At 41.7% G+C, this 288,358-nt stretch overlaps 12 protein-coding genes, 1 long non-coding RNA gene and 1 pseudogene across 18 annotated transcripts; 6 read left to right on the top strand and 8 right to left on the bottom strand.

Moving 5' to 3' along the window:
- Positions 1-6,613: 6,613 nt before the first annotated feature.
- Positions 6,614-12,375, bottom strand: LOC115418557 (tctex1 domain-containing protein 2-like). Of its 3 annotated transcripts, XM_030133072.1 has the most exons (6): positions 12,234-12,375; positions 11,067-11,200; positions 9,735-9,804; positions 7,738-7,801; positions 7,301-7,647; positions 6,614-6,953 (listed from the first exon to the last, which is right to left on the bottom strand). In XM_030133072.1, exons 1-5 carry the CDS (start codon positions 12,281-12,283, stop codon positions 7,600-7,602), a joined length of 366 nt encoding a protein of 121 aa, XP_029988932.1. In that variant the 5' UTR covers positions 12,284-12,375; the 3' UTR covers positions 6,614-6,953; positions 7,301-7,599. The 3 variants fall into 3 exon arrangements, with proteins under 3 accessions (XP_029988932.1, XP_029988933.1, XP_029988931.1); XM_030133073.1 differs by lacking the exon at positions 7,738-7,801; XM_030133071.1 differs by lacking the exons at positions 6,614-6,953; positions 7,301-7,647; positions 7,738-7,801 and adding an exon at positions 8,445-8,622.
- Positions 12,376-17,577: 5,202 nt separating this feature from the next.
- LOC115418538 (5-hydroxytryptamine receptor 3E-like) lies at positions 17,578-31,954 on the top strand. The gene is made up of 10 exons (XM_030133045.1): positions 17,578-17,712; positions 17,816-17,870; positions 18,141-18,304; positions 21,937-21,981; positions 22,076-22,182; positions 22,668-22,837; positions 24,944-25,110; positions 27,771-27,981; positions 28,445-28,630; positions 31,404-31,954. Exons 1-10 carry the CDS (start codon positions 17,686-17,688, stop codon positions 31,766-31,768), a joined length of 1,497 nt encoding a protein of 498 aa, XP_029988905.1. The 5' UTR covers positions 17,578-17,685; the 3' UTR covers positions 31,769-31,954.
- A 2,101-nt stretch (positions 31,955-34,055) lies between these two features.
- LOC115417632 (5-hydroxytryptamine receptor 3A-like) lies at positions 34,056-48,646 on the top strand. The gene is made up of 9 exons (XM_030131644.1): positions 34,056-34,103; positions 34,202-34,330; positions 35,622-35,666; positions 38,263-38,369; positions 40,811-40,980; positions 42,089-42,252; positions 45,297-45,507; positions 46,453-46,656; positions 48,254-48,646. The coding sequence occupies exons 1-9, from the start codon at positions 34,056-34,058 to the stop codon at positions 48,508-48,510; spliced, it is 1,335 nt and encodes a 444-aa protein (XP_029987504.1). The 3' UTR covers positions 48,511-48,646.
- Positions 48,647-50,791: 2,145 nt separating this feature from the next.
- LOC115418539 (5-hydroxytryptamine receptor 3E-like) lies at positions 50,792-58,866 on the top strand. Its single transcript, XM_030133046.1, has 9 exons — positions 50,792-50,837; positions 52,047-52,207; positions 52,312-52,356; positions 52,687-52,793; positions 52,902-53,071; positions 54,551-54,711; positions 56,153-56,363; positions 56,444-56,653; positions 58,346-58,866. The coding sequence occupies exons 1-9, from the start codon at positions 50,798-50,800 to the stop codon at positions 58,642-58,644; spliced, it is 1,404 nt and encodes a 467-aa protein (XP_029988906.1). The 5' UTR covers positions 50,792-50,797; the 3' UTR covers positions 58,645-58,866.
- A 4,658-nt stretch (positions 58,867-63,524) lies between these two features.
- LOC115418548 (keratin, type I cytoskeletal 13-like) lies at positions 63,525-66,133 on the top strand. 2 transcript variants are annotated; one of them, XM_030133056.1, is made up of 8 exons: positions 63,525-64,063; positions 64,185-64,255; positions 64,381-64,537; positions 64,788-64,880; positions 64,976-65,101; positions 65,445-65,516; positions 65,759-65,898; positions 65,998-66,133. In XM_030133056.1, exons 1-7 carry the CDS (start codon positions 63,719-63,721, stop codon positions 65,891-65,893), a joined length of 999 nt encoding a protein of 332 aa, XP_029988916.1. In that variant the 5' UTR covers positions 63,525-63,718; the 3' UTR covers positions 65,894-65,898; positions 65,998-66,133. The 2 variants fall into 2 exon arrangements, with proteins under 2 accessions (XP_029988916.1, XP_029988915.1); XM_030133055.1 differs by having other exon boundaries at positions 65,759-66,031.
- A 2,900-nt stretch (positions 66,134-69,033) lies between these two features.
- On the bottom strand, positions 69,034-70,488 carry LOC115417631 (keratin, type I cytoskeletal 13-like). The gene is made up of 6 exons (XM_030131643.1): positions 70,459-70,488; positions 70,201-70,293; positions 69,980-70,105; positions 69,565-69,636; positions 69,186-69,325; positions 69,034-69,086 (listed from the first exon to the last, which is right to left on the bottom strand). Exons 1-5 carry the CDS (start codon positions 70,486-70,488, stop codon positions 69,191-69,193), a joined length of 456 nt encoding a protein of 151 aa, XP_029987503.1. The 3' UTR covers positions 69,034-69,086; positions 69,186-69,190.
- Positions 70,489-70,602: 114 nt separating this feature from the next.
- LOC115417630 (keratin, type I cytoskeletal 13-like) lies at positions 70,603-71,537 on the bottom strand. Its single transcript, XM_030131642.1, has 3 exons — positions 71,017-71,537; positions 70,825-70,895; positions 70,603-70,699 (listed from the first exon to the last, which is right to left on the bottom strand). Exons 1-3 carry the CDS (start codon positions 71,359-71,361, stop codon positions 70,603-70,605), a joined length of 513 nt encoding a protein of 170 aa, XP_029987502.1. The 5' UTR covers positions 71,362-71,537.
- A 6,624-nt stretch (positions 71,538-78,161) lies between these two features.
- LOC115417629 (5-hydroxytryptamine receptor 3A-like) lies at positions 78,162-89,081 on the top strand (annotated as a pseudogene).
- A 4,230-nt stretch (positions 89,082-93,311) lies between these two features.
- Positions 93,312-94,326, bottom strand: LOC115418569 (uncharacterized). Its single transcript, XR_003935323.1, has 2 exons — positions 93,612-94,326; positions 93,312-93,547 (listed from the first exon to the last, which is right to left on the bottom strand). It is a non-coding gene; the product is annotated as an uncharacterized LOC115418569 (long non-coding RNA).
- A 1,006-nt stretch (positions 94,327-95,332) lies between these two features.
- Positions 95,333-127,780, bottom strand: LOC115417628 (run domain Beclin-1-interacting and cysteine-rich domain-containing protein-like). Its single transcript, XM_030131641.1, is given in 27 exon segments — positions 95,333-95,496; positions 100,930-101,023; positions 101,133-101,286; positions 101,387-101,441; positions 103,249-103,291; positions 103,293-103,408; positions 103,411-103,438; positions 103,440-103,495; positions 103,659-103,723; positions 104,872-104,890; positions 104,893-104,952; positions 104,955-105,015; positions 105,129-105,261; positions 106,337-106,397; positions 111,019-111,093; positions 111,781-111,888; positions 113,295-113,493; positions 113,656-113,771; positions 114,792-114,887; positions 116,053-116,100; positions 116,670-117,092; positions 119,552-119,768; positions 121,028-121,134; positions 123,518-123,677; positions 124,940-125,023; positions 125,534-125,687; positions 127,576-127,780. Coding segments are annotated over 27 exon segments (2,934 nt in total). The 5' UTR covers positions 127,614-127,780.
- Positions 127,781-137,405: 9,625 nt separating this feature from the next.
- Positions 137,406-172,743, bottom strand: LOC115418533 (TSC22 domain family protein 2-like). Its single transcript, XM_030133037.1, has 3 exons — positions 170,535-172,743; positions 139,035-139,086; positions 137,406-138,399 (listed from the first exon to the last, which is right to left on the bottom strand). Exons 1-3 carry the CDS (start codon positions 172,091-172,093, stop codon positions 138,094-138,096), a joined length of 1,917 nt encoding a protein of 638 aa, XP_029988897.1. The 5' UTR covers positions 172,094-172,743; the 3' UTR covers positions 137,406-138,093.
- A 21,491-nt stretch (positions 172,744-194,234) lies between these two features.
- Positions 194,235-204,214, top strand: LOC115418553 (profilin-2-like). Of its 3 annotated transcripts, none has more exons than XM_030133064.1 (3): positions 194,235-194,559; positions 197,857-198,049; positions 201,983-202,311. In XM_030133064.1, the coding sequence occupies exons 1-3, from the start codon at positions 194,431-194,433 to the stop codon at positions 202,078-202,080; spliced, it is 420 nt and encodes a 139-aa protein (XP_029988924.1). In that variant the 5' UTR covers positions 194,235-194,430; the 3' UTR covers positions 202,081-202,311. The 3 variants fall into 3 exon arrangements, with proteins under 3 accessions (XP_029988924.1, XP_029988925.1, XP_029988923.1); XM_030133065.1 differs by lacking the exon at positions 201,983-202,311 and adding an exon at positions 202,665-204,214 and having other exon boundaries at positions 194,237-194,559; XM_030133063.1 differs by lacking the exon at positions 201,983-202,311 and adding an exon at positions 202,370-204,214 and having other exon boundaries at positions 194,240-194,559.
- Positions 204,215-208,384: 4,170 nt separating this feature from the next.
- Positions 208,385-263,854, bottom strand: LOC115418544 (E3 ubiquitin-protein ligase RNF13-like). Its single transcript, XM_030133051.1, has 10 exons — positions 263,643-263,854; positions 257,026-257,242; positions 256,751-256,831; positions 250,245-250,367; positions 227,007-227,094; positions 224,797-224,887; positions 222,965-223,070; positions 222,644-222,737; positions 212,601-212,681; positions 208,385-209,616 (listed from the first exon to the last, which is right to left on the bottom strand). Exons 2-10 carry the CDS (start codon positions 257,137-257,139, stop codon positions 209,255-209,257), a joined length of 1,140 nt encoding a protein of 379 aa, XP_029988911.1. The 5' UTR covers positions 257,140-257,242; positions 263,643-263,854; the 3' UTR covers positions 208,385-209,254.
- Positions 263,855-272,954: 9,100 nt separating this feature from the next.
- Positions 272,955-276,062, bottom strand: LOC115418551 (transcobalamin-1-like). Its single transcript, XM_030133061.1, has 6 exons — positions 275,945-276,062; positions 275,207-275,274; positions 275,052-275,105; positions 273,712-273,850; positions 273,453-273,589; positions 272,955-273,362 (listed from the first exon to the last, which is right to left on the bottom strand). The coding sequence occupies exons 2-6, from the start codon at positions 275,271-275,273 to the stop codon at positions 273,301-273,303; spliced, it is 459 nt and encodes a 152-aa protein (XP_029988921.1). The 5' UTR covers position 275,274; positions 275,945-276,062; the 3' UTR covers positions 272,955-273,300.
- Between the last annotated feature and the right edge of the window lie 12,296 nt (positions 276,063-288,358).

Here is a 288,358-nt window from a genome sequence, read left to right as displayed (position 1 = left end):
TACAGAATTAAAAGTGACAAGGCAGCGGCACTTTTGTGTTTTCGGTTCAGAGCGTTACCGACTAAAAGTAGTCATTTTGATTTAACAGGAAAATATCTAAAAATACCTTCCATATGATTGGAGCAATCAGTAATTCACAAGCAAGGCTCTGGGTTCAGAGGAACCACAAACATATACTGAAGGAGAAATGACAGTGAAAATGGGTTTTAGAGGTTCATGAATTCTTCATTTTTGGGTGTTGTCTGGTGTTGAGCAGTTCTGGAGGTGGTGCATTAGCTCCTGTCAGCACACACCTGGAGGTGGTGCATTAGCTCCTGTCAGCACACATCTGGAGGTGGTGCATTAGCTCCTGTCAGCACACATCTGGAGGTGGTGCATTAGCTCCTGTCAGCACACATCTGGAGGTGGTGCATTAGCTCCTGTCAGCCCACATCTGGCAGGCCCTGCTTTGGAACTACATCCTGACTTTAAGGGACCATTTCCACTTCTCTTGAGACCACGGGCATCAGCTGAATCTACTGGTGGACAGAAGATGAGATGTTTTGTACGAGGAGGTTATGTGACTCTGCTGGATGAGTCATTGGCTTTAAATGAAAACAAGGCTGCGTTCAGGTCCACAGTGCATAGGAACTGGACCTCCAACCCCCTGCATGAAAAAGGAAAGCAGAAACAGCAGCGTCACTGTCCCATTGGCTGGTTTATGGCCCTCCTTTCCTGGTTTTAGACCTTGGATGCCCCCTGGTGGTGGTTGGGTCATCACACTGTTTCACTCCAGATCTCTCACGGCCACCTTCTTGGAGGAGGGTTCTTCTGTTGGATGGAAGTCACCACAGCCTCCCTCCAACACACAGCGGCTTAGACAGGTCCAGTATGTTCTCAAACTGTAAACATGTAGGATGACCCTTCATGTCTCTGCAGATACATTCCCACCCATTTGGAATCCTCTGTTCCAAATAGAGATGTAAACAATTAATCGACTATCAATTGTCGATAAGAATTTGCTCGATTAAATTATTAATTGTCAGTTAATTGCCCTTGCCCACCTGTCCACACCTGTCTGAAGGCTGCTGGTTTGCCCGCGCTGCAACGCCACGGCTGGGATAGCCAGTCATCGAACCAGATCATGGCGTTGATGAGTTATGGCTTTAGGGACATGATGGAGTGAAACACAGACCGGCTGTCTGTTTGTGGGAGCGGTGCACCCCCGAATAAATACACATACAAATGCAGGGTCGGTATTGGATTGGAGCATTTTCCCTGGAGGTTGGTCTAGTCCATGGTCAGTGAGACAGAAGTTGAAAACATCCTCCAGGCTCCTGATCCGGCCCACAGGTATGTCGAGCATTATGTCCTGCAGTCACCCCGGTGGACAAAAGCAGGGGGAAGGGGGTGGGGTGATTTATTATACATATGTATATATATATAATAGTCCAGGACAAACGTCCTGCCCCCTCAAATTAAAGTTTGTGAAGTTTCAGGAGGTAGGGAAAAGATACATGAGCGAAAACTTTCACTTTCACTTCTGTGGGGGCACGGAATGCACTGCTGCCTACCCCCATAGTATCATAAGGAGGACGGAAAGTGACGCACGCACACGTGCGGTTACCATCCATGCATGCATCCCCTGGCTGAACTGAGTACATGCTGCCGCATAACCCCCCCCACCGACAAAACGCATGTGCGTGCACCCCTCCATTACAGACCGCCACATCAACAGATGAATTCCACAGAAAACACTGACTGTATCCAATGGTTCAATAAATCAATCATTAAAGCTCTACCTACCGATGTGGCATTTCTCACAGCACTTAGGAAATGTTTGAACATGAACAACCCGCCTCCCTCCAAAGCCCCGCCCCTTCCCTCTGCCTGAGCTCTGAGGCTCCTCCTCCTCTCTCCTGATGCGCGATGGAAACGGAGGAGGAAGCAGAGGCGGAGGTCCGGTCCGTTTAGGCGTGCCCGCAGACCCCTCCCTCAGTAATCAGATGCATCATCCACCTGCCGCGGGCCCACGGCTCCTGTTCCATCAGTAGACCTGTTCCATCAGTAGACCTGTTCCATCAGTAGACCTGGTCTGTGCAGTACTGGGTCAGGGTCTTCACTGCAGTGCCCAGGGGATGGGCGCGCGCACTGTGAACGCGCGGCCTCCGCGAATTTTCCGTGGACATTTGAAGTTTCATAGTCCATACAATTATCATCCTACATGTGTGACACCATGTACATGTACCTGTATGAGTCCCACCATCAGAAAAGCTGAGCTTTGTGCAGACCTGTTCAGTCCAGTACAGCTGACTTCCGGACTTTTATCTCCATCCTTCATTCATCAGACTCCCGTTTGTTCCCCTCAGTTGTCGTTCCTGTTCATAAATCCGTTTTTTCCCTTCCACATGTGCATGTCAGTTCTATCCAAACACATCCTAGACAGTAGACTGTGGTCAGTGACAGGAGAAGCAGCGTCAGATTCAGAGGGACACATATCAGATGTGAGACGGAGATAGTGGATCTGATGCTGGACGGCCGTAATGGATGACTGACAGGAGGCTCAGTCAGGTTCGGCAAATTATTTTATTCGGACCGACTAAAATGATTGGTCATACTTTTATTAGAAATATATGAGAATTAAACATTTTTGAGTTTCAATACCTGGTGGATTTCTTTTACATTTTAGTTTAACACACACTTATTAGGAGCATTTTAAGATGACAAAAGAAAAGTGTAAAAATGCCACATCATACGGTAGAGCTTTAAGGAATATGACATGCTTTTGTCATGAAGTATAGAAATAATATTTATCTTTTGTTCTTATAGTCCATATTGAAAGAGAACTTCAGGTTCTCAGGAAAACCGTCGCTTATCAATTAATGGTTAATCGATTGATAAGGTCAGCCAACTAATGATTAATGGCTTAATCGATAATTTGCATCCCTAGTTCCAACTAGTCAAACTAATGTTGTTCCAGATGAACCTTCACGTTCATTCTTCTGTCAGCTCCTCTTCTACCTTTATCGGCTCTAATACATAATGCATCTGTCTTTTAAATGGAAAATTTTAAGGTCGGTTCAGCTGTTCGGTGTCGGTTTGCTTCTTTCGTATACATGTAAACACTTGTTTGTTCCATATGATATGTTTTTATTGCTCAGTTTCTGCAAAACTCCAAATAAACAAGGTCTGAAAACACACAGATCTGTCATGGCCCCTCCCTGCTCAGCACCTGCTCCTCATTAACGTCACACACCTGTCATCGTCTTCATTCATTATCTAAGCTCCGCCCTTCATTCCTCATTGGTTGGTTATGCTCCCATCCAGTCAGGTCCTCCCATAGTGACATCATAGTGTTACTGCTGAGCGTGTTGGTCACGTGTCCTGTTTGTGTTGAACTGATGGACTCATGGGTTCTTATGAGTCCAGCTGGTGCATGAGCCCAACGTCCGAACAGACACTAGAACACCCCGAACAAATAAACCAAGGTTTAGTCAAATAATAGAATTAAAGTGGGCTAGATGTAGGCATCTAAGTGTGTTTCTGAGGCTGGATCAGAGAGAGATGGACGAGTCCAACAAGGGGCTTGCTCAGATAGGCCCTGGAACCCAACAGGAACCCAGTAGGAACCCAGCAGGAACCCAGCAGGAGCCCAGCAGGAACCCAGCAGGAACCCAACAGGTACCCAAAAGGAAGTCAGCAGGAACCCAGCAGGAACCCAACAGGAAGTCAACAGGAACCCAGCAGGAATCCAACAGGAACCCAACAAGAAGTCAGCAGGAACCCAACAGGAACCCAGCAGGAACCCAACAGGAACCCAAAAGGAAGTCAGCAGGAACCCAGCAGGAACCCAACAGGAAGTCAACAGGAACCCAGCAGGAATCCAACAGGAACCCAACAAGAAGTCAGCAGGAACCCAACAGGAACTCAACAGGAACCCAGCAGGAACCCAACAGGAACCCAAAAGGAAGTCAGCAGGAACCCAGCAGGAACCCAACAGGAAGTCAACAGGAACCCAGCAGGAATCCAACAGGAACCCAACAAGAAGTCAGCAGGAACCCAACAGGAACTCAACAGGAACCCAGCAGGAACCCAACAGGAACCCAAAAGGAAGTCAGTAGGAACCCACAAGAAGTCAGCAGGAACCCAACAGGAACTCAGCAGGAACCCAAAAGGAAGTCAGTAGGAACCCACAAGAAGTCAGCAGGAACCCAACAGGAACCCAATAGGAACCCAGCAGGAACCCAACAGGAATCCAGCAGGAACCCAGCAGATATCCAAGAGGAACTCAACAGGAACCCTGTTATGTTCCTGTTATGGTTCCTGACTTTTATCTCAGAGAATGGTTCTATTCATCCTTTCATTCATTCATTTTTTGAACTTGCTTTATCCTCATTACGGTCATGGGGGCGGAGTCTATCCCAGCTCCTTATGGGTGAAGGTGGGGTTCACCCTGGACATGTGACCAGTTCATCTCAGGACTGAACATATAGAGACACACAACCACTGTCACATTCAGATGAACCCATGAACCAATCAGTGCATGTGTTTGGTTGGTGGGAGGAGCCAGAGTACCAGAGAGAACCCACGCAGACACAGGAGAACGTGAACTCTGCACAGAAAGGTTCCACCCCCATGGACTGGTGCTGGAATGGAACCCAGGGCCTTCAGTGTGTGAAGATGTCCCCTCGTGTCCTCATCCTTTCATTTGTCTGTGTCCACTTGAACTAAGCTGAAGTAACTCTGATAATAATGACCTGGACCTTCTGCTGTGGACTCATGTCAGTGTTCATGGAAGTGTCCACAGATACCACCACAGGTCTGATCAGAGTTCTGTTCTAACCCATCAGCTGGAAGATGACACGTATATGTATATAAAATATCTAGCAGAGGTTTGGAACATGAGCACGACGAACCAGTGAAAATGTGACTAATGCACATGACAACATTAATGTGAACGACTGATGTGATGACTGGGTTTAAAAGTGCGGGAGACTTTCGTGATCAATTTTTCATCAAATCTGTAAAACCTCAGTCATAGCCTACAGGGTGGGGAAGCAAAATTTACAATGAACATTTAGTTGTTTTTTCTCAGCAGGCACTACGTCAGTTGTTTAGAACCCAAACATATACTGATGTCATAATCATACCTAACACTATTATCCATACCTTTTCAGAAACTTTTGCCCATATGAGTAATCAGGAAAGCAAACGTCAAAGAGTGTGTGATTTGCTGAATGCACTCGTCACACCAAAGGAGATTTCAAAAATAGTTGGAGTGTCCATAAAGACTGTTTATAATGGAAAGAAGAGAATGACTATGAGCAAAACTATTACCAGAAAGTCTGGAAGATACTATTAAAGAAGAATGGGAGAAGTTGTCACCCCAATATTTGAGGAACACTTGTGCAAGTTTCAGGAAGCGTGTGAAGGCAGTTATTGAGAAAGAAGGAGGACACATAGAATAAAAACATTTTCTATTATGGACATTTTCTTGTGGCAAATAAATTCTCATGACTTTCAATAAACTAACTGGTCATACACTGTCTTTAAATCCCTGCCTCAAAATATTGTACATTTTGCTTCCCCACTCTGTAAGTATCATGAATCTGTAAGTCTGTCTGTGATTACTCACCTGAATCTCTTGCATTACGGTCAACAATTTCTAAGTGTCATCCACCATAAACAGTCCATGTGTTTACAAACAGAGCCAGGAGGAAACTCGGGCATCTTTGGAATTTTGTTGCGACATGCATTGTGGGAAACATAGGTTCACACCGCCACCTGCAGCAGCAGTGGCAGCACAACCATATGATATTATATGGATGAAACAAACATGACGTGGAAACGGCTGGAGGAATATGCAGAGGGAAGGGAGCTCCTGCCGTTTCTGCATCGTGTCTGTTCCAGCTGCCACAGTCGCTGCTGCTGCTGTGCGAACATCCGTCTCCCACAATGCACATCGTGACAAAATTCCGAAGATGCCCGAGTTACCTCCCAGCTCTGTTTGTAAACACATGGTTTGTTTATGGTGGGTGGCACTTCGAAATTGTTCACCGTAATGCAAGAGATTCAAATGAGTAATCACAGAAAGACTGACAGATTCGTGATACTGAGGATATGACTGAGGTTTGACAGATTTGATGAAAAATTGGTCACAAAAGTCTCCTGCACCTTTAAAGTGATGAAACCTGTTCCATCAGCACAGGTGTTTGGTCTCCTCTACGTCTGGGAGGAGTAAAAATGGACACATTTTAATCAGGGTTCAGACACATTTTCAAGGTCAAATTCAAACACTTTTAAAGGGTCATTTTAAATGTTTCCAGTCCCAAATCACCGGGGTCAAATCCACATCTACATGAACACAGACACTCAGGATTATTTATTTAACTGTTTATCACAATGATGTAGGTTTTATTATGTATAAACATCTAAAATTATGTTTCAGAACAGCAAAAAGTTTAGAAATGAAAGAAGAACACAAAGTTTAATCCAAAAAAGGGAAGGTACTTGGTGTTCTTCAGACACACTGGAACCAAAGAGACAAAGGTTCAGATCCAACTGGACCTGGAGTGGACCTGAGAACATCTGGAACTGACTTTAGGACACAAAGGGTTAGTTTAAGAAATGTGTCACCTCTGTGGGAGGAGCTTTGGCTGGAGTTAAGATTAGAAATACAGAAATAAACCACATCCCCAAGTTAGAATTACAAACCCTTTCAAACACTGAAACTAAAATTCAAGCACTTTCCGGACCTTGAAAACACAACATTGAAATTCAAGGATTTTCAAGGATTTCAAGGACCCGTAAGAACCCTGTTGAAGGTTTTATTCAGTCTCTGCAGTGAATGAATGTGTTTGGTGTTTTTAAGATAAGCAGACGTGGACACACACTGGGGTCATCAGAACCATCAATGACAGAGCCAAGAAGATCCAGCAGAACCTGAAGAGAAGATGAAGGAGAACCAACAGAACCTGAAGAGTAGATGAAGGAGATCCAACAGAACCTGAAGAGAAGATGAAGGAGATCCAACAGAACCTGAAGAGAAGATGAAGGAGATCCAACAGAACCTGAAGAGTAGATGAAGGAGATCCAACAGAACCTGAAGAGAAGATGAAGGAGATCCAACAGAACCTGAAGAGTAGATGAAGGAGAACCAACAGAACCTGAAGAGAAGATGAAGGAGATCCAACAGAACCTGAAGAGTAGATGAAGGAGAACCAACAGAACCTGAAGAGAAGATGAAGAAGATCCAACAGAACCTGAAGAGTAGATGAAGGAGATCCTACAGAACCTGACGAGTAGATGAAGGAGATCCTACAGGTCCTACAGCGCTGAAAACCAGTGGAGCATCATCAGAACCACACCAGGGACACAGGAACCCACGGGCAACAAAGAAGAAAAAAACAGAACCAGAGGAAGACATGGTCATCCCTTCAACAGCACCAGTGTCCAACCCAATGTCCCAAGGTACTGTTGAGAGAAGGCTGGACCACAGCCTAGTGGTGGACAGTTGACCAACAGGAGAACAACAGGGACCACCACAGCCTGGACCAGATGGACCATAACAGAAGACCCTGAGCTCAGTGGATGTCCTCTTCCATCCATGCTGCTTGGTCCTCAGTAGTAGTAGCTTCCAAAAACTGCTGCAACACAGAACATGTTCTCCTGTGGAGGTACAGAACACAGACACACTGTCAAAGGGTGTCCACCCCGTCCCCCTTCAGTCTGGACCCAAAACAACACTGACACACTTACATTCATGAACACATCCTCTGCATAGTTATCTGTGTCAGCATCCCATAAACACCTGGAGGACATCCTACAAAAACAGAGAAACAGACCTGAAACATCCCATAAACACCTGGAGGACATCCTACACAAACAGGAGAAACAGACCTGAAACATCCCATAAACACCTGGAGGACATCCTACAAAAACAGAGGAGAAACAGACCTGAAACATCCCATAAACACCTGGAGGACATCCTACACAAACAGAGGAGAAACAGACCTGAAACATCCCATAAACACCTGGAGGACATCCTACACAAACAGGAGAAACAGACCTGAAACATCCCATAAACACCTGGAGGACATCCTACAAAAACAGAGAAACAGACCTGAAACATCCCATAAACACCTGGAGGACATCCTACACAAACAGGAGAAACAGACCTGAAACATCCCATAAACACCTGGAGGACATCCTACACAAACAGAGGAACAGACCTGAAACATCCCATAAACACCTGGAGGACATCCTACACAAACAGAGGAACAGACCTGAAACATCCCATAAACACCTGGAGGACATCCTACACAAACAGGAGAAACAGACCTGAAACATCCCATAAACACCTGGAGGACATCCTACAAAAACAGAGAAACAGACCTGAAACATCCCATAAACACCTGGAGGACATCCTACACAAACAGAGGAACAGACCTGAAACATCCCATAAACACCTGGAGGACATCCTACACAAACAGGAGAAACAGACCTGAAACATCCCATAAACACCTGGAGGACATCCTACACAAACAGAGGAACAGACCTGAAACATCCCATAAACACCTGGAGGACATCCTACACAAACAGAGGAACAGACCTGAAACATCCCATAAACACCTGGAGGACATCCTACACAGACCTTTGGTCTAGTTTACATATAGACACAGACAAGAGGCAAGTTCACTGCACAAAACAACTACTAATACTACTACTAGTACTGCTAGCACTACTACTTGTTTGGTGTAGATTAGTTCAGTTTTTTTTAAATGAATTTGGTCTCCTTCACTGTACTGAAAACATATCAAACTAGGCCTGTATATTGGCAAGAATCTGGTGATACGATACAAATCACAATACTAGGATCACGATATGATATATCACAGTATATCATGATACTGTTAAAAAGCCAATTTTTTTTTGTTTCTTGTTTTAAATGATTTCCTTGAAGAGTTGAACTACCCCAGAAATATGCACAAATACTAAACACGTTTTTATTTGATCACAACAGGATCTAATGCTATATCACAAAATGTTCCTGTGTTTAAACTTAAATCATATTTGACAGACATTACAGTTTAAGATCCTGTTCAATTGTTCATATTCTATTGGTTCAGAACATTATTTTAGTTCAATCTCTACAAAGGAACTAACATTATTTAACAAAAGAATGTTAAATAAGAATAAATAAAAATTAAACAAAAAAGAAAAACCAAAAAAACTAAAATGAACCTCCATAATATCTGCATTTGAAAAAATACCTAAAAATATCGATACAATACTTTTTAATATCAATACAGTATTGTGAAATGAAATATCGCGATATATTGCAAAACCGATATTTTCTTACACCCTTAATCAAAAACGTACCAAACTGAAGTTTTTATGGACTATTACACCTCTAATTGATAATAGTGGGATGAACTGTGACCCATTCATTTATAAAGAGATAAACACAAATCAGAAAAAAAGAAAAAAAACACTCAACAGCTTTAAAAAAAAAACATCAGGACATCATTTAATGACATAAAGCACTGTTATTGGAATAACTGTACCCTGTCCACTCTGTCCACCCTGTCCACCCCATCCACTCTGCCCACAGACAGGGCATGGATGTCCAAATGTCCTTCATCATTAACACCATGAATTATCCTGTTTGTCCATTTAAAGTCTTACAAATGCACTATTAGTACTAAAGGATGTAGTGATGTTAGTGTCTGATAAAGTCTAAGGTGATGACATACTTCACTCCCTGTCCTCGCTGTTCTCCAATAACCACCTGCACAACCAGTTTATATCTGTCCAAACCAGCATCTGTGGAGACAGAGACAGAACACAACCAGTTTATATCTGTCCAAACCAGCATCTGTGGAGACAGAGACAGAACACAACCAGTTTATATCTGTCCAAACCAGCATCTGTGGAGACAGAGACAGAACACAACCAGTTTATATCTGTCCAAACCAGCATCTGTGGAGACAGAGACAGAACACAACCAGTTTATATCTGTCCAAACCAGCATCTGTGGAGACAGAGACAGAACACAACCAGTTTATATCTGTCCAAACCAGCATCTGTGGAGACAGAGACAGAACACAACCAGTTTATATCTGTCCAAACCAGCATCTGTAGACAGAGACAGAACACACATCACAACACGAGCCTCTATGACAATAAAGTCGTAATATTCTGAGAATAAAATCAATTAAAAAAAAAAAAAAAAACCTCATAATTTAACATAAATAATGTCATACTTTCATGAAATTAAAATCGTAATATTTTGAAAATAAATTTGCAATAGTGTGATAAAAAGTTAGTCAGTTCCTCCTCCACTAAAAAAAACAATTTACTCCAAATCTGTTCAGTTCTTACAACAAACCAAACCAAAACATGTGTGAACTGTCTTCAAAGTCCTTCGACTAATGCTAATGTGTTGATGGTGGGCGGGGCTAATAGGTTCAGTATTTTGGTGGGCGGGGCTAATAGGCTCAGTATTTGGCCTTTGTGTGTAAACCCCAAATGAAAGTAGAACCTCACACAATGTTCCCAGTTCTCCGTTTTGAAACCAGTGGGTACGACTGTATTTTCATAAATTATATTTTTCCACCTGTTTTTAAATTACGATATTATTCTCATCATATTCTGACTTTATTCTAGTAAAATTACAGGTTTTATCTCGATATTTTACGACTTTATTCTCGTAGTGACAAGTGTTTTTAATACATTTTAGAAATGGTGCTGCCTGTTATGTGTAGTCTGTGATCATTTTATTTGGAGGAATAGTTGGATTTGTGTGTTGTAAAAGTTGAACTGGTCTGTGTTTGGGTATTTTAAAGCTCTGTTTTATGAATGGTATGTTTGTAACCCTGTGCTCCTTTTAATGGGACACTTTAACATGTGTCCACAGACTGCAGATAAACAATAACCATTATTCTAACTCTGACGCATTTACAGCCCTGTGAATTCATGCACAATGTCCCCGTTAAATAAACCAATAAAATGAATAATAAATGGTTGACTGTGTTCTCAGATGACAGAGCCATGGAAGACCAGGGGCTTTGAACCCCACCACTTACTTTTCACCTTATCCTTTATGCTGTCTGCCAACGACCGACACAGCTCCGGAACCTCCTCTGGGTTATACCGGACCCCCGACAAACGGTCCCTCACTATTTCACGAATATACTCTTTGACCACAGCTGGTTTAAATCTGAAAGAGTTCAACAAAAGTTGAGAGGACAGGAAGAAAATCAACAAATGTTTCCTGTAATTTTGTACATTTGAACCCATACAGACCCAGCACTACTTATATGTCAGCTCCCAAATGACGTGTTCTCTATATCTAACCTTTATTAAGTGATTTAGCACCATTTATTAAAAATCTATCCTCTGTATTTAGCATTTTTCCAGTGAATGTCAGGTATTTTCCAGTATTTAATTCACTGATCTTGTAGATGTTCATTAAAGCTCAGATTAAAGTTGATGGTTTTTATATCAGAAACAGATCAAACTGAATAAACAGTGTCTTTTTCAGTTCAGTCTGTCATTAACTGAACATGAACATGAACCCAGTGTGTCCATCCACTGTCATTGATCCAACTCCATGGGTTTTACTGGTGAATCAATGTTGGAGAAGATGACGGTGTTTCCACGGTAACTACGGAGCCTCTGAATGTCCAAATATGGTCATATCTGATGACCATGAAAAGATGAAGAACTGTATTTTACGCCAATTATTGACATAGATTGATAGGATTAGTGGATCAACAGGTATTAAACAGTTTAGATCAGAAGATGGTTTAGGTTAAAGGTGGATGTTTGGGTCTTTAAGGGTTAAAGGTGGACGTTTGGGTCTTTAAGGGTTAAAGGTGGACGTTTGGGTCTTTAAGGGTTAAAGGTGGACTTATTTTTATAGTTATGTTCAGTCAGATACGAACTAACTGTGTTTGCTGTTTTTTGGTTTTTGTCATACTAATAGTGTTGTTCAGTTAACAAACTAGAGTACTGAGACGGGACTATGTGTCGCTAACTAACTAACTAACTAACTAACTAACTAACTAACTAACTTACTTACTGCCTAACTTATTAACTAATTAACTAACTGACTTACTACCTACCTACCTAACTAACTAACTAACTAACAAAGCTAAACATGCCTTAGCAGTGAGCTGGTTGGCTAACAGCTAACAGAACTTAACTGTTTGTATTTCATCTCTGTTTTTTAACTACGATGTCGGACTTACTTGTGCTGATGGTTCGGACGTATGAGGTATGTATTTGAGCCCTGCATCATACAGTAGTACAACAGACAACTGACCAGAAAACATAAACGACGGCTGATAACAAGCTAACACACAGAAGCGGAGTTGTATGTGTTACTATGGTGACGGCTAATACTTCCTGTTTTCAAAATAAAAGACAACAGTGTCAATAGGGAGCTCTTTAAGAAAACAAGATGTTCTGATTTTCAGGATTTGTTTCCTTCACGAGTAACATTAATGTTATTTATAATGTTACTAACGTGGATTCAAACAGAAATTACGAAATACTCTAGGAACAAACGACATTTAGACCGAATTAAACTTTAAATCTATAAAGTTAATATGTTTAGCGCCATCTACAGGTACATTTATTCATTACATGTATCCTTTATAAAACATTTTTTCCCCAATTTTAGTAATAAAAATCTATCAATACATTCCAAAGATTTCCATACTCATACTACTAAGTATTAAATAAGTACTACACTACTACTACTACTACTACTACTACTACTACTACTACTACTAATATTAACAGCATATTTGTATAGAACAGTGTTTGTATAGAAGGATTTTTAGAAATTAGTGTTGGGACATAGACGGAAATTTCATATATTAATTAAAAAAAAAAAAAAAAGGCATAGGCAGAAACCGGGGGGGGGGGACAGGTCCTTTGTTTTTATAGTCAGACCCAGGTTCAGTCAATGACCAGTCCAACAGACAAATAAAACCACATCGAGTGGAAGACACTAATTTATCACAAACACTGTTCCACAAACACACACTTGGAACAGAAACAGCAACATTTGATAGATTTTTTCACAATGAACCTGTCAATCTAGAAGCTACTGATGGAACAGGCCATGAAGAAGAGTGTGAATGAACAAAGGAATGAAGAAGAAGAGTAAGAATGAACAAAAGAATGAACAAGCACCATACAAACTAAGGCTGGACTCACTCAACAGGCTCCATCTGGAAGGAAAAGGCCAGAAATGGGTCTTACATCGAAGAGGAGAAGAGTAGGTAAAAAGTCAATAGTACTGTTTGTGTTTTACCACAAGATGGAGACAAACGACCACAAATGAACTATAGCTAGCTAGCTAGCTAGCTAGCTAGATAGGCTTCACTTCCCTTCAGTGTACAGAATACTGGTGCAGTAATATTATAAAACTATGACATTCAAACTAAATCCATTTCCTCATGTGTGAGGTACCTCATGTCGTGTGTTTTTAAGAAGCTCTGCATCAGGATGAAGTCAAGGGAAGATTAACATCCGGTCAAAAAAATTAAATTACAATAATCTGCACCAAACTTATATTTTTGGGTCGGTAATTACTTATATTTTCAGGAAAATGTATTTTGAAATGAGAAAAAAATTTGTGAAAAAAAAAAAAGTGAATAGTTTAGTGAGTGTGAATGTTTGTAAAGTGACCCAATTTAGTGCCGTCATTCTGGATTCATTTTATATACTCTATAAATAAACTACATTTATTCCAATTACACTAATATTTGACCATTATATTATTTATGTCATATTCTAAACTCAGTGTTTCCAATTAATAAACACATATATCTATGCAAAATACATGTGAATAAAATGTTAATATTATTTGTATGTTGTAAATATTGTAAATAAATGTATATGATATTGATAATTGAAATAAAACTGTTTAATTTGATATTTCCTTTTGTTGTCCATCTGTGTCGCTGACATTTGTCTAAAGTGTTTCTATTTAGGTTTGATCTAATATTTTTTTCCTCTAACCAATTATTGGGTTGTAAAATAGAGGGTTTAAGGTTTACTCTGAATACATTTGAGGAAGAAAATGTCAGAGGAACTTCACTGTGGAGAACTTTGGAATTCTGGGGAAAAAAAATAGACGTTAATTTTTTTTATCCATTTGTGATGCAGTAGTTTTTGATATTTTTCATGTAAAAATATTTAAACTAAATGTTTCCCTTTGAGTCTGTTTCAGATGGCATTTAGACCTTTACAATAATGTGGAATATTTGTCTGAAACCGGTCTGATTCAACACTTGTGAATTAAACAGTAGTGGGCGGTCCATCTGGGATGCCCTTGACCCCGCCCATCATCCAAAATTCATCTGGAAACTCCAGTGTGTCTTTCCTAACCCCCCCCCCCCCCCACCACCACCACCACCACCACCACAGGGGATGAATGTGGGTCTGAAGCCTTTTGGAGGGTCTTAACGCTGTATCTGTGGCTGTCAACGGACAATGTGTCTGAGTACGATGTGAGTTACACATGTGTACAAGCATTTATCTGTCGGTCGTCTTTTACGAGTCGCTACGGCAACCTCAGTAGGACAAATCCTACCGTCCACCGCTCAGTTTCCTCCAGGTTTAAATCAAACCGTTTGTCAGTTGGATCGGCTCTGAGCTGTGAAAGAACCCAAAGTAGGTCCAGGAATGGACAGATACTGAATATACTGAAGTCTGTGTACTTTAACTTCATTGGACTCAGACAACACTGATTTGTCCTAGTGGGGTTGCCGCAGCGACTCATAAAAGATGGCCGACAGATAAATGCTTCTCCACATGTGTGACTCACGTCGTCCGTTGACAGTGGGATCAGTGTTCACCTGTTTCGGATGCTCCAGTAAAGTTTGTCCAATGGTTGGACCTGTGCAGGTCCACAGGTGGACCATCCATGAAAGTGGATGGAGACGTGGTTTCAGTTGGTTTGATAAGACGCAGTAGTGGAGTTTAACAACAGTAATGAGAGTAAAGAAAACAGGACGAACACTCTATCACAAACAATGGAATGCACTTTACCATGTCAGTGTACATGTTATGGCTGATTCAAACTCAGCAGCAGATTCATACCTTCCATCACCACTGTGTGCTCCGCCCACAGAGGCGGTGCTGCTCAGGAGGACCAATGACCTACTCATGCCAGCTGATGCAGGATCACCGTCTTTTCTCCTCAACCTGACGGTGGTTTTCGATGCAGTGGACCACACCGTCCTCCTGGATCGTTTCTGCTCCACTGTTGGACTGTCAGGTACAGCCTTCCAGTGGTTCCAGTCCTTTCTGGCAGAACTGACTGTGTCCAAACAGGGCCATATAAGTCTGGGCCACTCCCAGTCACATGTGAGGTTCTACAGGGGTCAGTGCTCGATCCCATACTATTCATAACCTACGTGCTCTCCCTCAGTAGTGTCATCAGCAGACACAGAATGTTCTACCACTGTTCTGCTAATGACACACAACTTTATGTCCGAACCGCCCCAAGTCCATCTGTGACCCTGGCACAGATCAGGACATGCCCTGAGGAGATAAAGACATAGATGAAGACGAATTTCCTTCAACTGAACGGTACCCAAATGGAGGCAGCACTTGTTGGCACACCTCAGCAGATCCACTCTTCATCCTTATCCCAGCTCATCTTTGACAGTCAGCTCCTAAACCTCTGCTCTGGTTTGACCCTCAGCTGACCTTCTTGGACCACACCAAGCCCCTGTGTAGACCCTCCTTCCATCACCTCTGAAACATAGCCAAACTCTGTCCTGTCCTAACCGTTCCTGAGCACCCCCCTGTGGAGCTGAGACTAACACAGCCTGGACTCTTTCAAAGCTACACAGAATATGTGCCTATTTAAGAAACACTAGAACTGTTGATGTATGGATATTTCTAAAGTGCCCTGTTCTGCTGTAGCACTCTGAGGTTCTGTGAAGGAAAAGTGTGGTATTAATAAATCTATTTTAGTGTCACTAACTCTATTTAGCACTGACCGTCAATAAATATGCGTAATATTAAACACTCTAGTATTACACTGAGTATTACAATGAGACCTGTGTGTGTGTGTGTGTGTGTCCTCATCCTTCCTGTCTGTCTGAATAGCCCCATGTTCTCATTGGGATTCCTTTAAACGTGTACTAGTGTTTCTTTGTCATACACATCTGTTCATGTGTATATGTGTACTCCTGTACATGTGTACTTCTGTACATGTGTACATGTGTACTTCTGTACATGTGTACATGTGTACTTCTGTACATGTGTACGTCTGTACATGTGTACATGTGTACTTCTGTACATGTGTACATGTGTACTTCTGTACATGTGTACGTCTGTACATGTGTACATGTGTACTTCTGTACATGTGTACGTCTGTACATGTGTACATGTGTACTTCTGTACATGTGTACATGTGTACTTCTGTACATGTGTACATCTGTACATGTGTACATGTGTACTTCTGTACATGTGTACGTGTGTACATGTGTATATCTGTACATGTGTATATCTGTACATGTGTACATCTGTACATGTGTACTTCTGTACATGTGTACGTCTGTACATGTGTACATGTGTACATGTTCACTAAAGCTCCCAGGTCTTTTCCACTGTTCCACATTTGTCTGACAGCGTCCTGCTCAGAAAAACCAAATGGACTGTGTTCTGTATGGACTGATTGATTATTCATTTATTTGAAATATAACATTAGAACCAAAACACAAGGAAACACTGGAGTCAGTTCCAGTGTCCTGTTGGGTTTGGGTTAGTATAACAGTGTTTCAGTTAGTGTCGTGTGCAGATCAGCTGTTCCACTTCAGAGTGGACGTCTGTCTTCATGGGTACATGTAGAGTTCACTGAAGAACCAGGACATCAGGACCTGTGCAGAGCAGTGAACTGGAGCAGCTGTAAAACACTTTATAAACGTCTGAAAGATAATACAGTCACACTGACATAAACAAAAGCACAGGAGATTAATGAATGAATGTGGTGAAGAAGAGAAGGACGAAGAACTGCCTTCAAAACCTGAGTGGAACAGACATCTGGGACATCACTGATACAGCGTCCCCATGGTCCCCATGGTCCCCATAGTCCCCATAGTCCCTGTTGGAATCAGTACAAAGAATGTTAGCGCTGCTTTATAATGACCCTTTAAATATTCCCGTAGGTTCATAAAGTATACAGTCTGTATTTTCATTTAGGACATGGTGTCATTTTGGTAAATATATGTCATGTCACTAATCGTCCTGAACAATGACATGATGAATTTTTATTTTTTTTATATATTTATCATGTTGATCCAAGTGCATTTACTGTTTATTTGCATCAAACGTGCTGGTGTGACAGTGGAGTGGAGGTGGTTTTCCTTCGGTGTCTGTAAGTCACACAGTGTCCCAACAGCGGTTTGTCTTTCTTTTGTTTGAAACCACATTCATGTAAAACAGCTGTTGGCCTGAGTTTTGCATCCACCACCTGATTTGCCAGGGGTTTGTCCACATCAGGATTGGGTTCCAGCGGTTCTATGTATACGTGGGTCGGTCCGTCTGAGTTCAGTTTGGGAGGTAGGTCCTGAGTGGACAGTGTGTGGACAAGTTCACCAAGTCTGATACTGAACGGCTGACAGGTTCTAGATAAGAGGCCTGTGTGAGTGGAAGCTCCAGACGAAACCTGAGAACATGGGGCCCAAGGATCTAAGTCCACAGGTAAAGGATGGTCTGAGTGTGTCATGGATCTGATGTCACCATGGAAACATACCCTTCTGTGTCTATGAACTGATCATATGACCTCACTTTGGTTTCATTTTAGTGGTTTCATTCGTCATTCTGCTGGACTTTGGTTGTGTTGGTCATTTTTACATCTGGTGAGTTTTTAAGTCAACATCATCATCATCAGTGACTGGTCAGATTAGGATCTGAAAACATCAACAAACTGAACAGAAAGACAATGGTCTAAGTAAAAAAACAGCATTAAATTAAAATGAAGTCAGCCAACTGGTGATTATTAGACTGTTAATGAGTGTATTAGATTATTCTGTTAATGAGTGTGTTTGTAGTTCCCTGTTCATGGGTGTGTTTGTAGTTCCCTGTTCATGGGTGTGTTTGTAGTTCCCTGTTCATGGGTGTGTTTGTAGTTCCCTGCAGTGGTTTCCAGTTGAACTGCTCGGAGCCCAGCCAGCCCACCCTTCTCAAAGCTCTGGATCCTGTCTTTAATCTGAAGGCCATTCGACCGGTCATGAACATGACCACACGCACCAGCATCCACACGTACTTCACTCTCTATGGGATTCTAGGAGTGGTGAGTTCCATGTAAACTGTTCCAGCAGTATTGTGAGTGGACTTATACTGGACATACAGATAGAAGTAGGATGGATAATATTAATTATATTATATTATATTATATTATATTATATTATATTATATTATTATATTGTATTACATTATATTTATATACCCAGTGTCCTCTAACCCTAGCCCTGTAAATATGTGACACATTATATATATATATATCCATCCATATATCCATCCAACTGCACATACGGTTTATTGCCTCTCTGCCGTTCTGTGTGGATCTGCTGAACTCCAGTCCATCTGAATGGAGTCTGAGCACAACAGTCTGTCACTGTGTTAAGGGGGAGGGGGTTCTGGAGGGGGACGTTAATGGGCCGGGTACTGACCGGGGACCAGCAGAGTGGAACCGAACCACAGTAAGAACCAGACCGACCTTGTTAGTGTGTGATCACAGCCTGGCCCGGTTCTACCATGACCCAAAATACACAAGTACTGGAAAAGACAAAGACTGGACTCTTGTGTATATGTTGAATATGTCCTCTTGTATGTGTTGAATATTTCCTCTTGTCTGTGTTGAATATTTCCTCTTGTCTGTGTTGAATATTTCCTCTTGTATGTGTTGAATATTTCCTCTTGTCTGTGTTGAATATTTCCTCTTGTCTGTGTTGAATATTTCCTCTTGTATGTGTTGAATATTTCCTCTTGAATGTGTTGAATATTTCATCTTGTGTATGTGTTGAATATTTCCTCTTGTGCATGTATTGAATATTTCCTCTTGTATGTGTTGAATATTTCCTCTTGTGTATGTGTTGAATATTTCCTCTTGTATGTGTTGAATATTTCCTCTTGTCTGTGTTGAATATTTCCTCTTGTGTATGTGTTGAATATTTCCTCTTGTATGTGTTGAATATTTCGTCTTGTATATGTTGAATATTTCCTCTTGTATGTGTTGAATATTTCCTCTTGTCTATGTTGAATATTTCCTCTTGTCTGTGTTGAATATTTCCTCTTGTCTATGTTGAATATTTCCTCTTGTATGTGTCGAATATTTCCTCTTGTGTATGTGTTGAATATTTCCTCTTGTCTATGTTGAATATTTCCTCTTGTCCGTGTTGAATATTTCCTCTTGTCTGTGTTGAATATTTCCTCTTGTATGTGTCGAATATTTCCTCTTGTGTATGTGTTGAATATTTCCTCTTGTCTGTGTTGAATATTTCCTCTTGTGTATGTGTTGAATATTTCCTCTTGTATGTGTTGAATATTTCGTCTTGTATATGTTGAATATTTCCTCTTGTATGTGTTGAATATTTCCTCTTGTCTATGTTGAATATTTCCTCTTGTGTATGTGTTGAATATTTCCACTTGTATGTGTTGAATATTTCCTCTTGTATGTGTTGAATATTTCCTCTTGTATATGTTGAATATTTCCTCTTGTCTGTGTCGAATATTTCCTCTTGTCTGTGTTGAATATTTCCTCTTGTGTATGTGTTGAATATTTCCTCTTGTATGTGTTGAATATTTCGTCTTGTATATGTTGAATATTTCCTCTTGTATATGTTGAATATTTCCTCTTGTCTATGTTGAATATTTCCTCTTGTGTATGTGTTGAATATTTCCTCTTGTATGTGTTGAATATTTCCTCTTGTATGTGTTGAATATTTCGTCTTGTATATGTTGAATATTTCCTCTTGTCTGTGTCGAATATTTCCTCTTGTATGTGTTGAATATTTCCTCTTGTACGTGTTGAATATTTCCTCTTGTATGTGTTGAATATTTCCTCTTGTGGATGTGTTGAATATTTCCTCTTGTACGTGTTGAATATTTCCTCTTGTCTGTGTTGAATATTTCCTCTTGTATGTGTCGAATATTTCCTCTTGTGTATGTGTTGAATATTTCCTCTTGTCTATGTTGAATATTTCCTCTTGTCCGTGTTGAATATTTCCTCTTGTATGTGTTGAATATTTCCTCTTGTATGTGTCGAATATTTCCTCTTGTGTATGTGTTGAATATTTCCTCTTGTCTGTGTTGAATATTTCCTCTTGTGTATGTGTTGAATATTTCCTCTTGTATGTGTTGAATATTTCGTCTTGTATATGTTGAATATTTCCTCTTGTATGTGTTGAATATTTCCTCTTGTCTATGTTGAATATTTCCTCTTGTGTATGTGTTGAATATTTCCTCTTGTATGTGTTGAATATTTCCTCTTGTATGTGTCGAATATTTCCTCTTGTGTATGTGTTGAATATTTCCTCTTGTATATGTTGAATATTTCCTCTTGTATGTGTTGAATATTTCCTCTTGTATGTGTTGAATATTTCCTCTTGTGTATGTGTTGAATATTTCCTCTTGTATGTGTGTTAAATATTTCCTCTTGTATGTGTTGAATATTTCCTCTTGTATGTGTTGAATATTTCCTCTTGTATATGTTGAATATTTCCTCATGTATGTGTTGAATATTTCCTCTTGTCTATGTTGAATATTTCCTCTTGTGTATGTGCTGAATATTTCCTCTTGTATGTGTTGAATATTTCCTCTTGTCTGTGTCGAATATTTCCTCTTGTATGTGTTGAATGTTTCCTCTTGTATATGTTGAATATTTCCTCTTGTATATGTTGAATATTTCCTCTTGTATGTGTTGAATGTTTCCTCTTGTATGTGTTGAATATTTCCTCTTGTATGTGTTGAATATTTCCTCTTGTATGTGTTAAATGTTTCCTCTTGTATGTGTTAAATGTTTCCTCTTGTATGTGTTAAATGTTTCCTCTTGTATGTGTTGAATATTTCCTCTTGTATGTGTTGAATATTTCCTCTTGTATGTGTTAAATGTTTCCTCTTGTATATGTTGAATATTTCCTCTTGTATGTGTTAAATGTTTCCTCTTGTATGTGTTAAATATTTCCTCTTGTCTGTGTTGAACATTTCCTCTTGTCCGTGTTGAATATTTCCTCTTGTCTGTGTTGAATATTTCCTCTTGTATGTGTCGAATATTTCCTCTTGTCTGTGTTGAATATTTCCTCTTGTATGTGTAGAATATTTCCTCTTGTATGTGTTGAATATTTCCTCCTTAATGTCTTGAATGTTGCCTCTTGTGTCTGTGTTGAATATTTCCTCTTGTCTGCGTTGAATGTTTCCTCTTGTATGTGTTGAATATTTCCTCTTGTACGTGTTGAATATTTCCTCTTGTACATGTTGAATATTTCCTCTTGTATGTGTTGAATGTTTCCTCTTGTATATGTTGAATATTTCCTCTTGTATGTGTTGAATGTTTCCTCTTGTATGTGTTGAATATTTCCTCTTGTATGTGTTGAATATTTCCTCTTGTATGTGTTAAATGTTTCCTCTTGTATGTGTTAAATGTTTCCTCTTGTATGTGTTAAATGTTTCCTCTTGTATGTGTTGAATATTTCCTCTTGTATGTGTTGAATATTTCCTCTTGTATGTGTTAAATGTTTCCTCTTGTATATGTTGAATATTTCCTCTTGTATGTGTTAAATGTTTCCTCTTGTATGTGTTGAATATTTCCTCTTGTATGTGTTGAATATTTCCTCTTGTGTATGTGTTAAATGTTTCCTCTTGTATATGTTGAATATTTCCTCTTGTATGTGTTGAATGTTTCCTGTTCTTGTTTCTTTCCTTCAGGATGAAAAGGCTCAGCTGTTGCGGACCTACATCTGGTTGTCTTTTGTAAGTGTGAGGCTTAAACACACATTTGACAGTGAATGCATCACTGATGACAGAACCTCTGCTGTGGACATGTGTGTTGCTTTACTGGTTTTAGTGGTGGATGAATGAATTCATCAGCTGGGATCCAGTCCAGTGTGGAACCCACAAGATCTCTCTTCCCAGGGACCAGTTCTGGGTTCCAGATATAGTCATTAATGAATTGTGAGTTTTTCATCCCCATGTTCTGTCCATGTTCTGTGTGTGTTCTGTCCATGTTCTGTGTGTGTTCTGTCCATGTTCTGTGTGTGTTCTGTCCATGTTCTGTCCATGTTCTGTCCATGTTCTGTGTGTGTTCTGTCCATGTTCTGTGTGTGTTCTGTCCATGTTCTGTCCATGTTCTGTCCGTGTTCTGTCCGTGTTCTGTCCGTGTTCTGTCCATGTTCTGTCCATGTTCTGTCCGTGTTCTGTCCGTGTTCTTTGTAGTGTCTTTAATCCACTCTTACATACAGACCTGTAGAACAATAAGACAGGGGTCTGTTCTGTCCAGTGTCTCTAGTTAACCTTTGGTGTGTGTGTGTGTGTGTGTGTGTGTGTGTGTGTCTGTGTGTGTGTGTGTGTGTGTGTGTGTGTATGTGTGTGTGTGTGTGTGCGCGTATGCGTGCGTGTGTGTGTCTCTCTCTCTCTCTCTCTCTCTCTCTGTGTTCCAGTATGGATGAGAACAAAGCTCCGTCCGTCCCGTACGTCTACCTCTACAGTGATGGGAAGGTGTTGAACTCAGTCCCAGTTAAAGTGGTCAGCTCCTGTAACCTGGACATCTACACTTTTCCCTTTGACATTCAGAACTGCACTCTGTCCTTCAACTCCTACATCCATAAAGGTGACGTACACATATGATCCTTCCATAGTAGTGTGTGGAACCATTAAATAATCAGCTTCTAGTTCTTATAGGTGGACATTTGGGTCTGTAAGGGTTACAGGTGGACGTTTGGGTCTGTAAGGGTTAAAGGTGGACGTTTGGGTCTGTAAGGGTTAAAGGTGGACGTTTGGGTCTTTAAGGGTTACAGGTGGACGTTTGGGTCTTTAAGGGTTACAGGTGGACATTTGGGTCTTTAAGGGTTACAGGTGGACGTTTGGGTCTGTAAGGGTTAAAGGTGGACGTTTGGGTCTTTAAGGGTTACAGGTGGACGTTTGGGTCTTTAAGGGTTAAAGGTGGACGTTTGGGTCTTTAAGGGTTAAAGGTGGACGTTTGGTCTTTAAGGGTTACAGGTGGACATTTGGGTCTTTAAGGGTTAAAAGTGGACATTTGGGTCTTTAAGGGTTAAAGGTGGATGTTTGGTCTTTAAGGGTTACAGGTGGACGTTTGGGTCTTTAAGGGTTAAAAGTGGACGTTTGGGTCTTTAAGGGTTAAAGGTGGACGTTTGGTCTTTAAGGGTTACAGGTGGACGTTTGGTCTTTAAGGGTTACAGGTGGACGTTTGGGTCTTTAAGGGTTAAAGGTGGATGTTTGGTCTTTAAGGGTTACAGGTGGACGTTTGGGTCTTTAAGGGTTAAAAGTGGACGTTTGGGTCTTTAAGGGTTACAGGTGGACCTTTGGGTCTTTAAGGGTTAAAGGTGGACGTTTGGGTCTTTAAGGGTTAAAGGTGGACGTTTTGGTCTTTGAGGGTTAAAGGTGGACGTTTGGGTCTTTAAGGGTTAAAGGTGGATGTTTGGTCTTTAAGGGTTACAGGTGGACGTTTGGGTCTTTAAGGGTTAAAAGTGGACGTTTGGGTCTTTAAGGGTTAAAGGTGGACGTTTGGGTCTTTAAGGGTTAAAGGTGGACATTTGGGTCTTTAAGGGTTACAGGTGGACGTTTGGGTCTTTAAGGGTTACAGGTGGACGTTTGGGTCTTTAAGGGTTACAGGTGGACGTTTGGGTCTGTAAGGGTTAAAGGTGGACGTTTGGGTCTTTAAGGGTTACAGGTGGACGTTTGGGTCTTTAAGGGTTAAAGGTGGACGTTTGGGTCTTTAAGGGTTAAAGGTGGACGTTTGGTCTTTAAGGGTTACAGGTGGACGTTTGGGTCTTTAAGGGTTAAAAGTGGACATTTGGGTCTTTAAGGGTTAAAGGTGGATGTTTGGTCTTTAAGGGTTACAGGTGGACGTTTGGGTCTTTAAGGGTTAAAAGTGGACGTTTGGGTCTTTAAGGGTTAAAGGTGGACGTTTGGTCTTTAAGGGTTACAGGTGGACGTTTGGTCTTTAAGGGTTACAGGTGGACGTTTGGGTCTTTAAGGGTTAAAGGTGGATGTTTGGTCTTTAAGGGTTACAGGTGGACGTTTGGGTCTTTAAGGGTTAAAAGTGGACGTTTGGGTCTTTAAGGGTTACAGGTGGACCTTTGGGTCTTTAAGGGTTAAAGGTGGACGTTTGGGTCTTTAAGGGTTAAAGGTGGACGTTTTGGTCTTTGAGGGTTAAAGGTGGACGTTTGGGTCTTTAAGGGTTAAAGGTGGATGTTTGGTCTTTAAGGGTTACAGGTGGACGTTTGGGTCTTTAAGGGTTAAAAGTGGACGTTTGGGTCTTTAAGGGTTAAAGGTGGACGTTTGGGTCTTTAAGGGTTAAAGGTGGACATTTGGGTCTTTAAGGGTTACAGGTGGACGTTTGGGTCTTTAAGGGTTACAGGTGGACGTTTGGGTCTTTAAGGGTTACAGGTGGACGTTTGGGTCTTTAAGGGTTAAAGGTGGACGTTTGGGTCTTTAAGGGTTACAGGTGGACGTTTGGGTCTTTAAGGGTTAAAGGTGGACGTTTGGGTCTGTAAGGGTTACAGGTGGACGTTTGGGTCTTTAAGGGTTAAAGGTGGACGTTTGGGTCTTTATGGGTTAAAGGTGGACATTTGGGTCTTTAAGGGTTAAAGCCTCTTTGTCTGTACTTCTACTGGCCTTAAATTAAATCGTCTTTACTCACCAGAGACGACAGTTTCTTCTCTTTTTAGTTTCTTCTTTCTGTTCTTTTTTCCAGCCAGGGACATAAAGATGAAGTTAGGATGGTCTATAGAGAAAATCACAGAGCGATCCAAGAAAGTCATGACGACCATGGGGGAGTGGGAGCTGCTGGACATCACATACCATAATTACTCCATGTCTGATTATGACGACAGCAAAGCCATTGATGAAATTGCGTTCCATGTAAGTAAACAGACTGGTTGTTCTGTTTGACTGGACAGGGTGTCCACTGTAAAGGGAATGGGCTCAGTATTCAAAGGATGGACCGGAGGAGAAACACTGAAAAACATTGAACTGTTACTGGATGATTTGGACTTTTTTCTGCCTGAGACATGTGACTTCAGTAGTCCTGAACACGGCCGTTGATCAGGGGTGTTAACCTACACAGCTGTGGGGGGGCCCAAGGGAGAGGGGAGCCCATGGGAAGTTAAGATTTTTTTTCTTTACGTATTTTTTTTTTCCTGTTGTTCAACTAAATTACATGATAAATATCGACCTATATGCAAGCTTCACGCATTAGATTTTATAAACTGGTATATTATTGTTTCCAAAAAAGTAGACTACTGTCACTACTCTGTGAACACCCCTTGAGAAAAGCGCAAAATGGTTCACTCCACACGGAGTTTGAGAAACGCACCTTGCTTGTTAGGCTTCCCTCCATTGAAAGCACATTGGCAAGAGCATTGGACTTTAAAGACCTCATCAGGGATTTTGTCAGCAAGAAGTCAGTGGGCATTTTCTGTAGAGTAAACTGGAATGTATAGAATTGTGCTATTTTTAATTTTTGGAATACTTGTTCAAATCTGTTTGTTTTTGCCTTTTTTGTATCTTTACAGGAAAATGACTATTGAGTCATAATTTGTTTGGTTACCATTTATGACATATTATTATAGGCTATTGAAAAATTTGGCCCATTCTTGTTCACTCAGGAAATATAATGGGTAAATACAGTCTCGCATGGTTGTGTTTTCTTATACAGCAGCTTAAGCAGACTTGTGAATTATGGTTAAATCATAATGTTAGTCCTGTGATATAGCCATTGTGTTGGTGGTTGGTGGGTAAGGCCCTTGGCAGATGGGTGGATGTGTGTGTGTGTCGGGGGGGGGGGGGGGTTGCGGGGGGCCCATCAGACTTTTTTGTGTATGGGCCCAGAATTTGGTGCTACAGCCCTGCTCCTGAATGTAATACTGACCCACTGTGACTGCATGTGTGTGCTTAGAGGACATGTCCTGGTCTCCTCTGTTTTTGTTTGTCTTTTCTAAATAGGTGTGTGTGTCTCAGTCAAATCCATAATTGTGTTTCTAAAATCCTTTTGGTCCATGTTCACTGATGCATGACTCAGTTCCTGCAGGAAAACAGTCAGATCCATCATCTCCAAATGGATCCTTTATCCTGATCATGTCTGTAAAACTAAGTCTGAACTCCGTTGGATTCATAGGGACATGACCGACTCAACTGGAAAGGAGTTCCATTAAAGCAGGGCTGTCAAACTCATTTTAGTTCAGGGGCCACTGTGATCTCAAGTGAGCCAGACCAGTAAAATAATAACAGTAAAAAAAAGTAAAATTATATTATGATCAGGTGTACATCTACAAAGTTTTCTTAAAAATCTGAATAACATGAACAACTTGAATTGTCTTAAGAAAAACAAATGCAATTTTAACAATATTCTGCCTCGGTTTATCAGTTTATCATTTACACATGTGCATTACAATCGCCTAAAACATTTAGTAACAGGCAGAATATTGGTAAAATTGCATTTACTTTTCTTAAGACATTTCTGTTTGTTCATATTTGTTCAGGCTATTCACTTTTTTTTTTTTTTGTAACAGTATAGTTTAGTAATGTAAATATTTTCATGTGATTTTACTTCTTTACACCAAAAAACAAAGGGAAAATTTGGGGTTGTCATTATTTATAGGTTATTATAATAATATTTTACTGGTCTGACCCATTTGAGATCTAATTGGTCTGTATGTGTCTGTATGTGGAACCTGAATTAAAATGATTTTTACACCACCAATTGTTAATATCTTCAGTGTAATTTTTGCATTTCACAAATTCATCCCGTGGCCCGGATTGGACCCTTTGGCGGGCCGAATTTGGCCCCCGGGCTGCATGTTTGACACCTGTGCATTAAAGCAACTAATCCTTCTGATCAGAAGAACAACAAACATGAGTAAATCAGACATGTTTAGGTGATCAGTTGGATTGTCCATTCACTTCTACATGGAATGGATCAGTGTTCAACCTTCTTAGTTGTCCTTCAAATTGAACATCTGTCCCTCCTCGTAGATTCTACAGCTGATATATTTGGTGGATAAATATAGTGTGTAGAACAGATTTACACCAACAGAATCTCCAAGGTGGACAAGAATGTTCTTTTAGATTTGAAAAGTCCAACCCAACGATTGGACTGGATTTTCCACCATGATATTCAAATGACTTCAGGTCAAAGGTCATGTTTGGTCATTCTGTGGAGCTGGATACAGATTAAAGGCACTATTTCACTGTTATATGTATGAATGATATAGAAGTGGATCCAAGTGCATCAGAGCTTTGATGGGATTTGGAGGAAATATTGGTGGTTGAAGGTCATGCCAAATGGAGCTGAGTTCAGCATCTGGAGGTTTAGAGAGTTGGACAAAACACACATTCACATTCCCCCTCTGGTGGAGGTAAAATACAGACCAGGCGTTGGGCTGAGCCATTTGTTGTTCTACAAATGTAATTAAGATAATTGGGAAAAATAATTATCAAATATGGAATAAAGTGACAAGAGCAGACTCCAAACCTACTCTGGTGTTGGTCCTGACCGTTGCTCTTGTGTTGTTCATGTGCAGATCCGAGTGCGGCGCCGGGCCACCCTGTACGTGGTCAACCTGCTCATCCCCAGCTGCTTCCTCATCACCGTGGACCTGTTCAGCTTCCTGCTTCCTCCTCAGAGTGTGGACAGATCATCCTTTAAGATGACTCTCATTCTGGGATACACAGTCTTCCTGCTCATCATGAATGACCTGCTGCCCATCACTGGAAACACCCTCCCCCTCCTAAGTAACTGTCACTCAAATCACACACGCCATTCAAGTCATGCACTTATTTTAAGGATAAGTCATGTAGTAACGTCTGAAAACAAACTGGAACCATGTGTTCATTCATAAGGTTATTCCAGCAGCAAATGAAACTGACACTGGATTACAACAAAAGGATAAAAGTGTGTATATATGCAGTAAATGATGACCATTTATGTGTATATACAGTAAATAATGGCCATCTGTGTGTATGTACAGTAAATGATGACCATTTGTGTGTATAAACAGTCAATGGTGACCATTTATGTATATATACAGTCAATGATGACCATTTATGTATATATACAGTCAATGATGATCATTTATGAGTATATACAGTAAATAATGACCATTTGTATGTATATACAGTAAGTTATGACCATTTGTGTGTATATACAGTCAGTGATGACCCTTTGCAGCCTCCTCTAACCTCCTGTTGTGTCCAGATGTCTTCTTCTCGCTCTGCCTGGCTCTCATGGTGGCCAGTCTGCTGGAGACCATCCTCATCACCAATCTTCTGCACAGCTCTGCTGACCTTCCTCCCGTCCCGCGCTGGATGCACATTCTCATTCTGCAGATTATTGGTTTTCTGGTTTTTCTACCTTGGAAGCCTAAAGAGCCCAGAGATGCAGGTATGACGTCCTCACATGTTCTAACATGTTTGTTCTTAGTCCACCATCTCCCACTGGTTTGTTCCTCCCCAGCAGACGTAGAACAGTTCATTTAATACCACTGACTGGTACATGTAGCATCTTAGCAGGAACGTCCAGACACTGAGAAAAGCAGACGACTGTTCCTAAAGATACAGTGCGTTTTTCTTCAGAGAACACCAAATCTGGTCTCCAAGTGGACACCAAGATGTTGGTACATCAGCACAACCTGAGTGTCCACCACAGGAATGTTGACTTTAAGAAGAGGGGAATTAGACGTGTGGAAATGCATTATTCAGTCTTGGAGGTTCTCAGACATCAGGTTTTGTCAGATCAGTTCTTCTGTCAGGTCCTTCTACCCATTTCTGATACACATCACATTAACAGGAACATCAGAATACTTGCGGATGTGACCGAACTCAGATTTGGACATAAAGTCTGCTGAAAACAGGAAGGGCACCAAAACAGCCCCCTGTGGAACCTCAGAGCTGCTCATTACGGTCCCAGAGACACAGGTCTCCAGCAGGAGGGTCTGTGGTTTACCTGCCAGGGCGTCTGTGATGTAGGAACCAAAGGAACCCTGCCCATCCCCCACAGCTGGTCTCTGAGTAAGGACTGGGGGGGTTGAACACAACTGAAAATCAAAGAACCTAAAACTTACAGAACCATGAGACCCATCCAGATGGTCCTTTCCAGGGTCAGGGTCAGACCTCCACATTAGTGCCACCGGTCCGTGGTCCTGTGGTTCAGGTGGCTGTTCTGGTTTGGGTACTGTTCTAATATATGATGCTTTTGACAGAGCTGGAACCCTTCCAAACTGAAGGCTGAGCATCTTTTACAGAGGTTCAGTCATGTGTAAAAACAGACACCATGTGGACCGCTGCCTTCCCAGAATGCACCTCAGGGCTGGTTCAGCTGCTGTGGTGGGGACCATGGAAGAGACAGATGATCATAGAGGAGACAGATGATCCTGGAGGAGACAGATGATCATAGAGGAGACAGATACAAATGAGATGAGGAGATGAGATGAGGACTGGAGGTGATGCTGAAGTGGAAGGACACTGACTTTGTGTGGCTGTTGTGTTTTTTATAGATATAATAGTGTCACTGCAGAAGTTTGAGGTCATCAGTAACTCAACCATTCTGTCAGTGTTTGTTCCGTGCACTGCCTTGAACAGTAATATTAACTCAACAGTTATTAAAAATGGAAATACAGAAGATGCTCTTGGTTGTTGAGTGTCTCTGAGGTAAAGGCAGTTAACGCTCTCATTGTCAACATATTGACCCTTTGCACATTACGTCACGCTCTGTTCGCGCCGCAAATGAGCACCATGACGGACGGCGGAAGTGCTGGACTGCACACTGGACAGCAAACTGACTAATATCGAATTTAATCTGAATGTTCTTGTTTTTGTCCATTTTTAACCCTGCTTTACACGTACAGTGGTCGCACACAACAGTTCCATCCTTCTTCACAGACACCCATGGTTTCAGATGGTTCCAGACAGAGCCTGGATCTGATGGACCTGATATTACAGATAGAACAGGCTCTGTTTGTGTCCATAGCACATTAGCTCCACCAAACGCTAGCTAGATGGCTAGACTGGGTTAACTACTATGAGCCACTCTGTTCCAGTGGCTGTCATAAGTACCTTCAGTATTAGCTCTGTTGTTGTAGTGGCTGACTTTCTACCAGTTACACTACGCTATATGTCCTACTGTTATTGTCCTGATGCTGCTCCATCTGTTCTAGTGGTGGAACTGTACATATGACTGTGTGTAGACAGTAGAAAGGCAGACACTTCAACACCAGAGCTCATACTGTAGGATACTGAGGACACACACTAACATTATTACTCAGTGTTCGTTCATTAGAGCTGCTTTTGGTTCCAGTCTGTTTGAGTTTGGATGGCATGCTGGGGGAAACATGTTAAAAACATACACAGCTAGCTAGCTAACGTTAGCTGTATCTTTCCTTTACCATTATGAGATATATTCATCTGCTGTGAGCGCAGTACAGTGACTCGGTAATCTAACCTGAGACTAAGAACTGGGATCATCTAGACTGTAGTCTGCTTTAGATCACACCTGTGTATGGGGAGACTGCATTTAGAACAGAACAGAACAGATCGTGTGCTTTAAACTCCAGTAGACTGGAGGATTTTGATAGATCTGTAAACACATCAGGAGGGAGAAGGTATGGGTCAGTAGCTAGCCCTGCTATCGCTAGCTTCTCCAAATAGCGTTCTTTGTGCCGTCCACTAAGGTGAGTCACTCCGCAGGACAACTCCAGAACTTTATTTTCAGTGCTGGTTGACAGAATCCGTCGCTCATTCATTTGTTTGTTGTGTTGCTTTTGCTGTCCACCATGGCACTGCACCCCTAGTCATGTGACAACTGTGACGTTGGTGCAAAGGGTCAATACGTGAATTTGAATTCCACCTGTTCATGTTAATGAGGTGCTTCTCAGTAATTCCTCTTTTTTCATTTATTGGTTTGTATAATTGAACTGACACAGTCTGTATGAGGCATTAGGACACAGACAACTACAGCAAAGGAGCACAGACATGTGACCTTACATCCTGATCTGGACTCTTGGCTGACATTTAGAGTGGTTATGTGAGAGCTGGTACCATGATACCAGGGTTTGATCAGAGTTTTTAGAAATCAAGACCGATTTATTTGGCATTTGCACAAGTAGAAGCAGATCGAACAACAAGAAAACACTGTGATCTTTCTGTTATTATTGATCTAGACATGAAAATGCATGAGGTGGTGGCAGAAGTAAGCAAGACACCAGTGGAGGCCCCAGAGAAGGTCCTGGCCATGGAGAAGGTCCAGGCCCCGGAGAAGGTCCAGGCCCCAGAGGAGGTCCAGGCCTCGGAGAAGGTCCAGGCCCAGGAGGATCACCAGGCCTTAGAGGAGCTGAGGAGCCTGGGGAAGGACCTCCAGGCCGTTCGCCTCCTTGTGGAGAAGCATCAGGGTGGAAGTCCAAGCTCAGAGGAGTGGATCCAGGTGGGTTTTGTCATAGACCGCCTGCTGTTCGGCCTCTACATCCTCTTCATATCAGTCAGCTTCATTACCATCATCATTATCTGGGTGAATTCATATGGTCAGTAGCGCTCATGTACAGTAGAAGCTCCAATGACTTCACTGTTTTCTGAAGTCTTATCATTAAATCAGAGTTTTGTTGTAAATGAAATTATGCAACACTTTAAATTCACTGTGTTTCTATTTCTAATAATTAATGCTACTATTGTCACTATTGAAAACAGACATGAAAATAGTTCAGTTAATTTTAACAGATGCTGTGTAATCGTCACCGTTTTAGAATGAAATAAAATCACTTTGAAAATCTATTTCATTCAGTTTTTGATTGACATTTATTTCCAGTGATCCATCCCATTAGACGCAGTGATCCATCCCAGTAGGACCAGTGATCCATCCCATTAGGACCAGTGATGAGTCCCATAAGAACCAGTGATTCATCCCAGTAGGACCAATAATTCGTCCCATTAGGACCAGTGATCTATCCCAGTAGGACCAGTGATCCATCCCATTAGGATCAGTGATCCGTCCCAGTTGGACCAGTGATCCATCCCATTATAACCAGTGATGAGTCCCATAAGAACCAGTGATCCATCCCAGTAGGACCAATAATTCGTCCCATTAGGACCAGTGATCTATCCCAGTAGGACCAGTGATCCATCCCATTAGGACCAGTGATCTGTCCCAGTTGGACCAGTGATCCATCCCATTAGAACCAGTGATCCATCCCATTGGAACCAGTGATCCATCCCATTCGAAGCAGTGATCCATCCCATTAGGACCAGTGATCCATCCCAGTAGGACCAATAATCCGTCCCATTAGGACCAGTGATCCATCCCAGTAGGACTAGTGATCCATCCCAGTAGGACCAGTGATCCATCCCATTAGAACCAGTGATCCATCCCATTAGAACCAGTGATCCATCCCATTCGAAGCAGTGATCCATCCCATTAGGACCAGTGATCCATCCCAGTAGGACCAATAATCCGTCCCATTAGGACCAGTGATCCATCCCAGTAGGACTAGTGATCCATCCCAGTAGGACCAGTGATCCATCCCATTAGAACCAGTGATCCATCCCATTAGAACCAGTGATCCATCCCAGTAGGACGAGTGCCTGTTTCCTGTCTGTTTGCTCTGTTCTTCTAACTCTACCCTCTGGTGGGTCTAAATCCAACCCTCCCTGGGCTCTGTCTCATGTCTGTCAGATGAACACATCTGCACTAGAATAACTCTAAGGCTTCTTTAAGCATAAACCTGTTACTTCCATGAACCTCATTCATGTGGGAGGAGCTTAGAGTGTGTGTGACCCTGACCCTGGTCTAAACCCAGACGTGTCCTTGTGTCCGTGGACAGGAGGCGGACCGAAGCAGGTCCACGCTGACAGGACATGGATTAGACCAGACCTCCAGTATGTGAACTATCAGATAAACCTGTAAAGACACAGAACATGCACATGTGTCCTCCACAGTCATGATGAAAGCACATGAAGATGTTTCATTGTCCAGTACTTCTGTGACATCAGTTATGGGTCATTTCTGCACTGACATATAAACATGACGGATTGTACTTTTAACACATTTCCTTATGGATATGAAAATAAAATAAATTAAACTAAACTAGTGGTTCCAGACACAACAAGCCCCGCCCCTTGTATGTATTATATATTATTTTGTCATGGATCCAGCTGATGTCATCATTTCTGTGCATGTGTGATGTCATATCAACTGCCTCTGTATGTGACAAGTTTGAAGTAAATTGAAAAAAAAAAAAAGGTGACTTTATAGACATTTTAAATTTGGCTCATTATAAGTAAACAGGAGAAGAAAAAAACCTTTAAAAAATGCATTAAAAATTTGAACTTTGACCTCCTTTTCCCAAAATGTAATCACATCTATTCTGGGTTACTGGTAATCAGTAAACCCAATTTGGTATGAATTCAACCAATAGTTTTACTGCTAAAGTGTAAACAAACAAACAAACAAACAAAAAACAAACAAACAAACCGAACCAAAAACACTACCCCGTGCCTCCCCTTTAGGTGGCAGGGTCATAAAATCAAATAAAAAAAAACTGGAATAAAATTTTAAAAAAAAATTGAAATCAAAGAAAATAAATTGAAATCCAATCAGATCACTGTCATCACCACCACCACCAGACTACTGACAGTAAGAATCCCTTTTGACTGAATGTTGATGTTTTAGTGTCGACAGCTGAAGGTCAGGCCTTTTAAGGTTCTCTTCATCTTCATCTCGGTGCTCGTCCATGGTGAGTAAAACTGTTCCTAACAATATATGTTGGAATAAACAAAGGTTGTGCTTGTCATGTTCCGTGTGTTCAGACTGTACTAGTCCGACCATGGAGGCTGTAGAAGCAGAGGCTGAGTGGGAGTGGAACTATCTGAGTGTCAGTGTTTAAAGGCTGCGTTGCCATGGTTACCACCTCTGACCCTCTTTGTTTCCTCTGTAGCTCAGTGCACTCCTGTCATGTTCAACTGTTCTCAGCCTGATCCTCGGGCTCTTCTGGAGGCTCTACAGCCCGTCTTCAAACTCAAATCCATCCGACCCGTGTACAACCTGTCCACCCCCACTCTGGTCTACATCGACTTCATCATGTTTGGAATTCTAGGGGTGGTACGAAGCATAAATGACCATTTTCAAATATTTATCAATATTTTTAACCCATAAAGACCCAGTGCTACGTTTGGGTCATTTCCCAAATGGATTTTTCTCCTTCCTAGAGCAATTTATCACCATTTATTCTAATATTATCCTCTGTATTTTGTGTTTTTTCAGTGTAAATCCTGTATCTCCCATATTTAATCAGCTGATCATGTAGATGTTCATTAAAGCTCAGATTAAAGTTGATGATTCTTATATCAGAAACAGAGAAAAACTGAATAAACAGTGTCTTTTTCAGTCCAATCTGTCATTAACTGAACATAAACCCAGTGTGTCCATCCACTGTCATTGATCCAACTCCATGGGTTTTACTGGGGACAGTGTTGTAGAAGATCACGGTGTTTCCATGGTAACTACAGAGCCTCTGAACATCCAAATATGGTCATATCTGATGACCATGAAAAGACAAAGAACTGTATTTTACACCAATTATTGACATGGATTGATAGGATTAATGGATCAACAGGAACTGAACAGTTTAGATCAGTAGATGGTTTAGGTTAAAGGTGGACGTTTGGGTCTTTAAGGGTTAAAGGTGGACGTTTGGGTCTTTAAGGGTTAAAGGTGGACGTTTGGGTCTTTAAAGGTTAAAGGTGGACGTTTGGGTCTTTAAAGGTTAAAGGCGGATGTTTGGGTCTTTAAAGGTTAAAGGTGGACGTTTGGGTCTTTAAGGGTTAAAGGTGGACGTTTGGGTCTTTAAAGGTTAAAGGCGGATGTTTGGGTCTTTAAGGGTTAAAGGTGGATGTTTGGGTCTTTAAGGGTTAAAGGCAGATGTTTGGGTCTTTAAGGGTTAAAGGTGGACGTTTGGGTCTTTAAAGGTTAAAGGCAGATGTTCGGGTCTTTAAGGGTTAAAGGTGGATGTTTGGGTCTTTAAGGGTTAAAGGCGGATGTTTGGGTCTTTAAAGGTTAAAGGCAGATGTTTGGGTCTTTAAGGGTTAAAGGCGGATGTTTGGGTCTTTAAGGGTTAAAGGTGGACGTTTGGGTCTTTAAAGGTTAAAGGCAGATGTTTGGGTCTTTAAGGGTTAAAGGTGGATGTTTGGGTCTTTAAGGGTTAAAGGCGGATGTTTGGGTCTTTAAAGGTTAAAGGCAGATGTTTGGGTCTTTAAGGGTTAAAGGCGGACGTTTGGGTCTTTAAGGGTTACATTGGTTGGTTGGTAACATATTCATTTCTTTATAAATTTATCCCTGATATCAAACCATAAAGTAACTGAGAGGAAATGCAAATGTTTTTTGTTTTTTTCAGGATGAAAAGACGCAGGTTTTGACCACATTTATTTGGCAGTTTTCTGTAAGTATCCACTTCTACAAATAATGACACAAGTTATTAAAGATACTGGAGAAACTGAATCAGATCATAGAGGTTACGACTGAAAATAATGTCCATAACTAAAGGGAGTGAAAGGGATGAACGTGTATTCAAACGCATTTATATGGAACACTGATGCATGTGTGTCCTCTGTAGGGACAAGACGAACAATGCATATTAATGAACATTTAAAATACAAATATGTCAGATTCTATCCTACGGCTCATGTCCATCTGTAGACCTCTGTTACACAAAAACACACAAAATACACACAGACAAATACACATATCATTGAATGCAGCTCAGACCATTTTAGCGCTGACATTTAGTACCAAATCCTTTAAATCACAGGTGTCAAACCGGATTTGGCCCCGGGGCCAAATCCGGCCCACCAAAGGATCCAATCTGGCCTGTAGGATGGATTTGTGAAATACAAAAATTACACTGAAGACATTAACAATCGAGGATGTCAAAATCATTTTAATTCAGATTCCACATACAGACCAATTAGATCTCAAGTGGGTCAGACCAGTAAAATACTATCATATTAAACCTATAAATAATGAAACCAGCAAATTTTCTCTTTGTTTTAGTGTAAAAAAGTAAAATTACATAAAAATGTTTATATTAAAAACTGTTATTTTACAAAAAATGTGAAAAACCTGAAATGTCTTAAGATAAGTAAATGCAATTTTACCAATATTCTGCCTTTTATTAAATGTTTGATGTTTTTGTAATTGTAACGTAGGTTGTAATGCAAATGTGTAAATGATAAACTGATAATCTGAGGCATAAAATTGCTAAAATTGCAGTTGTTTTTCCTAAGATGTTTCCAGTTGTTCATGTTACTCAAATGTTTATAGACGTTAATATTATCATAATGTAAATTTACTTTTTCACGGTTATTATTTTACTGGTCTGGCCCACTTAAGATCATCCTGGGCTGAATGTGGCCCCTGAACTAAAATGAGTTTGACACCTCTGCTTTAAACTCACCTGTGTTATATGAAGCATCAGCCTCTTCAGAACACTGAACACATACGCCCCAGTGCTCTGTTTGGAGTTTCACAGCTTCACTCACAAACTGCAAAGGACATCCCATAAAACCAAAAGCAAAAATAAAGAATGTATCTGATAAACCTGTTCCATTCTGCTGTTTCAGATCAGGACACTTATTTCATGTAGATCCAGATCTTGTCCTGTCCTGGGTCTGAGGAGGACCAGACTGAATGTTTTTTATTTTTTTTAATTGAAAATATTTAGGTATACAAGACATATAAATAGAATAGAATAGAATAGAATAGAATAGAATAGAATAGAATAGAATAGAATAGAATAGAATAGAATGCCTTTATTGTCATTATACATATGTACAACAAAATTAAAAGAGACAACTTTCTTGTGGTGCGTAGTGCAAAAGAAAAGTATATATATATATATATATATATATATATATATATACATACACACACACACAGTATATATATGTGTGTGTATATATATATATATATATATATATATATATATATATATATATATATATATATATATATATATATATATATAAATAACAGGAATCCTTCCAACTATCTGAGATTTTTGTCCAAACACTTTGTCAGAGGTTATTGATCTGATTGTTTACCCATGTATTCCTTTATCTCCAGGACAGTTTAAGGACAGTTTAAGGACTGAAGTTACATTTTACACTTTTTACTTTTTGCTTGTTTTTATTCTGTATATATATATATATATATATATATATATATATATATATATATATATATATATATATACAGAATAAAAACAAGCATGTCAACCAACCAAGAAACAGTAGAGATAAATATATATTGCACTTTGACCCTGGCTGGACACTAAGGATATATGTTAAAATTTGAACAACTATCAAGATTTCAAAAAGAAAAAGCATTTAAACAAATAAATTTGAGGAAAAAAAGCATAGATTTAAAGACACAAAGCAGAATGCACAAATAATAGTATATATAAAAAAAACATATCTAACAAAAATAAATAAATAAATACATCAGGGAGTTCAGTCTATTTTAAAGAATTCTTTATAAATTGTCAGGGTTCTAGGGGTTTTTTTTTTGTTAAAGATAAATTCTAGTTATTTAATATATTTTTCAAATCCCATCAGAAAAATTTCAAATTTGGGTGTGGGTTTTTTTTTTAATATTTATTTTTGTGTATATGGAATTTTCCAAATAAAATTATCAAATTTACAACAAATTCTAAAAAATTATGTCAAATTATGTCATGTTCAAAATATGTAATTACATTGTGAGATGTCATAGTTATTTTTTCATTTTTATTCATTCATTCATTCATTTCATTTTATTACTTTTAGGTATGATATATTTTTCAATTTTAGATCAGACGTTAGAAGAGTGCACACAAAGACAGAAGAAGTGTAGACTAGTTTCAGGACAGGAATGACCAAAGTGACAGGAGCAGACTGAATGTAACAGACTGAACACCTGAAAACAGGCGTCGCACTCACCTGGATGAGCCCAGGCTCCACCTGTGCACACGCTCACCGCTCACCGCTCTGTTTCCACAGTACTGGCTCAATGAGTTTGTCAGCTGGGACCCGGATCAGTGTGGAAGTCCTGTGATTTCAATTCCCAGGACGAACCTGTGGGTACCTGACATCGTCATGAATGAGTTGTAAGTGTCACGGTCTGAGGAAAAACAATCTAGTAATTATTGAATAATTACAGTCAGTCTTTAAGGTTAATTTTAGAGATGTACCCATCCAATATTGTCCTGGTATTGCAATACCAGGACTGCCGATATCTGCCGGTACCGATACTGACCGATTCGATACTGCTGTTAATTCACTTTTATTACACACAGAGAGAACGAATCTGAGGATGAATGAAGGTAATATCAGCCACTTTTCACTGTAAAACCTCCAGCACCAAATACCTGAAAACAGTCCAATGTGTCAGTCAGTGTTTTAAAAACATGTACCAGTCAAAGGATCAAAAACCGTCACAACAAAATGAAAATGTGTCTTTGAATGTAGGCACCCAACTGGTCAGGAAATTGAACGGCTGTACTTTAGAACATCAGAGGAGCAAGAATATTATCGTTAATGAAAACTAACGAAATGACGAAAACTAGAATTGGAAAAACATTTTCGCTAACTTAAATCATAATGTTGGCTACCAGGAACACACAAACTCATTATTCTTACAGTCAAAATTTCTCAAGTTCACAGACATTGTGGACTGTCAAACAGCTCAAATAATGTACGAAGCAAAAAATAATCTTTTACCAACAAATATACAGAAATTATTCAGTATTCATGTGGGGGGGTTATAATTTAAGGGGGAAAATTAACTTTAAAATTCACTTAATACGACTCACAACTAGGAAGGGTTTTTGTGTTTCAGTCAGCGGGGTGAGACTGTGGAACAGATTCAATATAGAGTTAAAGCAACGTCCAAGCAGGAAAGAATTTAAAAGGAGGTACAAAGAGAGTTTTTCAGAGGTACAGGGAGGAGGGAGGTGGTGGGGATCACTGGGTGTGATAAAGATGTATAAGTATGTGGTATGTGTATGTATGTATAGGTGTGTGTGCATATATATATATATATATATATATATATATATATATATATATATATATATATATATATATATATATATATATATATGTATGTGTATATGGGTGGGTGTATAGATCTGTGTATGAATATGTATTTACATATATGTGTTATTGTGTTATGTGTTTATGTAAACCATATTATATTTGTTCATAATAATATAAAGCCAGAAACCAAATTATTTAATAGTAAGTATCAGTCATATTATGGCATATAGTATAGATATGATTAGACGAGGAAGGTCATTATTGTTATTAATTATATAAGGAGAAGGGGTGAGAGTTTATAAGTTATACTTCTTCTCACTCCTTTTCGAATATGTATCATATGTCTTATGTTTAAGTGTTTTGCTTATTTATTTTCTTCTGTTTGACATTCATATTCAAAATAAAAACATCAATCAATCAATGAAATAAAAAAAAAACTACAGTTAAAAGAAAAAACAATAATTAACTGAAACTGTATTGTGTGCTTATAAAACTAACTGAAATGGATAAAAATTAAGGATAAAATTTCCTTCGTTTTTGTCTTTGTCAATGTCGGATTGATACAAAATCGATTTATTTTGCTCTAGCAATTTTAGCTAGCGGCACCATCCGACACTTCACTGTCCATCACTTCTTGTCACTTGTCGTTTAGAGTCATCTTCTTGTCCAAACTCTACCTGGAAACATGGAGACTAAAGTTGGGAGAAAGCAGCAGAGTCCTGTCTGGGATTTATTTGAATACGATGGCGAAGAAGAGAAAAGAGACGACAAAACTAAAATTAATACTAAAACTAAAATAAAACTAAGCATTTTGAATAAAATGAAAAATAATAAAAACAAGGGCGACACAGTGGTGCAGTGGTTAGCACTCGTGCCTCACAGCAAGAAGGTCCTGGGTTCCATTCCAACACCAGTCAATGGGGGTGGGACCTTTCTGTGTGGAGTTTACATGTTCTCCCGTGTCTGTGTGGGTTCTCTCCGGGCACTCTGGCTCCTCCCACCATCCAACGACATGCACTGATAGGTTAACTGGTTAATCTAAATTGCCCATAGGTGTGAATGTGAGAGTGATTGTTTGTCTGTATATGTTCAGTCCTGAGATGAACTGGTGACTTGTCCAGGGTGTACCCCGCCTTCGCCCCTATGTAGCTGGGATAGGCTCCAAGCGACCCCCGTGACCCTAGTGAGGATAAAGCGGGTTCAGAAAATGAATGAATGAATGAAAAATAAAAACAAGCAAACCTGCTCTAAAAACAAATTAAAACTAACAGAATTAGAAGAAAAAAAGTGAAAACTAAATAAAACTAAACTATAATGAAAAATCCAAAACTATTCTAACCTTGATCTGGATCAGATACCAATATGGGATCGGTACATGGCTTGTTACCTTTATTAGTAATGAGGGAAAAAGTGAATAAAAACCAACTGTTTCTAGTTAAACTCTGCCCAGACAGACTCCTGACTATGCAGTTGTATCAGCTGTGTTTGGTTTGTGTGCTTTGTCATTCAGTATGGAGAAGAATTCAGCCCCGTTCGTCCCATACACCTACTTGTATTCAGACGGTCTGGTTTATGATGACAAGCCTGTGAAAGTTGTCAGCTCCTGCAGACTGGACATCTACAAATTCCCTTTTGACGTCCAGAACTGCAGCTTCAGCTTCAACTCCTACTTACACCTCAGTAAGTACAAACAGCAGAGTCATAAATAAGGCTCCGCCCACACAGCAGGTCTGACGCACTGGTCAGACTTTTGGGTCAAATCTGATTTTTTGTGTGTGGGTTCATATTCCACATTAAATGCGACTTCTGTTAGTTTTGAGTCTGAACTGAATGTGACCCTGAAGTGACCCACATGCACTAAAGAGGTCCTGAAGTGACCCACATGCACTAAAGAGGTCCTGAAGTGACCCACATGCACTAAAGAGGTCCTGAAGTGACCCACATGCACTAAAGAGGTCCTGACAGAATACGTGACCACACAGACACACACTGTGTTTACAGAAGGAAATATGGTTTCCTCCGCTCCTCCTCCTGGGACCAACAACTGGGACGTTTGTCGCATTTCAATGACGTAAAGGTCGGATAAATGCGACCTGGACGTTCAGACTGAAGTCACATTGGAAAATATCAGATCTGTACCAGATTTAGGACCACATATCAAAGTGGTCTGGGTCAGATTTAGGACCACATATGAAAGTGGTCTGGGTCAGATTTAGGACTACATATGAAAGTGGTCCAGGTCAGATTTAGGACCACATATGGAAGTGGTCCGGGTCAGATTTAGGACCGCATATGGAAGTGGTCTGGGTCAAATTCAGGACCACATATGAAAGTGGTCAGGGTCAGATCAAAGTGGTCTCAGTCAGATTTAGGACCACGTATCAAAGTGGTCTGAGTCAGATTTAGGACCACATATCAAAGTGGTCCAGGTCAGATTTAGGACTACATATGAAAGTGGTCCGGGTCAGATTTAGGACCGCATATGGAAGTGGTCTGGGTCAAATTCAGGACCACATATGAAAGTGGTCAGGGTCAGATCAAAGTGGTCTCAGTCAGATTTAGGACCACGTATCAAAGTGGTCTGAGTTAGATTTAGGACCACATATCAAAGTGGTCTCGGTCAGATTTAGGACTACATATGACAGTGGTCCGGGTCAGATTTAGGACCGCATATGAAAGTGGTCTGGGTCAGATTTAGGACCGCATATGGAAGTGGTCCGGGTCAGATTTAGGACTGCATAAACTGTGACTCCGGTGTTCGACTCATCCATGTCCTGTTCCTTCCCAGTGTCTGACGTGCAGCTCACCCACATCTATGACATGGAGGAGAGGTTACAAGAGTCCAAAGAAGTGATGGCTACCATGGGGGAGTGGGAACTACTGGGGTTCACCATGAGAAAAAACCAGTACCCCACCGATAACGGAGAACCGTACCAAGAACTGCAGTTCCATGTAAGACAAGATCTGAGACCTGACCTTTGACCCCCATGTTGATCTGTTCTGTCTGTTCTAACCACAGGAAAACTATGTGGTTGGACATGATACAAGAACCAGAGTTTACCAAGAGCACGAAGCCACAAAGACCCAAAGACACCTGGGAACATGAATAATGAAAATACCAAACACTGAAATCCCTCCTACTGTTTGTTATGGGATGAGTTGTGAAGTGGACGTACACACTCAGCGGTCTCCGTAGAACAGGGGTGTCAAACATGCATCCTGGGGACCAAATGTGGCCCGCCAAAGGTTCCAATCTGGCCCTTGGGATATTTTTTGCAAAGTCAAAAATTCCACAGTCTTGAATTGAATTAAGCAAAAAAAAAAAAAAAAAAAAATTGCTTGAATTAAAGAAAAAATGTTGAATTAAGCAAAAAAAAAAAAAATTAGCTTGAATTAAGGAAAAAATGTTGAATTAAGCCAAAAAAAAAAAATTAGCTTGAATTAAGGAAAAAATGTAGAATTAAGCAAAAAAAAAAAAAAAAATTAGCTTGAATTAAGGAAAAAATGTTGAATCAAGCAAAAAAAATCTTCAATTAAGTAAAAAAAAATCTCAAATTAAGCCCAAAAAAATTATTGAATTAAGCAAAAAAAATAAAATAAAAATCTTAAATTTAGCAAAAAATCTTGAATTAAGCAAAAAAATCTTGAATTAACAACTTCAGTTTTTTTCTTTGTTAATGTATGAGAAGCTAACAACATTGAGTCTGTTGATTTGTGGTAAAGCTGAATCTGAACGAACTCGTCTGTGAGATGAACGTGTTCTAACACATTTGTGGTCAATGAAATGTCAACACAACTGTACATATTTGACCATTTAATTTTCAGAATCTCAGGGGAAGCCGAGCTTCCCTTGCAGTCTGAGAGAAATCGCCTCTGTCTGACCTGTAGACCAGTGGAACCATGTGACCTGTAGACCGGTGGAACCATGTGACCTGTAGACCGGTGGAACCATGTGACCTGTAGACCAGTGGAACCATGTGACCTGTAGACCATTGGAACCATGTGACCTGTAGACCAGTGGAACCATGTGACCTGTAGACCAGTGGAACCATGTGACCTGTAGACCGGTGGAACCATGTGACCTGTAGACCATTGGAACCATGTGACCTGTAGACCAGTGGAACCATGTGACCTGTAGACCATTGGAACCATGTGACCTGTAGACCAGTGGAACCATGTGACCTGTAGGCCATTGGAACCATGTGACCTGTAGGCCATTGGAACCATGTGACCTGTAGACCAGTGTACCTGACCAGTGTGACTGACTAGTGTAACTGACCACCAGTGTAACTGACCAGTGTTACTGACCAATGTTACAGACCAGTGTAACTGACCATTGTTACTGACCAGTGTTACTGACTAGTGTAGCTGACCAGTGTGACTGACCAGTGTTACTGACCAATGTTACAGACCAGTGTAACTGACCATTGTTACTGACCAGTGTTACTGACTAGTGTAGCTGACCAGTGTGACTGACCAGTGTTACTGACCAATGTTACAGACCAGTGTAACTGACCAGTGTTACTGACTAGTGTAACTGACCAGTGTTACTGACCAGTGTTACAGACCATTGTTACTGACCAGTGTTACTGACCAGTGTTACTGACCAATGTTACTGACTAGTGTAACTGACCAGTGTTACTGACCAGTGTTACAGACCAGTGTTATTGACCAGTGTTACAGACCATTGTTACTGACCAGTGTTACAGACCAGTGTTATTGACCAGTGTTACAGACCAGTGTTACTGACCAGTGTTACAGACCATTGTTACTGACCAGTGTTACAGACCAGTGTTATTGACCAGGGTTACAGACCAGTGTTACTGACCAGTGTTACTGGTCTACCAGGTGTCTGTGGTGTTTCTAATATAACATCTTCATTTAATCGGACATGTCTGTGACTGCTGCCAAACTTTAAATCTACTGTAGAATCTCAGGCCCTTTTGGTTTATGGACATGAAGTACTGGTAAATGATAATATCATGTTGTTCTATCATTATTTAATCTAGTATTCACTGACTGGTCTTATTGTTAGTGATTCGAGGTGTTTTCCACCTTTACTGGACGTTCTGTTTGTTTTGGGGGAGGACACTTGAACCAGTCGGATCCTGACGGGTTTATGTCGTCACCACCGGCCTGTTTCCGCTTCTGTCACATCAGTCTGTATTTGCACAGTCATAGGTGTGTACATGTCCCAGTACCCTGGGTAGTATCAGGACACTCCAGTCATAGTATCCAGATTACTCTGAACTGGGTCAGAACAGACCCTGGATCTGGGACCGATACTTCCTTAAAAGGGTTCATATTTGTCTAAACCCACTGTTCTTAGTCTGTGGGTCATTTCTTTGTGTATTTGGACTCTAATGGTTCAGACAGTTTGAATTTGAACCCTCCAGCTGCTAAAGAACTATCTTTAGATTCATTTGGACAAAAATCTAGTGAATTTCTCCAACCTGTTTGAATTCCTTCTTCATTAGTTGTGTCTATAACTAGTTCCGTCTCCACATCTGCTCATATCAGGTCCAGACTTAGACCAACATTTGTCCAATATTTCTTCATAATTGTTTGTCAGCAGCAGCGGTTGTAGTCCAGACTGAAAATATGTCCAAACTTGGAGCCCATTGCCTCAAATGTTCAGCTGTTGGTTGAATGGGACAGAGCAGCACAGCCAACAACCTGGAGGGGGCGGGGCCTGAAGTGGCTCATGTGCATTTAAAGGGCCAGCGCTCCAAACCACCTTTCTGGTGTCATTCCTCAGAAATAGGGTTGAAGATGGACCTGTGGAGTTGAATGAATGAAGAATTCAGATCCAATCAGAGCATTTACAGTTTATGGAGACCACAGGGAAATGTGGGAAAATGAAGAATTACATTTAAAAAAGACTAATATGACTGCTTTAAAGGACCAGTGTGTGTGGTTCTGATGTTCAGATGAACCTGTCTGTGTGTGTGTGTGTGTGTGTGTGTGTGTGTGTGTGTGTGTGTGTGTGTGTGCAGGTGTCGGTTCGGCGCCGGGCCACCCTGTACGTGGTCAACCTCCTCATCCCCAGTGGTTTCCTCATCACCGTGGACCTGTTCAGCTTCCTGCTTCCTCCCAAGAGTGTGGACCGCTCCCTGTTCAAGATGACGCTGATCCTGGGGTACACCATGTTCCTGCTCATCATGAGCGACCTGCTGCCGGTCACTGGGAACACCATCCCTCTGATAAGTACGTCCACAACCACACAACAGGCCCGGTTCTGTTCAGTGTCCCCCGTTGGCCCAGACTCTGTGTCCATGGGAACCACCAGTACACATCTGTATTTGGACCTAAAGTGACTGTTGGACTGAATTATGTCCATATTTGGATTATGTTTGAACTATTTATACTTTGTGAGCATTTAATTCTTATAATCAACATGTTATCTATAAATTACAGAGTATGTGAACATACATGTTCTTCTGTTTGAGTTTGATCTAAATCTTTGGTGCTTCTGTGACCTTTGTGGATCATGTGACCTGACCTGTTAGACTGAAGGTGATCTATGGAAGTAAATCTGTCTCATCAGATTTTGAATTATAAAAGCCACTGAATTTCTAGCACTGAATTTTTTTGCACTAAAAATAAGTATCTGGATTTTTTTTTGCACTGAAATTAAGTATCTGAATTTTTTTGTCTCTGAATTTAACTATGTTCATAAATTTAGAATAAAAAAATATTCAGATGCAAAAAATTCAGATCACACATCCAGGACACCAAGGATGAACAATCGATTCTATCTCAAGTCGAACCGACAGCCAGCCAATTGAGTTACGTTAGGTTGGTCAAGTGACGCTGATGCAGGAAGACAGCGCGGATGTGTGATCTGAATTTTTTGCATCTGAATTTTTTGCGTCTGAATTTTTTTTATTCTACATTTTTGAACATTGAATGAATGAATTCAGAGACAAAAAAAAATCAGATACTTATTTTCAGTGCAAAAAAATTCAGTGCTAGAAATTCGGTGGCTTTTATGATTCAAAATCTGATGAGACAGATTTACTTCCATAGTGATCTGGAGTCACATCAGACAGTTTCAGGGAAAACTGCAGCTGTTAGGATGGAGTAAGGACTCTGCAGATCCAACCTTCAGGTCCAAGTGTTCCACTGGTTCCTGTTGTTGTTCTTGTCCAGATGTGTTCCTGTCCATGTGTCTGGCCTTGATGGTGGCCAGTCTTCTGGAAACCATTCTGGTCACAAACCTCCTGTGTGGCTCTGCTCATTTTTCGGCCGTTCCCCCGTGGCTACAGCTGACGGTTCTTCATCTTCTGGGACACTTGGTGATGCTGCCTCCAAAGTCAAGAAAGAAAAAAGAGCCAGCTGTTGGAAACCCTGAAGGTAAGAGGCTGAACCTGGGTTTAGTCTGGACCAAGGTTATAATAGTTTGGGATTTTTCGTTATAGTTTAGTTTTATTTAGTTTTGACTTTTTTTTCTCTAATTCAATTAGTTTTAATTCATTTTTAGAGCAGGTTTGCTAGTTTTTATTAGTTTTCTTTTTTTTTTCTAAATGCTTAGTTTTAGTTTAGTTTTAGTATTAATTTTAGCTTTGTCGTATCTTTTATCTTCCTCGCTGTCGCATTCAAATAAATCCTGTACAGGACTCTGCTGTTTTCTCCCAACTTTAGTCTCTGTGTTTCCAGGTAGAGTGGGGACCAGAAGACGACTAAACGACAAGTGACGAGACATGACGGACCGTTAAGTACTGTATGGTGCCACCAGCTAAAATGGCTCAAGCGAAATAAATCGATTTCGTATCAGTCCGACATTGACAAAGACGAGAACGAAGGGAATTTTATCCATAATTTTTATTTGTTTTAGTTAGTTTTGTAAGCACACAATACAGTTTCAGTTAGTTATTGTTTTTTTTTTTTTAAATTATAGTGTTTATTTATTTCAGTTAACGAACATGTTTTTTCAGTTCTAGTTTTTGTCATTTTGTTAGTTTTTGTTAACAATAATAACCTTGGTCTGGACCTTTATCAGATGGGATTCAGCAATCAGTCCCACATCGAACTCAGATGTTCACTGATCGTCCATCCATGTTTATACACTTGGAATCCCTTTGTCTTAGTTCCTCTGTGTCTTTTATTTGGTCAAATCAACATGATTATTATCTTTCACAGGTGACAAACCAAAGTCACTCCTTTACTTCCTCCTTCTTCTTCTCTCCACCAGAGTTATTAGGTTATAAAACTTATCTAAAACTAAAACTGACAGTGAAAATGTTATAATGATCTTATCAAAATTACAAATACAAATGATTTTTTTTTAACACTGATTAAAGAATAAATGAAAACTGAATTCTAAGTACAGTAAAATTAAATTCAGTTGCAGGTAAAATTAGCTTCAGTCTGGTATGAATGGATGTGAATAAAAGGGTTTGGATATGGAACCTTTAATAACAGTAGAATGCTCTAAATAGAATGTGTTCATTATTCTGTAGAACCCTGTGGCTGACACCCTGTGTTGGTGACATCAGCTGTTTTACTATGTGTAGTTTTCATTCAACACACGTCAGACTGGAAATAAAACAGGACGGAGCAGATGTGATGTCATACCTGGGTTTGTCAGCTGCACTTTGAACAGAGGACACAGTTGGACTGTAGTTCAGTCTGAGGAAGGGGCTCCGAGGTCCCCTAACCCTGACCCTGTCCATGGTTAAGGTCAGCTTGTGTCCAGTCTGTCTTGGTCAGTCTGTCCTGGTCAGTAGGTCCTGGTCAGTCTTTCCTGGTCACTGTCGATACACTTTAAGGGTTCGGGTTAGGGTCTGTCCATCCACTGTTGTTTCCTTAGTTAGGGTTAGGGTCTGTTAGGGTTAGGGTCTGTCCATCCACTGTTGTTTCCTTAGTTAGGGTTAGGGTCTGTTAGGGTTAGGGTCTGTCCATCCACTGTTGTTTCCTCAGTGGTGTTCATTGCTCATGTGTCTCCAAACAGAGGTCCGCATGTCGAGTCTGATGGTGGAGGTTCCAGGGCAGGAGGGGTCACTGGAGGAGCTGAGGGGTCTGCGTAAAGAGCTCCAGAAGATCCGCATGAAGGTGGAGGAACATGTGATTGGCTCTCAGAGCTCCAAGGACTGGATCCACATGGGCCTGATCATAGACCGCCTCCTTTTCATCCTCTACGTCCTCTTCATCATATTCAGCTTCATTTCCATCATCGTCATCTGGATTCAGTCCCACAACCCCAATTGAACTGTTGGCCTTCATGTAGACGGAGACATCTGTAGGACTTAGGGTTAGGATTAGAACCCTTACCTAACCCTTACATGATGTTTATTTATGTGGGTTAGAGTTAGACTGAACTAAACAGGTTTATGTGGGTTAGAGTTAGACTGAACTAAACAGGTTTATGTGGGTTAGAGTTAGACTGAACTAAACAGGTTTATGTGAGTTAGAGTTAGACTGAACTAAACAGGTTTATGTGGGTTGGAGTTAGACTGAACTAAACAGGTTTATGTGGGTTAGAGTTAGACTGAACTAAACAGGTTTATGTGGGTTAGAGTTAGACTGAACTAAACAGGTTTATGTGGGTTGGAGTTAGACTGAACTAAACAGGTTTATGTGGACAGGAACAGTGGACTTTCTCGAACATAGATAAAGAAATAATAAAAGTAGTTTTGAATGTATTCATGTGTCTGAGTTTATAAAACTTATTCTGTTCTTATATTCAACTGGTCACATTTTAGGGGTAGGGTTAGGGTTAGAGTAGGGGTAGGGGTAGGGTTAGTCTTAGGGTAGGGCTAGGGGTAAGGGTTAGGGTTGGGGTTGGTCTTAGGGTAGGGGTTGGGGATAGTTTTAGGGTTAGGGGTTAGGCTTAGGTTAGGGTTAGGGGTTGGGGTTAGTCTTAGTGTAGGGTTTGGGGTTAGTCTTAGGTTAGGGGTAGGGGGTTGGGGTTAGTCTTTGGGTTAGGGTTGGGGTTAGTCTTAGGGTTAGATTTAACCCTAACTCTAACTAATTTCTTTGTGTTCTATTGATATTTTCCTGAATTTCCACTAGACAAAGCTGTTGGTTTTTTTTTTTGTTTTTTTTGTCACAGTTCTGAACGTCACAAATGACATGAGTGTTGAGTCATATGATAAACTGCACCACAGTATGTCAAAGCAACAAGTGTTTAATATGTATTTAACAAACAAAACAACTGAGGAAACAGGTTCTACATGCATTTGAAACATAGAATAATAACAGCGTTCACATGAGCTTAAAGGTTCAGTATAAACTCCACTGAACATTGTGTTTTCAATAATAACCCTAACCCTAATGAACTGATGATGAGGTGGAAGGGAATATTATGTTTATGTTCATATTTTAAAGGGTTAGGGACAATAATTATCAACACACAAAAGCATAAAAATATGAAGAAACTGAAAAGTGTGTCAGAATGAATGTTAGCATGAATGAACAATGAATGAGTGAATAAATTAATGAATGAGTGAGTAAGTGAGTGAGTGAGTGAGTGAGTGAGTGAGTGAATGAATGAATGAATGAATGAATGAGTTCTACCACAGTAGGGTCCTTCCCTGTGGACATCCTCTGTCCTTTCAGGGTCTGCATTCTGTCTGTCCCTGGACTTGTGTGTCCTCCCCTCATTGGACATAAACTCCTGATCAAAATGTACAGACCAGTTTTAAAAAATGTATGAATGCATATTTTTCACTTCAGAAGGTTCTAAGTAGAGTTTCAAAATTCAAAAGAAGAAACGGGAGTGAGACAAAAACAAATGTGAGTAAATTAAACTGAAATAGTCTGTTCATTATAGACAACAACTGTTTATGTGGCTATTGAAAACACATCATTATTTTATATGTACTGTAGAACTATCAAATACTTGTCATTTATTTGTAAATATGTTCTTATCTGTGAGGGCACATATATGACAGTCACACCATATGACATTTTTGATAATTTGATCAAAATTCTAAGTAGAAATGTTCAAACACCCACAACACTTTTGGTGTTATTGGACAGTATCATGTCAGAGGAACAACATTTAAATAAATATTCTGAAAAAATACACATTTTTATTAGTTAGTATGTGACACATGGACAGTCTGAAATGTGTTATTCATCAAATATAGATAGATAGATAGATAGATAGATAGATAGATAGATAGATAGATAGATAGATAGATAGATAGATAGATAGATAGATAGATAGATAGATAGATAGATAGATAGATAGATAGATAGATAGATAGATAGATAGATAGATAGATAGAATGTAATGTAAGGTGTGTGCACTACTGACAGACTGGTCCATGTTTAATATTTTTTTTATCCAGTGTTTGGATGACACTGAACAAAGACCAACATTAAACACATTTAAAGGAGAGAATGAACATAAACCACATCCTGGTTTGACCAGTTATACTAAAGAGGCAAACAGCCTTCAGCCAATCATCATCATTTGGTCCCAGTTCTCCTGTCTGTTAAAGAATAGACGTAGATAAGACCAACATAAGAACTACAGGTGACACACGACATGAACACTGCTGGGTTCTTCTGTTTTCTGATGGTTCACGGTAAGTGGAAGCACATCTGACAACAGCTCAGTGAACTGATGGAAATAAACTGATCAGTTAGGGGTTAGGGCTGGTGGGTTAGTGGGTTAGGGTTAGTGAGTTAGGGTTAGTGGGATAGGGTTAGTGGGATAGGGTTAGGGTTGGTGGGTTAGGGTTAAGGGGTTAGAGTTAGGGTGTTAGTGGGTTAGGGTTGGTGGGTTAGGGTTAAAGGTTAGGGGGTTTGGGTTAGTGGATTGGGGGGGTAGAGTTAGGGTGTTAGCGGGTTAGGGTTAGTGGGTTAGGGTTAAGGGTTAGGGGTTAGGGGCAGTGTCGGCTGCTCATCTTTCAGACAGGGGAAGCTCATTGTCGGCTTACATCAAAAAAAATGTCCAGTTATTTAAACATAAATTCGTTCCTTTTTAAGAAAATGGTCAGTGACCTTATCATACCAAGTAAACAAGAAAACACTGAAATTATGTTAAATTGAAACAAGGAAGTACAATGAGTGTGTTTTATTTACAGTGTAAGAAATGAACAAGTAATTTCGTAGTGGTTTCTCTGATTTCACAGCAGAATGTGTGACGGTATTAAACTGAACTGTGTCAGTGAAGGAGGAGATCTGAAAACAGCTGTCAATCAAACGGGATTCAGCCTTTCAACTGATCCTCCAATCAGCGTGTGGAAGCCTGGCGTCCAGCCCGGCCGAGCTCCGCCCACAGCTCCATTCACCCCGAGAGATGCCGAGCATCCAGGGGCGGGACAATATGGTGGCATTTATCCAATTACTGTCCAGTTTAGAGTCAATGAAAAAACCAGTTCCACTCAGTCCCATTGAAGTGCATGGACGCTGAGCGTCTACGACAAATGCACTGAGCAGAGATGTATGAGAAAACACAGACACAGGAATGGAGGAGAAGTGAACAACATCCAGTCCCATGACTGGTGACAAAGCTGATTCTGAACGAACTCGTCTGTGAGATGAACGTGTTCTAACACATTTGTAGACAATGAAAAGTCAACACAACTGAACAGATTTAACAATTTAATTTTTGTAATTTTAGGGGAAGCTGAGCTTCCCTTGCAGTCTGAGAGAAATCACCTCTGGTTAGGGGGTTAGGGTTAGTAGGTTAGTGGGTTAGTGGGTTAGGGTTGGTGGGTTTGGGTAAGGGTGGGTTAAGGGAGTTAGAGTTAATGGAAATGAACTAACCTTCCTTGGTCCTTCTGATCCAGGTTTGGGTTGGACCTTGAACTGTTCCAGTCCGACCCCAGATTCTTTGTTTCAGGAACTTCAGAAGGATTTATTTTCTAAAAAGTTAATCCGTCCTGTAAAAAACCTCCGACATTCAACTAATATAAGTTTGTCCATCACCGTGGTGGGGATTTTAGGAGTGGTGAGTCTACAGCTGAAGCCTCTGCATGTCTTATTATCCAATCATTTCCAAATAATAATAATATAAACCTGCTCCATGTGTGTATTTATTCTGTTTTTATGTAGAATGAGAAGCAGCAGTCACTGACTACATTCATATGGCAGATCCTGGTGAGTGGATGTGGAAATGTGTTCCACTGTTAAAGTAACTGTAAATGTGTTATTATAGTTACTGTACAAACTGTCACCAGAACAGTTCAGTCATTTCATCTACTTCCATTTATTATCATATCTATTATGGGATGGCACAAATGTCCATAATGCTCTTATTGACAGGTTGATTTCTTCAGCTATAGCTGGTCGTCACAGATAAAGCTCTTTGTTGTTTTCATTTTGTAGTTTTAATAATAGAAGTGAATCCATCGTTCAGAACAGAATTCTAGGTGAAATGACACAAACGTCTCCATAAAAGTTTGTCCTCTGGTGTCTTCTGCGGCGCAGGAGTGGGACATTGAAGGCTTGAGCTGGGACGAGCAGGAATGTGGCATCAGAAGAATCTCCGTCCCACGGGACATGCTGTGGAGCCCAGACGTCCACGTGGTCCAGTTGTACGGTTCAGATGTGGTTGTACGGTTCAGATGTGCCCCTCATGTCTCATATTGGACCTGTAACCCAGTCTGACTGGACCTGATGTTCTAACTGTGTTTGTGTTCCAGCATGGAGGACAGCGCATCTCCTCAAACCCCCTTCGTTTACTTGGACAACAGTGGGCGGGTCTTCGATGACAGACCCCTCAGACTGGTCACTTCCTGCCGATTAGAAATCTACTATTTCCCCTTCGATGTCCAGAACTGTTCTCTGACCTTTGGATCATATCTGCACTTTGGTAAGTCTGCCCCAGACCCAGTCCAGGTCCGTTCATTCAGGTTCAACTTAAGGACACCGGTGTTTAGTTTTGGGTCACATCGATGGAATGAACAGGATCAATATTCTGATGGGAAATGAACATGTTATGATACGTTTATATTTATTATAACATATTTCCATCTTATCATAAGTCACTTCCTGTTCTAAAAACCTTACAGCTGCAATGATTAACTGATTAATCAAATTACTTATTGACTTAGATTAATCAATAGAATCAATTCTGTAAAAAGCAGAAAACCCACCAAATCAAATCCATATTAAATGTATTTAATCCACTGGGAACATGTGACAGTAGTTCAGTTCAAAGCAAAACAAACACAACAATGAGAAATGATACAATCAAACAATACAACAGATACTAACCCTAGGGTTTGGAACCCAGACACTAACAGAACTACAGAACTGGACTGGCCTAAGATTAGATCTGCCTTTATCTGCCTGGACCTGGTACTGGTGGACTAGGAAGGAGACCTGGACTGGACCTGAACTAACCTGTGGGGGGGTCACTTTTCAATCTGATTCTGTTTCTTGGGTTAGGGTTAACAGTTGTTCCAGACAGTTAGGGTTAGGGCAGGGGTCAGCAACCCTGGTCCTAGAGAGCCACTATCCTGCATGTTTTAGATGTTTCCCTCTTCCAGCACACCTGATGATCATTATGAGGCTTCTGCAGAGCTTGATGATAGGCTTATCATTTGAAACAGGTGTGTTGGAAGAGGGACGCATTCTAAAACATGCAGGATGGTGGCTCTCTAGGACCAGGGTTGCTGACCCCTGGGTTAGGGTTAGTGGGTTAGGGTTAGGGTTAGGGTTAACAGTACCATCTGTGGACTTTAGGAGGACCCCACCTGCTAAAGTTCTGTTGATTTAAAGCAGACAGAACAACCTCCAAGTTTGGGTAGAATAGGAAGGATCCTCCTATAAGGCAGCAGAATCAGTCTTATTCTTATTCTTATTCTTATTCTTATTCTTATTCTTATTCTTATTCTTATCTTAAGAAAGCCATGTTCTGTCGGAGCTTAGTCATCAGTTCGTTCAGATTATTTCTATCTATTTTATTTCTTTGTATATTTAAAGGTTCCTGTAGCTTTTCATTGTTCATCCCAGGTGATTACCTTCTGTGACTGCAGTGATGGCAGTGGTATTACCATCAGTATTTGGGCTTCACTTAGGTTTAAAACAGATGTATAATTGCCAGTATACATCACTCCATATCATTTATATATATAAATATAAACCACAGCTGTTGATGAGTGAATAAACTAAAAATACACAAACCACTGAACACATTTGGTTCCTTTTGTTCTACTACTACTACTACTATTATTATTATTATTATTATTATTATTATTATTATTATTATTATTATTATTATTATTATCATTATTATTATTATTATTCTGTGGTTCTTCTGTCTGATGTGTGTTCTATGTCATTCCAGCTACAGATATAACTGTGAGTGCTGGCAGTTCAGCTGCAGATGTTCTGAGTGAGTCCACAGACGTCATCTACACCCAAGGGGAGTGGGAGCTGGTAGGCATCAGCATCGCTCCATCTGTCCTGGACTTAGATGTGGGAAGTTACTCTGAGATCACATATTTTGTAAGTACTGACTAATATCTGTAACCTCTGTTCTACAGACAAACAGGTGACAGATTAAAGGAAAAACACACAACATGTTGTGTTCATCTTTGAGCTGTTTCTGTGAGCTGTGGTGGAGGATGAAGGGTCAAGAATCACTCATTTAGAGCCTCAGTGGTCAGGGTTAGGGTTAGGGTTAGGAACAGGGTTACTGACCCTGTTCCTAACCCTGTTCCTACAGATCAGGTCTGTCCAAATGAACTTGTTAACTCAGCTGAATCCATCCTCCTGCTGAATGTGATCATAAATGTGAACTCCATGAACCATCTACAGCGGAATGACTGTGAACGTCTGCTCCAACACATGTGGGTCAGTTTGTTCCAGTAGAGTTAGAGTTAACGCACACGAACAAATGATCAGTTGATCCAGTAGTGACAGGCAGCAGAACCGACCCACAAAGATGGAAGAGCAGAACCAGCATGCTGGCCCTCTGGATGGAAATATGAGGAGAAAAAAAAACAAGACGAAGCAGTCGACCCACACAAAGGATTAGACACACTCTGAAGGAAGGGGTTTAATATTCACTGAAGCACTTCCACCTTAAAATACCACCTTAACACCAAACATATGATAGTCTGGATTCTGTTAGCACTACGGCTAACGGGTCAGCCAGGTTGGACAAACACGTTAAGTGCAGATATATTCACTTCTGTAATGAGTCTCTTTGTTCATGCAAAATGACGTGATAAATATAGATTACAAATGAATGATATTAGTTATGATTAATTGAAATTAATTCACAGCAGCTCTGAGATTAATCTGAATGAAAAATTTTAATTGTTTGACAGTACTAGTTTTTATGTTTCAGAATCATCGCAGTCGTCAACAGGATGTCTGTTTGCAGGCTCAGCTTAAACATTTTAATCCTTTGACAGCACTAGTAAATATATATATATATATATATATATATATATATATATATATATATATATATATATATATATATATATATTTTTTTTTTTATATTTATATTTATTATTATCATGTAATTTTACTGAAACATTGCTTTGGTGATTAATCCCTAGTATGTAACCAGATAACCAGGTGGTCATCTCTCCCCAGATGAAAGTCTGTGAGTCTGTATTTTTGAACATGGTTCCTCTCTTCCATGTAGACTACTGCGCTTTACTGTAATTTTTGAAACAGCCCGCATATATCCTGTGGTATGTCGTGTGCCTCCACATGTCGTATAAATAATCATGGTGGGTTTGGGTTAGGGTTAGGGTTAATGCCAGGACCCTCTTTTGGTCCCAGTCCGGCCCTGAACCCAGCCCTACAAAGGCTTTGGCTGTTTTTTTGTAAAAATCTGTCATTTCATCCATTTTCAGACCCTTTTTGTCCGTCATTTGTTTAATCCATCATCCAACTTCTGAACTAACCCTTAGATCTTCTGTGCCTTTAGCTGACTTTGCGGCGCTCCCCGGCCCTGTACGTGGTCAACCTCCTGATCCCCAGTGGTTTCCTCATCACCGTGGACCTGTTCAGCTTCCTGCTTCCTCCCACCAGCGTGGACCGGTCGTCCTTTAAGATGACGCTCATCCTGGGTTACACTGTGTTCCTGCTCATCATGAACGACCTGCTGCCGTCCACTGGAAATGCCACGCCGCTCATCAGTGGGTTCAACCTCTACCTCTGTTTGGTGTAGGATCGTCCCTCTTTGACCACTCCAACCTTTCCTGTTTCTTTCCTGCAGGTGTTTTCTTCTCAATCAGTCTGGCTCTGATGGTGGCCAGTTTATTAGAGACAGTGTTCATCACTCACCTCCAGCTCAGCTCCACTTCCTACCGTGCAGTCCCTCATTGGCTCAGCGTCCTTGTGCTACACTATCTAGCTGTTATTGTTTGTTTCCCTCCACTGAAAAAAAGCAACCGAAAAACTGTATCCCTTCACCAAGCATCAGCAGGTAGAATAACGACTCTATATCATCTGACTGGAAGTTTACTTTTAATCCTTACTGCATTTCTACTGTTTTTTTTTTTTTTGTTATCACAGACACCTTCAGTCATGAATCAGCTGTTTAATCAAACTATAATGAACTAGAACCAACAGTTAAAGCTGATTTCAGTAGATGTTCTTTATCTTTGTTGTTAATGAGAAGGGTTGATAACAGATTCCCATTTTTGTCTTTACATTTGCATGTCAGAGATTTATGTTACAGCTGCCACATTATTTGTAAAAATAGAATATCCCCATTATACAAAAGTCTTTCATGTGCAGGCGACCTACAGACATTATGACTGTGGTCAAATACTGATGTAGTTCCATTGTGCTAATGTAACAGTATAGAGAAACTCTTCTCATTCATTGGGAATACCAAAAAAGATTGTGAATGGTTTCAAACTACTTTTAAAGTCCAGAGAAATTTTGAAAAATCACAATGAACTATTATTAACACTAAGAAAAATAAAATAAAATTCTGACTTCACTGTGAACCAAGAGGTCGGAACATTCCAAGTGTAATCCAAAAGGACTGAGTATATGAACCATGAGCAGACACAGGAACAGGACAGATGACAGGCTTACAAAACATGGTTTGACATCTATCTATCTATCTATCTATCTATCTATCTATCTATCTATCTATCTATCTATCTATCTATCTATCTATCTATCTATCTATCTATCTATCTATCTATCTATCTATCTATCTATCTATCTATCTATCTATTTTTTTATTTATTACTTAGAAGGTATTTTTTAATTATTGACTTTTTTCACACTTGCTGGAAATACGTAATCATCGTGGAAAAGGACGTCCTGCCAAGGGTCAACACAGTGAAACCAAATGGACCAGAGTGGACACAATGAGCCATTTGACAAATATTACATTTGTAGATGTTGTGAAGGCTCATTGAAGAAAACTCTGTAACTAAAAAGAACTAAATCAATAAAAGGTACAAATGTTTCCACGAGGAATTTGTCCTTTAATATCAGGGAAAGAAGAGAGTGATCAGACTGTTAGTGAACTGATAGAACCACAAGTCATTAGCATGTTTACGAAGACAGAATGTATGTCTAATGTCCAGTCGACCTTAGGAAGCATCACAGTCTGTTCAGGGTTGTCCAAGTGGACGTCTGCTATGTAGCATCAGTAATGTTAGCCCAGTGCTAGCATCAGTTCACTTTTTTTTGGGTAACGTTTGTGTTTATGTTCGTGTGTCTGTCAAATCCACTAGATGGGCAGGTTCTTCTGAGGCCTAGATGCTACAAATCTCAGAGAAAAAACAGCCAACAGTGATTCCCAGCATGTAATTTTTGGATATGAAATGTCTGCTGCAGACATACGTACTACCCTTTTAATCACAAACTTTAGTCCCTCATTCCGCCGGATCGCCTAAACCTCACTGTCCACAGGACAAGACTGAAAGGACAGATGCAGCTGCTTTTGGGCAGAACTAGGCCAACCTGGAACGGTACTAAAACACTCTTCACTTGTGCCACAGTTGCCCTTATAGGCCAGGAAGTAGTATTCCGCGATGATTGCGTATTTCTGATCAAAAATACAGAAGTTCTGAAAAAAGTCTGTACGACTGATGTATAGATGCAAATGTTTACAGACCTTCACTCAAAAATATGACTGTTTTACAACATACAGGAATGAAGAACACCATCCACATCTCAGTTCCAGGCCTTCAGAACATCTCCGGTGACACATTAACAGTTCAACAGTGTCAGGACCCGGTTCTGGACGAGCTGAGGAAGATGAACAAACACCTGGGTACCATCCGCCTCCAGATGGAGAAACAGCTCCAGAGCTCCAGGAGCTCCCAGGACTGGCAGACCATGGGCGTCATCATCGACCGGCTGCTCTTCGGCCTCTACATCCTCTTCATTTCTGTCAGCTTCATCACCATCATATGCATCTGGACCTTCAGTTCCTCACTGGCTACATGAGATGCTGGGAAGTCCGTCCATAAAACCCCATAATCTACTGGTACTGGTGCAAATATCAGCAGATGATGATCAAAATATTCAGACCTCCGTCAGGGCTGATGTTGGACCCCACATACATCTGGGTTTATTGTGGCTTTTTTTCTGCTTGTCTTTTGTACTTTTGTCCTTCCAACCTTTTCCCTTAACCTCCTAAGACCCACTGTCCACATTTGTGGACAAGAGTTTCACAACTTTATACAAAAAAAAAGAAAAGAAAAGAAAACTGTCCACCACAAAGGACATTCCATAAAAATTTTAAAAAGTGCATCTGAAAAAACTGTTGCATCATGATGTTTCCGGTATAGGCACTTATTTAATAAAAAACAAAAAAAGCTTGTACTTTGCTGACATGTCCTGGGTCTTAGGAGGTTAATCCTAAACCAACCCTTCTTTAAGTCCAGGCTGTTTTCATGTCCAAGTCCAACCACTCTGGAACCAGGGCTTTTGTCCCCTGGATCATCTAGACCACCGGTGTCAAACATGCGGCCCGTGGGTCAAAACCAGCCCTCCAAAGGGTCCAATCCGACCCCTGGGATCAACTGGTGAAATGTTAAAATGACACTGAAGATATGAACAATCAAAGATGATCATTTTAGTTCAGGTTCCACGTACAGACCAGTAGGATCTAAAGGGGGTCAGAACCAGGCAAATACTGTCCAAAAACCTAGAAATAATAAATAATGGGGCAAAATGTTCCCTTTGTTTCAGTAAAATTACATGAATATGTTTACATTTGCAAACTATCCTTTCACAAAAAATACGACTAACTTGAAACAAATATGAACAACCTGAAATGTCTTAGGTGTTCATTCATTTTCTGAACCCGCTTTATCCTCACTAGGGTCACGGGGGTCGCTTGGAGCCTATCTCAGCTACATAGGGGCAAAGGCGGGGTTCACCCTGGACAAGTCACCAGTTCATCGCAGGGCTGAACATATAGAGACAAACAATCACTCTCACATTCACACCTATGGGCAATTTAGATTAACCAATTAACCTATCAGTGCATGTGTTTGGATGGTGGGAGGAAGCCGGAGTACCCGGAGAGAACCCACGCAGACACGGGGAGAACATGCAAACTCCACACAGAAAGGTCCCACCCCCCGTCGACTGGTGTTGGAATCGAACCCAGGACCTTCTTGCTGTGAGGCACGAGTGCTAACCTCGCCCCTGTCTTAGGTGTATTTATTTTATTTGATTTTTTCCAATATTCTGTCTGTTCTTAAATATTTTGTGTATTTGTAGATGCACTGTGATCTGTACATTATAATTCATATGTACATAATAAACTGAGGCAGAATAGTGGTAAAACTGCACTTATTTTTCTTAAAGACATTTCAGGTTGTTCATGTTATTCACATTTGTAATGAAACTTTGTAGATGTAAACATGTTCATAATGTAACTGTCCTTTTTTCACTGTTATTATCCTACTGGTCTGGCCCAGTTCAGATCATATGGAGCTGACTGTGGAACTGAACTAAAGTCCATTTGACAGTTGTTTGACAGTTACAGACATGTATCTAACCTCATACCAGTGTGTCTCACTGTTTCATGGCATTTTCTTTATCAATCTATTTAATAAAGGTTCTCTTCTTTTACCGGATACATACTCAAATCAATAACACAACAAACATTAACCAGAGGAAATGACATCACTATCAGAACCAGACCCAGCTCAAAACAGCGCTGTTTTTAAGGTGGTCCTACTGTTAAGGTGGTGCTGTTGTGAAGGTGGTTCTGTTTTTAAGGTGGTGCTTCTGTTAAGGTGGTCCTACTGTTATGGTGGTCCTACTGTTAAGGTGGTGCTGTTGTGAAGGTGGTTCTGTTGTTAAGGTTGTCCTTCTATTAAGGTGGCACTGCATTTATGGTGGTGCTTCTGTTAAGGTGGTGCTGTTGTGAAGGTGGTTCTGTTGTTAAGGTTGTCCTTCTATTAAGGTGGCACTGCATTTATGGTGGTGCTTCTGTTAAGGTGGTGTTGTTTTTTTATGGTTGCCCTACTGTTAAGGTGGTGCTTCTGTTAAGGCGGTCCTACTGTTATGGTGGTCCTACTGTTATGGTGGTGCTGTTGTGAAGGTGGCACTGTTTTTAAGGTGGCGCTGCTGTTAAGGTGGTGCTGTTGTGAAGGTGGTTCTGTTTTTAAGGTTCTCCTTCTATTAAGGTGGCACTGCATTTATGGTGGTGCTTCTGTTAAGGTGGTGTTGTTTTTAAGGTTGCCCAACTGTTAAGGTGGTGCTGGTGTGGAGGTGGCGCTGTTTTAAGGTGGCCTTACTGTTAAGGTGGTGCTGTTGTGAAGGTGGTTCTGTTTTTAAGGTGGTGCTTCTGTTAAGGTGGCCCTACTGTTAAGGTGGTGCCTCTGTTAAGGTGGTCCTACTGTTATGGTGGTGCTGTTGTGAAGGTGGTTCTGTTTTTAAGGTGGTACTGCTGTTAAGGTGGTGCTGTTGTGAAGGTGGTTCTGTTTTTAAGGTGGCACTGCTGTTAAGGTGGTGCTGTTGTGAAGGTGGTTCTGTTTTTAAGGTGGCGCTCCTGTTGTGGTTGTACTGTTGTTAAGGCTGTGCTTCTGTTAAGGTGGCGCTGTTTTTAAGGTGGTGCTGTTGTGAAGGTGGCACTGCCACACCTGCCTGCTGTTGGTGTCCAGGTAGACCTCCATCCTCCTCCTGTCTCCTCCTCCTGTCTCCTCCTGTCTCCTCCCCCTGTCTCCTCCCCCTGTCTCCTCCTGTCTCCTCCTCCTGTCTCCTCCTGTCTCCTCCTCCTGTCTCCTCCTGTCTCCTCCCCCTGTCTCCTCCCCTGTCTCCTCCTGTCTCCTCCTCCTGTCTCCTCCTGTCTCCTCCTCCTGTCTCCTCCTCCTGTCTCCTCCTGTCTCCTCCTCCTGTCTCCTCCCCCTGTCTCCTCCCCCTGTCTCCTCCCCCTGTCTCCTCCTGTCTCCTCCCCCTGTCTCCTCCTGTCTCCTCCTCCTGTCTCCTCCTCCTGTCTCCTCCCCCTGTCTCCTCCTGTCTCCTCCTCCTGTCTCCTCCTCCTGTCTCCTCCCCCTGTCTCCTCCTGTCTCCTCCTCCTGTCTCCTCCTGTCTCCTCCTCCTGTCTCCTCCTGTCTCCTCCTGTCTCCTCCTGTCTCCTCCTCCTGTCTCCTCCTCCTGTCTCCTCCTGTCTTCTGGTTGCTTCTGTACAGAACTGTTTCCAGACCTAAAGGTGGTGTTGCTCTCCTTCAGCAGCTGCTGGACCTCCAGGTTCATCTGGTTGGGGTCGACACGTTTATGTTTAATTAGAAAAATATTTATCATAAGGATCAACTACAGATCTGATTGGATGGTGTTGCCATGGTAACAAACTTCAATGTTATGCCATATAATAATAAACAGGGTCATCCCACTGACCTTTGAACACGACATCCCAGAAATAGCTGAAAAAACAGGAAAAAAAGGATAAAAACAGAGTAAAACATGGAAAAACTGATGGAAACTGGACGATATGAAACAGATTTACACAAGAATGAACGTTAGTGAAGCTTCTGTTTCTGGTGTTTTTTCTCTTCACATGATATTGATGTGACGTAATGTTCAGTTCAGTTCTGTGGAAACTGAACCCAACATTAACAAACACAGGTGTGTTCTGTCAACGCCTCCGCTGGAGGTTGCAGGTAAATGTTCCATTCCTTCATCTGCTCATAAACATCACCCTGACAATGGGTTCATTCACATCAAGAACCCTGGAACCAGTTTGAACCAGTTCAAACCAGTTCAAACCAGTGGGTCCCATCTACAGTTCAGTAATGTTTCCTTTGGTGTCATCATTGAACCAGGGCCCAGTTTCAGAAACAGGTGGAACAAACGGAGTCCAAACCCTGGACTTCATCCAGTCCTTCCATCAGTGTAAAAATCTGTCCAATACCCACAATCCCTCTGTGGGCCTAGGGGGGACAGCTACGTAAAGGTCATGACCCTGTCTTCCTGAGGCTCAGTTTCATCTCTGGACTTTGTGCAGCTGAAGCCGTGTTTCAGATGGATGGAACTGGTGTTTCATCCTGAAATGTTCCATCAGATGGTTCTGGTGTTTCATCGGGTTCAGACTATGATGAAGATGAAATGTGAGGATGAGGGCGGGACATTCTTCAGCATCAACACCAAAAAGTCAATAAAGCTTCAGTTCGGTGGAAACATCCTTGTTTCAGTTACCGACACCTCCCAGGGTGTGTTTGATTTCACAACCTGCCGTTAAAGGGAACCAAACCCTCTGGTTCCAGGTAAGGGCTGGATCCTCCACCCACTGATCCAAGCCACAGGACCCCCATCAGCTGGAACTACAGACCCCCATCAGCTGGAACTACAGACCCTGTTTCAGTGTCCAACACATTCCCACTTGAATCACATGCTTCTGAAATAAAGGGCTGATGGTTTCAGTTGAATGTATCATTCATCGTCATAGTAACCAGTTTATCTGTTGGATTTGAATGAACTGATCATAGACTTTGGTCAAACGTGGTCTTTTTTTTTGGGACACCTTCACTCATAAAACTCACCCGTGATGGGATGGTGTCACCACGGTAACAGAGCACAGTTCTATATTGATGTGGAGTTCAGTTCCATGGAAATGTCCTTCAATGAGTTACTGAACATGAACAGATCCCAGGGTGTGTTTGAAGGTCCACTGGACATGAGTCAAACCTTCAGGTTCCAGGTAACTATGTTTACCAGGTGACTCCACACCCAGTCGTTCCTCTGAATGTACTCATCTGTCCACGTGCATGTGTTGATCAGTTGTGTGTCCTGGCTCTGACTAAAGGTTTGGACGGTTTAGATGTTGAACATCAGTAAATCCACTTTATTTCACAGTTGGACGTTGGGTCTCAATGTCCGTCTACGTCTCCAACATGTCCTTCATTTGAGAACCTTCTACAATCCCATGTTCATGACTCAACTCTAACAGCAACAGTAAAACCTGTAAAGACACGCCCCTGACTCCTCCTACCTGTCCCTGCCCACCCCTCAAAGACATTTAAGAGGACGCAGCAGACGTGAGCAGCTCAGTGTCTGTGTCGTCATCATGGGCAGTTCTCATTCATCAGATTCCCACGACATCAACCCTGATGGAAGCACCGTCAGTGGGAACGTTAGCATCGGCAGCGGAGGCAACATTTCTGCCCACAGCGCTGCTCCAGTCCTCTGTTGCAGTAGATCCACCAGCGTCCGTCCTCCCACCGACGTGGACAAGTTCTCGGCGCAGACCCTGAACACCTGTCTGGTGGACTACCTGTCTACCATGCGCTCCCTGGAGGACGCCAACGCCAAGCTGGAGCTGAAGGTCAGGCAGTGGGTGGAGAGCAGCGGAGGCTCCGCCTCCAGAGACTACACCGCCTGCTTCCAAACCATCTCCATCATCAGGTCCAAGGTGAGTCCAGTCCACGGACACAACAGAGCCACATCCACAGACACACACACACATACACACATCTGGACGTATGTCCATCAGTAGGACGTGGTTGTCTGATGTGTGTGTGTGTCGTCTGCAGATCCAGACCGCCATCCAGTTGTACGGATCCATGGGCGACGCCCAGACGGCTGATGAACACCTCAAGGACAAGTGAGTCCAAACACAGGTTATTGGAGTTGAAGACCACTCCACTTTGAGATGTTTGTGCTCATGAGTTCAGATTTGTTGAGCTGCTGCACTTTGGTTCATCCTCACTTGTGGTCGTCGTGTTGCAGGAGTGAGAAGGAGCCGGCGGCGCTGCAGTCGCTGGAGGCCGACGCCGCCGAACTGAAGAAGATCCTGAACCAGCTTGCGCAGACCAGATCCGACGTGAAGACACAGATCCGGGGTCTGGAGGAGGAGCTGAAGATCCTCAAGAAGAACAACCAGGAGGTGAGTGGACACTGTCCCACAAATCCTGGACCCACAGGACAAACTGACCAAAGCCATGAGATGGAGATCAGGAAACATCCTGCAGGTTTAATGACAACAGAAAGTCACAACTTCCACAGATGAGCTTCACCCACGTGCACCAGTTGGACCCAGTCCTAGTGTCTCCTGGACTTTCCGGCTCTAAAACCCTGTGTCCCAGAGCCATGGGTTCACATTCCATAGTGTGACTTGTCTTCCATCTATCCCACAGGTGGACCTCACCAAGGCCATGGCCAAGAACACACAACTCCACGACACCATCTACTCCAAGAACCAGAAGGACCTGGAGGCCTTCCAGGCCAAGGTACCCACACGGCCTCCCTTCCTGTGGCGGCAGACGTTATTAGACGTCAACGGGCCCCGATGGATTCAACCCGTGTGTTTGTTGGTTTTGTGCAGACCCAGGATCTGAAGAACAAGGTGGTGGTCGGCATCCGGACCCTGCAGAAGTCCAGGTCTGAAGTCACCCAGGTCCAGTCTAGTCTGCAGTCTCTGGAGACCCAACTGCAGTCCACGTTGGACACGGTGAGCATCGCAATCCACAGGAAATGACAGGAATCAGGTCAGTAGGTGTGTGTCCACGTCCAGTAGAAGAAGTGAGGCAGCTTCAACCAACAGTCCGACAATAAAGGACACATTTAGTGGAAACAGGCTGAAGGTCCAAAGGAGCTCCAACCATTAGGAAGTGGAGTTCAAGCTGCAGCAGCCATGATGGGCCCTCACACCTCTGAGCGTCACACCTACATGGTGGACTTCCTGTTGGGTGGAGGCTTGGGCCGGTCTGCAGGACTGACCTGCTCTGTGGACCTGATGACCACAGTAAGGGTCACATGACTGAGGCTTGATGATTGGTGTGTTTCCTCTACAGGAAGTGTTGGAGGGAACTCTGGCTGAAACCCTGAGCCAGTACGGCGGGCAGCTCAGCAGATCCCTGACCCAGGTAACACATGGAACCTTCATGGACAATATCAGACACAGGAGCTACTGAGTCTGTGCAGTAGAGTCCAGGAGGCGGGGCATGGGCGCCTCCTTCCAGCTGTCACTCATTGTTAGGTGTCCATCTGTCCAAACAGTCTGTGATACTGGGACACAGTGAGTGTCCACGCCTCCTTTGGTTCAATTCTTCTTCTCCTTCTTCTTCTTCTTCTTCTTCTTCTTCTTCTTCTTCTTCTTGTCCACCAGGTGACCACTCTGGAGGGGCAGCTGGTCCAGCTCAGGTCAGACCTGGATCTTCAGGACTACGAGTACAAGAAGCTGCTGGACACCAACATCCATCTGGAGTCGGAGGTTGCCGAGTACAAAAGGCTTCAGGGCTGAAACAGGTGACCACGCCCACACTGGAAACACTGCACTGATCAGTGATTGGTTGAATGAAGAGCGGCTGGGCGGGTCCGCTGTAATGTCTTCTGATTGGTCCACAGTGTCTGCAGCTCCACCAAGACCCAGGAGGAGGGGGTCTACGGGTAGGTGGTCTCCTCCACGCCCACCACCGGCACTGACGGCCAATCAGCGACGGCGTCTGAGTCACATGACCTGTGACACAACCAAGAACCTGAGAATCAATAAATGGGTCCATAAATCCAGCGTGTGTCTGAGTTTGTTCTTCAGATAAATTCATCCAAATGGATCCTGTTCAAACACAAACACTGACATCAGACAGTGGAAGGAATGGGTTCTGTGGACAGTTCCACTACGTCCTGGACTTAAAGCAGATCCTTTATTACCTCCACTAAGGAGGTTATGTTTTTGCCGGCGTTGGTTTGTCCGTCTGTCTGTCTGTCTGTGTGCATGATAACTTAAAAAGTTATGGACGGATTTGGATTAAAATTTCAGGAAATGTAGATACTGGCACAAGGAACAAATGATTAAATTTTGGTGGTGATGGGGGGGGGGCACCGATCTGCCTTGGCGGAGGTCTGTGCTCTACGAGTGCTCTTCTAGTTTCCTGTCTTTGATTTTTGTCCAATGTGGTAATAATAATGGAACCACATCCAGAGAACAGAAGTACCCACAGGAACACTGCAGACCACAGTTACTGGGACCAAACTTATCAGTTCTCATTAGGGCTGAGTATTCACAAGAATCTGGAGATACAATACAAATCACAATACTAGGATCATGATATGATATATCACAATATATCATGATGCTGTTAAAAAGGCAATTTTTTGTTTGTTTCTTTTTTTTAAAATGATTATTTTCTTGAAGAATTGAATTACACCAGAAATCTGCACAAATACTAAACACATTTTTATTTGATCCCAAGAGGATCTAATGTTCTATCACAAAATGTTCCTGTGTTCAAACTGAAATTCTGTTTTACAGACATTCCAGGTTCAGATCCTGTTCAAATGTTCATATTCTATTAGTTCAAAACTAACATCAGAACAGTATTTTAGTTCAATCCCAACTCTGGAACTAACATTATTTAATAAAAGAGTGTTAAATAATAATAAATAAAATATACACAAAAAAGAAACACAAAAATTAACCTCCACAATATCTGCATTTGAATAAATACCTAAAAATATAGATACAATACTTTTTGATATCGATACAGTGTTGTGAAATGAAATATCACGATAACATTGCAGAACCGATATTTTCTTACACCCCTAGTTCTCATTTTGATGGTGGTATTGTTGAAATGTGCTGAAAAAAATCAAACAGTCCTAAAGATGACACCTTCTGGACAGAAGAGGAACGACACTGTGACAACAGTAGAAAAGAACCCAGAACAGTTCATATAAGGGCTCTCAAACTCATTTTCTTTCAGGTCTGTCTGTCATCTATCTGTGTGTCTGTCATCTGTCTGTAAAGAAAATTCAGCCCAATTTGAACTATTTTCTGCCTGTTCCTCAGTGTTTAGTGTCTTTGCAGATCTGATCCAGAATGCATATTTAGAAATGTTAAGTTGAGGCAGAATATTGATAAAATTGCGCTTATTTTTCTTCATTAATTTCAGTTTTTTCAGGTTACTCACATCTTTTTTGTTTGGATATTTTATAAAAGTAAGTATTTTCATAATTTAATGGGGTTTTTTTTTCTTTACACTAAAACAAAGACAAAAATTTGTAGTTGTCATTATCTATAGGTTATTCTGTTATTATTTTTCTGGTCTGGCCCACTGGAGATCAAATTGGGCTGAATGTGGAACCTGAAAGAAAATGAGTTTGAGAGCCCGGATCAGACTGTTCTGGGTTCTTTTCTACTGTTGTCATAGTGCAGTTCCTCTTCTGTCCAGAAGGTGTCATCTTTAGGACTGTTTGAAATTTTTCAGCACATTTCAACAATACCACCATCATAATGAGAACCAGGGGTGTTAGAAAATATCGGTTCTCCAATATATCGTGATATTTCATTTCACAACACTGTATCGATATCAAAAAGTATTGTATCTATATTTTTAGGTATTTATTCAAATGCAGATATTGTGGAGGTTAATTTTTGTGTTTCTTTTTTGTGTATATTTTATTTATTATTATTTAACACTCTTTTATTAAATAATGTTAGTTCCAGAGTTGGGATTGAACTAAAATACTGTTCTGATGTTAGTTTTGAACTAATAGAATATGAACATTTGAGCAGGATCTGAACCTGGAATGTCTGTAAAACAGAATTTCAGTTTGAACACAGGAACATTTTGTGATAGAACATTAGATCCTCTTGGGATCAAATAAAAATGTGTTTAGTATTTGTGCAGATTTCTGGTGTAATTCAATTCTTCAAGAAAATAATCATTTAAAAAAAAGAAACAAACAAAAAATTGCCTTTTTAACAGCATCATGATATATTGTGATATATCATATCATGATCCTAGTATTGTGATTTGTATTGTATCTCCAGATTCTTGTGAATACACAGCCCTAATGAGAACTGATAAGTTTGGTCCCAGTAACTGTGGTCTGCAGTGTTCCTGTGGGTACTTCTGTTCTCTGGATGTGGTTCCATTATTATTACCACATTGGACAAAAATCAAAGACAGGAAACTAGAAGAGCACTCGTAGAGCACAGACCTCCGCCAAGGCAGATCGGTGCCCCCCCCCCCATCACCACCAAAATTTAATCATTTGTTCCTTGTGCCAGTATCTACATTTCCTGAAATTTTAATCCAAATCCGTCCATAACTTTTTAAGTTATCATGCACACAGACAGACAGACAGACGGACAAACCAACGCCGGCAAAAACATAACCTCCTTAGTGGAGGTAATAAAGGATCTGCTTTAAGTCCAGGACGTAGTGGAACTGTCCACAGAACCCATTCCTTCCACTGTCTGATGTCAGTGTTTGTGTTTGAACAGGATCCATTTGGATGAATTTATCTGAAGAACAAACTCAGACACACGCTGGATTTATGGACCCATTTATTGATTCTCAGGTTCTTGGTTGTGTCACAGGTCATGTGACTCAGACGCCGTCGCTGATTGGGCGTCGGTGCCGGTGGTGGGCGTGGAGGAGACCACCTACCCGTAGACCCCCTCCTCCTGGGTCTTGGTGGAGCTGCAGACGCTGTGGATCAATCAGAAGACATTACAGTGGACCCGCCCAGCCGCTCTTCATTCAACCAATCACTGATCAGTGCAGTGTTTCCAGTGTGGGCGTGGTCACCTGTTTCAGCCCTGAAGCCTTTTGTACTCGGCAACCTCCGACTCCAGATGGATGTTGGTGTCCAGCAGCTTCTTGTATTCGTAGTCCTGAAGATCCAGGTCTGACCTGAGCTGGACCAGCTGCCCCTCCAGAGTGGTCACCTGGTGGACAAGAAGAAGAAGAAGAAGAAGAAGAAGAAGAAGAAGAAGAAGAAGAAGAATTGAACCAAAGGAGGCGTGGACACTCACTGTGTCCCAGTATCACAGACTGTTTGGACAGATGGACACCTAACAATGAGTGACAGCTGGAAGGAGGCGCCCATGCCCCGCCTCCTGGACTCTACTGCACAGACTCAGTAGCTCCTGTGTCTGATATTGTCCATGAAGGTTCCATGTGTTACCTGGGTCAGGGATCTGCTGAGCTGCCCGCCGTACTGGCTCAGGGTTTCAGCCAGAGTTCCCTCCAACACTTCCTGTAGAGGAAACACACCAATCATCAAGCCTCAGTCATGTGACCCTTACTGTGGTCATCAGGTCCACAGAGCAGGTCAGTCCTGCAGACCGGCCCAAGCCTCCACCCAACAGGAAGTCCACCATGTAGGTGTGACGCTCAGAGGTGTGAGGGCCCATCATGGCTGCTGCAGCTTGAACTCCACTTCCTAATGGTTGGAGCTCCTTTGGACCTTCAGCCTGTTTCCACTAAATGTGTCCTTTATTGTCGGACTGTTGGTTGAAGCTGCCTCACTTCTTCTACTGGACGTGGACACACACCTACTGACCTGATTCCTGTCATTTCCTGTGGATTGCGATGCTCACCGTGTCCAACGTGGACTGCAGTTGGGTCTCCAGAGACTGCAGACTAGACTGGACCTGGGTGACTTCAGACCTGGACTTCTGCAGGGTCCGGATGCCGACCACCACCTTGTTCTTCAGATCCTGGGACTGCACAAAACCAACAAACACACGGGTTGAATCCATCGGGGCCCGTTGACGTCTAATAACGTCTGCCGCCACAGGAAGGGAGGCCGTGTGGGTACCTTGGCCTGGAAGGCCTCCAGGTCCTTCTGGTTCTTGGAGTAGATGGTGTCGTGGAGTTGTGTGTTCTTGGCCATGGCCTTGGTGAGGTCCACCTGTGGGATAGATGGAAGACAAGTCACACTATGGAATGTGAACCCATGGCTCTGGGACACAGGATTTTAGAGCCGGAAAGTCCAGGAGACACTAGGACTGGGTCCAACTGGTGCACGTGGGTGAAGCTCATCTGTGGAAGTTGTGACTTTCTGTTGTCATTAAACCTGCAGGATGTTTCCTGATCTCCATCTCATGGCTTTGGTCAGTTTGTCCTGTGGGTCCAGGATTTGTGGGACAGTGTCCACTCACCTCCTGGTTGTTCTTCTTGAGGATCTTCAGCTCCTCCTCCAGACCCCGGATCTGTGTCTTCACGTCGATCTGGTCTGCGCAAGCTGGTTCAGGATCTTCTTCAGTTCGGCGGCGTCGGCCTCCAGCGACTGCAGCGCCGCCGGCTCCTTCTCACTCCTGCAACACGACGACCACAAGTGAGGATGAACCAAAGTGCAGCAGCTCAACAAATCTGAACTCATGAGCACAAACATCTCAAAGTGGAGTGGTCTTCAACTCCAATAACCTGTGTTTGGACTCACTTGTCCTTGAGGTGTTCATCAGCCGTCTGGGCGTCGCCCATGGATCCGTACAACTGGATGGCGGTCTGGATCTGCAGACGACACACACACACATCAGACAACCACGTCCTACTGATGGACATACGTCCAGATGTGTGTATGTGTGTGTGTGTCTGTGGATGTGGCTCTGTTGTGTCCGTGGACTGGACTCACCTTGGACCTGATGATGGAGATGGTTTGGAAGCAGGCGGTGTAGTCTCTGGAGGCGGAGCCTCCGCTGCTCTCCACCCACTGCCTGACCTTCAGCTCCAGCTTGGCGTTGGCGTCCTCCAGGGAGCGCATGGTAGACAGGTAGTCCACCAGACAGGTGTTCAGGGTCTGCGCCGAGAACTTGTCCACGTCGGTGGGAGGACGGACGCTGGTGGATCTACTGCAACAGAGGACTGGAGCAGCGCTGTGGGCAGAAATGTTGCCTCCGCTGCCGATGCTAACGTTCCCACTGACGGTGCTTCCATCAGGGTTGATGTCGTGGGAATCTGATGAATGAGAACTGCCCATGATGACGACACAGACACTGAGCTGCTCACGTCTGCTGCGTCCTCTTAAATGTCTTTGAGGGGTGGGCAGGGACAGGTAGGAGGAGTCAGGGGCGTGTCTTTACAGGTTTTACTGTTGCTGTTAGAGTTGAGTCATGAACATGGGATTGTAGAAGGTTCTCAAATGAAGGACATGTTGGAGACGTAGACGGACATTGAGACCCAACGTCCAACTGTGAAATAAAGTGGATTTACTGATGTTCAACATCTAAACCGTCCAAACCTTTAGTCAGAGCCAGGACACACAACTGATCAACACATGCACGTGGACAGATGAGTACATTCAGAGGAACGACTGGGTGTGGAGTCACCTGGTAAACATAGTTACCTGGAACCTGAAGGTTTGACTCATGTCCAGTGGACCTTCAAACACACCCTGGGATCTGTTCATGTTCAGTAACTCATTGAAGGACATTTCCATGGAACTGAACTCCACATCAATATAGAACTGTGCTCTGTTACCGTGGTGACACCATCCCATCACGGGTGAGTTTTATGAGTGAAGGTGTCCCAAAAAAAAAGACCACGTTTGACCAAAGTCTATGATCAGTTCATTCAAATCCAACAGATAAACTGGTTACTATGACGATGAATGATACATTCAACTGAAACCATCAGCCCTTTATTTCAGAAGCATGTGATTCAAGTGGGAATGTGTTGGACACTGAAACAGGGTCTGTAGTTCCAGCTGATGGGGGTCTGTAGTTCCAGCTGATGGGGGTCCTGTGGCTTGGATCAGTGGGTGGAGGATCCAGCCCTTACCTGGAACCAGAGGGTTTGGTTCCCTTTAACGGCAGGTTGTGAAATCAAACACACCCTGGGAGGTGTCGGTAACTGAAACAAGGATGTTTCCACCGAACTGAAGCTTTATTGACTTTTTGGTGTTGATGCTGAAGAATGTCCCGCCCTCATCCTCACATTTCATCTTCATCATAGTCTGAACCCGATGAAACACCAGAACCATCTGATGGAACATTTCAGGATGAAACACCAGTTCCATCCATCTGAAACACGGCTTCAGCTGCACAAAGTCCAGAGATGAAACTGAGCCTCAGGAAGACAGGGTCATGACCTTTACGTAGCTGTCCCCCCTAGGCCCACAGAGGGATTGTGGGTATTGGACAGATTTTTACACTGATGGAAGGACTGGATGAAGTCCAGGGTTTGGACTCCGTTTGTTCCACCTGTTTCTGAAACTGGGCCCTGGTTCAATGATGACACCAAAGGAAACATTACTGAACTGTAGATGGGACCCACTGGTTTGAACTGGTTTGAACTGGTTCAAACTGGTTCCAGGGTTCTTGATGTGAATGAACCCATTGTCAGGGTGATGTTTATGAGCAGATGAAGGAATGGAACATTTACCTGCAACCTCCAGCGGAGGCGTTGACAGAACACACCTGTGTTTGTTAATGTTGGGTTCAGTTTCCACAGAACTGAACTGAACATTACGTCACATCAATATCATGTGAAGAGAAAAAACACCAGAAACAGAAGCTTCACTAACGTTCATTCTTGTGTAAATCTGTTTCATATCGTCCAGTTTCCATCAGTTTTTCCATGTTTTACTCTGTTTTATCCTTTTTTTCCTGTTTTTTTCAGCTATTTCTGGGATGTCGTGTTCAAAGGTCAGTGGGATGACCCTGTTTATTATTATATGGCATAACATTGAAGTTTGTTACCATGGCAACACCATCCAATCAGATCTGTAGTTGATCCTTATGATAAATATTTTTCTAATTAAACATAAACGTGTCGACCCCAACCAGATGAACCTGGAGGTCCAGCAGCTGCTGAAGGAGAGCAACACCACCTTTAGGTCTGGAAACGGTTCTGTACAGAAGCAACCAGAAGACAGGAGGAGACAGGAGGAGGAGACAGGAGGAGGAGACAGGAGGAGACAGGAGGAGGAGACAGGAGGAGGAGACAGGAGGAGACAGGAGGAGGAGACAGGAGGAGGAGACAGGAGGAGACAGGAGGAGACAGGAGGAGACAGGAGGAGGAGACAGGAGGAGACAGGAGGAGGAGACAGGAGGAGACAGGGGGAGGAGACAGGAGGAGGAGACAGGAGGAGGAGACAGGGGGAGGAGACAGGAGGAGGAGACAGGAGGAGGAGACAGGAGGAGACAGGGGGAGGAGACAGGAGGAGACAGGGGGAGGAGACAGGGGGAGGAGACAGGAGGAGGAGACAGGAGGAGACAGGAGGAGGAGACAGGAGGAGACAGGAGGAGGAGACAGGAGGAGGAGACAGGAGGAGACAGGAGGAGGAGACAGGAGGAGACAGGGGGAGGAGACAGGGGGAGGAGACAGGAGGAGACAGGAGGAGGAGACAGGAGGAGACAGGAGGAGGAGACAGGAGGAGACAGGGGGAGGAGACAGGGGGAGGAGACAGGAGGAGACAGGAGGAGGAGACAGGAGGAGACAGGAGGAGGAGACAGGAGGAGACAGGAGGAGGAGACAGGAGGAGGATGGAGGTCTACCTGGACACCAACAGCAGGCAGGTGTGGCAGTGCCACCTTCACAACAGCACCACCTTAAAACAGCGCCACCTTAACAGAAGCACAGCCTTAACAACAGTACAACCACAACAGGAGCGCCACCTTAAAAACAGAACCACCTTCACAACAGCACCACCTTAACAGCAGTGCCACCTTAAAAACAGAACCACCTTCACAACAGCACCACCTTAACAGCAGTACCACCTTAAAAACAGAACCACCTTCACAACAGCACCACCATAACAGTAGGACCACCTTAACAGAGGCACCACCTTAACAGTAGGGCCACCTTAACAGAAGCACCACCTTAAAAACAGAACCACCTTCACAACAGCACCACCTTAACAGTAAGGCCACCTTAAAAACAGCGCCACCTCCACACCAGCACCACCTTAACAGTTGGGCAACCTTAAAAACAACACCACCTTAACAGAAGCACCACCATAAATGCAGTGCCACCTTAATAGAAGGAGAACCTTAAAAACAGAACCACCTTCACAACAGCACCACCTTAACAGCAGCGCCACCTTAAAAACAGTGCCACCTTCACAACAGCACCACCATAACAGTAGGACCACCATAACAGTAGGACCGCCTTAACAGAAGCACCACCTTAACAGTAGGGCAACCATAAAAAAACAACACCACCTTAACAGAAGCACCACCATAAATGCAGTGCCACCTTAATAGAAGGACAACCTTAACAACAGAACCACCTTCACAACAGCACCACCTTAACAGAAGCACCACCATAAATGCAGTGCCACCTTAATAGAAGGACAACCTTAACAACAGAACCACCTTCACAACAGCACCACCTTAACAGTAGGACCACCATAACAGTAGGACCACCTTAACAGAAGCACCACCTTAAAAACAGAACCACCTTCACAACAGCACCACCTTAACAGTAGGACCACCTTAAAAACAGCGCCACCTTCACACCAGCACCACCTTAACAGTAGGGCAACCTTAGAAACAACACCACCTTAACAGAGCACCACCATAAATGCAATGCCACCTTAACAGAAGGACAACCTTAAAAACAGAACCACCTTCACAACAGCACCACCTTAACAGAAGCACCACCATAACAGTAGGACCACCTTAACACAACTTTGTCCTGTCTTTGTCTCTGTGGACATCACCCTTCCTCTCTGTGCTTTTCTTGCTCCTTCAGTCATGTGACCTTTAGTCTATCTGTTTCTGTCCTTCACTCCTAACTCCGTTGTCTGTCCTTGTCTTCTGAAGGTGGTGGGGGGATGGGACCTCTGTCCTAAACCAGTCCAGTTGTGTAGTTGTGTCCTAAACCAGTCCAGTTGTGTAGTTGTGTCCTAAACCAGTCCACTTGTGTAGTTGTGTTAGTGTCGGGGTTCCAACCCCAGACCAGAAGTGTCCTAGTGCCAGTGCAGGACATCCAGACGCTCTGCAGACATGACCACAGTGGAACTGAACCAACTGCAGCAGATGTTCCACCAAAATGACCTGGAAATAGAGTCTGGAGGATGAAACACTCCAGAGTGTTGGTTTAAAACTGTGTCTCCACTGTTGAGTTCAAGTTGAAAGAGGAAACAGGCTCCGATCTGGATCTGAAGAAGTCTGTTCCATCTAAACCAGAACTGTAATTGTTGACATGTGTGTAAAACATTATCAGTGGATGAGTCTTTTATCAAGGTGACAGTCTGGTTTATTCCAGCTCCATATATAACAAGTGTCATCAGAAAACTTTGGTTATGATTTGGCGCTATAGAAATAAAACTGGACTGATTGACTGTATTCCTTTGACGTCCTGTTGATTCAATGACGTGTTTGAGATTGATGTCAGTGTTTGATTATTTCTCAGTGGAGCTGGAGGGAAACCTCCTTCCATCCAAAATGATTCCTTATTTGGGACCAGATTTGAATTGAATGGAAGACCAGCGGACTGTAGATTTTTGTGTTTAACCTCCTTAGACCCAGCTGTGGGTTTTGTGTCCAAGAACCCCCCCCTCATAAAAACTGTCCACAAAGGACATTCCATAAGAATGTTAAGAAATGCATCTGAAAAAACTGTTGCATCATAATGTTTCCAACGAAGGCAGTTATTGAATGAAGAAAAGCCCAGATGTGTCCTCTCCTGATAGTTCCTGGGTCTGAGGGTCTAAGTGTCGGAGGTCTTGATAGCCTCGATCAGATCCACATATCGTCCCTTGAGAATCAGCTGGTTCTATGACCACTTTTCGCAGAAATGGAGTTCAGCATATCAGGACATTCTAAAACCATTTAAGTTTGTGTCCCAAAGTTCTCAGCTCCGAGCTAAACATCTACACACACTCACACCTGGAAACATTTAGTTCTATGTCCTGAGTGGAGCTGGTTTCAAATCAGGTAGTTCTATGTCCAAGAGGACCCAATCAGGGGCCAGACCTGGATCATGTGACATTCGGTCAAAAAAGATGTATGCTCCTAAAATACATGGAGGGGGTCTCAAATGGACTGAGACATGTTTACTTTCTGCCGTTGATGCCTCTGTAAGGCATCTGGATCCTGGTAAAAGTTTGAAATGACTGGTCTGAACAGGGCTAGCATGGAAATAGTTCTGTTTAATGTTTGTTCAAAGTAGTTCAGTGCTCAAATTTGGCAATTTTAGACGGGCAAGGCTGTCCCAGAGTCAGGTCTGAGAGGGAGGCTCACAGATAAACTTGTGTGTTTGATAGTTTATATCTGAGTGTATGAGGCATTTTGATGCAAAAAGTGTCATTTCTGGATCAGTTTTCTTTTTCATCCTTTCATTCTTTCACACTAGATTTTGGTCAAGTGTCCAATATTGTTGCGACCTCAGGTTCAAATGAAAATTTGTCTCATTTACAGACTTATCATTGATTTGATATAATTGTTTTATCTGTGAATGTATGTTTAATTTTGATGCAATTTTTGCTTTTTGTACACTTTTTTCCTAATTTTTATTTTTTATGTTATAGATTCTGGTCAAGTGGGCAATGTTGTCCGGTGTCAGGTTCAAATGAGAATGTGTCTTATTCATCGACTTTTATCTATGAGTGTATGAAGAATTTTCACTCCTCATCACTCCTCAGTCTTAAAGGTGGTTCGTGGTGTTCCACATCATCTGCCTTTATTCCACAACTAATTCTCCTCCTTTGAGGATTGAAGTCTGGCTGGAAAATGGTTGTTTGCCATGAAAACTGAGTGAACACAGTTTCCTCAGGTCCTCCAGGTGTCCCAACACGTTTATTCACCATTCTACCTTTAATGAAAAAGGACAGATGGGCTCATTTTAGCTGTCCACCTTAAATACATGTGGATTGGAAACACTAACACATGGTTTTTACTGTTGCATTTTGTGACATCAGTATAAAATCCATGTAATCACAGACTAAAACGTTCTTAGTTTGTTCATAACTTTTTTTAAACACAACTCTGGTGGACATAGAACTTCCTGATTTCGATCATAAGTGTCACCTGTAAAGGCACCAGGTCCTCTGTTGGACATAGAACATGTTGACCAGGGCCAACTTCCAGACCTTGGAATCAGAAAGTTCTATGTCCATTTTTGACTTCGTATATCTGTAAGCCTATGGAGATTTAGAACATGTTAACAATATGTTTAGGGTTCCTTCCACAGTCAACACTGTTTCACACAAAAGATGATTGAGAACTCTGCAAATATCAGAGAGGGAAATTTTCAAACTCCGTTTCCTCAAAATGAGGAAAAGTGGACACAGAACCAGCTGATTCTCAAGGGACGATATGGTGAACCTTTGTTATTTATGCCTTGAATGTTTTTGCCGATGCAGTTTCACACAAAGCAGCGACACGAGAAGCTACAGTAACAAACACAAAGGCCCAGACACGAACTCCCACTGGTGGAGGTGTTAAAAAATACTGTGGCTGAGCAGTAATCAGAGGTGTTGAACAACAGCTCCTATCCTCCTGTGGGTTATTATGGTCTGTATTCATGTGTCCACGCTCCGCAGGTTCTTACTGAAGGGTCTGACTTCTACCAGTAACAGCTGTGGTTGAGGGTTCGAGTCCACCTCCAAGGAGTTCACGAGTCATTCCTACGTATTTAAGAGTGATCTGTATCGTACGTTCGGAGCTCAACACAATCCCAGTCATTAGTCTTCTACGAACGTCCAGCATGAGTATCTGGAACATCTGCGTACTGCTGATGTCAGGTAATGACACCTCTGATGACTGTGTTTTCTTGACTTGGACAAATGAAACTGTAAACGTACATTTGGGTTTTTAGGAGGAATAAGGAGCGATGCTGAGAGTAAAGGAAAACTGAGCTTCTGTCCTGTGTTTGGTTTCATATTCCGCTGGATCTGATCAGGCACCTGGGGCTCTTATGTCATCAGTTCTCTTTCTTACTATTTGCCCGTTGTGGATTAATGATAACGACATTGTTTGACATTCTGTAAGCTCTGTTCGTTCATCTATGCCAGGGGTGTCAAACTCATTTTAGTTCAGGGGCCACATTCAGCCCAATACGATCTGAAGTGGGCCGGACCAGTTAAATAATAACAGTGAAAAAAGTAAAATTACATTATGATAATGTTAACATCTATAAAAATTTGAATAACATTAACAACTGAAATTTTAACAATTTTATGCCTCAGATTATCAGTTTATCATTTACACATGTGCATTACAACTTACATTACAATTACAAATACACGAAACATTTAATAACAGGCAGAATATTGGTAAAATTGCATTTACTTATCTTGAGACATTTCAGGTTTTTCACATTTTTTGTAAAATAACAGTTTTATAATAAACATTTTCATGTAATTTACTTTTTACACTAAAACAAAGAGAAAATTTGCTGTTTTCATTATTTATAGGTTTAATATGATAGTATTTTACTGGTCTGACCCACTTGAGATCTAATTGGTCTGTATGTGGAATCTGAATTAAAATGATTTTGACATCCTCGATTGTTAATATCTTCAGTGTAATTTTTGTATTTCACAAATCCATCCTACAGGCCAGACTGGATCCTTTGGCGGGCCGGATTTGGCCCCCGGGCCGCATGTTTGACACCTGTGTCCTAGGATTAGAATGTGCATTAAAAGAACTGTGACAGAAAACTTGGTCTTTGCTTGTTTTTTTTTCAGTGTGTGTTTCTTCTGGTAAATTGTTGTGTGAAGAAGGACACAGCGGTCCAACCTACGAGTCCATACAGGCGGTGTTTGACCTCCAGGCCTTCAGGCCGGCGGTGAACCTCAGTAACCCCACCATCACCAACATCTCCTTCACCCTCTACGCTGTCCTCGGGGTGGTGAGAACACACAGGGGTCAGGGGTCAGGGGTTGGGGGGGGGTCCACAGATCACAACCAGGTTCCCATGTGCTTCATTTCATGTTTCCTCTGTTTAGAATGAGAAAACCCAGATACTGACCACCTTCCTTTGGCTCCGGCTGGTGAGTAGACTTGGATTTGAACAGACGTTATGAACCCATCAAGACCCGGGGTGTTTTTGTGGCAGTTCCCAAATGATTTTTTTTTTTGTATTTTTAACTTTTGTTAAGCAATTTATCACCATTTATTCTAATATTATGCTCAGGGTTTTGTATTCTTAAGTGAAAATCAGGTAACTTCCTATATTTATTAAAGGTGGACGTTTGGGTCTTTATGGGTTAAAGGTGGATGTTGTCATGCGTCGATGTTCATGTTGATTTAGTTTTGGGTTTTTGTCTCTTGCTGTTTTATTTTGGTGATGGTGGTCTCCTTCCTGTTTTGTCAAGACTGTCAGTCTTGTCTCTGTCTTCCCTAATCCCATCATTGCCTGCACCTGGTGTTCCTCCTGTAATCGTCCACACCTGTTTGTGATCCCTGCTTCCCTTATATATTCTCCTCGCTCCCTTTGTCTCTTGTCAGTGCGTCGTTTCTGTGTCCCTGTGAAGATCAGATGTTAAGTATCTTGAAATCTTGATCCATGTGTTTTTGTAAATCAGGGTTTTAGTTTTGTATAGGGCACGTTGTGCTTCTCCTTTGGTTCATCTGTTTTTTACCTTTTGAATTTTTGTAAAAATAAATCCCTTTGACCACTGATCCTGGAGAGTCTTGTGCATTTGGGTCCACGCCGTGTGTTGTGTCGTAACAGATGTTTGGGTCTTTATGGGTTAAGGTAAGGCAAGGCAGATTTATTTGTATGGCACAATTCATACACAGGACAATTCATAGTGCTTTACAAAAATGGAAAAGAGATTAAAAACACACAATTATAATTAAAACATAATCAATAAAACATAAATAACAATTAAAACAAAGTAAAAGGTCAGAGTGCAGATAGAACCCTTTCATTTTAAAGGGTTAAAGGTGGACGTTTGGGTCTTTAAGGGTTAATCTCAGTTGTTTTCCATTAATTTTTCTTTCATATTATTCTGACTCATCCGTCACAGTACTGGCATCATGAGTTTCTTGTTTGGGAGCCTCAGATGTGTGATGGCGTCACCAGAATTTCCCTTCCAGTGAAGAAACTCTGGTCTCCAGACATCATTGTTTATGAATTGTGAGTTTCTGCATGAATTCCTCCTTTAATTTTTATGCAGACATGACGGTTCATGGACAAAAAATACATCATGGGCCGAACTGCACATTCAGGTTCAAAGACACGAAGGTTTCCTCTGTCGTTCCATCTTTCACTGTGTTTTGTGCATTGTTTCCTTCTTGTCACCACCTTCGTTCCCAGTGTGGATGATGATGTTTCCCAGGCGTGTCCTTATGTTTACGTCAACCACACGGGTCACATCCGCTGGGACAGGATGCTCCGCCTGGTCTCTGCCTGCAACCTGGAGATCTTCAGTTTCCCCTTCGATGTCCAGAACTGCACATTTACATTTGGCTCCTACATGCACACCAGTAAGGATATGCACACGCACACCAGCCTGTGGAGGTTCTCATGTGTCCACGTCATGGTTCTTCTTGGTGGTTCTTCTGGGTTCTGCTGGACTGGTTTAGCTCTTTTGAAAATGTTTTGTCTCTCATCCCAGACACTTCTTCAGTTCTAAGAACTGGTGGGAAACTGAACTTATAGACCCACAGGGGGAGGGGTCTGTGTGGGTGTTACTCCCAACTTAAGTGTTAGGGTGGTAAGGGGGGGTGTCCCTGGGGGTAGGGTCATTAGTGGACATTGTGTGTGAGTTTCAGGGTTGTTGTCCAGAGGGGTGGGTCACTGTCCAAATCCTTTGTGGGGGTTTGTTTGGTTTCAGGTGAGTCCAGGTGTGGAAGGTTGTTGGTTGAAAACTGTTAGTGAACGTTCTTTAAATGGTGGTCTAGGTTTTGGATCAGTACAGTCTCAGACCACCACCTCTGTTCAGGGAAGGAGTTTACACTCTCACTCAAATGTCTTCTTTGACTCCTCCCTCGAACCATTTGTCTTCTCTGGACAATATTCAGACAGTGCTTTCCTCGAAGGAGTGTCCTTGTTCTTCCCAGTGAAGATGGACTGCAGAGTCTGGTCCTGAGGTGGAGGTTCTCCTGCAGAGTCTGGTCCTGAGGTGGAGGTTCTCCTGCAGTCTGGTCCTGAGGTGGAGGTTCTCCTGCAGAGTCTGGTCCTGAGGTGGTCTGTGTTGATGCGTTCATGGTGGGGTTCTTTGGTTTGTCCTCTGTAGAAGTCCGTAAATTCCTCACTGCACTGAACTGCATAGACCATGATGCTTTGCTTGTCCCTCTGTAGTTTGTCCTTGGGGTGGACCAGAGCCAGTCTCAGAGTGTTGGTGGGTTTGAAATATACATATATATATATATATATATATATAGGAGAAACCAAAGAACCCCACCATGAATGCATCAACACAAGAGAACCTCCACCTCAGGACCAGACTCTGCAGTCCATCTTCACTGGGAAGAACAAGGACACTCCTTCGAGGACAGCACTGTCTGAATATTGTCCAGAGAAGACAAATGGTTTGAGGGAGGAGTCAAAGAAGACATTTGAGTGACAGTGTAAACTCCTTCCCTGAACAGAGGTGGTGGTCTGAGACTGTACTGATCCAAAACCTAGACCACCATTTAAAGAATGTTCACTAACAGTTTTCAACCAACAACCTTCCACACCTGGACTCACCTGAAACCAAACAAACCCCCACGAAGGCAAGTTTATTTGTATAGCACATTTCAGCATCAAGGCAATTCAAGGTGCTTCACACAGGACATTGAAATACAACAGGAAAAAAGAAACACATTTAAAACATTATTAAAAACAGCAAGTAAGAAAACAAGACACAAAATAAAAAACATAAATAAATAAAATAAAGTGAAATAAAATAAAATAAAAACACACACATTAGAGTAAGAATTGCAGTGCAGAGTTTCGAAAGAGAATATAAAATTTATAAAGTCAAAAGCCCTTTAGTCAAAGGCAGCAGTGAACAGGTGAGTCTTTAACCTTGACTTAAAAGAACTCAGACTCTCAGCAGACCTGATATTTTCTGGTAGTTTGTTCCAGATATACGGAGCATAGAAACTGAAAGCTGATTCTCCATGTTTAGTTCTGACTTTGGGAACACAGCATGAAGGATTTGGACAGTGACCCACCCCCCTGGACAACAACCCTGAAACTCACACACAATACCCACTAATGACCCTACCCCCAGGGACACACCCCCTTACCACCCTACCCCCAGGGACACACCCCCTTACCACCCTAACACTTAAGTTGGGAGTAACACCCACACAGACCCCTCCCCATGTGGGTCTGTAAGTTCAGTTTCCCACCAGTTATTAGAACTGGAGCAATGTCTGGAATCAGAGACGAAACATTTTCAAAGGAGCCAAACCAGTCCAGTAGAACCCAGAAGAACCACCAAGAAGAACTTACACTTGTGTTCACTTCAGTAATCCATAGTTAAACAGTAAACTGTCATGTCTGAGTGGTATGTCAGTATTTAACAGAACAACATGAAAAAAGGAGAAGAGAAGGAAGAACAGGTTGAATTTCACTAACAGTTGGTGCTCTACAGTGAATGGAAACAGAACAACACTGTAGATCTAGAAGACAGACTGACAGCAGTATCTAACCCACCCCAGTAACAGCAGATGAAAAGTGGGTTCCTTTGAAAACCTGTTCTGACACAGGTCTGGGCTGATGTCGGACAGCTTTAATGACTGAACCCTGGGTGGATTCTATGTTTGTCAGACGTATGAGAGCTGATCACTGTAAAGTCCTTGATACACAAAATAGTGGACTCAAATGCACGATTCACTGAAAACTGAAGCTTTTGAAGGTGCTGGAGACTTTCATGACCAGTTTTTCATCAGATCTGTTAAACTTCAGTCATATCCTCAGTATCATGAATCTGTCAGTCTGTCTGTCATTACTCACCTGAATCGCTTGCATTACAGTGAACAGTTTCTTAGTGCCATCCACCAGAAACAAACCGTGTGTTTACAAACTGACCCAGGACGTCACTCGAGCATCTTCGGTATTTTGTCACGACGTGCATTGTGGGAAACGGAGGTTCGCGCAGCCACCTGACAGCGGCAGCGTGACCATATGGTATAATGATGAAACAAACATGCAGAAATGTGGAAACAGCTGGAGGAATATACATAGAAGGAAGGGAGTTCCTGCCGTTTCTGATCGTGTCTGTTCCAGCTGCTGCTGTCAGGTGGCTGCGTGAGCCTTCACTTCCCACAATGCACGCTGTGACAAAATTCCGAAGATGCCCGAGTGACGTTCCAGGTTGGTTTGTAAACACACAGTTTGTTCATGGTGGATGGCACTTCAAAATTGTTCACTGTAATGCAAGAGATTCAGGTGAGTAATGACAGAAAGACTGACAGATTCATGATACTGAGGATATGACTGAGGTTTGACAGATCTGATGAAAAATTGGTCATGAAAGTCTCCAGCACCTTTAACGAAAGTAATTTAATATTGAAAAAGTGACTGACCAAAAAGCGCTCCCAAGGAGGACGTATAATACAGGGTGACACAAAAAAACGGGAACTTTTTAACAATCCAATAAAACCAAGAGTGATGGAAGAAAAATATTTTATTCATAGTAATTGAAACCTTAAACCATGCCATTTAAGAAACAATGATGGAATTTTCATTTTTTAAAAATTCCTTCCTGTAGATGGCGTCCTCCTGTACAAATGCATTCTTGAAATCTGCTGTTGACATTCCTCATTGACCGCTGCAACATCTCAGCTGGGATACTGTGAATTTCATCCGGAATTCTCTGTTTTAACTCATCCAGAGTTCTTGGCCGAGTCGTGTACACTTTACTCTTGAGATAGCCCCACAAGAAAAAATCACAAACGGACAAATCTGGCGATCTAGGGGCCAGGGAACGTTACCGAATCTTGAGATCACACGGTTACCGAACAATTCTCGCACAGCCGCCAATGGTTACTAAAATGGGGGTGTGTTTACTTGCTCAGGGTCACTGTGTCGCAGTGCTGCCACTTGCTCATGTCTGCCAATACGCACTTCAAAAATTCCTGTTTTTTTTGGGTCACCCTGTACTACTCAAAAGAATCTCTATGATAAACAAAACTCTTACAGAAAAACTGAAGCAAAACTAGCAAACATGAAAAAACCTGGTTTGGACGCTTGGCATGAACACGCTGACAGAATATGACGAACTGGCACAAGACAAAGGGAGACGGGGGCTATTTATACATGAGGTAGGGGAACACAGGTGACACCAATCAGGGGTGGGGCTAACAATCACACTGGTGGGAAAACACACAAAGGGAGGAAGTCAGGGTCTGAAACGAGAGGGAAGAGATGTGTACAAAATAAAACAGAAGTGCAAGACAGGACCAAATGTGAACAACTCATAACATAAAGTGATTAAAGATGAGACATGAAACACTAAACATTAACATGACTAACACACCTGACGAGACATGACAATCACTGGAGTATTAACTGTTCTGTTCTAGTTTTAAACTACAGTTTGGTGTTGACATGAATTACTGCCTTATGACCTGAGTATGAACAGACTAAACTGATGTCATGTACCACCAATAAATAATAAACCCTCTGAAGCATGAAACAGTTCAGAAAATGAATGGATGTACATGGTTTAGTTTGTGTCACGTCTACCTGAACATTTGTGTGGTCCATAGTCAGAGATGTGAGGGTCAGCCCGGCCTTGACCTTCAAAGAAATGTCAGGGAACTCCAAGCGCTACCTGGAGGCCAGTGGAGAGTGGGAGTTGGTGGATATACTGGGAGAGTCGTCCATCCTCCAGTTTGGGATCGACGAGTGGGACATCATCACCTTCTGGGTAAGATCTACCTACGTCAGGGCTGTCCAACCCTGGTCCTCCAGATCTACTGTCCTGCATGTTTTAGATGTTTCCCTCTTCCAACACACCTGATTCAGCTGATCAGCCTGTCATCCAGCTCTGCGGCAAGGTTATTATCGTTAACGAAAACTAACGAAATGACGAAAACTAGAATTGTAAAAACATTTCCGTTAACTGAAATAAATCAAAGCTATAATGATAACTAACTGAAACTGTATTGTGTGCTTATAAAACTAACTAAAACATATATATGGCCCCAAACTATGGAACAGCCGACCTGAGGTCTGCTGCGAGTGTTCATATTTTTAAAAGTAAACTCAAAACTTATCTTTTTAGTCTAGCTTTTAATTAAACCCTTACTATAAACTTTGCTTTGCTGCTTGTATTTTTATTTGCAACTGCGGGACAGTGGGGGGTTTGTTGTGAAGCACTTTGTACTACATGTACCATGTATGAAAAGTGCTATAGAAATAAAGTTTGATTGATTGATTGATATAAAAATTATGGATCAAATTCCCTTCATTTTCGTTTTTATCAAAGTCAGATTGATATGAAATCGATTTTATTTCACTTGAGCCATTTTAGCTAGCGGCACCATACGACACTTCATGGTCCGTCACTTCTCGTCACTTGTGGTTTCCAGTCGTCTTCTGGTCCCCACTCTACCTGGAAACATGGAGACTAAAGTTGGGAGAAAGCAGCAGAGTCCTGTCTGGGATTTATTTGAATATGACAACAGAGAAGAAGAGAAAAGATATATATATATAAAAAAAAAAACTAAACTAAACTAAAACTAAGCATTTAGAAAAAATCAGAAATTGATAAAAACTGCCAAACCTGCTTTAAAAACTAATTAAAACTAACTGAATTAGAGAAAAAAAGGTCAAAACTAAATGAAACTAAACTATAATGAAAAATCCAAAACTATTATGACCTTAATGCAGAAGACTGAGAACGACCATCAGGTGGACTGGAAGAGGAAACGTCTAAAACATACATGACAGTAGATCAGGAGGACCAGGGTTGGACACCCCTGCACTACATATGCCCTGTTTCCACTGCGTGGTATCGGCTCGACTCGATTCAGCTCGGCCTTTTTGTGTTTCCATTACGAAAAGGACCTGGAATCTGGTGCCCGGCACTACTTTTTTGGTATCACCTCCGCTGAGGTTCCAGGACTGGGGACCAGATACTAAAACGTGACGTGTAAACACTGCAGACCACTGATTGGTCAGAGAGTTTTCTCTGTGACTCACCATTTTACAAAAAACAGATGCAGAAGTGGGCAGTAAATATAGCGGTACATTAATCCACATGATAACAGCCCAAAACCACACCGTGGTCGGTCGAGGAGGTTCAGTCTTTGGTGGCCGACTTAAAAATTGAGATGAGACAACATGCAACGAGTGAGTTTATCAGCAACTCTCTGAACAGACGACATGGAAGTAACGCGCCACATCGCTATGACGTCCAGGTACTGTAAAGTCAGTAGTATCTTGTAATGGAAATAGTCTCCAGGAATACTGAGTCGAGCCAAGCCAAGTCGAGCTGGTTCCACGTAGTGGAAACGTGGCAATAGACACCTACGACTGAGTGTATAAAAAGACAGGTCATCAAACATCAGTCATGTGACTTGAGGACCTCTTCCTTCTCCCACGTCTCCACATACATATTCAGTCTGTGTGTCCTTCCGTCGTCCCTCAGGTGGTCATAAAGCGTCGTCCAGTGCTCTACGTGGTCAACCTGCTCATCCCCAGCTCCTTCCTGATGCTCATCGACATCTTATCTTTCTACCTGCCGCCCCACAGTGTAGACCGCGCCTCCTTTTAAAATGACCCTGATCTTGGGCTACACCGTCTTCCTGCTCATCATGAACGACCTCCTGCCCAGCACCGCCAACGGAACGCCAATCATAGGTCAAAGGGAAACGCACAATGAACTCTGTACAATACCTATAATGAACACTGACTAACATCGGCCATGTCCTTGTAGGTATCTACTTCTCAGTGTGTCTGGCCCTCATGGTCATCAGTTTGTTGGAGACGGTCATCATCACCAATGTTCTACACCACAACTCCCTGAAGTACCAGGAGGTCCCACAGTGGGTCCGAGTGGTGGTCCTGAAACATATCGCACGCCTCATCTGTTACCGCTGGCCCGAAGAAGACTCACCCTGTTCTGTCCACCCAAAGGATCGACCTGCCAATGAGCAAGGCACCACTGACCAATGCACCATCACACCAGCCAACCCGACTGCTCCACAGCCCCCGACCATTACGGAGGTAACTTACTGGGGTAAATACCAGTAACGGAGGTAACTCTACTCGTAAATACAAGTAACGGAGGTACTACTGTAAATACCAGTAATGGAGGTAACTCTACTGTAATACCAGTAATGGAGGGTAACTACTGTAAATACAAGTAATGGAGGTAACTACTGTAAATACCAGTAATGGAGGTACTACTGGAAATACCAGTAACGGAGGGTAACTCTACTGTAAATACCCAGTAATGGAGGTAACACTGTAATACAAGTAATGAGGTAACTCGACTGTAAATACCAGTAATGGAGGTAACTACGTAATACAAGTAATGGAGGTAACTCTACTGTAAATACCAGTAACGGAGGTACTCTACGGAAATACCAGTAATGGAGGTAACTCTACTGTAAATACCAGTAACGGAGGTAACTCTACTGTAAATACCAGTAACGGAGGTAATCTCTACTGTAAATACCAGTAATGGAGGTAACTACTGTAAATACAAGTAATGGAGGTAACTACTGTAAATACCAGTAATGGAGGTAACTCTACTGTAAATACCAGAATGGAGGTAACTCTACTGTAAATACCAGTAACGAGGTAACTCTACTGTAATACCAGGTAATGGAGGTAACTACTGTAAATACAAGTAATGGAGGTAACTACTGTAAATACCAGTAATGGAGGGTAACTACTGTAAATACCAGTAACGGAGGTAACTCTACTGTAAATCCAGTAATGGAGGTAACTACTGTAAATACAAGTAATGGAGGTAACTCTACTGTTAATACCAGTAATGAGGTAACTACTGTAAATACAAGTAATGGAGGTAACTCTACTGTAAATACCAGGTAACGGAGGTAACTCTACTTAAATACCAGTAACGAGGTAACTACTGTAAATACAAGTAATGGAGGTAACTCTACTGTAAATACCAGTTAATGGAGGTAACTCTACTGTAAATACCAGTAACGGAGGTAACTCTACTGTAAATACCAGTAACGGAAGGTAAATCTACTGTAAATACCAGTAATGAGGTAACTACTGTAAATACAAGTAATGGAGGTAACTCTACTGTAAATACCAGTAATGGAGGTAACTACTGTAAATACAAGTAATGGAGGTAACTCTACTGTAAATACCAGTAACGGAGGTAACTCTACTGTAAATACCAGTAATGGGGTAACTCTACTGTAAATACCAGTAATTGGAGTGAACTGTACAGTAAACACCAGATATGAACCTGGAGCCTCTGGAAATGTGTCTGTAAAATACCAACTTCAAACATATTCAACATGTTCCTTCTGCTCTTCCTTGTGCTGTTCCTTCCTGTTCCTTCTGCTGGTCCTTCATGTTCCTTCTGCTGTTCCTTCATGTTCCTTCTGCTGTTCTTTCCTGTTCCTTCCTGTGCCTTCTGCTGTTTCCATAGTAACGCCCTCAGCTGCTCCAGTGGAACTTCAGCAGATCTGTCAGTACGTCCAGGACCTTCGGCTCCACCTGGCGTCTGTGCAGAGGGAGGGCGACCTGCAGAACCAGTGGTGTCATGTGGGCTATGTTCTAGACTTCCTGCTGTTCCGCGTCTACCTTCTGCTCATCTCCTGTTACGCTCTCATCATCATCTCCATGTGGTGCATCTGGATCAGTCAGGGCTGACGTTGGTTCCATCGTCTATAAACTACAGTTAATAAAGGTTCATGTACATGTAGTTGGTTCTCACAGGACCATCAGCTGTTCTATGTGTGTGATGTTCCAGCTCAGATGTTAAAGTTCTCAGTAGTGTTTGGATGATGATGTCATGTGTTTAGATCATTGGTGTAAAATCAGCATGTTCATGGATGGAACTGGAGAACGTTATTTTAACCAAACGAATAAACATATGTGAGAACTCCATGGGAATGTTCTAATAAATGTTCTTCATTCATCTAATCCTATATACCGGTATATCAGATTCATGAGTTCTCCAGATCCTCCAGAACATCCACATCTGACTGAAATAATTCAACATGTTTTATTAAACATTAGTAAAAATCCTCCACATGAACGTGTCCTAGAACCATTGGATCATTTAATTGAGTTCATACTTAATACCTTTGGTTTATTGTATTTTTATATATATATATATATATATATATATATATATATATATATATTAGATATATATATATATATATATATATATATATGTGTGTATGTGTGTGTGAATATATGTGTATATATATATAATATATATATATATATATATATATATATATATTATATATATATATATATATACAGTACAGGCCAAAAGTTTGGACACACCTTCTCATTCTTCACATTTTCTTATTTTCATGACTATTTTCATTGTAGATCTCACTGAAGGCATCAAAACTATGAATGAACACATGTGGAATTATGTACTTAACAAAAAAGTGTGAAATAACTGAAAACATCTCGTATATTCTAGTTTCTTCAAAGTAGCCACCCTTAGCTCTGATGACTGCCTTGCACACCCTTGGCATTCTCTTGATGAGCTTCCAGAGGTAGTCACCTGGAAATGGTTTCCACTCATAGCTGTGCCTTGTCAGGGTTACTTAGTGGAATTTCTTGCCTTATTGATGGGGTTGGGACCATCAGTTGTGTTGTGCAGAAGTCAGGTTGATGCACAGCTGACAGCCCTATTGGACAACTGTTAAATACATATTATGGTGAGAAACAATCAGCTAAGTAAAGACAAACGAGTGGCCATCATTACTTTAAGAAATGAAGGTCAGTCAGTCTAGAAAATTTCAAAAACTTTGAATGTGTCCCCAAGTGCAGTCGCAAAAACCATCAAGCGCTCCAACGAAACTGGCTCACATGAGGACCGCCCCAGGAAAGGAAGACCAAGAGTCACCTCTGATGCTGAAGATAAGTTCATCTGAGTCACCAGCCTCAGAAATCGCAAATTAACAGCAGCTCAGATTAGAGACCAGAGATACCACACAGAGCTCTAGCAGCACGACACATCTCTACAACAACTGTTAAGAGGAGACTGCTGAATCAGGCCTTCATGGTCAAACAGCTGCTAGGAAACCACTGCTCAGGAGAGGCGGCAACAAACACAAGAGATTTATTTGGGCCAAGAAACCCAAGGAATGGACCTTAGACCAGTGGAAATCTGTGCTTTGGTCTGATGAGTCCAAATTTGAGATCTTTGGATCCAACCGCCGTGTCTTTGTGCGAGCAGAAAAGGTGAACGGATGGATGCTACATGCTGGTTCCCACGTGAAGCATGGAGGAGGAGGTGTGATGGTGTGGGGGTGCTTTGCTGGTGACACTGTTGGGGATTTATTCAAGATTGAAGGCAACTGAATCAGCATGGCTACCACAGCATCCTGAAGTGACATGCCATTCCATCCAGTTTGCGTTTAGTTGGACAGTCATTATGTTTCAACAGGACATTGACCCCAAACACACCTCCAGGCTGTGTGAGGGATATTTGACCAAGAAGGAGAGCGATGGAGTGCTGCGCCAGATGACCTGGCCTCCACAGTCACCGGACCTGAACCCAATCGAGATGGTTTGGGGTGAGCTGGACCGCAGAGTGAAGGCAAAAGGGCCAACAAGTGCTAAGCATCTGTGGGAACTTCTTCAAGACTGTTAGGAAACCATTTCAGGGACTACCTCTGGAAGCTCATCAAGAGAATGCCAAGAGTGTGCAAAGCAGTCATCAGAGCTAAGGGTGGCTACTTTGAGAAACTAGAATATAAGAGATGTTTTCAGTTATTTCACACTTTTTGTTAAGTACATAATTCCACATGTGTTCATTCATAGTTTTGATGCCTTCAGTGAGAATCTACAATGGAAAATAGTCATGAAAATAAAGAAAATGCAAAGAATGAGAAGGTGTGTCCAAACTTTTGGCCTGTACTGTATATATATATATATATATATATATATATATATAAATATATGTATATGTGCGTGTGTGTGTGTGTGTGTGCGTATGTATACAGGGTGGGGAAGCAAAATTTACAATGAACATTTAGTTGTTTTTTCTCAGCAGGCACCACATCAATTGTTTTGAAACCAAACATATATTGATGTCATAATCATACCTAACACTATTATCCATACCTTTTCAGAAACTTTTGCCCATATGAGTAATCAGGAAAGCAAACGTCAAAGAGTGTGTGATTTGCTGAATGCACTCGTCACACTAAAGGAGATTTCAAAAATAGTTGGAGTGTCCATAAAGACTGTTTATAATGGAAAGAAGAGAATGACTATGAGCAAAACTATTACCTAGAAAAGTCTGGAAGATACTATTAAAGAAGATGGGAGAAGTTGTCACCTGAATATTTGAGGAACACTTGCACAAGTTTCAGGAAGCGTGTGAAGGCAGTTATTGAGAAAGAAGGAGGACACATAGAATAAAAACATTTCTATTATGGACATTTTCTTGTGGCAAATAAATTCTCATGACTTTCAATAAACTAATTGGTCATACACTGTCTTTCAACCCCTGCCTCAAAATATTGTAAATTTTGCTTCCCCACCCTGTGTATGTATATATATATATATATAGTATGTGTATTGTTCCATTTATCTGTTTATTATTTGTATCAACACTTGCATTTATATGTGATGATTAATTCTGTTCAATGTTGCTTCTTTTTACTTTTGTTAATTATCAATAAAGGTTTAATAAATATTAAAATAATGTTCATCATCCTGTTTGAACAGTGGCTCAAAGGGTCAGCTGACACAGAGCTGGACAGTCTGGACTCTGAGACCGAACACTCAGTTTTGGACACAAAAGACCAAACAGGATGAACTGACCACCGGAGCTCATCTGACTAAAGATATTTTCAGAGAACTCCTGAACAGATCCGATACAGATCTGATATTTTCCACTTCAGTCTGAACGTCCGGGTCACATTTATCCGACCTTTACATCACTGAAATGTGACAAACGTCACAGTTCTGCGTCCCAGTTGGAGGAGCGGCAGGTGTGAACCTCAGTAGGACAGATCCTACTGTCCACAGTTGGATCGGCTCTGAGCTGTGAAGGAACCCAAAGTAGGTCCACAAATGGACTCTGCACAGAAGTCTGTGTACTCTAACTTCACTGGACTCACACAACTGTGATTTGTCCTAGTGAGGTTACTGTAGCGACTCATAATTAAGATGGCCGACAGACAAATGCTTCTACGCATGCGTGACTCACACCGTGCCTTGACACTGGTAACACAGCCACTCCTATTTTGGGACATTTCGCCGTAACGTGCTTCACCTGGGGGCGTGGTTTAGGGTTAGGGTATAACTCAGGGGTGGGCAATCCTGGTCCTCAAGGGCTGGTATCCTGCATGTTTTAGATGTTTCCCTCTTCCAGCCACACCTGAAGGTCATTATCAGGCTTCTGCAGAGCTGGATGATAGGCTCATCAGTGAACCAGGGTGTTGGAAGAGGAAACACCTAAACATGCAGGATACTGGCCCTTGAGGACCAGATTGCCACCCCTGGTATAACACCGATTATGACACCGCAGACCACAAGAGGCCACATCAAACACATCAGTGACATAGGACATAGCCCCGCCCCCGGGCGAAATGCCCCCAAGAATAGGAGTCCCATAAGGAAAAAGCGGGTAAAACATTTACTTCCGTACAACACAGCGCGTGCCTGTGTGGTCACAGTTACATCCAGACTGTTTTCCATTCAGTTCAGCCTCAAAACTGATACAAGTCACATTTAATGAGGAAAACGATGGGAACAAAAACCATCAGATTTCACCCAAAGTCCCAGTTGTTTAAGCCCTGTGTGTGAACGAAGCCTTATGACTGTTCGGATATAAAGTGTTTTAACAGAACATAAACATTAGAGGTTGACCCAATCAGAAAACAGACAAAGACAAAGACTCCTTAACAGTCGTTTATTGTCAACAAAATCTAAACAAATTAACCCAATAATGATCAGTGACAGTAGTCGACAGTTTCATACATACTAATATCTGGAGTGCATGTGGACGTCTGTAGGACAGTGTCCACCTGAACCACAGGTGGGACTGGACTGTCCATGAGTGGACTGAACACTGGCCTCATGGAAGAACCACCCATGAACATGTTCTACAGCAGGAGCCATCTATGGTCCTGGACCTTCAGGCAGGAACCATGGCCTTATCGGGGACGTTCAGCTAGGGAACATGGGCTTATCGGGGACCTTCAGCAGGAACCATGGGCTGATCAGGGACCTTCCAAAGTCTGCACTCAGCAGGTCTTTACATGAACACGGTTTATTCATGGGTTTGATGTTCATCATCCAAGTCCAAAGCAGAAAAAGTTCAGATATGAAAACACAAACGTTCTTCCATGAGGCTCATTGTGTTTTAGTTCAGTGATGGAATGAACAGACTCTGGAGTCCAACACATGGACTCATGGGGGTTCATGGGGTTCATGGGTTTGCATAGTGGCCACAGTTTGTGTGCAATGTTCCAAAACACAAGATTCTATTGACGACAAAATGACCCTTGAATGGATGGAAACAGATTCATGAAAGAAACATCACTGAAGGTTCATGTTCCTCCAAAACACACACACAGTTAGTGCAGTTATCTGGCCTTTTACCGCCTGGCTATGTACAGCAGGACAAGACACACACCACACACACACACACACACACACAGATCCTGTTCTTATGAATCCTGGTATTTTTGGGCTGAACTCTGACGGTTCTGTTGAACTCCAGTAGATGAAGCGTCGTTAAATCAGCTGAACTCACACACACTTAAACTTCAATATTTTCAAATTAAAACAATCAAGTCCACATGAAGGTTTTAGTAAAATCCAGCATCAGCCCAACTGTGTGCTCCAACATTCACATTTATAAAAATAGATCCAGTAAAACCTAAACGAGCTAAACCAGTAGCATCCCATCAAACAAGACCCAGACCCTGAACCCAGACCAGGTTCAGGTAGCAGAGGTCCAGACCATGTTTAACCCTGGTCACACCCTGAACACACAGGTCCTGTAAGGCAGTGGCTTCGACATTCAGACGGTCTTAGAAAAAACAGGTTTACTTCAGTTCAGCTACACATACTCAGGTTAGGGGTCAGAGGTCAGGGTTTAGTGTCATTGAAAAAAGGGGAAAACTGTAACTCCACACAGATCCTCTTGTTGTCTCATACGGTGCCTACATGATGAACTGCAGTTACATATGTTTTTGGACGTTACGCTATAGCGGTTACATCCAACCATCAACCAAACTGATGGACGTTGTCATGGTAACCACCATTTTCTATGCATTTCTGTCTTTTGTAACTGCATCACACTGATGTGGTGGCACTGTCGCCTTAAAATCCAAATGAATATGACTTTAAATCAGACACACACACACAGACATACAAAAGGACAGAAGGACCACAGATCATCCACGGTCCCTTTGACAGACTGTCCTGGTTTAATTTAAGTAAGTGCACTTCCATTCTGATTTAACTCGATCAATCTGATTGACTTAGTAAATTTAGAATGATCCAAACACATGATCATTAAGATCGTCATCCGCTCATGTCTTTGAACACATGACACTAAGGGGTCACTAAAGCCACATACAGAGTAACAGTGTCTTCATGAGTGGGGACATGGACCTGACTAATGCTTTGGACTAAATTCTGTGGACAGACTTCAGACATGACGATCATTCAACCGGTCCGTCCAAACATAAGAATCGCATTCAAAATGATCCTATTTTAGGTAACATGTCTGGAACAGATGCAGCTGAACTGTTGCTGACTAAAGTGCATGTGTCAAAGGGCCGTGTCTCCATGTCCTGGCCCTGATCCAGACCTATGCTCACAAGACTGACCCCCGGTCTGGGGTCTGGACCGGCCGTGTCTGTTTCCTACGAACATGGCGGCGTTTGTGCTCCTGTTTTTGTCTCTGTTCATGCTTCCATCCTCCCAGCAGTAAGTCCCGCTCCTCCCCCTTCATCCTCCTGCTCCTCCATATTTTTACGGGCCATCCTCTCCCTCCGCTCAGCCAGACGCCGACACCGAGGACAGTCTCTGCCCGCTGAGAAGCAGCCGCGATGATAGCCCGCATGGCATTCTGGGAAAAAAGGAGAAAAATCACAGAGTTAAGTTTTCTTAGAAGAGAAATGCTTTGAGAGCTTGAACCTTTTCCGCCTTCCTTAGACAGACAACAGCGGCTCCTCCTCCAACCACCAAACCAAACAAACAGGAACCGGTTTCACAAGTTAGTCTGCAACCAGATCCGAGGCCACAGGCAGCCAATCAGCATAGAGCTGAGGACCGCCAGGTGAGGAGAGGAGTATAAAAGGGGTGGAGCTTAAGGACAGAACAGCAGAAGGTGAGGAGGCTGAATGTAACGCTGTCTAAAACCAGCTCCAGTCCAGATCATCCACCGCCAGCGACTATTCAGCAGAGTCACCACAACACAATGTCTGAACAAAAAAGAATGGACTGGTCAGGAAACGACAAGTCAGCGCTCTTTTAAAACATGTTTATTTTGGATTTACATTCAGAGGTTAACGGACCTCAACTCTAAATCTGTCAAATGACACATTCATCGTCACACAGGAACCATCCGGATAAAAAACGCTTCCACTGCACAAAAAATGAACAGAAACAGTTCCAAACACACAAGGAAGGTACTCACATCCTGGGCTTTAACAGACGTTTTTGAAATGAACCCGTGTTAATTCTGAGTCCACTTCATACGTCTGTAACGCACACATCAGGACATTCAGACAGGTTATTCACAAGTACAGCTGCAGGGTTACCTACAGGGTTCCTACAAGTTCAATTTAAGACCTGTTTAAGACATTTAAAACAGAATTTAATGCCTATTTCATGGTCATGCTGGCAAAAATTTGTGACTCCTAGAATTTAGGAAAATATATTATTTCCCCAACGTCATCCCTCACTTATCCATATAGTTACGATAGTGTTGATCATATAGTTCCATAGATTGTTCTAGTTCAGTTATCTGTGCATCACTGCATCCATGTGTCTCCCCCTACTTCCCCCACTCTCTCTATCTCTATCGTTCTCTTCTTTTCTCCTCCTTTACCTCTCTCTTTAACCCCAACTGGTCCAGGCAGCGGCCATCCTTCAGGATGTCTGGGTCTGCTCCAGGTTTCTGCGGTTTAAAGGAAGTTTTTCCTTCCACTGTCACCAGTCACTAGTGTTTGCCTCCGGGAGGATTCTGTTGGGTTTCTGTAAATGGGCTTAGAGTCTGGTTTTGACCAACTCTATATGTAAAGTGTCATGAGATAACTTTTGTTATGATTTGGTGTGCTATATTAAATAAAATTGAGGTCCTGGATTGATTGAAGCTTTGATTTCCCCTGTTCAGAGTCATTTCCTCAGTGAGGGGAAAAGTTAGAAGAATAATTGGATTCCTAATTCAACATAAACTGTTTGGTTGTGGAACGGGTGTGGAACGGAGTCGACTAATGTTACTGTCTGTAGTTTGGACACATTTAAAACAGGTTTATGGAAACAACTGAAGACCTACCAGACTCAAAATCTAACCACCTGTGAAAGACTTTTTTTAAAGTATAGAGGGTATTGCACATGTCCACCCCCCCCACCCCCACCCCCAGGCCACGCCCCTCTAAATCAGACTGAGTGTCAAAACCAACCTGTTCAACATGACAGTATAGCAGTAACACCAGCGAGACCGGGGAAAATGTGAAATATGAAATTAAATTAAGGACAACTGGACAGGACATGGATCCGTAGAGCTACCAGAGAACAAGTGGTCTATGAACACTGACATGTGGACAGAATGGGAGGATCCTGACATCCAGGGTGGAGGGGATCAGCGCTATTTTACCTGCAACAAATATACATGGTTTCATCATCACTGACAAACAGGGTCCAAAACTAGGGCCCAGAACCAAGCTGATCCACAGTGGCATTTCAGTAGGCCCGTAGACTGACCCCCAGTGAATATATGCATTGATCTACTGGGACTGAGGAGATTTACTGAGTCTAGTTCAGATCCAGTACTTTATCCAACACAGATACTACTGCTGTGGGCCAGCAGAGTACGACTTTTTTCTGGTAAATTATATTTTTCCCACCTGTTTTTAAATTACGACATTATTCTTATAATATTATGGCTTTATTGTCGGAATATGATGACTTTAATCTCATAAACGAATGACATTTTTGTTAAATTATGAGGTTTTTTTATAACTACAACTTTATTCTCATAACATTGTGATTCTTTTTGTATTCGACTTTATCATCACAAAATTACAGGTTTTATACTGATATTTTATGACTTTATACTTGTAGTGACAAGCGTTTTTATTTTCTTATGTGGCCCTAATACTCCGTATACCTTTATTCTCCAGTTCCCCGTATTTGAAAAACTGGGTTGGACTCAGTTTCAGTTAGTTTACTAATCATGTAGGAACACAAGGTTCAGAATCACAAAATGAAGACAAAAACCATGAAAGATCTAATCATGAACCCAAGAGCTTTACTTAGGAGTAACGTTAGCCAAACACAATATGTAATTTAAGGTCTGATTTTACCCAAAAAAATTCAGCATAAATTAACGTACCTGACACAAAAACAGGATCCACCGATCTAGGTTTGGTTTCTCTGGATTTGTGGATCCATCTATTTTCTTTTCTTTGTCTTTTCGGTGTCTGTAAAATGATAGCTCGATCTGCTTTTCAACCTGTTCATTACAATCAATCTCACAACAGCTCTTCCTCATTTTTATTATATATTGTTCTAAAGTTTAGGCAGTATTGAAGCAACCTGATACTCATCTCCCTCTTTCTGCCACTCAGTGGGTGGAACCGCGGGACTTCCGCTAGTGGTGACGTCACGTTGCATACCCTCTATTTTAATGCAGATTTTGTAAATTCCAGACTTTTAAGACCCTGCAGGAACCCTGATTTGTATTCACCATGAGCTCATGTCATTATTAATGACAATTATACAGTTCAGTGTAAGACTTTAAAATGTCACCACAAAACCAAGTCAAATATGACACCAGCTCAACAGACTTCCATGAATACAACTACCCATAAGGCACCACTGTCTATCCACTGATGACGGATCCATCCTGGTGAGAACAGACTCCAACAGCTCAGAGGGAACCCTGGTAGCAAAGAAGAACCGGAAATACTGTCCAAAGTTCCACTGAAAACCTTCACAATCTCATATCTATCATTCAGTGCTTTACTACAAACCTATCAAACCTAGAAAATTAACCAAAAACTCATAACATTCAATAACTTTAGCAGCAGAAGACCACTGGAGTAAAACTAATGTCCAGAGGAATGGAGCACAGAGGCCTCCAGAACCAAAGAGCAGAAGAGCAGCCAAAAGAAGAAGTCCAAGAACCCCAACACTGCAAATATCCGAACCAGAGACATGAAACAGCAGCAGGAAAGAAGGGTAGAAGATCAGGATAGCAGGGTAGAAGGTCAGGATAGAAGGGTAGAAGGTCTGGAAAGAAGGGTAGAAGGTCTGGATAGAAGGGTAGAAGGTCAGGAAAGAAGGGTAGAAGGTCAGGAAAGAAGGGTAGAAGGTCTGGATAGAAGGGTAGAAGGTCTGAGATGAGGTCTTGAACCACTGAAAGGACCCCCGAGAGTCTGAACCAATAAACTTCACTGTTTCAAACCTGTGGAAGGGACAAAGACAACGTGCATTTAATGTTTGCTGTATTTCATCTGAGGTGGAAATATTCCAGAGCTTTTGTTTGGGTTAAAAACATGAAGGCGGTTGTGGCTGAAGAGCATCACAACAGCTCTCACATGTGCAGTTATTGAAGAGGAATGAAATAGAATCAGATCGATTGTATAAAACCTGAACAACTGTTTGACTATTCAAACTGATTTGAAACCACTTCCACTGTTTGACTTCTACAGGTCTACAGCTACGAGTCCAAGTTAAAGGAAACCAAAAGAGCAAGATGAGGAAGCCCAAAGATGAGCAGAAAACCCCTGGATCTACAAAGAAGGAGAAGAACACCTCCACCAACCTGACCTCTGACCCAGACCGGACCTGAGGTGGACTGGACACACAGATGTTTGGTTCAGTACCAGTCCGATCAGGTCCACAGTCTGGTCTTACTGAGTCCGTTTCACATTCTTCCTCTGTGTCTAAGTCTGGACCTCTTTCATTTAGACCAGAGGTGTCCAAACATGTGGCCCGGGGCCAAAACCAGCCCAATAAAGGGTCCAATCGGGGCCCTGGGGATGAATATGTGAAATGTAAATATGACATTGAAGATATGAACAATCAAATATGTTTCAACCATCTGTTTTCAATCTAAAGTGGGTCAGACCAGTTCAATTGATCAGAACAACCAGAAATAATGAAAAATGCACATTTTCCTGTTTAGTTAAAAAAAAAAAAAAAAAAAAGAAAATTACACAAAAATGTTTACATTTACAGACTAGCCTTTTAACAAAAATACGAATAACCTGAACAAATATGACCAACCTGAACTGTCTTAATAGAAGTCTGTGTGTTTGGACCAATATTTCAGTCTGTTCTTAAATGTTGTGTATTTGTAGATCCACTGGATCTGTACATTAGAATGAACATGTATAAATGAGAAACTAAGGTGTAATATTGCTAAAATTACCACTTATTATTCTCAGAATGTTCAGGTTGTTCATATTTGTTCATGTTATGTTCAAGTACAGTTTGTAAATGTAAACATTTCAATACTGTTCAGTTTCCGATCCTATTCTTGATATTATTGTTCTGGTCCGGCCCACTTTAGACCATATTAGTTTGAATGTGGACCTGAACTAACGGGAGTTTGACAGACCTGGTCTACAGCGTCCCCCCTGACTCACTCCTGTCCTGTTAGGGTCAGGGTTCTGGACCTGCTCTTCTTCATCCTGCCCATGTGAAGAACCTTCAGGAAGTGGACTTTGTCCTTTCCTCTGTTCTCACCCTTCCCTTTGACATGTCCGTCCCCTTCATCAGTCCATGGTCCTCCTCTGTGGTGGTCCTCCTGCTCTGATTCATGTCCCTTTTATCATCTCTGGACTCTGGTTCATCCACTTTTACTCTTCGATAAACGCTATTACCAGTTTTCCTAGGAATGAAGGCTTTGGAACCCCCTCCCTCATCCTCTGTCTCCCTTGGCCCTAAACCTGATGCTGCTCGCTCGGTCCACATCTAGGCTCTGTCTGTCCTGGACCACCACAATACTCCAAACCCTCCCCTCTTTCTCCCCCACCTCCCTCTCCTCCTCCCACCCTCCTCCTCCCCCTCCTCCTTCTCCCTCCTCTCCTCCCTCCCCTCCTCCCTCTCTCCCTCCCTCCCCTCCTCCCTCTCCCTTCTCCTTCTCCTCCTCCGTCTCCTCCTCCCTCTCCTTCTCCCCTCCCCTCCCCTCCCCTTGTTTCCTGTCTAGATAGAGGACCCTAGCGAGCCTTCGAGGTTTGGAGATCTTCAGGTCTGTCCAGGTAAAGGGAGGTGCGGGGGGAGGGGCTTCTTATGGTGCCCAGGGCTGCTATCAGCAGTGAGGGCTCACCTTCACAGCGTTGGCATTTGTTGAGCTGAAAGGGGAAGATAATGTCTTTGTCGTTGCCACAGAACTCACAAACAAAGCCCTTGGCCTGGCACAGCTGGGGAACACAAACACAACAGTCATTGCAGACGCATTGAAGACAACGCTGGTGTTTACTGATGACAGATGTTGCTCTTCTGAGACATAAACGGTCGGGATGATCTTACCACACAGCCAGCTACGTGCATGGTGCCTGTTTTAAGCAGCTCTCTCATTCGGGGGGCCAGTTCCCCGTTACGAACAGCACTGAGGTCATTGAGAGAGAAGAGGGCAGGGTCCTCAGTCAGGTGACCTGGTAGACTGTCCAACTGGTCCAGGACTCTGAACACATACAACAACACACATACACAGGCCCTGTTCAAGTCCACAAGCATCAGATGAGCATCAGAAGTTAAAAAACATGATGGAACACACAGCTTACTCTTTAGCAAATCGACAGGTCTTGAACAGGTTTTTCATATGAAATAGTTGCACCCCTTAAAAACCTGAAACAAAGACGAAAAAAAAAGTTTATTTGAAGTCAACAACACAATGGAGCACAAGGAATAACACAACGTATAACCCAGTTCATAACCCAACAGAAACCCCAGACTGAACTCCTGAATCACCATCTGCACTGGAGTCTGGAATTATTTAACATGGTGTCGTCTGGGATCCTGTGGTTTGCATCATCAGACTTGTTCAATTCAATGAACGACAGAGTGAAAACAAAATGAGTGAGTACAGTGAATGAGAAAGAAAAAGGTATGAAATAGAGAACTAAAACCCTTGTTGTCTGATTGTTTCCCAGCTCCTGTACAGCTCACTATCAACAGGTCCAGGCCCAGAACTACTTCAGTATATGGAATAAGAGGAAACAGAACACAGAGGACAGCAACCAGCACCCACCAAGTACCCCCCCCCAGCACAAGGAAAATCACAACAGTAGCTTACTTTCTTGACTTTAACTAGTGACACCTGAGGATCTGAGTAGTTTCTACCCAGAAACACCAGATACAAGAGGACAAGTCTGCAGGTGGACATACAGAGGTGATGAATGAATACTGTTACATATCCCACTGGTGTCTCATCTTACAATTCAAACACTTCCATAAGTACCTTTAAATGGAGCTGGAAAGGTATTCCAGGTTCTTTTATTTTCTTTGCACTGATAAGTAGGTTTATAAATGTGTTCATTAGATCTCTGTTTATCCACTGGAAAGACTCTTCTGTGCTCTGGTGATGGTTCTACATCCTAAGAGTTCTTTACATTTACTGGGATTAGATTGGCTCTCATTTAACCCTTAAAGACCCAAACGTCCACCTTTAACCCTTAAAGACCCAAACATCCACCTTTAACCCTTAAAGACCCAAACGTCCACCTTTAACCTAAACCACCTACTGATCTAAACTGTTTAATACCTGTTGATCCACTAATCCTATCAATCCATGTCAGTAATTTGTGTAAAATAAGTTTCTTCATCTTTTCATGGTCATCAGATATGATCATATGTGGACGTTCAGAGCTCCGTAGTTATCGTGGAAACACAGTCATCTTCTCCAACATTGATTCACCAGTAAAACCATGGAGTTGGATCAATGACAGTGGATGGACCAACTGGGTTTATGTCAGTTATGACAGACTGGACTGAAAAAGACACTGTTTATTCAGTTTGATCTGTCCTGATATAATAACCATTCAACTTTAATCTGAACTTTAACGAACATCTACATGATCAGTGAATTAAATACTGGAAATACCTAATTTACGCTGAAAAAAATGCTAAATACAGAGGATAATATTAAAATAAATGGTGATAAATCACTTAATAAAGTTAGATATACAGAACATTTCATTTGGGAGCTGACTATAAGTAGCGCTGGGTCTGTATGGGTTCAGCAGACTTTTATTAGCTGATCAGATTAACACATCTGTTACATCACAGCTGTAATTCTCCACCAAGCAGTAACTTGTGAGCAATTAAATAAAGCTTTTTGTAGAATCATATTTATGTAGCATCATGAACAGTTTCATTCACTCTGTCTGTCCACTCACATAGTATGATTAATTAGAGAACAGCACTGGTTGATATTTTACCATCTGGAAAAATACCACCCACCATAACTAACCATAGCCCTAACCCTAACCCTAACCCACCACTAACCCTAACCCATGGACTAACCCTAAACATAACCCGTAAGTAGCTGTTGTGAAAGCTGATGACACTCTCAGGTCATTTTGGACCAAAGCAGCTCCTGTTATTGGTGCATCTGATTGTGTGGTTCCCTCACTGGCCTCCGTACTCACCCGGGACCGTCCTCCAGGAGCCTTGACCTTTTTGTATAAAACCACTGTTGATATCACTGGGGTAAACAGAGGGTCTCCAGGCAATCTTGCTCAGCAGGTCACGGGCAAAGTTACTGACGTAGTACTTGCTGAAATCCCACTTCCTGAGTACACGGCGGGAACCACCACCTGGGCGTTCTCATGGACCAGCACTGGCAGAATAGCGTCCGAGGTACTCGCAGTAACGCAGTCGCTTAATGTAATCTGAGGTGAGACAGCAGCACACACACAGAGGAGAGGGGAAGGAGTGTTTGGTACATTTGCCACAGCATTATGGTGGATGTTACAGTTTGTGCTGAACATGGAAATCCACAATCACATTTATTTGGGGAAATGTTGAAGGCCATTTTCGCTTCTGTTTTCTTACCTGGATCGATGCGGGTTCCACAGCCAGCGCAGCGGTAGTTCTGTTTAGCCACAACAACCTTTCTCCTGACAAACAAAGCAAAGTTGATGAAAGTAATAAATAACAAGTGGTTCCAGGCCACAGTAAACCCCGCCCCCTCGCTCGTATTGTAGCTTATTTTGCTGTGGATCCAGCTGATGTCATCATGTCTATGCGTGTGCTGATGTCATCATGTTTATGCGTGTGCTGATGTCATCATGTCTATGCGTGTGCTGATGTCATCCTGTCTATGCGTGTTTCTTATGTCATCATAAACATAGACAGCATAGACACATTTCATCCATTATAAGTAAATGGAAAAAAAAATAAAGACTTTAAAAATTCATAAAAATTTAAACTTTGAGCCACTTTTCCCAAAATGTAATCACATCTATTCAGGGTCACTGGTAATTATAAACCCAATTAGGTCTGAATTCAACCAATTGTTTTGCTGCTGAAGTGTTAAACAAACCAAAAACAATAGCCCTTGCCCCCCCTTCAGGGGGCGGGGTAATAATTAGTAAAAGCAAAAGGAACACACCTGAAATCTGACATTAATTTAGAAACAAACAAATGAAAAAGTAGGCGGAGCTTATCGACCCCCCCCCCCCCGACCCCCCCCCCTTGCTCACTTGATTCCCGACCAAATCAGAGATTCATTTAGAATTTAAATGAAAGATAATTGTAAATTCGATTGAATTAAATGACTGTCCTTTTAGGGTGGTTCAAACCAACACAAACATTATTCTGCCCAAATCTGATCTTTCAATCTGATCACACTTTGTGGACTGAATTAGGTGAATTGGTTGGACAAATTATTGTTAAAAATTCCTACAAAACACAAAACCAGAACCTCAGCTGTTAAACTGCACACTGCATCTAGTGGTCAAGAAAACAGGTGTCCAATGTACACCCTAACCCTAACCCTAACCCTGACCCTAACTCTAACCCTAACCCTGTGCAGAATCTGGTGAACAGTGGGTTGTTTGTGTTGGACATACATCTGGGACAGCAGATGGAATAACTCTATTGAGTAATACACATGTCACACTGATGCCACTTTATTTAATGACACTTTTTTTCACCTTTTGGCCCTTGTCTTCTGTATGTGGAGTAGATATTTTACAGTTACTGACAGTTGACATTCAGATTGAACCTGAAACAGCAGTAAGTGCAGACACAGCCTTAGACTCACTTGGGGGCAGGGTGGATGTGAAGATGATCTGTGGCCGTGGCGGCGCCCATTCCAGGTTGCCTCGAACACGAATTCTTAGTTGTAAATGTCTGCATGTTCGCCATCGTCGGGAGAGATTGGCAGAGAGTCAGGAATGGGCAGGAGCTGGTGGGAAGAGGATGCATTTCAGTCAGTTTTTCCAGATTTGGAAAATGGATTTGTTTATTACAATGTTGGATGTTGCATCAAAGACTAGATTGTTAAGTGAGTAAACGTACCTTCTGTGGAGCGTCATGTTCTGGGACCAGCCAGTCCAGCTCAGAGGCAGCAGGAAGCTGCATCCCTTCAAACTGCCGGAGCAAACCCATGGCGACTGACTCAGCAGAGTTGGACTGGAGGAAGGAAGGGGAGCTGGACCGCGGGGGGAGGGATGGAATTAATTAGATATAATATATACAGGGGGGAGTTAGGGTTAAGGTTAATTAAAATGTGGTTCTCTTTTACATCAATGTCTAGGGGTGGGGCTCTGAAAACTCTAAACAATTACTTTTATTAATTCAACCAGAAAAACTTCACTTAGTAAAAATATTAGACTTGCACAAAGATCAAAGATTCCAACCACACTTGTCAGTAGTGTTTACACATACGAATAACAGCACGTTAAACTAAACATTATAATGGAATTGGAACAGAACGTTCATTTAATTGACTGTTTATTATATAATAAAAGTCATACGTCCTGAAACTGCAGGTTCTAAGACTAACCAGTCCTCCATCCAGTATAAATGTTAAACACCTGAGGACGCCTCAAGGTCACACTTACTCCAGATCGTGGGCTCTAGTCTGACCTGGGCTGCTTGAACCCCAGGGCTGGTCTGAACAGAGGTTTACTTTGGCCTGTTACACTGGTACTAAACAGAGCACCAGGCCAAACCACTGATCACACACAGCCAGTGTTCACCAAAGAACCGACAGCAGACTACACACTGTACCTGTGGACACCAGTGTTTGACACATTCAGGTGGAAACGTGAGTGATCTGTCACAAGACCTAATGAAAGTCTGACGAGGACAGGTGGAGGAACGCTCCATTGGATGTTTAGCTCATAGTTCATTTATATATATGTATGTATGTCAGCAGCCTGAAACCCAAATACAAAGTGACCCCACACCATCCTTTGTTTTCCACCACACTGTCCAAATACTGATTCAACCTTATACTGAACTATGAGTGGAACACTGTTTTCTTTGCAATAAATAATTCTTAATATTTGTTTCACTCTGCTATCATCACTAAATGACATTCTATTGGTCTAAAAGTACTACCAGGAATATGGGCTTTTTTTTTTTAATGACTTGATCTTTATTGAGGTTTTCTTTTATAAGAAATTTAAAAAAAAAAAAAGAGTAAAATAATAATAATAACGGAATATGGGGTTATTAAGGGATTGCAGCAGAAATGATGAGGTGACCCAAGTGTTACTTACATGGAGTCTGAGCTGAGGAAAGATTTACTGCTGGAACTGACGCTGCGTTTAATATCTGCATCTGGAAGTCAGAGGAAAACAGCAGAAACGTCAACACTAAAGGGCAGAAAATAGGACAGAGGTCCCCCTTATCCACCAGACACAAACATGTACTGGATTCAACTCTTATTTGATTGATTAGATATTCTAGAGTTGTACGACTAACTGCCTGAACAAACTCAAATACATAAAGTCCTGGCAGTCAGTGTGTGGGGTTCATTTCCCCAGGCGTCAGACATTAACATCTGTCATGACTGATGCAAAGGTATGTTCAGCTTTAATGTCAGGGTTAGGGTTGGATGCATTCAAACCAAGACACTCAGGATCCATTTGGACCCGGTCTGTGTCCCACTGCAGTCGAAACAGGACACATGTAGTGGTGGACTGACAGTAGGGGGGGGGTCGTCCCTGGGGTAGGGTCAGTAGAGGGGGTGTGTCCGTGGGGTAGGTTCAAAGAGGGGGTATGTCCCTGGGGGTAGGGTCGTAGGAAGGGTGTGTCCCTGGTGTAGAGTCGTAGAGCGGGTGTGTCCCTAGGGTAGAGTCGTAGAGGGGGTGTGTCCCCGGAGTAGGGTTGTAGAGGGAGTGTGTCCCTGGGGTAGAGTTGTAGAGGGGGTGTGTCCCTGGGGGTAGGGTCGTAGAGGGGTGTGTCCCTGGGGGGAGGGTCGTAGAGGGGGGTGTGTCACTGGGAGGAGGGTCACTGGTGAGTATTGTGTGTGAGTTTCAGTGTCATTGACCAGAGGGGTGGGTCACTGTCCAAATCCTTTGGGGGGGGGGGGGTTGTTTGGTGTCAGGTGAGTCCAGGTGTGGAAGGTTGTTAGTTGATTAGATATTGATTTGATTCCTGAATACAAATCAATAAAGCACCCTCCCACCACCCAATCTCAAACATACCTCAACCACACAAGCCCTTTCTGTAACTGTTTATCCACAAATCCAGCCACATACTGTACACATACAGAATACTTTACAGACATACCACAGCTGATCTATTGACACTTTCATATTCCACCAATATTACTTCACTGATAAACCATGATCTGGACAGATTTATTCCATCTGGCTTTACAAGACCTCTAATGGAGATCTGGACATAATACTTGACTAATTATACCGAGATCCACTAGTCCACATGTGAACTACCAGCAGATGTCAGTATTACTGAAGGAGCTGTTCAACGGGGCTTTGTCTGATCAGGCTTTGGGTGAAACATTTGGCCACAAAGATTGGACACATTCACGTGACCTCATCACACCAGCACTAGTATGGAGTCCTTTGTATGTATTAAAGTACCAGATACAAGTCAACAATGCTCTAACACTTCATGAGGATATACAACATCTAAAGTTCACATAATTGGGTAGAAACTAAAAAACATGTTTTAAGCTCTGTAAGCAGATTAAATTCAAGCATGTAAGAATGTGTCAGTAAAACCACATGGACCTGGTGGTCATATTAGGGCGTACAGAGCCTGTTCCAACTGAAAGGACAACAGGCTGTAGATGAGCTTGGTTTAAGACACATTTGAGACAGAACTAAACACTGCAGATCAGATATTTCAGGACTTAGTCCCAGACAAACAAATCACATCTGATTCACCTGAAGTGAGTTTTAGAGTCATGTTAGCAGGTCCCATGCAGGACAGCCACAGAGACTTAGTGAATATTACACTATATTTTAATAATACACAAAAAGTATGTCCACTAACACAGTGCGCAGTACAGCTCATTCTTTTCAGAAAACAGTATTCATTTGGTTTGTTGCTCTAAAATACTGCTGGCAATTATATGTTTAAAGAGGCGATAAAACAGGGATTTTCCACAAAAATGGTTCAACAAAACTGACAAACAGTAGATATTAATCAAATTGAGCTTTATGCTGTGAAAATCTAAATTTGCCTGCCTTCTTATCTAATGATACAGATTAACTTTATTGATCCCTGGAGGAAATTAACTTTTTCCCCATCAACTCAATAAAAACAAAGAAAGAAAACTACACAAAAATGAGTAAACCGTGAGTGATCGGGCTGAAGTGTTGTAGAGTCTGAATGAAGACCTTGTACACCTCCGTCCTGTATCTGAAGGAGGTTCGACGCCCACTGCAGCTGCTCCTCTGGTTTGTCAGAATGGGATGAAAAGGATGATCTGCATTTTCCAGTTTGTCCTCCATCTGACCCAAGTGTGTCCAGCTTCTCTCCAAAAACAGAACCAGTATGGTTTTGTCCAATAGTGCCTCCCCAGCAGATAGTAGCATAGAAGAGAGCACTGGCAGCAGGTCCAGGATCTGAGGACAGATGTCAAAGACCTGTGCCTTATCAGGAAACACCGCCCACTGTCCCTCTGAAAGTGCTTCTGTGTTCAGGCACAAGTCCATCCTGTTCAGATGCACACCAAGATATTTGGCCATCAGCACCACCTCAACGTCCACTCCACATACACAGACTAGCTGATGAGGGAGTTTAGACCTTCTGAAATCCACCAACATTTGGTCTTGGAGGTGTTCAGTTGGAGGCCATTTTTGTGACTCCAGTCCCAGAAGGCTTTGGTCTGGTCCCTGTGGAATGTTTCCATTCATGACACATGCCACGATAGGTGTGTTATCAGTATATTTGTAGATATGACAAAACTAAGAGATATACAGTAAATCCACTGTGTACAACGTGAACATACAAGGAGCCAAAACAGTGCCTTGTGGAGCCCCAGCGTTGCTCCTTACCATCCCACAGACACAGTTCCCCAGCCCGATGTATGGTAGTCTTCCTGTCAGGTACTCTGTGGTCCAGGAGACAAAGGAGGGATGTGAACCCATCGGTGGACATCTATATGTATGGAGGACTGGGTTGTGTTGAACACACTTGAAAAATCAAAGAACATAAGCCTCACACAACCACCAGACTCATCCAGATGAGAGTAGAACAGCGTCATCCAGTCCGACCTGTTCTCTGTACTCAAACTGCAGGGGAATAGTTCGACATGGGCTCTGAGTAGATGCAGAAGCAGCTGCTCCAGGGTTTTCATGATGTGTGATGTCTGTAGGTGTTTAGCTCAGCTGGATGCCTATGTTTGAACCTGGTCTAATGTATGATGGTTTCTACAGAGCAGACTGTAGACCATCTTCTGCAGAGCTTCACAGTGCTGGGTAGCTTTGAACACATGGTTGACATCTCCATATACTGCAGTAAATGCATCAGTTTGTTCATTTTTTATCTTGGCATACAAATAAAGACCATTTTCTGCGCCAAAGTGCAAGAGTTTGACAGAAGCTGATCCCATTTGCTGCTATTCCAGAAAACGCATCATTCCCATCATGCCGTTGGACAAAGTGATGATTGCAAAGTAAAACTAGAGCCACAAAGTGATTTTCACCAAGTGTCGAAAGCAGAAATCATACATGAGCAAATACAAGACAACGTTTTGTTAATGTTGCAACACTTTTGAAAAGGGGGATTAAGAAAATGGTTTGTCATCAAACGGTCATTAACTTTGTTTTCCAAAGGAAACTTCAGCAGATTTCACTGTGGTAATCTCCTATTTAGAACCAAAATGTTGACAAAATCAAATGGATTGTTTTTTAATCGTATCCTCATTTCAGTAAAGTGACATTATGATTCATTTGAGTCAGTACTAATATTTGACACCTGTCTGAGCTTAAATTCATATGGATATAACCCCTGCTGTCTGTTCCCCAGACTAATCACACCTCATTCACACCTACATGATGGACAGATGAACTGATGGACAGACTGATGGAGAGAGATGATAGATGGATGGATGGACTGTAGACATCAAAGTAAATCCCTGTCACACTCACCAGTTCATCTTACAAACTCACTAGTTTATAGCCATAAGTACTGGTTAAATCTTTGAAGCCCGTTTGTCTTTGTCCACCTCCAAATCCCTGGAGCCCTCCAGCACCAACCCAACCCTGCAGCTGAGGTGAGGAGGCCATGGCTGAACTCCAAATGAACACAGGCAGGAATGTCTGTCCAGCTTTGGAAGACTACCACCAAACCAAAGACACAAACAAACTGGGAATGGAATTCCAATTGAATAACTTTGCCACCACTTTCAATGGTTGTTTGCGGACTTTCAACATTTTAACATGATTATTTGAAACATGAAAAAAAAAACCTTGTTTTTGTTGTTTGGATGTTCTATATTGTTGAATGTTGAAACTGTGAGTGTGCATACTCACACTATGTGCATGTAGCTTCAACTGTAATGAGAGGAATGTGATTGGGAGATTTGAATGACACTTATCAGTAAAAATAAAGAGAAAACAACTGCTATGACAGCAACTTTTTCTGATAAAAAGATGATGTAAAAATGAGTAATGCCAGTGCGGTGCAGTTCAGCAGGAGGGACAGTCCCTCTGAAGGTGAGCCGTCAGCCTCCCTTCAGAGGGACACAGTCTAACACAGGGGTGGGTAATCCCGGTCCTCGAGGGCCGGTATCCTGCATGTTTTAGATGTTTCCCTCTTCCAACACACCTGGTTCACATGATAAGCCTATCATCAAGCTCTGCAGAAGCCTGATAATGACCTTCAGGTGTGTTGGAAGAGGGAAACATCTAAAACATGCAGGATACCGGCCCTTGAGGACCAGGATTGCCCACCCCTGGTCTAAAGGGACAACGACCTGAGATACCTGAGAAGAGGGAGGCCAGTGACAGGGACAGGCCGCTCTGTGACACCGCCAGCAGGGACTGAGCCTCACAGCCATCTGAGAGACAGAAACTAACACTCAGCACAGCCGTCAGCATAAGGACACACATTAGACTGACTCCACAGGACGGGGGGGGCAGGCGGCGTGAAGTCCTCACACACACACTGGCATCAGCTGAGTGGAGTCATGCAGTTCTACACACCTGTATACGCTCACAAGTGCACAAAAAACACACACTTTCACACAAGTCCAACAAATATCAACACACACACATGAAATCCCACCAACCATGTGAATCCAAGACATTCCGTGTTCAGCACTTTCATTGTTTGTTAGTGCATTGGGTTGGTTCTTTTGTCTCAGTAGAAAACAGCAGAGGACATGAGTTTAGTTCACTGTCAGAAAAAGGATTCAGTGAAAATGATGATGAAGTGACTAATGAATAGATAAATAGTAACACTAAATAAATAGATCGTGACACTATTATTAAAAAAGTACATTTACAGTCATACACACTGTGGGTTTCCAATAAATCCCACTCTCTTTGTGCTGACACATCTGTTTGGTTGATGGTAAATGTTAGATGAGTTTTTGAATCATGATCCAAACAGAAATGAACACATTCAGACCAACACAAAGTCCAACCCCAGCAGTAACTACACTACTACCTGACTCTGACTGACAACATGTCACAACTACAACATGGACTTTTCAGTGTCTGATTGTCTGTGACTCTCACTGTACCTCGTAGTTCGCACTCGTCAACCTCCTCAGCTGAGCCGGAGTCTGACAGGCCCTGGTCCGAGCCCTGGGAGCTTCTCCTGGAGCCGCCACTGTCCGTGGACTGAAACACTGACACACAAAACACAGGGACGTGGGCCACAAATATCAGACACAAACTAGTAAGGTACTCATTTATTTCAAACTTAGGTGGAAACTTTAGTCTCGAAGACCAGTTTCCTTCAGGGCAAATAAAGCTGTTTGTCTCCATCTTGATTACTGACTGATTACTCGAGATCAATAAGGACATGTCCTGGTCTCCTCTGTGTTTGTATGTCTTTTCTAAATAGGTGTGTGTGTCGCAGTCAAATCCATAATTGTGTTTCTAAAATCCTTTTGGTCCATGTTCACTGCTGCATGACTCAGTTCCTGCAGTAAAACAGTCAGATCCATCATCTCCAAATGGATCCTTTATCCTGATCATGTCTGTAAAACCAAGTCTGAACTCTGTTGGATTCATAGGGACATGACTGACTCAACTGGAAAGGAGTTCCATTAAAACAACTAATCCTTCAGATCAGAAGAACAAAAAACATGAGTAAATCAGGCATGTTTAGGTGATCAGTTGGATGGTCCATTCACTTCTACATGGAATGGATCAGTGTTCAACCTTCTTAGTTGTCCTTCAAATTGAACATCTGTCCCTCATCGTAGATTCTACAGCTGATATATTTGGTGGATAAATATAGTGTGTTGAAAAGATTTACACCAACAGAATCTCCAAGGTGGACAAGAACGTTCTTTTAGATTTGAAAAGTCCAACCTAATGATTGGACTGGATTTTCCACCATGATATTCAAATGAGTTCAGGTCAAAGGTCATGTTTGGTCATTCTGTGGAGCTGGATACGGATTAAAGGCACTATTTCACTATTATATGTATGAATGATATAGAAGTGAATCCAACTGCATCAGAGCTTTGATGGGATTTGGAGGAAATATTGGTGGTTGAAGGTGATGTCAAATGGAGCTGAGTTCAACATCTGGAGGTTTAGAGAGTTGGACAAGATCAATATATGGAATCAGAAGATGGATCCAACTAGGAATCAAACAGTCAGCTGTGTTTGAGGAAGTCTCGGACAGTGGGACAGGTAGGGACAGAGAGGACAGGAAGGACAGGTAGGGAAAGGAAGGACACAGCCTTTGATCAAGATTGAGATCAATCAAAGAAAATAGAAACAAAACACAAATGGAAAATAGCTAAATTCTCTCTACAAATTAGAGAAGGTACAAAGTTACATAGAGTTGTGTTGCTGTTGTGTACATCTACTGTATGAATAAAAGGCTGGGACGAGTTTCTTCTCTTGACCTTTAATAGTTATGGTCCCTACATTCTGTTTTTTAATGACATGTCACCCTATCCTTTTTGGAACTGGGGTCATGTGCTCTAATATTAAATGAGTGGTGGTCGGGGTGAGGGTTGGAGTCCAGGTGTTGGGCCTCTTATCAAACCGTTCTTTGGCTCCACTGTTGACTTACTGTGTTGGGAGGCGGAGCATGTGAGCAGGCGGCTGCGGCGGATCTGTTGCCTCCGCAGACGGATCTTCTGTTTGAGTTGCTGAATCTCACAGTCGCTGTCTCCCTCCTCTTCTCCCTCCTCTTCCTGACGCCGCAGGTTATACTTCATCAGTTCGATGGCTGCGATAAGGGACTCTGAAATGCTGAAATGGGCGTTCTCCTACAGAACACACAGAGAATGTAAAGTCAGCCATGGAAGTGCGCATCCTCTGTGAAGCCCACCTCTCCACTACACTACCCCATAAAGGTAATCACACACACCGTTCCACTAAATGATGGTGGATGACAGTCAGTATTAGTGATCAGAGGACAAAGACCTAACCTTCTCCAGGTCAGCACAGCTGCCAAAGTCCTGCTCTGACAGGTAGCTGATGAGGCTCTGGCCTTCCGATGGCTTCCGGAACATCCCATCTGGAACACCGTTGTACTGGGAACCATCTGCAAACACAAACATGACACCAATTAAGAACAGATTCAGATGGATGTTCTCTTATGTGTCTCCTTTTACCCTGCTGCCTCCTCCTTAATGTTGTTTAAATTTGGATAGAAATGTATTTTCTTTACATGTTTGGGATTTATTACAAACTGCAGCTGTCCCTGCTTTAAAACCCTTATCAGAGGGGAAATAGACCTTGACATGAGCGTACAGCAGGGGTCTCAAACTCATTTTCTTTCAGGGGCCACATTCAGCCCGATTTGATCTGCAGTGGGCTGGACCAGTAAAATAATAGCATCATAACTGATAAATAATGACAACTCCAAATTTTTGTCTTTGCTTAAGTGCAAAAAAACTCCATTAAATTATGAAAATACTTACTTTTATAAACTATCCAAAGAAAAAAAGATGTGAATAACCTGAAATAACTGAAATTTCTTCAGAAAAATAAGTGCAATATTAACAATATTATGCCACAACTTATCATTTATACATGTGCATTATGGATCGGATCTACAATGGCACTAAACACTTAGTGACAGGCAGAAAATAGTTAAAATTGTACTTAATTTTCTTTAGACATTTCAGGTTCACATTTGTTCAGGTTATACAAATTTTACTGTTACAGGATAGTTTGTAAATCTAAGTATTTTCATAATTTGTTATTTTTTGCACTAAAACAAAGACAAAAAATTTGAAGTTGTCATTATTTATAGACATAATGTAATATTTTTTTCACATCAAACCCAGAAGAAAATATGGAGTCATTATTTTTTGAAGGATATTTTACTTCAGATCATATTGGTCTGTATGTGGAACCTGAACTAAAATGAATCTGTGGAATTTTTGCACTTTGCAAATTCATCCCACGGGCCAGATTGGAACCTTTGGCAGGCCCCATTTGGCCCCCGGGCTGCATGTTTGAGACCCCTGGCATACAGTGAATATGACAGGTCTGTGCAGTTGTTGTGACTGGACTGTGAAAAGCAGAGTTTCTATAAAGGTGACTGTGGACGACTTACGGGCCTCCATGTAGAGCGTACTGGAGGAGCTGCCATCACTGAGCTGAGGTGCGAAGGAGCTGTAGTGGGTCATGGAGTGCTCAGTGCCCGTCGACTCTGACAGACAAACACACTGGGTTCAATCACTTCACATAAAGGCTACACACAACACAATCTACAACTCTTTTCTAGTGTTTTTTGTTGGGAACATGCTTCATCATTCTTACATTAATCAGGGACATTTTAATCACCTACAATATTTTCCTCAAGAAAGTTTATGGAGCTTGATTACTTTAATGCAAACAATGCACATACCTGGTGAGCTTCAGCCCTTTAAAGATACCAAGACTACATTATATCTGAACTCATTAGCTCATGAAGAAAAGTGATACACCACTGTGTATCAGCTGATATACTAAACACTACTAAATATACTAAATAAAAGGGAACAAAGTCCAATTAGATTCAACTCTACAAATAGTACAAGTAACAAGTACATGAGATCAACTACTTTGCTTCATCTTGGAAACTGAGCCTGTTTACATGACCATTAAAGTCCCACATCTGAGAGTAATCGGATAATTATAATATTCAGATTTAATGCATTTATGAGCACTTAAGAAATGTGATAATCGTAAACCCTGGTTTAGACGTACGTAGTGATGGTAGACTTACACTTCCTGTTATTGTTTTCTGCTCATGTTTGAATATGTAACTTCTATTTTCTACTATTTTTAATAGTGCTTACAGATGTGCAGACATAAAAGAACTAAATAAATCAAATTAACCTGTATACATGCAGGGAGACATCGGAGTATTGGGGACAAATCTAGGTGTGTTAATCTGATTTATTATAATCAGATAACTGCTGTTATTGGATAACGCCGATCAGATTATCCTATTTACATGATCAATAATAATCTGATAACTGCAGAAATGGGATAATGATGGGAGTATGGGTGTGGATGTAAACGGGCTCAATTACACATGGGTGTAGATCGCATTTCAACAATGACAGTGGTAATGGTAATGGTAATTCTCTTATGAGGACAAAAGCATAACTAAAGTGAACACATACAGTAGTACAGTTTACATTCAACAACTCATAAAAAATCTGCACAGAAATGTTTATTAAAAATGGCTGTCAACATCCAAAAGCACAAATGATTTGTTGACAGCGAAACTGTAAATGAACGGGAAATCAAAGTTGATCAGCATGCAGAGGGAAAAGTCACAGAGGTGTGAGGGTCATTGATGGAGCACAGTGGACTGTACTGCCAACCTGCTACAGGATCTTCAATTATTATGGTGATTTTCCGGTGACTCCCTCCTTTGCACAAAGTAAGAAGACAGAAGATAGAGCAGAAAAGGAGACAGTTATCTCAAACCAAGAGCAAAGAGAGTAAAAGGATTCATGTCAAAACTTTTTCAGATCCTGAGACAGAAAGTGTGCAACTAAATATTTTCCAAAAGCAGGAAAAGTGAAGTAGACATTCATGCATGGACTACAGAGCCAAACAAACCGAACTACAGCTACCTCTAAAAACTAGTCAGAGGAGCACAATACACAAAACCCATGGAAAAGCTCCTGGATGCTGAACATTAAAGCTGCCCTGGATTAAACTTAGTACTTAACATTTTTTATCCCAACATATTTTCATACTTCACAAGAATATGGGGACACTGATGTTGCTTCATTATGTCTGATTCATGACAAAACCAGACAGACAGAAGCTATGAAATGTCATGAATTCCACATTTCAATGCATCATTACGTTATAAATTACAGTACTTTTTAAAACCAAGTTGAACTTCATGCAATAAAACAAAAGAACCTAAACACAAATGTTAATAATTGAATGCTATCCATATGAGCTCCCTACAGAGTACTACACTTACCATTCCTAAGTTTCTGATTGATTCCTGTGTCAGAAAAGGAGCGAGTGTGTCCTCGGGACCCTCGTCCTGGCGCTCTCTGGCCTTCTGAGAAAGAAGAGCGTCTTGGTGGAGGTGGTGCCAGTAGAGGTGGTTTGAGGGAATGTTCCCGGCTGTCCTCCTGCTCACTGCTGTGGATGGAACTCCTGGAGTCCTGGCGACTGCGCTGGCCCAGGTTCCCAATAGCCAAGTACTCTGGACCATCATCATAGTCAGCGTCAGCAGAGTCCACAGCCTCAGGTTGGAGGGACGAGGACGACGGGGACTCTGTCAGAGAAATGGAAGGCACTGACCCAGGCCCACCACAGGGGACCGCCAACAGGTCACTGCTCCCTGGACCGGACACACACATCCATGGACCCACGCTGCTGCCTGAGCACAGAGCATCTGCAACACAAACAGACACAGTGTGGTGAGCTGAAGCACTATGACCAACACTGACAGCAGTCATCACTAGTGATCATTTTGGAGTGGTTGTCAAGGTTACATCACCTGTAGCTAAAGTAGCAAATGAACTGGTGGCAGAAAAAAGAACAAGTGAAAACCAATGGCCAAGGTACCGAAATCAGGAATAACAAGTGGGTCCAGGTACAACAAGCCCCACCCCTCGCAAGTTTTGTAGCTTATTTTTGCATCTATCCAGCTGATGTCATCATGTCTATGCGTGTGCTGATGTCATCATGTCTATGCGTATGCTGATGTCTTCACAGACAGACAGCATAGACACATTTCATCCATTATGAGTAAATGGGGGGGGGAAAAAGATTTAAAAAATTCATTAAAAATGTGAACTTTGACCTACTTTTCCCAAAATGTGATCGCATCTATTGTGGGTCACTGGTAATCTATAAACCCAGTTACGTATGAATTCAACCAATAAATTTACTGCTTAAGTGTAAACAAACAAACAAACCGAACCAAAAACGGGTGTGTATGTGTGTGTGTGGGGGGGGTTATAATGTCTTGGATTCTGTCGGATGCCAGAATACAAATAAAGAAAAGCTTCAGTTCAGCACTGAAGACACTGACTGAAGCTGAACACAGACATTACAGAACCAAGCAGACAGACAGACAGACTGGACTGAACCCTGCATGGGACACACTGAACAGACAGGTCAAAACACACAGTCACAGGTTGGGTGGGCGCTTGTCCTTTTCAGTGAGTCTGGCTGGTGTAATGGGGACGTGACAGAACTAAACTAACTCTAACCCTTTCAGAGGCTCCTATGGATCTGTGATCGTGTCTTCTGATTCTGTCCATGAACTAGTGCTGTCACCCACATCCACACCCGGACATCCACACCTGAACATCCAGTGCTTCCTCATCTGCCTCTCAGTGTCTTTGCCACTTCGTAGTAGTTTCCATAATCATGTGGAGGGTGGAGACTCAAAATGGGACAAAAGTTACGCTTAAAATCTGCCCAAAGTCTAAAATAATAAATAATATACTGGAAAGTAAGGATGAACCCATTTCTGTGAACACAAGTTATACGAACACATTCCTCTAGGTATAACCAGACTCCTCCAGCGACTATCAGGCTTCCATATGATTATTATTCGGATTATAATTACTACTCTAACATATAATTACCTCCGATCCTCTATCCACATCTCTGTGTATTCCTGTATAGAGCTGGGTATCACGGCCAATTTCCTTAACTGATTCGATTTTGATTCATAAAGTTCTGAATTGATTAATCACGATTCTTTTTGATTACCTCTGCCAAGGAGGTTATGTTTATGCCAGGGTTTGTTTGTTTGTTTGTTTGTTTGTTTGTTAGTGTGCAACATAACTCAAAAAGTTATGGACAGATTTTGATGAAATTTTCAGGGTTTGTTGGAAATGGGTTAAGGAAGAAATGATTAAATTTTGGTGGTGATCGGGGGTGGGGGGGCCCACGGGGGGGGCACAGACCAGAAAATTTAATCAAAATCTGTCCATAACTTTTTGAGTTATGTTGCACACTAACAGACAGACAAACAGACAGACAAACAAACCCTGGCAAAAACATAACCTCCTTGGTGTGGGGGGGCCCACGGGGGGGCCACTGATCAGCCTTGGCGGAGGTCTGCGCTCTCCGAGTGCTTCTAGTTCGATCTGATATCAATTCGATCCAAAGTATAACTTTGACATTTCATCAGTAAATAGATGAATCTGCTCTGAAATAAGGAACAGAAACATTCCCATGTTTCTCCAGTGGCTCAAAACAGACTTCTGCATCATCTTTATGCTGTGTCATAGCTGGTGGTTTCTAGACTTAAGGCACATTACTGTCACCCTGGGGCACCGCTACCAACTTTGGGCTCCCTGAAACATAATCATGTTGGGCCCTTGGTACAAGAAACTCACTGGAAACAACCTGTTGGAGTCAGAGTGGGGGAGTGGGGGTTGTGATTGCCAGACCGGTGCACATTAAAGTGAAACTGAAGATGCTTTACTATTCCTCCAACTCCACACTCACCTATGGTTGAGTGTGGATCCAAGTTAATATTCCTAGAAAGACCAGCTTTGGTGACCCGCCTCAGAGAGCCTCCCCCCAACACAAAAATCGATCTCATCCACTATTACTCAATAATGCAAAATTAAAATAAAATTGATCCAAAAATCGATCAAATCAATGTTTTTTAACCCATCCCGTTCCTGAAGCCCAGTGCTTCAGTGTGCTAATCACAGAATAGAAGTGGGTATGATACAACGGTCCAACAACAGTGAAAAACTGCAAGTCAAAAGTCTCGTAATTTTCCGGACACAAACAGTGATGTAAAACCCTGAAGACAGGAGGTGCCTGTCCCTCTTCTGAGTCACCACAGCACAATCAGCTGACTGGATTCCAGATTTCCCTCACCCATGTTGGTGCTGTTTTGGGAGCTGGCGTTGCTGTAGTGGTGGGCGCTGGCGTCAGTGTTACGGAGGGAGCAGTTGGACGTGGTAAGGCGCCGGTTCAGAGACACGCCCCTGGGAGTCACATCAGCGTTTCTCCAAGCACTGTGGGCTCCTGGTAAAACACACAGGCTCTGGCTCTTCAACAGGCCCAGACATGGAGGGCCCTTCAGAGGAGAAAGCTAAGGATGGAGGGGAGAGAAAAGACAACTGTGAAGTTCTCTGTCTGTGTTCTCCTTCAAACCTCAGTACTCTAAAGGCACACAGGCATCCGCTTCCCTTAACCTCTTACGACCCAGGAGATCTAAGCAAAGTACAAGCTTTTTTGTTTTTATTAAATAAGTGCCTATATTGGAAACATCATGATGCAACAGTTTTTTCAGATGGACTTTTTAAAATTTTTATGGAATGTCCTTTGTGGTAGACAGTTTTCTTTTCTTTTTTTTTTTGTATAAAGTTGTGAAACTCTTGTCCATAAATGTGGACAGTGGGTCTTAGGAGGTTAAGTTTGGATACTTGAGCAAAACTGGTCAATGTTGGTAGATTTTGCACATCAGAAAATATGAAGGAATGTATTAAAACACAATATGCTGTATATACTTGTGTACTCTCTAATACTATCAATAACACCACATGTCCACATTTTACATGTAGGATGTAATTGTGAATAAGCAGATTTGTCAACTATTATTTTGTTTTTGCTTTTTTTTCTTTCATTATATTATAACCTTTTTTGTTTTATGAGTGTTTTGCTATTTTTATTACTATTCATGTCATTGTGAATTATGGTGGTAATATCAAGACTTATGATGTGACAATAATAATACTGTTGTTATTATCAGTGTTGTGCCATGGACAGAGACAGTCTGTCATGTAGGACCAGGGGAGGATGAGGGGGTGGGAAGAACGGGCCACAGTGGGTGCTTTTGAAACGGAATGTTCAGATGTTCCATAGAACTTAAATCTGCATCAAAAAATGAAAAATAAATATGTAACAAAAAAAAAAAAAAATACACAATATAAAAATACAATGTCAAAAAAACAGAAAAAGTAAATGGGCATTTGTCCATAAAGTTCCAATGCTGATGATACAAGAGCGTCAAAAAACTTATGCACAAAAGAAAGTATCTGAAAAGCAGAACAGCTCAATTCGGTGGAAAATCCATACATTCAATCTGTATTTGTTCACAATCAGCTAAAATACACAGCTAGGTTATCCTTTTGAAAATGCATTTTTCCTCTCATCCAAACAAACAAAACCTCAAAAATGTAGAGACTTTCACTCTGTATGTTTGTCCCACTGTGTCCGTGGTGTTAAACTGTGATAAACTCTCATCACAGAGGGCTGACTCAGTTATTAGGACTGGATCAACTGTGCAGGTGTTCTGACAGGGTTCAGTCTGTGCACTGAGGTTCTGTTGATGATGTGTGACACACTCACGCCAACAGTGTCGACTTGAGCCAGGAGTTTAGGGTTATTCTGCTCCACAGCCTCTAGGCACTGGAACATGGCGGTTACATGAGGCTCACTGAGCAGAAAGGCATCATCTGGACAACACACAGTCAAGACAAAGAGGATTCAGGTACAGTTACAGAGCAGGTCCATACACAGGGACAAAGATACACTCAGACTGCAGGGCTCAACTAACATTTTTGGGTTAAATCTGATTTTTTTTTGTGTTGGTTCGTATTCCACATTAAATGCGACTTCTATCAGTTTTGAGTCTGAACTGAATGTGACCCTGAAGTGACCCACATGCACTAAAGAGGTCCTGATGGAATACGTGACCATGTAGACACACACTGTGTTCACAGAAGGAAATACGGTTTTCCTCCTCCTGGAACAAACAACTGGGATGCTTATCTCATTTCGATGACGTAAAGGTTGGATAAATGTGGCATGGATGTTCTGACTGAAGTCACACTGGAAAATATCAGATTTAGGACCACATATGAAAGCGGTCTGGGTCAGATTCAGGACCACATATGAAAGTGGTCCGGGTTAGATTTAGGACCACATGTGAGTTGGTCTGGGTCAGATTTAGGACCACATATGAAAGCGGTTCGGGTCAGATTTAGGACCACATATGAAAGTGGTCTGGGTCAGATTTAAGACCACATATGAAAGTGGTCCGGGTCAGATTAGTGCTGTTCAAACTGTCTATAACAGATCAGATACAGGTCACATATGGGTGAAAACATCCGATTGGACCACATTTACCTCCATCTGAACAGAACCTTAGACGCCATGAATGTACACTGTGTGCACAATTATTAGGCAGGTTGTATTTTTGAGAATGAGTTCTGTTATTGTTCAGCTCCAGCACTAACAGGCCCATTCAAATGTTCATAGACTTCCACTTTGAATACAGGGTAAAAGTGAGGCTTTGTCTTTAAAAAAAGATGTATGGGCACACAATTATTTGGCAAGTATTAGTGTGCAGAATTATTATGCAACTGAAGGAAAAATTTAAAAATTTCCATCTCACTTTTCATCTGTTAAAGTGAAAAACAAATAACTCAAAATTTGACAAAGAAAAATCAATCTCTGACCAATATATCCAGCCTTCTTTTCAAAAACAGTCATAAACCTTCCATTCACTGAGTCTAGGAACAGGGTTAGGGTTAGGAACAGGGTTAGGGTTAGGGACAGGGCTAGGAACAGGGTTAGGAACAGGGCTTTTGTTTTTAACCCTGTTCCAAGATTATCACATGTTGCTATAAAACATATGATAATCTTCTGGTCATGATTCAACAGTTTAACTGCTTCCAGATCATTTCATTGGAATATTAAAATTTTTGACTTTTCACTGTTAGTTAAAGCTAAGGGTCCAACTGTACAGGAAGCCCACAGTTTGGTCCGTACCTCAGTTTTTGGGCCACAAGTTTTGTATGTGTGTTATGCGTAAAGAGAACTTTTTTCCTCCCAAAATTATAGTTTTATTTTGCTTGTCAGTAAAAACTGAATTTCACAGTAGGAACAAATTCTATGACTGTACTGAATAAAAGAACCTTTTCTGTCCTGAACCATAGAACCCTTTCTTACTCCTTTACTTGTATACAGTCATATAAAACAGGCACATGCATACATAAGGCCCAAAGGGGGCTGGACCCCTGCCCTTTTTGCCTCTTTAAAAAAGTGCCCTTTGAATTTTTTTAAATAAATCAATTCCTGTTCTGCATAAGGATATAAAAAGAAAGGGGGGTATAAACACACCAGTTATCTACCGTACGCATTTCCATGTAATAAGAGTGTTGTGGTGTACATATGTGTGTTGAGTCTAAAGACGCTTCTCTGTCTGCTGTCTGTCACTGAGGGGCAGGACTTCCCCGCGCTGCACGCTCACATGCATGTTCAGAGAGAGAGGGGGGGAGGGGGAGAGAAAGAGAGAGAGAGAGAGAGAGAGAGAGAGAGAAAGAGAGACTGTTGTGAAGGCACAACAGTGATTGGACATAAACTAGTGGGGGCGGGCTTTCACCTGCCTGGACACACACACACACACACACACACACACACTCAGTGGTCTGTAAAGCAGTACATAAAGCACTAATGCAAAATCAACTGCGGACTGTCCCATGCAGGGCGGACTGAATGGTTTGGTATTTTCCAGAGTACTGTTACATCCCTAGTTAAAACCCTTTTTTGGATCCATTTTACCTGAAGTAAAGAAGCTGCCTAATAATTCTGCACACCTTAATATAGGTAGTTAACATTTTAGGCCATACTCTCTCCTATTATACAAATATATATCAACTGACAATAACGCAGTCCAACAAGAAATGCAATTTATATTGTTTGGAGTTGGAAAACTTGGATAAATCTGATGATATGGTCCAAATACTCCTTTCCCTAACAATTGTGCACACAGTGTAGAGTTCAGGGATAGAGGGGTAAAATTCAACACACACAACTGTGAGAGTTGACACGTACCATTATAGTATTTACGTGTATGTCCCAGATGCCTGAGCAGAGGTCGAAGCTGAGACGACAGCATATGAACCTGTAAACTGTGGAGCAGCCAGCGCTCAGCCTTGTAGCTTTCACCGGTACTCTGCATCCCAGAGCTCAGGACTGGTTCCAGACGACTGAACTGAGAGGGGACAGAACCACCAGCAAGCAACTGTTATTATTGGGTCAGATGAAGGGGAAGTGAGCATGTGTTACTGCTAATGCTAGTGGTTTTCCTCCTGCCAAAGACACTGAAACACTTCACATTAGTCTGTGTTGATTGAAGCTGAGACCCCAGAACCATCCTCCTCAACCAGAACCAGAACCACTGAAGTGAACCAGGGCTGAGTTCAACAGTGGGCTGCACAAATTCACATGTTTAAAAGGTTCAAACCACGAGACTGAACATCAAGTATTATAAAACAGTGTGAGCCAATCACATGCTGGATGAGAAACATTTGAAATGATCAGTAATGCTGTCAGAGAAACCTTTGAAACATGAAGCAGAGTTAGAAGACTGATGCTTTTTACTGTATACTGTTCATTATTTGATCAAAATTATCACCAAAGTATATTTGTTAGATTTACTTTTTATAGATAATAAATAAAAGTGATCAAGGGTTTGAGTGTTTTCATTCAGCATTTAAGTCCATTAAATGTTGGTTATTAGACCTGTGACTACAGAACTGAGTGTTTTCACTCTAATTCATACGGTTAATCAATATTTTGCTACAGAAATGGCCAGTCTTGTATATAAACATGTTCTGTAAAATACCAATATCCATTTAGAACAATAGTGGAACAGGAACAGCATGTTCTCCACTTTGGAAGGAAAAAAACAATTTCCCTTGTGATTTGTGCTCATGAAAAAAAAAAAAACCTGGTTAAGATAATTCAAAACAAGTGGAAAAAGTAGGCGGAGCTTACTAATACCCCACCCAATCACATGAACACTTTGCCCCTCCTACTCACTAATACCCTGGACACCCAGGGGTGAATTTTAAGTCTTAACTTTCAACCTTTTCAAAAATTTGTATAAAAAAATTAAAAGAAAGGCACATGTCAATAACGTGTGTCAAATTTGAAAAAAATCAGCTGAATATTGTCCGAGAAATTGGTTGGACAAAAATCTGGGACAGATGTACAGAATTCCTGGTATACTTACCCCTCTGGGGGGGTGGGGCATAAAAATCTGACTGAGACCACTTTGGTCTGTGTGTGTGTTGTACATTTATGAAATGGATTCTATACTTTTTAAATGAGTTTGACATTGAGCTGCTTAATTAACTTAGTTTAATATCATTAATTCTTTGTAGCTATTTTCCCAGTAAATAAAAACCTGAAAGAATCCCTGCTGAAATAGTAATGGAACAGCTGATGCATGTGGATGTGGATCATCTATACCTGTTCAACATGCGAGGCCAGGTGAGGACTGATGTAGCGAACACACCACACAAAGGGCCAGTAGTCTCTGTGCTTATAATACACCTGAAAGACACCAGCAGCTGTTAGAGGACGGAGGACGTCCAAGAACACACAACAGAACCTCAGATTCAACCAAAGGAGCTGCTATGGACGTCTAATATTAAGTGGTTGTGGGCTTTGAGGTTTGATGACTGCATTTACAAATAATGTGTAACAACTACTATGACAGTGTCATTTAAAAACATATATTCAGTTAGTGCATTATTGGGAATACTCAGATATCAGTATGTAAAAAGAGGAATGTCTTAATAGTTGTACTGGTGAAACCATTTTGTGATTTAAGAATAATCATTTAAAGTGATCTATATTTATTTCCAATACAAGTAAAAATTGTTTCCATGTATATGAATATCTCACTAGATATACCAGTGAGGTGTTAATACCATGTATATCTATACTACCATATACTTAAAAACTGCACACACACCCACCCCTCTATATAACACTATATATATGAGAAAGAATGAGTGAAGGACCAGATGTGTGCATCCAGCCTCGTGAGTGTCTCCTGACCTGTTCATTCCTCAGTCCATGGCTGAGGATATTGTTCATGTCTTTATGCAGCCGCTGAAGGCCACCGTACCGAGACCACACATTGGGATTGTTGGTGGACACAAGACCTTCCACTGTGGTCTTCAAACTGAACAACAGCTTCCAGTGTTCCCTCCTGATAGGACGACATGACACACACACACACACACACACACACACACACACACACACACACACACACACACAGAGAGAGAGAGAGAGAGAGAGAGAAAGGTCAGAAATGAGGAAGGATGCAAGGAAATGCTGGAGTTTGCACTTAGTACTGAGTCATTTCTCATGTGAGCAAGAAGTGGAGGTACATTTCAAATCCACTACCATCTAGGACTGCTTCACAAACCCAAACCCAGACTGAATCCTGTATGTGGAGGAGGTCACACTCAGTTAAGTTTCTGTCTGAGACTCACCTGTGTAACAGGCTTGACCACAACACCACCATGTTAAGGAAGTTAAGCTTTATCTTTGGTCACAGCTTTTCTCCCAAAGCTTTGAATTCAAAACATATACAAGTTACATTTCCTCATAAAGTGCTTGCTCACACACAGTAGTTCCTGTTTTTACCCTTGAGTCAGCAGACAAAAGACATGTTTATGCAGGAGGTCACATACAGTAATTGTAAAGAAGGGACAATAATGCAGCAAATGGGTCACAACACCTGACCTTGAATGGGTTTTGTGGAACTTTATAAGGCGAAGTGTCTTTTAATCTAAAACAAAACCACATCAAATAATAGCTGATGATAGATGAAAGTCATCAGATATAATTTAAACTGATACAAACTGCAATCCAAATGTAAATGAGTCCACAATGATACACACAACCACCAAGACAAGGCATGGACATAAACAGAATGTTTCTTTGACACTCAAAGACCTTATCTTGACAATCTGGGTGAGAAACATTCTACAGTAAATAAAAGGGACATTAATAAATACAACAAAACTCTTTTTATGTATAGTTGAATTGCTGAGCAGCATAAGTTTAACTACCAAGCTAATTCACGTCCAAGCTTTTGCTTCCTGGCTGCTGTCTTCAGCTGAGGTTTTAAAATATCCACATAAACCTCCCCCACAGATCACAGTGGTCTGTGGGGTACACCACTGCCCCCTCCTTCCCATCCTGGGGGTCTTTCAAACCCACAGTTCTAACTGTATCATATCATGTATATTTCAGAACATCGTCCAGACATGCATTTACACACCAGGACAGGTGTGTGTGGAGTAACATGTGTTCATGTGCTCCAGGTAAAACCCTACACGGCTCACAGAGGTTACTGAGATGAAGGATGAACTTTACAGCTTTCTATTTTACTATTACTCCCAGTGTCCTTCCCTCAGAGGGTCTCTGCTCCTAGTATCAGTGTGAGGGATAGTTTTCTTACTCTCTTAGCCAGACAAGAGTTGTAGAATATTACCAACAGAAACACTTGAATAAAGTCTTCTTCCATTGATTCAAGGCACTGTGAGCAGAGTCTGTCAGCAGTTGCCCGGTTCCCCCAGTTGAAATGTGAGTTGAATGTGCAACTGAAGTATAAACTGCTGCTAATGCTACTTCTGACAGCTTTGACAGCTAGCTTAGCTCCAGCACAACCCAGCTAACATAACAACTAGATAACAACAGCTAGCAACCTCCGCCAAACATATTTCATGTTTTAAAGGCACAAAATGTTTAAAGTCCAGTCAGCCCTGATAGATGTGAAAGACTAACAATAGTTGAGGCATTGTCATTTCCAAACACACAACTGACAAACACTGTTATGAGTGAATTACTAGCGTAACTTTGAAGCTAGCAGGTACTGATGACAACTAGCTAGCTTACTTCGGCTAAGCTACTAATAGCTTTGCAAGGTTTCATATTGGGGGGGGGGTCAGTATTCCGACAACAGTTTACATGATTGGTTGTTAGCAGGCCTGGTTATACTCAGGACAGGACTGTTGTGGTTCAGACCCGGGCTACCTAACGTTAGCCGGGTTATGTTTGTGTCGGCTGCCCAGGCTGTCAGTCACCTGCGTTCATCCGCCTCTCCCTCCGCCGTCACCTCCATGTCCGCCCGGATCCAACAACAACGACAACTGCCAGGTTCTTGTTTTATACGACGGTGATTTCCTTCAGAAACAGTAGTTAGCGTTCGCTGAAAGACTTAATCGGACCTCCGGTCTTCCGCCATCTCCGCTTCGTCAGCGGGTCCCACCGGTGCATCCACACACCGGAGGGCGCATGCGCTGCTGTCCTCAGCCACTGGGGGCGGTATTGTCATGTGACCTGCCGCCCCCCCCCCCCACCCCCACACACACACACACACACACACACACACACACACACACACACACACACACACACTAGGACTAGGAAAATAATAACTGTGAAAAAAGTAATTATATTACAAAACTAATTACATCTACAAAGTATCCTTTAAAAATGTATGTTAATGCATATATATATATATACACACACATATATATATGTGTGTGTGTGCGTGTGTGTGTGTATGTATGTATGTATGTATATATATATATATATATATATATATATGTGTGTGTGTGTGTGTGTGTGTGTGTGTGTGTGTGTGTGTGTATACACTGAACAAAAATATAAATGCACGACTTTTGTTTTTGCTCCCATTTTTCATGAGCTGAACGCAAAGATCTAAAACTTTTTCTATGTACACAAAAGGCCTATTTCTCTCAAATATTGTTCATAAATTTGTCTAAATCTGTGATAGTGAGCACTTCTCCTTTGTCCTTTGCTGAGATAATCCATCCACCTCACAGGTGTGGCATATCAAGATGCTGATTAGACAGCAGGATTATTGCACAGGTGTGACTTAGGCTGGCCACAATAAAAGGCCACTCTAAAATGTGCACTTTTACTGTATTGGGTGGTCCAGGGGGGTCAGAAAACCAGTCAGTATTTGGTGTGACCACCATTTTCCTCGAACAGTCTTCTTCATGAGTTCTCTGAAACAGCTTTGGAGATGGCTTATGGCAGAGAAATGAACATTCAATTCACAGGCAAAAGCTCTGGTGGAGATTCCTGAAGTCAGCATGACCAGTGCATATTCCCTCAAAACTTGTGACATCTGTGGTATTGTGCTGTGTGATAAAACTGCACATTTTAGAGTGGCTTTCTATTGTGGCCAGCCTAAGGCACACCTGTGAAAAAATCATGCTGTCGAATCAGCATCTTGATATGCCACACCTGTGAGGTGGATGGATTATCTCAGCAATGAAGAAGTGTTCACTAACAAAACTTTAGACAGATTTGTGAACAATATTTGAGAGAAATAAACCTTGTGTGTTCACAGAAAAAGTTTGAGATCTTTCAGTTCAGCTCATGAAAAATGGGAGCAAAAACAAAAGTCGTGCATTTATATTTTTGTTCAGTATATATATATATATATATATATATATATATATATATATATATATATATATATATATATATATATATATATATACACGAGGGCCGTTCAATAAGTTCATGGCCTCACCCAGAACAGAACAACACAGACTGATAAGTTATATTTTATTTTTCAACATAATCTTCATTTACAACAATGCACTTGGTCCATCGATGTTCACGCATCACTATCCCATCACGAAAGAATGTAACATCCTGTATTATAACGACCAGTATTTCTGGGTGAGGCCATGAACTTATTGAACAGCCCTCGTATACACACACACACACACACACACACACACACACACACACACACATATATATATATATATATATATATATATATATATATATATGTATATATATAGTGCTCAACACTTCAACAGCAGTCAAATGTATTGAATATGGTTCCACAGAACTACTGTCCAGTCCTGTTCATGTGTGGTGGGTCCATCTAGTGGTTGAACAGGAACACCACAATAAACAGTAACAGTGTAAAGTGACCTCTGGGTCTTCTCTGTGTTCTAATCACACCCACTGAAGAGTCATCTGAGCCATCAGCAGGAGGAGCCACTGGTTTGTACACAAACCCCATCAGGGACTTTCAGATCAATACCTAAAGACATGCTCTGGATCATGATACTAATATTTACTTTAAATGCAAATGAGCCTGCTGACCACGCCCCTTTCCATATACTACATCATCTTGACAGCTTTAACAGGTTTATAATTGGTTCATTTTTCTCATTGTGCTGTCCTCATATTATTGTTTGGACTGGAACTGGACTCTGGTTTGGACTGGAACTGGACTCTGGTTTGGACTGGTAAACACCGTCACAGACAGATGAGAAGCAGGACTGACAGAGGCAGATGTTGTGGTCCAAGGCAGAAGGCCAGTGGGTTTACCGGGGCAGAGACGAGGAGGCGTGGTCAGGAACAGGTGAGGTCATAACCAGGAAATCAGGTAAGAGCAGAATGCTGGAAAGTCAGGCATAGTACAAAGACAAACTGGCACCGAGTGAGTGGAGCAGAGCCGCTGATAAATGGGCCAGATGATTAGATACAGCTGGGACATACAAGTGGAAGTGAAGACATCAATGAGGTCAGACTGGGACACACCTACGACGTACATGTGGAACATCTACCTGATCAGAACCATGGGTAATTCAAACAAACGAACAAACAAAAAGCAATGGAAATACTGTTCTTTATGTAAACTACATCTAACAGAGTGATGGATGGATGGATGGATGGATGGATGGATGGATGGATGGATGGATGGATGGATGGATGGATGGATAGATAGATAGATAGATAGATAGATAGATAGATAGATAGATAGATAGATAGATAGATAGATAGATAGATAGATAGATAGATAGATAGATAGATATGGAACTCTTCATTTTGAAGCTTTCTCAAATATTCTAGAACAGATATTCTATAAAACTATACCATTGTCTGATATAATGTTGTGGCTCAGAACAGCTGACTGAAGGTCGTCTAAAACAGCTCCTTCATGTCCCTGAAGGAACTGAAGGCTGATTCAATTACATGTAACTTTGTCAAACTAAGGGAATTGGATTCACATGGAGGCGTCTGCAAAAGCAAAAACAAACATATGTTTGTGGATCAAAGAAGTGCAGCTCCTCCGTTCTGAGCCGTTTAGAGGAGGGCTGTCAGGTTCTACATTCAGCCCAACATGATCTGAAGTGGATCAGAACCAGCCCAATAAGAATAGATTAAAACACAAATAATGTCAACTCCAAACTATCCTATATGTTTTATACTGAAAAGCGTAAAATTACCTTATGAAAATATTTGTATCTACAAATTATCCTTTAAAAATGTGAAGAACTTGAAGAACTATGAACAACTATGGCGCTGACCTGAGAGGAACTGTAGGTTCAAGATCCTCTGACCCAATTCAGTCCTTTCCTTTCTTGGTTATTTTCAGTTGAATAACCTCTCAGCTGACATGTCTGTTGACATGGCGACATGGCCCTGTTGTTTTTCTGTTGCTAGGTAACCCACTGCTGTGATGATTCTATGATTCTGGACATAGGAACGTGATTGGTCATTGGGAGGGAGGACACTGGATTCAAAATGAATGATATGTTCCACAATATTGGTCCGATCAACTTACAGTTTTCACGAGTCTGTTCATTGACCAAAAATACACACACACACACACACACACACACACGCACACACACACACACACACACACACACATACACACACACACACACACACACAGACACACACACACACACACACACACACACACACACACACACACACAGAGTCCATTTCCCTTTTATTATATAGGATTTGAAATTTGTTAAGAAAAATAAGTGTAAATGTAATAATATTGCGCCTCACCTTCTCCTTTACACATGTTCGTACAGATACAGTGGATCTGTAAATACACAGAACATTTAATAACAGGCACAATATTAATACAATTACACTGAATTTTCTTCAGACATTTCAGATTGTTCATATTTTTTCAGGTTCATTTTTTTTCAGGTTGTTCATATTTTTTGTGAAATGATAGTTTGTAAATATAAACATTTTGATATAATGTTACTTTTTTTCTTCACTACAACAAAGAAAAACATGTATAGTTGTCATTATTTATAGGTTTTGATGGTATTTCACTGTTCTGATCCACTTGAGTTTTATTTGGTCTGAATGTAAAACCTGAACTAAATGATTAATATCTTCATTATAATTTTTGCATTTCACAAACTGATCCCAGGGGCCGGACTGGACCCTTTAGTGGGCCGGTTTTGGCCCATGGGCCGTATGTTTAACTCCTGTGATTTAGAGGAAGGATGGCATCTAGACTTTCAGACCCTGAAACAGTGTTTGGTTCAGTTTGTTGAACACAGACACAAAAACCAAACATATGTTCAAACCAGGGTGAATGATGGAGGAGGTCCAGGAGGAGGTTCTGGGGTCTAAAGTTCAGTTCAGTTCACATCCGAACCTGAGTGTTAGTTGGACTCATCTCCCACTGGACCACTGGGTGACAGTGGACGGAGGACATGAACCAGAGTGGGAACCGTCTATGGGTCCAGTCCAAAGATCCAGTCCTAGGGTCCAGTCCACAGGTCCAGTCCTAGGGTCCATTCCAATGGTCCAGTCCAAAGGTCCAGTCCAAGGGTCCAGTCCCAGGGTCCAGTCCAAGGGTCCGGTCCAAGGGTCCAGTCCAAGGGTCCGGTCCAAGGGTCCAGTCCAAGGGTCCGGTCCAAAAGTCCAGTCCAAGGGTCCAGTCCAAGGGCTGGGCAGACCTTCAGTCAATGGTCCACATGACTCTGACCAGTGCCTTTGTGTTTGAATCCCTCAGGTCTTCTGTTCCTTTTACTCTGAAGTAACAACAGAAAAGTAGATTTTTTTTAAATAAATTGAGTTGAATCCTGAGGTCAGTCGAGTTGAACCATTGATTCATTTCCAAAGCTGAATGTGGGCCATGGTTTCAGTGTGTGACCGTAGTGGGTTAAGGCTGATCATTTAGATCTGGTCCACATCTGATGGTCAAATCAAAGTCCATCTCCTTGTGAACGAAGCTGACAATCTTCAACTCAAATGTAAAATCTGTTCTCCTAACGGTTCAGAACGTGACAACTGACCTCAAACATCTTCAAGCAGTTACAGGCATTTGTCAGTCGAAGACTCCGATACATCCTTGGAATATTCTGTCCAAATAGAAGAACCAACAACCATCTGTGGCACTGCACAGAACAGGAGAGGATCCACACCACTACCAGATGTAGGAAAAGGACATGGATGGAGAAGGAAGAGGGGGTGACCAAGACATCCAAGAACAACTGTCACAGAGGAACATCAGGAGATAGATGTGTGGTGGGACCAGTTAGAGCAGGCAGCTGAGAACAGTTCACTGGAGAACCCTGGTGGAGAACCCTGGTGGAGAACACTGGTGGAGAACCCTGGTGAAGACCCTAAGCTCCTGTAGGTGTGACGAGGGTTGATGCTGCGTTCCAAAGTGCTGGGAGGTCGAATACAGACCTGATCAAAATCTTAAGACCAGTTGAAAAATAGCTAGAATTTACCTTTTGCACATTTGGATCTTAATGAGGTTTTAAGTAGAGCTACAATATACAAAAGCAAGAAGGGGGAGTGAGACAAAAAGCACTTTGAAAAAGTCATTTATTGAAAACAACAGGTAAACTGAAATAGGCTGTTTATCAGCTGATCAAAAGTTTAAGACCATCGCTCAAAAAATTACAAAAAACTCTCCAAACCAGAACAAAAAAAGTTCTCAGTAGGACTCAGTAATGAGTAGCTCCACCGTTCTTGTTAATCACTTCATAAATTCGTTTGGCCATGCTTGATGCGAGTGTTTCCAGGAGGCTGGTGGGAACATTGCTCCAAGTGGTGAAGATGGCTTCACGAAGGGCATCAACTGTGTGGAACTGATGGCCATTTTTATAAACTTCCCTTGCCATCCATCCCCAAATGTTCTCTATGGGATTTAAATCAGGGGAACATGCGGGATGGTCCAAAAGAGTGATGTTATTCTCCCTGAAGAAGTCCTTCATCAAGCGAGCATTGTGAACTGCAGCGTTGTCCTGTTTTTAAACCCAGCTGTTCCCACACAGACCAGGGCCCTCAGTCATGAGGGATGCCCGCTGCAACATCTGCACATCACCAGCCGCCGTTTGACCACCCTGCCCCACCTGAAGCTCCAGTGTTCCACTGAATGAAAAAGCACCCCAGATCATGATGGACCCCCCTCCACTGTGCCGGGTAGGAAACATCTCAGGTGGGATCTCCTTGTCATGCCAGTAACGTTGGAAGCCATCTGGACCGTCAAGGTTCCATTTTTTCTCATCAGAGAATAAAACTTTTTTCCACCTTTCAGTGTCCCATGTTTGATGCTCCTGGCAAAGTCTAAACGGGCAGTTTTGTGGCGTTGTAGGAGACGAGGTCTTTGAATTGTTTTTTTGTTTTTGAAACCCTTTTCCCGCAGATGCCGTCTGATGGTTACTGCGCTGCAGTCGGCACCAGTAAGGGCCTTCATTTGGGTCGAGGACCGCCCTGAGTCTTGACGGACAGTCAATCGGATCCTCCGGCTCAGCGCAGGTGTAATTTTTTTGGGTTTACCACTTGACTTTTTTGTTCCATAATGCTCAGGATCTGTCCAAAAATGTAGAATGACTGTCTTACTGAGTCCAACCTCAGCAGCAATGGCACGCTGCCAGAGGCCTTGTTTATGCAGCTCGACGATCCGACCACATTCAAGAAGAGAAAGCTTCTGAGCTTTAGCCATCAGGAGGGCATGACCGTGTGAATGCCCGACAGAAAATGAGAATTTTGAGCAGATTTTGGCTTTTATAGCCTGCGGTCTTAAACTTTTGATCAGCTGATAAACAGCCTATTTCAGTTTACTTGTTGTTTTCAATAAATGACTTTTTCAAAGTGCTTTTTGTCTCACTCCCCCTTCTTACTTTTGTATATTGTAGCTCTACTTAAAACCTCATTAAGATCCAAATGTGCAAAAGGTAAATTCTAGCTATTTTTCAACTGGTCTTAAGATTTTGATCAGGTCTGTATGTCCCGCCTGGAGTGACCCACCTCAGAGCATTCCAGACTGTCCATGTTGAACATAAACCGTAGGAGCGCAGATCCAAGCTCCTATTGGCTGTTGGACCATGGACAGTCCAGAGTTCTCACATACACAAACCAGATGGAAATCAGATCATTATACACTGAACAGTTTTTTTCCTTTGCAAACTGTGCCGCCGTCATTGTGTTGACGTCATGTCGTAGTTCGTGGTGAGGTTGGGGTACTTGGATGTGGTCCCACTTTGTAACTAGGACCTCCAGCTTCAACAGGAGTTCATGCAGTTTATCCAGTTGGACGTCGGAAACTTCCACCTCCCAACACTTTGGGAGGCACCACTAGACCATGTCTGGTGGACTAGGTGGGGTTCAAGGGAATGCAGAGAACCCCCTTCCCTCCAGGGATGGAACAGGTGAACTCATAGGAACACGTACTGGACTTGGACGGTCTGGTGAGTAGGATGAAATATTGGACACATCCCTTTTAGATGAACCGCTGTTGTCTTTATTACTGCAGATTGACACGCAGAAACCAAGACAACTGAGAATACCGCCTTAAAACATCAATATGCAGAAGATGGAGTTTAAGGAACCAGCCTATGGATCCTCACATGAAGAGTTAAAGTTGGTCGTGTTTTAGCTTTGAAAAGGAAACATGACATGTATGATTGACATGAACTGATAAGACTAGTGGATCACCAGGGATTAGACAGACCCATCAGGAGAGGGTTTAGGTTAAAGGTGGATGTTTGGGTCTTTATGGGTAGGGACGTTGGGGTCTTTAAGGGTTAAAGGTGGACGTTTGTGTCTTTAAGGGTTAAAGGCGGACATTTGGGTCTTTATAGGTTAAAGGTGAAGGGTGTTTGGGTCTTTAATGGTTAAAGCAGTGGTTTCCAACCTTTTTTGGCTCGTGACCCCATTTAACATCACAAATTTCTGGCGACCCCAGATATTCAAAACTGAGACTTTTTTTTTTTTTTGCTAAAATCAATTTGTTTTTGACCATGTAATAGTTCGCTATACTGTGTTTCACATAAACATTAATTTTAGAGGACATTTAGTCTATATAATGTATATTATTCTGGACGGAGGCAGAAAATCCAGGTGTAGATTACTGCAAAAAGTGAGAACTTTATTTTCCTTGGTCAGGATATGTACAGTCAGTCCAGCTGTGATTTACAAGGCTGACAATTAATACTGAACAAACAAGAACTCAAACTATGAATTATGAAAGAGCTGCAGCATCTGAAACTGACCACAATGAACATCTGACACAAACAGAACCACAGTGCTGCAGTTTCAGACTCGGTTTGTCTGTTATGGATTGGGATTGTCCCTGTCAACTCACCATAAATTTTTTTATTAGTAAGTTTTGTATTTTTATCAATTACTAGAAATTTCAGGTGACCCCAAATGAATTCCAAGCAACCCCACGTTGGGTCCTGACTACAAGGTTGAAAAACACTGGGTTAAAGGTGGACGTTTGGGTCTTTAAGGGTTAAACTGAACTCTTATTGGTCAAAACGCTGTGATGTGTCTGAAAAACCACTGGTGAACATTTCAGTCATTGTGTTCAAATCTAACATCAAACTTAACCAGTTTTCTACTCACTGAAATAATGTTGGGAATAATTGAGAACGCGACCAACTTTAACTTCACTAAACCTGACGTGTGTATGTGTAAAGGTCAGGATTAAATATATGATGAGATGAAAAATAAATGTTTTTGAAAACTGATGTTAATACTGTTGTTCAGACACTGACTCACAGAAGGAATAAAAACCCAAAACCAGTTTTTAATAAATGTAATTTATTTGAAACTGAAAACTAAAACTGTGACGAGCACATTCCAAGGGCGTGGTTTGGACCTGGTCCGGACCTGGTCCAAGGCTCAGTGGTCTGTCAGATCCAGTCCACCTACATCCACAGCATCACCTTCAGATGACAGAAAAACTACAGAGAAATGAGTCCGTTGGTGAAACAGGAGGAAAGGAAAACCTCCACCCTGTCCACAATCTGATTGTACAGTGAACCGAGCCTTTGGGTTTGGTTCTGAACCCAGACCAGCTGACCACAGCAGGCAACGGCACCAGAGGTACAAAAGACCTGACCCAGACCTCCAACAGAGTCCTCAACAGTCCACAACAGTCCAGGGTCCTGGGTCCAGGTGACCAGTCCACGGTTGGTTCTGTGGGTTAGCGTTGGTTCAGTCCACATGTGAACGCAGCGTTTATTCCAAACATTCAAACCTGTAGAACCCGTTCCTCTGCAGATGGAATTCAAACAGCTTTAAGATGGAAAACTGAAAATGGCTCCTTCAGTGAAAACCCTTCATCTATTCCACTCCCCTCATCCTCTCCTATTGTTTCATTTCTTTCTTTCTTTCTGGAACCAGTTCTGATAAAAACAGGAGGTTTGAGAACAGATGAACAGATGTAAACAGACTGAGTTCATGGAACGGCTGCAGACAACGACACAGCTCTGTATCTTTGGTTATTAAGTCGCTCACAACAATGTTCACAGCTTTTCACCCCCCCCCCCCCCATTACATTTCATTTTTGACAAAGTCTAGAAAAAGTAGATGAATAGTTTTCTTTTTCCATAAACATCCCCATCACACACATCTCATATCTGAACAGACATTCTGCTGTACAAAACCTCCAAATGTTTAATACTTTACACTTTCCAAACTCTACATTGGACCTGCTCTCCACCAATCAGAGGCCAGGCTTTACTGTGGCTTCTGCACTTATTGCCTTTTACTAACATCTACGACCCATGGAATACCTGACAAAACATCAACAGATGTGTTTTTGTCTGGTTTTTAATAAGTATCTGTTTTTACATTGTTCATTTTTAGATTCTGAAAATAGCAGCCCTGAAATAAATAAATGCAAATACTACAACTGAACTAATGAAAACAAAAACTCATTAAAGGACGGAGGCTCCGACTAAACGACACTCTTCTGATGCAGAAAACAACACAGGGCCTGAGGATGATGGACTCCTGCTCCACCTCCTGCTCCGCCTCCTCCATTCATGGGGGTTTAGACCCCACCTCCCCTCCCCCTGGGCTTTCCGGCCCTCACCGATGTGGGGGGTGGGGCTACACGGGCCCCTAGCAAAGCTGTGTTGCCCCCTGTTCAGCACTTGCCCCAACAAAACCAGTTGTCTGTGACCTTTGACCCCATCTCCTACACAACAGCAGCAAATTGTGCTATGGGTCACTGTTCGCTCCTCTACTGGGGCACAGGAGCAGAAGAAGACTGTCCAGCGGTAGATGTCCTCCTGATGCATAGGCCAGGGGATGGAGCGCGCGCGCACACGCACACACACACACACACACACACACACACACACACACACACACACTGAAGCAGGGCTCTGAGGACGATCAGTCCTTAAATGGAGCAGAGGAAACAAAGAGCTGAGAAGACCTTCACCATGGAGAGGACCTCCTGTGTCTGTCCTAATCAGATCCTCTGCTCCGTCTGTGGGAGGCGTGTCTGCATGTGTCTGGGGGGTGTGGCCTCATGCTGAGGTGATGTTGGGCTGGTGTGGGACACTCTGGACACCCTCATAGTGGGCATGGCTGGTGCTGTTGTTGTTCGTTGAAGCCGGATGTTGTTGCTGCTGCTGTTGTAGCAGTGACGGCGTGCTGCTGCTCTGACTCAGCTGATTGGACAGCTGACCCAGCTGCTCTGAGTTGGCGAGTGATTTCAGAACGGCGTTCTCACGCTCTAAAACAGAGTTTCTCTCATACAGCTCCTTGATCTGCTCCTTCAGAACCTCCACCTCCTCGCGGACAGCGTACATCAGATGACTCTTCACTAAGTCCTGTATGAGGACACAGAAGAAGAGAAGAAGACATTAGTAAAGACAAATGTCCAAAAGTATCAAAGGTTGGATGCTTCTGGTCTGTCTTCTGTCTGTACCACGCAGGTTTTCTGTGGTTTCCATCACATTTACCATCAGGTGCATTCAGGCAGACGTCCCTGAGCACCTCCAACAGCAGCTCAGTGCTTCTAATGGATGTGCTAATGCTAATGCTACGTAGGTCATTTGACTGGATGGGTCAAATACAGATGGACAAAATAAACAAGTTAACATTTAACTGTTTTTACACAGTAAAGACATGCTTTTCTATTTCAGAAAAAAAAGAGCTCCAGAGGGTCAGACCTTCACCGCAGCACTAAGGACTTATAAACACTTGGTATAGGGGTGTGTGTGTCTGTGTGTCTGTGTGTGTGTGTGTGTGTGTGTGTGTGTGATCAAATGACATGAGCTTTCATGATGCACATTCAGTTTCTGTCCATGTTATGTTGATGTTACTCATCTCAAGGACCGTTTTTTCACTTATTGGTGGCAGTGGAAAACCCATTCAGAAATGCATCATCATCATCATCATCATCATCATCCAGACTGACACAAAACAGAACTTGTGGTCCTTCTTTCATGTGTGGAAAACTCACCATAGCCTGTTCGATCTTGTTATCGATGGCAACAACACTGGCACCAGATGAACTGTGGACACAAACAGTAGAGTCAGCACATCATGACCATGGACTGAACACAGATACTAGAGACACACCTGCACTCAGACTGGAACAGAACTAGAACTGGGACTAGAACTAGAACTGGGACTAGGACTGGGACTAGGACTGGGACTAGGACTGGAACTAGGACTGGGACTAGGACTGGAACTAGGACTGGGACTAGGAGTGTTCCATGTCAACTATAAACATATAGATGTGTGTGTCGTCCCCCCACCCCACCCACACACACACACACACTCCCACCCACGTGAGTCACAGTCACAGATCTATGTACAGAGCCATGCAGCTCCTTAAACACAACATGGGAGGGGGGGCAGTTTTTAAAGGCAGTAAAGGCTTTTGTCCAGAAACACTCGTGTTTTTGATCCACACTGGAGGTGGGCGGGGCCATGTGTGGAGAAGCTCTGACACAAACACAAGTGGGAACAGGACGTGCAGATGTGACCCAGGTTCCTGGAACTGGATGATCTAATGGTACTGAGACATACGGAGGAAAACTAGATGGAAGTCCAGCCCACAGAGCTGATATCAAACTACAAACGGCAAAGTTACTTCACAAAGTTAAGGAAAAAATAAGGAAATCAGGTGAAAAATGAGCAAAGCACTAGAGCTCCACCGTTTATGAAAGTGCATGAAAGTCTGACCCAGACATTGAATCAGGTTCATCTCCTCATGTGAACAAACAGACCTTACAGAGCAGTAGACATGTGCAGACCACCATGTACTGAGTGTCCCGGCCCATGGGGACAAAGACCCTGTGAACCCGTAAAAACCCCTAATAAGGACCAGCTTGGACCTTCACTGACTTCTGCACATTCACACAGGAACCAAAGTTCTGGAGTCCAAAGAATCAGCCGACGATGGATGACTACAACCAAAAGCAAACACCTTTAAAAAGTCTAGAACCAAACCGCAAACAGAACCCAGCCAGACCTGAGTCCAACCCCAAACAGAACCAGCCAGACCTGAGTCCAACCCCAAACAGAACCAGCCAGACCTGAGTCCAACCCCAAACAGAACACACCAGTCAGTCCAGTACCTGAAGCATCTGGGCCTGTAGGACACCAAGGGTCCAGGGTAGGTGGGTGAAGTCCCTGGTGAACAGGACAGACTGGAGCTCATCCTGCAGCGCATCCTGACGGTGCTGAAGGCTGCGGACGTCCTCTGTGTGTTTAAGTCCTCTGTGTGTATGTTTAGGTCCTCTGTGTGTGTGTGTGTATGTTTCGGTCCTGTGTGTGTGTGTATATGTGTGTGTGTGTGTGTATGTTTAGGTCTTGTGTGTACGTTTCCAGCCGTGTGCGTGTGCTTGTGGCAGACTCAGGAGGCGAGTGCTTCTTAAAGCCTTGGCTCATCACATGGGGATGAAAACAGGGGGCGGAGCATGGTCTCTAACTCCGCCTCTGAATTGACTCACTGTTTACTGCCAGAGAATTACACAACTCCAGTTCAGACATATTCCAGGTTTAATCTAATGACCTGGTTCTGAGACGTTCTGTCATGAACTTGCTCTGCTTTTCCTAAACGTTTCAATAATGACATTGAATTAACCCGGGCTGATCTTATCATTTCCACATGTTAAATGTCTATATGAAAAGTCTGTAACTTACCTGAGCATCTGTATATTCACCACAAACACTCTAAAGGTCAGTCAGACCTGGTCATGAGGTGAAATCAACCCCCCCCCCCCCCCCCCCCCCCCCCCCGAGTCCAGTCCACTGAGGCCACTGGGGGGTGGACTCCAGTGTTCTACTACTGATCTACAGTGTTCCACATTTTACCATCTTCTTCCTGCCTTTCTCTCCTCAGGCAGAAAACCAAACAAGTGAGTCACAGGTTGACGCTGACATGCCAGCGTATCCCTTAACTGATGTGGATTCTTTACAGATGACTGTTGAGCCACACACTGTTAAACTGTCACTGATGATGAATGACACCATCTATGATGGGATGACGGTATATGAATTACATTCACTAATAAGCAGGTGGTGATTCTTTTGTGATCTGAAGGCTGATAAAAAAAAAACACAGAGAAACATTCCTGCCTTTGAAATGCATATTTAAAAATCCAGGACAGTGAAAACAGGACTGCTCACTAACATAGAATGGATTCTGTTTTTATTTAGAACACGTTCAAGTGCTACAGTGGTTAAAGTGCACAAACTGATGTGTTGTCATTCTGCAGCCAAGAACAACAAAGAAACAGTACATTTTATTGAAAGAGGAACGCATGAGGCAGTTTATATAAAGGCCACTTACTGCGTTCCCCCCCCCCCCCACACACACACACACACACACACCCCCTGTGGTGCATTCCAGCTCTGGTCTCCTCCGGGCCTGAGGCCGTGGACAGACATGTGTGTCAGAGCCACCGTCACATGAACACACGTCCTTCCAACCCAACCATCATGTTCTCCATGGAATGAACCAGAACACTACTGCCAACATGGACTACTACATTCTTCAATCCCACATGCACACACAGCATACGCCTTCCAGGTCCACTGTGTCAGCTGACAAATATATTTTATGCAAATATTTCATGCAAATATTTCCGTAATATATGCGTGATTTATGTATGATTTATTGTCATGTTTTTTATTTACTGCTCCACATCACAGACGTGTTGAAGAAACGTCTGGTCCATCACATAACACTTCCACAGTGTCAGAAAAGTCCGATTATTTCCACTATAACACAGATGCACTGGCACACGTCCTGGTCTCTGAGCATACAAACAGTCACTGTGGGGGGGCACAGCTGAACAAATCAGACCTCAGCCCTGTCATCTGAGGAGTGGATTCACAAACTACAGCTGGAGGGAGGGGGGCTAGACCTGGACTAGACCTGGAGTAGTCCTGGACTAGACCTGGGCCTGACCTGGACTAGAACTGGGCTAGACCTGTACTAGACCTGAAGTAGACCTGGATTAGACCTGGAGTAGACCTGGACTAGACCTGAAGTAGACCTGGATTAGACCTGGACTAGACCTGGACTAGACCTGAAGTAGACCTGGATTAGACCTGGACTAGACCTGAAGTAGACCTGGACTAGACCTGGAGTAGACCTGGACTAGACCTGAAGCAGACCTGGATTAGACCTGGACTAGACCTGAAGTAGACCTGGACTAGACCTGGAGTAGACCTGGAGTAGTCCTGGACTAGACCTGGAATAGTCCTGGAGTAGTCCTGGACTAGACCTGGGCCTGACCTGGACTAGAACTGGGCTAGACCTGGAGTAGACCTGGACTAGACTTAAAGTAGACCTGGATTAGACCTGGAGTAGACCTGGACTAGACCTGAAGTAGACCTGGACTAGACCTGAAGTAGACCTGGAAAGGTGCACTTTCATATATAAACCAGATGGGGGCATCACATCCAATGACCTCAATCAATCAAATTGTATTTATATAGTGTCACATCTTAACAATAGTTATCTGATGACACCCAGAAAGAGAAAGAGAGAGAGAGAGAGAGAGAGAGAGAGAGAGAGAGAGAGAGAGAGAGAGAGCGTGAGAGAGAGAGAAAGAGAGAGAGACAGAGCGAGAGTCCATAAATGTGTTCTACAGGGTGTCCCATAAGTCTCCATACATAGGAGACATAATACATATGGTTCTAACATGTATTTCTTTATATTTCTTCTTTATAGTTCTTCAGCAGTGGAGGACACGCATTGAAATGTGTTCCCGACAAAATGGCAGTCATATAGAGCATATTATATAAATAAAAATGGTTTATGTCAAGAAACGTTTATTTTCCTATGTATGGAGACTTATGGGACACCCTGTATAGTGGTTTGTATTGTGATGTTCAGGTAAAATGACCTATTCCACAGCCAGTTTTCAGACAAATTACATCATTTGGAAAATTTAGTTTTTACAGTTTTATATTGAAAGGTGTTTAGATTTTGTCACAGTAATCTTCCATGTAAAGTCTTTCAGTTTGAGTTGAGAGTAAACTGATCATTTCTATTGCACATATATAAGTTTATAAACTTATGCAGGGGAACATGGCTGTCATAGTCAACATTAGAAATCTGAGTTGTACTAGATGGAACCAACTGACACAATAGACTCAGATATGAATTACATAGTTAGAAATCTCAGAACACTGACTAAAGTATCAGTCCTTATTGTCCATTAAAGCTGAAATTTGTCTGTTTGACACTCAGTGGACACATTCATCTGTGCTTGTGAACTTGGTGGATACTTGGGGGGGGGGGGGGGGGGCAGTGTTGGGATGCATTGTTTATATAAGGACTGGTTACTGTCGACGCAACGGAGACCTAGACCCAATCCCAATTCACCCCTGGGCCCTCCCCCTTACCCTCCCCTGAGGCCTGTTCTGTCATCATGTTCTAACTTTTGTTTGAGACATAATTCTCCATGTCGTCAGCAGCTAGAACTGTCTCTGTTCCATGGGTTTTGGTCATCTGTTTACGACTATCAACCACAAACCGCAGAAATGAGATCTATAACATTGAAATGACATTAAACGGACGATCACATGATTCAGTTGTTTCTGAAGTAAATCTGTCCATCAGTGTGTTTCTTTGCTCACTGCTGCTCTTTTTTGTTGTGTTTACCTCCATCCGACCAATGATTGGAACTGAATTATGGGAAATTTATCAGACCCTTGTGTTTGCAGTGTGGTCCTGGAAAATCTACATTTGGAGGGTCAAACAGTCCTCCCCCTTAGCCCCTCCCCTCCCACTCATGGAGAACTGGGAAACCCCTACCCCTTCACATGAATGTGCAAAAATGGAGGAGGATGGCTGGGGGGGCGGGGGGGGGGCGGCAAGGGGTGAATTGGGGTTGGGCCTAAAGCTTAGACAGAGCTCTGAGAACACTTGTTGGGAGGTGAAAGTCTGACTGTTCCTCAGCAGGTCACAGGTAGGTGTGTGTGCTGCCACCATGCTCCTCATGAACAGAATGGAACCTTCAGCTGTTACATAACCTTCAGACTTCTGCACAAACAACACTGCACCCTGCATGTCCCCATGAGACATTTGGAGTCATTTCTTAGTCAACGACCCAGACAACAGGGATCATGAGACGAAATCAAGGCCCTCAGGAGCTCAACACATACAAGAAGAAGATCTGAATGTGATGGATGAGCCTTATCCAAATGACATAGACAGGCCCATGGTGGGTAATATAGCAGGTCTATGGGGTTATAACATGTCTGTTCCTGGATACCCAGTCTACATGAGTGTCACAGACTGAAGCTCCAAACAGTTCAGAGCTGACCCTCACAGACCCAAACCTAGGCCTCTCATCTAGGGCTGTAGCTAACGATTCTTTTTGAAGTCGAGTATTCTACCAAATATTTCAGCAAATAATCAAGTAATCAGATTTCATCATCACACCATCATGGAAACTTAAATTATTATGGACAACAACAAATCCATAGCCTACAATCTAACCAGCGCTGCTGTGTTTCTCAGTTAGCGATTACGTTAAATTGGCTAATGTTGGCCTACTGTTGAGTGGCAGACGGACACGTACCAGGTGGTGGTTCAGGATGTAGACTTACACACACTGAACCACATTCTGTCTTTTTTTTTTCATTTTGCAGTGATCCAAACCTTGCACATCTTTTGCCTTTTGCAGACGGTCTCCTCACTCTCTTCCACTGAACCAACTTTTGGACTCGGAGTTGTGTGCATCACTGTTTATAGTCTGTGTAGAACACAAGTGACTACTGAAATTAAATTAATAATTAAATGAATACTCGAGACAAAAAAACAATGATTTAAGGATTTTTTTTTTACTTGAATTACTTGAGTACTCGTTACAGCTCTACTCTCATCTGGATCAAAAATCACACAGATGCATCACAGACAAAAGTCTTACAATTAGCCAAACAACTTCTATGTTGCTGTAACAGATGGATGTGTCTTGATCCAGCACCTTTAATGAAACCATTTACTTTGGAGCTTGAAAGTCCAGTCCTCAACCATTTGGCCCCGGGGCCCATGAACTACCAGGGTTTGGAACCCAGCCCTCGTTGCTAGTGGGTTCATAACAGTTGGATCCAGGCACCTCAGTGTTCACATGCCTCTGTATTCAACTCAGTATTTATCACAGGATCAAGGACTTTGTCTCATTTGGGCTTCCACTGGGTTTGAGGCTTCTAACCTTGAATCAGAAATATGGATTATAAGTGATTCATCTTGAAAAAAAGTTTGAAAACTTGGAATGTTGAATAGAATAAGTGATGTATAACTTTCTGCCCTTCGTTATCATCTACGCAGCACATTAGTAGGTCATTCACTAAGGTTTAGCTGCCACTTTATCGTCCCAAATGCAAATGATTTGTCTTTTTCTAAATATTATTTTATGTCATTACTATAGCAGAATCCTAAAAACAGATGTCTGTGGATGTTCATGGAAATATGGTTGGTTCAGGATGACATCTGTGAATTCCTTACTCAGTTATCATCTACAGGGTGTATCAAAAAAATATATACATTTTGAAAAATTACCCCCAGTTCTGCATTTGATAATCTTTGGAATTTTCTTTTCTGGAAGTCGGTAGGTAGGGGATTGGTGGATATTTGTCCAAATTTACAGACCCAGGTTTGGTTTCTGTATCATAAATTGTGTCCACATACATACCTAGTCTGGACAAACTACTGCTGTGGCTAAAATCCAGTGACTGTAGTCCCCATAAATCTGTCTTTCCTTTCTTGTGTGTAATCATATGGTTGATCACAGTTGACTGAGGCCAGTGAAGGGGCTGATGCTGCTTCACTGCAGACCAACCCCAGCTTCACAGTGACTCCTTTCAGCAAATCAACACATCACTTTACCAGAACGTTGACAAATACAAACTGGAACTTGTAATGTAGTTAAACTAAAATAAATGTGTGTCGTACTTGTTGCATGAAAGACATGTTAGTGCTAATGGGAACAGATTTGATCAGAGTAGAGTGGATGTGTCCAGATAAACAGGCATACATGAAACTGGATGGAAAGGTGGAAAAAAAACACAAACTAAACCAATTACTACTTTTACAAAATAAACAAAAGATGACCTACTCTGGACACTTAAGGTGTTACATTTTTCACAAAGTTCTTTTTTTTAGGAATGCTTCTTGCCCTCAAACTGTTTGTGAGTAATCCTGTCTGTACTTTCAACAAGTCCAACTTTGTTGGAGTCGACTGAGGACATAGGGAGGAGGGATGAGGTGCCTCCCTCCAGTTTACCTGCAGTTAGTTGAATGGATCTGGATAAAGCTGAAGTGTTAGTCAGAATGGCTGCAGGCAAACATCAGCTGGATGGTGAACAAACACAAGGGCTCAGGCTTTTGCCAGCTGCGACTCCACACTTGCTCAGCTGCTACCGTTTCTTTATGTAAATACCTTTATATAACAGCTCATCTGGAGTTACTCCTTTGAAGAACATGACTCTATAGACACATGATACATGTGTGCTCATTGTAGGGCTGTGCAATTAATCCATTTTAAATCGGACATTTTAATTAGGATGATTTTTAAAAAAGGGGTAATCATCAAATCAATTTCATCTCTTGTGGCTCCAGGTCGTGCCTCCGGGCTACCGTAGGCTCCTAATCCTATCTGTGACAGCACTCTTTCACAGAAGTCCATGTAATGACCAAGGATCTTAATTCTGTGGTGGGTCTGCAGTAGTGACACCAATATGAGCCGTGGTCCGCACACAGATTCAAATAGAACTGCATGGAGATCACTCATCTCATGTGGTCCACACACACACACAAGACTAATGCATGTCACTGACTTACACTGGTATCATGTGATACCATCACAGATCTGAGATAGGAGCAGTGTATTGTGGGCTGCACATGAAAACGACATGCTGACTTCTGTTGTCTTTTGTAGTTTTACCCAAAAATCAAAATTGAAAATGAAGTTTTAGAGGAAAAAAAAAAAATCAGGATTTTATTTTTGGCCAAAGTCGTGCAGCCCTAGCTCACTGTAGTCATTAATTAAGACTACTGACATAACTGCTCTCACATGTAGATAAATAAGGAACCTCACATGCACCTCCTCCTGAAAGGAACCAGAACGCCAGATACAGTCATGCCAAATATGCAATACTAGAACAAAAAGAAATAACATCTATTCCAAAAAAAAGTTGGGATGCTGTGTGGTGAAAGGTACATAAAACAATCCAATGCTTTGAAAATCTCACAAATTCATGTTTTATTCACAATAGAAGGTAGATAAAAATCATATGTTTAAGATTCAGTGAAATGTCTGAGTGCAAGAGACAAGACTGTAAATCAGTATTAGATGTCTGTGATCCAGTTGGACTGAAGCAGGTTCTGCTTCTGTGCCTATTGGACATTTGGGATGTTTTTTTTTTTTTTTTTTTTAAATTTGCACAAATATATAAAAATGGTCCAAAATGGGTGTGTGTATGTGTGTGTGTATATCTGTGTGTGTGTGTATATACATATACACACACACACACACACACACACACACACACACACACACACACACACACACACACACACAAAGCCTAACCTACAAATATATACCTAAGTGCACTGGGTGTGAATCTGAGTCTCTGTCTGCTCTAACGGACCTTGGTTCTGTCATGAACCAGCAGGAGTTTGTCTCTTGCATGTTTTATTGAACCACAGTCTGTGAGGAACTAAAACCAATTTGGATCATCTCTCTGCTGCTGTAGATGTTTGATTGTGTGCTGTATGTTTGACACTTTGAGAAGTCACAACAGCATAGATACAAATGGCTCTAGATCTGGGGACAAATACAGGATTTGTAGGGAACCTTAAAAAAAAAACAAAACATGGAAGACACAGATTCAGGAGTGTTCCAGGTAGGACATGATGCACCTTACCAATGGCCAGTTAGTAGATACTGTGTGTGTGTGTGTGTGTGTGTTAAGGGGGGGGGGGGGGATAAGATGATTTTCTCACATTTCATGACATGACAAGTCAGCTGCTTGTTCTTTAGACATGATTTGAATTAAATATTTGCTCCCTTAATTCCAAAGTAGATTTTGCTGGCAGCTGGTTGAATAAACATGGCAGACAGTCAATAGCATGAATTAAAGAGCACATGGAAAAGTAGGCGGTGACTGATACGAACCACAAACTGACTTTGAAGGCTTCCAAAGCTGAGATATTGAAATCCAGCACAGGTATTGACATGTTATAGAATAATTATCAAACCGCTAATTATACAATTTCAGCCTTAACAGAAAAACAAACAATTAATGAACGATTACAACCACAAGTGCACCGTTTGTTTGGATTACATAAGACACGAAAACAGATATTCCTCTGAGAATGTACACTTTCACACCATTTTTCTAAATATAGACCTTTATGGACTTAACCTGCTAAATATCTGTACAATTGAGAATGCCAAAATGACAGAAGGCCCACTAAGGAGCCCTCCACAGATCTGAATAAACTCCGACCATAAGCTAGTTCAAGCAGAGCCTCTGGAGAGCATGTTCTTGAGCACAGTCTCGGTTACGGGATCTCTGTGTGATCTGTTATTTGTGCTGCTAAATCCTTGTGGCTCTATAACAGACCTGAGTAGACTACTGCATCTGTGTGACTGGAACGAGGTTCCACTGAACCTTCATATGTTGTTGTTACAAAATGAACCCAGAGACTTCCTCTAGTGCCATGCTGTTCTCCCATTCATAACAAACAGACAAACATGCAGCAAGTCCATCAACTCAGTTTTTACATGTGACTCACACGTTCCTCCACCACGGACACCAAGGTAATAAAAAGTGGGGTGAAAAAGTTTCATACATCAGCCCTTTTTTCTGGATTTGCCAAGAATATAATGGGTTCATTCTGAGCTAATTCCAAGTTTCATGCCAACGGGCCTGGTAGCATTTGACAGACAGGCAAAGGAACATATGAACAGAAATGAAAAGATGCATATAAAATATATTACATTTGTATTTATTTCACAAATATTTATATGTGCATTTAAAAAAAAAGAAAAAGATTGAATTCTTATTGTTTGATCAACAGAGCAAAAGGTTTAGTTAGGATGCTGGCGTTATGTTCTTGTAAAACCACAAATAAGACGTCTTTTAAAACATAATACTGTCTATTTAAAGCACCTCCCAACCACAACGTTATAGAAAGGGAAAGGAAATGTTTTTATAACAAAATAAACAAAACCTCATTAAGCTGGTTTAAAACTGAAAACTTTAAACATGCAATAAAGGTTAGTAAGTCTTGAGGCTGAATGACTTTGTGGACAACAGTTGATTCCATGCTGTAATAAAAATGAAACTAAAGGACTCCAGACATAGCTGAATAACCAGGTCCAGTTGACGTTTTGCTGAATGGTGCGTGAGAGTTAAGGGGTGCAACATGTGGTTTAAGCAGCCAACCCAGGCCACACACACAAAACCCAAACACACTCAGGCTCATACCTAGTGTTGACAGGCTTTGACCCTGGTAATCTGCAAGGCCAAAAAGCCTGGAAGAAAGCAGTGGAGGGGTTCCTGCATTTTATAGGGGGAGGAAGGAGAGATAGCAGAAGCATGAGTAGAACACAGAGAAAGCATGTTGACAGAGTTTTAAAGAAAATAAAAGAGCCTAGCATACTGTAGAGGTCAACGCCACGGCCACGTGACCTTCAACAACTTCATTTAAGTAGTGTCTGAACACACTTGTTCCTGCTTTTCTGATCTCATGATGGACTGAATATTCAAATATTCCTTTGTGGCTAGATGGTTGGTTATCTAGTGGAATGAAACAAATTCTCAAAGAATGTAGTATAGGTAAAGACCACCTGAAGCCAACAGACTTGCTCCAAAGAGCAGAGTCCTTCTGTTGTCCTTCTAGTGAACATAAGGCTTTCATGTCCCACTCTGCGACTGCCAGGACAACCACCAGACTTTCACTGCTTCCATTTATTGAGTTAAATATTGTGTCATGACCTTGACTGTGGGTTGTGCTTAAGTTCAGCATTTTACCGAGTCAGTAAGCTAGCTATTATTTTGCATTAGCTCACCCATGACGGTTTGCAGATGGCTCTGAGCCCTCATTACTGCAGCCCCGCCCCTTTTGCCAGTACAGTGACAGCCAAAGCACAAACTCCTGGTTTCAAATAATAATGTGTCACATTATGGTTCAACTCTGTCATACAGTCCAGTGTCTCCCGCTAACTATACTGACTCCTGTGCCTCAGCATAGTCTATTTTACAGTGTAACAGTCTTATAATAAACTGAAAACATTGTAGCAAGCTGAGTATTAATGGTGCTAGTGATGTAAATTAATTTAAGGATGAAAATGGAGAAACAGCATGACAATTAAACAAACCACACACATTTCACACTATATTCACATGTGCAAGGCACACCAGTGTGCAAAACACACAACCAACCCAACCAACCCAGATTTCAGATTGTATATCCTAAACTGAGCCTTTACTGTTGGTGTCCTCATAGAGCAGTAGATGAGCAGTCAGGTACAGGATCTACCTTCTGAAGATGACTGATGAACCTGCTGTCACTGGCACCCAGCAAAACTGTCAACAGCGATTTATCAAACATCCACACAGTCATCTGTCTTAACTACTTCTGTCATATGCATTAGACCAGGGGTGGCCAACCCTAGTCCTGGAGAGCCACAATCCATCTTGTTACCGCCGCTAGGAGGTATTGTGGCTTTGCTTTGTGTGTTTGCGTGTTTGTTTGTTAGCAGGATAACTCAAAAAGTTATGGACGCAGTTTCATGAAATTTTCAGGAAATGTTGATACTGGCACAAGGAAGAAATGATTAATTTTGGTGGTGATCGGGGGGGCGGGGGCACAGATCTGTCTTGGTGGAGGTGTGCACTCTCCAAGTACTTCTCTTGTTTTAGATGTTTCCCTCTTCCAGCACACCTGATGGTCATTATCAGGCTTCTGCAGACCTTGATGATAGGCTTATCATTTGAATCAGGTGTGTTGGAAGAGGGATACATCTAAAACATGCTGGATTGTGGCTCTCCAGGACCAGGGTTGGCCACCCCTGCATTAGACGGACCAAAGCAGGTTTCTGACTTTGCAACTTGTCTGTGTTGTGTTTTTATATTTGAGCTTGGGTAGAAAGGACACTATTGAGTTCATTACAAAATACAAACAGCTAAATGTTATCTATGTCAGACATAACACAGGATGTAATTAGCAACAGCACATGGTTCTAACTTTACCAAATACAGATACAGACAAGAAAAGCACTCGGAGAGCGCAGACCTCCACCAAGACAGATCTGCCCCCCGATCACCACCAAAATTTAATCATTTCTTCTTTGTGCCAGTATAAACATTTCCTGAAAATTTCATGAAAATCCATTCATAACTTTTTGAGTTATCTTGCTAACAAACACGCATGCACGCAAACACACAAAGCAAAGTGATCACAATACCTCCTGGTGGAGGTAACAATGAGCAGCAGTTCGAGTTTCCCTTTTATCCCTGTTGCGTTTTTTACTCTTCTATTCCATTTTTGTTGAGTGTCATGCTGCTGTTACACTGTAATTTCCCAGTTTGGGAGAAATAAAGTACATTGATCCATCTACTTATATCAGCTAGCTGATATTTTTTGCTTAGGTATAAAATAAAACAAATAATAAATGTCTAAAGACAACAGAATGACACCAAATTGAAAAGTGAACGTAAGGATTTACCCTCAATGGTCTGTGGTGGTGGTTTTTGGATATTTTAGCACCTGTTCTACTGAAATATGTAGTCTATGCTGGAAGTGTGGGGAATTTCAGACATTATAATCTAGAACATAAAGATGTATAAATATACATTATATTTAACAGGCATCAACAATAGAAACCAGAAACGGAATTTATCCACCTTTGTTTAAGTTGACCATGGGCACTGTTGGAGACCCAGGTCTGAACTGACTTCCACGTTTTATTTCCAGAAATAAAGTAAATATGTTTATGACCAGAATTAAAATTAAGTTAAATTAAAACTGCAAGCGGTGTTAAGGCCCTCGCCCTCCCACGCGACCGCCTCCCCATTCGACCGCCGAGACCACAGACAGTGAGAGGACACTGTATTGTGGGCTGGATCCGACATTCTGCGAGATAAGCATAGTGTCATACTTTTGAAAATGATCACTTCATTGCGACCTCATCAAAGCCACGCCCAACATTTGATCAAAAATGTGGGTGATAACTTTTGATCACACATGTGTGTAGGTGATCTTCACCCAGTTTGGTCCAAATTGGATGTAAACCCTAGGAGGAGATGATGAAAGTATGAGGGCTGGGATTTTAGAGGTCCACACTTCCACCCAATATGGCCGACTTCCTGTTGGGTTTAGGGTGGGGCCATAAAATAATTTTTTACTTGTCCTACCATGGGCTATGTCTGGACCAAGTTTAATCTATCACCGTGGAATTTTTTTTTGGTGGGTTCCCATCCGCGCAATGTATGTTCATGTTTTGAGGGGGCGTGGCCAAGTCAATTTTCAATATTTTGAAAACTCTTCTTGCTGGAAAATTCTACTTTTCCACAGTGTAATTTTCAGTCTGTGTACCATTAGTGGAACACAAAGAGTTTTTCAGCAATAGAGTCGTACCAAAATCCCATTCATTTGAAGGGCACAGTTTTGGTGTTGTCATGGCAACACGATTGTAAATAGGGGTGTGTCCTCATTGGCTTTTTGGCTCAGTTTGGCATGAGGGATGTGTGTGCCAAATTTTTTTTGCTTACGTCAAAAAAAATTTTTCACTCCCATTCAAAAACTGTAGGGGGCGTGAGAGAGCCATTTTACGATCCAATTATACGAGTGACATATCATCGTGTTCAGGTTGTCATTCCGCACAAATGTTACATAGGTCCAACTCAATCTGACACTGTATGTGTGAGATATACACACTTTTATACTTCTAAACATCGCCGCTTCATTGTGAGGTCATCACAGCCACTCCCAACATTTGATCAAAAATGTAAATGGTAACTTTTGATCACACATGTGTGTAGGTGATCTTCACCCAGTTTGGTCCAAATTGGATGTGAACCCTTGGAGGAGATGATGAAAGTATGAGGGGTGGGATTTTAGACGTCCACACTTCCATCCAATATGGCTGACTTCCTGTTGGGTTTAGGGCGTGGCCACAATGTAATTTTTTACTTGTCCTACCATGAGCTATGTCTGTACGAAGTTTCATGTTTGTATGATGAAAAAAATTTGGGGAGGGCTCCCATCCGCGTAATGTATTTTGATTTTTGAGGGGGCGCTACCGAGTCATTTTGCAATATTTTTTCTTGGCGACTTCAAATAAAATAATTTTTCACCAGGCTTGAATTTTTGGTCAAATAAAATTGACTTTTCGTTAATGTTCAGGAGGTCAAATTTGCGTGCAAAGTGGCGAGAGAAAAAAAAAAAAAAAAAAAACGGATCCATGCGATTTTAATAGGCCCTCGCCGACATGTATGTCTGGGCTCGGGCCTAATTATCCTGAAAATCAGTCCTATTTACAAGTTTAGCAGCTAATGTTTGTGATGTTGCAACAAATTTGGTTGTGCAGAGAAGTTTGAACTAGTTATTGTTGCTCCAGGCAAATACTTGAGTCTATAGTCAAATGAAGTCCTGCGTGTTTGAAAATGTAAAGAGTAGAAAGATTACAGCGTAAGGTGGAGTCAGTTCACCTCTAAAAGGCAAATACAACCTGTTATCTGGATACAGTACAAACGTGATGGAAACATACATACCACGTGTACACATACTGCACACTTAACCTCAGGGGTTTTATGTCAATCAGATTTACAGTTTAGACATAAACCTCCTACTCTGACTCTTCAGAGAAGCCCTGCAGCACTTCCACTGTTGGCCTTTGCACGTCTGTTATGACACTGAAAAAAAGTGAGCAATCTCAAAGGAGAAGAAACTAGGGCATTTATGATCCTTCCAATTAAAAAGAACAAAAATAATATGATAATCTCATGAATACCTTTGAAACAGTACACAGACTTCAGAAATATTCAGCCTGACTGTCAACTGTAAACAGTCATGTTCAATCTTACTATATGAGGGGTAGATGTTTTAGAAAATACATAAAAATGATATGGACAATTTTAGGCTTTTTTTTTTGCAAAATCATTGCAATGTAAAAACAACTTAATGTAAAGACTTATTTAACAATATTTCTGTCAAAATACAGAAGTGGGAAACATAATCAAAACTGATAAACACTGTCATGGTAATGGTATCAGTAGCTGTCACAGCAAATGTCAAATGAATGTTTACAGGCTGATTTTTGTTACAGTCACAGTTGAAGGGAAAAAAACAGGGTTTATTTTTGGTTTTAAATTATTCATAAAAGACACTACAAAAATATACAAGACTTAACAGATAAACAATGGAAAAAAATGCAGTTCTTTTCTAATTTAGTTCTTTTGTACATTTTCATTATTTTGCCTAGATGTGGCTCAAGCTTGACATTAATTAAAATAGGAAAGGGTGACACAGCAAAAATATCATATCACAATTTTTAAAAATAAAATCACGATCTCGATTTGATCCCAATCCTTTACACTGATCTTTTTTAATTCGCCAGTTTCTGAACAGTGCAACCAAACAATTTCCCTCTGTAAAACACAACCCTAAAAAAGAAATAAAACAGACAATTTACCCAAAGAACCTTCCAGAACATTTTAAATTTAAATAGTTTGTGCAATTTTGCAACATGTGTCAAGAACATAAACCTACTAAAATGTGAACAACAACAGTCTGATTAAGTCACTACTGAACATAAACACTGGGTTAAAAAAAATCTAGAACAAAATATGCAAGAGGAAATGCCCGTTTTAGATCCTCCTCCAGACTTCCAGAACGGGGGGGTCATTTACCAAATGACTGCTGGTTGGACTCGGTCATTTGGGAAAAAGCCAAACCCAGTTGTTTTTAGGATGAAACTCATCTGTTTGTCTGTCAGCCGTGACTCCACTGCACAACGTTAGTGAAACCCATGTGATGTGGACGTGAACCACCATGATGCATCTGTGTGTCTCATATAACTCCATCCAGAGCCAAGGAGGAGCCTATGGTATCCTGGAGGAGGAGCCTACGGTAGCCAGGAGGAGGAGCCTATGGTAGCTCAGAGGAGGAGCCTAAGGTTGCCCAGAGGAGGTGTCTAAGGTAGCCCAGAGGAGGAGGACCATACGGTACCCCAGAGGAGGAGCCTACGATAGCCCGGAGGAGAAGCCTACGGAAGCCCGGAGTAGAAGCCTACGGTAGCCCGGAGGCGCGTGGCCTGGAGACCCGAGAGATAAAATTCGATTTGACTATTACTCTTTTTTAAACATTGTCCTCATTAAATAATCCAGTTTGGATTTAAAATCAATTAATCGTGCAGCCCTAGTAGAAATACATGGTATGTTTTCACATTTGTCCAAATAACAATGGGGAATATACCAACAATATCAAAGAGGAAGAATTTCACCACCTGTGGAACTGATTTTCTTGTATTGGAGGTGGAGGTGAGCTGAGGTCATCTGTGTGACTGTCTTTCCTCTGGTATAAATAATGAGTGGAAAAATATGGAGTGGGAGACAGTGACTAAGGGTGTAAATGCAGCAGGATTAGAACGTCGCACCACAGCCGAACTAAAGAAACATAATGGTCCAACATTATAGTTGATGTAAAAGGAAGAGTTGTTGCAGGGTCACAGGTGGAACTAACCCGTAACCCCACATGAGGAGCCAGTGACCTCAAACCCTGGGGAAAGGACACTGTCCGACATCCTGCCAGCACACACAGGCCACTCACACGTTAGATATGCATGATAACCCTGAAATATATTAAATAAAAGCGTGCATCTATTTGAACAGGTGAAGCTTAAGGTGGAGTAGGTGAGGAAACACACAGACCAGTTACATGTATGTAGAACCATCCCACATGATCCCACTCAGCCAATCAGGTGTGTGCATTCAAAGCAGTAAACTGTGACTGACAGTGGAACAGATGAGAGTTAGAGGAAACAGCAAGATTCATTTAGATGGAAATACTGGAAGGAGTTCTGTTTAAGTTTATAGGTTCTTAGGATTCTTTTGGTTTTTTTTTTTTTTTTGTTTTGTTTTTTTTGCTGTGGTATTGACTTTGGTATCAAGCATTGTGTGATTTTAGTGGTATTGGTATCGACTACTGAATTTTTGGTATGGTGACATCCCTAGCTCCTAGTGTTGCTTGGACACCAGTTTCTGTGGGATGATGGCGTTAAATGCAGAACTGAAGTCCAGACACAACAACTACACATAGGAGTCCTTATTCCCCAGGTGACAGATGGTCTGGTGGGTCACAGCAGAGATGGGCTCAGCTGTGGACCGGTTCTGCCTGTATGGTCAGAGTCCTCAGCCACTTCCATGGTCTGCCTCAAGTGCCTCATCACCAGCCTCTCAATGCACTTCATGGTGACAGGAGTGAGTGCCACGGGACACGACCCAATGCATGGGGACACAACCTTCTGCGCGGGGACACGACTAGGGATGGGAATCGAGAACCAGTTCTTTTTTGAGAACCGGTTCCCAGTAGCTCGATTCCTTGGAATTGTTTGCCTGCCTGCTTAACGATTCTGCTTATCGATTCCGCTTATCGATTCCGCCTTCGTTGTGCATGCGCGATGACGTCACACGTACGCTGCATTGTTTTGGTCAGAACGTAGCCAACATGGCGTTGAGGCAGAAACAGTCTAAAAAGACGACACCAGGTCCACTTACTTGGAATACTGTCAAAGCTTCCATATCTTCAAAAGGGTGGAATCCCTCCAATATCCTCAAACATTTGTCCACAGCATGTGAATCATTTACAGGAATGTCACGTATTCGATACTTAGCAACGCTTGTGAATGTAGCGGAAGAGTGAACGCCGGGCCGGTTCCGGTGCGGGCAACAAATGCCGTAACTCCTCAAATACAAGTTTCCGAAGGTAAGAAGGGAAAGGAAATGAGGCGCACAGCAACGGGAGACAAGCCAAGCCGAGTCGAACCGGTTCCACGAAGTAGAAATGCGGCAATAGAGGAATTAGTAAAGCATCTTTAGTTTCACTTTCACTTTCACTGCACACACACATACACACACACACACAACCCCGGACTGGGCCAGTGTCATCTGTTATTATTTGTACATACTGTATATGTTATATTTTCTGTGCAGATGGAAATATAAAAGACAGTTAATGCAAACACATCCGTTTGTACTCTTTTATTCCCTTACCCAATGAGAATCGCTAAGGAATTGGATCGATAAGCAATATCGATAATGGAATCGGAATCGTTAAATTCTTAACGATTCCCATCCCTAGACATGACCCTCTGCGCGGGGACACGACCATCATAGGGAAGGCTCCACCAGTTATGCAGCTAACCACCACAGACAACCGTTCCCACCCAGGAGACAAAGCTACAGGATGTATGTGATGGGATAACTGACTGAAGTTGAAAACCCTCCACAGTGAAGGGCCACAGTTAAGGCAGTAGTAGTGTTCTAGGCAGCCTAGGACATCAAAGATGGAGTCAGTGACAGATGACCTGGAACTATGTCACACCTACATGTGCATTCTCATACACAGAGGTGTTCATTTCTGTCCAGTTACACATAATTGTTACCATAAACAGTAACGAGTCAGTAATATTCAGAACATGAGGAGGTTCCTTCAGTGTGGTGGCAGTTAATAGCATCAGTATGAAGCTCCAAACCCACTGTACTGGCTTCACTTAGCCGGGCTCATGACCCAACCTCTTCAATAAAGTGTACAACTGGTTCCTAAAGCATGACGCTGGCCCAGTGACCTCTGACATATTAGTTACTGGACTAGAGCCCGGCCAATATGGGATTTTTGGGGTCAATGCCAATACCAATATTGGGAGCTAAAAAAAAAAAAGACGTTATCTGATATATCGGCCGGTATCCGATATATTTATTTACTTTACATGGAGAGAACACACACACACACATACAGACACACACACACAGTGGGATTGCTTTGATTTGTTTGTTCAACATATGTAATTGTGTTTTCTTGTCATGTTGTGAAAATAATAAAAAGAATGTTGGTAAAAAAAAAAAACATATCACAATGTGAAATTACATTCCAAAATTTGCAATATAATGTATAGATTTTTAATAGACTAGTCAAATGTAATGTACCAGCTGTCATCTAAGAAAGAAAGAAAGAAAGAAAGAATCCTTTCAAATCCAATACCTGACAACTTCTAAAACTCAGTAGCTGATTCATATGAAGAATTCAGAATTCAGTTGCACATTTGTGTGAAAGTTCAGTATGAACCAGTCATCACATGACTCCAAGGTGCTGACCAGAGGGTCTGTTTGGCTTGTGCTGGATAACCACTTGTTAAAAAGGCAGAAAGATGTTCTGTTTGAGCAGTAGTATGAGAATAATTCAGATAATTATAGATGTTTTTTTTTTATTACTGAGGAACTAACCCACTGGTTCCAACCTGTTTTACTCCTGACCCCACTTCAACATTACACATTTCTGTCGACCCCAGATATTCAAAACAGAGACTTTTTTTTTTCTAAAATTAATTTGTTTTTGATCCTGTAATAGTTTTCTATACTATGTTTCAAACCCAGGTTAATTTTAGAGGACATTTAGTCTATATAATGTATATTATTCTGGACGGAGGCAGAAAAGCCAGGTGTAGATTACTGCACAAAGGGAGAATTGGATTTTCCTTGGTCAGGATATGTACAGTCGGTCCAGCTTGGATTTACAAGGCTGACAATTAATACTGAACAAACAAGAACTCAAACTATGAATTATGAAAGAGCTGTGGCATCTGAAACCGACCACAATGAACATTTGACAGATAAACAGAACCACAGTGCTTCAGTTTCACACTCACAGTTTGGGATTGGCTCTGTCAACTCAACACAGATTTTTATTAGTACGTTTTTTGGTTTTCTTTAATCAATTACTAGAAATTTCAGACGACCCAATTTGAATTCCAGGTGACCCCATGTGGGGTCTTGACCCCAAGGTTGAAAAACACTTAAGTAAGCAATCAATAAGTGTGGCTTCAGATGCAGCTCAGAGATGGGGGTTTGAATAATGAAAATAACCAGTATTTGATATTCCTATTAGTATACTGTATATTACACTATTACTACCGTATATCAGTATTAGTTGAAGGTAGTTGGACAGTATGGTCTAGATGGTCTCAGTGGGTGAAACAAAGAACGTGTTGAAGCACCTAGAACAGCTTGGGCCTGATTCAGTGATGTGTTGGGCACCATGTGTTCATAGCTGCAGTTTAGTCTGACTAAAGTGTTATCAGTGTATGCAGCTACAATGACTCACCTCTGCTACTTCACAAAAACCTGCTATTTAGCAGAGTTGAGGTAAGAAGGGCATAATGATTCTATGTCGAATGAAAGGCATACAAGATGAAGTGCATTTAAAAAAAGAAGAAAACAAGTGTTTGACACAATGTGAAAGCGGACATCTAAGTAAAGCAGGAAACCAGGGTTCTTACTAAACGTACGTCTCTCTGAACTGCAAGCGAGGAAAAAAGTAAGCAGAAGAATGAGCTTTGTGTGCCTCAGATGTTCGATGGACTTCCAGAGTAAATGTGACCTTGGATGGTGTTGAGAGCGGATGGTGCTTCAGTTCACCTACAGTACATCTACTGTTCCACCTGGACAAGGGGACAAGGTTTCATTTCCAAACTGACATTCTGACATTCTTTAGACTTCAATAGTACACTTATTACAGTACATATGGAGGAACTCCAAGCTTCCATTGTACAGTAAGATGAGCAATGTCAGTGTCAGTGTCTCCAGTTTTACTATAAAGCACTACCTTCATAATATACACCCATATTAAATGAACCATCACTATTCACACCTCTTGGATTCTGCTGTGGTATATGGAACAAAAACGGCAGTAAAAATTTAATTTCAATGAATAATAATACTTTGATACTGAGGAGAAAGGGTCAGACATGCTTCAGATACACACTTCATCTTAAATCTAAGGCTATGTTCACACAGCAGGTTTGGGGATTTTTTTTGGTGAATCTGATTTTTTTGTGTGTTGGTTCCTATTCTACATTAAATGCAACTTCTATCAGTTTTGAGTCTGAACTGAATGTGACCCTGAAGTGACCCACATGCACAAAAGAGGTCCTGACGGAATACGCGACCACGCAGACACACAGTGTTTACAGAAGGAAATACGGTTTTCCTCCGCTCCTCCTGGGACGAACAACTGAGACGTTTGTCGCATTTCAATGACGTAAAGGTTGGATAAATGCGACCTGGACGTTCAGACTGAAGTCCCACTGGAAAATATCAGATCTGTATCAGATTTAAGACCACATATGAAAGTGGTCTGAGTCAGATTTAGGACCGCATATGAAAGTGGTCTGGGTCAGTTTTGTGCTGTTTCAACTGTCTTTAACAGATCAGATCCAGGTCACATATGGGTATAAAAATTGGATTGGGCCACATCTACTTACAGTGTGAACGGAGCCTTATTTTGTCAGATTTTGGACTGAGCCAGAGCCAAGACTGTGATGGAGACGGATGAACAGAGCATCAACCATGATTCTGGATCCATGTCAAGAAGATCAATGTAAGCTCGACCCTAAAATCTCACCATGTTTCACTTTTCTTCAACTTTCTCAGTCAATCTATAATTTCATGCCACTGCACTGATAAAACCAAACCCCATAAACAGTTGAAGCAGTCCCCAGTGAGGCCAGGCCCAGTACAGACACAGAATGGATGAGTCACATGCAGCTGCCTGCCATGCTCTGCACACTTCCTCATTAGTCACTGTTCAGCCCTCTCAGGCTTTGGGGGGGTCCAGGTACTGAACCCCTCCACTCTGACAGACTGAATGACGCCATCACACAACTCCAAGTATTCTAAAGCGTCAGCTGATATGAGGGTTCTTCTAGTCCAAAAGACGTCCAGTCAACCCTTTCTGATGACCACAGTCTTAACTCTGATCTGCGCTCAGCTTCAAAGTCGACTTTGCACGAGGACATTATTACTGAACTTTTGAATCACATTAACACTGAGCCCGTTTACATCCTCACATATACTTCCATCAGTATCTGATGTCTGCAGTTATCAGATTATTATTGATCATGTAAACAGGATCATCTGATCGGCTTTATCTGATTATAACAAATCAGATCAGCACACCTTGACTTCTCCCCAATACTCCGATGTCTTCCTTCTTATATACAGGTTAATCAGATTTATTTAGTTCTTTTGCATCTGCACGTGTAAACACTATTAAAAACAGTAAAGAACAGAAGTTACATAGTCAAATGTGAGCAGAAGACAATAACAGGAAGTGTAAGTCTACCATCACAACATACGTATGTACTCTGAAAGAAATCTGATAATGGACTGGAACGTCTAAACCAGAGTTTACGATTATCGCATTTCTGAAGTGCACATAAATGCATTCAATCTGATTATTACAATTATCCGGGTACTTCCAGATATCAGACTTTTATGGTCACATAAACAGGCTCAGTGTTTTGACCCACAACCGACTAGGCTTTTCTTTTATCTTAGACCTCTTTGTGCTGCTTTATAGGAAGTGATTTTTTTGTACATCAGTGTAACTTCGTAATCAGCATTAGTTATTATTAATTAATAAAACAGATTTGTACCATGGTCAGACAATACACCACCATCTAAAATGTGTTAAATCTGACTGTCATAAAGTAGAAGTCTCAAACATACACTTATAAACTTTTCCAACTTCCTGAAATTTACATCAGAACATCTAACATTAAATATGAGGAGGGATTATAAATACAAGGCACACAACATGGAGTTGATTATAGAAACAGTTTGAGAAAGACATGATGAATGAAACTGTTTGCTAAAATAGTGTAGTGAATAATGTTGAAAATAGGTTCTAATACCATGACCAGACATCTGTTTAGTGGAACTGCAAGCTCCACACAAAAAGAGTTTCACACTTTATCTGTGCAAGGAAATGAAGAAGCTCTATACTGATTATCAATCAATCCATTTGAGTAATATTTTGAGAAAAATAAGTCACCCCAGAAGGTTCTCATCAGTTGCTTATTTTTAGTGCTTTTTTATTTTTATTTTGTTCTTATTCAGCTTTATTCTTTTTATTTTCACCAGTAGGGAGAGGGAAAAAAAACTTTGGTTTTTGACCGGTAACATAGTGGTATTATCATTTTTCCTTTTTATCAGTTTCTTTCCTCAAAAAAATGTCATCTCTTTTGTTTGACATCTGGTCATTTTTAAACATTTACTGAAACAAATTACTTAATTACAAAAAAAGCCATCAAATTAATCAACAAAGTTAGTAACTGTTATTTGCACCCCTTCAAACAGCACACCATACACTGCCCTGTGTGTTTATTGATCAACGTGCATGTCCATTTACATGACTAATCACATTTAATTCACACACAGCCTGTTACACAGTGTTGGTGCCAACTGATTAAAAAAACAAACAAAGAACATTTACTAATCATTTTACACAAATGCCTAGTTGGCAAAGTATTAATAGGGTTGACAGATATATCTTCCTAACATATTCTCAGTGACAAAGTAATCATCACATTATTGTTACATTCCCAACTCTTGATGCGACACAGACTGGAACATTACACCCCCCCACATAGCAAGTACAGCCTGGTAACAGGGACCTGTCAGAAGGTTCTCTATTTGGGTCTGAGGGGTTCTTTTAAATGAGTCTTCACAAAGGTAACACTCTCTGATCAGGTTCACACTGTCTACTGAGAATATAATGTGTTAATATAATTAATTTGATTCTGATTTGAATTGATAAAGCACTTTGTGACTCTGTCTGTGAAAAGTGCTCTATAAATAAAATTTACTTACTTACTTAATGATTTCTTGTTTGTTTTACTGTCAGATTAAAAAACACCTGTAGCCTTCCTCAGAAGGGTCATGTGATGTTCCTGTGATGTGTCTTGTCATCTGTTTTATCCAGGATGTCAGACAGACTATGCCCCCTGCTGTCTGACACACCCTGTTCCTCCACTTCTGCCTAATACACTGGCTCCAAGGCTTTTAAGACACTCAGGCCTGTGTCTGTTGACGTCTTCAGAGCAAAGGATTCATTTGATCATTTGAAAACCAGGGTTTCACCATCTGTTGAGCCACGGTGGACATTCCCATCGCAAAGTCATTTTATGCAAACAGCTAGCTTTACAGCTGCACACCACCACAATACCATGTGATTTCATTTTAGTTTAGTACTATATGATATTATAACATTTATTACTGAGGCATTCATAATTTTACAAAAGCACAGTAATAGGCAGCCAAGGTGTCCCTGTTATGGTGGTACTTCTATTTCAAATGTCTGCGTGTTTATGAACGTAGATTTGTTTCTTTATTATTTAATTGAAAGGAAAGTTGCCTTAACCAAAAAAAAATTTCAATTAAAAAAAAACTTCACTTCAATCAAAAAAAAACCCTTTTTAATCAAAGAAAAACGTGTGCAAATGCAATTTTTCAGATTTCAATTTTTTTTGCATTCAAACGTTTTTTCTTTGAAAAGATTTTTTTGATCAAACTGAAGTTTTTTTTGATTGAAAATATTCTTTTTGGTTCAGGCAACTTTCCTTTTGATTAAATAATAAAAAAACAAATCTACCTTCATACGTGTTCTGTTTTGACCTTCTGCTTCATCTCATGGATGTATTATATTCTGTCAATATCTTCCTTTTTGCTAGAACTAAGTTCTCAGCTGTGAAGTTACTATTTTCCATATAAGATGAACGATCAGGGCGAGAGTTACACTACTACAGTGAGAGTCTGAGTGGAATCATAGTAATCATGGACCAGTTTCTGTCATTGGGATAAAAACACACAGAGCACCTCTAGATTTTATATTGTTAGCTACATGATTAGGACTCTGCTCTCCACAGCATTTCTAGTTCATTGTAAGACCATGGCAGACCAACATAGACCGTTTCAATGCATCATAGTCTATATCATACATGAGAAAGTGTCACAAATGGAACCATAAAGATGCATCACAGATATATGGTCACACTGACGAGTGAAAAATAAACCATTTGAATCATGAGGCTGGTTCAGATTCACATCTCTATTCAACAACCACAAAAAAAGAAGACGGCAGCAGTAATAAGCAAAAAAAGATGATGTTTGAATGCCAAGCAATAAATGGTAGGCAGACGGTGTGTTAAAAAGGTGAGAGACAAAGCCAAAGACAGCCATTTGGACTGAGACAGAGTGGACAGAGTGGACAGAGGCCAGTGGTCCAGCCCAAAGGCAGAGCTGGTGTAGACCTGTGTGCATGGGCGGTAGACCCAGCCCCTTCCACAACTACAGCCATTCTGAACCCCACAGTGTGCCCCCTGAAGTTCAGGAAGATCAGCTATCAGTCACTACAGCAGTGGTTCCCAATGTTTTTGGTTCACGACCCCATTTTAACATCACAAATTTCTGGCGACCCCAGACTTTCAAAACGGAGACAATTTTTTTTTTGCTGAAATGAATGTGTTTTTAATCATGTAAGGGTTAGTATGTATACTATGTTGCAAATAAATGTTAATTTTAGACAACATTTAGGCTATGTAATGTATGTTATTATGGACGGAGGCAGAAAAGCCAGGTGTAGATTACTGCACTAAGTAAGAATTGGATTTTCCTTAGTCAGGATATGTACAGTCAGTCCAGGTTGTATTTACAAGGCTGACAATTTATACTGAATAAACAGTAACTCGAACTATGAATTATGAAAGAGCTGCAGCATCTGAAACTGACCACAATGAACATTTGAAAGATAAACAGTACCACAGTGCTTCAGTTTCAGCTTCAGAGTTTGTCATGTTTTTTATGTATTAGGATTGTCTCTCTCAACCCATCATATATTTTTTATTACTAGAAATTTCAGGAGACCCCATGTGGGGTACCAGCCCCAAGGTCAAAAAACACTGCACTATAGCAACCAAATGACAATTCTCACCACACACACACACACACACACACACACACACACACACAGCCAACCCCAAACTGAATTTCCCATCATCACATATTCCTACGCCCTCCCTTTATGTGTTAAAATGCTGAGGGGTAAAACAGGAGGAGCTACAGTGCAAATACTTTTAGCAGGTAGTGAAACAAGCATGACTAACAATACGAGGGAATAGATGGAGATTTCCTTCGGAAAACATGCAAGTCTCCACGCGTGTTTATGTGAAAAGCTCAAAAACACAGTGATAGTCCTGTAAAATACTTAACCTCTCAACTTTCAAAATGTCAACAGTTAGAGCTATCAAACCTGACAAATGACAAAAAACAGTCAAACACAGTGTTTGCTTTCCTTCTTAGAAAACTTGTACTCATATTTCTATTAGTATATTATTTTCCACACACACATTTTTTGTTTGGCCTGAGTTTTGGAAATGGGAAAGTAAAGTTTATAAAATCATACTTTAGACTAGAAGGCTTTTGGTTTAAATCACTGCACTAACTGGGAATAATAACCTTTACCTTTGCATTCTTTTACAGCAGAGATGACTGTGACTACCATGATGTAACTAATGGGGGTATGCAGGTGCCAAATACTAATGTGTATTGATAATAACTATTACTAAACTGTAATTCATCTGTCTCCAGTGCTATTTGGAGGCATCTTTCTTTAGCTCAGGACAGAAGTCAAATGCCTTTACTGTAACCACACACAACTGAAGGCGTGTGGAGTAAAACAGCAGCCAAACGGTGGAAGAGAAAAAACAAGTTCATCCACAAAAGGTGACTGTAAGGTCACCAAAATGGGCACATTTATACTACACAAATATATGTATATAAAGGTGATGAAATTATACACCAATGTGCAGCCTATCAACTATCATAAGCCCTTCCTCTAAAAGGCTCTTCTGCTCTGAGTGCACCTTTCTCTAGCATAACTAAACATCAAAAATTTCCCTCAAATCAAAAGGGCAGTTTGACTCAACATATACAGCAGAAGATATAGCACTGTGTTCATATGACTTCTGGCATGAATCACCTTTATGCATTTACATTAATCATATTAATGTTATTAATATATATATATATATATATATATATATACACACACACATACAGTATGTTCACTGCTGCTGCTTGACAAAGTTGTATTGATTGCTTATGATTAATATTCCAAATGTAGAGTTGACAGTGCAAGAGGAGGTTAGTGTGTCCTGGGAAAAGGAACTGAGTGAATGATTAAGTGCTTCTATTGAAGGAAAGCTATTTGACCCAAGGGCATCTTCACTTTGGCGGAGATGCTACATGCTGAGCAGAGATGTTAACCATTCCAAGCTGAGAGAAAATCATTCTCATCTTCAAACCCCACCCCCACAATGCATTCAAAACAGAACCAAACTAGAAGCACTCGGAGAGCGCAGACCTCCGCCAAGGCTGATCAGTGGGCCCCCCCGTGGGCCCCCCCACCCCCGATCACCACCAAAATTTAATCATTTCTTCCTTATCCCATTTCCAACAAACCCTGAAAATTTCATCCAAATCTGTCCGTAACTTTTTGAGTTATGTTGCACACTAACGGACAGACAAACGTGGGCCCCCCCCACCCCCAATCACTACCAAAATTTAATCATTTCTTCCTTATCCCATTTCCAACAAACCCTGAAAATTTCATCCAAATCTGTCCATAACTTTTTGAGTTATGTTACACACTAACGGACAGACAAACAAACAAACCCTGGCAAAAACATAACCTCCTTGGCGGAGGTAACAATGATAGTTAGAAAAGATTCTACTGAAAAGCTTAGCATGTGTATGGAACAATATACCTCTGACAGGAGCAATACTTTTATGAAACTGTGAGGACCAGATCCAACCAAAGTCAACATCAGTGTCATACATTAAAGTTCCACCTATCATTTATCAAAGAGACTCATTTATTATTATTATTATTATTATTATTATTATTATTATTATTATTATTATTAATAATAATAATAATAATAATAATAATAATATTAATAATAATAATAATAATGGATTAGGTTTCTACAGTGCTTTTCTAGGCACCCAAAGCGCTTTACATTCTTGACCCATTATTCATTTGCTCTCACATTCCCCCTCTGGTGGTGGTAAAATACATCTGTAACCACAGTTGTCCTGGGGCAGACTTGACTTAAGAACTGTATTTTAAGGAACTGTTTACAAAATTTTAGTATCACTTGTAGAAAGAAAGACAAAGATATAATCATTATAAAATGAAATCTAAAAAGGACTCAAATATGTAACAGTTTTCCTGAGTACTGTCACATCCCTGACTGAGACCTGTTCATACATGTATTAAACATGGACAGAAGTTTAGTTTAAACAGACACTATTGAACAGGACATGGGCCCATGTACAATACAACTGATACTGAAATTTGTAAACAGTTCCATAAAATAGAGCTCTTGAGCTAAAAAATGAACCTCTTTGAGAAATGATAAGAGAAACTTTAATTTTGGACACTGATGTTGACTTTGATCTGACCCTGTCATTTAAAAATACAGTGTATGATATAGCACTCAAAGGCCCATTTAAGGTCTGTGGTCATTACACGGACTTCCATGAAAGACCGCTCTCACAGTTAGGAGGAGGAGCCTACGGTAGCCCAGAGTCAAACAGATTTCCCTTTTTCAAAAATCATCCTAATTAAAAAATCCAACTTTGATTTTAAATTGATTAATCCCATAGCCCTAGTATGAGCTGTATCCCTTCTATATCCCTGTTCTAACAATGATGAAGGAGGAGTTTCCAACATTCCAAACCAGTGTTGGGAATAACAGGATTAAAAATAACAGCGTTACTAATGCCGTTATTGTTTTCCAGTAACAGGTAATCTAATTAATTACTATTTGAAACGTTACAACACTGTTACCGTTACTGAAATGTGGTGTGTTACTTTGCACTCATATCTATAAGCTGTTATCTGTCCTGGCTCAGCCAGGCACTAGAGGTCTGACATTCTCAAATGAGTCGAGTCTTAGGCACAGCTCTTTTCAGTGAATGATAAGAACTGGTTCGTTAGTGAGTTGTTCTTATATTCAAATTGCCCACACTGCCTTCATGTGTCACCTGTGTGCCCATGAGTCTGAGTTGTCCACGCTGCCTTCACCTGAACGACTAATGACATCTACGAGTTTGAGTTGTCAACAGCACACCACATTCACCTGAATGCAGCTAACTTGGGGGGGGGGGGGGGGGGGGGGGGGGTTATCAGCTAATTTATGGGGAGGGGTTATCAGCTAACTTATGGGGAGGGGTTGTCAGCTAATTTAGGTGAGGAGTTATCAGTGAGTCTGACTGACTGGACTGAAGACATTTACCGCTGTATCAGGGAGGAATGACTGAAAAAAGTGCAGATGCTGGATTAACTGAAGGAGCATCTTCTTCCATAAATGCAGATCCCCTTATGGGGTGGAAAAGCTGGGCCCTGGTGGACCCCAGCCTTACCAAAGTCATGGTTAAGAAGTTCCGTTTAGTGGGAACATGAGTTCCATCTGAATGAGTATTTCCTCTGAGACAGGACTAATATTATCAGACAGAAGTCCCCTCAAGACACAAAAGTTCGATCACTTGTTGTCATTAACTCAAATTTGCCAAAGGATCAGAAGGAGAGGCACTAGACCCCACCAAGGATGACACTGCTTCATTATTTCAGGGATAATGTCTTTAATTTTGTTCACACTCTAATAAATATGTAGTTAAATGAAGTACCGTCTACACTGTTCTACTCTGTGTAACTGACCCCTGAAACACACTCAAAAATCAGTTTTCTTTTACATATTTGAAGGGTTTTCAAAAAAGTAATGCAACTAATTACATTTATGAAGGAGTAATTCAGTTACTAATTCAACTACGTTTTTGGGAAAGTAACTAGTAATTATAACTAATTACTTTTTTTTTTTAGAGTAATTTGCCCAACAGTGTTCCTAACAGGTCAACATAAACACTCAGTCCAGTTGTAGAGTCAACATGGATGTGGACAGGTCAAAAGGCAGGTTGTACCTATATGAACAAACAGACGGCACACACAGTAGTGGTGATATAGTGTGGACATGTAAGGGACATCACAGACACAGGCTTCTGTCCACACTGTCATAACCAAAGGTGTGTCTGTCCTCCATCACTGGCACAATCACCACAGATACACAGAATGATGTCACCTCGTCTATTCTGTCATTTTGTGTGTGTGTGTGTGTGTGTGTCTCTCTCTCTCTCTCTCATTCTGTGTGTGTATCTCTCTGTGTCTCTCATTCTGTCTCTGTCTTTCTCTCTCTCTCATTCTGTCTCTCTCTCTCTCTGTCTCTCAGTCTCTCTGTCTGTCTCTCATTCTGTCTGTCTCTGTGTCTCTCTGTCTGTCTCTCTCTCTCTCTCTCTCTCTCTGTCTTTCTCATTCTGTGTGTCTCTGTCTTTCTCATTCTCTCTCTCTTTCTCATTCTCTCTCTCTCGCTCTCTCTCATAGTAAACAGTGATTTAACTCCAAAATTATCTGCTGATAAAAGTCTGGTCACTACACAGCTCTCCCTCCACCTCTGGCTGTAACACTCATAATAAAAACTGTAGAATGGTTGACACTAATAAACAATGAGGATTAGGCGAAGACGAGGCCCATGCATGTGTATGTGAACTCATCCTCTGCATCATCCTCTGTAAAGATCACCTCTCTATCGGTCCTGCTTAGAACAGTAGAGTGGGGGCTCAGCTGTTCACAGGCCATCCAACAGTCCTACAGCAGTGCAGCTAGTGTGAACATGACAAGGCTACTGCAGGTCAGTAAAGAGTTTGAACTCTGAACACTTATATTCATATACCAGTTCATACTGTGGGTTCAGACCACTGCCCAGGGGTGCATTCTGGACATGAGAAGAAAAACTGACACCTCTGTTTGGGAACTTACTCCCTTCTCGGCTGCAATACAGAGCTACTGCTGCTGTGGAACTTAACCTAGTGCCTAATACCCCCCCCCAACCCAAAAAGGCTCGGTGGTTTAAAGGAGGCTTAACACACAGAGCTTCAGATGTTTAAAGGGACCTCCTGAAATTCACTCTTCTGTAGGCTGCTTATTTATGGTCAAGAAAGGGCAAAGTTTTTGCTGTTTCCTTATTCTACTTATCCTTAAAACATCAGAGTGTACAACTTTGGTCAAACAGGGCTCCAAAACGGTAGCTACTATTTGTGTTTTATTGTTCGTTTAATACAAATCATCTGGCTGCACTGCTGTAGAATGAGGGCAAACTCCACAAAAACACACCAAGTAAATTCTTCAGTGTACTACAGTTTCTTTTCATCCAGGATTCATGCAGACAAAAAGCCCACAGTGAAATAAGAAGTGGTGACAAATATTTAATTACTATTACTACTGACTCATCCCATGTATCTGCTCTCTTACCTGTCGTCATCTCCATCCATGCTAATGGGAATGCCAAACAGGGTGTTGACAGCAGGAGCAGGCAGAGTGAGACGCTCAGTGATGAAAGGCTTTACACTGTCTTTCCCTGGCACCACACCAGCACTGGACTGAGGTAGGAGATCAGACTTCTGCCCTCTATCTTCTGTCTGGTTACTGACGCTGGGATGACCTGTTGTGGCCCCACTGTGGGCCCCCTGGGGCCGGACAAGTCCTACCGTACCAGGCATCAGACTTGGCAAACCCATGGGGATGTTGTTGGTACTGGGCACTGTGGCAGGCACATTCTGGACACTGCTGTGGGTGGTGGTGACACAAGGTACAGGAGCAACACTTAAGCCTCCTAAGGGTTGGGTCTGGCTGGCAGGCTGCTGTTGGCCACTTCCTGGTAGGATGGGGGCTAAAACTGGGGGATTGGTCACTTGCAAGTGGAGACCTGGTGCTAAGGCTCCATCCCCGACCTGAGCAGAAATGCCCCGTCCTTGGCCTCCAGGACCAGCAGAGGTGACTAGAGGGGAGGGTCCCTGGCTGGTCGGGGGCCCCACAGAAACAGATGTCACAGGAAAGTTCTGAGTGCTTGAACCAAAATGCTGGCCAGATGACAAACCAATAGTATGAGTAGAGTAGGCATACTCCTGAGCCTGTGTGGCAGGAGGCACAACAGGAGACTTCTGCTGCACGGCACCTTGTTGGACACCATTGAGACTGTTGGACATAAAAGTCTGAGGAGCAACAGGCTGCTTTATGTTGGCCTGTGGTTTCTGTGATGCTGTCGTTGCATACCCTGTTGGCTGGAAGGCACTTGTTACACTCCCTATTTGAGGAATCAACCTGTAGCTTTGTTGCAGAGGCTCTGAAGGGTTGGGCTGTGTGACTAAGTGTCCACTTTCTACAGTGTTGTCCACAGCCTGTGCAGAAAAAGCACTAGAAGTAACCACAGAGTTACAGGTGGTCCCCAGCCCACTGTCCCCATCCACAGTGGGATCATGACTTACATTTGGTTTAATGCTGTCCACAGTTCTACTTGAATCTGAATCTCTCTCGTAAAAATCAGTACATGTCCATCGGCCCCGTCTGAAGGGTTCTCCAGTGCCATGGTCAAGCTTAATCACCCTGAAACGGGAACTACAACTGCTGCTGACTGGAGCTGTGGGACAGACACTACTGGACAGAGTGGGGACTGGACTGGGGACAAAGGCTGGACCTGGGACAGGCACATTTCCTCCTAAACTATGTGGGGTGGTCCGACCAGTGCCTGTACTTTTAGATGCAGGTCCCCCGTTGGTGGGACCTGTGGGGGCCGCCTGGACCTCCTGCTGCTCTACCCCGGTGTTTAAAGTCTCCTCAGATGAACTCCGCTCACACACACCCTGGTCGGCTCGGGAAACGTCAAATATTTCTGAAGACACGTCCTCCGTCCGGGACTCATCCGGGTCCTCCAGACTCTCGGTGTCGTCTGTGATGCTACTGGCCGCCACCTGAGCTTGGGTCACACTCGTGATCTGGAAACAACTTTTCTTCTTCGCAGGCATTTTCGACATGTTCACAGCATGAAAGTAGGGTCTGTCTATGTCCTGGTGAAACTATGAAACTTCACAGTAATTCACAACTGACGGATGTGACACAGACACGTCCCGTCAGAGGTCATTTCCACACAGTTCCTGTTCATCTTAGCGGACTAAAGAGTCCCCACCGAGGCCAGACCCTCCGAAACTCCACAAATGTTCCGTGGTGTAGTCACAACCCACACCAGACGAAAAGCGCTCCCCTCCACCGGCCTCCTCCACCACTGGTCGGCCTGTCGGAAACAGGCCCCGGTTCCAGTCCGTGTAGAGCAGCTTCCACCGGTACTTTAGTCTGAGGCAGAGCCGGTCTCAACACACTCAGCTATGGATGTGGTTCTCAACCAGTAGCTGTGTAGCTAACGTTAGCCACTTCCCCTACCTTGGTACCAGCATCTGCGACTTCATGATGTAAACAAACCCCTGAGAGTTCCACAATAAATGTATAATCCAGCAGTAGGCACAGGAAAAAGTCTCAAAGTCACTGAAGTTTCGTCTCCTGCTTTGTGAACAGCTCACTTTTGGCAGCTGCTACTAGCAGCTAGCTGACAGATAATACTTTACCACAGCGGCAATGGGCTAACTGTGAGCTAACAGAGCTCACTCCTGCCTGCCGCTCTTCTACCTCAACCAGCAACTAAACCACTGACAAGATGGCAAGAGCGCAGTGCATCCTGGGTATGTGGGTAAAATTTAGATAGATAGATAGATAGATAGATAGATAGATAGATAGATAGATAGATAGATAGATAGATAGATAGATAGATAGATAGATAGATAGATAGATTTTTATATCTATATTATTTTTTATATTTTTTATAATTATTTCATTTTATTTATTATTCATTCTAATCTAAAAGATTGGAAATAGCAGGATGAAGAACACTTCTAATACCTGCCCCTTTCTTCAAACATCTGCTTCCATCAGATACGTTACTGTTACAGCTATTACAGAAAAAACAGTTTACATAATAGTCAGTGAAAATAAAACAAATCCAAAATCCATAAATCAAATTATTCCATTACATGCTTTTATAAAGCTTCTCTATTCTGTCCTTATACAACCTCTTAAACTGAAAAATATTTGTACAGCTCTTCTCTTCCACTGCCAAAGAATTCCACATCCTGACACCCACAACACAAACACACATTTGCTTCATATTAGTCCAAACCCTTTGCTGTTTAAAACTAAACCTCCTTCTATGTTTTCATCTTGTGATACTAAAAACAAATAATCTCTGCAAATTTGCCAGCAAAATTAGAATCTGAATAAAAAAAATTCTCATTTCTTTATGTTCTCTTCTGTTATTCACAACTATTCTACACGATATTCAAGCAAATTTCTCTTCCGTACTGCCAAATTTCTGTCTGTCAGTATTCTCTGAAATATCGTGGACCAAATCTGTGGAATAATCTAAGGCCTGAACTTCAATCAACATCTACTTTATCACTGTTTAAAAAGCATCTGAAAAGGACTTTAATTCATGAAAAAATGTAAGGCTGTATATCATCTGATTTGTACTTGATGATTTGTAATGTGGATTGCATTTTTATTGTTTTTACTTTAGTTTATTAATTCAGTTATATTGTATTTTTAATTATTTGTTGTGTATTGTTCATTTTGGGGGAGGTATTCATATAAGCCTTTTTTTTTTGGCTTCTAACCTCTCCTGTAGAATCTTGTTACTTGTTTGAATGTTGTTGTTTTTCTTTTGCTGTTTTTATTACATGCAAATAAATAAATAAATAAATAAAAATAAAGAGCAACTGCAGTCTAAGTGATTAAATACCTTAATTAATAAATCAACACTAAATATATCTGGATCATCATTAAATTCAACCAGGAAAAGCTGTGATTTTTCTTTGTTCTTGTTTGATTTCCTTCATAGTTCATCATTTCCCTTGTTAAGCTTTATACTGTGTTGTCCAGCTGCCACTCTCAGTTCAAGGTTCAGCCAGTACAGACAGTTTGGACGTCAGGACAGAACACATGTCCAAACTAAGGAACTGTATCTCTGTTGTTTCATTTCTGAGACCTGCTCTTAAAGCTTATCTAAATTCACTCAGTTACATCTGTAGCTTTTAAGGTGTAATTCTTCCTTATACTATTGGTAATCCTATTTCAAAACAATGTCAAAAATGTCATGTATGCTTACACTGTACTCCTGTGCTGAACACTAACAGAAATACACACAACGTATGGGCCTCGTACTAATGACCACAAATCTGTAAAGACAGTCCTGTTGTCACTCACACAGAGGTTTTCAGCAGTAATCTGACACTTTAACTCAAATCACACTGCACTGATGACTTCATACCGTCATTATTTCACATTATTGCTCAACTGTCCAGAAGTTATTGCATCAGTAAAGGCCATCAGTGGTTTTTGACACTGCTTTTGTCACAAGATAAACACGCGGCACAAAAACAGGTCATTCATGTCATAAGTGGGATTGGCATCAGTTATGCAGGACGATTAGATAATGGGCCTTAAAAACTACTGAGTGATGATAGTTTGGGGTCTGTTTTTCTCCATCCAGTGTGTGTTTGTATATTTCTGCAAACATTCTTCATTGTATCATTAAACTGTGAAAGGTTTGCACATTTTTACATGAAGGCTTGTTGACGTCCCTGACAGTTCCTGACTTGAGCCTGAGTTGTATCAGGAACACGTGGCACATTTTCATCTTTGTCCTCATTACAACTTTCCCGTGATGTGCTGCCCTGTCCTGTAATATAATCTCCATCTAACATGTATTTTAGAATCAGGTGAAAACTCTTTGACATCTCCTTCATTTATTGCAGTGGCCCAGAGGTGCAACAGCCCAAAAAATGATCCACTGTAAGGAAAAAAGAGAACACCACTGTGATGTTTATGGTGTCACTTATAAACTGATGTTCAGTCTAAGATGAAAAATCTGACCACAGATCATAGAAAGGTGAGGACACGAGAGAACACCTGTTTACAGATAGTCACGTGGAAAACACATATGTCCCCTCTGTTTTAAGGGTTAGAGGTGGATGTTTGGGTCTTTAAGGGTTAAAGGTGGATGTTTGGGTCTTTAAGGGTTAAAGGTGGACGTTTGGGTCTTTAAGGGTTAAAGGTGGATGTTTGGGTCTTTAAGGGTTAAAGGTGGATGTTTGGGTCTTTAAGGGTTAAAGGTGGATGTTTGGGTCTTTAAGGGTTAAAGGTGGACGTTTGGGTCTTTAAGGGTTAAAGGTGGACGTTTGGGTCTTTAAGGGTTAAAGGTGGACGTTTGGGTCTTAAAGGGTTAAAGGTGGATGTTTGGGTCTTTAAGGGTTAAAGGTGGACGTTTGGGTCTTTAAGGGTTAAAGGTGGACGTTTGGGTCTTTAAGGGTTAAAGGTGGATGTTTGGGTCTTTAAGGCTTAAAGGTGGATGTCTGGGTCTTTAAGGGTTAAAGGTGGACGTTTGGGTCTTAAAGGGTTAAAGGTGGACGTTTGGGTCTTAAAGGGTTAAAGGTGGACGTTTGGGTCTTTAAGGATTAAAGGTGGATGTTTGGGTCTTTAAGGGTTAAAGGTGGACATCTGGGTCTTTAAGGGTTAAAGGGGGACATTTGAATCTTTAAGGGTCTTCAAGAGTTAAAGGTGGACATTTGAGTCTTTAAGGGTTAGAGGTGGACGTTTGGGTCTTTATGGGTTAAAGGTGGACGTTTGGGTCTTTAAGGGTTAAAGGTGGGTGTTTGGGTCTTTAAGGGTTAAAGGTGGACATTTGGATCTTTAAGGGTCTTCAAGGGTTAAAGGTGGACGTTTGGGTCTTTAAGGGTTAAAGGTGGACATTTGGATCTTTAAGGGTCTTCAAGGGTTAAAGGTGGACGTTTGGGTCTTTAAGGGTTAAAGGTGGACATTTGGATCTTTAAGGGTCTTCAAGGGTTAAAGGTGGACGTTTGGGTCTTTAAGGGTCTTCAAGGGTTAAAGGTGGACGTTTGGGTCTTTAAGGGTTAATATCTTCAGTGTAATTTTGTATTTCACACATTCATCCCAGGGACCGGTTTGGACCCTTTGGTGGACTGGTTTGGACCCTCTGGTGGACCAGTTTGGACCCTTTGGTGGACCGGTTTGGACCCTCTGGTGGACCGGTTTGGACACTTTGGTGGGGTCTGTTTCTAGTCCTCAGGCCTTATGTTTGCCTCCTGTGGCCTAAGGCTTTGGTTGTTCCTGTCCTCCTTGGACAGACCCTTGTGTCCCCTGTAGCTCTAGTGCACCACCTGTGTCAGACTGTGGTTATGACACCTGGAGCCTCAACAACAGCATTAACCTGTAGTAAACAGTTATGAACACAAGATGGAACCCATGAGCAATGGAATCCAGTTTAGGACCTTCCACAGCTGTTCTCCATCCAGGTTCCTGTTGTTCCTGCTACTGCTGACACATGACATCATATGAGTCAGATAATTTAATGACCTCATCATAATATTAGGAAACAAAAGAGTTACAGCTGAAAGAAAGTGTGTTCTACAGTCGGTGTGTTGTACACTGACAATAGAACACACTGACTGTAGAACACACCGACAGTAGAACACACTGACTGTAGAACACACCGACTGTAGAACACACTGAGTGTAGAACACACCGACTGTAGAACACACTGAGTGTAGAACACACCGACTGTAGAACACACCTACTGTAGAACACAGTGAGTGTAGAACACACTAACTGTAGAACACACCGACTGTAGAACACACCTACTGTAGAACACTCCTACTGTAGAACACACTAACTGTAGAACAGACCTACTGTAGAACACACAGACTGTAGAACACACTGACTGTAGAACAGACCTACTGTGGAACACACCGACTGTAGAACACACTGACTGTAGAACAGACCTACTGTAGAACACACCGACTGTAGAACACACCGACTGTAGAACACACTGACTGTAGAACAGACCTACTGTAGAACACACCGACTGTAGAACACACCGACTGTAGAACAGACCTACTGTAGAACACACTGACTGTAGAACACACTGACTGTAGGACACACTAACTGTAGAACACACTAACTGTAGAACACACCGACTGTAGCACACACCTACTGTAGAACACACTGAGTGTAGAACACACTAACTGTAGAACACACCGACTGTAGAACACACCTACTGTAAGGCAAGGCAATGCAAGGCAAAGCAAGTTTATTTGTATAGCACATTTCAGCAACAAGGCAATTCAAGGTGCTTCACACAGGACATTGAAATAAAAGAAACAAAAAGAAACACATTTCAAACATTATAAAAGAAACATATAAAAGGTGATTAAAAACAGCGAGTAAGAAAACAACACATAAAATCAAAATAAAATAAAATAAAATAAAATAAAAATAAAAATAAAAACACACACATATTAAAGTAAAAGTTGCAGTGCAGAGTTTCAAAGAGAATATAAAATTTAAAAAGTCAAAAGCCTTTTATTCAGCGGCAGCAGTGAACAGGTGAGTCTTTAACCTGGACTTAAAAGAACTCAGACTCTCAGCAGACCTGATATTTTCTGGTAGTTTGTTCCAGATATACGGAGCATAGAAACTGAACGCTGATTCTCCACGTTTAGTTCTGACTTTGGGAACACAGAGCAGACCTGCACCAGATGACCTGAGTGGTCTGGATGGTTCAGACTGGACTAGAAGGTCTCTAATGTATTTTGGGCCTAAACCATTCAGTGCTTTATATGCTAGTAAGAGAATTTTGAAGTCTATTCTCTGAGAGACAGGGAGCCAGTGTAGAGACCTGAGAACTGGGCTGATGTGGTCCACTCTCTTGGTCTTAGTGAGGACTCAAGCAGCAGCATTCTGGATCAGTTGCAGTCGTCGAATACTGTAGAACACACCGACTGTAGAACAGACCGACTGTAGAACAGACCGACTGTAGAACACACCGACTGTAGAACAGACCTACTGTAGAACAGACCTACTGTAGAACACACTGACTGTAGAACACACCGACTGTAGAACAGACCTACTGTAGAACAGACCTACTGTAGAACACACCGACTGTAGAACACACTGACTGTAGAACAGACCTACTGTAGAACACACCTACTGTAGGACACACTAACTGTAGAACACACTAACTGTAGAACACACCGACTGTAGAACACACTAGAACACACCGACTGTAGAACACACCTACTGTAGAACACACTGAGTGTAGAACACACCTACTGTAGAACACACTAACTGTAGAACACACCGACTGTAGAACACACCTACTGTAGAACACACTAACTGTAGAACACACCGACTGTAGAACACACTGACTGTAGAACACACTGACTGTAGAACAGACCTACTGTAGAACGCACCTACTGTAGGACACATTGACTGTAGAACAGACCTACTGTAGAACACACCGACTGTAGAACAGACCTACTGTAGAACACACCGACTGTAGAACACACCTACTGTAGAACACACTAACTGTAGAACACACCTACTGTAGGACACACGGACTGTAGTACACACCTACTGTAGAACACATGGACTGTAGAACACACGGACTGTAGAACACACTGACTGTGGAACAGATCTACTGTAGAACACACCGACTGTAGAACACACTGACTGTAGAAAACACTGACTGTAGAACACACCTACTGTAGAACACACCTACTGTAGGACACACGGACTATAGTACACACCTACTGTAGAACACATGGACTGTAGAACACACCGACTGTAGAACACACCGACCGTAGAACATACCTACTGTAGAACACACCTACTGTAGGACACATGGACTGTAGAACACACGGACTGTAGAACACACTGACTGTGGAACAGACCTACTGTAGAACACACCGACTGTAGAACACACTGACTGTAGAAAACACTGACTGTAGAACACACCTACTGTAGAACACACCGACTGTAGAACACACCGATCGTAGAACATACCTACTGTACTGTAGAACACACCGACTGTAGAACACATTGACAGTAGAACAAACTGACAGTAGAACACACTAACTGTAGAACACACTGACAGTAGAACACATCTACTGTAGAACACACTGACTGTAGAACACACCTACTGTAGAACACACCTACTGTAGAACACACTGACAGTAGAACACACCGACTGTAGAACAGACCTACTGTAGAACACACTGACTGTAGAACACACCGACTGTAGAACAGACCTACTGTAGAACACACTGACTGTAGAACACACTGACTGTAGAACAGACCTACTGTAGAACACACCGACTGTAGAACACACTGACTGTAGAACAGACCTACTGTAGAACACACCTACTGTAGGACACACTAACTGTAGAACACACTAACTGTAGAACACACCGACTGTAGAACACACTAGAACACACCGACTGTAGAACACACCTACTGTAGAACACACTGAGTGTAGAACACACTGACTGTAGAACACACCTACTGTAGAACACACTAACTGTAGAACACACCGACTGTAGAACACACTGACTGTAGAACAGACCTACTGTAGAACGCACCTACTGTAGGACACATTGACTGTAGAACAGATCTACTGTAGAACACACCGACTGTAGAACAGACCTACTGTAGAACACACCGACTGTAGAACACACTGACTGTAGAACACACCTACTGTAGAACACACTAACTGTAGAACACACCTACTGTAGGACACACGGACTGTAGTACACACCTACTGTAGAACACATGGACTGTAGAACACACGGACTGTAGAACACACTGACTGTGGAACAGATCTACTGTAGAACACACCGACTGTAGAACAGACTTACTGTAGAACAGACCTACTGTAGAACACACTGACTGTAGAAAACACTGACTGTAGAACACACCTACTGTAGAACACACTAACTGTAGAACACACCTACTGTAGGACACACGGACTGTAGTACACACCTACTGTAGAACACATGGACTGTAGAACACACCGACTGTAGAACACACCGACCGTAGAACATACCTACTGTAGAACACACCTACTGTAGGACACATGGACTGTAGAACACACGGACTGTAGAACACACTGACTGTGGAACAGACCTACTGTAGAACACACCGACTGTAGAACACACTGACTGTAGAACACACCGACCGTAGAACATACCTACTGTACTGTAGAACACACCGACTGTAGAACACATTGACAGTAGAACAAACTGACAGTAGAACACACTAACTGTAGAACACACTGACAGTAGAACACATCTACGGTAGAATACACTGACTGTAGAACAAACCTACTGTAGAACACACTGACAGTAGAACAAACCTACTGTAGAACACACTGACAGTAGAACACACGGACTGTAGAACACACCGACTGTGGAACACACTGACAGTAGAACAAACCTACTGTAGAACACACTGACAGTAGAACAAACCTACTGTAGAACACACTGACAGTAGAACACACGGACTGTAGAACACACCTACTGTAGAACACACTGACAGTAGAACACACCGACTGTGGAACACACTGACTGTAGAACACACCTGCTGTAGAAAACACTGGCAGTAGAACAAACCTACTGTAGAACACACCTACTGTAGAACACACCTACTGTAGAACACACTGACAGTAGAACAAACCTACTGTAGAACACACTGACAGTAGAACACACCGACTGTGGAACACACTGACTGTAGAACACACCTACTGTAGAAAACACTGACAGTAGAACAAACCTACTGTAGAACACACTGACAGTAGAACAAACCTACTGTAGAACACACTGACTGTAGAACAAACCTACTGTAGAACACACTGACAGTAGAACACACTGACAGTAGAACACACGGACTGTAGAACACACCTACTGTAGAACACACTGACAGTAGAACAAACCTACTGTAGAACACACTGACAGTAGAACACACTGACTGTAGAACACACTGACTGTAGAACACACCTACTGTAGGACACACGGACTGTAGTACACACCTACTGTAGAACACATGGACTGTAGAACACACCGACTGTAGAACACACCGACCGTAGAACATACCTACTGTAGAACACACCTACTGTAGGACACATGGACTGTAGAACACACGGACTGTAGAACACACTGACTGTGGAACAGACCTACTGTAGAACACACCGACTGTAGAACACACTGACTGTAGAACACACCGACCGTAGAACATACCTACTGTACTGTAGAACACACCGACTGTAGAACACATTGACAGTAGAACAAACTGACAGTAGAACACACTAACTGTAGAACACACTGACAGTAGAACACATCTACGGTAGAATACACTGACTGTAGAACAAACCTACTGTAGAACACACTGACAGTAGAACAAACCTACTGTAGAACACACTGACAGTAGAACACACGGACTGTAGAACACACCGACTGTGGAACACACTGACAGTAGAACAAACCTACTGTAGAACACACTGACAGTAGAACAAACCTACTGTAGAACACACTGACAGTAGAACACACGGACTGTAGAACACACCTACTGTAGAACACACTGACAGTAGAACACACTGACAGTAGAACACACCGACTGTGGAACACACTGACTGTAGAACACACCTGCTGTAGAAAACACTGGCAGTAGAACAAACCTACTGTAGAACACACCTACTGTAGAACACACCTACTGTAGAACACACTGACAGTAGAACAAACCTACTGTAGAACACACTGACAGTAGAACACACCGACTGTGGAACACACTGACTGTAGAACACACCTACTGTAGAAAACACTGACAGTAGAACAAACCTACTGTAGAACACACTGACAGTAGAACAAACCTACTGTAGAACACACTGACTGTAGAACAAACCTACTGTAGAACACACTGACAGTAGAACACACTGACAGTAGAACACACGGACTGTAGAACACACCTACTGTAGAACACACTGACAGTAGAACAAACCTACTGTAGAACACACTGACAGTAGAACACACTGACTGTAGAACACACTGACTGTAGAACACACCTACTGTAGGACACACGGACTGTAGTACACACCTACTGTAGAACACATGGACTGTAGAACACACCGACTGTAGAACACACCGACCGTAGAACATACCTACTGTAGAACACACCTACTGTAGGACACATGGACTGTAGAACACACGGACTGTAGAACACACTGACTGTGGAACAGACCTACTGTAGAACACACCGACTGTAGAACACACTGACTGTAGAACACACCGACCGTAGAACATACCTACTGTACTGTAGAACACACCGACTGTAGAACACATTGACAGTAGAACAAACTGACAGTAGAACACACTAACTGTAGAACACACTGACAGTAGAACACATCTACGGTAGAATACACTGACTGTAGAACAAACCTACTGTAGAACACACTGACAGTAGAACAAACCTACTGTAGAACACACTGACAGTAGAACACACGGACTGTAGAACACACCGACTGTGGAACACACTGACAGTAGAACAAACCTACTGTAGAACACACTGACAGTAGAACAAACCTACTGTAGAACACACTGACAGTAGAACACACGGACTGTAGAACACACCTACTGTAGAACACACTGACAGTAGAACACACCGACTGTGGAACACACTGACTGTAGAACACACCTGCTGTAGAAAACACTGGCAGTAGAACAAACCTACTGTAGAACACACCTACTGTAGAACACACCTACTGTAGAACACACTGACAGTAGAACAAACCTACTGTAGAACACACTGACAGTAGAACACACCGACTGTGGAACACACTGACTGTAGAACACACCTACTGTAGAAAACACTGACAGTAGAACAAACCTACTGTAGAACACACTGACAGTAGAACAAACCTACTGTAGAACACACTGACTGTAGAACAAACCTACTGTAGAACACACTGACAGTAGAACACACGGACTGTAGAACACACCTACTGTAGAACACACTGACAGTAGAACACACTGACTGTAGAACACACTGACTGTAGAACACACCTACTGTAGAACACACCTACTGTAGAACACACTGACAGTAGAACACACCTACTGTGGAACACATTGAGACTTCCTCTTTAATATTCGTTTGACTTGCAAAAGGTGTGTGTGTGTGTGTGTGTGTGTGTGTGTGTGTGTGTGTGCGTGTGTGTGCGTGCGTGTGTGTGTGATGCTATTGGTCAGGTGTGTATGTACATGTTTAAGTCACATGTCCCCTGTAAAGGCGTGTTGATGTTAGTGGGCGTGGCTTCCAGAGGCCTACTCAGGTGCTGTGTTCTCATTGGTCACAGGTCACACATGAAAACAACACCATTGGTGGAACTGAAACAGATGACACGCCCTCACCGTTAGTGTCCTCCATGGTCGTCCACGGCTCAGGGACGGCGTTTGGACACATGTTTATGGGTGAGGTCATAAATGAACAGTAAAGACAACAGTCCAAGTGCACACCTGTTCAGTCAACATCCAGAAGCATCCATGGATCCACCCTCTGACTGAACAGTATGGACCGTCCACAGGTTCTATCTGCACCAGCGCCTGGACCTGCACGGATCCACAGGTTCTAGACGTGCTCGTTTTTTATACTGTTGTGCATTCATACATGTTGTACCGCATTTGTCCAGCAGTCACCGCCAACGTGTTCTATCCATAGCAACATGATTGTAAGGATATTGGATTAAAAATGACTAATATCTGACAAAATATTGGTGTGACCACATGAAACCACTGAAAACACCTGAAGAACATGTAGTACTGATGACAGGCCTGTAGATGGTGTTGGAATGGTCTCACAAAATTAAAAAAAAAAAAAAAAACTTTAAAAAATGGAGAAGACGTGGAGCATGAGCATGAAGCTTGGTTGGTTCTACTGGGTCTGATGGTTGTCCTCCTGGTTGTCCTCCTGATTGCCCATCTGGTTGTCCTTCTGGTTGTCCTCCTGGTTGCCCCTCTGGTTGTCCTCCTGGTTGTCCTTCTGGTTCTCTTCCTGGTTGTCCTCCTGGTTGTCCTTCTGGTTCTCTTCCTGGTTGTCCTTCTGGTTGTCCTCCTGGTTGTCCTGCTTGTAGTCCTTCTGGTTGTCCTTTTGGTTGTCCTTCTGGTTGTCCTCCTGATTGTCCTTCTGGTTGTCCTTTTGGTTGTCCTTCTGGTAGTCCTCCTGGTTGCCCCTCTGGTTGTCCTCCTGGTTGTCCTCCTGGTTGTCCTTCTGGTTGTCCTCCTGGTTGTCCTTCTGGTTGCCCTTCTGGTTGTCCTCCTGGTTGTCCTCCTGGTTGTCCTTCTGGTTGTCCTCCTCGTTGTCCTTCTGGTTGTCCTCCTGGTTGTCCTTCTGGTTGTCCTCCTGGTTGTCCTTCTGGTTGTCCTTCTGGTTGCCCCTCTCTGTGGTCAATCCCAGAGCATATGGTGAATATTGTATCTATGGTTGTTTGTTGCTCATTTCAATGAAAGACAAAGACGTTTTCAAATGTATCCACTCTGGGACCTGGTTTCAAAAAGCTGTGGTTTTAGTGACTGAAAACATTGGTTTTGTGTGGACGAAAGGCTGATCCGATACAATAGTTTTGCGGAAACAACCGAATCCGTTTTCATATGGACAGAGCCTAAGGGTAATGCAATGTGGGCTTGGACATGATCCACAAAAGGTCCTCATATGTTAAACTGATCCTATAAGGCTACGTTTAGTAACAATCCGAAATGAAAAAGCAACAGTGGCGTTCTCACTTTTAGTTCTGCATTTAGTCGTGTGTTTGGGGGTAAATCTGCATCCAGACGGACACGCAACAGTGTGTGAACTGTCCTATTTATGGACACAGTATGTCCACCAGGGGGCACCACCACCACCCAGACCAAGCACCTACCTAGAACGGTTCTACTTCTGCTCCTGTTCTCTCCTAGCACCAAATGCAATCACTAAACAGGAAACAGAACATCTTCCTCCTCTGCTCTACAACTCTCTATAAAGTAACTTGAAGGTCTGTCTCAGGGAAATAATCCCACATGTCGTGTTTTTCCTGTTCTGGCTCCTGTCTGTGACTAAACTCTACATGACAACCCTTTAGACCAGGGGTGTTAAACTCATTTTAGTTCAGGGGCCACATTCAGTCCAATATGATCTCAAGTGGGCCGGACCAGTAAAATAATACCAGTGAAAAAAGTACAATTACATTATAATAATGTTTATATCTACATCATTTCCTTAAAAATCTGAATAACGAGAACAATTTGAAATGTCTTAAGAAAAACAAGTGCAGTTTTAACAATATTCTGCCTCAGTTTATCATTAACACATGTGCATTACAACTTACATTACAATTACAAATACACAAAACATTTAGTAACAGGTATAATATTGATGAAAATGCATTTACTTTTCTGAAGACATTTCACGTCGTTCATATTTGGTCAGGTTATTTGCATTTTTTGTAAAAGGATCGTTTATTAATGTAAACATTTTTATGTAATTTTACTTTTTTACTCTAAAACAAGGATAAAATCTGCAGTTGTCATTATTTATAGGTTATTATGATAATATTTTTCTGGTCTGACCCAAATAAGATCTAATTGGTTTATATGTGTACGTATGGAACCTGAAATAACATGATTTTTACACTATTGATTAATATCTTCAGTGTAATTTTTGGATTTCACATATTCACTCTACGGGCCAGATTGGACCCTTTGGTGGGCTGGATTTGGCCCTCTGGCTGCATGTTTGACACCTATGCTTTAGATGGTGACGCCACAGTGGAGCCTTTTAGTACTTCCACTCTGGAAGGCGGTTTCATTTTTTTGACTTTTCAACCCCAAAAACACGGTTGCCGTCTAACTGAAAGCACATCTGATCAGATATTTAGTTGTTTTAACCTGAGAGCGTTGTGGTGTAAACTGGACCTATGAGAAGACCTAAAAGTGCATCTTTGACCCAGTGTATAAATGATGGGGGTTCGTTGTCCCTCCATCTACAATCAGGTTTGGAGTGTAAGGAATACAACACAATTAGACTCCGCCTTATTTCGGCCTAAAGGCCCCACAGACTCTGTCGTACTCGACTCCACAGACATCTGCGTGTACATGAGGTGGACTGAATGCGGACCCAAAGTGGATGTCCGTCAGAGACATCTGCACAAAGCTCAGTTTTTATGACTGTGTGGACTCTGTGTACGTGTACTCAGTGTCACACAAAGTAGGATGATGTAAAAGTAGGACACTGGGACCTTCAGCTGTGAAACCTGAAACATCTGCAGACAGTAGGGTGGGGTCTGCACCGCCCACAGTCCACCTGACTCTGTGGAGGAGGGGTTCTAGAATGAGGGGGTGTGTTCTAGATTGAGGAAATGTGTTCTAGAATGAGGAGATGTGTTCTGGATTGGGGAGGTTCTAGACTGAAGGAATGTTATCTAGGATGAGGGCGTATGTTTTAGATCAAGGGCATGTGTTCTAGATTGAGGGGGGGTGTTCTAAAATGAGGATGTGTGTTCTAGATTGAGGGAGTTCTAGATTAAAGGAATGGGTTCTAGGTTGAGGGGGTGTTCTAGATTGACGGGGTGTGTTCCAGATTGAGGGGAAGTGTTCAAGAATGAGGAGGTGTGTTCTAGACGGGGGGGGGGGTTCTAGATTGAAGGGATGTGTTCTGGATTGAGGGCGTGTGCTCTAGATCGGGGTTGTGTGTTCTAGATTGAGGGCATATGTTCTAGATAAAGGGTATGTTTTCTAGATTGGGGGTGTGTGTTCTAGATTGAGGACATGTGTTCTAGATTGAGGGGGTGTTTTCTAAATAAAGGACATGAGTTCTAGCTGTGCCAGTGCTCAGTCTTCTCCACCTGCTCCTGAATATTTCATACTCTGCACCAAACAAATGTGGACAGAGGACTGAGGACTATTCTCGAGGACTGTTCTAGAGGACTGAAGACTGTTCTAGAGGACTGAGGACTGTTCTAGAGGACTGAGGACTGTTCTAGAGGACAGAGGTTGATTAAACCCAGGTTTGTGTTTCAAACCCATGGTTCAAACTGTCCAAACACATTCTTCTGGTGTGTTCTTAGTGTGGGCCTTTACAGCGACAGTACTGACCCTGTTCTTCTCAGTCATGTGACGTTCTCCAGCTCAGTTAAACATGAGGTACGTCATAACGGTCTGATTTAGACTGAAGCCCAGGGGCGGAGCCTCCAGACATCATGCACCTAAAACTGGAGTTATTTAATGATCAATCTGATGAAGAAAACAGCCAAGACATTCCAGAAGGTTCTTCTGCCAGGACCAAGAGAGGAATTAGGTCATAAATAAGTTCAGTCGTAAAAATGTATACATTTGTCCTAATGAGGTAAACAAATGGAGCCTGAACTGTGTCCAGACAATGAGACATGAAATACATTTTCCACCACAGTCAAACAGCTGATCCTTCTGTGAAAACCTCAGACTTCAGAACAAAACTAAACTCGGTTCATCATGAAGGTCATGTTTTCTGATTTTCATCCTTTACAGATACAGTTTTGTGGTTTCGACAGTGTATTAGGGCCACACATGAAAAAAAAAAAAACACTGACACTACGAGAATAAAGTCGTCAGATCTTGAGATAAAACCTGGAATTTTATGAGAATAAAGTCAAATACAAAAACAGTCATAATATTACGAGAGTAAAGCCGTAATATTATGAGAAGAATTAATAAAACTGGAAAAGCACTCGGAAAGTGCAGACCTCTGCCAAGGCAGATCAACCCCCCCCCCATCACCACCAAAATGTATTTGTTCCTTGTGTCGATATTAACATTTCCTGAAAATTTCATCCAAATCCGTCCATAATAGATACATAGAACGATAGATAGATGGACCCTAACCCCAGTCTAACCCTAACCCTGACCCTAAAACCAGGAAAAAACATACAGCTCTTTTCATTTGTTCTTCTGGGTTTCTCCTTCAGCAGACAGACACTGGTTTTATTACCGAGTCCTGGCCGAGAAGGAGTCTTTGAAAGAGAATGTGAAGTCAGTGCAGACCAGTGGTGTAGTCTAGTTAATCTAGTGGGTCTACTCAGATTTTTCCCCTCCCAGCGTCATACACCCCCATCCTAGAGCAACAGCTACCCCGCAGCACCCCACCCAGAGCAGCAGCCGCTCCAAAACAGCCCCACACTAGAACCACCATGCTCATTAACTCATAAAGTATGAATTCACACATAATTGAGATCATGAAAGATTGGTTCTGTATTATCTAAATGTAAACGTATTGTAAGCAACACAAGATGTATAACAGTCATTAACAGCTGGACAAGACAAATATGTTTCAAATAAAGAAGTCTGCTCCTCAGATGTAGACATCCTTTCTTCTGTAAGGATGCCATTTGATTTTGTTGCACTGCAGATAGCACAAGCTGGAGGTAAACAAAAACATCAGTAATTAACATTATAATACAAGTGGTCCTTTTTGTATCTATATTAGCATTAAAACCTGCTGAACAGGGCCAAAACCTGTTAACCCATAAAGACCCAGTGCTACTGTTATGTCAGTTCTCAGATGACATTTTCTCTATATCTAACCTTTCCTGAGGGATTTATCACCATTAATTTTTAATATTATCTTCTGTATTTTGTATTTCATCAGTGTAAATCAGGTATTTTCCAATATTTAATTTACTGATCATGTAGATGTTCATAAAATCTCAGATTAAAGTGGATGGTTATTATGTCAAAAAAAGAGAAAACTGAAGAAAAAGTGACTTTTTCAATAAAATATATCATTAACTGAAGATAAACCAAGTGACTCCATCCAGTGTCATGGTTTTACTGGTGAATCAATGTAGATGACGGTGTTTCCACAGTAACTACCGAGCCTCTGAACGTCCAGATGGGTCATATCTGATGACCATGAAAAGATGAATAACTGTATTTTACACCAATTATTTACATGTATTGATAGGATTAATGTACCAACAATTATTAAACAGTTTAGATCAGTAGATGGTTTACGTTAAAGGTGGATGTTTGGGTCTTTATAGGTCAATGAACTTTTTACAATATTCAGCCATGGCTAAGAAAAACAGACAAACGGAGGCAAAAATTCCACTCTTTCAATAGCTCAAATTATGTGACTATATCTAACCTATCAGTTAGTCATTTAATGGTGTACATGGTGTCTTAATTAATGGCCCTGTAAGATGACAATGAATTAATTTCATTTTGATTACCACTTTTATGAATGAACTATACTAACATTTGAATATAGCATTAACTTTGTACTTTTAAATTGTTTCTATCAGCTTTAAATGCTGTCTAACATCTACCTAACTTTCCGTTTCTCCACTAACTAAGGATGCCTGTTTTTACAGAACAGTCTGAGGGGAACCTGACAGGAACCTGAGGAGAACCTTAGGGCTGCAGAGAAAGCAGACATTTTTAAAACCAGGCTCAAGACCCAACTTTGTAATCTGACTTTTAACTAATGCCCCTTTTTGTCTTATATTTTAACTTTTCATGTCTCATTGTTTTTTAATTTGACTTTTAACCAATGCTTCAGTTTTATCTAATGTTGTATATTTATTTTATATTTCTGTGTCTTATATTTAGATTCTTTCAACCAATGCTTGTTTTTTTTTTTAAATCTTTTTATTGTTTTTTTATTTATATTCTCCAGTGTTTCATCAGCTTGATTGATTGATTAAAAGTGGATGAAACACCACATCTGCAGAAGGCTCAGATCCAGCGCTCACCAAGGCCCAAAGTTACTGTTCAATGACTTGTAACTTTTAGCTAAATGACACTAACATGTTTGTAGGTATTAACAAATACTTTAACTGGTTTGTATGATCATTGGTCTGAGTTCACTTTATTATATGAAAATGACCAAAAACCTGCTCAGTCATTTGGCTGCTGAAGGGTTTGGGCCAAAGTGGAGAATATGCTGTTCCTGTTCCACTATTGTTCCAAATGGACATTGGTATTTTACAGAACATGTTTATATACAAGACTGACCATTTCTGCAGCAAAATATTGATTAACTGTATGAATTACAGTGAAAACACTCAGTTCTGTAGTGACAGACCTAATAACCAACATTTAATGGACTTAAATACTGAATAAAAACACACAAACCCTTGATCACTTTTATTTATTATATAGAAAAAGTAAATATAACAAATATACCTTGGTGATAATTTTGATCAACTAATAAACAGTATACAGTGAAAAGCATCATTCTTCTAACTCTGCTTCATGTTTCAAAGGTTTCTCTGACAGCATTACTGATCATTTCAAATGTTTCTCATCCAGCATGTGATTGGCTCACACTGTTTTATAATAGTTCATGTTCAGTGTCGTGGTTTGAACCTTCTAAACATGTGAATGTGTGCAGCCCACTGTTGAACTCAGCCCTGGTTCACTTCAGTGGTTCTGGTTCTGGTTGAGGAGGATGGTTCTGGGGTCTCAGCTTCAGTCAACACAGACTAATGTGAGGTGTTTCAGTGTCTTTGGCAGGAGGAAAACCATTAGCATTAGCACATGCTCATGGTCCCTTCATCTGACCCAATACAATCAGGAAAGATTCTGCAGCAGCTCAGAGGAAAACTTACTTTCTTCTGTAAAAGAAACAACTTGTGCCTGTATTTATCTATCTGACTCAGTCCAAGGGCTTTGGCTGTGGGAGACTATTTAGACCAAGCAAAACACAGGTGGTCATGGAAACGGACAACAGCCAATAGAAGAGGAGCAGATGGGTGTGGCCAGCTGATTGACAGGGACTGCAGCCCTGCTCACTTCCTTTAGTCTGGTCAATTAATAACTATTTCAGCACACATTCTTCTCCTGTTAGAGAGAGAGAGAGAGAGAGAGAGAGAGAGAGAGAGAGAGAGAAAGAGAGAGAGAGAGAGAGAGAGTTCACTGGAAGTTTCTGGATAAAGAACTGTCACATGATAAGGCTGCAATAAAACACAGATAAAGAAAGCAGTGTATATGTCTTGTATAAAAAGGACAGGCAAATCAGATTTTCAAATTAAAGGAAACTCTTCAACAAACATTTCATATAAATTAGTTTTGTAAATATTTGTTGTACTGAGTGTAAATGATCTGTCTGCATTTTCATGCAGCTGGAGCTTGGAGTTTGAAACATTCAACAAGAACACTGACATGACTGTGCTCCGCTTTAGCACACGTCTCATGTGTTTCATTTCATTGTTAGTCTGTTTGACCTGCACGGTGAAAGTCACTGATTAATGTTCGTTGTCCCTCATTAACTATAGTTGACTTTCCTCTGAGCGAGGTTCCAAACATGTCTTTCTTTCTGGAATCGTCTTCACCTCTTCAGTCCTTTCCAGGCATGACCACATGTATCAGTGGAAACAGGGAGCAATAATCTAGGAAGGTCTGAAGTTATTAAAAAGCACAACATAACAGTGATTATATTAATAAATACTACAGCATATATATACGTTCATCAGCACTGAGTGAAACTGTGTCCAACACAAAACCAAACGTGTTGAATTCCTGCTGTTTTTCATTGCAAAATACTTGGGACAGTATGGTATGCCTGAAATGTAAACTTAGTAAGACACAAGGAGTTTCTTTGACCCTCCTGATGCTAAGGGTGGTGGTGGCTAAATGACTCAGGCCTGGTTTGACAAGGCCCTGCTCAAAGTGTCAATTTAGGAACAAATGACCAGTTAAAGTATAATGTCTCTTAATTAAATATTTAAATTAAATAAAAAATATATTTTTTTGTGTTTCTCTGATTTTCATACATTTGCATCTGATTTTTGTTTAGAAATACTGAAAAGAAATTATCTGTTGAAATATCTGTATGAATTTGTCAGTCTTGAGACTGTGAATCATAATGTGATACGATTTGTCGTATTGGTACGGTGTAAATGTGTAGCATAAAGAAACTTGAATGACATGAACATAGTGTGAGCAACAAAATTAGTGGAAAAGCTCAATATTAAGTCACTGAAGTGAATATTACGTTAAACAAGTGGTGCCAGGCACAACAAACCCTGCCCCTCGCACATATTTCACCCATTATGAGTAAATGGGAAGATTAAAAAAAAAAAACATCATAAAAAATTTGAACTTTGACCTACTTTTCCCACAATGTAATAACATCTATTCTGGGTCAGTGGCAATCTATAAACCCAGTTAGGTATGAATTCAAGCAATAGTTTTGCTGCTAAAATGTAAACAAACAAACCAAACCAAAAACAATAGCCCTTGCCTCCCCTTCAGTGGGCAGGGTAAAAAGTGAAAAAATCACCCCCAACTCTTTCAAATCTTTTCAAAGATGCATGAAACGTATGGAACTAGAGAAAATAAGATTTTTATTGAAAATCAAGAAAGCAAATTGTATAAAGGGTATGCACATATGTCACTTCCCTCCCTGGGCCACGCCCCTCTAAGTCAGACTGAGTGTCAAAAACCAACCTGCTCAACATGACAGAGTATAGCAGTAAACACAGCCAGACCAGGAAAATGTGAAATATGAAATTAAATTAAGGACAACTGGACTCGACGTGGATCCATACGAACTACCAAAGAACAAGTGGTCCACGAACACTGACATGTGGACAGAGATCGCGTATCCAGACATCCAGGGTGGAGGGGATCAGCGCTATTTTTACCTGAAACTAATATACATGGTTTCATCATTACTGACAACCAGGGTCCAAAACTAGGGCCCAGAACCAGCTGATCCAAAGGGTCCAAAGCTAGGGCCCAGAACCAGCTGATCCAAAGTGCATTTCCAGTAGAGCGTGGACTGACCCCAGCGAATATATGCATGATCTACTGGGACTGAGGAGATTTACTGAGTCTAGTTCAGATCCAGTACTTTATCCAACACAGATACTACTGCTGTGGACCAGCAGGGGACGACTTTATTCTTGTAAATTATGATATTTTGCCCACCTGTTTTTAAATTTACAACATTATTCTTGTAATATTATGGTTTTGTTTTCGGAATATGATGACTTCAATCTCATAAACGATGACATTTTTATGAGTGTTTTTTATAACTACGACTTTATTCTCATAACATTGTGAATCTTTTTCTATTCGACTTTACTATCATAAAATTACGGGTTTTATATCCATATGTTATGACTTTATACTCGTAGTAACAAGTGTTTTTGTTTTCTCATGTGGCCCTAATACGCTGTCGTAGCTTTGTGCTCAAGTACCCCCATATTTGAAAAACTGGGTTAGCCTTAGTTTCAGTTAGTTTACTAATCATGTAGGAACACAGGGTTCAGAATAACAAAATGAAGACAAAAACCATGAAAGATCTGATCATGAAAGCAAGAGCTTTACTAAGAAGTAACGTTAGCCAAAACAATACGTAATTTAAGGTCTGATTTTACTCAAAAATACAGCATAAATTAATGTTAGCTGACAAGAAACGGGATCCACAAACCTAGATTGGTTTCCTGGATTTGTGGATCTATCTTCTACTTCTCTGTTCTTTGTCTTTCGATGTCTGTAAAACGATAGCTCCGACTGCTTTTCAAACCTGTTCATACAATCAATTGCACAACAGCTCTTCTCCATTTTTTAAAATTTAATATTGTTCTTAAATTTAGACAGTATTGAAGCCAACGCTGCTTCTCTACTCCCTCTTTCTGCCACTCAGTGGGCATAACCGCGGTGACTTCCACTAGTGGTGACATCACGTGCATACCCTCTATAGAATTTGGCAGACATTTATCATTTTAAAAGCAATATGTAGCCCGGTGGTAAGATATAGGATTAATATTTAGCATTATTATGAGGGAAGAACCCCCATCCCCCTTTCTTAAATTTTCTTGTCAAGATATCCTAATCAAGATATCCAACATAACCATGAGTGTTACTGATGTGCAGTGTAAGTGTGTTCATGTAGAACATGTGATGTTTGCATTATCTGTTGAACATGTTCTAAAAGTGTGAAAATTCAATAGAGTTGAAAAAAAGTGAAAAGATTTGTTACACCGAATCTCTGTAATTCTACTGTTTTATATGTTTATCTCAAAAGGCTCAGACAGAAAAAAATAACACAAACTGGGCAAACAGAAAACCATTTTTGGTGCTGAAGAAGAAAATAGGCTGTTTCCCTTTGCCATTTTGATCAACCACGGTGTATTCATCCGCCGAGCAGTATATTTTAAAACGAGGAGGGCGAAGAACAGCTCGGCGGATTGATTTCTTGAGGACTACACCCAAGCTCCTGTCCGATTGCAGCGGCTTCCCTTCGTTACTCAGACCAGAAGAAAGCCGGGACGTGACGGAACAGGGGGGGTTTGCTCGCTGGAGGCCCATTAAACACCGATAAACACAGCTTCCTCGTCGCTTAAGACACGTCTGTGACCTACCTGAACCCATCGCACTTGTTTCATCTTAGAACTAATATCACTAACATGTCCTGGCAAAGCTACGTGGACAACCTGATGGCTGACGGCAGCTGCCAGGACGCGGCCATTGTTGGCTACACGGACGCCAAGTACGTCTGGGCATCGTTCGCCGGTGGTACTTTTGCCAATTTGACGGTTAGTATGATCTTTTTGTCAGCGTTAATTGTTAGACAAGAAGCAAGTGTCCATTTTGCAGACCGGTGCATTTGTCTGCATCGTCCGGCCTTGTGACTGAGGATCAGGGGGCAGTGGTACACATGGTATCCGGTGGTCCTCCCCACACACATCAGCTTTTATCACACACTGGTACATGGACGGAGTTAAGGCCCGTTCAGAGGTTCACCACAAGTCATAGTGTTTCTACTAAGCGAATTTTTCTTCAGTTTCTCTACCTAAGATGAAAGCTAGTGAGCAAACTCCAGCTAAAGGCGCTAACAGCTAACAGGCTAGCTAGCATTAAATGGTCGTGTTCGCCTGTGAGACGGATCTGAATAATCGAAAATGCAGGAAAAAAAATACGAAGATATTTGTTCCGTTTTCAACCAAAACCAGACTGAATAAACGTCCGGGATTTGACCTTATATACGTTGAATTGCCTTGATATCTATACTTGGGCAGAGGGGAGGGTTTGTCTGATTTACAAAGTGTTAACATTAATTAGCATCTGTCGCTAGCGGTTAGCATAGTTACATCAGGCCCATCATTTCCTCTTGGAAAATCACTATTAGCTACCACTATTTGCGCAAATGTCGGGGTCCTATCACGCGTCCTCGGCATGCATTTGGTCTAGTCTTTTCTTCTTAGTTGCTTTCCGTGAATCCCACCGCCGCTACCGCCCCTATCTTCCAAGATGGCGGATACACTCCCAATTTTTATTCATTTTGTTCATGTAAACCGAGGCAGACGTGTGTGAAGGATCTGCGGTGGCACGGAACTGGAATGTCCCGCTAACTTTTTCTTAAAGTCTTAAAATTACAAAACGTACTCCCCAGCTGCTTTAGTCCCCCCTCCGAATGTAAAAGTTAAAATGATTTCGCTTTTTAAGCCACCATTTTGTCCGATAAATAAGCGATTAGTCGATAACTTCAGTATTGTGTGGCGGTCTATTTCCACTTGCGTAAATGCAGTAAACAGTGGGTGGGTTGTTCGTCCTGGTGGCTGTGCACCGGGAACACAACCATGACCGAGTCCGCCGCCGACTGGGGAGTGTCCTCCGGTTCGGTTCGGAATGACCGTCTGAGGAACTTGGATCCGTATGTGTGTTGAAGGCCCTTCTGAGGCCGGTGTGGACCAGCCTGGTTTCAGACCCAAATGAACACATTAGTTCAGTAAATGAATGTGGGGGAGGCCTTTACGGACAGGACCGCAGCACAAAGTTCAGGAACAAATGGAGTGAAAGGGGAAGAACAGGAGCGAACCGGGCCCAGGCGTCTGTTAGCCGGTATGCTAACATCCTGTGAGCCCAGAGGAAGCCCGTCCGTTTACCGCCCGGTTTGGTCTGGGTTTGCTGTGCCATGACTGTGCACTTCTGGACCAAAGGGCGACGCCTTTTTTTTCTGCACATGGGTTCACAAGAGCCTCGGCTTCTTGGCTGTTTGAGTCCCAGGAGTAGAGGCTGGAAGCTGCAGCAGAAGTCCGGTTGGAGGTGGTCAGTGTCCACAGGCTGTTGAGTTAGCATGTGTTAGAGAGATCTGCTGCAGGCCTTAGTGAGGGTTCATACGGGGGCTTGAAATCCTTGAAAAGGCTTGAATTTAGTTTCGGTGCTTGCAGTTCTAACTCTGTGATGTGATTTATTTATTTATTCATTTTTAATATTAACTCTGCTGGGTTAGACGTCCAGCCAAAGCTACTTACATAGAGGTCTGGGAAAAATACAACTTTGTCAAAAAAAGTTTATTTCCAGGTGTTCTCAGGTCGACTCCAGGTACAGTTTTCTCAGTGTCAGTGTCTGAAGGATGACAAGTGGCTTCCCTTTTTTGGGATAAAACTTTGTGTTCTGTTAATTTCTGAACTTTATGCTATTATGAAACATAATTTTAGATGTTTATACATAATACGATGTACTTTATTGTGATTAAAGAGTGAAGAAAAAAAAGTCCTGAGTAGATGTGTATTTTACTCCAGTGATAAGGGGCTCGGCTGGGGAAAAAAAAGTAGAAAATTACCCTGAAAAGGGCTTGACTCTGACCTTGAAAAATTTTCTCTGGGGCCTCTTAGTTTGTGTGGCTGGTTGAACTTCCACAGCTGTGACTAACACTGTCATCAGATGGTTGGATGGCTCTTCTATTTGATTCAGAACCAGTGACTGTTTTCTGAACAGCCAAGTACTTGTTCTCACAAATGTAGGTCGATTACATTTTATTAGCAGTCAAAACTTAAATGCAGCTACATGTCAAAAGTTTGTCACTGAATGAGAATTTTAAAGCAAGATGCTTTACAATTTTTTTTTTTATTATTAAAAGATTGGCCTTTATTTGTCTTTACCAATAGTCTTTACTTCGATTTTTGTCAGTTGACTCTGAATTGTGCTACTCTTTTTGATATCGTCATTGTACACTGGGCTGCCAACACATGCAGCCCCTCACTCCATTTCTTGCTGTTTCTCGAATATCACACTTGACTGAATGTAGCAGCTCTTGCAGAGTGATGGCAAGGCTGAGTTGTATTTTTTAATTGTATAAAATTAAGTCTAATTTCCTTTTTTTGACAAACTCAAACATTATCCATGCTCATAATTTAAATTTGTTTTAAACCTGAATTGCACTGTGTAGTGCATCACATACAATAGTAGTGAGTGGAAGGATCCAAGGTGTGGAAATAATCCTTTTATTAGTCAGCACTTTGAGATTTTGGCTGCTTCCATATAGTTTTTAATTCAGTGAAATCCTCATACCAAAATTTTAAGATGATCACCAGTCAAAATACACTTGAGTGTGTATTTAGACAATATGAACAGAGCATGATAAATGTATGTATAAAACTACAAACCTGCCATCTACTAATGGGCCTCATCATCTGTCCTTCCTGTGCTCATTTTTCTGAATTGTGATCCATCATAGCCTTAACTCGGGTAACCTTGCCAGGCCTTTGTGTGAATATCAGGATCTTTTTCAAAGTCTGCAGTATTATTCTAAACCTCTATGTTCTAAGGCCACACCAGAGGACTTGGGCTTGTGCATCACTGTGCTTTTAGATTTTCCCACGCTCTCATGTCCTCAGAGAGGTCAGGTTTTAACAGCATGCTCAGTATATTTTTTTCTGTTAGATTTCATAGTGAAAGAATACTTGGTTTCTATGTGTTTTGTGGTATATTTCACATTCTTTGCAGTGCTCTGACAATATAGTAATAAATGAACAAAATCCATACAATCATAATGAGGAAAAAAACAATGAGTTTGACAAATCTTCTAACTGCAATGTTTCCCTCCCCAGCCTGAAGAAATCGATGTGTTAATAGGAAAGGACCGAGAGGGCTTCTTCACCTGTGGGCTGACCTTAGGCAATAAAAAGTGCTCTGTTATCAGAGACAGCCTCCAAATTGAAGGTGACTGGACAATGGACATCCGGACAAAGAGTCAAGGAGGAGAGCCAACATACAATGTATCTGTAGGCAGAGCTGGAAAAGGTGAGCACCAGACCTGGGGTGGGGTTTTAGCACAGTACACTTTAGTAGTAGTACTAGAGCCATGCCTAGTCTGCAGTAACACTGTACCACTAGGTTACCTTCTCTTAGAACTTTTGTGTTGTCCATGCATGTGGGTAGACCATGAATGCACCTTTCCTCAATATATGACATGGCACTCAAACATCAAAGAATAGTGCCTTTTTTAAACTTACACTTTTATTAAATTGTAACAAATGGCTTTAAAACAAATGTAATAAGCCCAAAATATAAAAGACAAAAAACCCCAAATGTAATGCGCCCAAAATAAAAAAAACAAGACAGAAACCTAAATGTAATATGCCCAAAATCAGATCTGCAGGTCTCTTAGGTTAGACTCAGTTTTTAGGTTAGACTAAGCCTTGGTTGGTCAGGGGTCAGTGTTCCTCTTTTCCAGTGGGTCATAACTGTCCTGGCTGTGTTCACTTTCACTTGCATTAGCAGTGCCCAGTTGACAGACTCCAGTTAATTCCTTTTCGTCTCTTTTGTCGCTCCTGAGTTTTAGATTTCCATTCTACTGGTTCAGGGCGAACCTTATTGTTGTAGTTTGAATCCCTCACTTGCCAACAACAGTTTTTTGACATTTGTCGTTTGATTTCACTTTGACCAGACCAGCACACTTCACTCCATGACATCTGAGGAAAACTCCTTTTGTAGTTTGTTGAAAACAGAGCTATTTAGGCATTTTTGTTGATAGAAGAATCCTAATCCAGTGAGTTTCCCCCCAGTTTAACTGGAAAAGCTAATTTGAATCACTTTGAGATTGGAAGTGTTTTCATGTCTACTTTCTCATACATTTGACAGTTATATACAAACACTGTTATTTTAGTTGATTTCAGTGAAGTCCTTCATGCTTAGTTATTAAACTTTGTCGCTGGTCATTTCTTACTAGGTCTGAAACTCTTTGGGTCCAATTTGACCGTTTTTACTGAGGCAACAACTTACTCTTGGACTTGTAGTTTGTGTTTTGTTTGTAAGGAATCAAGGTACCATGAGGGTTTTAAAGCAAATGGAACTTGAATGATACACAAGTGTCTCAGTACCAAACCACAGCACCTGTAGGTCCAGTCCTGTGTAGGTTTGAAGAACACTACAGATGTTGATGCTACTTCTGATGCCTGTTCCTGTACACTGTCAGCGTTTCCACAGGGATTATTTTTTTCATTGTATTAAAAGGATTGGGTCCCTGATTTGTTAGTCCTTAACTGTGCCAGCCTGTGCTGAGTCAGTCAGTGGATATGTGGTGGAGAAGTACCTTACACTGAAGACCCACGAGAATGAAAGTAAGGATGGAAAAGTGTGTAACAGACACATGTAGAGTATGTGTTGGTTTAATGTACTAGTTAAATATCCACGGTAAGACGAGTAAGGGAAAGCCAGCGTCTCAGTCTACACCGACCCGACTGGGCTCAGATGTGGCTTTTTATGTACCTGGGATGGTCCAAACCTGTGTGACCACATGTGTACATTGTTGATGTGTAACCCTAAACATGGTTGGCTTAATTTTCATTACTGTTCATGATAACGTTAACAGCACATGCAACATTTGGCCTAAAATGAACTGTGATGGTTCCATAGTTCAGTTAGTTGGTTCCTTCTTTACCATCATCAGAACCAAAGCCACTCAATGACTGTCCTGTACAGTCTGCTCTGTCCTCAGGCCGCTCACACACATGCACATGGACGTGCTCTTCAGGCTGCTTTCCAAAAACTCTCCTAAACTGCATGCGTCTTCCTTCCCAGTTAACACCACCTTGTTCTATCCTCAGTCTGAGTCCATTCCTTTGCTCACATGCTGCCATTGTGTTGCATTCAGACACTCACATGTATTGAGGAGAGGTCCCACTAGCATGCTGCTGGTAATCTGCATGTGTGCTCTGGTACTGATGCTTATTAGTGTGAGTCGATGCATTCAGTCCTATTCTTTGCTGCTGGTGTGGTGCATATTGAGTGCAGATGAAATAATAGGCTAGACTATGGAAGTGGAATATACATGAAACCCACAAGTAAAGGGGAAATGGCTACTTAAAAACAAACACCTGGACAGAACCGGTGGTCTGGACCACGAAGTTACCTGGTTTTGTCTGAATACAGTACTTGTGTTAAGTAAAGAATGCAGATTTCAAATGAAAGTTACTTTCAGGGTCTAATATGGGATGTTGGTCAGTGTGTCACAGCAGGACCAGATCCAACCGAAGTCAACATTAGTGTCATATTCAAGTTCCACCTATTATTTATCAAATTGACTCATTTTTTAACTTAAGAACTCTATTTTATGGAACTGTTTACAAAAGTTCAGTATCACTTGTAGAAAAGAAGGCATAACTGATTATGTAAAGTTATAGTTCTGACAAATATGAAAATGCACTATTAACTTTAATATTTGTTCACACTCATATATGTAAACGCACTATGAACTTTAATAATATTTGTTCGGACTCACATGTAAATGCACTGTTAACTTCAATAATAATATTTGTTCTTGTATCAGTGATATTTTCAGTCTGTGAATCTGTTGAACTAATTCTCCATCAGTACATGAATATTCAAAGGTTCTGTCCAATCCAATTACTAGTCTAATATTCTCTGCTATTTTCTGTTTATATCACTTCAGTTGTAATAAGTCTGTTCAATAAAAGTTTAGGATCATATTTGTAATGTTTTAGTTCCAGTCAGTCTTTTATTGTGATACTGAACAAAGGTCCAAACTGCTGTCCCCCTGTCCCAGTTCCCACCTGTCCCCGTGTTCCAACAGATTTGTGTTCATCCAAACTGATCATTTCCACATTTTGATCCAGTATTGATCCCAGTTGTAGTTTATCATCAGAGCTAAAGCCCTATGTTTCATGTCGGATCCATTTATGATGAGAACAGCATGTTTTGGACATTTGAATAAAGTCAATAAAATGAGGTTAATTTTCAGTCCCTGTGTCACGCAGCAAGAATTTTAACTATTTTTACCCTTAAATGTTCTTTGTCTCAGTTGTAGCATGTGTCATTTGACAGTACTTACTCAGACCTATTCATACATGTATTAAACAGATCAGTTATTGAGTTTAAACACAGACACTGTTGAACAGGACATGGGTCCATGTGGAACCGCTGGATCTGTGTCCTGGTTCTGGTCCACCAGTAGACTTGATCCAGATCTGTAAATAAAAGGGTAGTTTCAGTTCTAATATGAACTCTGACCTTAAATACTGTTTGAACTACGGGTTAACTGCCAGTGGAGTTTTAAAGGCAGTTCATTAAACTGGTTTCCAGTAGATGACTGGCTGAAGTGGGCTGGCTCTGACTCGTCCCATTTCCTGATGTGGATCAAACCGGTCTGTGGTCCACCTAAAGACACCAGACCCATGGTCTTCAGACAGATCAGTGTAAAACAGTGACTAACCCTAAACTGCCTGGGTCGATCTGACCCAGTTCACACATGACTGTGGTGAATGCCACTGTCCTGTCCTCTGTCCTCCTTCATGTCCACTGTCCTGCCGTTTGCCTCCAGCAGCACTGATCCAACATCAGCCTGTTCGTCCTCCTCAGACCCACTGAGACAAACTTTGGACTTTTTTACATTAAATAATTCATATAATAATAATAATAGATTAGAACCAACACAGTGCAACAGTTTGTCCAGATTCAGTTTTAATTGGCCTGTCCTCAACAGTGGCCGGTGTTTTTGCCAAACTGTTGAACCGGTCCAGTCCAGGACTCCCATGCAGGGGTGGGTCTCAGGAGGATTTCCCGCCTCAGCCTGTGTCTTAGTAGCTCTGTGTGTGTGTGTGTGTGTGTGTGTGTGTGTCGGCCTGCAGCTTGTGTGTCTGCTCTGTCCTTGTCTACTTTAACTACTTGTGATGTCCACACCTTCTCTAAATGTCCCTTCTGTCTCTTTTCTTCCAGTCTTGGTCTTGGTAATGGGCAAAGAAGGGGTCCATGGAGGCGGACTGAATAAGAAGGCATACTTGATGGCAAAATACTTGAGGGATTCAGGGTTTTAGTTTAGTTTTGACATAGCTTATGTGATGTAGTTTAGAGGGAAAACAAATGAAAAGGAGAACAAAAAAAACACAAAACTAAAAAACTTAATAAAAATAAATTCCTATCAACTTCCCCCAAATAGTCCAGTTGAAACTAAACTCCCAGGAGCCTTTGGGACAGATTGACCCCTGACCTCATCAGTATAGACCCATATGAACAAGGTGGCAATAAAACCAGTCTTTGCTTTTCCAGCCGTGCTGTCATCATGTCTGTTCATTTCTTTGCTTTTTTTTCCTTTGTGTACTCCAGCGTTGGTTTTTGTCATGGGGAAGGAAGGTGTCCATGGAGGACAGCTCAACAAGAAAGCATTTCAGATGGCCGATTACCTGAGGAAGTCTGGATACTAAAGCCTGTTGTGGCCACCTAGCGGCTCACCCTTACCACCCTGTCGCATTTCACACCACTTCCACTTAGTCATTTTCTTTTCTTTTTTTCTGCCTTTTCTCTCTCTACCTTTTTTCTCTCCCCTGTTCCCCTAACCTGCCCCCCCCCTTCCCCTTTTCCACAATCCACTCGCGCTGTGATCTCTTATCCCCCCTTTAAGCACTATAAGTTGATGCATAGTAAAGGTGAGCATGATGCTAACAGGATATCATAACAAATCTGTACTAAACCAGAGAAATTGTGGCCATAAAAGGAAAATGAAGACTGACATCCAATTGAAGTGTGCATTTCTTCCAGTCATGGTGCCCATTACTTATTAGTCCTCGACCCCCACCCGTCTAAAACACTCCCTCCTTGTGCAGTCGATGCCTTTGGAGCACTTGAGTGGTAACGAGCTCATCATGTCTTCCTATTTTTGTCTTTGGGGGGGGGAGGGGGGTGTACATGCATATCTGGGTCCAGTTAGTTTCCCTCCTCTACTCCTGTCTGCCAAATCGTCTTTTCCTCCCCTCTCTACTTCCTGTTTGCTTTCGACACTACACAGGAAACACTACACACGCCTCCTGACCTGTCCTTCCACATCCTCCTCTCTGTCCTCAAAGCGTTGTCTAAATGGGATGGTGTGTGTGTGGGAGACGCTGGGATCAACTCTGTTAAACGATTACGAACCCGATGGTCCGGACGCCGGTGGCTCCTCCCACCGCCCCGCCATGCCACCATCACAGCGTCTGCAGCGACACAAGCCCATGGACATTCCACAGTAACTCTGGCTCAGGCACTTCCTCCTGTTCGGTTTCAGCTCCTGTTCATGTATTTTCCTTGTATTGTTTTTTTAAAAGGCTGCCATTTTTTTGGACAGTAGACATCCCAGCATATAACCATCTGGAGCTCGTCCAGTTAGAATTTCTACTTTTGTTTTTAGAGGACCAAGTGTAGTTGAAGCTCGGGCGTTTCTAATCATATGAAGGATGACAGCTTTTTTTTTTTTTTTTTTTTTAGTTTTGAACACTAATCCGACTGTAAAGCTAAGGTTAAAATACCCATGACGCTCCAGGGGAGGTAAGGGTGGAAGCACCGGAAGGAAACTCAAGTCACTACTTTTTATTTCTGTCATGTTTAGACAAAACCCATGCATTTGTCCAAACCCATGCTGTGTTGACAACTGTAAAACTGTGGAATAAATGGCCTTCTACTCTTCTAGTCAGCTGACCTGGGATATTGCACGGTCTGCCCATGCTCAGTACTGCTAACTGTAACGTCCAACTAAAACACTTCTAAAAGAGCAAGAGATGACACTCAATGGGCGATGGGTCGGTTGGAACCATGACACTTCTGGTTGTCTTTGTTGAATTGTAATTGCAGAACCTGTGTATCCTGTGCCATAAACGTAGAGATCTGTTGCTGTTGTCAGACTGGTTTCGCCCACTTTCACCACTTCATTTCATTGGCACTTTTCATTTGTACTTTTTTTTTTTTTGAACGCTTCATCTCCACTCTTAGGCATTGTGGGATATGTGTACTCAAACAGTTTGAAGTCCTGTTTGCTCATTTATGTTCGTTTCTTTTCCTCACTACTTTTTTTTTCTTACATCTGGGATACAGTCTCTTTAATGCATCTGATTTCATATGCATAAAACTGAGAAATGCCATAAATTGATTTATCACCTTGTTTACAGACAGATCAAATAAATTTATTCCAACCAGATTAAACATGTGCTGCCTTTTTTTTTTTCCTTGAAATTTTAAATCTGCTTTCCTGATTCTAGGGGTCATCTGTCAGAATATACTGAGGATGTTCACATGCTCTCATGTTCAGAATGTGTCAGTGGTTCATGTTTGTGAATCAACTCCTGAACTGGGAAAACTCCCTTTGATTCCTGTATACAGTGATGAAAGTGTTCCGGTTTTTGCCGAAAATCAGTTTTTTTTTTTTTTTTTTTCCAAAAACTGAGCATATGTTCTGGTAAATTAAATGTCTCCAGATCATTTTCATCTGGTTTGGCAACATTTCAGCCGGAAAATTACGCATAAATCACTCCAAAAAGTGTAAATTGTGTTTATTTGGGTCTGTCTCATGGGCGTGGCTATATTGTGGTCTTTGCCATTCATCTCGACCAATGAGATACTCGTTTACAACGCAGAACTTGTATCGACTGCTCTGATTGGTCCGTTGATGACAAGTGGTCCGTTTCGCGTCTCTGGAGACAAGATGGCAGATTCGCTTTGAGTATTTTACCACTGGTGTATTTCATTGAAATATTCTGTGAAATCATGTCAGAATTCATTGTCCTTCAGCGTGGGAATGAACTGAAATATGAGGCAGGAATCAAAAATAAGTTCGTGTATTTTTCCATTAATTTTGAACCTTAATGCTTTACAGGTTTTTGCTCCCAGAGTGCACCAGAATGCACCGAAGAGCATGCAGAATGAAATGCTCAGAAAAGTTCAATTTTTTTCTTTCCTCACTTTCATCACTGTGTATAAATGTCCTAGAGCAGGGCTATCAAACTCAGCTCAGGAGCCACGTTTAGCACAATATGATGTGAAGTGGGTGGACCACAGTGTCGGAGGCACAAATGGAGGAACAGGATGTGTAAAATTTAAAAAAAACAAAAAAAAACCCCAGCCCTAATAAAACCAGGGTGTGTAATATTCTGAAGGCATCAAACCGATGCAGGTGGTTGAATGTATGATCAGATCCTGTTCATTACAAACATTTGAACAGTTCAGAACACAGGTGTCAAACATGCGGCCCGGGGGCCAAAACTGGCCCCGCCAAGGGGTCCAGTCTGGCCCCAAGGATGAATTTGTGAAATACAAAAATTACACTAAAGATATTAATAATCAAGGATGTTAAAATCATTTTAGGTCAGTTCAATCTAAAGTGGACCAGACTAGTAAAATACTATCATAATAACCTATAAATAATGAAAACTGCTAATTTTCCTGTTTTAGTATAAAAAAAGTTACATTTACAGACTAGCCTTTAACAAAAAATATGAATATCCTGAACAAATATGAACAATCTGAAATGTCTTAAGAGAAGTATGTGGAACTGTACCAATATTCTGCCTTTTAAGTTGTGATGCTCGTGTATAAATGATCAACTTAGGCGTAATATTGTTAACGTTGCACTTTTTTTTCTTAAGAATTTTCAGGTTGTTCATATTTGTTCGTGTTATGTTCAAGTACAGTTTGTAGATGTAAACATTTTCATAATGGAATTTTACTTCTTTCACTCAAAAACAGAAAACTTTGGAGTTGACATTATTTATAAGTTCTTATCCTATTCTTCATATAATTTTACTGGTCCAGCCCACTTTAGATCATATTAGGCTGAATGTGGCCCCTGAACTGAAAAGAGTTTGACAGCCTTGGTTCAAAACATTTTTTCAACCATGAAAAAATGAACACAAATAGTTTAGAAATAAAAAATGAAAATGATTATAGAGGAAATAATCAATCCTCCTCCTTTTCAGTGACTAAAATTAGAGATTCAGTATAAATTGATCTCAGATGCAGATGACTAGGTACAACAGTTATAGTAGTTACATTACACACAGTTATAGTAGTTAGATTACACACAGTATGGACGTCTGTGATTGGACCATGTGATGCACTTTTCCACCAATAGAAACAGTCATGTTTTCTTCCTGTTTGCAGTTAAATTCCCTTTGAAGCCTGCTTTTTCTGTCTACCTGCAGCGAACACACACCAAACAGAATGACACTACGGCCCGAACATTCCGTTTGGATAGTTTGAACTGTGCTTCAACATGTGCTTTAAGACGGAACAGCATTAGTTTGACATCTGCACTTTAAACACTAATATAAACGGAGTTTCAGCGAGGCTCCATCTGCTAAAACATCATCTGACATCACACATGTCATCAGGACGCAACGACGCGAGCAGAGGGGTCAAACTCATTTTAGTTCAGGGGCCACATTCGCCCCAACATGATCTCAAGTGGGCCGGACCAGTAAAATAATACCAGTAAAAAAAGTAAAATTCCATTATGATAATGTTTACATCTACGTTTCCTTAAAAATCTGAATAATATGAACAACTTGAAATGTCTTAAGAAAAACTGCAGTTTTAACAATATTCTGCCTGAGTTTGTCATTTACACATGTGCATTACAACTTACATTACAATTACAAATGCACAAAACATTTAGTAACAGGCAGAATATTGGTAAAATTGCATTTACTTTTCTCAGGACATCCCACGTTCATATTTGTTCAGGTTATTCACATTTTTTGTAAAAGGATAGTTTGTTACTTTAAACATTTTCATGTCATTTTACTTTTTTTACACTAAAAGATGAAATCTGCAGTTGTCATTATTTATAGGTTATTATAATAATATTTTTCTAGTTTGACCCAGTTGAGATCTAATTGGTCTGTATGGAACCTGAATTAAAATGATTTTTACACTATCGATTGTTAATATCTTCAGTGTAAGTTTTGCATTTCACAGATTCATCCCACAGGCCGGGTTAAACCCTTTGGTGGGCCGAATTTGGCCCCCGGGCCGCATGTTTGACACCTGTGCTCTGGAGTTAACGGACAATTCACTGCATTTGAACGAAAAACAGATGGATTTAACAAGAATTAGACCGAGACAAGATAAAAGAACAATATATAGATAATTAACACGGTTTTGAGTCAGACCGACACCGTTTTATTGGCTGTGCTTTTGTAAAATTCACCGTGTAAATCACAGGTGCACGACTCACTGCCTGACCAGTCAAATAATAACATAATATTTAAAACATAACTCCAAACTTTTCACTATGTTTTAAAGTTACAAAAGTAAAAGTTTACATCTACAAACTTTTTAAAAAATGTGAATAACATGATCAAACTAAAATTTATTCAGAAAAATCAGTGTAATTGTACCAATATTCTGCCTCAGTTCATGTCCATGTGTACATGAGAGCGTACAGATCCAGTGGATCTACAAACATTTACTAACAGGCAGAACATTAGCCCAATTACATGGATTTATCAGAGTACATTTTAGTTTGTTCATGTTATTTCCATTTTTTATGAAAGGATAATTTGTAGATATAAAAATCAAAATGTAATTAAATTTTTTTTTTAATAAACTAAAACAAAGACGATGGACTTGTCATTAGTTAAAGGTTGTTATGACAGTGTTTGATCTGACCCATCTCAGACTGGGGGGGGGGGGGGGGGGGGGGGGGGGGTGGGGGGGGGGGGGGTATGTATGTTTGACCCCCATGTCCTACAGACTGTTTCTACAGTTGTTTCTGTTGTACTTTGAGTCTTTCACAGAACTAAATCCCAGGTGTTGACTGGACCTCCTTCCATTTATAAGGTCAAAGGTCATGAACAGACTGAACCTTAGACACATGCAGACGTTTGATGAAGAAAAGGAGAAATGTTTGTCCAGCAGATTTAGCAAACCCCTGTTTTTAACTGGACTAAGCATGGCTGAATATAAACCAGATTATTAGTGAAATGTTTATTAAACTCAGAGGGTTCATTAGAAAAGGTTTTTGCAAAGAAGGGAAAAGTAAACGCAGCCAGTGTTGGAGTGAATCCTCTGGACACCACTGTCTGAAATCAGCTCCTAGTGTCGGCACCGTCAGAACAGACTTTAAACCAGGAAGTTGAAGAAATGGAAGGAATGAACCCTTTAAAGGCAGTTTTATGAACAGAAGGTGCACACACTGGAAAACCCTCGGCCTGACCTATCAGTGCACAGCAAAGCTTTTACAGACGGACGGACCTGTTTGGTCTGTGGTAAACAACAAACTGAATCAAAAACAACCCCCCCCCCCCCCCCAGGTCGACGCCCAGATTCAATATGACGTGTTTGATGGAACTTGGGCGACGCAGTGACAGAAAGTCGTTGTCAGTGTAACTTTATTTGGGTGAATATTGAGAACTGACATTAGAACAAAAAGACAAAACACAAACAAGGCAACAGGATGAAACAGAAGTCAAGCCATGTGACGTACAGAAGGGGGCGGGGTTTATCTGAACAGTTCACACGTGTGTTTTAAGGCCCATCAGCCGTCAGTGGAGTTCCATTACAGGATGGGTCTGGAACAGAACCTTAGTACATGTGGACCAGTGGAACCACAACAGTGTGATGTCACTCAAACTGATTTGGCTTCAGTTTGATTTAATGTGAATCATTTTATGACATGAACAAGTGAAGCTCCCATGGATCAGGATCTGGATCAGGATCTGGATCAGGATCTGGATCAGGATCAGGATCAGAAAACTTGGCAGATGTGTTTTTAAAGTGTGTGTACATGTTTTCTACAGATGCTGCATAGCTGTAGAGTGTGTGTTAAAGCAGAATAAACATATATGTACAACCAGGACCCTCTACCATCATCAGACCCAGACCTGGACCACATTCTCAGACTGGGATGGAGGTGGTCTGGACTTCCTCTGTACATGTGAGTCTGTGTCCTGGACCCTGAAGGGTTCCTCATGTATCATGTGACTTTGTGATTGGACGTCGGTACAACAGCCAAATGGACCTACGTGTCTCTACGGTTCCACACTCACTTCCTGTTTCGTACAAATCAGCGCTTCATCATATGAACATTTTAAACCGTTTAAATTTGACTGAACGTCTGGAAAATGTGTTTGAAGCTGTGAGACATGATGGACTGATCTCACACCCATGGCAAAAGTCTCTTGCTGTGAGGCCGGCGTTGGGGCGGAGCTTAATGACCATCGGGCCAGCAGACAGTCACGTGTCCGCTCAGACTCGGGGCGGGTCGTGGTCGTCGGGGCGTGGCTGCTGCATCTGGACCACCACCGTCTCCACGGTGACCTCTTCCTCACTGTCGCTGCTGTCCAGGTCTTCGTCGTACTCGGAGGACTCCGGGTCCTGCTCGGACCGGGACGCCCCCGACATGGTCCCGAAGGAGTGGGCGCTGGTGGAGGCCAGGGAGCGCAGCAGCGGCGTGCTCTCGGACACCTCCTCGTTGTCATCGGGGACGCTGTCGCCCTCCTCAGAGTCGGAGTCGGAGTCTCCTTGTGAGGGGACGACCTTCTGCTTGCACACCGGGCAGGTCTTCTTGGTTTTGGTCAACCAGGGGTCCACACACTTACTGTGGTACGCTGATGACGACAACAAACAACAAACAACAACAACAACAGTTAGAGCCACAATGGCCAAAACCTCAGCCAACGCATGGCTTCGGAACATCACAGTCATGTGTTCATAAATGTAGAAATGGACGCCCTCCTGACCATGACCCCTGACCCCTAAACCTAACCCTGACCCCTAAACCTAACCCTGACCCCTAAACCTAACCCTGACCCCTAAACCTAACCCTGACCCTAAACCTAACTCTAACCCCTAAACCTAACCCTGACCCTAACCGTAACCCTGACCCCTAAACCTAACCCCTAAACCTAACTCTGACCCCTAAACCTAACCCTGACCCCTAAACCTAACTCTAACCCCTAAACCTAACCCTGACCCCTAAACCTAACCCTAACCCCTAAACCTAACCCTAACCCCTAAACCTAACCCTGACCCCTAAACCTAACCCTGACCCCTAAACCTAACCCTGACCCCTAAACCTAATCCTAACCCCTAAACCTAACCCTGACCCCTAAACCTAACCCTGACCCCTAAACCTAACCCTGACCCCTAAACCTAACCCTGACCCCTAAACCTAACCCTAACCCCTAAACCTAACCCTGACCCCTAAACCTAACCCTGGCCCCTAAACCTAACCCTGACCCCTAAACCTAACTCTAACCCCTAAACCTAACCCTGACCCCTAAACCTAACCCTGACCCCTAAACCTAACCCTGACCCCTAAACCTAACCCTGACCCCTAAACCTAACCCTGACCCCTAAACCTAACCCTAACCCCTAAACCTAACCCTGACCCCTAAACCTAACCCTGACCCCTAAACCTAACCCTGACCCCTGGATGTCTGGTTGGTCCTCTGTCACTCATGTCCTTCTTGAATATTTATCCAGTTTGTTGAACACCCACATATTTACTGACAGATTTAAATGAACTGTTTAGTTCAGTGGTTTCCAACCTTTTTTGGCTCGTGACCCCATTTTAACATCACAGATTTCTGGTGACCCCAGACATTCAAAACTGACACATTTTTTTGCTAAAATAATTTTTGGGGGGATTATGTAATAGTTTGTTAATTTTAGAGGACATTTAGTCTATATAATGTATATTATTGTGAACAGAGGCAGTAAATCCAGGTGTAGATTACTGCACAAAAGGAGTTGGATTTTCCTTGGTCAGGATCTGTCCAGTCAGTCCAGCTGTGATTTACAAGGAGGACAATTAATACTGAACAAACAAGAACTGAAACTATGAATTATGAAAGAGCTGCAGCATCTGAAACTGACCACAATGACAACCACAATGTCATGAGATAACTTTTTTGTGATCTGGCGCTATATAAATAAAATTTGATTGATTGAGTGATTTGATTGGTTTTCCCCTGTAAGTCGCTTTGGAAAAAAGCGTCTGCCAAATGCATAAACATAAACATAAACAATGAACATTTGACAGATAAACAGAACCACAGTGCTGCAGTTTCACACTCACAGTTTGTCATGTCTGTTATGGATTGGGATTGTCTCTGTCAACTCACCATATATTTTTTATTAGTATTTTTTTTTTTTTTTAATTTTTATCAATTACTAGAAATTCCAGGCGACCCCACGTGGGGTCCCGACCCCAAGGTTGAAAATCACTGGTTTAGTGACTCTGAGTATTTGTATCCTTCCTCTCACTTGGGCGTTCTAGAACAGGGGTATTCTAATCTGGTCCTGGGGGGCTGGTATCCTACATGATTTACATGTTTCCCTCTTCCATCACACCTGGTTCAATTATTGATCAGCTGATCATCCAGCTCTGCAGAAGCCTCATAATGATGGAATGGCTTCCAGGTGTGGTGGAAGAGGGAAACATCTAAAACCTGTAGGATACCAGCCCCCCAGGACCAGAACTGAATACCCCTGGTCTAGACCCTGGACTCTGAGCTGCTCAGTGTGTTCTTTAATCCTTCTGGTTTCATTGGATCCAGACACAGGTGCGTTTGTAGAACACACACCTGGGACACATTCACTGGTCGTCTGTCTCCGCCCACTGGACCTCAGCTGATTCAGGTCTGTCACTTTCAAAGAATTAATATTTATACAATCATATTTTATATTTTTAATTCAATGACCTTTCTTTGCAGAAATGTGTTTTCATTTAAAAAAGGATGTTTTTGTAAATCCTAAAAAGGAACATTACATTGAAAGTAAAGTGGAAAACCCTTTTTATACGCCCACCGTCCCCACTATATGAAATAATACTAATAGAATAATGCAGACAGGTCTAAGTCTAAACAGGACTAATTATAGAGGAAATGAACATCATTTATGAACAGAATTAACCTGGGACTTTAGTAAAAGTACAGTGGACAAACTGTTTTTCTTGAATACTTGTTCTTTTTCCTCAGTATGAAAGTGGACAAAGACCACTGAATGGGACAGTTCAGCCCCTGTAGACCATTTACAACGAAAAGACGTGTTTAAGGGTCAGGGTTTAAGGGTCAGATAGTGGATCGGACCCTAAATAACACATTAAGATTTAAAATGGACACAATTACTGTCCATCTTGAAAAACTCTAGAAGTTCATTCATTCATTCATTCATTCATTATATGAACCTGCTTTATCCTCACTAGAGTCACGGGGGCGGAGCCTATCCCAGCTCCTTATGGGTGAAGGTGGGGTTCACCCTGGACATGTGACCAGTTCATCACAGGACTGAACATATAGAGACACACAACCACTGATGAACCCATTAACCTATCAGTGCATGTGTTTGGATGGTGGGAGGAGCCAGAGAACATGTAAACTCCACACAGAAAGGCCCCACCCCCATGGGCCGCTGTTGGATTGGAACCCAGGACCTTCTCTAAACTGTAATTATCCAATGTACTAACTGTCTAAATGACAGGTGATCAGGTTTAAAGGTGTGTTTTCCAGGTGGAGTGGGTCTGAACACTGGAAGGTTCCACCCACTGGACCAGGTTGTGTGTGTGTGTGTGTGTGTGTGTTGGACTCACCATGTGAACACGGCAGCACTCGTAGTTTATCTCCTTCCTCATATTCGTCCAGACAGATGGCACACACATCGTAGCTGTCCCCTGGAACACAACAGAACACACACATTTAAGAACAAAAACACACACCTGTTATTTCTGTTATCGCCATGAACGCAACACTTCCACATCAGTCTGGAAGTGGGTTTGAGGGTCAGGGCTAGGGATGGTACAGTTCAGATGGAAGCATTTTCACCTTCTGTGTGGAATCTGCATGTTCAACCCTTAACCCTGTGTGTGTGTGTGTGTGTGTGTGTGTTCTCTCCATGTAAAGCATTTATCACTTTATAACGATGACATTTTTTCCACTATGAAGGACATTAAAACAAACCCAGCAGGTGTCCTTTGTTCTTCTCTGTCCTGTACACATGTCTGTGGGTCTGGAATAGTCTGGTGTTCCACACGTTCTCCTCATCAGACACACACACACACACACACACACCTTTTATAACATGTGCTCAGTGTGTTTGGACTGACTGGTTCAATCCTCCACTCCATCTAAAGTCAGTGTGTGTTGATCCAAACTCACTGTACTTTTCAACATCAGTGAACATGGCAGAGGTGATCCTGACCTTTGACCTTTACACTGACACCGTCCACCCCAGGACACATCAGGACAGTCCAGGGTTTGGATTTGGATTCCTGGACACTGATTGGTTTGAACATAATCACATGTTGATCCTGGACTCCTCTAACCCTCAGGACACAGGAACAGGACACTTCTATCGGACTCAGAACGTGGAACCGGCTCACCGGGACTGGACTGGACTCTGGTACCAGGTCCTATTCCAGACCGTTCCCGTTACAGGATAGTACCCACTTTACAGTACCTGGTCGTCATAGTGACGCTCTGCTCAGAGTTGCTGATAAACTTGTTGGTTGCCTGTTGTTCTGTTCAGTTCACACTGACTCTTTTCATGGTCCACTGAGGACAGACGTGTCTGGACCTCCTGGACCGACCACGCTGCGGTTCTGTGGTTCCGTCATCATGGATTAACCTATGGTATATTTACTGTACACTTCCACATCTGTTTTTCTTTTTAAATGGCGTGCCGCACATTGATGATGCAATGACACACAGACAGCTCTGACCAATCAGAGGTCTGCAGTGTTTATACGTCATGTTTTGGAACCTCTGCTGAACAAGTACCAAAAAACGAGAACCAGGTTCTTTTATGTAATGGAAACACAAAAAGGCTGAGTGGAGTTGAGCCGGTACCATGTAGAGGAACCGTGGCATTAGACCACATGGGTCTGGAACTGTAGAGTTCTGCACAGTTCTACCCACTGGTCCTGGTTCTATTGGCTACAGATGAATGATGGTTCTGTCATCTGATAGGTCACAGGTCACATGATCTGTGACCTATACACCCCCCCCCCATTCATCAACAGGTAGAAATACAGACGTATGAACCACCAGCAAAACACAGTGTCTGACACAGGAAGTGCAAAGAGAGTGTGTGTGTGTGTGTGTGTGTGTGTGCAGGAATGTACGTGCCCTCCCCTCCAGACTCCAGATTCCTCTTGTCCTTTTCCTTCCCTTCCCCGGTCGGTCGGTCGGTCGGTCCTGCTGTGTGTTTATCCAAACTCTAAATCAGCCTGTTTTCCCTTCAGTCTACACCAGGGCAGCATGTGACCGTATAAGGAGGGAAGGCACAGCAAAAAACACACCCTACCCTACCTCCAACCCCCCTCCCCTTTCTCTCCCTCTAACCCCCCCTCCCCTCCCTCTTCCTCTACCCCCCTCCCCTCCCTTTTCTCTCTCTCTCCCTCTTCCTCTAACCCCCTCCCCTCCCTTTTCTCTCTCATCCCCTCCCTCCCTCTAACCACCCCTCACCTTCTCTCTCTCTCCTCCTCTCTCCTCCCTCCCTTTTCTCTCCCTCTCCCTCCCTCCCCTCCCTTTTCTCTCCCCTCCCTCTTCCTCTAACCCCCTCCCCTCCCTTTTCTCTCTCATCCCCTCCCTCCCTCTAACCACCCCTCACCTTCTCTCCCTCTCCTCCTCTCTCCTCCCTCCCTTTTCTCTCCCTCTCCCTCCCTCTAACCCCCCCTCCCCCTCCCCTCCCTCCAAGTGTCTTTTTTTTTTCTTTTTCACTTAACTCCTTCCTCTTCACACTTTTAACTCTGCTTGTTTTTTTCCAAACATCATGAACAGATATTATTGTTATTATTCAAATGTTTTTTTTCAGTCAACACTCATTATTAAGGCAGAAGTTAAAACAGGACCATATATTCTTCTGGACTTGTCTTTGAGCTGGAGATCTGGGCTGAAGGAGGGTTAGTGCAGGAAGGAGTCCAGTATTTATCCACTGACCAAAGGATCAGATGTGGTCCCTGACTGAGACTAAGACTGAGACTAAGACTGGGACTAAGACTAAGATTCAAACTAATGTACAAACTCCTGTCTGTCCTCCTCTCTCCTCCGCCTCCTCTCTGCTCCTCCTCCTCTTCTTCTCTCCTCCTCCATCATCATTCTTCATGTATCCTCATAGTTGTCCTAGTGTTTCTTCTACAGTTCCATAGCTGGTACAGGTTTATAGTATTAGTACTAACAGTAGTCGGTACAGGTTTATAGTATTAGTACTAACAGTAGTCGGTACAGGTTTATAGTATTAGTACTAACAGTAGTCGTCTTACATCCATTGTTAGGGTTCATGTGCAGTACAGTAAGGCTATGTCTACACAGCCCATATCTGGCTAAACAGAGATTTTTCCTCTGTGTTTGTACCTACTGTTTACAAGACAACGATGGCCATGCCCACCAAAAATGATGGTTTTGAAAAAATCTCCAAAAAATGTTGCATTTGTGTGTAAACAGGGAAACGGAGATCTGGGATGGACGTCACAGTTTTCAAAGAAAATATTCAACCACTTCACATGTGATGATACAGTTTAGAGGAAGAGGATGGAGAGGTTAAGAACAAGGATTACATGGGAAAACGAGATCACCACCAAAATTTTATCATTTGTTCCTTGTGCCAGTATCAACATTTCCTAAAAATTTCATCACCATCTGTCCATAACTTTAGGAGTTACCTTGCTAACAGACAAACAAACAATCCCTGATGAAAACATAACCTCCTTGGCGGAGGTAACAAAGAAGTTTGGTGCTAGTCAATGTTAGCATCTTAGCTAATATCTAATTATTGGCCACTGCATCTGCTTATCAGGACCTCTGTGTATTTATGTGATATACAGTTGCAGAAAAAATTATTAGACCATCCAAAGTCATCCAAAACAATGGTTCTGTAATCCAGTCCTAACTCCTGTGTGTGTCATGTGACTAAAACAGACAGAAAAGAAAACATGGAATGTCTAAAAGCACTGTTTTTGTCAGTACAATGACATAGATACTGATGGAAGAACTGAAGTGACTTTGGTTATTATCAAGAAAACACGTTAAATGGACAGATATCAGCTCTGAAATTAAACTGAGACATTTTTGTTGGTGTCATTATATTTGTCCAAACAAATGGACCTTTAGTTGGACCGGGCATTAAAATGAACAGAAACTGAAGAAAACAAGGGTGGTCTAATAATTTTTCAGCGACTGTAGAATAAGGCTGTTCTGAGGTGTCTCCACATGTTCATCCTTCATCTGCTGTTTCTCAGTCCTTTCTCTGTTCTGTCCAGTTCAGTAGAAGGTAAATGAACTCATCATTTATGTCTGTGTACAGCGGTCTACAACAACTAAAGACAAAACAGGATTAAAAACAGACGCAGCTGTTAACGACTACAGAACTAACAGGGTTCCACTCAGAGTTCAGACCCTTCTTCATCCCCTCGGTCAGTTTGACATGTTAAACACAGTCACTGGCTCAGACATCTGCATGGTAGGTTGAACGTCTTGGATTTGTTTGGACCCAGAACCAGGAAAACATGTGATGGTTCTGTCCTCACCTACCATCCCCCCATCAGTTCATGACAGAAGTAACGTTTTGTTGTGACTCCTTTGGGGATTCTGATTGGTTTGTGGTACTGGATGGTCTCACCACACTGGCATCTACACACTTTCATGCTCTGATGGTTCAGATATGGAGCTGTGGAAATGAAGATTTTCCTGAAAATGGTCACATGTGCATGAGGTTATTTTTGAAACCAGAGAGGGAAAAATATCCATTTTCTAAAATACCCATATATGTGTAAACGGAGCTTAAGGGTGAGTGAGGAGCAGTAAAAGTCAGAGTCCAGTCAGTGTTGGAGGTCAGTCAGTGGATGGTGGAAGTGAGGGAGCTCCTCTGCTGACATCAACATGCTTCACACAGCCATGACTGAAACACTGCAGCTGCTCCGCTCACAATGTGTTGGTGTGTGTGCGCTCAAGCCACTGCTGGAGAGGAGGGGGACGCCCAGACATTCATACCCAAGGAGGGGGACGCCCAGACATTCATACCCAGGGAAGGATCCAACCAGAGGACAGGGGTCCCAACAAGACTCCAGCCTCCAACAGGCCACACTCAAAAGAACAACAAGCCCTTGTTCATCCTCTGCTGGTCATACATGGTGGATATGTTCAGTGTCTGACATCAGCGTCTGCCAGACCCAGAGCTGGGACAAGTCCTGATCCAGAGGACGAGGACTCTGTCAGACATTAGACTACCATAAGTACTGATGACACCAGACCCTGCAGTAAACCCACAGTGGAAGTCCAGCTAGCACACTGTTCCTCAACCTTTATTGAACAAAGGCCCACTAACAGCATCATGAGCCTCCTGTACCCCCCCCCCCCCAAAAAAAAAAGGGGGATGGGGGTATGTGCCTCTGTTATCCATCAGACCTTACATGGGGTCTTTACACAGAGGTACTGCCCCCGTTGCCAAACACTGGAATAGTCCAACCACTTACATTTCCACATGGGGGGAATCTGCTGCATCTCCTCTGTACTAACAGACAGCTGTTTTCTACCTTTACCATAAAAGGATATAAAGACTCAGCTTTTTATGAAGAATAAAATGAGATAAATAAATGAAAAACACATACACTCAAACAGGACCACTGGGGACAGAACAGCTCAATCTAAAATCTGTGTGCAGAGGTTTGGGACAGACAGCTGATGTCGGTGGGTGGGGGGTGGGTGGAGGGTGGACAGGTCCACCCATCCGCAGAAGGACATCCTGCCAGCGCAGCAGCATCCCAGGCTGTGGTCAGGCTGATCAGCTGCACCACGCCTTCCAAAACCACTGAACTAACTCCGAAAACACATCACACAGCACCACATTTACAGTCTCCCCTGGGACGGGATTCACACCAATGAGATGAAACAAGAACGAAGATCAACGTTAAAGGAGGGGACACCTAATGACATGAACAAATGCACCCATGTTCTACTTCAAGGTGTATGTTTAGAACATCTTCACTGGTTTTTAAAGCCAGAATGTAGTGGGGACTGTATAGACCATTAGGATACAGGTAAACAGTGAGGATGTATTTAGTGGGCGGGGCATAACTGGTGTCAGACAGTGACAGTTGTAGTGTCAACAGTAGATGAAGCTGGTGTGGGCGGGGCCTAACTGGTGTCAACCGTAAATGAAGCCGGTGTGGGCGGGGCCTAACTGGTGACAACAGTAGATGAAGCTGGTGTGGGCGGGGCCTAACTGGTGTCAACAGTAGATGAAGCCAGTGTGGGCGGGGCCTAACTGGTGACAACAGTAGATGAAGCCGGTGTGGGTGGGGCCTAACTGGTGTCAATAATAGATGAAGCTGGTGTGGGCGGGGTCAGGACACAAACAGAGTCCTGGCAGATCCAGATCCTTGTCCCATTACTGGAATGGTCTGTCCGCCAGAGACAAGGTGTCTTCCACAGATACGTGGACCATTAGCAGTGCGTGTGTGTGTGTGTGGGGTTCCTGATCCAGACTCACTGTAGGCTCAGTGGGCGGAGCCAACCAAATGGACGCAGCTCCAGTGGATGGACATGTGTTTATATGTGGATGAAAATCCCAGAGTTTCCACTGAAGAACAGCTGAAGACAGACAAACCCGTCCATGACTAAAACCCGTCCTGTGTTGGACGGACATGTGAAGGGTTGGAATACCGTGGTAACTCACACAGTTCACCAAAGAAAAACCACATCTGTAGCCATCGGTACCGTCGGACCAGAACTCACTGAGCCTGTGTCCCTTTATGAGTGGACATCCTGTTTGTCCCTTCAGTTTAAGAGCAAAAAGGACAGACAACAGTAGGGCTGTGTATCGGCAAGAATCTGGTGATAGGATACAAATCACAATACTAGGATCACGATACATCATGGTACTGTTAAAAAGGCCATTTTTTGTTTGTTTCCTTTTTAAAAAGGATTATTTCCCGGAAAAATTTAATTACACCAGAAATCTGCACACATACTAAACATTTTTATTTGATCACAACAGGATCTAATGCTATATCACAAAATGTTCCTGTGTTCAAACTGAAATTCTGTTTTACAGACATTACAGTTTCAGATCCTGCTCAAATGTTCATATTCTATTAGTTCAGAACTAACATCAGAACATTATTTTTGTCTCAACAGAGGAACCAACATCTACCTCTCAGACAGTAAAAAGTGCTTTTAGGATGCTTCAAATAACCATTATTTAATAAAACAGTGTTTTAGCATTTATCAGTGCACTGATAAAAGCTTATGTTTCCCCACGACCACTCCGCTCGTCTGGGGAACGTAGTCTGGTGGTCCCCAGACCTTGCACAAGACAATCCAGGCTCTTGTCATGGGTCGTTCCACGTTGGTGGAACGCTCTACCAAGTGCTACAAGAACAGAGGCATCCCTGCCTATCTTCAAGAAGCTCCTGAAGGCCCAGCTCTTCCGAGAGCACCTCCTATCCTAACACATTCAAACATTCCATTTTAAATATTCTAATAGGTTTTTTCCCAGGATTATCACAGATTCTTCCAGGATTATTTCTGGACCTGCTGTGGTGGTCCTGCCTCTTCCCTGCCCTCATCATCACCACTCACTTATCCTCAACTGCCTCCATGTGTCTCCCCCTACTCCCCCCTTCTCCCCCAGTCTCTATCTCTATCGCTCTCTCTTTTTCCCCTTCTCTACTCTCTCTCTTTAACCCCAACTGGTCAAGGCAGACGGCCATCCTCCAGGAGTCTGGGTCTGCTCCAGGTTTCTGCTGTTAAAGGGAAGTTTTTCCTTCCACTGTCACCAGTCACAAGTGTTTGCTCCTGGAGGATTCTGTTGGGTTTCTGTAAATGGGCTTACAGTCTGGTTTTGACCAACTCTACATATAAAGTGTCATGAGAGAACTTTTTTTGTGATCTGGCATTATATAAATAAAATTTGATTGATTGAGTGATTTAATTGGTTTTCCCCTCTAAGTCGCTTTGGAAAAAAGCGTCTGCCAAATGCATAAACATAAACATAAACATAAATGATAATAAATAAGACATAAACAATATAGAAAACCAAAAACCAAAAATGAACCTCCGCCATATCTGCATATGAACAAAAACCTAAAAATATCGATACAGTACTTTTTAATATCGATACAGTATTGTGAAATGAAATATTGTGATATATTGCAGAACCGATATTTTCTTACACCCCTACACATCAGGTTGGACATAGGACAGACTGTGGACTATAGGGTCATGTCCAGGATACTGAAGACCCAGATTAGTCTGATGGTTCTGGTGTTGGACAGACGTCCTGCCTGGTCAGAGACAAGGACATAAAACACAGTTGGACCAGACATGGACGATCATGGACCAGTGGACCAACTCTTCACTGACAGACCAACTGCACCGGCATGGATGGGACAGTGTTGTCTCATGGACACACTGATATGAAATGGACACTGCACAGTTTCCCAGAATTCCACCTGGTTCCATCAGTCCAGTCCGTCCATTTAATGTCTTCAACCGTAAGTGTACGGTTTGACTCAAAGGACGTCTTCAACCACAGTATTCAGTAAAAGTCAAGGTTGGTTTTTTATCATTTCTATTGTGAACCTACAGCACAAACACACATTTGTCCTCTTCTGTCCTCCTCTGTTTACCTAAGTTCATATTCAATGTTTTTCTGACACCAGAGTGAACAACTGCGGTGACGTAGACCGTGACACAGACCCTGTAGTGGTGTACTGACAAACAGATTCCCATCATCCCCAACTTGTGAGACTTTAACTACAAACAGTACTAGATCTTACTGCCACTGCCTGGAAAAGGTGGAATCCCCTTCTGTTTGGAGGGCTGCTACCAAACCTGTGTTCATTCAGCGTAGTGGTCCAAACCTTGGTGAGGTGGTTCTACGTCTGTACTTTGAACTTCATTGGTCCACAGTTGTACACAGACGTACAGTCTGTTCCTGCTGTTCTCTCTGTACCCAGTATTTATACACAACATGTCTTTATCAGGCCTTTGCCCTTTGGACACCAAAATCTTCCGAGATGGGACATTGCATTTTACCCTTAAGGGGGGGATCAATCAGCCCCCCCCGCCCCGACATGTGCCATGGAGTAGTCTAAAAAACCCTGTAGATGTTGTAGATCAGGGGTGTCAAACTCATTTTAGTTCAGGGGCCACTTTCAGCCTTATAGGATCTCAAGTGGGCCGGACCAGTAAAATAATAACAGATAATGTTTACATCTACAAAAATCGGAATAACATGAACAACTGGAAACGTCTTAAGAAAAACAACTGCAATTTTAGCAATACTATGCCTCAGATTATCAGTTTTTCATTTACACGTGTGCATTACAACTTACATTACAATTACAAATACACAAAACATTTAATAACAGGCAGAATATTGGTAAAATTGCATTTACTTATCTTAAGAAATTTCAGGTTATTCACGTTTTTTGTAAAATAAAATTTTTTTAAAATAAACATTTTCATGTAATTTCACTTTTTTACAGTAAAAAAAAAAAACAAAGAGGAAAATTTGCTGTTTTCATTATTTACAGGTTTAATATGATAGTATTTTACTGGTCTGACCCACTTGATATCTAATTAGTTTGTGTGTGGAATCTGAATTAAAATGATTTTGACATCCTCGATTGTTAATATCTTCAGTGTAATTTTTGTATTTCACAAATCCATCCTATGGGCCAGACTTGATCCTTTGGCGGGTCGGATTTGGCCCCCGTGCCGCATGTTTGACACCTGTGTTGTAGATAATGTGTATGATAATAATCCCTAAAACTGATCACTTGCAGACCACATGGTGTGTTTACCACCAAACACATTTATCTACAGAAGCCAATACTTTAGTCCACGGCTGTCAAACAGGCGGCCCATGGGCCAAATCTGGTCCACCAAAGGTTCTAATCCGGCCCATGGAATGAATTTGCGAAATGCAGAAATTACACAAAAGATATTAACAATCAGACCAAAGTGATCCAGTCAAATAACAGCATAATCTATAAATAATTAACAACTACAAATGTTATTCTTGATTGAATGTGAAAAAAAGAACACGACACTATGAAAATATTTACAATGACAAACTATCCTGTAACAATAAAATGTGAATAACCTGAACAAATATGAACAACCTGAAATGTCTAAAGAACATTATGTGCAATATTACTAATATTCTGTTGTTAAATGTTTGGTTCATTTGTAGATCCACTGGGATCTGTACTTTGGGTTCATAATCAGCTGTGATGGAATATTATAGAAATTGTTCTTATTTTAGTTCCAAACTCTAAAATTGTACCAATATTCTGCCTGTTCCCACCTGTTTGTGTAACATTGTGTGTAATACACATGTATAAATGATAAATTGAGGCAGAATATTGCTAAAATTTTACAAATTTTTCTTATAAAATTTCAACTTTTTCAGATTATTTCCATTTTTTTTCTGAGACTTTGCGAATGGAAACATTTTCATAATTGAATGTTTTTCATTGCACTAAAACAACAAAGAAAAGTTGTCATTATTTCTAGGTTATTTGTGTACTGGTGCGGTCCACTGGAGAACTGGGCTGACGGTGGAACCTGAACTAAGCTGAGGTGGACAGTCCTGCTCCAGCCTGTGACGGAACACTAACAGCGTTCATACCTTTCTTGTACTTATGGATGGGAAGCTTCTTCAGTTGGTCTTTGCGCAGGCGGCTCCTCCGGGCCTTGTGTCGATCCTGGACAAATTTGGTGATCTGGGCGGGGTAGGAGGACAAATGCTTTAGGATCAAACCACGTGTCTGTAGATAGATGTAGTGGCTTCATGTTGTTGTGAAATCTTCATTGACCTAATTAGAGTTTTTAAAGGCCACACCATCAGTCAGTGCTCCTCTGTGGGACTGGATCACTGTTCATTCATAAAGCTTAAACAGACTAGACGTCAGAACAAGCACGGCTACCTGTGGACATTTCACTGACTTACCATGAACACAACAATGAGGATGAGGCAAATTCCAACAATAATGAGGAAGGGGATCAGGTAGTATTCTAGTGGCAGGCTGAAGTCTGGCATGAGGACCACATGACCCCTAAGAAAGAACAAACACACAAAACACCATTTGGACTCACATTTACCACATAATGACCACATCCCAAATATCTGAGATAATAATGATTATCTGTATCATAATACTGGAAGGGCTCCGAGCGTCTGTGTGTGTGCGTGTGTGTGTGTGCGTATCTGCGTGGTTCTGATAAATGTAGTTGTTTTTATCTGACCTATTTGGTTCCTACAGTTGAGGAACAGTCCCATCTCCACATTAAATATCTCAGTAAGTTGATCAGACCAATATTTTGGCAGATATTAGTCATTTTGAATACGGTAGTCTTACAATCACCTTCCTATGGCCATGGCTAGGGATGGGAATCGTTAAGAATTTAACGATTCTGATTCCATTATCGATTTTGTTTATCGATCTGATTCCTTATTGATTCACTTATCAATTCTCTTTGGGTGAGGGAATAAAATAGTACAAACAGGTGTGTTTGCATTAACTGTCTTTTATATTTCCATCTCTGCACAGAAAATATAACATATACAGTATGGACAAATAATAAAACAGATGATGCCAGGCCTGGTTTGGGGGGAGGCGTACAATGAAAGTTAAACTAAAGACACTTTACTAATTCCTCTATTGCCGCATTTCCACTACGTGGAACCAGTTCGACTCTGCCTGTCTCCTGTTGTTGTGCACCTCATTTCCTTTCCCCTACCTTTGGAAACTTGTATTTGAGGGGGTACGACGTTTGTTGCCCACACCAGAACCGGAACTGGGCCCGGCTGACGGTCTGGTGTTCACTCTGCTCTAGATTCACAAGCACCGCTAAGTAGAGAATCAAATGAATCACATGCTGTGGACAAATGTTTGAGCAGATTGGAGGGATTCTACCCTTTTGAAAAAATGGAAGCTTTGCAAGTGTTACAAGTGGACCTGGTGTCGTCTTTTCAGACCGTTTCTGCCTCAACGCCATGTTAGCTACGTTCTGACCAAAACAATGCAGCGTATGTGTGATGTCATTGCACAAAGAAGGTGGAATCGATGAGCAGAATCATTAAGCAGGCAGGCAAACGATTCCAAGGAATCAAGCTACTGGGATCTCGATTCCCATCCCTAGCCATGGTGGTTAATGGGAAGCGCAGTACCACAGTGCATGATGGGAAATGAAGTTAAAAACAGGAACAACGCATTTACTCACTTCAGTCCCTAGATATCAGTATTAATATATTAATGGACATTTAAAGTTTAAAGAATGATTTACCAAACTATTTATGTCAGTACTTATAAAATATACTCACATCTTTTCCCAAAAGTCAACTCTGCCCAGGATAAAATGTCCCAGCTGAGACATTTCATCACCACATTATTATTACCTCCGCCAAGGAGGTTATGTTTTTGCCAGGGTTTGTTTGTTTGTTTGTCTGTCTGTTAGTGTGCAACATAACTCAAAAAGTTATGGACAGATTTGGATGAAATTTTCAGGGTTTGTTGGAAATGGGATAAGGAAGAAATGATTAAATTCTGGTGGTGATCGGGGGTGGGGGGGCCCACGGGGGGGGCCACTGATCAGCCTTGGCGGAGGTCTGCGCTCTCCAAGTGCTTCTAGTTACTTTAGCAGCAGTAACAAAGCATCACAAGACACAAGACATAACTAGAATGGGTCCATATGTTGAAGTGAGGTTGAATAAAAGCAACCGATGGTTAAGAAATGCTTGTATTTACACAGACAGGAACCAGGACCAGCACGTAGACTCACCCCTTCTCATATGTGTAGTCTTCTTTCAAAGAGTTGGCCGTCTCTTCACTCACAAAGACAGACGGGATATCGATCTGCTTCATAATATCCACTGAAAAGGCAAACAGAAAACTGTAGATCAGAGGTTGAACCGCAGTTTGGAACAGGGAACGTAGATTACAGGTGAATCTGCTGTTCTCGTCACATGTGGAATGTACTATTTTCACCTTTATTATAAACTGGGTAACTGTTGAAGTGAACAGGCCAATCAAACAAATCCACACCTGAAACAATACATCAGGTCAAATTGAACTAGTTGTAAAAATCAGAGACAAGTTTTCTGATACTGATAAATGTCAAATGTATTATCAACATGATTAATCACTCTTTTGACTGAATATGTGACATGTCTGTGGATCAGCTCAACTGGATGACCTTGAAATATTTTCAAAGCAGTGCTGTTATCTAAGACAAAAGATCATGGAAGTTAAAGGGGTGTAATATTCCACTACAGCCTGGGTCAGCTGGTGGTTCTGCTGCTGCTGTTCACATCCAGGAGCCGTACCGTGGTACATGCTCGTAACGCACCGTGAGGGGCAAACCGAACGGTATGATGTGTACTGCTGTACCCCTAGATTACACACAGTATGGACGTCTGTGATTGGTTCATGTGATGCACTTTTCCACCAACAGAAACACAGTCATATGTTTTCTTCCTGTTTGCAGTTAAATTCCCTTTGAAGCCTGTTTTTCTGTCTGTACCTGCAGCGAACACACACTAAACACAATGACACTATGGCCCAAACATTCAGTTTGGATAGTTTGAACTGTGCTTTAACGCCGTAGACTGAACAGCATTAGTTTGACATCTGCACTAAATACACACATTCAAATGGTGTTTCAGCGAGGCTCTGTCTGCTGACACGTCATCTGACATCACACATGTCATCAGGACGCACCGACGCGTCCACAGCAAGGTTATAATAGCTTTGGATTTTTCATTACAGTTTAGTTTTATTTAGTTTTGACTTTTTTTTCTCTAATTCAGTTAATTTTAATTTGTTTTTAGAGCACCTTTGCTAGTTTTTATTAGTTTTCATTTTTTTCTAAATGCTTAGTTTTAGTTTAATTTTAGAATTAATTTTAGTTTTGTCAAATCTTTTATCTTCCTCGCCGTCATATTCCCATAAATCCCAGACAGGATTCTGCTTTCTCCCAACATTAGTCTCCGTGTTTCCAGGTTGAGTGGGGACGAGAAGAGGACTCTAAACCACACATGATGAGAAGTGACGGACTGTGAAGTGTCATATGGTGCTGCTAGCTAAAATTGCTAGAGCAAAATAAATCAATTCCATATCAATCCAACATCGACAAAAACGAAATGAAGGGAATTTTATCCATAATTTTTATACGTTTTAGTTAGTTTTGTAAGCACACAATACAGTTTCATTTAGTTATCGTTTTTTCTTTTAATTATAGTTTTTATTTATTTCAGTTAACAAAAATGTTTTTTCAATTCTAGTTTTCGTCATTTTGTTAGTTTTCGTTAACAATAATAACCTTGGTCCACAGACCCTCTAGAGTTAATGGAGGATTCACTGCATTTGAACTAAAAACAGATGGATTTAGCCAGAATTAGACCAAGACAAGATAAGAGAATATATAGATAATTAACACGGCTTTGAGTAAGACCTGCACCATTTTATTGGCCGTGCTTTTGTAAAACTAACCGTGTAAATCAAAGGTGGACGACTTGCTGCCTCATACACTGTTCTGGGATCAGATGAACTGAAATTCTTTTAGTGAACCATGGATGGTGTGTTCAGTGATCTAAAGAGGAGCAGGATTCAGAACATGTTATCAGTCCTTAACTCTGAAAGGGATAGAGCCGTATATGGTCTAAAATAACAATATATGTATGATCATATGAATAATAACGAATAAATGTACAAACCACTAATAATAATGCAATAGTTGCAGCAACACAAACTGGTGCTGATGGTAAAGAGAAATGGTCCATTTTTGGAGGCAGTCCTTCACATGCAGTTGGACAGAGGATGTGGTTGGAACTGGGGTTGTATGGAACTGCTCTGTTTGTGTTTGGTCGGTCTGACGGACAAAGGCAGATGTGAACAGACACCTGTGGCTGAAGTCAGTGTGTGTTGGTGGACAGACGGACAGCAGACACACACACACACACACACACACACACACAGGGTGGAGGTACTTACAGTCATTGGAACCCATGCTGATTAAGTCGTTGGAGTCCACATTGTGAACGACTGCAGCCTTGAACCCAGCCTTCTGCGCATTCAGCACCTGCAACAACACAAGAGTTTTACCTGGACTGAGCACCCAGGTGACCAACAGGTTAGACCCCCACACCTACCAAAACAGGCCTGCATGTGACACCAAGGGGATCAGGGTTCTAGATAACATCGTCAAACCCAGGTTCCAATTTAAACCACCATATATAAATAGGAAGCAGTGGAAGAACCAGGGGAATCCAAAATGACATTCTGTGTCACTGAAGTCACAGCCATCATCCAAAGGGACAGTCTGTTCACAGACACACACCTGTAAGGGTGGGTTTAGACGAATGGAGCCCAAATGTGTCCATATGTGACCTGGATCTGATCTGTTACAGACGGTCTGAACAGCACTAATCTGACCCAGACCACTTTCATGTATGGTCCTAAATCTGACCCAGACCACTTTCATATGTGGTCCTAAATCTGATACAGATCTGATTATTTCCAATGTGACTTCACTTTGTTCGTACCAGGAAGAGGAGTGGAGGAAAACCACATTTCCTTCTGTAAACACAGTGTGTGTCTGCGTGGTCGCGTATTCCATCAGGACGTCTTTAGTGCATGTGGGTCACTTCAGGGTCACATTCAGTTCAGACTCAAAACTGATAAAAGTTGCATTTAATGTGGAATATGAACACAAACAAATCAAATTTCACCCAAACATCCAAATTGTGCATTAGACCTGCTGTGAACGGAGCCTTAGATACAACCCTTTTCAGGATATTGTTGTCTGCTGGCCTTGAAAACTGAACTCCCATGTCCATAATAACTGCTACTGTTTTCTGTTTGTCAGCATTTTCTGTCCAACAGTAATGTGAAAAAGCAGAAGAGACAACAGATAAGGCGCTGGAGCATCTGACCTAACATCTGCTGACAAACACATTTAGAGCCTGATTCCAACTAACAGTTTGGAAGAGACCAGATGTTTCCATTCGACACTGGGCAGTTTGTTCCTCCATGAAAAACCCTGAAGGAGCCAAGCCTTCAGAAGATCCACAACAGAATGTGTTCCTCATCTACGCAGATCCATCATTTACAACTGGTTCCTCTGGGATTCTGCCAAGTCTGACATCATCATCATCATCATCATCAGTCAGTGTTCATATTCATTTGTTCAAAGGGCCGTGTCCAGGGCTGATGTAGAAGTCCATCAGTCTCAGCTCTTCCATGAGTTCAAATCTAAAATGCAGATGCATGGGTTTGGACCATATGAAGACGGTGGAGGACCTGTGGAGGTGCTTCGAAAACAAAGCTGCTTTGACCACATTTTTCTTGTACCTTATATCATGTCCAGAGCAGATCATCACTGGTGCTTGTCCTTTAAACTGTAGTCAGCTAAAACATTCCATTATCTAATACAATCCACTGTCTCCTTACTGCAGAAGATAAAAAGATATGATGAATCTGGTCCATGGGATTGAATTTGGGGCCAATCAGAAAGCATCAACGTACAGTATTCTGAAAAATGTGAACCTTTACATGTCTGTGCCTGCCCACATGTTTTTAAGTGTTATAAATAACACAAAATATTATATAGTAACACATACTATAATATAATATAATACTGTATACATACTGTGGAAACATGCCACCATGAATACAATCTCATTAATCACAGAAAACATGTACATGTACCCTTCCTGTCCCACTGTCCTAGACTTCCTCAAACACAGCTGACTGTTTGGTTCCTAGTTGGATCCATCTTCTGATTCCATATATTGATCTTGTCCAACTCTCTCAACCTCCAGATGTTGAACTCAGCTCCATTTGACATGACCTTCAACCACCAATATTTCCTCCAAATCCCATCAAAGCTCTGATGCGGTTGGATCCACTTCTATATCATTCATACATATAATAGTGAAATAGTGCCTTTAATCCGTATCCAGCTCCACAGAATGACCAAACATGACCTTTGACCTGAACTCATTTGAATATCATGGTGGAAAATCCAGTCCAATCATTAGGTTGGACTTTTCAAACCTAAAAGAACATTCTTGTCCACCTTGGAGATTCTATGGGTGTAAATCTGTTCAACACACTATATTTATCCACCAAATATATCAGCTGTAGAATCTACGAGGAGGGACAGATGTTCAGTTTGAAGGACAACTAAGAAGGTTGAACACTGATCCATTCCATGTAGAAGTGAATGGACCATCCAACTGATCACCTAAACATGCCTGATTTACGATTCCAAGAGAAATGCCCACAAGACAAATGCCCACAACCTTAATGAAAAAAAGAGACAAATGCCCACAATTTGTAGTATGGCATTATTCCAAGGGGGGAACTATATGAATCACAGGTACTGTTTTTTACATTTCCTTACTAACAATGTATATAATTTTGTTACTTTTGTTGCTAATAAAATATTATGAAATTAAGTTGTGGGCATTTGTCTCTTTTTTCATTAAGGTTGTGGGCATATGTCTTGTGGGCATATGTCTGCGCACCCTGAGTTACTCATGTTTGTTATTCTTCTGATCTGAAGGATTAGCGGCTTTAATGGAACTCCTTTCCAGTTGAGTCAGTCATGTCCCGATGAATCCAACAGAGTTCAGACTTAGTTTTACAGACATGATCAGGATAAAGGATCCATTTGGAGATGATGGATCTGACTGTTTTACTGCAGGAACTGAGTCATGCAGCAGTGAACGTGGACCAAAAGGATTTTACAGACACAATTATGCATCTGAGACACACACACCTGTTTATAAAAGACATACAAACACTGAGAAGACCAGGACATGTCCACTGAAGACTTGTTTTGATGATGCCTGTAGCTGGACTGAAGGTGAAGACAGAAGACTGTAGCAGTGGATAGAGGGGAAACTGACTGTGTGTGGACTGTCTGTGTGTGTGTGGACTGTCTGTGTGTGTGTGTGTGTGTGGACTGTCTGTGTGTGTGGAATGTCTGTGTGTGTGTGTGGACTGTCTGTGTGTGTGTGGACTGTCTGTGTGTGTGTGTGTGTGTGTGGACTGTCTGTGTGTGTGTGGACAGTCTGTGTGTGTGGACTGTCTGTGTGTGTGGACAGTCTGTGTGTGGACAGTCTGTGTGTGTGTGGACAGTCTGCGTGTGTGTGGACAGTCTGTCTGTGTGTGTGGACAGTCTGTCTGTGTGTGGACTGTCTGTGTGTGGACTGTCTGTGTGTGTGTGGACTGTCTGTGTGTGGACAGTCTGTGTGTGTGGACAGTCTGTGTGTGTGGACAGTCTGTGTGTGGACAGTCTGTGTGTGTGTGGACAGTCTGCGTGTGTGTGGACAGTCTGTCTGTGTGTGGACTGTCTGTGTGTGGACTGTCTGTGTGTGTGTGGACTGTCTGTGTGTGGACAGTCTGTGTGTGTGGACAGTCTGTGTGTGTGGACAGTCTGTGTGTGTGGACTGTCTGTGTGTGGACAGTCTGTGTGTGTGTGGACGGTCTGTGTGTGTGTGGACGGTCTGTGTGTGGACTGTCTGTGTGTGGACTGTCTGTGTGTGGACTGTCTGTCTGTGTGTGGACTGTCTGTGTGGTGTGTGGACGGTCTGTGTGTGTGTGTGTGGACTGTCTGTGAGTGTGGACAGTCTGTGTGTGTGTGGACTGTCTGTCTGTGTGTGGACTGTCTGTCTGTGTGTGGACTGTCTGTGTGTGGACTGTCTGTCTGTGTGTGGACTGTCTGTGTGTGTGTGTGTGGACGGTCTGTGTGTGTGTGTGTGGACTGTCTGTGTGTGTGTGGACAGTCTGTGTGTGGACTGTCTGTGTGTGTGTGGACTGTCTGTCTGTGTGTGGACTGTCTGTCTGTGTGTGGACTGTCTGTGTGTGGACTGTCTGTCTGTGTGTGGACTGTCTGTGTGTGTGTGGACGGTCTGTGTGTGTGTGTGTGGACTGTCTGTGTGTGTGTGGACTGGTCTGTGTGTGGACTGTCTGTGTGTGTGTGGACTGTCTGTGTGTGTGTGGACGGTCTGTGTGTGTGTGTGTGTGGACTGTCTGTGTGTGTGTGGACTGTCTGTGTGTGTGTGTGTGTGGACAGTCTGTGTGTGGACTGTCTGTGTGTGTGGACAGTCTGTGTGTGTGGACAGTCTGTGTGTGGACAGTCTGTGTGTGTGGACAGTCTGTGTGTGGACAGTCTGTGTGTGTGGACAGTCTGTGTGTGGACAGTCTGTGTGTGGACAGTCTGTGTGTGTGGACAGTCTGTGTGTGGACAGTCTGTGTGTGGACAGTCTGTGTGTGTGGACAGTCTGTGTGTGTGGACAGTCTGTGTGTGGACAGTCTGTGTGTGTGGACAGTCTGTGTGTGGACAGTCTGTGTGTGTGTGGACAGTCTGTGTGTGGACGGTCTGTGTGTGTGAGTGGACTGTCTGTGTGTGTGTGGACGGTCTGTGTGTGGACTGTCTGTGAGTGTGGACAGTCTGTGTGTGGACTGTCTGTCTGTGTGTGGACTGTCTGTGTGTGTGTGGACAGTCTGTGTGTGTGTGGACAGTCTGTGTGTGTGGACTGTCTGTCTGTGTGTGGACAGTCTGTGTGTGTGGACTGTCTGTGTGTGTGGACTGTCTGTCTGTGTGTGGACTGTCTGTCTGTGTGTGGACTGTCTGTGTGTGTGTGGACTGTCTGTGTGTGTGTGGACTGTCTGTGTGTGTGTGGACAGTCTGTGTGTGTGGACTGTCTGTCTGTGTGTGGACAGTCTGTGTGTGTGGACTGTCTGTGTGTGTGGACTGTCTGTCTGTGTGTGGACTGTCTGTCTGTGTGTGGACTGTCTGTGTGTGTGTGGACAGTCTGTCTGTGTGTGGACTGTCTGTGTGTGGACTGTCTGTGTGTGTGTGGACAGTCTGTCTGTGTGTGGACTGTCTGTGTGTGGACTGTCTGTGTGTGTGTGGACTGTCTGTCTGTGTGTGGACTGTCTGTGTGTGTGTGGACTGTCTGTCTGTGTGTGGACTGTCTGTGTGTGTGTGGACTGTCTGTGTGTGTGTGGACGGTCTGTCTGTCTGTGTGTGGACTGTCTGTGTGTGTGTGGACAGTCTGTGTGTGTGTGGACTGTCTGTGTGTGGAATGTCTGTGTGTGTGGACTGTCTCTGTGTGTGTGGACGGTCTGTGTGTGTGTGTGTGGACTGTCTGTGTGTGTGTGGACTGTCTCTGTGTGTGTGGGACGGTCTGTGTGTGTGTGTGTGGACTGTCTGTGTGTGTGTGGACGGTCTGTGTGTGGACTGTCTGTGTGTGTGTGGACTGTCTGTGTGTGTGTGGACGGTCTGTGTGTGTGTGTGTGTGTGTGTGGACTGTCTGTGTGTGTGGACAGTCTGTGTGTGGACAGTCTGTGTGTGGACAGTCTGTGTGTGTGGACAGTCTGTGTGTGGACAGTCTGTGTGTGGACAGTCTGTGACTGGACAGTCTGTGTGTGTGGACAGTCTGTGTGTGGACAGTCTGTGTGTGGACGTCTGGTGTGGTGGACAGTCTGTGTGTGGACAGTCTGTGTGTGGACAGTCTGTGTGTGTGGACAGTCTGTGTGTGGACAGTCTGTGTGTGGACAGTCTGTGTGTGTGGGACAGTCTGTGACTGGACAGTCTGTGTGTGTGGACAGTCTGTGTGTGTGGACAGTCTGTGTGTGTGGACAGTCTGTGTGTGGACAGTCTGTGTGTGGACAGTCTGTGTGTGGACAGTCTCTGGGCCTTGGACACAGTAGCAGCTCCTGGGTTCTGTACTACCATTGTTTACTGCAGATGTAGTGGAGGAAACGGGATGTGACCAAATACTCCTGGAGTCATTATACATTCTGTGTTTCCTTCGACAGATGTGGACATGATGCAAGTGCATGACCTCATGACCACATGACCAAATGACCAAATGACCACATGAGAGCGGGAGGAAACACAGCAACAGCTTTAATCACTTTAACCCTCTGAAACAATCACTGGAGTAAATACAGTGTGTCCTCCAGTCAACTAAACCTGTAATACTTTTATATGTTTGTGTGTATGTGTTTGTGTGTATATGTGTGTGTGTGTATATGTATGTATGTGTGTGTTTGTGTGTGTATGTATATATGTGTGTGTGTGTGTATGTGTTTGTGTGTATGTGTGTGTGTGTGTATTGTAGTGTGTATGTATGTGTGTATTGTAACGTGTATGTATGTGTGTATTGTAGTGTGCATGTGTGTGTGTATTGTAGTGTGTGTATTGTAGTGTGTATGTGTGTGTATTGTAGTGTGTATTGTAGTGTGTGTATTGTCGTGTGCATGTGTGTGTGTATTGTAGTGTGTATGTGTGTGTATTGTAGTGCATATGTGTGTGTGTATTGTAGTGTGTATGTGTGTGTATTGTAGTGTGCATGTGTGTGTATTGTAGTATGTATGTGTGTGTATAGTAGTGTGCATGTGTGTGTGTATTGTAGTGTGTATGTGTGTGTATTGTAGTATGTATGTGTGTGTATAGTAGTGTGCATGTGTGTGTGTATTGTAGTGTGTATGTGTGTGTATTGTAGTGCATATGTGTGTGTATTGTATGTATTGTATTGTAGTGTGTATGTGTGTGTATTGTCATGTGCATGTGTGTGTATTGTAGTGTGTATGTGTGTGTATTGTCATGTGTGTGTCTACTGTAGTGTGTATGTGTGTGTACTGTCATGTATGTGTATTGTAGTGTATATTGTAGCGTGTATGTATTGTAGTGTGTGTGTATGTGTGTATCTGTGTGTGTATTGTAGTGTGTATGTGTGTGTGTAGTGTCGTGTGTGTATATGTGTGTGTATGTGTGTGTGTACTGTAGTGTGTATGTGTGTGTGTATTGTCGTGTGTGTGTATTGTCATGTGTGTGTCTATTGTAGTGTGTATGTGTGTGTGTATTGTCGTGAATGTGTATTGTAGTGTATATTGTAGTGTGTATGTATTGTAGTGTGTGTGTATGTGTATGTGTATTGTAGTGTGTATGTGTGTGTGTGTATATGTGTGTATGTGTGTGTGTATTGTCGTGTGCATGTGTGTGTACTGTAGTGTGTATGTGTGTGTGTATTGTAGTGTGTGTGTGTATTGTAGTGTGCATGTGTGTGTACTGTAGTGTGTGTGTGTACTGTCATGTGTATGTGTGTGTATTGTAGTGTGTATGTGTGTGTGTATTGTAGTGTGTATTGTAGTGTGCGTGTGTGTGTATTGTAGTGTGTATTGTCATGTGCATGTGTGTGTGTATTATAGTGTGTACTGTAGTGTGTATGTGTGTGTGTGTATTATAGTGTGTATTGTAGTGTGTGTGTGTGTGTATTGTAGTGTGTGTGTGTGTATTACAGTGTGTATTGTAGTGTGTATGAGTGTGTGTATTGTAGTGTGTATGTGTGTGTATGTGTGTGTATTATAGTGTGTATTGTCGTGTGCATTGTAGTGTGTATGTGTGTGTGTATTATAGTGTGTATTGTAGTGTGTATGAGTGTGTGTATTGTAGTGTGTGTGTGTGTATTGTAGTGTGTATGTGTGTGTGTATTATAGTGTGCATTGTAGTGTGTGTGTGTGTGCATGTGTGTGTGTATTATAGTGTGTATTGTCGTGTGCATGTGTGTGTGTATTATAGTGTGTATTGTAGTGTGTATGGCCGTTCCAGCTGAACTCCTCTGTCTTTTGTCCTTCTCCTGTCATTCTAATTTTCCACACATATGTGAATCTGTGCAGATCAGCCTGTCCGTTCTGATCCCATGTGTCGGCCTGTGTGCCTGTATTGTGTTTACAGATCAATGCCTATTGTTCTGTGCTTCCAGCTGCAGGCTGGCAGGACGCAGAAGACACACAAAATACTGGGATAGTGTGTGTTTAGAGGGAGAACAGGCAGATAGGTGGGGGCTGTGGATAAGGCCCTGAGTCCAGGAGAAGGTATTAGAACAGCCTGTAGATCCACTTAAAGAAGAAGTCCTTACATTTAAGATAAGGCCTGACCCCAACAGGCCCCTTTAACACATGAACCAACAGGAGCTACAGTTACTGTGGCTGTGTGGGACTACAGTTGTCATTAAACAGTACTGGTCCTGCCTGGTACTCAGACGACAGGTACTACTTTACCTCCAGCTGACAGACCCAGGCTCTGGTGTCATACACCTACACTACACCATGAGGAAATTAAGAAAACAGTAGGGATGCTCCGATACCGATACGAGTATCGGGCATCGGCTCCGATACTCAGTGTGTGTACTCGTATTCATAAAAGTAATCCGATATAACTGCACCGATACCACTTACGGCCGTGTGACATTCCCAGTTCAGTGCAGCAGGTACGCAGCAGTGGAATAATGTGTGTGGAGTGTGAAGAGTGTGGAGATTTAACGAAATAAATGATGGTGATCAAAGTAACAGTGACTGACAGTAACGTTAACGACACAGACATATATGGATGCAGCGTTCTGTCCGTCCTCTGTGTACATTCCATCCATTTTCCAGGTGCTGGTGGATGCAAACCCTGATGGAGAATACCAGCGGGAGTACAGAGCGGTGTGGACCGCCGCCAGCAGAAGTGAAAACGAAACTTATCACTCATTTCTCTTTTCTCTTCCTGCTGAAGCTAAGCTCTTAAACCTTATCAGTGAAAACGCTGCAATATTAGTATCACATTAGTGTTGCCTCTGTCGCCTCCATGTTTGTTATTACTGACTTTCTTCTTCTTCTCATTAAACTTTACTCTTCTTCGTGGTATTTGTCCAGTATGGTTAATTCAGAGCGGCGCCCCCTGGTGGATTAATTGAGAAACGCTCATTCCAACACATTAAATGTCAGTAGCAGCACTTTGTTCCAGTCAGACTAATGACAACGACAATGAAGCACATTTACAAAAGGAACTAAGAACTGGAATGGGATTATTAAGTACTCGTATCAGTACTCGGTATCAGCAAGTACTCAAATGTAAGTACTCGTACTCGGTCTGGAAAAAAGTGGTATCGGTGCATCCCTAGAAAACAGTAGTGGTTACAGCTTGGACTGGAACTCTAACCTTAGCCTGAAAAAACAACTGAGAAGAATATTACTGAAGAACCAGCATCATTCTGTTTTCATTTTGTCTGTGTGTAAATTTGTTGGTATGAATCTATCTGATGTGGTACTTCAGTCTTTTGAGTATTTACAATTTAAGTCTTATGTCTGTATGTTGAATGTCTATGTGTCCAATAAATAATAAGTTTAAAAAAAAAAAAAAGCACCAGCAGTATCCATAAAAGAATCAATCAAATCTTAATGATATCCATTAATGATATCTATTACCAACTGACGTTTTTTCTGAATTTAGACATTTCATTAACTACACTGTCAAAGAAGAATATGCCAAAACTATATATATGTGTGTGTGTGTGTGTGTGTATGTATTTACAGATAGTACAGATCAGGCACATAGTAGAGGAACTTGTTCACATATCCTTGATTCCAGCAATCTACTACAATAAGACTTGTCAGAATGTCCCAGTATGGCTCTACAAAGGGCTATGAATCTGAAACCACAAACAGAAAAGTTTACAAGTGTTATGACATATAACCGACCTTCATTATGTCTGTTAACCGCTGATAAAATGACATTAGCTTGTTGAAAACAGCATTATCACTGATGCAGAGGTTGTACAAACAGGGCCGGTTCTAGCCTGTTATATTAGGGTGGGCTGGTTGAAACAGCAGATGGGCAACTTGGTTGGTGTGTACAGATGATAGTAATAGTGGCCTGAAGGCTCACAGTTTTGACTGCAGTCCTGGCGGCACTGAAAAGAAGTGGTTTGGGGGTTTATGTAAGTATAAGAATCCCTTTATTGATCCCCAAAGAGAAATTCAATTGTCGGGCAGCTCATCTGTGTTCATTTACTCTTTAATATAAAATAATAAAAATGATTTTAAAAGTCCATTGTGCATATTTCTCTTCATTGGATGAGCTTGGAAAATAAAAGAATGAATTCTACATACTCATAAAATAAATTATTCTCACTGTGGCCAGAATTTATATAAAAAGAAGGCAGTCTACTCTTGTTCAAACTCAGACTGAAAAGTGGCACAGATAGAACCGCACAAACAACTGAAACTGGGCCAAAAGTAAAAATAAAGAAGCAAATTATATTTTTTCATATTTCACAAACCAAAAAAGTCTGATTCAAATTCAATCTGAAAAGTGACAAATGACAAAGAGAACAACAAATCTTTCTTTTTCATCTAAAACCCTGAACTTTAGACTCAAATGTCAGAAGAACCGTATACATATAGACCATCATGACAAAATTATTATAATAATTCATATAATTAAGTGACAGATCATTTGCCCCTCACTCAGTTTTTGTCCCTTCCTTGGGCGACGGTTGAGAGACTGTGCGTGTATGTGTGTGTGTGTGTGTGTGCGTGTGTGTTTTACTGGTGCTGTGTATGTTTTTTGGTTTTACTGGCGTTGTGTTGCCCAGTGTGTGTGTTTTATTGGCGCTGCTTTAGTCAGTGTGTGCGTACATAACATGATATGAGTGGCCGCCAAACTGGGCCAGTTGCTCTGCAGGAGCCCAGAGACGATGCTCAGCCCAAGAGCACATCAACAAGCCACAGATACAGTGAAACTCCGATAGAGAGAATCATGGTATTAAACAGAAACTCCAACAGGTGCAAAAGAGACCAAGGAGGGACATTTATCTCCCCGCAGCCCAGAAACGGACTGTGAGGTGCTGTACGATCGAATGAAGCGCTCAGGAAATGCAAAACAGTAATGACAACCAATCACTGACCGAATAGGGCGGGCTGTAGGCTGTCCATCCAATCACAAATAAGAGCCAATAGTAGTGTAGTCTGTTATGTTTTTCTATTGGATAAACATTTTCCCTTGACTTTAGATTGTGTGGGCAAGATGGACATTTAGGTGGGCTTAGCCCACCCCTGCCCATGCCTACCACCAGCCTCGTGTACAAATGTGACTGATTTGACTCTTTGATAAAACCAGTGGACAGAGCTGACAGTAGGAGCTGCAATGACACAGTGGTCCGACTGACAGGACAGCTTTGGGTCAGGAAGGCCAAGGCAAAAAAACAGCTAATTATTCAACAGTGTTGCTTTGTTTTTCATTTTATTGGAGTAAAGCATGGACCATTCTAGTAGTCTGTCCTACATTGTACATTATGGTTTTCATTTAGTTTCCCCATTTTTTGTTAACTACAGTAAACATGAGTTTCATACATAGTGTCAGGACTTTTTTCTACTTTCTGTCAAACTAGTCCAGTCCTGCAGTAGACCATGGCACAGCAGGTCTGGGTGTGTTTTCTGTAGGGGCTGCTCTGGCTGCAGACTGTGTAGACGTCGGTGTATGTTGCGGTCTGTCTGCCTGGGATCTGCAGAGGAATTCGACCTCTGCTGCTGGCTCAGCCCTGTGTTTGCCTGGGCACAGATAAGGACATTCAGAGCATTCCTGAGACACACCAGAGGGAGGAAATAAGAGAGGCCAAGGCAGCGAAAACAAGGCAATAGGAGATGGAAAACCTCTGGAAACAACAAGAAACGTACAGTATAGATATGTATGCATGTGTGTATGGGTTTGTGTATGTGTGTGTGTGTGTGTGTGTACTAACATCCTACCACCTTTTTCTCTGTCCTGTAACTGCCCCCATTAAAACTACAGCAGTCATCAGTGAAAACATATCTGTGCAGTTCCTGTTGTTGTCTATGACATTAATGTTCACATACCTTCTTAGAAGAGGTGTTGTGGCAGAAAAAGTGCAGGTGACAATATTTGAGACTAAAAATGACAGCAGCACTCTAGTGCTTCAGTCAGTCCCCATAGATCGTCCTGTTCATGTGATACAAACATCCCATTTCACCCCAGTGTCTACAAACCTACTACAGCTCAGAGTCTCTCCACTAACCAGTCAAAGTACAGTTGTACTACTGGTGCTTTAAACCAGTTGGTAGGTCTTATTTGTGCACTGCTGCAGAAATACACTGACCTGTGCTTTTCATCGTAGGTTGGCCTTTGGTTCGTTTTGGAGCAGCGTCATAAAACTGACCTGTTCCCGTGGTTTGGTGTTCATGGACAATATTCAACACTTTTATACGTCAACATGCAACTATTGTGAAGCTCCCTGGAAAAGTGGAGTCCTTTTCAAAGACAACTTGACATACTTAAAACAATGTGAATTGGTTCCAGAAAGTTCTATTCATTCCATTTCTACCTTCCAAGTTCCATTTCATCCACACTGTTTTAAGCAATTCATATACTGAATGATTTAATGTTAAAATATAACTACTGTAAGTAATTAAAATAGGATCGATGTCCCTGTACCTCACCTGCATCTGTGTGTGTGTGTGTGTGTGTCTGTCTGTTTCTATGAACACACACTCAAAGTGCGTACATTGGATCCATTTTTCATTCATTCTCTCTCTGGTGGTGGTAAACTACATCTGTCCTGGGGCAGACTGACAGAAGCATGGCTGACAGTCTGTACCGACGGCCCCTCCCACCACCACCGAACATTCATACACCAGTGTGAGTAGCAGCACTGGAGGAGGAGGGTGAGGTGTCTGGCCCAAGGACACGACAGCACATGACTGGGACAGAGCGGGATTCAAACTGCCAACCCTTTGGTTACTGGACGACCCACTCTACCTCCTGAGCCACAGCCGCCTCTTCTCACTACCCTAACCCCTACCCCCTAGCCCCTAACCCCTCTTCCACTCACCTCTTCAACTGAACCTCTTGTGCTTTCTTACCTACCTCTGTCTAAGTGTAATGTACTTTAACATATTTCCTTCACTCTCTTTGTCCTCATTATCCTTGTACCACACTAACACTAACTGCCCCCTCCCCACTAAATGCCCCCCCCCCCCCCACACACACACACCCACACCCACACACACCGTTCCTGAGTTTCTAATGAATGCTACACTTAGAGCTGGGTTTTGGTTTCAAGGTCCAGACGACTGATTAGATAAAGAATTCAATAAAACTGCAAACGTCAGCAGAACACACCCACTGATAACACTGCACAGGTGAAGTATACAGAAGGAGTACGTTGGGTTTACAACCATGAAAGTGTTCAAACTGACGCAGTCCAGCCCATACTGAGAGGAAACAGGTACCAAACATCTGTGCAGGCTTTTGAAGTCAGAGACATTTAGGAAGGACCAACAGAGGAAGTCTGATCTGCATTAACATCTACGACTGTGTTTTATTGGCCTGTATGTGTTTGGAAGAATCATTTTATTCATGCATAACTAATTACAGTTAATATTATAATCACAGTTCTAGCTCTAAAGAAAAGCCTAAAATCACAAATAATAATCTTTTACTGTGTTTTTGTTGTGCTGAATAAGAAAGACTGCATAAAATATAAAAAAAATTCAACAAAATAAGCCTTAAGTCGACTACAGGTGGGCTGGTGTTTTATTGCATCTTTTATGGTATTTCAATCCTCTTGTATTAATCTTTTTTTTTACAGTATTTGTGTTGTTACCACATATCTATGAATTTTGTCTTGTTACAGTCTTTTATGAATGAAAATACATAACTTTAACTCTGCCTTCAAACTGGAAAAAATGTAGAGACATTTTTGTGATAATTACCAACAGACTGATACAAAGTAGAGGTGGGAATCTACACTTTCCACACAAACTCGCTTTGATTAGTTAGTTAACGATCCTCAACAATTCAACAACCCACACTGTGGACCCATGTCAGAACACGAAACCTTCAAATGTGAAGATGAACTGGCTTCACAATTCAGGTATGATGTCTGCATCACCATGTATCTGAGATGGAAACTGTCCACACCTCTACAACAGAGTCTGTATTTGCATGTGTGTGCGTGTGTGTGTGTGTGTGTGTGTGTGTGTCTATTTGCATGTGTGTGTCATACAGGTCAAAAGGCCTCAGGAACAGGCAGTTTGTTGCCATAACAAATTAACAACAGACATGGAAACCACTCATAAAAATGACACAGTCACAGCCTCTCTCCCTCTCTCTCTTTCTTTCTCTCACTCTCTCCCCCTCCTTCTCTCTCTTTCTCCCTCGTCATCCGTCCAGTCAGCCATAGTCATACCCTGTCATAAGACTGACTGACTGAGCAGGAAGCACAGTTCATTGTCTGGATAAAGACCGGGCCTTGTGTGTGTGTGTGTGTGTGTGTGTGTGTGTGCGCGTGTGTGTGTGTGTGTGTGCATGTGTGTGTGTGTGTGTGTGTGTGTGTGTGTGTGTGTGTGTGTGTGTGTGTGTGTGTGTGTGTGTACTGGGAGCTCTGAGGTCACACAACAACCAAAAAACTCACTCATTGTTTGGACTGATCATCCTGCTGAAGGGAAAACACAGATTGTTAACCTCAGAGCAGAAGTCATGGTCAGTGAAGGGGTTTTTTCACTCTGGGTATTTGGAGCCGTACCGTATCGGGAAATGTTCACACCTTTCCCGCAAATGTTGCGTTCAGAAGCACATACTGCAGCCTGTGCCCGAGTATGAGCGGGTGTTACAGGGCCTAAACAGTCGGTGGTGGTGTGGAAGGAATTCTATAGCTATCCAACAAACATGGAAGTGACAAACCTTTACGTCATCAACCAAGTGATTGTTCTGGCAATACTTTTTTAGGCCCAAGCCGAGTAAAGCCGGTGCAGGGCCTACTGAGTCTGCAGTGGGCACATGGGGACGAAATCGCCAGTGATGCGGTTGCCTTTCGCCACTGTCTCCACTCTCACACATATTCATATTCACGGTAGTGAGACCTTTAAGAACATGTACATGACATGTGCATAAACCACACATTTACATCTGCTTGGAATGAATATGAGTCAATAGGACACGCCCAGTCAGGGTCAGTCACGTGTGTGTAAGTGAACGACACGAGACACTGGAGCCCACGGAGACGTGGGGGACCTGGAGAGCTTTCAAATAAAGCCAAATGTGTGGTTGCCACAAAAACAGCCATATTGTTCTTGCTCAGATTATTATTATTATTATTTTTTGCTTTATTTTTCTTTCTCCTACCCTTTGAGCTCAAACTTGACCCCCTGAACATTTATGAAAACTCACCAAATTTTGCCCAAAATTCAGAAGTCAACAACATTTAATTTACATATAAGTTTCGTAGATGTCCGTAAAGAAATGCCACGACAGCGCCCCCTTGAAAAGTGGAAATACATTACACAAATGGGACCTTGTCCAGTGTAAAGTTGTCGTAGAGCCACGAAAATCGGTACACAGAGTCATCATCAGGAGACAAACAAAAAATATTATTATGGTCACGCCCCTAAACCAACCGCAAGTCAGAATTTTAGCTGCATAGCACCCCCTACATATTTACTTATACAAAAATTTTTTAGTCTGTGTGTCCTTTAGTAGGACTGTGAAGTCCCTCCTCCATTTCCATCAGGTGTTTAATTTGTCAGCTTGGCTCTGAACTGAGATGTGAGTACAGGAACACTGTTGGCTGATTCACTCAGACCACAGTAGAACTACTGCTCAGTGACTAGAGGGGATCTGAAGATTATTCAGGACTTCAGTTTGTTGGACAACAAGGGAAAACAGAACAAATATTTAAATACAGCATACTCTGTAAGTGACACTGAGTGGTAAATGTGGGACAGAAGAGAAGACCCAAAGGACCCTCTTAAACCCTGGTCTGTCCTGGGGACTTCCCTGAACCACTGTGTCCATCTACACCTGGACATGCTGCTCAGTTTGTCTCCTATTTCAAAATCATGCAGTAGGTGGAATTAGTTTGAGAAGGGGGTGAAAATCACATTTAAAACAGTGAGAAGTGATGTGGTGACAGATAGAGGGCAGTAGAGACCAAAGCAGTGTGTGTGTCAGAGGAAGACAAGTGGGAGGAGACAAACGTGGACTCACAGTTTGACTGAGTCTGAGTACATGTTGCATAAGCAGGACATTATGTCTCAACATATGGACATGAGTGTGTGTGCGTGTGTGTGTGGGTGTGTGTACCAGATTAGGATAGGTTTCACTTCTTATTTAATGCTGAATTGTTGAATCCTATTAATAGTCTGTTTTTGTCCGTTTTTTTAGGGGTGAGAACCCAAAGGTTCAGATACAGTATTCTGGAATCCAAACATGGTAACATTCTGTTGAAAAATGTATTCACAAAACTATCAAAGATGTGTCATTAATCATAAAGTACAGATAAATATTCCTGCAGATCCATCATACAGTTTTATTTATTTATTATAACAATAGATTTATGCTTAAAGTAAATGGATGAAAACTACAGAGACGAGGTTCAGCCCAAACCATGAACAGAAGCATCCCACTGCCCTTCTGTTGGGTTAACATTTAAATAAGTCTAATGTGTTTGAGTTGGACTGACTGAGCAGGTTTACAGACGTGTACAGGTATGAACTCATACCTAATCTTTATGTGGATCTGGTCAGTACATCTGCTTTTCTTTGACTCCTCAAATGTAGCATTTTTCAGCATTAGTGTTATTTTCAGCATCAGTCAGTTTAGTTTCAGTTGGTTACACCATGGTCATTTGTCTCGTACTGAGTTTTGACTGAGTTGAATCATGTGATTGGAGGGCAGTAGGGACAGGATGGGATGGGGTGGGTGGGGGTCTGAGGCATCAGCTCCACTCAAACTCCTGTGCTCTTACTCTGGACTGATGTCAGCACACAGGAGACAAGGGGAGAGGTGACTTTCCCAATTCGACTACACAACAGACCATTATAAATCCATTTAATGAAGGTGGCCTCAGTCAGTGTTTTCCACGTGTGTCATTTTTGTCTCACAGAAGATGACTCCTCTGTGTGTATGTTAGGGGGGTGTCATCGAAGGCACCTGATGATTGGATTTGATTACGATTCAGGTTGTTACAATTCAATTAATGATTATTACGATTATAACGATTTTCAGTGCATCTTTATACTTTTAAACGACATATTTGTCAGTATCTATAAACTTAAGTAATCAAACAAATATGCCTCCATTATCTTTTATTTGTGTCAAACCACTGAATGATCTGACAGATTTTCCATCAGGGAACCAAAAGGACAAAGGCAGCAGTGGCAGATACAGCAAAAGCTGCTCTTTGTCACAAATACAGATTTACAGTTACCTGCAAAACATTTACTGGATCAAAAGCAAAACTTTTAAAAATATATACCTATTAACAGAACAAAAAAACCTGTGGTGGAAAGACATCCACATTTTTTTAGGAAAACAAATAAAGTGTCTTTAGAAATAAATAAGACTTATTTCAATCCAAAGTAGTTTTCACAGATTTCTGTACTAGTCTAATAATAAATAAATAAATAATTATTATAATTATAATTTTAGGTTTGTGTCCCTTCCAAAGCTTCTCATGAACCCACTCAAACTCTCAGACCCTCCACACACACACACACACACACACACACACACACCCCACACACACACACACACACACACACCCCACACACACACACACACACACACACACACCCACACACACACACACGCTTCTGTAGAAAACAGCTGATTCAGTCTGAACCAACACAAGCACTATTTTATTCAGTCAGAATAAATGATATCCAAACTAAATCCTCCATGAGCAGCAGAAATCCAACAACAAACAAAATATTCCGCTATCTACAACCAAAGGTCTCATTGTACAGTTCAGGAACTGCTTTCTGGGTAAAATACTTTGGGTTCAGAAGTTTGTATCTGCGCTCCAGCGTCTGCATCAGAGCACAACAACTGCTTCCAAACACTAGCTTTTAAACCTGTTGGGTGAATGTGACGCTCTGGAACTGTATCCAAACAGTTACAGTTGGTTTGACTGTGTTCCTCTGGTCTGTTCTTTAAGGCGTCTGGGCAACATGCACCACTTTTATTTTCTTGCCGCTCTGTGGTTGTGTTCCTGTCATTTAGTAATTATGAAAAATAATTACCTCCGCCAAGGAGGTTATGTTTTTGCCAGGGTTTGTTTGTTTGTTTGTTTGTCTGTCTGTTTGTTTGTCTGTCCGTTAGTGTGCAACATAACTCAAAAAGTTATGGACAGATTTGGATGAAATTTTCAGGGTTTGTTGGAAATGGGATAAGGAAGAAATGATTAAATTTTGGTGGTGATTGGGGGGGGGGGGGCCCACGGGGGGGGGGGGCCACTGATCAGCCTTGGCGGAGGTCTGCGCTCTCCGAGTGCTTCTAGTTGTTGATGTTATCGTGTCGTCATGTGTCGCATCACAATGAATCTAATAATCGATGTATTGACACAGCCCTAGTGTTAACACCAATAAAAGGACTCAGACTGGACCACTGAACTGCCTTCTGTACAGTGTTTACAGCATTTGTATAGCGGTGATTCTAGCCCAGGATTTGAACCAGTACAGATGTTCATGTATCACAGGTACATGTATGACATCCACAACATCACAAAAGGACACTGGATTGTATTAGACGTATAAACAGATTAAAAACAACCATATTACAGATGGAATACCTCAGAGAAATCATACGTAGATCAGGAAGACTGGTGTGTGTGCGTGTGTGTGTATCTGTGTATATGTGTGGCTGACACACAACTATGTGAAGTGCAGACTGGTTAGACTCCAGCCCAGGGAACACCTCACTGCCCTGACTGACAAAAGAGTGTGTGTGTGTGTGTGTGTGTGTGTGTGTGTGTGCGTGTGTGTGTGTGTGTGTGAGGCAGTATGACCTTATAAGGCCAGATGTCTGAACCAGAGCCACAACACAGAGGGGAAAAACTGAGAACGTGAACAGACGGAACAGACAATATATTATATATATGGGCCTGGTCAAAAGGAGGTATACATGTGTGGTAAAAAAAAATGTTAATTGTCCCCTCAATAACCTATTATAACTTTTTGTTCCTTTAAGCAAATTTTGTCTAGTTTTTGGTTTTGAAAAATTCCTGTTGACATAAAGTTCCATTTGTGTACAGACGGGCAGATCTGCTCAGTGAAAACACATCTGGGAACTGCAAGTTCCAGCAAATTGCACAGACTGTAAACTTTGTTAATGTATGATAAAAGAATAACATCGAGGTACTCAGTTTAATTATGTACAGTTACTAGTATGCAGTGGACAGCACTTGTGCCTCACAGCAAGAAGGTCCTGGGTTTGATTCCAACACCAGTCGTGGGTTCTCTCTGGGTACTCTGGCTCCTCCCACCATCCAAACACATGCACTGATAGGTTCATGGGTTCATCTAAATCACCCATAGGTGTGAGTGTGACAGTGGTTGTTTGTCTCTATATGTTCAGTCCTGTGATGAACTGGAGACATGTCCAGGGTGAACCGCGCCTTCACCCATAAGTAGCTGGGATAGGCTCCGCCCCCTGACCCTAGTGAGGATAAAGGTTCAAGGTTCACTTTATTGTCATTACATGTAGTGTATACATGAAACAAAATCAGTACTCATGTCCAGCAATGTACATTGCAAAATCCTATAAATGAATCCTCTATTAAAGTGGGTTCAGAAGAAGAATGAATGAATGAAGGAACACTTATCTCTTATATTAGCTATGTTGTATATAATACAGTTGCAATTGGAAACATAAGTGTTTTCTTCAAACTAAACAGTGCTTTTCAGACTATGGTCTGTTTGGATCTGTTACTCAGTGGGCGTTACTTTCTTTTGCCTCTAATGAAATTTTAATTACAACAGATTTTGCTCCAACACTAAATGGTGTTATAGAAACACATATTAATTAACATACTTAATTGTATTTTATGTGAAGTTTTGTTGGGAACAGGGCATTTTAGTCATTTGCGTAAGGAAAAAAAAAACTGATGAGACTTTTTTTCATCTATTACCGGCCTTATTTTGCCATTTTTTCCACAAATATACTGAACAACAAAAGAAATGCAAGTTTTGGTCGTTAATTTAGGCAAGAGTTCAGCTGTCCTGTTGAGCTGTCAACTGAGATACACATTAAAATAAGTGAGTTGTAACCATTGGAGCGTGTGTTTGCACGCAAACATGGCCATGAGTGGTGTTGAGCACATGTACAAAGTATCAGAGGTGCGGTACGTTTTGAGTGATATGGTAGTGGGAGCAACAAATGGGAGTGGCAATTCCCTTGTTTATCCGGGGGCTATAAAAAGAAATGGTAAGATTCAAAAGTTACTGCATTACCACGATGCCTCGCCTTAACGATAATCTGAGAGAACGCGCCATTGGTATGCTTGATGCTGGTTTAACGGCTCGCATCAAGCATACCAATGGCGTGTTCTCTCAGATTATCGTTAAGGCATTATCGACAGCTGAACTCTTGCCTAAATTAACGACCAAAACTTGCGTTTCTTTTGTTGTTCAGTATATATCATTTAAGTAAATCATCATTCTTGCCATATCAACAACAACAATAAATGCCAGGTCATTATGTCTTAAAACATGTTTTTTGATACTAAGTGACAGTTGAATAAACCAGATGGTTATTTGTGGTTTTAAATAATAAAGATAAAAGATATATTAGGACAAAAACAACATCAGAATCACTGGACAAAAATGACAGAACAAGATGAGAACACAAGACCAACGCATAAGACCAGGGTTATTGACCTGTCAGGACACAGGCCTCGACAGGCAGGCGTCCTGGTCCTGTCAGAGGAGGACAGAAACAAGACAGACGGCCAAAATACAATAACCCTAACCCTACTGTTCACCATTTGGTTCTAGTGGGAATCATTTCAATGTGACACAAAACTATGGGTTAGTTGGTAGCACAATCTTCATTTATATAAAACCAAGGTATGGCCAGAAAACAACAAAAACTAGTGGTTCCAGGCACAACAAGCTCCGCCCCTCACATATTGTAGCTTATTTTGGCATCGATCCAGCTGATGTCATCATGTCTATGCATGTGCTGATGTCAGCATAGGCATAGACAACATAGACAGCATAGACAGAGACAGCATAGACACATTTAATCCCTTATAGGTAAATGGGGGGAAAAAAAAAGATTAAAAAAAAAAATTTGTAAAAAATGTTTAAACTTTGACCTACTTTTCCCAAAATGTAATCACATCTATTCTGGGTCACTAGTAATCTATAAACCCAATTAGGTCTGAATTCGACCAATAGTTTTGCTGCTAAAGTGTAAACAAACAAACAAACCAAACCAAAAACAATACCCCTTGCCCCCCCTCACCTTTTTTTAAGGGGGGGGGGCAGAATTCATAATCATTGCTTCATAATGTCACCTTTATCTCTGCTTTTTCAGTGAGTTTTCAAACTAGAGAAATAATACTGTTACTGTTATCTGTTTAGTGTTAGTTTTACACCAAAGGCTGGTTGTGTTGACCTTTCGTAATTATAACAGTTACTGTGGCTGATTTTATGTGTTACTTTCATTAAAATGTTGAGAATGTAGTGAAGCACCAGTATGAGAGTGATAGTCTGGCTAACAGGCCACAGCCTTACCACCATTTGGCCCATGGGAGAATAGAGTTGAACAGCCCTGGACCAGACCAACAACTTCTAAAACCACCGGCAGTAGGAACATTAAAAACTAACAAAACACACAGATGGAAAAGGAGGCAGACAAAGATGCTGAGGAGCTGCATGCTTTCAACTTTCACCCCATTACTCATCAATGCTCTCATTCTCTGAATCCCACCTCTGTCCTTCCCCGTCTGCCTCCCCCCTTTTCTATCTGACATGTTCTGTTCTCTGTCTTTGCATCCACAATATGATGATTCTGCTGAGTTGAAGAACAAGTCTTCAGTACATTACTCTTTATTTTGGTAATACAGTGAAAAAACAGAGTGGACAAACTGAAGTGCTTTACTGACACAAACCCTCTGTGGGAACCAACAGTGGGTGCCATGTTACCACTGTAATTAACACCAGAATTAAACGAGGCTTACGCTGTAGGGTGCCAACAGCAACAGTATATCCCCGAAATCCCCCCAATCCTCTTTTATATAATAAAGCAAATCAACCACACAGTGTACAAAAGATACCAACGTCATTTAGGATCATCGATATGAACCCAGTTTGAGCTTGGTTTTCCTACTATATCTATTAATAAGGTCCAAAAAAATAGATTTTTCAACAGAAGCTCCCCCAGTCATTTGGAAAAAATATACCCCTGGTGTCCAAATATGACATCATGTAAACTCAAGGTAGTGTCATGAAGACAGAGAACTGTTAGACATTGGATCTGAACTTAGTTTGAGCTCCATGGACCTGACAGTGTCAGAATAATGAACCCATTTAACCCTAAACTCCACCTGGTGAATGAAAATGAGCCCATATGAACACTGGATGGTAGAACACGGACATCTGGAAGACCATCAATATGAACCACATTTGATCTGAATCCACCTATTATTGATGATTTATGTCCAAAAAACTGATGTTCAACTACAGCGCCCCCATGTGGATGACTGATAATACTGATAGAAGCTGAAATCCATAGGGTTCTCCCACTAGGGGTCCACAATGGTGGTTATCAAGAAATCCAACCAAATCTGTCCAAGTTATCGACAAAACACCAAGGAGAACCAGGGGCAGCACATCCAGTGGATCTAGCAGCGGTGTTTCGGGTAAAACCATTATATCCCTGAAACTCCATTTCAAGGATATAATTACTGCAAACGCTTGTGCAAAATTTAGATTCACACAGCTCAGATCACAAATTCTAAGTTGTAATCAAAGGGCAGTCTTAATGTGTTGGCTTTAAGGTATGTGGCCACAGTTCAGCCTCTGCAGGAGAAACTATACAATTAAATGTATTAAAGCCCTCAGCATTCAAACCTAGATCACATATAAATACATTAGAATGACAAATATCTAAAAAAAAAATGAGAGAAGACAGTTCAACAGGGATCAGCTCTCTCCATCCTTCTACCATTATTCTGACTTTGAAACACTGAACCAAAAGTTTCAACTTCCCATTCAAGATCAGCAGAAATAGAAAAATAAAAAGGACACAGTAAAATAACAGAATATGCATAACTGATCATACTGGAAATAGTGTTTTTGTACCAAAACCAGATGATCTGAGGATCTCAGTGGAACAAACTCACCTTCTGACTCATTCAACACATCTGCACCTCACGTGTCCTTGTAGTTTTGACAACAAACCACCAGGTTAGTCCTATAACTGAGTCTGTTTAACGTCAGATGTTGTGAAAAATGGAAACAGTTGCATATTTAAAAAAAAAAAAAATTATGAGATGGTCAGAAGCTATAAAAATACAAATAAATCACAGTTGTCATGTGGATGTTGTGTTGAGGTTAACACAGAGGTCACACTGTTAGTAACTGTACCTTGATGTCAAAGTTGCAGTCAAAACGTTTGATGAGGACGATGAAAGCGCCCGTCAGGTTGTCCCTCGGAGGAGGCTCAATAGGTTCACATGCATTCTCTGGACGAGCACCAATCAGGAAGCCCTGTGGGGTGACATCATTGGATATTAGAGGGGTAAAAAACATGTCTGTGTTGTGGATGCTGACAAAAACATGAATGAGTAAAGGAAGTCTGTGGAGAACAAGGCTGTGAAAGAGGACAGTGTTGTAGGTGTTGGTCCGGTCTCCACAGACTGGACCATTCACTGAACACAACATGAAGCTCATCACTGACAAACATCTGTACTATGGTATCAAGGTTTCAGCTCCAAAAACACTCTTCTGCTTTGTTGTGTTTTTGGACAGAACTGTCAGAGTTTAATATCAAATGTAGATGTGTACCAAATGGACCAATGGACCAAAACTGGCAGAACACAACTAGAACCTCCATACCTTTCATAATCAAATGTTCCAGTGTAGTGAACCTCCTCAGTGTCCTGAGGACTCTGCCCAAAGGATCCATGAAGTTCTATCTAATCTAAAAACACTTTCAGCATCAAACTTTTAAACTCAAATCAAATTTTATTCATATAGAGTCAAATCATAAGAAGTTATCTCATCACCCTTTAGATTCTGAGCTGGTCTAAACCAGACCAGACCAGACACCTGGAGGAGACCCTGACTCTGGAGGATGGTCATCTGCCTTGACAATTTAAAGGAGGTTAAAGAGAGAGAGGGGGGGGGAGAGGGAGTGGTAGAAAGAGAGAGCGAGACAGAGAGAGGGAGAGAGAGAGAGAGAGAGAGGGGGGGGGGGGGGGGGGGGGGGAAGATGGGGGACACATGGACGCACAGCAAACTGAAATATAACTGTTATAAACTAGTGTGATGGACTGTTTCCTTATTCAGTTTCCTAAAGGAAACTTGTATAAGATAAACAGTATGTGTCCAAGAACCAAACCTTGAGGAACTCCATAACTAACTGTAGTGCACTGAGAGGATTCATTATTAATATGAACAAACTGAAAACAATCTGTGACACGATAGTGCAGTGGATAGGACTAGTGCCTCAGATAGAAGGTTCTGGGTTCAATTCCAACACCAACACATGCTATCCACTGGGGTTCATGGGTTCATCTAAATCACCCATAGGTTTGAATGTGACAGTGACTGTCTCTATATGTCAGTCCTGTGATGGATAGGCTCCACCCCCATGACCCTAGTGAGGATAAAGCAGATTCAGATAATGAATGAATGAATGAAAACCATCTGTTAGATCACATTTAAACCACATTAATGCGATACTTTGGCTGGACATCTAACCTGGCAGAGTTAATAAAAAAAAAATGAATAAATAAATCACATCACAGAGTTTGAAGCACTGAAATTAAAATCAGACCTTGAAAACACAACAGTGAAATTCAAGTATTTTCAAGGATTTCAAGGACCCATATGAACCCTGTTTACTGGTCCGGCCCACTTGAGATCCCACTGGGCTGTATGTGGCCCCTGAACTCAAAGGAGTCTGACAGCCCTGGTGTAGAGTGTAGAGTTAAACATACAGTGTCTGAAATGTTCTGTATATTGATGTAAATCAGTGGATTAGTGTCAGTGTTGCTGAACCTTACTGACTCACATTTGTCTCAATCTGTACCGTACAACATTATTTAAACATCTACTTAGTCAAACTGTTCCAATGTGATTATGAGCTCTGAGTTACCATCTGTCATATGTGAATGCAGGGTCAGACTGTGCAGTTTCGGTTACTGTCACAGGTCCATGGGGTGGAGGAGCTGCCTCTGTCAGCTCTGAGTGGCGCCTCCACTGCAGCAGAAACACACTGAGGAACAACACCAGTGTGCCTTTCACTGCTTCACAGCTGCCTTTCCAGCTTTGGAAGAACAGCAGGAGTGCCCTCTGTTGGCTGAACAGGAAATCAAAACACTTGCCTGCCACTACAGAAGAAAGGAGGAGGAGGACAAAGTGCCAAACACACACAGAAGACTGGTTTAAAACCCTGTTGGAACCCTCACACTTAACAGTGAATGTTCTGGAGTGTCCCAGTCCAATGTCAGAGCTCAGTCTCACAGACAGTTTGAGACTGAACTTGAAAAACTGTTCATGCTGGAAGCTGACAAAGCTTGAACAGTTTAGCACAGAAGAAACCTGCAGCCTCCAGATGTGTACATCTGACAGAGACCAGAGAGGAGCTTTGGTTACTGTTGAATTCTCTGAAGGTTCTCCAAGAGGAGCATTCATCAACTTAAATGAAAATGACTAGTTGTGGTGGAGTTACTGTAAGTGTCACTGAAATGGTTTAGGCAGAAAGGAAATTAATATTCTGCTTTAAGAGTTAAGATATTTTGTTGAAATATTATTACAGTTAACGTTGTTGAATATGTTTCATCTCATGCATAAGATGCGTTGTTTGTTAGAGGTGTAAGAAAATATCGGTTCTGCAATATACCGCGATATTTCATTTCACAATACTGTATCGATATTAAAAAGTACTGTATCAATATTTTTTGGTATTTATTCAAATGCAGATATTGTGGAGGTTCGTTTTTGTTTTTCTTTTTTGTTTTCTTTTATTTATTACTTTTTAACACTCTTTTATTAAGTAATGTTAGTTCCTTTGTTGGGATTGCACAAAAATAATGCTATCATGTTGGTTATGAACTAATAGAATATGAACATTTGAACAGGATCTTAACCCTTTGATGTATGAATTATGAGAACCTTAGCCAAGATTTTTTTTTTCCAGTGATTTTATTCCTCTTGTAATTGAATTTTTTTTATGAACCTATTTGTTATGGAGTTACAAAAATGTCCACTCAGCTGGAAACCATGCATTTAATTTTTGAAGCCAAGAAACATGTATTTAAAACACAACAGAAAATGATATGAAAACTGTACAATAAGGACATTTTTAATGCAGTTAATCTGATGTTTTCTCAAATTTGATCATACTCTAATACTAGTTATTACTCAGTTCATGGAGATAATATTTAAAAAAAAAAAAAAAAAAAACTTTTTGTTTGTGAAAACTGTTAATTATAGTCTATTAACAACTACCAATTGATTTACACTCAAACATATTACTGCAGATCAGGTTTATCTGGAACAGCAAAGTTACAGTAATGGTATGAATTGCAGGGTATTATGGGATGGTGCATAAGCGTCCACTGTGTTGGCTGATATGGAACTAAAACATCAAAACCCATGAATATACAATGAGAACAGCTGTAGAACAGCTGTCCACTGTAGTGACCACTATGCATGAAAGGGTTAAACTGTAATGTCTGTAAAACATAATTTAAGGTTTAACACAGGCAACTTTTGTGATATACCATTAGATCCTGTTGTGATCAAATAAAAATATATTTAGTATTTGTGCATATTTCTGCTGTAATTCAATTCTTCAAGGAAATAAAAAAAATGAAACAAACAAAAAATTGTCTTTTTAACAGTATCATGATATATCGTATCATGATCCTAGTATTGTAATTTGTATCTTATCACCAGATTCTTGTCAATACACATCCCTATTGTTTGTTATATTGGACTTTTTTTTTCGATTATATGGCTAATTTCGTGAGGCTTGGTGAGAGTGTGAGAGACTGTGAGTCATGTTTAGCCCAGACATGTTAACAGCCTTTGACCGAGCCACGTCTGCAGCAGCTGGGATAAGGAGCTAGCAGCACAAGGTATTTTATAAAAACTGTTCTGTAACACTGTGTACGTTTGTAATCAAAGGTGTTCTAATTAAGGTATGTTTATTTAGAATGAGCACACATGGAAGATTGTTCGTTAAGACTAGAGCTGCTCAGTATATTGTTTGAGCATCGTCATCGCAATGTACGTGTGCACAATAGTCCCATTGCAGGTCCTGTAATGTAGGAGGTAAATGAAATGAACACATTCTCATCTAAGTTCATCCTGGGGACCTGACACACACAGCCATCCACCAATCACAATCATTCTTAATCTGTTTGTCAAAGTAGACCACACCCCTGCACATGGAGTGAGTTGCTGGTAACAACATTGAAAAATGAGCAACAAAGAAGAGAAAATCACTGAAAATGAAGACTTGGTGCCAAAAAGAAAAGCAGGGTCAGTTATCTGGAATTATTTCAGCTACAGAAGGATGAAACTGAAACATGTGTTCTGTGTCGACACAACCAGAGGAAACACAACTAATTAGTTTCAGCATTTACGTCGGCATCACACAGATATTATATCCTCCTGAATATTTTTTTCACATAGCAATATATATCGCAGGGTTAACAAAAACCCAATGTCATTTTTTTCAGTATTGTGCAGCCCTAGCTAGGACCTCTGAAGTGTCAGGTAGTCATGAGGTAGGACAGTCTTTTGCTGTTTACTTTGTATGTTGTCTATGACCTGGTTAAGTGTCTAAATCTATTGTCTTTTATGTCCTGTAGTTTCCACAGTGTTTGATAAGCCAAATTAAAGCGTCCGTCTTTAAGAAGCTCCTGCTGTTTTGTCATTTAGAGCCACAGTTACAGTGACTCCCTGCAGCTGCTGTAACCCCCCCTGTTTGTTCCACTGGAGACAGCAGAGGCTCTGTGTGGAAGTCTGTCCTCTGTGGGGAATCCTCAGGCAAAAACAGCCTTGTGCTGCCTTGTGATGCCATAAGTTCATCAAAGTGGGTTATCTCATAATACTAAGTACCCCTCCTCCAAACACAGTCATTGAAGAGTGTCCAGACAGGATCTCTGAACAGAGGTGTGTGTGTGTGTGTGTGTGTGTGTGTGTGTGTGTGTGTGTGTGTGTGGGGGGGGGGGGGGTTGTACACGTAGAATCTGGTAAGGTTTCAACCCCTCCAGGGAAGTGAACAGTGTGGTCCAAATCATTATCAAAGCATATAAGGAAAATAAATCAAGAACAATTTCAACAATCTATTGTGGGTTCAACTCACATGACAAAAACTCAACCAAATACATAAAAGAAAAATGGGAGAAGGAGCTAAATGTGGAAATTACAGACGCTGACGGGTTTATTGTGTTAGATTCACCAAACATCCACTAGTTCGCGAATCTAGAGGGAAAAATACCCAGGGGGCACCCGATTCAGGACTCTGCTCCCGAGTCATACTATGTTTCTTCTTCATTTTTGTTAAATCACATTTGAACTCGTGAGATTTCTGGCTTGGAGGACTAGATTCTAGATCGGCGGTGGGACAGAATCATTATGTGTGTGGTGTGCTGTGCTGAGATTATCAGAGCACACCACACACAGTATGATCAAAACTGTTCAATGTCTGATTTTTTGTCTTCATATGTGGGGTCTGTACCAGATAAAAAATCTCTTCAGATTGAGAAAATCCTTAGGCGTGTACCCCGCCTTAGGGTTAGGGTCAGTCTGTGGTTGGTCTAGTTCAGTTGGACTCATACTGTTTGGGATGTCGTCTCTTCGGCTGATTGAACAGGTTCGTAGTGTTTCCATCTGACGTACAAACCTTGTTTGTGCAAATTTTGCACGACTGTTGTTTGTACTTTGTCATTTGGGGAAAAGTCAAACCAATTCCATACGATGGAAGTGCAGTTCTTCTTAGGAAGGAACTCATCTGTTTGTCAGCGATGACTCCTCTACACAACGTTTGTGAAATCCATGTGACCTGAACATGAGCCGCTGTGATGCGTCTCATATAACTCCACCCACAGCCCTTGAATCCTCTATGACTACATCAGATTCTAGACCATTCCACCATCTCTCTGCTTTATCAGATGGTCGATACGTTCTAATCCATCACCATCTAATATTATCACATGGCACACCCCCAGGTCTAATCCAGGACCAGGACCAGGCAGCTGCTCCACTGTGGTACCCCTGTATTTCTTGACCAGTTATTCTTCAAATGAAGCCTGTCTTGTCTGACGGTAGGCCACCACTGTGTAAATAACATCCTGTCCACACCACAACCACATTATGTCAGTCCACTACAGTTTACTATGGTTTGGTCCTTTGGTCACATGACACTGGCGTTGTTGGTGCCTGATACGGTATTTTTGTAGAACGGGTCCCAGAGCGTAAACATGTCCCAGCTCCACTCTGGTGTTGGCGTATGGATAGGACCAACACCACTGTATAGAAACCATGACGCCACAGTACCATGTGACCAGAAGAAGAAAACCCCAGATGGAACCTCCTGCACATGCTCAGTGCATTCTTCTGTGGTTTGAATGTATCCTGCCGTAGGCTCTGTCTGTGTTTGTGTACAGCGCCACATACAGGTGTGGCATATGTATTACACCGTTAACCCGGTTGGACCATTTCCACCTGGACACAGATATTTATGGAAACCATCCGTGTATGGACAACAAACTGTTAGAATCCACTAAAGACAAATAATACTATGAGCGCTGTCGTCTGGACGGAGCCTAATTCACACTGTTTGACTATTAAGAATGATGATCCTAGTCATTCCATTTGTGATGATTGAAAACACAAAGCCTCTTTATACTCACCTTCAGTCCATCGCCTGGGAGTCTGTAGCCAAATCGTGCAGGCAGGTCATCAAAGTTCTCTGTTTTGTTCTCAAATGAGTACTGAAAGAGGGGAGAATTCACTTCATTGACTATCTTATTTTAATGCACCATTTAAAAGGACAGCTGTAAAATCAAAATGAACAGACATGACGTGTTATTATCCTGCCACTGAATGATATTTGTTCATGACTCCGATGGTCAGTAAGTGTAGATGTGTGTTAGTGTTAAATGTTTTTGTGCTTCAAACTACTCACAGCAGCAATGTCTGCCTCCACAGGCAGCAGGTTGAGGAAGGCGAAGAACTGAACAGTGAAGATGGTATAGATCTGTGTGGCGGACAGCATGAGCATTCCCAAGGACAGCAGCATCTTGGCATCACGTTACAACCACCAACAGTTTCAGCACTCATTCATAAACATACACAGCCCTAAACACACAGCAGCCTGCTGACTCCTCCTGAGATGTTCACTCCTAGAAAAGTCAAAAGAAAAAGAACAGATAAACACACAGAGAAATTTCAACATTTCCTCTTTGTTTCATATGGATAAGGCTTTAGCCTAGGGATGCACAATAACTATCAGCACCGATAATTATCGGTCCGATATTGACAAACAATGACGTCATTCAGATAATTCTGAAAGAGTTAGCAGTTATAAGATAAGATTTGGATCAGAATAATTCAAACTTACACTTCCCTCGAATATATACTCTATTGGTGGGAATTATTGTGAAATATTGATTCTAATTTCCTTTGTCTTGTGTTTTCATTGTACACATTCCATGAGGTGGTGCTATATCCTCATGCTCTGACAGTCAGATCACCATTTTGAATCTTCCCTCACCTAAAAAACTTTGTGGCACAATAAAAACTACAGAAAACTTCCATGCAAAACAACCTTACGGTAAAGTTTTCCACAGAGAACATTTTAACACTACAGAAATACATAAATACATACATACATAAATAAATACATATGTATATATGTAATTATATGTTTATATACACAAATAAAACTTGAATAAAAATGAGGATATAATAAAAACGTGAATGCTAATGGTCCTACTCTACCTGGTGTGAGTACACCTGAACTACTTTGCCAACACGAGCTCAACTCCAGGACTGGAATCCACATCAGAACAATGTAAACAACAACAAAGTGTAAACAATAAGTGTGAACTAAATTAAAGACATGATCCCTAAAATAATAAATCGGTGTCATCCTCTGTGGGTTCGACTGCCTCTGATCCTCTGGTCAATCTGAGTTAAAGACAACTGATCCAACTTTAGCATCTGGAGGAGACTTCTGTCTGTTAGTCCTGTCTTAGAGTCTCTGTATTTGTCTTATATTATGTCATATATATATATATATATATATATATATATATATACACACACACACACACGCACACACAGTGTTTCTGCTGTGCGCTGCACCACAGCAAAACCTTACCACCAGTTATACTTAGAATGCAGAAGTTTTTACTATTTTTTATAGACTACACATACACACAAAAAGCAACAGATAGAGGTACCATTGTATACTGGTACCAGTTCACAGAAATCGAGCATCAGTTTAAATGTGAAAGGTACCCATCCCCATCCCCACCCCCTGCCATACTGTACGAGTAGGAAACAAGTGTTGTTTCTGTTTGTTGTAGGCCTTTGAAAGACAATAAGAAAGTTTTCAAATTAAAAGCATGGTGTCCATGCAGAGATAATTTTTTTTAAATATCTCTATGTCCTGATATCAATTAATACCTCAAATACTGTTAATAAAAGGACTATACAAAGGAGGCCAGAGAATAATTCACACCTTAGGAAATAATTTGACACCAACCTGACTGTACACACACACAAACACATTTGTGTACTTGTTATGACTGAATTAACTGATAACCTGGGCTCCCAAACACCATGTCTACAGATGTCTACGTCAGTACCTGTTGCTGAACTCCCAGCTGCTGGTTCTGTTCGGTCTGTTGAACACATATAGCTGGTACTAAGGACTGATATTCATACAATAGTAGTACAAATAAATAAATAAAAACAGCTCCATTATGTAACTTTCAATCCCAACTGTCATATGAGTGCAGTCATTTCCTGCGGAGTACCCCAAGGTTCCATTTTGGCTCCTATTTTATTTTGTATTCTTATACATTATTTAGGTAAAGACATTGAAGCTGAATTACATCTGTATGCTGAAGCCACAATCATCTATACTTCTGCACCTTCTGCAGCACAGGCCGTAGAAGAACTCCACGCTGCATTTCAACTTTTCAAAGAGCTCTGAGGGGCCTAAAATTGGTTTTAAATGCCAAGAAAACACAGTTTATGATTTTATCAAAAGTTCACAATCTAAGAATTTTTCCATCTGATGGTCCATTAATGGAAAAGGTGTCTTCTATAAGTACTGGGGAATATGGATCGATGAACAGCTCTCTTTTAAAGTTCATATTTCTGATCTAGTTAAGAAACTCAAATTGAAGACTGGCTTTTATTTTAGAAATAATTCCTGTTTCACATTCTCTACAAAGAAAAAAAGTTGTGGAAGCTCCCTTTGTGTCTGTCATTGACTGTGGTGATCTACTGTCCACACATGCAGATACCTCCACTTTAAGGAGCCTCAGTTCACTGGATCATGCTTCTATATGTTTCATTTCTAATGCAGAATCTCTCACTCCCCGCTGTATCCTCTATGCCTTAGTGATCTGGACATCATGAACCCTCCGTAGACAAAAATACTGGTTCATGTTCATCTATAAAGCTCTACTGGGTAAACTCCCAGAATGCCTCAGTACTCTTCTTTCTGTTAGCTCTAGTAGTTTTCATTTACGTTCCTCTAAGTGGTTGCTTTTAACTGTTCCCAGAGTTCTGACAGACTTTGGAAAAACAGCATTTTCCTATCATGCACCATAGTCATCGAATAATCTTCAAAAACCTCTTAAACTACATCCATTCATTTCTGTTAATAATTTTAAAAGTATGATGGAGAATGAAGTGAAGTAGGAATGTCACTGTTTTTCTTGAGTCCATTATGGTTGAATAGTTGTTATTGTGTTTTATTGTTCATTGTGTCTCATGTTTGTGTTTTTATGTTGTTTGGACTTCGTATGGCTGAAACCTTGGACAGGTCCCCCTTGCAAAAAAGATTTCTAATCTCAATGGGACATCCTGGTTAAATAAAGGTCAAATAAAAATGAAATATAAACCATGGTGCACTGTGTCTGTATTTTCATAATTCAGATCCTAGACTCCTAGTACCAAAACAATGGAAGCCTTTCTCTGCTGCAGTCTAATACAAGTGCACATGCACCACAGGCCTTAATACAACTACAGTTATATCACAGTCACCATGACAACACTAATACATACACTTATGTTATAATCACAAAAGTGAAGTCTTACCAAAGCCAAGTAATAACATATTTAAGCAAACATTTGATTAACACTAACAATGAGCACACATAGTAGAAACTGCAGAATAAACACAAATACATGTGTTATAGTTACAAACACTGATAAAGTATTCTACCACAGTGTATTAATACTGACAATAGGACATGTCATATCACAATTTACAACTGCAAATAAGCAAAAACTGGGGATGTACGGGAAATCTAAATTCAAAAAGAAAGTGTGTTGACCCCAAATGTCAGAGTATTTTTCAGCTTCAGTGGTGTCACAGAGGAGGCATTAGTGGAAGCTTCTGCAGTGTTATTGTAGTTCAAATATTCTCACAATAATCCTGAAATAGATGAATGTTTCCTGTGTTGACTCAGGGATCACAGTGGCCTGCACCCTTACAGACCCAAACGTCCACCTTTAACCCTTACAGACCCAAACGTCCACCTTTAACCCTTACAGACCCAAACGTCCACCTTTAACCCAAACCATCTACTGATCTAAACTGTTTAATACCTGTTGATCCACTAATCCTATAAATCCATGTCAGTAATTGGTGTAAAATACAGTTCTTCATCTTTTCATGGTCATCAGATATGACCATATTTGGACGTTCAGAGGCTCCGTAGTTACCGTGGAAACACCGTCATCTTCTCCAACATTGATTCCCCAGTAAAACCCATGGAGTTGGATCAATGACAGTGGATGGACACACTGGGTTTATGTTCAGTTAATGACAGATTGGACTGAAAAAGACACTGTTTATTCAGTTTGATCTGTTTCTGATATAATAACCATAAACATTAATCTGAGCTTTAATGAACATCTACACGATCAGTGAATAAAATACAGGAAAATACATGATTTACACTGAAAACACGCAAAATAGAGAGGATAATATTATAATAAATGGTGATAAATCAGTTAAGAAAAGTTAAATATAGAGTAAATACTATTTTGGAACTGGCACAAAAGTAACACTGGGTCTTTATGGGTTAATCATTTCAATAATTTCTCAAACATTTGTCTTCAAACACTTGATCCTTGGCCTATCTTTGCTCTTAAAGGACTAGACCTTTCCTGTATTCTGCTTTTGAATCCAATCATGTTTACATCACCTGTTTTCATTTTATCTTATTCTTGGTCCTAAATTGATTGTGAATAAGACGAATGGATGTACACTACATTTACAACTGAAATGACAGTATGCTACTGCCTACAATTAAATATGCTATTATTAGTGCTAGTAATATTATTGTATTTTTCATTCATCACTGCACCTATAAACTGACCCAATTGCTGGCCTGAAACCAATTATACCTAAATCTCTTGAAGTAATCATGTGTTCCTGCACTAATCTTTTTGTTAGACTCAGTGCAGGACACATTAGTAACCTGATGAAATCTGACATCAAATGAATTGAAAGGACATTCAAGATCTCCATATTATTATAGTGGAGGCACTGAGAGGTCCCAGACAGCCTTAGTGCTCAGTTCAGATTGGACTTGGTTGGACCAGAGTATTGTAATCAGGTCTGTCTGTATGTCAAATACCGCTGCACATTTTTACTTGAATATTTTACACAATTTAGGTCTCCACATACTGTATATCAATCCGCAGAGAAGATTTTCAGATCTAAAGCTTGAGTCTAAAAATTTCCAAGTAATTATTAGAGATATTGCTCTTCTGAACATTTTTGTGATTTTCTTAAAGAAAAGGCAGTTATTTCTATAAACACACATAATACATGACAATATCTTTTAGTACGATTAGTTTCTTGCTGATCTGGAGAAGAATCCAGTGCTGAAAGAATATTTTCATTTCATAACAGAGTACTTTTACTGTCTCCTTAGTTGAACCTATTAACCACAAATACTGTTGTTGTTTGTCTGCCAGGCTGCAGGCTCAGAGCAGGAACATTTGGACAGTGCATCCATTCATTTAGTCATTTGTTTGTTTGTTTGATTATTTTGGTGACACAACCTGCACAATCTCTCTTTAAAATACATCATATGCAAGATTAAGATTATGAGTTTCCCAAGCCCTCTTCTGCTTCAGTTGAATGTCTCCTACCAATGTTACAGTGAATCTCAATCTATAATGGAATAAAAGTTGTATTCACTTCGATCGGACTGCCCTTGGACTGAGGTCACATTAAAAATTATCAGATCTGGATCTGATTTAGGGCTACATATGGAACTGACCAGACAAAAATTGAAAATCAACATGAACAATTACATTTACACAGCAAGAGAAAAGGGGGAAGACCCGAGGGGAGAGTGGATTTGACTCAGACAGAATCCAAAGAAGTGATGTCAACATGTGTAATCATATATATGAGTGTGTGTGCCTATCCTGTGTGAACACATCTGATGAATAGGGGTGTAAGAAAATATTGGTTCTGCAATATATTGCGATATTTCATTTCACAATACTGCATCGATATTAACAAGTACTGTATTGATATTTTTAGGTATTTGTTCACATGCAGATATGGCAGAGGTTCGTTTTTGGTTTTCTTTGTTGTTTATGTCTTATTTATTATTATTATTTAACACTGTTTTATTAAATAACAGTTATTTGAAGCGTCCTAAAAGCACTTTTTACTGTCTGAGAGGTAGATGGTAGTTCCTCTGTCAAGACAAAAATAATGTTCTGATGTTAGTTCTGAACTAACAGAATATGAACATTTGAGCAGGATCTGAAACTGTAATGTCTGTAAAACAGAATTTAAGTTTGAACACAGAACATTTTGTGATATAGCATTAAATCCTGTTGCGATCAAATAAAAATGTGGTTAGTATTTGTGCAGATTTCTGGTGTAATTCAATTCTTCAGGGAAATAATCATTTTTTAAAAAGAAACGTACAGAAAATTGCCTTTTTAACAGTACCATGATGTATTGTATCATGATCCTAGTACTGTGATTTGTGTCGTATCGCCAGATTCTTGCCAATACACAGCCCTAGACGTCAACATGTGTGATCATATATGTGAGTATGTGTGCTGTGTGAGTATGTATCCTGTGTGAATACATCTGATGACAGTTAACCTCAGCCCATTTCCTGTAAGACACTATGAGGTGATGGTGACATGGCTATTTTTGAACTAATAGTAAACAAGGAAAACCAATAATACTTAAAATCGAGCAACAAGACACAACACCAGACAGTAAGGACATTTGTAGTGTTGGACATTTGTAGTGTTAGACTTTTGTCTTAAACTGTACCAATACTTCATAAGTGTTTCCACTGCCAAATGAGTTATTAACACAATACTTGCAACAAACAACACCAACTGCATTCGGATCAAGACATTAGGTTAAATTTTTAGGCTGCACTTACACACAGAAGTAAATTAAAGGTCAATTATGGACATGCAAACAAGAATGGCCATGAAAACAGCTCGTCCTGCACCCGATTTAGCATCATGCTAAAGCTAACTAGCATACTTGTCGAGAGTGTTTACCTTGATTTGTGCCTGGAGGTTGATCTGGTCCAGGAGTTGTGCTGCTGCGCACAGGCTCATCTCCCTCCTTTAGTAAATGTTGTGCTCAGACATGTATACAGCCGTGAATGTGGTGGTGGGCCTTCGTCCCGTTCGAACAGAGGCTCAGTGCCTGTAAACACAGATGCTACTGGATGATCCTGTCCGCTAACACACTCTGCACAGACTCCATGTCACAAGCACACTTCCGCCTCACGCGCTGTTCAAGAGTCAGCCTTGGATTGGCCGAATCATCCGTCAATCACCGTATTCCGGATGTGACTCTAGACGTAAACATATCCACGTGATGACAAAAACAACGATTTACTGCATTTTACCTTCAAATCTAGTGCATGGAAAAAGCACTCTGCATCTGTCTGTGTCACTCAATTCAACTCAATTCAATTAGAAAAAGCTTTACTGTCACTAAAAACAAACATCTACATTGCCGAAGCAAATTGTACGTTCTAAAGCAGTGGTTCTCAACCTTTTTTAGCTCGTGACCCCATTTTAAAATCACAAATTTCTTGCGAACCCAGACATTCAAAACGGAGACCCTCTTTTTTTTTTGCTAAAATTAATTTGTTTTTGATCATGTAATAGTTTTCTATACTATGTTGCAAATAATCGTTAATTTTAGACAACATTTAGTCTATATAATGCACATTATTGTGGATGGAGGCAGTAAAGCCAAGTGTAGATTACTGCACAAAGGGAGAATTTTATTTTCCTTGGTCAGGATATGTACAGTCAGTCCAGCTTGGATTTACAAGGCTGAAAATTAATACTGAACAAACAAGAACTCAAACTATGAATTATGAAAGAGCTGCAGCATCTGAAACCGACCACAATGAACATTTGACAGATAAACAGAACCACAGTTTGTCATGTCTTTTATGTACTATGACTGTCTCTCTCAACTCACCATATATATATATTTTTATTGGTAAGTCAGGGTTTTTTTTTTTTGTTTTTTTGTTTGTTTGTTTTTTAGCAATTACTACACATTTCAGGCAACCCCACGTGGGGTCCAAGCTTGAAGAACAGTGTTCTAAAGTGAAATGTGTTAAATGAATATGGGAAAATAATACAAATTTAAGAAGAATATTAACATTAAAATAAAGATAAGGTATTTACAGCGGTCTACATATTGTATCATTGTTTTTTGTTTTGTTGTTTTTGTTGTTTTCTCTCCTTTTTTTCCTCCAGTAAATACAGCCCACAGACAGTGTAGGAGGGTCCTTCAGGAGCAGATCCTGGTTCAGGTCTGTCCTCCTGTTCTGGTTTTATGGTGGTTTTAGTCCAATCAGAGGCTGATGAATGGTGCTGCTGTTCTTCCCCCAGCAGGTACAACAGCCTGTGGACACTGGACAGGTCCTCAAAGTCCTTTAGTGTGTTGGTGATCAGGGGGAAGTATGTGTTTCTGATGTCCTGAAACTGGACAGAAAGGGCACCTCGGTCTCCACTGGCTCCAGTGGGTCCACAGTCTGTCCTCTCTGTGGATCCAGGTCTGTCTGTGGTCTGTGTGGATCCAGGTCTGTGGTCTGATCTGTCTGTGGTCTGTGTGGATCCAGGTCTGTCTGTGGTCTGTGTGGATCCTGGTCTGTGGTCTGTGTGGATCTTGGTGATCTCTGTATCTCCTGTCATCTCATCTTCCTTTTACCTTGACATCCCCTCAGTGACAGTCCTACGTACTTCTTTCCTCAGTCTGTTTTCTCTGACCCTCTGCCATGGTCTGTTATTGACCTCACCTCCTGTCCCTGCCCTGGTAAACCCACCGGTCTTCTGTTATTGACCTCACCTCCTTGTCCCTGCCCTGGTAAACCCACCGGTCGTCTGTTCCTACTGTATCTGTGTGTTTGCTCCCTGGTTCTCGTCCTCCTGTCATTGTTTGGTGTTTCCTGTTTTCTACTTCTGCCTTTCTCCACAGACTGCTGAACAGAGACCTCAGACCAGGGCAGCTGTTGGTTTAGTGCCAGTGTTTGAACCTTCTACACAGGAAACCCAGGTATGAATTTGGAACATGCACCTGTTCACCCAAGCTCTGAAAAACTCTGGTTTTGCATCAGTGAAGGGTCTAAAAAAAGCCTATGTTTGCAACTGGGGCTGGTCTGAGTGTCTGTACTTGGTTCCTCATTCCACGACTCGTTACATGCAGAGCATAATGTGACAAGTCACATGACTGAGTGAAACAGACAGCTGTTTGAACCTGCCTTTTGTCCCATTAGAACCTGCCTTTTATCCCATTAGAACCTGCCTTTGGTACCATTAGAACCTGCCTTTTATCCAATTAGAACCCGCCTTTGGTCCCATTAGGACCTGCCTTTTATTCCATTAGAACCTGCCTTTGGTACCATCAGAACCTGCCTTTTGTCCCATTAGAAGCTGCCTTTTGTACCATTAGAACCTGCCTTTTATTCCATTAGAACCCGCCTTTTGTCCCATCAGAACCTGCCTTTTCACCCATTAGAACCTGCCTTTGGTCCCATTAGAACCTGCCTTTTGTCCCATCAGAACCTGCCTTTTGACCCATTAGAACCTGCCTTTGGTCCCACCAGAACCTTCCTTTGGTACCATCAGAACCTGCCTTTTGGCCCATTAGAACCCGCCTTTTATTCCATTAGAACCTGCCTTTTGGTCCCATTAGAACCTGCCTTTGGTCCCATTAGAACCTGCCTTTGGTACCATCAGAACCTGCCTTTGGTCCCATTAGAACCTGCCTTTTGTCCCATTAGAACCCGCCTTTTATTCCATTAGAACCTGCCTTTTGGTCCCATTAGAACCTGCCTTTGGTCCCATTAGAACCTGCCTTTGGTACCATCAGAACCTGCCTTTGGTCCCATTAGAACCTGCCTTTTGTCCCATCAGAACCTGCCTTTGGTCCCATCAGAACCTGCCTTTGGTCCCATTAGAACCCGCCTTATATCCCATTAGAACCTGCCTTTGGTACCATTAGAACCTGCCTTTTATCCCATTAGAACCCGCCTTTGGTCCCATTAGAACCTGCCTTTTGATCCCATTAGAACCTGCCTTTTGATCCCATTAGAACCTGCCTTTTGTCCCATTAGAACCCGCCTTTTATTCCATTAGAACCTGCCTTTTATCCCATTAGAACCTTCCTTTGGTACCATTAGAACCTGCCTTTTATCCCATTAGAACCCGCCTTTGGTCCCATTAGAACCTGCCTTTTATTCCATTAGAACCTGCCTTTGGTACCATCAGAACCTGCCTTTTGTCCCATTAGAAGCTGCCTTTTGTACCATTAGAACCTGCCTTTTATTCCATTAGAACCTGCCTTTTGTCCCATCAGAACCTGCCTTTTCACCCATTAGAACCTGCCTTTGGTCCCATTAGAACCTGCCTTTTGTCCCATCAGAACCTGCCTTTTGACCCATTAGAACCTGCCTTTGGTCCCATCAGAACCTTCCTTTGGTACCATCAGAACCTGCCTTTTGTCCCATTAGAACCCGCCTTTTATTCCATTAGAACCTGCCTTTTGGTCCCATTAGAACCTGCCTTTGGTCCCATTAGAACCTGCCTTTGGTACCATCAGAACCTGCCTTTGGTCCCATTAGAACCTGCCTTTTGTCCCATTAGAACCCGCCTTGTATTCCATTAGAACCTGCCTTTTGGTCCCATTAGAACCTGCCTTTGGTCCCATTAGAACCCGCCTTTTATCCCATTAGAACCTGCCTTTGGTACCATTAGAACCCGCCTTTTATCCCATTAGAACCCGCCTTTGGTCCCATTAGAACCTGCCTTTTGATCCCATTAGAACCTGCCTTTTGATCCCATTAGAACCTGCCTTTTGTCCCATTAGAACCCGCCTTTTATTCCATTAGAACCTGCCTTTTATCCCATTAGAACCTTCCTTTGGTCCCGTTAGAACCTTCCTTTGGTACCATCAGAACCTGCCTTTTTTCCCATCAGAACCTGCCTTTTGTCCCATCAGAACCTGCCTTTTCACCCATTAGAACCTGCCTTTGGTCCCATTAGAACCTGCCTTTTATCCCATCAGAACCTGCCTTTTGACCCATTAGAACCTGCCTTTGGTCCCATTAGAACCTTCCTTTGGTACCATCAGAACCTGCCTTTTGACCCTTTAGAACCTGCCTTTTGGTCCCATCAGAACTTGCCTTTTTTCCCATCAGAACCTGCCTTTTGTCCCATTAGAACCTGTCTTTTGGTACCATCAGAACTTGCCTTTTGTCCCATTAGAACCTGCCTTTTGGTCCCATTAGAACCTGCCTTTTGTCCCATCAGAACCTGCCTTTTCACCCATTAGAACCTGCCTTTGGTCCCATTAGAACCTGCCTTTTATCCCATCAGAACCTGCCTTTTGACCCATTAGAACCTGCCTTTGGTCCCATTAGAACCTTCCTTTGGTACCATCAGAACCTGCCTTTCATTCCATTAGAACCTGCCTTTTTTCCCATCAGAACCTGCCTTTTGTCCCATTAGAACCTGCCTTTTGGTCCCATTAGAACCTGCCTTTGGTCCCATTAGAACCTGCCTTTGGTCCCATTAGAACCTGCCTTTTGTCCCATTAGAACCTGCCTTTGGTACCATTAGAACCTGCCTTTTGTCCCATTAGAACCTGCCTTTGGTACCATTAGAACCTGCCTTTTGTCCCATTAGAACCTGCCTTTGGTCCTATTAGAACCTGCCTTTTGGTACCATTAGAACCTGCCTTTTGTCCCATTAGAACCTGCCTTTTGTCCCATTAGAACCTGCCTTTTATCCCATCAGAACCTGCCTTTTGGTACCATTAGAACCTGCTTTTTGTCCCATTAGAACCTTCCTTTGGTACCATCAGAACCTGCCTTTTGTCCCATTAGAACCTGCCTTTTGGTCCCATTAGAACCTGCCTTTTTTCCCATCAGAACCTGCCTTTTGTCCCATCAGAACCTGCCTTTTGTCCCATCAGAACCTGCCTTTTCACCCATTAGAACCTGCCTTTGGTCCCATTAGAACCTGCCTTTTATCCCATCAGAACCTGCCTTTTGACCCTTTAGAACCTGCCTTTTGGTCCCATCAGAACTTGCCTTTTTTCCCATCAGAACCTGCCTTTTGTCCCATTAGAACCTGCCCTTTGGTCCCATTAGAACCTGCCTTTTTTCCCATCAGAACCTGCCTTTTGTCCCATCAGAACCTGCCTTTTGTCCCATCAGAACCTGCCTTTTCACCCATTAGAACCTGCCTTTGGTCCCATTAGAACCTGCCTTTTATCCCATCAGAACCTGCCTTTTGACCCATTAGAACCTGCCTTTGGTCCCATTAGAACCTTCCTTTGGTACCATCAGAACCTGCCTTTTGACCCTTTAGAACCTGCCTTTTGGTCCCATCAGAACTTGCCTTTTTTCCCATCAGAACCTGCCTTTTGTCCCATTAGAACCTGCCTTTTGGTCCCATTAGAACCTGCCTTTTTTCCCATCAGAACCTGCTCTTTGGTCCCATTAGAACCTGCCTTTTGTCCAATTAGGACCTGCCTTTTGTCCCATTAGAACTTGCCTTTTTTCCCATCAGAACCTGCCTTTTGGTCCCATTAGAACCTGCCTTTTGTCCCATTAGAACCTGCCTTTTATCCCATCAGAACCTGCCTTTTGGTACCATTAGAACCTTCCTTTTGTCCCATTAGAACCTGCCTTTGGTCCCATTAGAACCTGCCTTTTGGTACCAATAGAACCTGCCTTTTGTCCCATTAGAACCTGCCTTTGGTCCCATTAGAACCTGCCTTTGGTCCCATTAGAACCTTCCTTTGGTACCATCAGAACCTGCCTTTTGTCCCATTAGAACCTGCCTTTTGGTCCCATTAGAACCTGCCTGTTTTCCCATCAGAACCTGCCTTTTTTCCCATCAGAACCTGCCTTTTGTCCCATCAGAACCTGCCTTTTGGTCCCATTAGAACCTGCCTTTTGTCCCATTAGAACCTGCCTTTTATCCCATCAGAACCTGCCTTTTGGTACCATTAGAACCTGCCTTTTGTCCCATTAGAACCTGCCTTTGGTCCCATTAGAACCTGCCTTTTTTCCCATCAGAACCTGCCTTTTTTCCCATCAGAACCTGCCTTTTGTCCCATCAGAACCTGCCTTTGGTCCCATCAGAACCTGCCTTTTATCCCATCAGAACCTGCCTTTTGACCCATTAGAACCTTCCTTTGGTCCCATTAGAACCTTCCTTTGGTACCATCAGAACCTGCCTTTTGACCCATTAGAACCTGCCTTTTGGTCCCATTAGAACCTGCCTTTTTTCCCATCAGAACCTGCCTTTTGTCCCATTAGAACCTGCCTTTTTTCCCATCAGAACCTGCCTTTTGGTCCTATTAGAACCTGCCTTTTATCCCATCAGAACCTGCCTTTTGGTACCATTAGAACCTGCCTTTTGTCCCATTAGAACCTGCCTTTGGTACCATTAGAACCTTCCTTTTGTCCCATTAGAACCTGCCTTTGGTCCCATTAGAACCTGCCTTTTGTCCCATTAGAACCTGCCTTTGGTCCCATTAGAACCTGCCTTTTTTCCCATCAGAACCTGCCTTTTGGTCCTATTAGAACCTGCCTTTTGTCCAATTAGAACCTGCCTTTTATCCCATCAGAACCTGCCTTTTGGTACCATTAGAACCTGCCTTTTGTCCCATTAGAATCTGCCTTTGGTCCCATTAGAACCTGCCTTTTGTCCCATTAGAACCTGCCTTTGGTCCCATTAGAACCTGCCTTTTGTCCCATTAGAACCTGCCTTTGGTCCCATTAGAACCTGCCTTTTGGTACCATTAGAACCTGCCTTTTGTCCCATTAGAACCTGCCTTTGGTCCCATTAGAACCTGCCTTTTGGTACCATTAGAACCTGCCTTTTGTCCCATTAGAACCTGCCTTTTGTACCATTAGAACCTGCCTTTGGTCCCATTAGAACCTGCCTTTGGTACCATTAGAACCTGCCTTTTGTCCCATTAGAACCTGCCTTTTGTACCATTAGAACCTGCCTTTTGTCCCATTAGAACCTGCCTTTGGTACCATTAGAACCTGCCTTTTGTCCCATTAGAACCTGCCTTTGGTCCCATTAGAACCTGCCTTTTAGTACCATTAGAACCTGCCTTTGGTCCCATTAGAACCTGCCTTTGGTCCCATTAGAACCTGCCTTTTGTCCCATTAGAACCTGCCTTTGGTCCCATTAGAACCTGCCTTTTGTCCCATTAGAACCTGCCTTTGGTCCCATTAGAACCTGCCTTTTGGTACCATTCGAACCTGCCTTTTGTCCCATTAGAACCTGCCTTTTGTACCATTAGAACCTGCCTTTGGTCCCATTAGAACCTGCCTTTGGTACCATTAGCACCTGCCTTTTGTCCCATTAGAACCTGCCTTTGGTACCATTAGAACCTGCCTTTTGTCCCATTAGAACCTGCCTTTGGTACCATTAGAACCTGCCTTTTGTCCCATTAGAACCTGCCTTTGGTCCCATTAGAACCTGCCTTTTGGTACCTTAGAACCTGCCTTTTGTCCCATTAGAACCTGCCTTTGGTACCATTAGAACCTGCCTTGGTCCCATTAGAACCTGCCTTTTGTACCATTAGAACCTGCCTTGGTCCCATTAGAACCTGCCTTTTGGTACCATTAGAACCTGCCTTTGGTCCCATTAGAACCTTCCTTTTGGTACCATTAGAACCTGCCTTTACATTAGAACCTGCCTTTGGTCCCATTAGAACCTGCCTTTTGGTACCATTAGAACCTGCCTTTTGTCCCATTAGAACCTGCCTTTGGTACCATTAGAACCTGCCTTTGGTCCCATTAGAACCTGCCTTTTGGTACCATTAGAACCTGCCTTTGGTCCCATTAGAACCTTCCTTTTGGTACCATTAGAACCTGCCTTTTGTCCCATTAGAACCTGCCTTTTGTACCATTAGAACCTGCCTTTGGTCCCATGACCCTGATCCTGGTCCACACAGATGAACAGAAGGACTTCAGCTCCAACACCGTCCTGTTCTTCTGTTCAACACTGGACACTCAGAGCGTTTTCCTGTTTAACACTGAAGCAGAGTATGAGGAGCAGGTCCACGATGTTGGTGACGGACAGCTCAGACCCTTTTCTTCAGAACCAGGAGGGTTTGGTCTACAGAGTACAGAGTGTGTTCACGTTTGTACCAGTAGAGGGCGCTCTGACCTAAAAGTTTAAACCCAGACTTTTCAGACTTCTTAGTTTGTACCTTTTTGAACCACAGATGTGAAGGATTTCACTTAAATAAATTTAAAATATATACTTGAAAACATTATGAGTGTTTGGTCATGTGACAACAGCTCAGATACCATTTGGACCTGAGTCCTTGTATTTTTGTACTGAAATATGCTGTGTGGACAAAAGTATTGGGACTGATTGGATTCAGGGGTTTGGTTCCAAACTGGGCCTGGACCACAGCACTGATCACAAATGTCATGAAATAAATATATTCTGTGATAAATCTCCTTTTAATCATTGCTTCTTTTTCATCTCTTTGGTTTACTTTATCTATTCTTACAAAATGCTGTTTGTTTTTACTGTGGAAGCAAATGTGTGCCATCAGATATTGAACAGTTGTATTTTGCAATATTTTTTTTTGAATAGTTGTATTTCATCATTTGAATTTTTTTTATAGTTGAATGTTGTTGGGGTTTTTTTTGTTTTTTTAATGGCTGTATTTCAATATTTTAATTTTTTATAGTTGAATTTTTTTTTTTTTTGAATAGTTGAATTTTTACACAGAGTTTCATAATCTGAATTCAATTATTCAAAAAACAAGTTTTTTAATTCAATGTTCTCAAATACAATGCTTTTCAAATTCAATCTAAAAAAAAATTAAATATATCACGGATATCATGTGACGCTCAGATGGTGACGCCATAGACATATATGGGCACTGCTGCCGCCCATTAGAGTGACATGCCTACAGTGCAGCCAGGCTAGGCACTGCACATTAAGTCTACAGAGGAAAGAGGTGTTCATTTGCACTATTAAAGTGATCGGAGAAATCTAGGTGTGTTTTTGATTTCTCATAATCAGATAACAGCCATTATCAGATCAAACCTATCAGATTATCCTGTTTACATGACCAGTTGGATCATCTCATAACTCCAGAAATGGGATAATGATTGGAGTGTTGGTGTGCATGTAAATGGACTCAGTGAAATGAAACTCAGTTGATACATTGTTATAATAAACATCAACAGCCCGTTTGTTTGTGTGTTTCCTACATCTATTTTTTGTATTTAAGCAAAACAACACATTTTTACAAAGAGAGCAGTGTTCAATAGATAAAGGACTGGACATGTCTTTAGGCTGTAAAAGATGGATTTATTGTATTATTGAATGACATTGTTAAACAGAAACACATGCAAGTATGAAACAGTAGTATGTTCTACCACAGACCAACTGATTAGTCGAAATAATGGATAAATGACGTTCCCATAAAGACTGAGTGAAGACAAAATATGTAAAAACAATCATCACAATCACCATAGAATACAGATGCCATGATATTTTCCATGAGTCTTTGTGTAGTTAATGTACTGAACAGTTTATTCCCATGTCTGTTCATTCTCACTAAACAGAAACATCAGCAAACACAGAGTATTTGCTTCATAAGTGACAGTTACAGTGATGCTGAAAAGATTCAGATTTAGTATTTGTTATAATTCAGGATGATTCGATCATTTGCAGCCGGGATGTAACATCCAATACCTGTGGACAAGAACCAAGTATTGTAATCCATTAAGAGTAAGATGAAGACTGTATATTAAAAAACATAAACCATCCTCCTGTTTGACTCACCAACACCAAGTCTGATGGTTGTGTGGTCTGGTTTTTCAACCAGCAGCTCCCAGTAAGTGTGATCTTTTAGACTTCTATGTAGACCGTTGACACCCTCCAGGTAGGGGCCGTAATTTGGGTCCTGTATGTAGGTGAACCTGCACACATTCAAATGGAATACAACAAGAACAACAAAGGATGTAGACAAACATAAATAATAATTATATAAAGAAGAATCTACAGGTTACATGTTCATTTTTAGGCATAGATATAGTCTTACCTAAAGTCTGTGGTATACTGGAGTCTCATCAGTCCACTGAGTAGGATGCCTCCGGAACGCACAGAGGTGGGGTAGGATGAAGGTGGATCACCTGTTATATTGTTCTTCACCACGACAGTAATGGGAGTTTCCTCAGAACCTGAGAAAATTAGGCTAAAGTTTGTCAAAATCCAAGAGCTGACAAGGGTCAAATTCACTGCCCAGAGGTGGAAGAAGTATTCAGATCCATTATTCGGTAAAAAATAACCACACAGTAAAAGTATTCCATCACCAGTAAAGCCAACAGACAACGTACAAATGTTGGCCAGAAAAAGTAATTAAAATATTTTCAACAAAAAGTAATGGTATGATACTGTTGTTTCAGCTGAAGGTGGAGGTGGTTTGAACGACTTTCTATCCAGTTTCATATTCAGGGGCACCAGAGAAATCTGACGACTCATTATACAATTAATGGGAGAATTCTGAAGTTTTTTGTTTGTTTGTTTTTGCCCTTTTCTGCTTATCTTTGATATTTGTTTGGATATCGGATGGTTTAATTTAAACAGATTTATGTTTATATATAGGGAAAAATCAGTATTTGCTGGAGTTATTAAAAAACTCATAGACATCAGAACTGTGAGCTGACTACATACTGGTTTTCGTGAGATGTTAGAAGAAAATAGGCCTGAAAGCACAGGTTTAATCTTCAGCAAGGTGTTATACTTACTACTAGAGCTGTCAAATGATTTTTTTGGACTATGTGGTGGAAAAATTTACTTTTTATATTTTATACTCTTTATATTTTATACTGTTAGTACATCTTCTTTTAATGCTGAGTCATTATTCATTATGTGTGATGTTTACCACTCTGTAACACCCCCAACCCAGGAACAGAGTTCTTGCCTTGAGTTAAAACCCAAACACCTAAATGTCTGAATGTGTAGATAGAGGATGGCGCCTGCACTCCAGATTGGATCCAAGCAAGGTTAGAGTGAAGAGGTCATCATGACCTCTTAACGGAGCAGAGAAGGAGTAGTACGGGGTGGTACGATGTACGAAAGGAATGACATCATAGTTTGAGGGGGTTGGATTTGGTTCTATATAATCTTTAGTTTTTCTCTTGTTTAATCAGACTTCACTTACAGAGTTTCTCTGTGATTGACTTCTCAATAAATGCATTTATTTATTTTAACTCTAACTTTCTCTCCTCCTCTTTGTGTGTGGGTTATCAGTTGAACATTTCCATAACAACTACAAAGTATATTTGCCTATGAAATACAAGCACAAAGTAGCATGCAATGCCATGTGTCCTTTGAGTACTTGAGTAATCGCACCACTGTCACTATCTACCAAATGCCAACCTGTTGTGAAGTGGTTCCTGCTTCCACATGATTCTCCTGTGTTCCCATGACTCACTGAACCATTACAGACAAAGCAGGAAGACAAAAAATAATCTGTTATCAAAGTGTTAATAATAACATATCTGAAGTGAGTGATAAATAACTGTGAGGGTTACTCTGAGTGGCAGTTCCAGAAAACAGCAGCGACAGCAGAGCTGCAGAAAGCAGAGCGGACGTCTTCATTCTGAGAAGGAAAAGTTACACATAGAATCAGCAAGAATAAAGCTGCAAGAAAGCACCTGAACAAGAAGTCCTTCTTTGTCATTTTGGTCAGGTTTGGTAGTAAAAATTTGCTGAGATAATTTGACTATAACCACATCTGTTGTCAAAGTTAAAGAAATATTCTATAGAGTGATCTTCAGAAACTAAAGAAACACATTACAGATGATGAAGTAAACAGCATCTTTTATGAAAAAATAGAAACATGGGTACATTTATGATAGATGTGCCCACAAGAGTTACTTATCTCACTATTATTGTTAATTTGTAGCCTGCGTTTTTTTAATGTTGAGAGATTGTGTTATTTGGTTTAGGATTTTTTTTATGGTTAATGGTTTTATTATGATCAGACATATAATGACAAATTTTTGTGATGAATTTTATAAACATAAATCAAAGTTCAAATCTCAGCTCTCTTGTATTGGCCAAAACAATCTAAAAATACATTCCATCATTTCCAGACTCCAGAAATAAAAAGCAGTTATTGTCTGCTTCACAGAAAATGTATATAAATTACAGAAAATTTCAATGTATACATTCTAAAAATATATTAAAATGATCAGAGTGACACTACATCTGTCTCATCCCATAACACTGTATGTTAAAAACACTAGAATGAATCCATCAGTTCTTACCTCTTTCCAAAGTTCTCCTCCTTTCGGATGCAGGAGTGCAGAGTGTTCACCTTCGCCTCTGAGCAGCTCCTGGTCCTTTTTAAAAGTACTGTTCGTCACACACTGTCATGCCACACCTGCATATTTCACAAGAGTAAACATCGTGCCATCTTAGACTGAGCCAATTAAAAAAAGGAGTCCTTCTGTTTTTGGATAAAAACAGGACACTGACAACACATGAACGACACACTGACAAACAGGAATTTTCCATGAATGCATCGTCATTCTTGTGTTCCAGTTATACTATGATCTGATATTGTCAGATAGGTATCTGCAGCACATAGAATTTCTGTCTGAATTTAAATTTTTGATTTTTTTTTTTTTTTTTCTGAAAATTTTAACTTTGAAAATTTGTCCAATGAATTTCTTTTACGCTATTCACCCGATTCTTTTCAAATTGGACACACGTTTGTTATATGTGCCTTTCTCTTTTTTGGTAAATGGACTGAACTTATATAGCACATTTTCAACACCTGCAGGGTGCCCATAGTGCTTTACAATTCCTCACATTCACCCATTCACACACACACTCACACACCAGTGGGCGACTGCTGCCATGCAAGGCGCTGCCTGGCTCTACTGGGAGCAATTCAGGGTTCAGTGTCTTGCCCAAGGACACTCAGACATGTGGACAGTCAGAGCCAGGATTCGAACCGCCGACCCTTCGGTCATTGGATGACCTGCTCTACCAACTGAGCCACAATCGCCCCTTTTTGCACATTTTTGAAAATTTTTGAAAAGACTGAAAGTTAAGACTCAAAATTCATCTCTGGATAGGGGCAGTGTATCAGTGAGCTGGAGGGACGAAGTGTTGTGCAACTGGGGGTATTAGTAATCATTTATTTTTTTCACTTTTGGCTGCTTCACCCTCTCTTTTAGAATATTGACAGAATCGTTGGGGAATGAAAGCAAAAATGTGATGTAACCAACCAAATAATAAAACTTTCTGTCAAAAAACAGTTCTTAGTAAAGCACATTATGTAGTTTAGCATAATCTTACATTACAACCTTAAGGGGTTAATTTGTCAATCTAATCTAATCTAATCACCCATAGGTGTGAATGTGAGAGTGGATGGTTGTTCTGAAATGTCAGCTCTGTGATGCACTGGCAACATGTCAGCATCCACACAGTCAATTTCCTGAAGTGTCAAGATGGGGAAATCATTCTCATACTTTTGTGGTTACCTCTTTTTTTTTATTCAACCATGGTGCCAGTGCCATCTGAACTGACGTAAAAACAGCACAAACACAAAATGGACATTTTCACAACCTTGATGTATGACTGAAAAACCCTGGTGACCCTGGTGTAGCAGCAGCAGTGACAGAAGGTCACAAAGACAATTAAATAAACCAGTCACATAACAAATACATGTATCATGGAATCAATGGCGGCTGCTCATCTTTCAGACAGGGGAAGCTCATTGTCGGCTTACATAAAAAAAAAAAAAAAAAAAAAAAAAAAGAATTAAGAAAATGCTCAGTAACCTTATCGTACCAAGTAAGCGTCTTTTCCAGGGACTGGACCAGTGTCCTCTCTGCTCAGATTGCTTTGGCCCAGTGTGTTGTGGGTGTCAGACTTCAGCCTTTTTAAACTACAGATGCTCCTTTCACTGTGACCTAGCCGACAGTTTGATTGATTTAACTATCTACAAAATGACATTAAACTCAAACAAGAAATGATTAAATTATGGAACTGAAACAAGAAAACGCTGAAATTATGTTAAATTGAAACAAGGAAGTACAATGAGTGGGTTTTATTTACAGTGCAAGAAATGAACGAGTAATTTCGTAATGGTTTCTCTCTTGGTTTCGCAGCAGAATGCGCGATGTTATTAAACTGAACTGTCAGTGAAGGAGTAGATCTGAAAACAGCTGTCAATCAAACGGGATTCAGCCTTTCGACCGATCCTCCAATCAGCACGTGGGATTCTGGCGTCCAGCCCGGCCGAGCTCCGCCCACAGCTCCATTCACCCCCAGAGACGCCGGGCGTCCGGGGGCGGGACAACATCGTGGCATTTATCCAATTACCGTCCAGTTTTGACGCAATGAAAAAAACTCTTCCACTCAGTCCCATTGAAGCCCAGAGACGGACACAGTCTACGGACAAATGCACTGAGCAGAGATGGAGGAGAAAACAGAGACACGGGAATGGAGGAGAAGTGAACAACATCGTATTGGTTGGTTTGTGATAAAGCTGATTCTGAACGAACTCGTCTGTGAGATGAACGTGTTCTAACACATTTGTAGTCAATGAAATGTCAACACAACCGAACATATTTAACCATTTAATTTTTGTAATTTTAGGGGAAGCCGGGCTTCCCTTGCAGTCTGTGAGAAATCACCACTGCATGGAATCCAAAACTGTATTCACCATTTGAATCCATTCATCTCTGTGTATCTTCCTGGTTTACTTCTACTGTTTACTATTGAATTTCGCTCATCTTTGAACAGCTGATGTTGTGTGGATTCGTTACTGGTATTGTTTGGGCGGACGTGGTGTATGATATTCTGTTCATTCTTTTTTTTTTTTCTTATATTCATCATTTAATAGGTCTTATGTATTTTATTTTATTTTTATTGTAGTTTTGTTTGTTTGTTTTGTTTTTTCTTTCTCTTCTGCCCAGTTTACTCAGGTCTGGTTGTAGTTATTGTTTCCATTATAATTATCACCATGGTTGTTACTGTTTGTATTGTTGATACTTTCTTGTGAGGGTCTTCTTTGCCACCTTCTTCTTTCTTGCTCTCTCCCCTTCACTCCGCCCCCCCTCCATGTCAGGTCCGGCATCAAAATGTGGTTCAACAAAACTCATATTAAAGACAGTAGAATATCAAGGGGAGCCTCATATACTTTATGTAGCTTCCCTCAGCAAAGCAAATGTGTTCAGCACCAAAAGCAGACAGAGTACCATTCAGCTGTTAGGATGAAGAAAACAAGACAATTAAAAAAAAAACAAAAAAAAAAAACAAAAAGAAAATAATAATAATAATTTCCCTCATCTCATCTTTCTACTGCAGAGCTGACAGATCTGTGCTTACCTCACCTAAAAGATGAATATCATATTTTAACCCTTTGATGCATGAACTATAAGAACCTTAGTCAAGATTTTTTTCCTGAGTGTTTATATTCCTCTTTAGGCATGAAAAAAACAATGTGATTGAAATTTTTTATGGACCAGTTTTTTATGGGATTACAAATATCTCTACTCAGCCGGACACCATGTGTTTAATTTTTGAAGAAAAGAAACATGTATTTAAAACGCAATATCAGAAAGTGATATACTGTGTGAAAACTATGAAATAATTTTTTTTAAATGCAGCAGATCTGATGTTTTCTCACATTTTAGCATACTCTGATACAAGTGATAACTCACCTCATGGACATATTAAAAAAAAAAAAAAGAAACTGTTAATTACAGTTAAGTAATCGCAATTGATTTACTCTCAAACATGTTACTGCAGATCAGGTTTATCCAGAACAGCACATTTACAGTAATTGTATGAATTTCAGTGTATGGGATGATGCACAAGCATCCAATATGTTGGCTGATATGGAACTAAAACTACAAAACCCATGAATATACAAGAGAACAGCTGCAGAAGAACTGTCCGCTGTAATGACCAGTATGCATGAAAGGGTTAAAGCACAGCCCACATTGAAGCCTTCCTCGTGGGGTTTTCGTCAGTTAATGTCACTGTAAATTGCTTTGGAATTTCAAATTAACACCTACTAGTGGGAATTTAAAGTCGGCACAGAAAATTCTCTCTAACTCCCTGGAACTGGCGTGAATTCCCAACCTCTGGTTAGAGAGCCTTGGCAGTAACCCCTCCTCCAGCCCCTCGGACTATGTGAGGTTTCCATATGTAAATGCTCCTGCAGTGAGGTATACAAACACAAATGGAGTCGTACACGACACAGCAGTTTACAGTGGAGGTGAGACGACAACTCACTGGGTACGGATACATGATGTTTTTAAATCCGATTTATTTTTCCATAAGAAATTAATTCGGAACTAAAGTACTTTCTCTTCTGTTTCCATGGAAATGTTAAACCCGAATAAAGGTTTACATGAGGTATTAATGAGGTAGATAAGTGAGCTAAAGGGTTTGTGCTGCAGTGCTCACATTGCCTTGTTCTCACAGCCCTTCTATTAGCTTAGCTTAGCCCTTCTGTTAGCTTAGCTTAGCATAGTCACTTCATTTCCATGGTCACACGAAGGCAGTTTTTTAAAGGTGATTTGTTGTCTTTTGTAGGTGATTTTGTGAAATCCAACTCTCCCTAATTATTTCTTTAGATCTGCGACTTACTGCACTCATACAATCTTGGGACTGTTGTGTTGACGGAAGTTGGAAAATCTTTTGTTGGAAGGGATGCATGCGCTAAATTAGCTTTGCTTTACCGTTTTAGTTTTGCATTAGTTTTTATTTCCCAAGATTTTCTTACTGCAGTAAGTCACATGACCATGATCTGAGGCTCAGTTTGTGGTCATATTGACTCCAGTGGACTAAAGGAATGATTAGGGAGAACTGAATTTCATAAAATCACTCATAAAATACTACCAATCACCTGTAAAAGCATCTGACCATAGGAATGAAGCGATTATGCTAAGCTAGGCTAAGATAAGCTAACTGAAGGGCTGCAAGAACAAGGCAGTCGGTGCACGGCAGTGCAAACTGATTTGCCCACTTATCGAACTCATTAGTGCGTGACAAATGAATTAATAAAAAACAAGTGGTGAACTGTTCCTTCAGGGTTTTCCAGGCTGGTAGATCCCATCAGAATAGCCCACTGGAACGCTTTGGGAAGACTAGACTGCAGTGCATATTCTTCCACCAGCGCAGAATGTGTGCGTCATCACGACAGGACAAAACACTGAGCATGTGCAGAATGGAAGGAATAAAGTCCAAACGGAATAAAGGGTTTACATGTCCGAGGAATAATTTAGTTCGGAATTAAAAGGGGATTAAACCAGTGACTTTATTCAGGTTTAAATTTAACCCGAACTATTCTTTTTCAACTGGAATAAGGTGTTTACATGGTCATCTGAAATAGGATCTAACCTTTAATCAGTTTAAACTAGGAATAAAAGTTGTCATGTAAACGTACGGACTGACTTGAATACCAGGCAGACACAGCTGGATGAGCGACCAGACTGTGGCTGTGGACAAGAACCAAAAAAAAAGGCTGGTTCGCAATCCAAAAACTGCAGTAAGTACATATTCAGTTAATAATATGATATGTGCTATTTGGGTGGGAATTTTATCTGTGTGACTTTCTTAGTTAATTGCACAATGTATGATAGTGGGGTTTGTTACGCCCTGGCCTAGGGGTTCACCAGGGCGAACATAATATGCTCAGTTTGACCCCTCCCAGTTCCCAAGCACATGTGCCAGTCGAAACTAGAATTCACAGTATTTATTTTTTTTACTAAACAACTAAGGAAGGGTTAGGGGAGGGAGCGGCTAAAACAACAAACCAAAATATCTTCTTTACTGCTCAAACTAAATTACCTACTCAAAAATAAATACACAAAATAAAATACAGAAAACTTACCTAAACTACCTAACCAAGAAACACGAGAAAACGGGAAAACAAAAGAGCCGGCCTCCCCTACCAGAAAAAGGTTCAATTTACAAAAAAACTATTTACAGCTATATACAATCGAAGTGTCACAGGAACACACGAACACTGATGGTCACACACAGAACACAGGGTTGAGAGCTGGCAGGAGGCAAGAGAGAGCACGAACGGAAGCTCCGGGGCCATTTTTAAAGGGGCCGGGCAATCTTGTTCCACCAATCAGCAACCTGCAACACAAACCAGACACAAAAGGGCACAGCACACCTACAGGACGGGGGGAGAACACACACTAAACAGAAAACACATATACATATACAGATAAATGGACAAATTATGACCCAGGGTCATAACAGGTTTTACTTGTGGAACTGATTAAAGTAATGAATCTGTCACATTGACCTGCTTGAATCTGGAAGTGTTTGTTCCCCAAAGTGACTGATTTTTTTGTCTTGTATTTTTTTTTAGGAAGGTGTGCGCTGTCTGCAAAACAGTGAAGGAAACAACAGACGGTTTGAACCAGAGCAAGGGTCAGATCTGAAAGAGCCTGGATCCATTCTGCTCTATAGAAGTACATATGAGCCTTTTCTGAACTATTTCTATTTTGTTTTCACAGACTGAGCTCACCCCACAATGAAGCAGTGACATTTATCCCAAATAGACAATCGTACTATAACATCAGATGGCTCCTTAATATTATGTATTCTCCAAGACAGCCAAAGGAAGATTTACTCATTCTGAGTCTAGATGCCGAGAAGGCGTTTGACTGTGTGGAATGGTCTTATCTATATGAGGTACTGGCAAAATTTGAACTAGGAGCAAAATTTATTGCATGGATTAAATTACTTTATTCAAACCCCAATGCTAAAATCCTCACCAACCAGACACTGTTAAAGGCATTCAACCTGTACAGGGACATGAGGCAGGGGTGTGCTCTCAGCCCAGTGTTGTTTGCAGTTGCATGAGAACCACTGGCAGAAACGGTGCATGCAAACAGATTGGTTACATGGTTACAATACTGAATACACGTCAAACAAAATGTCACTATACGCAGATGATATTTTGTTGTATATAACGAGACCACAGATTTCCATGCCTGTGCTGTTAGAGACACTCGAATCATTCAGCTCTTTCTCAGGATATAGGATCAACTGGGGGAAAAGTGAACTAATGTCAGTGCGTTGTAAGAACCCAGACAGACTAACACAGGTTCCGTTTAAACTAGCACCAGAAAAATTTACATATTTAGGCCTGGAGATCACAAAAAAATATAGTTCCCTTTTTGAGGCTAATTTCATGAGTCTATTGATGAAATTCAGAAACACATTAGAGATTTGGAAGACACGCCCACTCTCTTTGATTGGTCGAGTAAATGCAGTTAAAATGGTTTGTCTTCCTCAACTGCTATATGGCTTTCAGAATCTACCCATATATCTCACTAAGTCTTTCTTTAAAAATGATGTAGATTCTATTTTTCTTCCATTTATTTGGAATTATAAAACCCATAGGATTAGTAAGGGACATTTATGTAAACATAGAGAAACTGGTGGGCTGGCCCTCCCAGATTTCACACGCTATTATTGGGCGACAAACATACGCTGCATGTCCTACTGGTTAGATGAGAAGACGGTGTTTGCTAGCTGGTTGGATGTGGAACGAGAGGACTGCAGACCCTATTCGATTGGTGCTATTCTGATGTCTCCCATTCGTCTCAAGGAATCAAACTACAATTATAATCCGATCATTCACAGCGCCATTCAGATCTGGAAACAAATAAGAAGACAGTTAAAGTTAAATCCACTATCCTTTGCATTACCCCTGTCAGCAAATCCCTCTTTTACCCCTTCTGTATTGGATGGAGGCTTTGACAGGTGGAGGGAAAGTGGAATATACACGGTTGGGGATTTATATATTCAAGGTACATTTGCATCATTTCAGCAACTTCAGGAAAAATACAGCCTACCAGGAACAGATTTTTTCGGATTCCTCCAGATTAGACATTTTGTAAAGACTCACCTCAAAAATTTTGAGAGTGTAATACCAGATAAGTTAGACCAATGTCTCAGAGACTGTAGAGGAGAAAAAAGTGCAATTTCATATGTATACGAAGTATTACAAGAACATGGACAGGTGAACATGGATCGTATAATAAAGGATTGGGAAAAAGAACTGGGAATGGGAATAGCTGAGAATGTCTGGGATAAGGGCTCACAGTATATAAATACCTGCTCCCTTAATGCTAGACACCGTCTGATCCAGTTTAAAATTCTACATCGACTACACTACTCAAAAGTGAAGCTGCACAGAATTTATCCAGAAATATCACCTATTTGTGAAAAATGTAATCAAATGGACGCAGATTTGCTACATAGCTATGTACTATGCCCAAGATTAGAGGAATACTGGGATGCAATATTTTCATTCTTTTCAAATATCTTTAAGGTTCAGCTCAGACCAGATCCCCTACTGGTTGTACTGGGTGCTTCAGAAAGCTCCAGAAATCTGCAGAAGGTACAGCGCCACCTCCTGTCCTATGGCCTTCTCTGTGCAAAGAAGCTTATTCTCCAGTTGTGGAAGTCTAAAGAGACACCAACTTTTAAAGTCTGGATAACAACGACGGACACCCTTCACTTAGAAAGGATTAGATACACACTTAATGACAAGCTGGGAGAATTTGAAAACATTTGGAAACCAGTGATGTCATATATGGAAGGGCCAAATAGTTCAGATCCACTACATAAGCAGTAGCCCACAACATTACTACACCAACCTATTTTAATGGCTCTGGGGATGGGGAGGGGGGTTGGAGGTTGGGGGGGGGGGGGGGGGGTGGATGATATGTTGCTTTTTTTTTTTTTGTCTTGTTTTCTGTTTTGTTTTATCCTTTTTTTCTTCTTCTTTTCTTCTTCTTTTCTCACCCTATCAATGCCGTTTATTTTTGAATGTGTGTTTGTTGTGTTGTGTTGATATTAAAAATGAAGCATGATGTGCCAACCGGGGGATTTCGTATCTGTAACTGTGATGAAGCTTCGAAATAAAAATATTTGAAACACACAATGAAGCAGTGAAGTCCCATTTAACGGCAGCTCCAGCTGCAAGACCAGGCTTGACTGGAGTAGAAAGTGGAGTTCTGTTGATCAAGTAACTTTAACAGTTACCTGCGCCAAGGAGGTGATGTTTTTGCCGGCGGTGGTTTGTCTGTCTGTCTGTTTGTGTGCAAGATAACTAAAAATTTATGGACGGATTTGGATGAAAATTTCAGGAAATGTTGATACTGCCACAAGGAACAAATGATTAAATTTTGGTGGTGAGGGGCCACGGGGGCCCACTGATCTGCCCTGGCGGAGGTCTGCACTCTCCAAGTGGTTCTAGTTTTTTGTGTGTTGCTTCTTTATTGTTATAATCCTATGCATCTTTTTTTTTTTCTCTTCCTAACTTGTATATTTTAATTCCAGTGGCCTGTAAGACATAATGAAACAGTCGGATGGAACTACACATACAGCCAAACAGATCTAACAGTCCAGGCAGAAGCCATGAACATTTCAGCCCACAGCAGAGAATAAAGACAGTAAGATTTATAAAAATCTGTGTTTCATCTGAATCTGTCACACTCTACTACTCTGTCAACTTCACAGTGCAGCACTGATGGTACTTCTGTCTGTACAGCAGCTGGAGGCAAAAGAGGGATGAACTGGTCGACAAGGGGGAGATCTTTGGAGGGGGGGGGTCACAACTGATATGACGTCCGATGAAGAAGATGGCACTGCTGATGGGACATGTGGGTGGACTGTAAGGCCTCTGTCCTGCTGGAGTCTGGAGCTCTGACCTATGAGCTGCACTCCAACAGACACTACAGGGTGAGTCAGAAAAAACGCTCTTTTCATTTAAAGAAATTGTACCACTGAGATGGAAATGCTTATTTTTCTTTTGATTATACAGTCATATTGATGTGGTTATTGAGCATGTCTGGCAATTGAATCATTGATTTATGGCATAGCATAACAGAGGGAATGTCCATTGTTTATTGTGCACCGAAATATCTGCCAACACAGTTTATGCCACCGTGAATGAAATTGAAATTGTCAAACATTACAGCATGTTTACTCACCATCAAAATGTTTTGTCTCAACGAAGTCGTCCGGCACGACCTTCAACCTGGCTACCATTCAGATTGATGCAAATCTGTGCTCGTTGTCGCATCTCTAACACAGCTCTTCTCACCATCCGTGTTCGTCGTAGGGCTTGGATGTCAGCCGTGATGCAATTTCGGAGTTCCTGAAGAGTTTGTGGAACAGTCTGATACACGGTTTTTAAGATACCCCCACAAGAAAAAATCAAGGGGGGTCAAGTCCGGGGATCTAGGTGGCCACTCTCTCTCCTGACCCAAACAGACAACTCGATGAGGAAATAACACCTGCAATCGCTGTGGTCTTGCCATGATGAAAACTCCCTGGGCACTGTCATGTAGGCCTATGTCCTGAGTGTGAAAGCAAAGCCCCGACTCCTGTAATTGTTGTCAATTTCAAGTTTGTTCACTGTGGCATACATTGTGTTGGCAGGTATTTCAGTGCCCAATAAACAATGGACCTTCTCTCTCTTATGCAATGCAATAAATCTATGACTACATCACCAGACATGCTCAATAACCACATCAATATGACTGTATGGTCAAAAGAAAAATCAGTGTTTCCGTTTTAGCAGTATAATTTCTTTAAATGGAAAGAGCGTTTTTTCTGACTCACCCTGTACAGCAGAACCCAACATATGTTCTACCCACCACAGAAGACTGGACTGGACCACCTGTTCCTACCCACCACAGAAGTCTGGATTGGACCACCTGTTCCCACCCACCACAGAAGACTGGACTGGACCACCTGTTCCCACTCACCACAGAAGACTGGACTGAACCACCTGTTCCCACCCACCACAGAAGACTGGACTGGACCACCTGTTCCCACCCACCACAGAAGACTGGACTGGACCACCTGTTCCCACCCACCACAGAAGACTGGACTGGACCACCTGTTCCCACTCACCACAGAAGACTGGACTGAACCACCTGTTCCCACCCACCACAGAAGACTGGACTGGACCACCTGTTCCCACCCACCACAGAAGACTGGACTGGACCACCTGTTCCCACCCACCACAGAAGACTGGACTGGACCACCTGTTCCCACCCACCACAGAAGACTGGACTGGACCACCTTCAGAGAAGCTGGCATCAACACTTATCTGACTTTTACTTATTTTTTAAACTAGCAGCATTGTACCCGTGGTGCCACTGTGTGTGAAAAGTGTCTATACATTATTGTAAATGCAGCCTTCACATTGTAGCATCATCTGCTAACAGTTGAAGTTTCATGAACGGCAGCATAACCACTTCCAAAATGGAGTATGGCGGCAAGGATGAAGAATTCAAAGTAGAGAGGCTAAAATCTCCCAGCATACCTCACACCATTTGAATACGGACATAAAATCGTGCCTAGTAGATAGTCAGGTAATGTTTGTATTCTTTTGGTGAGCTTGGCGGTGATGGGGCCTGTGAAGGCTGAGGAAAACCTGTACAAACACCCTCCTGTGTTGCAGCATCGATGGGACACAGAATATTATATAGTAGGATTCTAAGTTAGTTTTAATTTGAAAGTGTTGTCAGTTTTATTTACTGTAAAAGATTTTTTTTAATTTGGGCGACACAGTGGTACAGTGGTTAGCACTTGTGCCTCACAGACAGAAGGTTCTGGGTTCCATTCCAACACCAGTCCATGGGGTGGGACCTTTCTGTGTGGAGTTTGCATGTTCTCCCCATGTCTGCTACTTTTCATTACATTTTGACAAGTTCATAGAAAGTTTCATTGAGTCCCAAAAGGCTCTGAATGTTCATTTACAAAGACACTTTTCCTTCTGGTTTGTTTGACTCACTATCTACTGCAGAGGTCACAGTGAGTGGGTGTGAAGAAACTGGTGTGGGGTGCCCCATCATCCAGACTGATGCCAGGTGTGTTCTCTGGAAAAGTCCTCCCTACTGGCAAGTTAAAGGGACAGAGATGAATGAGAGACAGGAGGCAGAACAGGGAGGACTGTTTGTGCCTGCATGTTGCACAACGCTGTGTTTTCTGTTGTTCCAGTTCAAACATGCCAGGCTCACATTCAGAGGTGGATTCAGTCTCACAGATATGGACCGTTTGTTTAACAAGTCTTCACTTGTTGCCATTTTGTCACATTATCAGAAATTCAGCAACGGCTTCCAGGTGAAAATAATACACAGGGAAAGATGGGAAACACACACCACAGATCTGTCATGTATCTGTGCTCTGAGGCTTCTTCTGAGGAGTACCACTGTCCACAGCTTCACAAAAGGGTTATTTTAATTCTATAGATGAGTGACAAATTCAATGAAAAGATAAACATAAAGGTGGTGTTTAAGTCCATTGGAGAGATGGTCAAATAACAAACAATTCCCAACATTTGGTTTTTCCAGATGGAGGTGGATCACTGTCTACCACCATAGTCCAAATATTGAGTTGTGTTACGACCCCAAGGTCGTATATACACTGAACAAAAATATAAATGCCCCACTTTTGTTTTTGCTCCCATTTTTCATGAGCTGAACTCAAAGATCTAAAACTTTTTCTGTGTACACACAAGGTTTATTTCTCTCAAATATTGTTCACAAATCTGTTTAAATTTGTGTTAGTGAACACTTGTTCTTTGCTGAGATAATCCATCCACCTCACAGGTGGGGCATATCAAGATGCTGATTAGACAGCATGATTTTTGCACAGGTGTGCCTTAGGCT

This window comes from Sphaeramia orbicularis, chromosome 4, assembly GCF_902148855.1.
Source record: "Sphaeramia orbicularis chromosome 4, fSphaOr1.1, whole genome shotgun sequence".
In the NCBI taxonomy this organism is placed as follows: domain Eukaryota; kingdom Metazoa; phylum Chordata; class Actinopteri; order Kurtiformes; family Apogonidae; genus Sphaeramia; species Sphaeramia orbicularis.
This window is presented reverse-complemented; position numbering and strand designations above follow the sequence as displayed.

Coding starts and splice junctions, on each gene's coding strand:
- LOC115417630 (XM_030131642.1), bottom strand. CDS start 71,361: ATGGGCAGTTCTCATTCATCAGATTCCCACGACATCAACCCTGATGGA. Junction 70,896..71,016: donor TCTCCATCATCAGGTCCAAG/GTGAGTCCAGTC, acceptor TGTCGTCTGCAG/ATCCAGACCGCCATCCAGTT. Junction 70,700..70,824: donor GATGAACACCTCAAGGACAA/GTGAGTCCAAAC, acceptor GTCGTGTTGCAG/GAGTGAGAAGGAGCCGGCGG.
- LOC115418551 (XM_030133061.1), bottom strand. CDS start 275,273: ATGAAGACGTCCGCTCTGCTTTCTGCAGCTCTGCTGTCGCTGCTGTTT. Junction 275,106..275,206: donor TTCTGGAACTGCCACTCAGA/GTAACCCTCACA, acceptor GTAATGGTTCAG/TGAGTCATGGGAACACAGGA. Junction 273,851..275,051: donor CAGGAACCACTTCACAACAG/GTTGGCATTTGG, acceptor TAATTTTCTCAG/GTTCTGAGGAAACTCCCATT.
- LOC115418538 (XM_030133045.1), top strand. CDS start 17,686: ATGGGGCCCAAGGATCTAAGTCCACAG. Junction 21,982..22,075: donor CCTACATCTGGTTGTCTTTT/GTAAGTGTGAGG, acceptor TACTGGTTTTAG/TGGTGGATGAATGAATTCAT. Junction 22,183..22,667: donor GATATAGTCATTAATGAATT/GTGAGTTTTTCA, acceptor TCTGTGTTCCAG/TATGGATGAGAACAAAGCTC.
- LOC115418533 (XM_030133037.1), bottom strand. CDS start 172,093: ATGTCGAAAATGCCTGCGAAGAAGAAAAGTTGTTTCCAGATCACGAGT. Junction 139,087..170,534: donor ATGGATGGAGATGACGACAG/GTAAGAGAGCAG, acceptor TTGTGTCCACAG/TTCATCTGGTGCCAGTGTTG. Junction 138,400..139,034: donor ACAAGATCGAACAGGCTATG/GTGAGTTTTCCA, acceptor GTCCTCATACAG/GACTTAGTGAAGAGTCATCT.
- LOC115417632 (XM_030131644.1), top strand. CDS start 34,056: ATGGAGGCTGTAGAAGCAGAGGCTGAGTGGGAGTGGAACTATCTGAGT. Junction 45,508..46,452: donor GAACACCATCCCTCTGATAA/GTACGTCCACAA, acceptor GTTCTTGTCCAG/ATGTGTTCCTGTCCATGTGT. Junction 46,657..48,253: donor AGCTGTTGGAAACCCTGAAG/GTAAGAGGCTGA, acceptor GTCTCCAAACAG/AGGTCCGCATGTCGAGTCTG.
- LOC115418548 (XM_030133056.1), top strand. CDS start 63,719: ATGGGCAGTTCTCATTCATCAGATTCCCACGACATCAACCCTGATGGA. Junction 64,256..64,380: donor GATGAACACCTCAAGGACAA/GTGAGTCCAAAC, acceptor GTCGTGTTGCAG/GAGTGAGAAGGAGCCGGCGG. Junction 65,102..65,444: donor TGCAGTCCACGTTGGACACG/GTGAGCATCGCA, acceptor TTTCCTCTACAG/GAAGTGTTGGAGGGAACTCT.
- LOC115417631 (XM_030131643.1), bottom strand. CDS start 70,488: ATGAGATGGAGATCAGGAAACATCCTGCAG. Junction 70,294..70,458: donor GATCAGGAAACATCCTGCAG/GTTTAATGACAA, acceptor TCTATCCCACAG/GTGGACCTCACCAAGGCCAT. Junction 69,637..69,979: donor TGCAGTCCACGTTGGACACG/GTGAGCATCGCA, acceptor TTTCCTCTACAG/GAAGTGTTGGAGGGAACTCT.
- LOC115418539 (XM_030133046.1), top strand. CDS start 50,798: ATGAACACTGCTGGGTTCTTCTGTTTTCTGATGGTTCACG. Junction 50,838..52,046: donor CTGTTTTCTGATGGTTCACG/GTAAGTGGAAGC, acceptor CTTCTGATCCAG/GTTTGGGTTGGACCTTGAAC. Junction 52,357..52,686: donor CATTCATATGGCAGATCCTG/GTGAGTGGATGT, acceptor TCTGCGGCGCAG/GAGTGGGACATTGAAGGCTT.
- LOC115418557 (XM_030133071.1), bottom strand. CDS start 12,283: ATGATGCAGGGCTCAAATACATACCTCATACGTCCGAACCATCAGCAC. Junction 11,201..12,233: donor CGTCCGAACCATCAGCACAA/GTAAGTCCGACA, acceptor GAACTCTTTCAG/ATTTAAACCAGCTGTGGTCA. Junction 9,805..11,066: donor CATAAAGGATAAGGTGAAAA/GTAAGTGGTGGG, acceptor CTGTCTCCACAG/ATGCTGGTTTGGACAGATAT.
- LOC115418553 (XM_030133063.1), top strand. CDS start 194,431: ATGTCCTGGCAAAGCTACGTGGACAACCTGATGGCTGACGGCAGCTGC. Junction 194,560..197,856: donor GTACTTTTGCCAATTTGACG/GTTAGTATGATC, acceptor TTCCCTCCCCAG/CCTGAAGAAATCGATGTGTT. Junction 198,050..202,369: donor TGTAGGCAGAGCTGGAAAAG/GTGAGCACCAGA, acceptor TGTGTACTCCAG/CGTTGGTTTTTGTCATGGGG.
- LOC115418544 (XM_030133051.1), bottom strand. CDS start 257,139: ATGCTGCTGTCCTTGGGAATGCTCATGCTGTCCGCCACACAGATCTAT. Junction 250,368..256,750: donor TCCCAGGCGATGGACTGAAG/GTGAGTATAAAG, acceptor GTCACCCCACAG/GGCTTCCTGATTGGTGCTCG. Junction 224,888..227,006: donor CAGCATGGGTTCCAATGACT/GTAAGTACCTCC, acceptor TTGCCTTTTCAG/TGGATATTATGAAGCAGATC.